Source organism: Pelmatolapia mariae, linkage group LG20 (genome assembly GCF_036321145.2).
Source record: "Pelmatolapia mariae isolate MD_Pm_ZW linkage group LG20, Pm_UMD_F_2, whole genome shotgun sequence".
NCBI classification, from domain to species: domain Eukaryota; kingdom Metazoa; phylum Chordata; class Actinopteri; order Cichliformes; family Cichlidae; genus Pelmatolapia; species Pelmatolapia mariae.
This window is the reverse complement of record NC_086244.1, coordinates 25,468,848-25,757,205: the sequence shown is the minus strand read 5'-3', so window position 1 is coordinate 25,757,205 and position 288,358 is coordinate 25,468,848. Positions and strand designations below refer to the sequence as shown.

Below are 288,358 nucleotides of genomic sequence, written 5' to 3'. Positions count from 1 at the left end.
CGATTCACTTCATCAATAGCTGACACCGTAGAGTCAGTGTGCTCCCGTTCTGTCCATCATTCGCTGATCAGTCAGTTTGAAACTATACAAGCAAATAACCCTCGATAGCTGTGTGTAACGTGTTAATACTGACACACTGTACAGAGTCAAAAGACACTCTAAACAGGTACAAGCAAACAACACGCACACACTTGTGCTGTGTGTGTTCTTTTATTTTCCTCTTTTGTACGAAAGTTTACCTGCCAACTCCACTCAGGAATCATCAGTGTATTGATAATCCTGGCAATTTTTTTCTGAGACAGAGTGGCTAGTCTTTTAAAATTTCCACAACCTCAGTTCCCCCCAAAATTTACCGGCTTTACCGGCTTTTGCAAATCTCTCAAACGCATGTTTTATTCACAATAGAACTTAGAAAACATGTCAAATGTTTTCCAAGTTCTAAACTGAGAAAATGTACCATTTTAAGAAAAAACATTAACTCATTATTAACAAAAGTCTCTGGGAAGTAAGGAAACCAGCTGCTGGATCTTTTGGAGAGGAATATTGTCCCATTCTTGTCTGATGTAAGATTCTAGCTGCTCAGCAGTGCTGCTGCTTCTTTGTCATCTCTCTCTCTCTCTCTTTTCCCACCGTATTCCGAATGTTTTCATGTGGTGAAAGGTCTGAACAGCAGGCTTCCCAGTTCACCATCCTTTCCTCATCTACTCACATCCAAATTGTGTCTTTTTCAGTGAAAAAGACACAATTTGGATGTGTGCATATGTTAAATACATACATATGTCTAGAACCTGCATACACCTTTCAGCACTGATGTTGCCTTTCCAGGTGTTCAAATTGCCAATTCACGCGATGGCTTCCATGACAGAATCATGTCTTTGATCCAGTGCCACCTTAGAGCTGAAAGATCACAGGTATCAAGTATCAATCTAGATTTTCAGAATCTTTTGATGATATTATGTGCTGTAGATAATGAGACATTCAGAGTCTTTGTAATTTTGCAATTCTATAATTTGTAGCTGCAGTTTTTTTGCAGTTTGGTGAACCTCCCTGTCTTCTTTAGGAACTGCGCTTCATTAACATGCTCTTTTTATATCATGTCTTGTTACTGACCTGTTGCCAAATGTTTCACCAGCTGTTTCTTTTAAGTACCTCATACTTTTTCAGCCTTTTAATTCCCCCGTGCCAACTTTTTTGAGAGATGTTGCTGCCAACTTCTTCAAAATGAGGTAATATTTCTCGTGAAATAGTAAAACTTTTTTACTTTAAAATTTTACTGTAAATTTTTAATTTACATATTAAATAAGGGCTAATGAGATTTGCAAACATTGCATTCTGTCTTTATTTACATTGTGTCCCAATTTCTTATGAACTGGCTTTCCAATGAAGGGAATTATTTAAAGGAAAGACAAACATATAGACTCCTGCACTCCACCTGAGGAATACTGCATTGTGCTCTCCAACAACTGTTTCAAATAGCTTTACGACTATCAACTAGGAGCCTATTATCACTCCCTTTCCATTTTGCTAGAAGTTTTTTCACTCCATTCGATCAATTCTTCTCTCCATTTCACATCAAGACACACTCATTCTTCGCTCTTTGCTTTTTACCACCCATCTGTCTCCTTTGGCTGCTCTCTGCTCTGCTCTGGTGGAGGAAAACATAGAAAATATAGTTCCGTAATGGTTACTTTATGGACTTTCCTCCTTTGCTCAGTCTATCAGATGAATCTTTTATCTTGAAACAAGGTACCAGTGCTGTCTTAAGTGTAAAAATGACTGCAGGATGTATATACGCAGTATGGGGTGACATCCTCGCTTTAAGTGCTGGTAGATGTGGACTCTCAGTCTAGTGACAGAGACTGGTTTGTCTCAGTGCTATCATTAATCATATCTATCTTAACTAGATTTCCTCTGAGCTTCCCTGTGATCTAATCACAGCAAAGTACAGCCCTTTTCATCCCCCCAGTGGAAAGATATGAAGATTCAGTAATAAGTACCTCACAAGGCAGATGACCTGTGAGCCACAGACCTCACCCACAGCGTGTGGGGTGTGGTCGCATTCTTAGTGTTTGCAGATAAATGCGTGATTAATTCACAGAGAAGAGGTAGGGAATGTATGGTTCTTGAAAAAAAAGAGAAAAAAATTTCTAGCTACCCTTAAATGTAGCAAGTATATCTTTAATTAAGATTATCTCCTAAAACATTTAATTCTAAGGTGTGATCAAAAGAAGCAAAGTCAGATTAGCTGGCTGGTTTAGTTCTTGTGCCATTTTTTCCAGAACAAAATCTCAGTGCCTACAGAAAAGACCTCTGTCATTCCAGCTCATATAATTTTATGAAACACAACTTTTAGAAGATGTAATGCTTTTTGAGCGTCTTCAGCTCCTTCCGGATGTCTGGAACCTCTCTTTTGTTTTTGCTCTTTCATTTATTGATTTGGAAGTACTTCACAGCTTCTTGTATTCTACTCCAACTCTGTCTATGACAGTTATTTTATTTTGCAACCTTTGCACTACAGCTTCCTCCCCTTTTACAATAAGCACACAGTCTGCCAATCTGATGTCTCGTAAGGTAGTGGCCATTTGACTCTAGCCTTTCCCAGAATTCCTCTCAAAGATAATTAATTTCCACATGGAAGTTCTTTTCTCTGTGAGGTGTTTCCTGTGTGCTCTGACAGTCCCTCTCCATCCATAGAGTTCATAGGTGAATCCTGATAGCTTGGCTGTTCTTGCCTTCCTTCAATACGCACGATTAACTGCTCATTGCTATTGGTTGTCACCTTGGTCTTTCTGTCTGAAATTCCTATGAAACTCTTATTCCCCTGGACTATAACCCAGTTAACCTTTGAGAAAAATAGATATATGGATAAACATACATGTGTAGGTGAACTGAACTGAGAAAGAAGGCAGTATACGAGGAATATAAGAGAAGGCTAGAGATGAAGGAAAGCCTGAGGACAGGAGCTGAGTTAAGAAAACTCTAATTCTTTTTCTCTGCACTCTCTCCCTCTCTCTCCCTTTGAGGGGATGAAAAGGAAAGCAGTGCTGAATGGTGAGAGGGTAGTAGAGGAGGCCAGAGAGGAAAGAGCACTGTGCTGAAAAGAGGTGAGTAGATGGAAAATTCTGTAAGCAAAAAAAAAAAAAAAAAAAAAAAAGAGAGAGAGAGAGAGAGAGAGAGAGAGAGAAGGAGAGGAAGATCAGAAAGGGGGGGGGGGGGGGGGGCAAAAACAGATTTGGAGGATGGGAGGGAGGGTGAAGTAGAGTGGAAAGGTGACATTTGATGACCAGAGGCTATTTGTGGTGACATTTTCACACCTCTGCTCATCTCTAATGCCAGGACAATGTGCTCTAGCTCATTTGTCACCCGCCTTCCTAACAAGCTTGTTACTGCTTCTGCTGCTGCCTCTGCTGCCCCCAGTGTGTGTGTTTGTATGCAATGAACATCTGATTTTTTTTCTTCTTACACTTAAATTGCCAAATCTTTTCGTAGGAGAGAAGATGCTCTAACCATTAGACCAAAGAGCTATTTCACTTTTTGTAGAATGCTGTATTTCCATTTTAGGTGTTTGCTCCACCACAAAAAGAGCAGACTTTAACAATTACTCTCCATCCATCCATCCATCCATCCATCCATCCATCCATCCATCCGGATGGCAGGTATTCCAGCCATATAGTTCCTTCTTGGGAGTCCTAAAGACAGATGAGTTATACAATCCATGCGGTGAGGTCTGGGTCCAGCTCAGGGTTTCCTTAACAAAAAGAAAAAGAAAAAAAGAAAACAATTTTCATGCATGAAAACTGTCTAAAAAAGGCACCCAGGAGGCCTCAAATCAGTTGCTTACTACCTACTACTCGATATTTTTTTATAAATCTATGTGTCATTGAGTTAGTTTTCCAAATCTAAATGAGCTGGCATGCTGCCTACTCCTGCTAATAAAAGCTATTCACAGCACTTAGTTCTACTGGTTAAAAAAGTTATAATGTTAAAAAAAACAGTCACAGTCTGGAGACATGGCACATTTTGTACTGAAGTCAACAGCATGTGTCTAAATAGAGGTTGAGAAATAAAACCATATGTTATGGATTTATCATGTGCTCTTGTTGCTCTTGCTCATTAGGCATGGGAAGTTATTAATACCTGTTCAAAACAAACTGTTAAAAACTGTAACTGTTTAAAGATCATTCAGACAATGAATAGGAAATAGACTGCAACCAATTACTTTATTTTGGCAGCACAAGAGAAGTCTATACAACACTGTGGAGGTGGCTTAAATAGACATATCGATAAATATTTAAACATTATTTTGAATCTTTCCTGATAGTCTGTGACTTTGAAAACTGTCTGTCTCATCGGGCCAACGGTTTACACATTTTATAACATTTGATCAGACATAGTAGTGACGATAATGAACTGTGAAAGGCAGCAAGGCAGCTCCGTGAAATGATGAAATCGCTCTTTATAGTATTTCATGTTAGGGCATGGCATCTCTTGTTATTTTGAATTGATCCTCCCAAAAGGAGTCCAGGAGCTTTGGTGAAATAATACAGTGACTGGTAACTAGCTTTTACCTATCTTTCGCTAAAGAAAAATGCTGTCGTATACAACCTTTGTAGCTGAATCACAATATATTCTTAACTCATACTTTCTGTTTCGACAAAGGCTAAATCAGTAATGTTCTCTTAATATAGCCATGAGTAGTGGGTAAAAGTAACACAATAACTTTTCATTTGACATAAGTAGTTACAGTGTACATTTAGTACAATTAATGATTAGGGAACTCCTGCAGCAAAAAATCAGCCAAATCCAACATGTGGAGCTACTGGCTGAGGCAACCTGTTGTGAATAAGGGAAGAGCCAAAAGTAAGTTTTGTTCTAGACGTCTGTTAGAATTCTAGATCTGTTTTGTGAAATGTGCAAGCTGCATCTCGGCTTGCATCACCTTACTGCAAGAAACCCCTTGCCAGCAATCCACACATTAGCATGTAGAAGCAAACATATTTCCTTGCATTATGGTGTGTTCCATTTTAAGTCAGAATTTTCACCAACAGTTTCATCAACAGTTGCTTCAAGGTGTTTATATTGTAAAGTAAAGACCCTACAGTAATGCAGAGAAAACCCCAACAATCAGATGACCCCCAATGAGGAAGCACTTTGTGACAGTGGGAAGTAAAAACTCCCTTGAAACAGGAAGAAGCCTCTGGCAGAACCAGGCTTGGGGAGAGCCAGCCATCCGTCACAGTTGGATGGGGTTGAGGGGAAGGAGACAGGACAAAAGACAAGCTGTGGAAGAGAGCCAGAGACCAATAATAACTAATGATTAAAAGCAGAGTGGTTTATAAACAGAAAAAGTGAAAAAGGGTGAGTGAAGAAGAAAAACTCCCCCAGCAGCCTAGGCCTATAATATAAGTGATACGCAGAGCATTGACCAGGCTCTGTCTGTGAAAGTGTAAAAACAAACAAACAAAACAAGCACTGGGCTGTATTGCTGGTGATGCATGAATCGAATCAAATCCAGATTTCTGCCATAGTGCTATGTCGTATGGGTCACCAGCTGAACTCAGTGAGCTTTAGTGGGATGCCACAAAACTGGTTTTTCCTCGCTTTTTCTGACTTTACCACTAGAATATGCTCAACCCAGCTCTGACCTCCGACATCCAGCTTCCGAGGCAACTGGAATGCATCATTACACGGGTGGCAGATTTCTGTGAAACATAATACTTGTCCAATTTATGATCTGAATCTAAGTGTATTTTACATAAAACATTTTTTTTTTTTTTTTATGGATGAACATTTCAAGTCTGAATGCCTGGGAAGAAATGAACAAAATTTCCATAAATGGCACACATACACACACACACACACACACACACACACACACACACTGCATAAAACAGACTAATGAATGTCAAGGTGATACTGTGTTTTGCTTGATGCCATATTAAAGCAGAATGGGCCGGTAATGCAGACCCAGGCTCAGAGTAACCGGTAGCAATTACTCTCATCACCAGCATTTCAAGGAGTTTTGTACTTAACCCACCAGTCATCTGTGCACTGTCACTTTACAGTATACAACTCTTCCATTTGAATGAAATTAAACTCTGAAATTAGGAAATCATATATACTGAGTGCTAGTTATTGCTAGCACTCAGTATATATGATGTGCATCTGTGAGAATCCCCAACACATAAACTAGTCTACATTTCTCCTTTTCCTTCTATTGTTCCAATACAAACTTTACCTCTAATTGTTTTATTATGTTATACTATAATGTCCTGCGAAGTGTCTATTGATGCCCCTTCAGTACAGGGTTGTCTGTCAGTCTGCAGAATCTTATTTTGCAGATTAAATGTGTCTGAGCCTTCCTACAGACATCACCAGCTAAAGCTTATTTACATGTTTGCAATTAAACAGATCTGTCTAATCCATGAAGAACATCTTTTAACGTTCAGCATTTTGGACATCACTGCCAAAGCGTTTTACTAATTTATTTAAGTACAGAGACGTTATGCAAACAAATTTCATTTCAATTCTGGTTTAATTCGGTTCTATGTATTAACTCGTCATAAATAAAATGCATGTCAAAACCACAAAGGGGAAAAAAAACAGACTGGGTATTTTTCAGACGACTGCCAAAGAAATCTGGTTTAAATTATGTCTTAATACTGTACGATGCATTGAATGTACCATCAGTGTCATTACCAACATTATTGTTTGTGAAGTATTTTGATTGTCTGATTGTTTAGTTATGTTCCTTCTTCATTTTGTATTTGCTAAGAACAGATTCTGTATAGGCTCATATTTATATTTAAGCAAGCATACTTAACAGACTATTACCACCATAGTTCATCTTTGCTTGATCATATGCTTGGATTGAGAAGTAATTATAGCGAACATATAACAGAATTATAATTAATTATGACTCCATTATAAGGTGCTATGAAAGGCCAAAACTTCATCTTGCAAACATTACACCTCAAGAGCTGACCATAAACCTGACAAAGTGGACACTGGCTAGGTCGATAAAGACTTTCTCCCTTGTCCCAGAAAGCAATATAACTGCCAAATTTGAATCTGAACGACTTCAGATCATCTGCAAGAAGAGAGTTTAACAACAGGAAAGGGTTTAATTGCAAGACCTTAGAATTAGGGACTTTATCATCTACTGAAAGAATTAACTTTTAGTGTGCATCTTAAGGACATCCTCGCTCTGTTCTTACTCTTGTCTCTACACACACACACACACACACACACACACACACACACACACACACACACACACACACACACACACACACAAGGCTGTTCAGCTATCTTAGTGAGGACCTTCATTGACATAATGGTTTCCCTAGCCCAGGGGTCGGCAATCTGCGGCTCCGGAGCCGCATGCGGCTCTTTAGTCCTTAAAGTGCGGCTCCGCGTGGTTTGGGAAAATAAATTAGAAGTATTTAGCTGAAGTGTATTTTATTTATGTTAGTTCTTTTTTTTAAATTGTACTTCTAAATTGGAAGATTATTGTGATATTGAAATATAAAAATAAAATAATATTTTATTACTTTTTCATCGCTCAAAATAAACGTCACACTCGCGGAAGCTGGTGTACCCGCCGAAACGCCATGCATTTATCGAGACTTTCAACCCCAGGTAGGCCAATTATGGATCTTCGGATCCACATTATGTCAGCAGCTATTCTCCACCGTGAACTATGTTAAAAACAAACACCGCTCACGCCTCACAGATGACAGCTTACAGTCCTGCGTAAAGATGAAAGTGACTTCGTACAGCCCCGATTTGCAGACGCTGTGCGCAGAGGTTCAGGAGCAGAAGTCCCATTGTAAACATATCACGGCAGACCCGACGATGTTTGCATGAACATGCTTTTCAGCATCTCTTTACTGACCACTTTTCACACACGGTTGCTGTACGCACACAGCCCGACACATACCAACAACAGCATAGATGGCACAGACGTTAAGGCGGCGAGGCGTGATTGCGGGTGCCGCTTAGGTGCGTCCGCCTCCCCTGCAGCGGCACTGCAGACGACGCCCCGCCACACACATTAACCTGGTAAAATACATATTTAGGCAGAATTTTGCAAATATCTATTTTTCATTTTTCAGCAGCATAGTGCTTTTTTCCAATTATTTTTTAAAAGCCAGGTCAAGGCTCCAAAAGCTTTGGGGTGGCGGCTCACAACAGTTTTTGTTTGCTACATGGATCATTTTAGTTCAGGTTGATGTCTTTTCTTTTGTTATATTTCTTTAAGAGTTCAAAATGTGTTAATTACATAAATAAAATATAATTTTCTCTGTAGCACTTCATAAGCAACACACCTTAGTTGTTTACACAAAGCATAAAGCGTAAAAAACAATATATACAGTGTTATCTTCATTTTAGATGTCAAAAAGTATTTGCGGCTCCCAGTGTTTTCTTTTGCGTGGAAACCAGGTCCAAATGGCTCTTTGGGTCTTAAAGGTTGCTGACCCCTGCCCTAGCCCCTTACCCTAACCCTAACCATTAAAAATGAATGCCTAATCCTAACCCTTACCCTAAACCTAACCATAACCTAATTGTAACCCTGACACTAAAACCACATTTTGAGCCTCAAAAAGGCCTTCAAACTTGTGAGGACCAGTGTGTGTGTCCTCGCGTGACTGTTGGTTCTCACAAGTATAGTAGGATGCAGATTTCAGTCCTCACAAAGATAGCTAGACAGGAACACACACACACACACACACACACACACACACACACACACACACACACACACACACACACACACACACACACACACACACTTGATTACTTTCCCCCTTGTTTGGAGGTATCTCTTCATGTACACAGCGTTTATTTCACAAAAGAAAGTGTTACAATTATGTGGTTAGTGTGGTATCTGTAACCCTGCAAGTTTCTAAAATATAGTCTATTATAAACTAAAATTCAATGTATGTTAAAAGGATTTATCTACATTTAGTTTAATATGTCATTACCAACAAAGGTTTCAAAAGTTTGAGGGAGCTATATCAAATTTTAAGAATTAAGATAAGATAACCTTTATAAGATAACCAATTAGCTAATTAGCTAAATAACTAAGTCAGTGTCACATCTGTTTAAATTGTTAATGCTTTCTATGATTGTTAATGAAACACACTGATTGAACTATTAAATTACCTTTTGAATTTCTTTCTCCTTTTCCTTGTTTTATACCAGAAAAACACTTTATATCATGTTTTATTTTATTTTGCCTTCATATTTCTTTAGTCAAGAAAAAGGAAATATTTTGGTATATTTGTAACAGAATTAGTCTAATTTTAAAATAAAGGATTTAGGTGTGGTGTCACATATATGACAAGTGATAAGCACCGATCACAGCTGTCACTCGTCTCTCTTACACTCTTATCCCCCTCTTATCTCTTAGACCAGGAGTCCCCAATCCCAGTCCGCGAGGGCCGGTGTCCCTGCAGGTTTTAGATCTCACCCTGGGTCAACACACCTGAATCACATGATTAGTTCATTACCAGGCCTCTGGAGAACTTCAAGACATGTTGAGAAGGTAATTTATCCATTTAAATCAGCTGTGATGGATCAAGGACACATCTAAAACCTGCAGGGACACCGGCCCTCGTGGACTGGGATTGGGGACCCCTGTCTTAGACTCTTAGCACTTGCTGTTAGCCTCTCTTCTCCGGCCACAGTCACACAGACCTAGAGCCTCGTCAGCAACCATCTGTCAACTAATTGTTGTGAAGGGAAAATGTGTATTCCCCACCGGTTGGTTGGAGTTGCTGGAGGTTGGCAGTTGAAATTGGTTGCAAAACTACACTAAAAGTCTTATTTGGTGATTGTTTTAGTTGCTAGCAGACTACTGTGGTCACCTGTAGTTTGCATGGAATATGCCGGCTGATCTGCAAATGCTTGCCAATGCTCCGATTGGTAGTTCAACAAAGAGAGACCATTGGAAAGAATGACCATGATTCATTAATGAGCAGAATTTAGATAAAGGTGTTTGGCGGTAAGACTCCAATGGCCCGTCTCGAGCTATCAGAACCCCAGCTGTCAAAGGGATTTGAGCAGGACACCCCTGGGGCCTAGACGCTGGTGGTGGAGATGAAGGTGGATTGAATGGAGCCTGAGTGAAGAGAGGTGGAGATTGGGAGGAGATGGGTTGCACAAAGGCGTCTACAAAGTAGAATGACAGAAGCACAGTGATGCACATTTAAAGTAGGTGGCATGAATGTTGATTGGCCTGGAGAAGCCTGGGAGAAGGTGATTGGACTAGACCAGTGATGACACAAAAAGCTTGACAGCGTGGGAAAGTGGGAGTGATGTGAAGCTTAGATTTAGCCAGCAACACCTGTGAGACCATAGAGCTTCTTTACTGAACTTGCGCATAAGCTTCATTAAAACTGTGAAAAATGTAACACAAATGGAGACCATTTGCCATCAAAGTAAAGTTTTGCCTTTACTTTGAAGCCAGACGTTCTCAGTTTCTGGCTTACTTTGCACTTTTTCAGATTTTACTACTGCTTAAATAGTAGTTGGTGAGTACTTGCAGAAAACTCAGCGTCTTCCATGCTAACCAAACGTGACCACGGCCGTCTGCTAGTGCCCAGTGGTTGCCGACTGGTCTCTAGGTCTCTATGACTACAGTCTTTGGCTCTTGGGTCTATTTTTTTGAACTTTTGATGGTTTTCTACAGCTATTTTTAAGTGTATGTTTTAGAGAAATCAGTTTTGATTTATACTTTTTGTAAGCACTCTTCTAGTTTTGTTGTTGCTAAGTTTAATTAATGAAGATTTCTTTATCAAATTAGGTTTAACTTTTGATCAATGTGTATGTAAAGACTCTCTTTATTATTGAGTAGTTAAAGCCAAATAGCAAAAAAAACAGCCGCTTCCTGCTGAACAGTGTTTGCCTGAGAAACCAACATCACCTGGCTGTGCCCTGCTGAACCTGCTCTCTCCACTCTGTCTGCTTTATGGAGAGAGGGTCCTTCCATCTTTGGCCTGCAGAGAGGTGGTTCTGACCCAAGCCAGCCTGTGACTTCAACAATGGGTAAACAGACATCAACTTCAGCCACCTTATGATCCAAGTTAATGTTGCTGGCACTTTGAACATAACATTAAAATATGAGTCTGATATAATCAGAGGTACAATGCATTAGTCTTCATTAATTATCCTTTATTTAAATGTTCAGAAGTTTAATTGACTTTACTTTTTATTCCTAGGTAACCCCAGATTCAAACACACATCTTTACTTAATCACTGCTTTAACATTTTATTTTGCTCTGGAAGCAGAGATATAAAAGTGTGTGTATACACGTGTTCACTGTCCCTTAAAAGTCACTATTCCTGGTAATTGTGGAAACTAAACTGTGTATGACATACATTTTTCAATTCTACATGTTTACTAAATAGACAGAAGAGCCTAAAATTATGTATTGAATTTCTGCAGGGGAAAACAGTGTTGGACAGGCTCCCAAAAGGCATCTCCAGTATGATTAAATTGGAGATGAAATGATTGATCAAATGATTGGCAGAAAGGGAATCAATGACACTGTTCCTCAGGCAACACTTTTGATACTCGATTACTTGATTGAAAATTTAGCAAGAGCACATGGATTTTTCTGTCTTTTCTTACATTTCCTGTTTTTGATGCAGTTAAATTAAAAGGCCAATACAACCAAAAAATGCTTAATAAATAATACATTATCTGTTGTGACAGTAATGATTAGTTCTAGTGTTAATTGTAACATTAAAATAAACTCAATATAAATCGAGCTTACCCTCCTCTGTTGTTTGAGGGACATAAAAAGAGGTGATGCCAAATGACTAAATAGAATATAATGCTGGTCAATTTGTTAGACACACACACACACACACACACACACACACGCACACACACACACACACACACACACACATGCACGGATGAGTGCTTTAATGAATCCTGTCATTACGATAGAGGAGACATGGCTAAACCCCTATTATTCTGCATCTCATTTTCCTCCCTTTCATGGTACTCTCATACAACTCCACTGAATTGTAATTAATTTTCAATTAAGGACAGTAATTAAATTCATTCACTCAGTGAGGTTATATTTAGTACTCGTTTATGCTGCAGAGCTGTCATAAAACATGTTTTTGCTCGAAGAACTTTGTTTCAGGTTCAAAAACTAAATAAAGATGCCATGTATATAACATGTACACGAAGGGGTGACAAGTTGAAGGAAAAAACAATATAAAGCACATTACTAAGATGCTGCTACCAGAATGACTTCAGAGTCCTTGTGCATTGACTCTAAAACTCTGTGGAACTCTGCTGGAGGGATTAAATTGCCAACACATATCCCCTCATTTAGTGTATTGATGATGGTGGTGGAAAGAGCTGTCCAACACCATGGACCAAAATCCCCCACGGCGTTCAGTTGGGTTAAGATCTGTTGACTATAGAGGCCATACTATTTGATTCACATCATTTCTACTTTCATGAAATTGTTCAGTGACCCCTCGTGACCTATGGATGGAGGCAGTGTCTTCCTGGAAGAGATTCCTATTAGGATCGAAGTGCTTCGTCGCAGGATTAAGGGGATCACTCAGTATTGATTTGCATTCACCCTTCCCTCTGAGGGGATGAGTAGACCCAAACGATGCCAGAATAATGATCCCTATAATAGAGCCACCTTATTCCCTCTTTGTAGGGGTCACACATTCAAGATATCATTTTCCAAATCACATTTCTGTAGACCAGGGCCTGCAGTTTTTGCATGACTAAGGTCACAAATGTGTATTTTGTAATAAGTTGTTGATCCACTGCAACCAAATTATAACCTGTCTGTTGTTGCTGACACTCTGATCAAGTCCTCAGTTTGCATTCTCAGTTACCTGGGTAAGAGGTTTACTTCTGTTTTTCCTTACAAATCACTTTGCTGTTTCAACTTACGAGAAACAGCCATCAAGTGTGTGCTGTATAACCATAATTTCTCGACATGCTGACTCCAGATGTCCCTTTATTCACTGTTCCTGTTGAAACAGTCTTTGTTACCGAACCTCCTGTCATCTAATCCCAATCAACTTCACAGTAGCTTAGATCGTTTCGCTTTCCATTTTGATACAAATTCAAAATCAGCTATACAAAGTCTGTCACATTTTATATGTATCACAGAACATGACTAGACACTCATTGCTTGATACTAATTGCAACATGCAGCAGGGGCTCAATATTCTAGTGGTTTACACATTTGCATTACAAGCGAAACATCTCTGGTTTGATTCAGGGAGGAAGCACATAATCCCTTGTAGGTTGCATCTGGACCTTAAAAAAATCTGCCAACTCAAACATGTGGATCTAGCTGCTGTGGTGACCCTTTGTGACTAAGTGAGCAGATGAAAGTAGCTTTAATTGTATCATGCAGTGCACCTGTGTGGAAGCTTGTTTTTTTTCTCCCCTCATTTATTCCATTTTTGCTTTAATTTGTGACCCATAGTGCCACATAAATGTTTTACTTCTTGTAGATAAAAAAAAAAAGAACCACTCACAATTATTTAGCTGGATTCACAGTATAGATGCATAAAATGACACCTGAAAGGAGCTGACAGATTGCACAGCGAGAAGAGCTTCACCACAGTAAAGCAGGCCACTGCTGTGGTGAACTTTAAATTGATATTACAGTCCTCAGGGCAAAATATAAATCTCACTGGTCTCTGCTGCTGCCGCTGTATTCTTCTTTTTTGTTCTCTTTTTTTCATCCGAACTCCCTACTTACAGCTGACTCTCTAGTAACAAAAAAGAAAAAAGCAGTCGACAGTGCTATAGGATATCAGGGAATAAATTGATGAAGTAGCTTCTCTAGGCTGCCCTGCTCCTTAGAGCTGATGAAGATAACAATCCGTAACAACATGGTGACTTGGGAAAGGCTGTGTGTGTGTGTGTGTGTGTAAGGGGGTGACTCAGGGAGAGATTTAGATGATGAATGAGTGACCTTGCCTAAAGAGCTACATGTCCCTCTAGTGTGGCTTGATGGAGAGGTTGCGCTGGGTCCTGCTGTGTATGTGTGTCTGCGGCTATGTGTGCGCGTATACGTGTGTATGTGCGCATCTGTGCTTGTGTTTGTTTTTGCCCTGTTTGCGCACTTAACAAATGCACGTATTTTTGCATCTGTGAGCATTCGTCACATGTATAGCTGAGCAAATGTGATTTAACCACCAGGGAGAAGGAAACACAAGCATGCAGCACATTGACTTTCTAAAAATATTCACTTTCTCTTCAGGAGCGTTTCCAAATCTGTAGGAGATGTGAGATAAAAACATTGGCTTTATCCTGCATAAACAGGCTGTGTGGGTAACAAGGTGTCAATTTACTTGTGCGACTGCAACCATGAACTTGGTACCTGTGTGGGGCACATGCTCACACCTATATGCATGTTGTGTGTTGTGCATATGATCAGTTTTAACAACTGATATGAGACACCTCTCCTCCCCACTGAGTTTGCAGATGCCAGGTGGAGGAACAAGACGTTATTGCTTCATCCAAATGTCAGAGCACAGCATGTGCATCTGGTGTGTGTGTGAGACACCCAGAGATGCCGTAAGAAAATAATAATAAAAGAAAAAAAAATCCAATAATATATTGATTCATCATTCTTGTTGGGTGGAGCATCTTTATAGATCCAACTCACTGGAAACCAAAACCTGGAATATTTTATGTATGTGTTTACTCACAAGCTCTACTTTGGAAGACAAGTAGTGCTGCAGTGTGCCTTTATGATGCGTCAGTGCAGCACTTTCAGTTTTGTTTCTCTATTATTCATTACCCTTTATCTGACGAATGTTTTAGTTAGTGTCAGATCGGCTTTGTTTCTGTGCTGTGATGAAGCAGAGCAGGCCAGTTCCCGGCGACGTGATGAATCACAATGGAAAATATTTTAGTTGGTCACCTTTAGGCTACTGCAGTGTGACAGCAAGACACAACTTACCAGTTCTGACACACACATTTTGCAGGCACATATGCACACCATACAAATTTCACACATAGGTTTAATCCAAGAATTACATTTGCCGTAGCAAATACATAGTGAGGAAAATGCAATGAAATAAACAAGAACAATTTATACATAATCTTAAACATGAAATTCAACTGTTGATGCTTAACTTCAGCTAATCTGGACAGGGTGCGTTCTTTATATGTGTTGCAGTTTTTCCTACAGTATTGGCTCCTGTCAGCTCAAGTGGAATCCCAGAATGAGATATGCTGTACTTAACTTGAACATTTTGCTAACCAGATTGGTTTACCTCCTTACCTTTCCATAGTATTGGGCAAGGTTTGTGTTTGCAAGGACCAAAGTTCAAATACCCCGCATATCTAACCTCATCCATCAGTGACACTGGTTGTAGTCAGCGTCAACATTCAGTGCCTTTTTTTGTACTATTGCCAGCAAATGTGGGATTTAAATATTTCAAATGATTTGAATTTAATTCTGTATTATTTACATTTTACACGGCGTCCCAACTTTTTGGAAAAAGAGGGTTGTATATTCATTTTTCAATATGTTGTAGTTGAGTCAAAAATCCTGGTCAATGGCTATAGCATCAACTTTTTCTACTGTTTTGGCAGTGAGCAATGAAGAAGAAGAGCTTGTACCTTCCTTTATCTGTGTGGATATGATGAAGTTCTCAAAATGAAATAAATACTTATTACATTGTTCTCTTTGTCACCTCACTTAGAGCTAGCCATACACTCACGCACAAACATCAGCGAAATCAGGATACCTCATTTGCTCTTATAGAGAGAGATGGGCAGTAAAATGTGCTACAAGTAACGTGTTACTGTAATCTGATTACCTTTTCAAGTAACGAGTAAAGTAAGGGATTACTATTGCAAAAAAGTAATTAGATTACTGTTACTCCCCATAAGCAAACTGCGTTACTAAAACGTGTTTTTTTTGTGAGAGTGTCTCATGACAATGGCATACGAGCATGCGATGTCAGTGGCAACAACAGACGTGTAGAGCAACAATGGATAATACGAAGTGTGGGAGAGAGTACGACCATGCAGCGTTTAACGCTTGGAAGTACTGACATTACTTTGATTCTGTAAAAAGTGACAAAACTATTAGCATCTGCTGTACATTCTTGGTGGGAAGAAAACTTCTTTCTACAGCAAAAAATAAACTTCATATCTGAGCAAGCACCTAGCACGCTGCCATGGGAATGTGAAATTCACAGAGAAACCCCCGGATCCCCCCACTGACATGACCGCTGTGGCACCGGGCAAACCTCCACCCACCCCACTCCTGGTAAAGAGGTGAAAATAGATTTAAGAGCGACAGGACTTAGTGCCGCTGAATCTTTGATTTTTTGTATTTTTTGCTGTGTTTTACTTGCATCTATTTGAAAGAGGGAGTGTAAACACAATTTTATTTTATATGCTGGAATATGCAGAAAATAGGTTTATATGTTAAACAAGTCTCTTCAAGTCAAAGACAGTTGCATATAATTTAATTTTTGTGTGATGCAATGTTAAAAGATTAAAACTCATAAAACAATTCTTTAAAAGAAACTTTTTCATTTGATTCAATTTTATATGATGGATGATGCTGAAAAAATAGAATTGGGCTGAAAGATCTATTGCTTTATTATGTATTCAGGATGTACATCATGTTTTTAAAAAGTAACTAAGTAATTAGTAACTAATTGCTTTTGAAAATAAGTAAGCAGTAAAGTAAAGGGATCACTTTCTTCGAGAAGTAATCAGTAATTAGTAACTAATTACTATTTTCAAGTAACTTGACCAACAGTGCTTATGAATATGCTGAATATGTTATGACAATCTCATTTTGTTCTGATTCATGCAATCTGTTTCCTTTTGTATTATGCACATACTTTTACTTGATATTTATTTAATTTTAGTTTTACTTTTAATCTGACCTTTCTGCTTTGTTTCTGCCTTGTTGGCTTGCTTGTAATACTATTTAAACTTTTCCATTTACAACATTTGGAAGAACAACATTCTGAGTGATTTGCAGTGTAGAGTGCAAAGAACATGCTGGGAGCTCTGCCAGCAGGGAGCTGTAGTTGTCTAGTAAGGAGATGGCAAGAGTTTGGACAAGGAACTGTGCTTTTGTGAGAAATGGATCAATAGATGTTGTACAGAGCAAATTGACAGGATGGCACTTTGGCTGTGATGTTGGTCATATGAGGCTGCTGGCTGTCTAGAGTGGTATTATAGGGTTTTGGCAGTGAGAGAAGCAGAAGAGGAGCTCGGTAATAATAAAAAAACAAGGCTTAAGAACAGCAAGGATGTGTCATGGTGAGGGAACAATAGCAAGTTTTACGAAGGAGCAAGCTGGCAAAAAAAGCATTCGTTATATAAGCTTCCAGTTACTGCAGATTTGTTGAATGCACACACATGATGCGAACCTCCCATTACACCCCATCCCAAAGGTGCTCTGCTGGATTGAGATTTTGTGACCGTGGAGTCCATTCGGATACAGTGAACTCACGGCCAAATACAAGAAAACAGTTGGCCATTATTCGAGCTTTGGGACATGGCACGCTATCCTGCTGGAAGCAGCCATTGGTACATTCATGAACAGACAGACATGGCCAGTAAAAATATAAAAGTAGGCTGTGATGTTTAAATGATGCTCATTTAGTACTAACATGTTTAAATTCTGCTAACAAATGTCCTGGGCAGCATTACACCACCAACAGCTGAACCTGGGCAGGATGGGTCCATGCTTTCAAGTTGTTCACACCAAATTTTGACCCAACCATCTGCTGCAGCAAAAATCGAAACTTATCAGACCAGGTAACATTGTTCCACTACTTTAGAGGTAAAATATTTTCCAAATTACTTGAGCCTGTGTGAACTGTAGACCCAGTTTCCTGTTCTTATCTTACATGAGTTTCATCCAGTGTGGTCTTCTGCTGCTATCTGCTTCAAGGCTCAACATGTTAAAGTGTTCCCTAATAAAGTGTATTGTTGAGTGAGTGTATAGTGACATAGTGGCCACTTCTGCATTTTCTCAGTTCAGCATATTTATCACAATTAACATTGGATCAAATTAAGATCATATTAGGAAATGGGAAATTGGCTGCTTTCATGACTACGTACTACAGGTATATAAGTCCAATAGACATATATCTACACCATAAACATTTACAAATTCAGGCAACAAAAAGGGTTTTTTTCTATTTCTTTTTCTTATAGGATAGCTTCCCTTGAGCAGGAATACCCCTGAAACATTCTTTGTGCTGGAAATGGGAGCATGCCCAGTTGGTTAACAGCCCACAGTTAGTAAAGAATGGAGAATGAAGTCGGCCTGAGCTCAGCTCAGAAGAGTCCATCAGTGACTTCCAGGAGTGCGGTCTAAAATGAGCTACCCTGAAGCCAGACTGCTGGAGCACTTGAGAGTACAGGTCTTTATGCAAATGAAGCAGAGTCAGATTCAAGCAGAGGCAATGCTTAAAGCCAAAGATGGTGCAACTACTTTTCTCATCTACCTTGCTCATTGAGGGTTTAAATTTAATACCACTCCTCTATCTTCATTTATCAGATAATCAGCCATCAGTGTACTTTTAAGTGTGTTATAAATTTTTTTATTGGTCCCCTTCTGGGAAATTAGCTCTTAGCCAATAGTATAACTTGATAGTCACATCTTTAGCCACAATAATATTGACTAATATGCTCTGATCTCCAGCAAATGCTATTTTTTAGAGTCATAATCACAGTAATTACCACAAGCAATTTTCTTAATGTTTTATCAGTTAAATCAAGTGAGTCAGAGAAATGCAATGAATAGTATTTGGTAAAAAATTATTTCTTTGAGGACATGCGTAGAATTTGACCAACTCCTAGCTGCATTACTCTTTATTATTCAGGCGCGTTCATTTCGTTTATACTGTGATGCACCTTTAATTCTGTTTGGCAATGGCATCTTTTATATAGCTTGTACAGCAAAACAATGTGGAATAAGGATCAGTGCTGTGTGTGTGTGTGTGTGTGTGTGTGTGTGTGTGTGTGTGTGTGTGTGTGTGTGTGTGTGTGTGTGTGTATTTTGTATTGTGTGTAACAGTAAGCAAACGTGTGTGTGTCCACATATATGCGTGTGTTTCAAACCTGCTAATGTGCATGTAAAGTATTCATAGAATGGTGTGCTAGTAGAGGTTTGACATTGTTGCTGCCTCTGCTGGAGATAAGCCATTAATAGGGCTGTTACTGGAGGTCAGTGGGGTTCTTCACACACACACAGACCACATTACATGCTAGAGGCTGCACATTACCTACAGCTTACAGAGGTCCACAGGTTAATACCATGAAATAGAGACTCAAATTTAGAGGCACCTCACTGGCTACACACTAATGTGTTAACCCCTGCAGAGTGTGATAATTACTTAATGTGATGTACCGGTTATGGTCATTGTGTCATGTTGAGAAATTGGAGGAACTCATGTAGCTGTACTGAACTGGAGTTCAAAACAATGCAGCTTTTAGTGTGATGGTCTTGAAAGGCAATCATGGAGGTACACTTAGGTGTAAATGTATCCAAAAAAACACAACTAGAAAAAAAGAGAGTCAGCTTTGTATTGTGAATTTAAGTGACCTGGATGAATCCAGATATGCAGATTTTCTAGGGTTGGATGCCTGACATCCCTCTCACTTACAGCAGTGACTATCATGCTTCAGTTCAGCTTATTGTTGCCAACTTACTGACTTTTTCGTTATCTTTGCTGGTGATTGTACTGTGCATGTGCTTTGTCAGAAACACATAAATGAGTAATAAAGTTAGCTGCTCCCCTAATGAGTCTCTGACAGATGAACTTTAACTCCGCCATCTTGAACTACAGCTGATGATGGTAGTTCGTGTTCTGCAGGGCCACTCTAGCCAGCTGCCACACAAATTCAATGAGAGAACGACCTGGCCAGTAGAACAAGATTTTCAAAGCAGTAAATTAATGGCAGATAACTTTGTTCTCTCAGATAAATAAAAAAAATAATAAATAACAAGAAGCACTATGAGAGTGCAAACTTCTGCCAAGGCAGCTCACTTGGGGTCAGTTTGAAAGAAAGGCAGATGTGAAATGTCAAAGGTCAAATGTCAGAGGTCAAATGTGACATGATATTTGGATGCAAACTATAATGAGTTACTATAATCTCCATGTTCCAGTATCATTGCCTGGCAGCAGTAGGATTTTAAGGATATTTTTAAAGCTGAAAGATATTTTATGAAGGTTTGATCTTATTTGACTTTGATGAAGGGGTTAGGGGGTACATTATATTAGAATCCCTATATATCATTCCCACTATGCCCATATGCCGTCAATAGAAACAACAGCGGTAAGAAACATTGTTTTAAATAGCTCTGAATAGCATTATTATCACTTTGATGTTCTGTTGACCTTGAAGGAGACCTCAGAGGTCAAATGACATGATATTTTAAATCTTTATATGGTTCTTTCTATATGCTGGGAATACACAATATAGTTGTAAGAATCATAGTTCATGAGTTATAGGGCTTATTTATCAATTTTCATCCCATAAAACTTGAAGATGGCCTTGAAGACCTTGGTGCATATAAACCAATTTTTAATGGATTGTTAACATGACCCCACTCTAAACCTCTACAAAGTTTTTCTGAGTTATTCAAAACTTCTCAAGCTATATCGTATGTATGGAAAGAACAACACGCAGACAAACGCTACCAAAAACATGACCTCCTTGGTGGAATACCAGGATTTTATTAGCTTGTAAAGGGATGTGGAGTCACTGCTGGTTGACAATGCAGTCCTAATTATCTATGGTTTAGTCAGTTTTTCAGACTGTCTGGTTAAAAAAATACAAAAGATTTGTAAATGAGAACTGCTTTATTGAGATTGGGGCTTTAGTGAGTATATGAGAAGCAAAAAAGTTGTGATGGTGTGACACAGTGATGTCATGGATATGCTAGTTAGGGAATGGTGTAGTTCCAGCAGGCTTCAACTAATTTTTAATGAAAGACACTGTTTTTTTAATGGGGAAGGAAACTCTTGCTTTGCATTTTAATTTCATTATCTATGATTTAATAAAAGTGCTTGTGACATCTCACATCAGCTCAACATTTAGCCCATGTCATAGAAAATATTAATGTGTATCTGTATTCAGCCCAGAATGATATTAGGGTATTTTTAGTGCTTTTGAATGTCAAAATGGTTTAAACATTTGCCTAACGAATGAAAGATCCCTAGTTTTATCCCAGGAGGAGACACAAATCCCTTTGGGGTATCTGGCACAAAAATCTGCCAAATCAAACAACGTGGAGCTACCTGCTGTGGTGACCCCCTTGGGAATAAGGGAACCAAACGTGGCTTTTATCTCTATTCAGCCTAAAAATACAAAGAAAGTGAATAATGTCTTTGTGTCCTACTATAAGGATATTCCACATGTGCCTAGGATTGTCACTAGAAATCATAGTTAGGGTACCTAAAATTCTGAAAACACGACAGTGGGTTCTTTTTTTCACTATTAAAGGTACTGTAGACAGCAAATGTACTGAGTAGGTAGGGTTGTCAAAAAATTATATACTAAAAAGTACCATCTGATTTAATGGTCATTTAGCAATGGTATTGATATCAGCAGTGTCGTGTATGATGACAACAGCCTGTTATGGCATCATTGGGACATCGTAGGACTTGAAACTCTAGCATCATGGCAACCCTTAGCATCCTGTAAAATAACTTGTATTGTTCTTGTCTTCAAGAGGAATCTTCTGGACAAGGGATGTTGAAGCCATTTTACATTGTGATAAATCTGTAATCTTACACGACTTATCTAAGATTTATCGAAAGTTTTTGTTAATGCACAGTGTTCTGTTTTTAAAACCATTAACTCACTGTAAAAATAAAAAAATTTAAAAAAGCAAAAAAAAAGCCTTTAGTGTAGTGTGAATGGCAATGGGCTGATTTTTGATCATATCAAAATTCTGAATTTGCCATTTGCTGATCTTGAAATCAAAATTGGACCGAATAAGTGTATATGCTCATGCGTATGCAATCATTACAGAAGTAGCTGCAACAACAAAGCCAAATTATTTATTGATTTTAGGTCTGTTGCTATTTTTTTAACTTTTGGGCAACAGCTTTTTTATGGCTGTGGAAATATTTCTCCTGGGAGTGCACTCAGGCCTTGCTTGTTGAGGCTTAGCTCCTTAAATCTATATATAAATCTATATCTTAGATGATGGCCTGGGTTGAAATTATTACCTGTCCAAAAAAACCCTGGCATGCTGCCAGTTGGTCCGGCATATCAACTCTATAAGTCTGTGTGAGTTTGGGAATGTGTCAGGAAGCCCTAGCGACTTCCCCCTACAGTGCTTCACTGGCAAAAGCAAGTGGGATGGCTCACTTGTGTCTAATATTTTTAATTAACTTCAAGCTTGAATGTGTGAAATTTAATATGGGAAATTAAAAGATGATAATTTCCTGCTTTGGAGCCAGTGTGCTGGCATGAATACATTACAGTAAATCAGAGCTCTGGTCTCAGAGCTTAAGACTACTGAGAAGGACAGTCATGTGTTCTTATGGCACGCTGTTCTCATGAAGCAGTGAGGGTGTAAGGTAAAGGGATGTAGAAAGCAATTAGTACTGCTTGTCTTCAATGTGAATGGCTCCAGTGGCTGTTTTGTCTTCATAAAACTGGGCTGGAATTATATAATAAAGTAGTCATAAAAGAAAGTGGAAATAATGTTATCGGTTACAAATTAGCTCCATGCTGTCAGGATTGTACAGTGTGTATGCCTAAAATCATTTGCTCTTGTACACTATTATATTTTCATAAAAAAGGCAAGATATAAAACACATTCAAACAGTAACATATTTATTATCCTTGTGCCTTACATGGAAATGTGTTTGTGTGCGCACGTGCACTGGAAAAATAAATGCACACAAAAAAATGCAAACATACTCAAAGACGATGAATTGTTCGTACAACTGTAATTTCACATCCTAACAATTTCTAATAAAAGCCGAAAAACAGTGGCAGTCATATCAGAGAAATGTGTTCTGCATGGTCACTTTCCACCTAATTGGCTATGCTTGAGAAATTGTACATTTAAACTTCCACCTACAGAACACTGCTGTAGATATCACATTATGTGTGAAATATGAAATGCGGGTAATAGAAAATTTCCCTGTTGCACTACAATTAGGAATCACTCCATGGTTGACTTTACAATGTAACTATCTGATAAGTTGCCCACAGTGCCACCTTAATTTCTCTAATTGGATGCCAGTAAAATAACAGTCAAGAGAAATGGTCTGTACACTCGCCAAGCCCAGCGCATATTATGGACCTTAGTCCTCTGAGACTTTATTAGGGATCCAATAAAAGCTGTCACAGTGGGAACTAGCTCCTGATAGTAACGAATGGATTGTAATCAACTAATATTCATCTTTAAGAGACTAGTTTGGCAGAGAATATAAAGCCTCAGGAAGTGATCCAAACAATAGTAGTTGGAGCGTGTATCATGATTGGATGTGTGTGTGCTTGTGGAACATATGCATTGAGTACATGTTACAAAAGGATTCTGTTTAAAGTATGCGGTAGATTTTTCTCCTTCTCTTCACGCCTGAATTTCATGTTGGTTTAGCATAAAAAATGTAAAGCACTTTGGGTCAGCTTCTGTTGTTTAAATGTGTTTAGGCTATAATTAAAATAGACATGATAGTAAGCATAAAAACATTCAGACATTTTTCATAGGGCATGTTTGAGGTATATTTTTAAAGTAGTATCAATCCTGTCTCACTTGATCTGATACCAATATCAGTGTCAGCGTTGGTATCGATACTATTGACATTGGATCGTTCCACCCACCTCTAGTGCACATATTCCATACATTTATAATGTGTCATGTGTTTGACTGATGCCTGCAGACTATTAACCATATGCATCAAATAAACAAAAGGCTGGTAGTGAGAGAAAATTACTGATCATTCATAATAAATATGCGTTATGATTTTCATATAGCCTGCAGTGTTTACAGCTGTGTCAGTTGTGCTTGAACATTTGTTTACACACATTTGTATCAGTTTTACTGTGTTCTGCATGTGTGTTTGAGAAATTTCCCCTGGGGAGATTTTGTATTGTGTTTGTCTCTGCTGTTGGAGGCCCTTCCCTAAGGGGTGCTGCATTCATAGTGCTGGTCCCTGCTGATGGATGGAGCACTGAGACGGTGGGGAATACCACAACTGAGGAGCACAGAAGCACCCAGAAACCCAAATTTTCACATTTTGTTTGAGAATGTTTCATTACTTCTGCAGATTCTACACAGTTTCTGCCTCTCACCAGCTTTGTAGAGAACCTGAGGTAAACTGGTTTTCTAGCTAATTGTATGTGCATGCATTAGATAAAAAAGAATGTATATATCCACAAATGTTTAATGTCTTTTCAGTATTATACCATGAAAATATTTCCGCCCTTCCTGATTTCCTATTGTTTTGCATATTTGTCACATTTAAACTTATGTTTCAGATGATCAAATGAATTCTAATGTTAGACAAAGATAACCTAAGTAATTAGAAAATGCATTTTTTAAATGATAATTTAATTTATTAGGGAAAACCTACCTGCAGTGTTGGGAAGGTTACTTTTAAAATGTATTCCACTACAGATTACAGAATACCTGTCCCAAAATGTATTTTGTAACGTATTCCGTTACGTTACTCAATGAGTGTAACGTATTCCGAATACTTTGGATTACTTGATATATTATCATGCTTTTTACAACTACATGATTGTACTATTGCTGTGTGATTAATTACTATTACTGAAGGTTACTTGCCATACCAATACCAACTAGATTTTTAAATCTTAATATAAAATGAGTAACAGTAGGTTGACATTAGGTAAGGCTGCGCTTTTTGCAGCGATCTCATATAGAAAACTATTCCGCGTATATATAAAACAGGTCCGCGGCTCCGAACCGTAAAGGCGTAAAACCGTAAAGGGACATCTGGCTAATACGTCGGGTTCGTGTCGGGCTCATAGCCGAAAACTAGCTTTACTTTGTTGTCTGTGTCAACTTTGCTAGCGAGAGACAGAGAGATGCGTTGAAAGGCTGCTCCAATGGAACTTACTGTTTCGGAGGAAAACATGAACACAGTGTACAGTCGAGTCTTAATAGCTTACTTACAACTGGGCTCGTCAGGCACTCTTTTTGGCTGCAGTGGTTATTATTATATTTACATGCTTCCAGCTCCCGTTTCTGGTGGGTGACAAATCTTACTTTTCGACTGTCCTTTTCCCCCCTCCCTCGCGCTCAGACACATAACGTGTATGGCAGTCCATTCTCCCTGCAGCACGGACTACACTGCCCATGAGGCTACATTCTTTAGGCCTATGCCTGTAATACTCTGCCTATTGCCTTCACATTAAATCATTTTTGTGAATAATTTTTTAAAATATTTTTTCACATCATTTGTCATTTAGAGGTGACATGGGCCGTGAGATTGACACACAGGCATTAGAGCCTCTTAATACGTGTTTTGTTTAGGTTTCCTCAGGCATAGACTAATATATGCAACAGTAAAAGACCGCCGTGTAATCCATTTATTTCAACAAAGTAACTGTATTCTAAATACCACCCTTTTAAACGGTAACTGTAATGGAATACAGTTACTTATATTTTGTATTTTAAATACGTAACGGCAGTACATGTATTCTGTTACTCCCCAACACTGCCTACCTGGCTCTGTTGGAAAAAGCAATTGCCTCCTAAACCTAAAAACTGGTTGTGCCACCCTTGGCAGCAAGAACCACAATCAGTGAGTCTGTTACATCACTGTGGATTGAAAATCTGGTCTGTTCTTCTTTGCAGAATTGTATTAATTCAGCCAAATTAAAGGGTTTTTGAGCATGAATGCCCTGTTTAAGGTCACACCAAAGCATTTGGGACTTAATACTTTGACTAGGCCACTTCAAAACCTTCATTTTATTTCATTATTTCTTGAGCCATTCAGAGCTGGACTTGCTGGTATGTGTCCTTTAACTGAAGCAAATACATGGGATCAGAATGATGCCACCTTGAAATGAAACTGAAAAAAAAAAAAAAACATTGTACACGAAAACAAAAAAATTACAGTTTCAATTAGTTTTTTTTCACTACCAATTTTTTTTCAGTTTCAATACAAGATTTTTCAGTACATTTATTTCAGTAACAATATTTGTTTTCAGTTTCAATATTTTTTTCAGTTTCATTTCAAGGTGGCATCGTTCTGATCCCATACAAATAAGGCTTGCAATTCTTTAGATGTTGTTCTGTGTTCTTTTGCAACCTCCTAGAAGAGTAAGCATCAGTGCACTCTTGGAATTATTTTGGTAGGCTTGTCACTCCTGTGAGATTCACCACTTTTCCAAGTTTTTTCCATTTGTGGTAAAAGGCTCTCATTGCTGGAGTCCCAAAATCTTAAAAATAGCTTTTGTAACCCTTTCAGACTGATAGATGCCAATGACTTTGTTTCTCAGCTGTTTCTTTAGACCAGTGCATGATTCATTTATTTCTGATATCTTTTGGTCTACTTCACTTAGTCAGACAGGTCTGTTTAAGTGATTTCTTGATTCAACAGGTTGGAAAGTAATCAGGCCTGTAAATCAGGGAATTAGTTTTTCACACAGGGCCACAGGTAGGTTTGGACAACATTTTCCCCCCAGTATATGAAAGTCAGCATTTAAAAACTGCATTTTTTCAAACATTAAAACTTGTTTGATGATCTAAAACTTGTAAGTGTAACAAATATGCAACAAAATAAGGAATCAGGAAGGAGCAAATACTTTTTCACAGCACTGCATGAAGTCAAGTCAGTTGCTCTTTGGAGAGCAATTGCTCTGTAATTTCATGTTCATTATGTATTCTTCTCCAACCATTTTTTTTTTTTGGTAAAGATGGTACCGTAATTTTATGAATTGCTCTGAAATTCATTTAGTCTTCCTATTCCCTGCTCTGTGCTGTGCATTTACCAGCCTTAATTCAACTATGAAACATGCTTCAAGTGCAAAGTCTTTGAAGTACCTCTTGGTGTTATGGACTCCACTCAGCTGTGCTTGAATATCTCCCATAAAACCATCTGAAAATGTACTTCTACTCTTGTTCTTCTGAGCACAAACCCACTCCCAGTGCACTACTGTGCATTTTAATGAACTATAATTACTATATATTTCTTATCCGTTCCATTTTTCTTTCTTTCTTTCTTTCTTTCTTTCTTTCTTTCTTTCTTTCTTTCTTTCTTTCTTTCTTTCTTTCTTTCTTTCTTTCTTTCAAACACTTACTGATGATCTCTCACACTCCCACATAAATAAGCAAACAGGGCACACTACCCATGTATGTTTTTTATGCACTGTTGAACCTATACCATATTTCACCCTGTATACATGTGGAGTTTGTTTACATAAAACTCTCATTCACATCAGCAACTGGGAGGCATAATGACTGAGGAGAAGATGTACAGTGAATGGGGCATCTAAATGATTTAGCAGAAAAGGTGTAGGCCATGATTGTGAAGGTTAAAGCAGCAGTTTGAACACTGATTGCTTTGCTGGAACGAAAAGGTACATGGATTTTTTTGAGGTGCTTATTTTGTTTGGCCTTCGGCAAATGCCTGAACCAAGTACAAACTTAGAATATATTTGTTTTATTAAGTGGTGAAAAAAAGTAACAAGTACTAATAACCACTTGAACTTTAGATTTTAGATTCCTGAAACAAATGTTCATCTTTATCCAACTGTGGTTGAAAAATAAAATCTGAAGTAGGGGTAACAAAGGCTAAACTAAACTAAAAAGGGTTATGATATAATGCATATTCACAAGCCACTTCATTAGGTACACCTTGCTATTAATGGGTTGGACCCCTTTTTAGAAGTTGCTGCAGCTGTACATCTCATGTCAATCTCCTGTTCCACCACATCCAAAAGGTGCTCTATTTGACTGAGATCTGGAGACAGTGGAGGCCGTCTGAGTACACAGAACTCACCGTAATGGTCGAAAAATCAGTTTAAGACAGTTTAAGCTTGACATGGTATTCCATCAGATGACGGTACACAGTGGTTATAAAGAAATGGACCTGTCCAGCATCAAGGAAGGTTCAGGTAGGCTGTAACATTTAAATGTGCTCAGCTGGTACTAAGGAGCCTGAAGTGATACATGAAAATATCACCCACATACCACCACCTGCCTGAATCACTGATGAAAGGCAGGAGGGCTCCATGCTTTCTTATTGTTTTCTGGCCCCACCATCAGCATGTTACAATAGAAATTGTAGACTCATTAAAACAGCTAACATTTTTCAGTTTTTGTTGTCCATTTTTGGTGAGCCTGTGTGAACTGTAGCCTTAATTTCCTGTTCTTAGCTCACAGGAGTAGCACTTGGTGTAGTCTTCTGCTGCTGTAACCCATCTGTTTCAAGGTGTGGAGTGTTGAACATTCAGAGATGCTCTTCTGCATACCTTGGTTGTAACAAGTAGTTATTTAAATTCCTCAAAGTCTATTCATTCTCCAATTGAATAAAAAAGGTATTTTCACCCAGAGAAGTTCTGCTCGCTGGGTATTTTCTCTTTTTAGACCATTCTCTGCAAACCCTAGAGATGGTTTTGTGGAAAACTCACAGTAGATCAGCAGTTTAACTATGGCACATTCAAATGCCTGGAATCACCTTTCTTCCCATTTTGATACTCAGTTTAAACTTCAGGAGGTTGACTTGACATCTATACAGGCCTAAATAAGTTGCTGCAATGTGATTAGCTGATTAAATATTTGCATTAATGAGCAGATAATGACATGTGATTCTATTAATGTGTTTATAAGTAGTAATTAGTTGCTTGACATATATCTGTCATAAAGGGTGTGTTGAAGAATTTATACAGTTAGTAAAAACAAAATAATAAAAACACAAGAGGAAAGTTGAATGAATAAAAGTCATGCATTTCTTTAGTTCCATCAAAACTGACTATTCTGTGTTGAAAATAGAAAAACATATTTATATGCACGTCTAGAGGGTAAAAGAGGCTTTTTTACCTCTGTTAAACAGATCACTCCAAGCATTCGACAGGCATGACTCCAGGGTAGACTCAGTTCTACCCGGGTGGCCATCAGTGGGGTTCTGTGTTGCGTCAACATCTTGTTAAAGATGTTACTGTGCTGTTTTATTTACAAAATTCTTTGGGCCCAGAGAGATGTGGTTTTATTCCTTGTAACATTGCTGTCTTTTATGAATCAATGTATCTAATAGTCAGTACAAAACAATAGAGGGCCCTAAGGAGCCTGTTAATTAGGAAAGAAATGTTCTGTATATGTTATCTCTTTTGTATTCTGCAGCATTTGACTTTCACCAACAGGAATCAGTGACCAGGGCAGTCATTCAATAATGCAACACAAGCTGTTCTAATGAAAGATATACAGAGTATATATGAAGGACTCTGGTGGAAAATGAAGAGGCAGTGAGAGGCTGAATATTATAAAAGTGGCTTAGAAACATCTTCAAAGGTGGGGTCAGGGCCTTTGATGATTCTTTTGAGTGAAAGTAAGCAAGGGAGCTTGTAGTGTAATGGGTGTTTGCTATTGCTGTTTATGGTGCACGTAAAATGAAGTAAGCCTATATGAATTTCTGTGCATGAAGGTAGGTGTTTGTGTGTGTCAGTACTAAAAACTTTGACAAATAGCTTACCATGAATTCAGTTTTACTTATATCATCTGCAAACCGCAGCAACCAAATGACCCCCTGTGAGGGAGCACTTTTTGAAGGTGGGAAGGAAAAACTCCCTCTTAACAGGAAGAAACCACCAACAGAACCAGACTCAAGGAGGGCCAGCCATCTGCAGTGACTAATTGGGGGAGTGAGAGGAGAGAGGAAGAGAAAAAAAAAGAGACCATAGGGAGACAGGACAAAATACAGACTCTGGGAGAGAAAAGACAAAAATGTAATGACATGCTGCAGTGGTATATAACTGTGTGGGGAGTGGGGGAGTCACCTGAAAGTGAAAGTTTAGATTTTAATATTTAAAATATTTTTTTTATATATTCACACATTGACACAAGTTGGACCAAAAATGTTTTCAGTGAAGGTGGCCAGTGATCAATCTCACTGGAAATTTGATAGATTTGGTGGTTTGGTGATGGATGAATGACAGTAGAAGATGATGCAATATGAGAGGTAACACAAAGAGGAACAATATGGAGAAGCAGACAAAGGCAGAGACAGTTGAGTAAATAGAAAAAGCTTGTTGAGTCAATATCCGTCTCCCCTATGGCTAAAGTACTCCTCTAAGACTCCGACACTGGTCTGGTTTCACTCCTGCCTTCTTTATTTATGTTTCTCTGCCTCTTCTTTCCCTTCTTGAAGAAAATGCTTTTGTAGAGGATTTTACAATATTGGGTTTTACAGCTACTGCAGTTCACAGTCATTTTTATTTACTGATAGTGAATCCATTTATTCATCTATAAAACATAAAATTAAATAAAATTATCATCCACTCTTCTTTAAGTCCAAAGTTGTGTTTTAAAATGTTTTGTTTTCCCCAGCTAACCAAAAACCAAAGATATTCAGTGAAGATCAAAATACAGGTGTCAACCAGCGCCTGACCTTTTTCTTTCAGCTGTTATTAACTTGTAGCAGATATGTCATTGCAGGAGGATTTGCCAGTCAATAAATGACCCACCAGTGTGCCTAAATGCCAAACATTGTAAAAAGTTTTTCCATTCAATAGTTTCCCCACCAGGGAAGTTTTTAGTGTTTTTTCCGACACCCCCCCCCCCCCCCCCCACCCCCCACACACACACACACACACACAAATAATTGAATTGAATTAATTGCTTAATTTCAAAATTGTATATTCTTGTCCAATTTCACTGAGAGCACATGAGCTGCAGCTGTTCAAAGCAGACAGGAGTGGATCCTGGTGAGCTCTTGTGCCATTCTTTGGACATTTGTCCTCTTTTAGTGAGTGTATTGACAAAAATATGATCCCTTGCAAACTTCCTAGCTGCAAACACTCCCTCAACTCAGGCTGAGTGATTTTTCCCCTCTGTCAGCTGGGCACCCATAAAAGAACATATTTGATGTCTGAGAAACAAAAATTGCTGCCATGAAGCAACCTTTGTTACATGTTGATGATGTTATCACCGGGCAAGCAGTGGAGGGACTGAGGTGAGTAGTGGTAAACATTTACCTGTGAAACTCTCATAAGAGATCAGGTGTCATCTAAAACCCAATAATACTAACTTGTCTCTCACATTGTTTTTCCTTTCAGACATTGGGACCCAGAGGAGTTTTGATGTGGTGTCAGAATCAGCCTTGACGGTATATTTTTTCCAGCATCCTCTGTTCCAGATAGCAATCGAATCCATACAGACTATTGTGATGCACTAAAACAAGTTGTCACTTTGGCTTCTCTGGGTTTTTTTTTTTTCTGGCTTTTTTTGTGTCTCTGGCTTTCACTCCACCTCATATTTAAATTTATGTGCTCACACACACAGCTGTTCATGTGGGCATGCGCACACTCACCTTTTATAGTGGAGTTTAGAAAAGGTCAATCTGTGCTCCTGTGAGAAACATTGGCTGGAATGTGTAAACAAAATATCAGAATCTTTTCAAATGCAGCAGCATGAAACTCTTATTGCGTCCATTTCCCTGAGGAATGATGAAGTCCCTCATTATTTTTACAGAAATAGAAATGACATTAGGTTCTTAAAATCCACCCACAAGCAGTTTTTACATTGCCTAATATATTTTAAAACATATATACTTAAGTGTGATATGACATCTTGTTAATATTGAATGTAAGACATTAAATAAACACATGAATTATTAGTGGAAGTGAAATAACTGAAATTATTCAATGGAATTTAAATGTGGTCTTTCCTTTAGCTACATTTTCAAGAAAAAAATGGATTTGTGATTTATTAGAAATAAATGTTATAAATGTTGTTCCAAAGATGGGAACCTGGTCTGTGACCACTCACAGTCAATCGCCATCTCTAAAGTGACTTTGATTTGTCAGTTGTGTCAATATGGAAATAAAACAGCAACAAGATGGAATCAATCTGGAATTCACATTAACTACTTAAATTCCAGCAATCACTGAGCAACTACAATGACCTGGATCACTGAGAATCTTCACACTCATTCCAGCCAGAAGCTCGTAGATAGGGGTGGCTGTAGCTCAGGTGGTAGAGCTGATCACCTACCAGTCAGAAGTTGGATCGATCCCTCCAATCTGCATGCCAAAAATCTTGGCTAAGATACTAACCCTAAGTAGCTCTCCATTGGATCGTGTGTGAATATGAGGCAGAAAAAAACTGCTTGTATGAATGAGTGCGAATGGGTGAATGAAGCAAAATGTGTAAAGTGCTTAGAGTGCTCAGAGAAGAAAAGCGCTATATAAGAACAGTGTTGGGTGTAATGCGTTACTAAGCAACGCGTTACTGTAATTAAATTACTTTTCCACTGAAAAAGTAGAGTAACTAATTACTGTTCATTTTTAGGTATTTTATTTACAGTTACTTACAATGTACTTGCGTTACATTGTAAAATAATTAAACTCGCTGAATATCATTATTTAATTTCAATAATTTATCTTCTAAATGTAGAAGTAAACTCTGCCGCTTTAACATCGCTGTAGTGCAGGTGCACGTCATTTCGCGCCAGTTTGCTGCATAGTCGTATTCTAAAGCGGAAGTTGTCGGACTCGGCGGAAGTTGTCGGACTCGGCTGAAGCGAGTGGCTGTTTTATGAAATGGACATATTCCCGTCTCTTCACTTTTCTGAAACAAGCAGACAAGAATATTACAGTAACATGTAAGCTATGTCCTGGGGAGAAAAAACTATCGGCTGCTGTTAATAGCATGAGTAATCTACTGAAGCGCCTGACACGAGAGGATAGATGAACACTTCTGAGTGATCCTTGTTCATCATCCATGGATAACACCGCGGCAACTCCTGCTAAGCAGGCAAAACTTGATTTTACTTCAGCAGCACAGAAGGTGCTTAAAAAGGTGAGCTTAAAAAATGATTGCAGGCTACACTGTGGAAGAGATGCTACCGCTGCGTACTGTAGAGTCTCCGTCTTTAAAAAAAATTATTTATTATTTAAAGAGTTTAATTTCTGTTTGTCCACTCAAGATTTATAAGGATTTTAAGAAGTATTTAGTTTAATTACTTATTTAGTAATTAAGTTACTTTTCTGACACAGTAATTAAATAAGTATTTTAAATGCAATATTGACTAAGTAATTAGTAATTAGTAATTACTTACTTTTTTTAAAGTAACTTACCCAACACTGTATAAGAACCAGACCATTTAAGACAGAAATTCCTCCACAGCTGCAACAGGATGGTGATTTAACACTAGAAGTCCCAGGCTTTTCTAACCCTCTGTCAGCCAAGTGGAAGCTAACTTGGCTAGTCTGTTAGCATCAATTCATATGTAAATTGGGTCGTTACCTGAGAATTGTGGAGGGGAGTGGGGGTGTGTGAATGATTGCGGATTTCTAACTGCAAACTGCCTCTTTGTTTGTGTGTGGGGAGGGGGAACTGCTAAAAGCTGTGAACTTCATTTTGTGTTCGTCTTGATGCATTCTCAATCATCCAGGAAAATAAATCTCCAAAAGATTTATTGATAAAAACAGTACAAAAAAACCAAAAAATATTTCTACAAAAACAACCATTTGTACACATATTTACAGATAATAATAAAAAGTGAGTGAGTACATTTCAATCACTCACAATCCTGGCACTGCCATGGTATCTGTAGTCTGCATTTACCACATGTGTATCTGTAGCAGTGAACACATCGCACAGTTGCATGATTGTTCTTGCATTTGTGTTTGACCTGACACGTGGCTCTTTTTCCAGGGCTAGGTGTGGAGGGTTGTGTCCGAAGCAACTGTTCTTTTATTGCCTTCTTCCCAGCCATATGAGAGTTAGCCAACTCTTTTGCAAGCTGCACCAGGAAGTCCACCCGTCTTTCCTGCGTCCCGGTGCATGCTTGATACAGCACATGTGCATTCAGTGCTGCCATGTCAATCATGTTATAGGACCGTGTACTCCCGCACCATCTGGTCCATCACATCCACGCCACACTTTGTGGTGTTGTAAAGGGTGACAGTGTTTGGCTTCCTTTTGGTGGTGTTATCAGTCTGAACCACGCTGTGCATGCTGCTAAGAATATAGACTGTCTTCTTCCGTTTGGCTGCATACGCCGTCAGCGTGGCAGCAGAGGTTGAAAACACCTAAGAAATAAGATAAATTGTTATTTCCATAGCACTTTTACACACAATGAAACACATAAACATAGAACCACAAAAGACCTGCAGCCTACCTGAGGGGTGAATTCATTGCGATTTGTGTATCTAGCGGATTGAGGAATTTCCCGGCGAATCTTGCTGACTGTGCCGAGGATGGTGGTTTTCCGTCTAAGAAGTTTTTGCGCAAGTGAAAGTGATGTGAAGAAATTGTCCGTGGTAACATTTCTGCCCTTGTCTAGGAATGGTTCCATCAGCCTCATCACTACATTTTCAGACAGTCTCTCCCCACTGGGACGATTGGGGTCCTTGCCAAGATATGTGAGGACATTGCAAATGTACTTGGATTTTAGGTCGCAGGCCACCCAAAACTTGATCCCAAACTTGTCAGGTTTACTTGCAATATACTGCAGGAAACAGCACCGAGTCTTTGATCTTGATCTTGATCAAAGATCTTGATCTTGCGGGGGGTTACTAGGGTTCCATCACTACGTGACTGCTGGTCAGCAAACCTGGGAAACCCACAGATCATTGGAACTATGCCGCGTAACCGCTTCCAAGACATCATGCAACACCTACGCTTTGATGACAGGTCCACCCGCAGTGATCGAGCAAAGACTGATAAGTTCGCTGCAGTTTCCAGTGTGTGGGGATCATTTGTCACCAACTGCATCACGTGCTACAACCCTGGTCTACATATCACCGTTGATGAACAGCTCTTCCCATCAAAGACTCGGTGCTGTTTCCTGCAGTATATTGCAAGTAAACCTGACAGGTTTGGGATCAAGTTTTGGGTGGCCTGCGACCTAAAATCCAAGTACATTTGCAATGTCCTCCTATATCTTGGCAAGGACCCCAATCGTCCCAGTGGGGAGAGACTGTCTGAAAATGTAGTGATGAGGCTGATGGAACCATTCCTAGACAAGGGCAGAAATGTTACCACGGACAATTTCTTCACATCGCTTTCACTTGCGCAAAAACTTCTTAGACGGAAAACCACCATCCTCGGCACAGTCAACAAGATTCGCCGGGAAATTCCTCAATCCGCTAGATACACAAATCGCAATGAATTCACCCCTCAGGTAGGCTGCAGGTCTTTTGTGGTTCTATGTTTATGTGTTTCATTGTGTGTAAAAGTGCTATGGAAATAACAATTTATCTTATTTCTTAGGTGTTTTCAACCACTGCTGCCACGCTGACGGCGTATGCGGCCAAACGGAAGAAGACAGTCTATATTCTTAGCAGCATGCACAGCGTGGTTCAGACTGATAACACCACCAAAAGGAAGCCAAACACTGTCACCCTTTACAACACCACAAAGTGTGGCGTGGATGTGATAGACCAGATGGTGCGGGAGTACACGGTCCGCAGAGGAACACGGCGCTGGCCAGTTGCCGTGTTCTATAACATGATTGACATGGCAGCACTGAATGCACATGTGCTGTATCAAGCATGCAACGGGATGCAGGAAAGACGGGTGGACTTCCTGGTGGAGTTTGCAAGAGAGTTGGCTAACTCTCATATGGCTGGGAAGAAGGCAAGAAAAGAACAGTTGCTTCGGACACAACCCTCCACACCTAGCCCTGGAAAAAGAGCCATGTGTCAGGTCAAACACAAATGCAAGAATAATCATGCCACTGTGCGATGTGTTCACTGCTACAGATACACATGTGGTAAATGCAGACTACAGATACCATGGCAGTGCCAGGATTGTGAGTGATTGCTGAAAATGTTGAAATGTACTTACTCACTTTTTATTGTTATTTGTAAATATGTGTACAAATGGTTGTTTTTTTATTTTTGTTTTTTTGTACTGTTTTATCAATAAATCTCAGCAACAATGGAAATACACCCATGTGTGTTGATTTCTCCCTAAGGAAAACTGAAACACAAGTTTCCTTGTGGCTCAGGAAACTAACCACTCCAAGTGGTTCAGCATGGCCCCACCTTATTTACATAACAAAAGCAGCTGTTCACAGGTGATTAAGGATATTAGCTAAAAGTCTACCAGCCATTTGGCTCGACGGTGGGTTTTATAGGTAGAAAAGCCAAATGGCTCTTCTCTGGGACTTCTAGTGTTAAATGCAAATGGGAAAAGCACACAGGAACCTTACTGTTATATAACCAGAATATTGCAAAGAGATGCATTGCAGACAAGTTGCACCCATTGACACTGACTGACTGACATTGATTGCAATGTGTTGCCAATTGTTTGGAGACGGGTTGCCTCCCTCCAGACCACCTGTGCAATCACTGAGCAAAAACCTATTTTTACTCTAGTGTAACTAAGTCATTAGAGAGAAGTTAATAATCCTAACAGACCATGGTGAACCATAGTAGTGGGGGCGGAGCTAAAAAAGTCACCCTGGGGTGGAACCACCCCTTCTGAAATTTTATTGGCTGTTTCTGTTGCTTTTTAAATCATTAGTAGTATTATTTGGAAGTAGTGTAACGCTAATAATGTGCACCTAAAGCTTATGTGCAAAACAAAACACTAAAAATTCTTTAAAATGAACAAAAGAGACTTTTCATCCATAAAACATTATCGATTTAATATGTCGTCCCCACATTCATTCACAGGTCAGTCTATTCACAATTAAAATCATTACACCTTGCTGAATTTCCAACTACTTTTCAAATATTTATTTACTTTGTGTTCATTTATGTTTGATTTCCCCTGGGTCCTCCTTACAAGTTCTTGTTTCCCTCTGTACCAATCCATTAAAGAAAAAAACAAAACAACAACAACAAAACAAACAAGCCACTGCCATATGTTAATTGTCAGCCAATAATGACTCACATTCTATACTGTCTTGCTAAAACTCACTGCAAAAAATCAGATAAAAGAGAGTGCTTGGAAAGCATGCAAGAAATAACTAATGTAAGAACAGCTTTACTGATCTTCTATGATTAATTCTTTCTTCCATAGAACTCCAAACACATCATATTTTTATGATACCTTATGTTTCAAGGAGTCATCAAGCTGACACGGGGGGGGAATAATACTTTTTATCAGTCTATTGTGACTTTGCATCACCATAAAAAAAAAAAAAGCTTTCCGTTAAGAAAATATGATTCACATTATTGAGTTTCCTCCTCACAGTCGCTGCTCAACCTGAAACCAGAAAGACACACACCAGATGGTAGCTTGCTACTGCTTAAAGGACCTGTCGTTGTCAGTCACATTTGTTTGTACATATTTGCAAAGTTCATTAAGCTTGAAATATTGAATTGTTTGACACAGTCAGTTGAACACTAGGCCAGCTCCTGCAGAAGACCAAGGATGTCAACAAAATGCATAAAACAAAGCTACCAGTGTGCATTTGATAATGAATAACAAAAGAAATATGGTGTCTATTGTTTTGCAAACTTTGTTGAGTGCCTTAGACCTTTGAGTCTGGTTATAAGATATATTGAAAGTGGAGTTCCTACAAAGAGACTACTGATTTTTACTTTGCTCACACCGATTTTTACCAGGAATCCATTCTAGAGGGAAACCAAGACCTTTTTTCTCCCAGATCTCCTGTTCCCATCAGCTGTACTTAATAAGAATTTATAGCTTTAAAAAGAAAATTAAAGATAAAAATGGTACTGTAGATGTACGAGTGTACTCTGTCAGCTGCTCCCTTTAGGGATTGCCACAGGGGATCATCTCCCTTCTTCTCACCATGTCTCTAGCATCTTCTTCTGTCACACCAACCCTTTGCATGTCCTTCACTACAGCCAGGAATGTGCTCTGTGGTCTCAGCATTACCTCTCTAACTTTGTCTCCCAGCTGCTCAACCTGAGCTGTCCCTTTGATATATTTCTTCTGAATCCTGGTCACTCCCAAAGAAAATCTTTGGAGTGACAGCTCTGCCTCCTGCCTTCTTGTTTGTACCACAGTCTTCAAAGCATACAATAGTGCAGGTCTCACTACCATCTTGTAAACCTTCCCTTTCACTCTTGTTGCTATCCTTCTGTCTATCCTGTCCCCATTTTTGTTCATCTAATTAGGCAGAAAATGTCTCTCCAAGTCTCTAATTTCATTATGTAATATGCAAGCTGTATTGTTCATTTTGTGCATTGTATTCTCATGAATGCCTCAATGGGGACAGGTGTGGCATCTGTATAGTGATTACATTTCTGATTCTGAGTTAGTAATTTATACATTTCAACTATTCTTTAAAACACTTCAAATGCTCTCATTAACTTTAAATTGGACCCCAATGCAAATAAAATAAAAGGCATGCTGCTATTATGGTCTGGAGAGGACAGATTATAGTAATTATCCATAACAGACCATATGTCTGTATTTGATAGACTTTAATATAAAAAACACAGTGTTCAGCTGGATAAAATATTTCTTCTTAAATATGTAGAAAAGCATAAACCGTGACAAAATGTTGTTCAGCCTCGTTCATAGTAGCAGGTAGAGGACTGTTGAAAGAAACTTCCTCTGAGTTCTGCACTTAGGCAGCATAATTTATAGAAATGCCCATCTCACAGTTGAATCCAGCCTTAAGTGATACGTGTACCTTGAGCTGTCAAACAGACAAATAGCTTGTGTTGCATCTGAAACTGTGCGATTTGAAAGATTAATGATTTGTTTAGTACTGTTAGTACTTTTAGTACCTGAACATAGAATCTGTTGATAGTTATCATGTGCAGCTTGTCACCACACAATTGCATGTTGCCTAGCAAGAATACCAATATTCCCTTAACAAATGCCTCACCATCGAGCTGTAGGGGAGAAAAACCATTTCCCCCTGGGACTTACTTCCACTGCATTCCCCACCACCTTTTACCCAGAGAGTCTGTTTACTATTGTAAGCATAAATATTAATTACTGTACACAAACACGGCACTGGCTTCCAGATCCACTAGGTTAAGGGCAGTCAATCTTCCCTCATTGATTGTACTGTAGGAGTCTTTTTTTATGCCAAAAAGTTACTTTAACCATAAAATAAACTATAAGTAATTAATTATTTAAGAGTCATTTGGACCAGAGCACAGATAAACAGCATATTTCATAGTTGAGCGAAGGACCTAATCGTTGTACCAAACTATATTTTGGAAAGGCTAACCAAGCCTTAAATCTGTCTCATGCTTCGTGTAGTCAATCCACCTATGCTGTCTGGAATATCTTCACAATAGTTGTCTTGTAAAAACTGGACTACATGGTTTGTTCAACAGAGTCATCGTGGCTTTGTTGAATTCTCAAAATGAGACAAAAATAAAACAAAAGTTAAAAAAAGGAAAATTCCCATCTAGTGACTGGGAAAACATCTCCATTATCCTGTAAAACACCACTGTACTTTTCCTTTGAAAAAAACTTGGCTGTTCTCTTTCAGAGAAAGCCAGTGTTCACACTACCCTCAGGAGAAAATTACACAACTCCTTTGTTCTGACTTGATTAAATACATTTCTTCCAGCAGCACCCTGTTCTTGCTTCTTTGCAATATGTTTAATGTCTTCACAGTCTTTCACACACACACACACACACACACACACACACACACACACACACACACACACACACACACACACACACACACACACACACACACACACAGCCAGAGGAGCTGAACAGTTAAAGTAAAACTCAAGGCTTAACCACCGATCCAGCTTGCTGAACTTTCTGCTCTATTGACACTTCTGCTGAGATTAAATAAAGCCTGGCTCCTTCCTCTCCCTCTCACTCAATCACTACCCCTACTTTTCTCTCTTTCTCTATCTCTCTCTTTTTTTTAACATTCTCCACTGTCCCCCTCACTGCCCCCATACCTATTTTCCATACCACTGCTGGTGTGCCCTTTCATATCCATTCAGGATTATCATCAAACTGTGATTCTGTTTGTGTGTATGTGTATGCATGAGGTTGCACGTGTGTACTTATTCAAGAGCGTGCATGTGCAAGAATGCCTGCTGAGATTACCTTTTATCTCTCTACTGATCACATCCGTGCAGAGGAATCCAGTAGAGGCATAAGAGAAGTTGGACAAAATAGTGCTGCTTAATTATGGCAAAAATCATAATCCAAATGATTTTGGTAGCTATTGAAATTTCAAGTATTACAGTTTACTTACTGCCAATAGAAGCATCGTGAGAACATTGTACTTTGAACTTTTAACACTGGATTTTCGTAAGCTTTAAATATAATTAAACTGAGAAATGTGATTTTCTGCAAGTGAGAAACCAGGTTCACTACAAATTTGGGATGTGAGATGGGAAAGGGAAAACAATCACCTGGCCACAATCCTGCCCTATCACCAATGGCTATCCTCACTGGCTGGAGACAGCTATTTGAGACCAACGGCATTGTCACATCTAGGTGAGACTCTTAGGCAGAGGCAGTCAGTCATAATACCACAGATTGTACCTTTGCACTATTCGATCGTCAGCCAGCACAGGCTGTCTGCAGTTAGTGTTGGCTGGGAGACTTGTACTGTAATTGAGAAGTCGCCCAGCCCTGCTACAATAAAAGCAGTGATTGCATGAGCTCGCTCGCTTCTCACTTTTTTGCTATTCTTTCCTCATTCATGTACCTCTCTCTGAAAAATTGTTGGAAATCTTTCATGAGAGAAATCATCTGCTGTCTTATGAAAAACTGCTCAATTTTGCACTTTGTTTTTGCTGGCCTAAAAAAAAAACCAAAGACATGGGTACGCTGTAAAACACTAGTATGTTAGTATGCTTATTATTGCAGGGACTTTACTTTACAACATAAATCACTTTGAGATGACTGTAGTTGTGATTTGTGCTATAAAAATCAAATTATCATCTATGTTAAAACCTTATACTAACATATATAATCTGCAAGGCATTTTAACCTTACTTTCTTTATAGCATTTCCTGGGGTGGGAGTTTTACATTATGCTAATTTAATGAGTAAACTGTTGGGTTTACTGTCTGATGATGAAATTTATGTCACCTGTGTATACCCAAGCAGATTTCTAGACACAGAAAGTATTATCAAGGCTTATGTCACATGGGCCTCGAGATTGGCCCCCGGGAACCTTCAGTTGCTATGGAAAAATCTCCATTGTCCAAGCAAGTTGCTGGTGGTCACTAGTTGAACTCGTTCGGTCTCTAAAGATTGCTGCAGTTGTCCATAGTTTGCATAGGGGATGCAAACACTTGCAAGTAGTAGTACATGAAGAACATTCCCTTTCAAAGTAAAAGTTGTGACTTACTGCTGAAACTAACACCTTTCAAAAGGTACAAGTTTTATTTTGTGTTACCAGATAAGCTGGGATGTTTCATGCACGCTATTGTGGCTACATCAATCTGAAAGTGACCAAAGTATTTGCAAGCAGGTTTGGTGAAACACTTTGTACCTGTTAGTGCCAATTTTCACCTAGCTATCAACCTCGATCAAACAATATTTTTTCCTATAAGTCAAAAATCTGAAATAGCTTTGAGGTATGCTTCATGAAGCCAGACTGTTCAACTAGTAAAAACTTATTTTGTGTCAAATGTGATTTGTTTACATGCTGCAAAGTAGAAAATTTAAATAAACATGTTCAAGTTTATGATTCCAGAGTTTTTGTCAGCTCTGCTGCATATGTATGAGAATCAGAAACACACTATAAAGGGCTTTGTAGAAACTATCTAAGGTTAAAAGGTATTACATGCAATATGTTCAGACCAGTTACTATTTTAACTGTGCTAACCTGGCTGTCTGTTTTGTTTGCCCTGCTTCTTTTTTTCTCTTCTTGGATGTGCGTGTGAGTTGTGTGTAGGCGTGGTTGTGGCTACCTTCCTCAGTGTAGCTCCTCCTGTCTCTCCACCTTCCTCTGGGCACACACCTGCTGGTCATCAGCTGTGATTACTCACCTGCTGCTCATCGGTGATTAGGCTCACTACTGAAGGCTGAAACAAACACTCAATAATTGCCAGATCATTGTGTCAGCTAAAGTATGCTCTTGGCCTCTGTCTTGTTTGGGTTCTCTGTGGGGGTTTTTCTTTGGCTGGGATAACCCTTCTTTCTGTGTCGACCCTGCCATGAAGTCTGACTTCTCTGAGCCCTTTTTTATGTGTGTGTGCCCTGGGAAGCTGCAATGCCTGACTGCTGCTGTTGGTACTCACATGACCCACCACTGTTTTTACCTTGAAAAACCTTGTCAATAAGCCTGTTGAACTTCTACAGTGCTTCTAGCCTCAATGATCATTCTGTTAGTTTATGATATTAACAGCTTTTCCACAATTACAAACAACTGTGCTCCTGGCATAAGCTATAGTTTTCTTTTCTTTTTGTTAGGCTGAATAGTATTTCATCCTGTGTACAAAGCAGCCACCATTACGGATGGCCCCAGGGAACCAGACATGTCTGAGGTCACTGTGCCCCTTCAGCTGAATTTTACTGGCACACTTTTATGCCAAAGCTACAGCTCTAAGACTAACCATAGTGTTTAGTAACACAAAGTTATAGTAATAATGAATCTGATATTAATAATGCAGTTAGTAGCATCAAGTATATCTGCAACAATCACAGTAGCATAACTGAGGAGCACATACACCCCTGCAAGTCAGAGTTTGGGAAGTATCCCTCACGTGTCTTTTGAACTACAAACAGATCATTCATCAGCTTGTGCAGCTAGTTTTAAAGCATGACCTCATTTGAAAATGGCAAAACAAACGGAAATGTGCTGAGAATATTCTGAGCTCTGCACCGAGGACTCCAACTGTTCAAGTGTGTGGTAAATTACATATTTAATATATTTATTTAGGTTTTGTGTTTTTGTTTTTTAAATCTACCTTGCACCTACTCTGTCTTCATCTTTCCTTTTCTTTTTTTATAAACAGCAAAGTGTTGAGCCAAATGCCCCACATCAAAGTTGGTTCCCCATCCACTCTATATGCTGTGGTGCAAATCCAATGTGTCCAGTCTATGTAAACATCTCTACTCATCCCTGTTTTGGCAGATGGAAATATAAATAAACAACACTTAAAAAGGATCACTGGAAATTGATTACATCAAAATATTGTGAAAGCCCATCAATACCAAAGATTACGGAGCCCCGCAGGGGACATGGGAGAAAAAAAAATTAAGACGGACTTTTGCGAGATCTCGCAAAACAAACTCGGGATCTCGCAAAAGTTTTGCGAGATCTCGCAAAAGTAACTCGGGATCTCGCAAAACTTTTGCGAGATCCCGAGTTTGTTTTGCGAGATCGATCTCGCAAAAGTCCGTCTTAATTTTCTTTTCTCCCATGTCCCCTGCGGGGCTCCGTAAAAGATTGTGTTGATTTTTTCAAAGATTTTTAGATACTTAATTAGTATAGCTAATATGCTTCTCAATAAGTGTACAGTTAACAGGCCAAATTTGTAAATTCTTCAATCATTCTCTTACTTTCTTCTGAGCCCACTACTCCTCTGTAATAAAGACCTCTGTCTGAGCCGGTTTAGGGGAGGGTGAAAGTCTGTGAGCCCATGGTAAGCACAGGGAGGATTTCCTGCTCTCTCTGTCAAGCTGCAGGGTTATGTAGGGTTATGGCAGTATTAGGGAGGGAAGAATAGGACTTAGCAATGGTGGCTTCCAGTAGTTCACACCTTAGAATACTGGATGGAATAAGGAGAGAAAGAAGGAAATTACCTACCAGATAAACAAATCGGTGACAGACGCCAAGGTACAGAAAAGAAACCCCAAGGTGCCTGGCTGAGTGGAAGATGCAGGCCATCAGAAAGATAGTATTTTATGGTTCAGATGACTTTAAGGTTCATGTTGCGACAGGTTTGAGCATCAAAAAATGTTAATGAGAATATCAGTACTCACAGTTACATACATACTGTTGTCAAATGGTAAATGGCAGCAGAAAGAACATGTTTCTGGTGGGGTATTTTCTCTTAGCTTCCAATACAAATGTGTGTGTAACCCTCAATGAATGATCGAGAGCCAGCCTGTGGTGAACACAGAAATTCATCAGCTCCATTGAAAATACATACACTCACTGGCCATTTTTTTTATAGGTAGACTTATTCAGCTACTCATTAACACAACTATCTAATCAGTCAATCATGTGGCAGCAACTGCAATTAGACATGGTCTAATTTTTACCTGCTGTTAAAAAAAAAAAAAAAAAAAGGTGATTAAAGTGACTGACTGGCTACTCTGAGTATTTCAAAAACTGCTAATCTGCTAGGATTATCCGCATAGCCATCCCTAAGGTTTACAGAGAGTGGTCTGGAAAAGAGAAACTATTTAGTAAGTGGCAGTTATCTCGCTAAAAAAGGCCTTCTTTATGCCAGAGGTCAGAGAAGAATTGCCAGACTGCTACAAGATGATAGGAAACAATAACTCCAGTAACTACACATTACAACCATTACAACTATGCATAAAGAAGTCTTTGAATGCACAACATATCAAAACGTTGAAACAGATGAGTTACAGCAGCAGAAGACCGCACAGGAAACTGAGGCTACAATTCACTCAGTGGGGGATATTTTTGGCACACTTTGGGCCCCTTAATACCAACTAAGTTTTATTTAAACATCACAGCCTTCCTGAGAATTGTTGCTGGCCATGTCCATCCCTTTATCCCCATACTCTTCTATAAACTGTACACAAATCTGCTGCAACTGTGTGACACTATTGTGCCAAAATGGACCCAAATCTCTGAGGAATATTGACAGCATCTTGTTGTATCAATGCTTCAAAGAATAAAGGCAATTTTGAAGGCGAAAGGGTCACCAATCCAGTATTGGCAATGTGTACCTAATAAAGTGGCCAGTGTGAATAACAATTTATTTCATCTTCAGCTAGAGATGACAAAAGTGTGTGTATCAGAAACAGCTCCTTTAAATACATATAGATACATACACACACATTTACGCCAAACCAAACACTTTAAGCTGAAAAATGTTTTTCTTTAGGGAAGGCTGAACTAAAATAACAACTTGATCAAGGTTGAGGAATAACAGCGGTCACGCCAAAGGACTGTTTGACTTTGCGTGTTAGTGAGGAAGCAAAGAGTAGTCTCTTGTGGACTGTTTGGCTGTATATTAACATTCCTTCTTTACTTTTAAATAATGTGATGCTTTTTTTTCCTTCGGAGGACTGTCTCTCATATCATGATATTGTCAAAGTCTGTATGTCTATAGACATTATGCTCATTTGCAAACTTGTGATAATTTAAGTGTGTTTCCTTTGTAGGAAACATATCATGGTAGTTTCATGTAGTGAGTTACCCTGTAATTCCTAGATCTTGTTCTTATTCATTCCCTCTTTGTGCTGACCTCCAGCTAGTGAAAAAGCGTGAAATTAAACAATTCCCCAGACCCCTTGGAGGGCCCTGCCTGTGACTTTGGATACCTCTGGTTGAGCGAACAGCGTGCTTTCTCTCCGGCTGGGATAGCTGTGCGTCTTCAAGCTGGCTACAGCGAAAGAGAGAAAAGTAGAAGAATCCTTTCCAGCATGCCTGACAGGCTGAGCAGCCATGTGGAAAAAGAGCTGTGTTTGCTATAGACTTCCACTGCTTCACAACAGGACTGCATAGTAATCTGTGTGCTTGGCCTTCCTCTGACCCTACAGCTCCTTCCAGTGAAACCCTGAGAAACTGTTACTCTGCAAGGCATCCCGCTTCATATTCAAAAACTGATGTACTAGTAAACAAAGGAATCCTTCCACTGGTTATGTCTGCACCTAATAGTACATTACAGTGTTATTTCTATTTTACACTGATGCTTATATTTCTGTACTCTCTGACCGAGCCATTTGTTCGCTATCCTGTGGTTTTGTAAAATTGCACATACAGTGTAACAATACCTGGGTGAGTTTTAGTTTAGGTTTGACTTGAGGTTTTGTTCAAGCTCCAATATGTAAGCTATTAGTTTTGTACCTATATTAGCTTTATATAAAGTATTGCTGAATCTAATGGAATATGGGCATGCCGGAAGTGACTTTTGACAAACACTGTCCTCGTCAGAGCGAATGCTTGGTGTCACATAACTTTAGAAATTGTTTCAATTTAGTGTTCTTTAGTGTGTGACTAATGCAGTCACCTCACTGTGCCCAAGTGACCAATGAAGTTCTCCTGTTCTCCCGTAACAATGCAGGAGGAAGAGCAGTGTAGTTCCACTGTGGCTTTGCAGAGTATAGTGAGCTAAAAGGATGAGTGCAGACCAGCAGCTCTCCTGCTGCAGAAGCAAACACTTCCTCAGTTTATCCTCTGTTTAGATCAGGTCCCTGGTTCCCCATTAAGTCTGTTTACTTACTGCTGTCAGAAATGTGTGTGGGGGACTCTGTGTGTCTTTGTAACACGTGCAAGTCCATTAAATGCAACAGGACTGATTACATTGCTGTTAGCTCACAAGTTACTCTGGGATTTATGTTAACATTAAAAAACAAGTGAGCAAAATGACTGATGAGATGTTTGATTTAGGAGTGAAAATGTAATCTAAATATCTTTTTGCCCTGCTCAATCCAGTTTTTTTATACACACACACACACACACACACACACACATATATATATATATATATATATATATATATATCTCCATGGAGGCCCTCTAGCCTCCTTCTCCATGGAGGCTAGAGGGCAAGATCAAAGTAGCACGGAGGGAGGTTAGCCAACTAACGGAGTTGCAGAAAGGTGCGACAAAGAAATACAGCAAAACTGCCAAGCAAAGACTCACAGCCTTGGCCAGCCGCTTGAGGAGGTACACCAGAGAGATAGAAGGCAGGAGAATAAACCAGCTGTTCTCCACAGAACCAGCAAAGGTGTACTCTCAGTGGCAAGGGAACTTTCTCTCTTGCTCTTGACGAAGGCGGTCGCACTTTTCTCCTCCTCCTCCTCTCCCTTAGTTTTCCTGCTTAGCCTCTTGTGTCCTTGTCTAGCCTTGTGTTTTTTGTATTAGTTTTCCCTGGAACACTCTCTCACAGTCTGTTCTCTAAAACCTAAAAGAGGAATTATGGATTTGATCAACTGTTCCCTGAATGCAATTGACACCCTTTTCTCAACGAGAAGTCTGGGCTTGCGGTCGTGAGTTCTCAGAATCAGCTCTTTGAGCACAAGAATGACAACATCACGGAGCGTAAGTTTGATAACATCATGGAGAAGCTCACGGCTCTCCAACGGGAGATTGAGAGACCAGTGTTGGACTGTAAGAACAGCTTTGAAATTCATATGAGTTGTTCGCACTAAAGTAAAAAACACCATCACTTCATGTGGATACCCCTTCGGCGCCAGCTGCGGTCTCAAGGCTGGAGCTGAACAACAACACCCTGATAACGACTGTGTTTAGACTGTTCTTCCCATTCTATGCAAGGCCACCTGGGTTGGCTGGAAGAAGGAGACCAGCGCATAGGCTGCAGGCCCAGATGTACTGTCTACATTGGCTGTCTCTCACACTTTACCCATCCCTGTTGCTTGTCATGTGTTTCTTTGGTGTATTAAGAGTTTTTTTCATGTGCTATGTGTAGGACTGCCACAAACGATTATTTTGATAGTCGACTAGTCACCGATTATTTTTGCGATTAGTCGACTAATCAGATCATGCATCCATTGGACGTAAAACGTACAGCTTATTGCACCAGCAGCATCTGCTCTTATATAACTATCATTAGCTTACAAGTGTTTAAGGTATGTGCTAACTAAAAATAAAGACAAGATGATAGTTTATTAAATTTTAATGAAATTTGCAGATTGTTTCGGTGAAGTTTAATAAACTCCTTGCTATCTAAAATGTAACGGGACACCGGAGTATATTCTCGAGCATCTCACACTTCTGATAATCAGTTGTCTGCTTGACGTTTATTCAGCTGTGTAAAAACTATAACTTTAATCTCAGCCAAACCGATTTACTCAGGAACAAATAAAATACTAAAAAAAAAGCCAAACAGTAACATTTAAAGTTATCTAAGTGACTTATATATGTTTAACCTGAGTAGCGAAAGACGGCGGTGGGTTTGAAAACGATTTGCCGGGAGTCCGGTGTTCTCACGGGCTCTAGTGAGCCTTGCCCCCGGCTAGCTATCGAGCTAGTGGGTAACAGACGTCTCCGAAAACGTCGGAGCGCTTTTGAAAATATGTGGTGTCTTGATAAACTGAGCAGATATTTGAGGTTTGCACAGTTACATTCTCGCCGGAAAATATGTTAAACGTTTATTTTATGACCCAGAAAGAATAATAAGAGTAATATTAAAACTAACTAGCTGCCGCCATTGTTGGAAACTGAGCTGGGCTGCGTTATGAATTCTGGGACAGAGCTACTTCTTCTTCGGGGTTTAACGGCAGCTGGCATCCTTGTATATGCAGTGCTGCCATCTTCTGTTTCAGTCCGTTATTACACTCTTAAATCCTACTACTTATTTCTGCGTCTTTTGGGATCTTACAAAGCTTCAAACGACGCGTCGACTATTAAATCAGTCGTCGACGATTTTGATAGTCGACGTAATCGTGACTAGTCGACTACTCGTGGCAGCCCTAGCTATGTGCAGAGGTGTTTTTTCTGTTCTCAAACTGATCTCCCTATTGGAGCTCAGTCTGGGGGGAGTTATTTTTTTCTCCTTATCTTTCCTCATGTTGTGCTTTTTCCATTGTTATACCCCTCTGACCTGTCTTCCTCATGTGATGTTTGTGTAATGTATGTATGGTTGGAAGGGTAAGACAGCGCTGGCACGGCTGGCAGCCTTAACCCAATTTACCTCAGGATGAATAAAGTATGATCAATCAATCAATCAATCAATAAGAGAACAGCACCACCAAGGCTGGAGACGGAGCAATACTGGAAGAGCATATGGGAGAAGGATGCAACCCATAACGGCAATGCTCAGTGGCTAGTGGATCTGAGGGCAGACCATAGCAACCTCCCTGAACAGGGTCCAGTAACCATCACGGTGGCAGACATCCAAGCAAGGGTCTCTAGTATGAAGAGTTGGACAGCACCAGGCCCCGACATGGTTCGCGCCTACTGGCTGAAGAAGCTGACTGTACTCCACGAGTGTCTGGCAGCACAAATGAACCAGCTGCTAGTTGACGAGAGACACCCGGAATGGCTAACCGAAGGTCGGATGGTCCTGATCCCCAAGGACCCCAAGAAGGGACCGGTCCCATCCAACTACTGACCAATAACCTGCCTCATTACTACATGGAAGCTCCTGTCAGGCATCATATCGGCTAAGATGAACAGGCACATGGGTCAATACATGAGTGGGGCACAGAAAGGGATTGGCAAGAATGCCAGAGGCGCAAAACACCAGCTACTGGTAGACAGAACAGTCAGCCGAGACTGCAAGACCAGGCTGACCAACCTGTGCACTGCCTGGATTGATTACAAGAAGGCCTATGACTCAATGCCCCACAGCTGGATACTGGAAAGCCTAGAATTGTACAAGATCAACAGGACCCTAAGAGCCTTCATCAGGAACTCAATGGGGATGTGGCATACAACACTAGAGGCCAACTCCAAGCCCATAGCACAAGTAACCATCAAGTGCGGGATCTACCAAGGAGATGCTCTGTCCCCACTGCTGTTCTGCATAGGCCTGAACCCCCTCAGTGAGATCATTAACAAGACTGGCTACGGATACCGACTACAGAACGGAGCAGTTGTCAGCCACCTCCTGTACATGGATGACATCAAGCTGTATGCCAAGAGTGAACGAGACATTGATTCACTGATCCACACTACCAGGATATACAGCAATGACATCGGGATGTCATTCGGGCTGGAGAAGTGTAGTCGGATGATACAAAGAGAGGGAAGGTAGTCAGAACTGAGGGGATCGAGCTGCCAGAAGGCAACATTGCAGACATAGAGGAAAGTTACAAGTACCTGGGGTTCCCGCAGGCGAATGGGAACCATGAAGAGGCAGCTAAGAAAGCTGCAACCACCAAGTACCTGCAGAGGGTCAGGCAAGTCCTGAGGAGTCAGCTGAACGGTAAGAACAAGATCCGGGCCATCAACACCTACGCCCTGCCCGTGATCAGGTACCCAGCTGGTATAATAAGTTGGCCAAAAGAGGAGATAGAAGCCACTGACATAAAGACAAGAAAGCTCCTTACCATGCATGGAGGGTTTCACCCCAAGTCCAGCACCCTGAGGCTGTACGCTAAGCGGAAGGAAGGGGGCCGGGGACTGGTGAGTGTCAGCACCACAGTCCAGGATGAGACAACAAACATCCAAGAATACATTGGGAAGATGGCCCCAACTGACCGAGTGCTCAGTGAATACCTCAGGCAGCAGAAATCCAAGAAAGAGGAGGGAGACGAGGAACCATCATGGAAGGACAGGCCCCTGCACGGTATGTACCACCGGCAGATAGAGGAGGTGGCTGATATCCAGAAATCCTACCAGTGGCTGGACAAAGCTGTACTGAAAGACAGCACAGAGGCACTAATCATGGCAGCACAAGAACAAGCTCTGAGTACAAGATCCATAGAGGCTGGGGTCTATCACACCAGGCAAGACCCCAGGTGCAGGCTGTGTAAAGATGCCCCTGAGGCAATCTAGCACATAACAGCAGGGTGCAAGATGCTAGCAGGCAGGGCATACATGGAACGCCATAACCAAGTGGCCGGCATAGTATACAGAAACATCTGTGCCGAATATGGCCTGGGAAGTTCCGAGGTCAAAATGGGAGATGCCCCCAAGGGTGGTGGAGAATGACCGAGCTAAGATCCTGTGGGACTTCCAGATACAGACGGACAAAATGGTGGTGGCTAACCAACCGGACATAGTGGTGGTAGACAAACAGAAGAAGCCGTAGTGATTGATGTAGCGGTTCCGAATGACAGCAACATCAGAAAGAAGGAACACGAGAAGCTGGAGAAATACCAAGGGTTCAGAGAAGAGCTCGAGAGGATGTGGAGGGTGAAGGTAACGGTGGTCCCCGTGGTAATCGGAGCACTAGGTGCGGTGACTCCCAAGCTAGGCGAGTGGCTCCAGCAGATCCCGGGAACAACATCGGAGATCTCTGTCCAGAAGAGCGCAGTCCTGGGAACAGCTAAGATACTGCGCAGGACCCTCAAGCTCCCAGGCCTCTGGTAGAGGACCCGAGCTTGAAGGATAAACCGCCCGCAGGGGCGAGCTGGGTGTTTTTTATATATGTACACAGCAATTTAAAATGTCTCTAATTTTGTACTAAATTTTTTTTTAATGTTTAAACTTATGTGTGTCACGGGGCAGTTCGCTGGCTAGGAATTTGCTTTTGTTAATAATCTTTTCCTTGTTTTGAACCCTCGGGTGGAATTGCTGGGTTTGTTCCTTTCCCTTGCTCCGCCACTAGGTGGGGTTTCTCCATTACATTGTATTAGCTGTGTGCAGTATATCAGGTCTGAGATTGCAACAGTTCTCTGCCAGGTCATTGTTGCCAGTGTGTTACCAGCTCTGAACCTCCTCTGAAACCTGTTCAACCTTCAGCACTACCCACCAGCTCTTTGTAGTCTTTCAAAGGAAGGGCTTACCTGCTTACCTTCCTACACCATCTCCACGCACTTTCTCCAACAACTCTCTGATACTCACCAGTTGCCTTAACACTCTCTCCGAGGCTCCACTCACTCCCAGTTTATAGTGTCACTGGATTTCCCAGACAACTGCCTTCAAACCATTAATATATCAGTCTTTCACAAAAACACAGCAAAACGTCTGAGTTCTCTGAGTCTGCTTTTTGGGTTCACTTTTTGCGTAAACATGACAACGTGAAACGCACAGAAAAGGATTTGATAGTACTTTGCTATTTTTACATGAAAATGTCAGTGTTCTGCCTATACGGCAATAATGACATGCCATTTATTGCCCAACTTCACTGACTAAATATCTGAAAAGCAAGAAATTGGTATATGACTTCTGGAGTAGTGGGGCCATAACAAAAAGCATGAATGCTCTTCCATGCTGTTTTTCCTAATATTCAGTTTCCTACAGAGGAGAACAACATCACTACTCCAATGCAGATACTATTGAAAAAAGGGCTTTTGAACTAAAGCAAACTGCAGTTTGAGTCGGTTTCACTTTGCGATCAGAGCTGGCTGAATGTTTTGTAGACAACTAAGTTGTGCTGGTTTAAATCAGCTTTTGGAATCTGTTCAGAATCTTAGAGCATTGATTCAGGTTACTCCATGGGATACCTTTGCTGTTGCCTGGGGGTCATTGAAAGCTCAGCTTTCTAATAATTCAATTCAAACAAAAAAAAGAAACAAACACCAACAATAAAATAAAATGTGGTTCAATTACAAAAAATATTTCTGGATTTATTTCAGTAAAGAGGAAATTAAACAGCCAGAGAATATTCATGTCCTACTGGGATAACTTTTTTAAAATAGTAATGGATGTTTTAAATTAACAGAACTACTTTTATGCAGTTCCCTTAGTAAGTATTACGAACAGAACTGGCAACAACAGAGGGAAGTTGGAGTTCATCTGACAGGCAGGCAGAGGAACAGTCAAAAGAGGTTGACTGTTATACAGGATAAGAATAATTTTGCTTATATGTGTCTGTGTGCCTGTGCAGGGAGGTTAACGTATAACTTTTGCTCTCCACTGAGGTAATACTTTACAAAAAGATGCAGAGCAGGTTTGGGATGTAATACAATCCATGTGGGGAAATATTACAGCTGCTGACCAGACACTTGGACTGAAATCCTAAAATATATTCGTATATAGGACAGACTGTTTCAGACTACACCTGGCCTTTCAAGTCCTGTGAATTTTATTTAGAAAAGTTCAAAATGGAAAATCTGCCTCACCTGTTTTCCTTTTGTTCCTACAGGTACTCAGCACAGAAGTGGCCATACCTAAAAGCAGTTATTTTAATACCAGTACATGAGCTTGGTCTCAAACTAGTGATCATTTGTGAGTAAAGCAAATGTGTTAACCACAAGTCCATAAGTAATTAGCATTGGAAATGGACTTTCATTTATATAGAAAAATGCATCAGCCTTACTGACCACTTAAAGCACTTTAGAATGCAAGCCACATTTCACCATACATTTATATAGCACTTTATCTACTTCACATCACTGTCGATTTAGAGTACCAATAAACCCAACATCCATGTGTTTGGACTGTGGGAGGAAACTCGAGCAGGCACAGGGCCGGCATGCAAACGCCCCACAGAAAGGCCCCAGCTGACCGAAAGGTTCTAACCAAGAACCTTCTTGCTGAGAGTGCTAACCACATTTATATGCCACATTCTTGGATTTAAATGAAAAATGCCTGTGAGAATTGTATTTTGAAAATGCAGTCACTGTTAACCAGTCAGTGCTTGCCAAACTTGAAGGCTTGCCATGTTGCTGCTGTGATGTTTGTTTATGTCATTCAGCAGCCCTCGTTGGCCATGAGCCCCTGCATCAAGTATACCAAACCTGTCTTATCTTCCTTGCAGGTTAAAGGCCTTTTAAGTGAAAGCACTAGAACTGTAAACAGAAAATCAACATCTACTCAGCAAAAGTGTAATACATCTTTACACATTTCCACAAATGTTAAAAGCTTTAACATCAAACATTAAAAACCCCCAACATTTAACAAGCTTAAAGCTGAACAAATCAAATAATATATTAAAGTCAAAATGTGGTATGATTTTTGGTATGACATATGATCTGTTACACTTATAGCTAATCGTTTCTGGTAACAGTGGACACGTCCTGGATACATATTAACCTCCTTATACCCTACATCTTCATATCAGGACATTTGGCTTTTCTGACTTTATTGTATTATACTGTAAAATTTATTTCTGTCCCCATGTGAGAACAAACCTTTTAAAAAAAAAGAACACATTCAGTTCAAAGATGATTCTTAGTTCTTATACTTATCAGGTCCAACTAATCCCAAATAGCTGGGAGAAATTAAAAATGAAGCCCAAATAAGAGCTCAGGTCCCAGGAGGTTAAATCCTTGCAGCAACCATGGAAGCTGTCACAAAATTATGATTTTTTTGGGGGGGCTGGCACAAAGTTTGTGCCTTAGGGACATTTAAACTTGGATAGGTTTACTTATTGCAAGACACATGCAGGCAGGTGTTTGTTCTGCAGATACTGTAAACTTCATAGACATCCCCCAATAGGCTGAGAACACTCCAGAAAAAGAAAACAGCATGAATAAAAGTGCCCAGGATATAGATTACAGGCTATTTGGGTTGCTGACAAAATGGGCTGTACTATCGCAAGCAGGAAAGCTACATTGTGCTTATTTTACAACAGCTTTATTATTTACTGCAAGCAGGCATCTGTGAGAAGTAGCCAGTGATAAGATAAAGAAGCAATGCTGCTTGTGTAGCCTGTTTTTTCCTTAACTGCCCCATATTTGAAAAAAACAAACAAACAAACAAACAAAAAGAAAAACAGTTTGCACACTGTTTTTTGCATGAAATTTCCCATAACACAGTATACAATTAACCTGAGAGTCCTGGCCAATACTTAAAACATATCTTGTTTATTTTCACAAACATATTTAACTGCACAAATTTCCTATGGGATTATTGTTATTGCTGGCTGTGTGTGATACCTGGAAGTTGGCATGTTTCACTTTGTAAGACCTCTTGCAAATAAAATAAAGGTTGGCATAAGACGAACCTGCACAAGCTCCAGTGTACAGGGCAGACTTTGACCACCTTTTGATGTCATTGTAAGGAATGTCATTATTATACCACAACCTGCAGAAGAGCTACAGTAAAAAAAAAAAAAACTAAAAAAAACCTAGTGCAATTTTTGTGATGAAAATTTTTGATCTCAGCTGATTTTAGGCACAATTGTTGCTTGTTCCAATCAGTGCTCTTCTTTTTTTTATTTGGGTTGAGAGGCATACTTTTTATTTTGCATATCAAAGCCACGGTGTCTGATGTTCAGGATATAGTGAAATATTTACCTGTGATGCCTGGAAGACAGAGCTTCTTGATTCAGCTACGCTCTAGCCTTTCCTTAACGCGTTTTGATCTCTCTGTCTGTCTCTCTTTCTTCTTCTTTCTCACTCCACATGCCCTCAGCTCTTTTTTGTAGAAAGGGATATTTTATGATGTCCTCATAATGTGTTTTAATTATTTTCGCCTTGCTTCTAGATCATCATGTTTCATCTGTTATTTTAATATTACAATACTACATTACCCATGAGCCACACTACTGTTGCCATGGAGATGAGGCATGAGTATCAGCAGTAATGCATAATAAAACCTGCTTTGTTGTCTGCATAGACTCTATACATGAAAGATATAAATAGCTTCCAGGAATGAAAAGAGCAGCCCATCTAGAAGTGCTTTAAACTTGTAATGTCCCTCAGAGGGTATCTCCTCTGCCTGATAAAAATCCATGGAAACATGACTGTTTAAGCAACTCCTGGCCTGGCAGTGACAGTGCAAGAGTCTTTGGGTACTGATTGGGATTAATTACTAATTCTCTACACCTGACAAGGTGTGGATAAAGGCATGCCTGAGGCTGGCTCTCGACATGCTCTCTTGGCTGTAGTTTTTAGCTCAGATTACATAGTGATTTAAAATAAAATCAGTGTTTCTAAAAACTCTGAAGCTTGCAGCTTATGAACCAGGGCGTAAAAACAATGCTTGCTTGATCTCCGACCTCAGTAACCGTTTTTTCTGATTGCTATTTTCACATCTAATTAAATGCTTCATTATTTTGTGTTGTCACCATTAGAGGCAAAAAGGACAATAAATTAGAATGGAGGCCAAAAGTAGCTCTTTTTTTCTGTTAAACTTCACAGTTTCTGCTAAACTACAGTTACAGGATCTTCTATCAATAAAAAACTCTGAAAATGAAGTGGTCTGCGCCTGGAATGAGGTAAACTTTTTAAATGAAAATAAGCTCTCTATCATATCGAGACTCTCTGGCTCAGAGAACCAAGGTTACAATGTAACCGTACGTTGCTGTACCTGCAATAAAACAGTAAAACAAATGTCAGCTACTTACATTAGTTTATAACTTCGCCACATAACAGCACACTGACCATTTTTTACTCGCCTCCATAATGTTCCTCATAACTGCTTTGATTTTTTGCTTATACCAAGGCTTCTGGCTTGTGGCTAGCTTTGCACTCTTGATAGCTTTAGCTTTAGCAACTTTGCCCTTGTTAGCTTCTATAACCTATTCACCTGGATGAAGGTGATTTAAGGGTGTGATTAGGTTTGTTGGCAAATATTTCCACAACTTTTGCTGAACTGTGTCTTGCTCACTCACAATGACAAACCTGCTAACAGTCACACAACAGTAGGGATGGGTATCGTTTAGGTTTTATCCGATACCAGTACCAAACCGGTACTTTTGAAACGGTGCCGGTGCTTAAACGGTGCTCGAACCGGTGCTTAAAGAATGGAAAACACAAATTTGTCCTAAAACCTATCATTTTTAGCTGTTTTTTTTGTAAAAAGATAACAATGTTAGCCTTTTCTGCAGCTATAGGGCATATATGGTATCACTCTTGGCTGGAAGCAGTGCTTAAACAATGGAAAAAATACAAACTTTGCCCAAAAACCTCTCATGTTTAGCTGTTTCCCACTTTTTCTTTGGTCATTTTAGCCTTTTTGGCCAGGGTGAAGGGAGCATCTGCCATCAAACAAGAAGACAGCTGCATGTAACTACGACGGTGTTTGCTAGTTCACCTTACATGCATTAATGTAATAATGTGGTTAGCCTACTCAACGTAAATTACACACGAACAACATTAAGCTACTCACGCAGAGAAGAACGGCTGCTGCTGCTGCCATCATCATCCGTCATCATTTCTGCTACACTGGCAGGGCTAGGGGCCAGGACTCTACTCTTCGGGTTTTTGGGGGATGTTGCTAACTCCGGGTCCGATAACAGGCACCGCACCTGCAGTAGATGTGCTCGGTGTGAGGTTCTCGCAGCAAGCTATCAAATACGGTGCATTTCTCGGCTTAAAAAAGCGCTATGCGTCGCCAGGTGTTTCATCAGATTCGAGGGGTTACCTCCTTTGCACAGTATCACAGTATCAGCTTAAAGCAGCGGTCCCCAACCTTTTTTGCGCCACGGACCGGTTTATGCCCGACAATATTTTCACGGACCGGCCTTTAAGGTGTCGCGGATAAATACAACAAAATAAAACTAGTACTGGTACCAGAAAAAAGAAGATTTATTCATAACACACGTGAAAAGACCCAGGAAAACCGAGTTAACGATTAAAACGATAACAAAATAACGCTGAAAACCGATAAAAACCCTGAAAACCATACATTTCACACCTGAGCCTCAACTCTCGCGGCCCGGTACCAAACGACTCACAGACCGGTACCGGTCCGAGGCCCGGGGGTTGGGGACCGCTGGCTTAAAGCACTTGTTGCAGGCTGCTGAGTTTGCATCTTTTGCTGTGAAGTACAGCCAGACTTTGACCGCTTCGCCTTGGGCATTTTTAATCTGTAGCTCTGCTCTAAAAGAACGTACGTACCTGGGCCCGCCTACTATCCTCGGAAACGTAAAATGATTGGCTCGAATCCAAAGTGTATGACATCTCAGGAAAAAAAAAGCACCGAAATAAAGCACCGAAATGTGCGCTGCTTTTCGGTCTGGTTATTACCGTTTATGTCAGAATCGGTGCCATCATGGCACTGGATACCGGTACCCATCCCTACACAACAGTGAGTGTATTTAGTGTTTGCATGAAAGCTATTGTATTGTATGTATTTGAGGCTGACCGGCCAGCCACTGGTCCAGGCCGAGAATGCTAAAATTCAGCCAATTGTGGTTCCTGGCTGGTCAATCAGTGGGTCTCTAATTTATACTCATGCTTGAGGTGCATCTAGTTTGCTGCAGATTACTAAAGACAGTACATTAAAGACTTAAGTCCTGATTCAACGCACTGCACTCACCAAACAAGTAAATCTCAAACCTTTACACATTTGCAAACAATTTCAAAGAAAACACGATCAACCAAATAAACCACAGAACCAATTTGACAGAAATAAAAAAAAAAATCCTATTTTTTTTTAATAAAATTGATCTGAGCAGGTCAGCACAATGTATTAAATGTAAATCTGCGGTAGGGTCCTACTTGCATTGTCTTTGGACTTGCTCAAAAATCTCAAAATTCTGGCTCTGTGTAACAAAAGAATTAAAATGTATATTTAAAAGCAGAATACAAAAAGAGCCAGCTCAGTATTTATTGGGGCTGCCAATTTTGAACAAATTCCCAGATAAAAACAACTATAAACTACTATGTAAATTATTGTTTTTGGCAAGAAAATGTATTCTTTTCAATTGGATTAATGAAAAAACACCAACAATAACTCAGTGGTATAAAGAAATCTTTAGAGTTTTACCAATGGAAAACTGAGTGCAAAATTAAGTGGTAATGATGATATTTTTTTGGATATATGGCGCCCGCTATTGGATTACTTACCTGATGATCTGAAGAAAACCATAGTGAGGGGGGCAGCCCCACTCCATTGGCGGGTTGAGTTTGTCAGGACGAATGTATAAATGAGTGGTAGACCGAATTATATATACTGTATTAGCTTTCCGTTTACATGTCTCAGACTGCTTATTGTGTTTTTTGTGGTTGCTGTTGTTGTTTTTTATCTTCTTTTTTTTTGTTGGGGTAGTTGTTTTGGTTTTTTTTTTTTTTTTGGGGGGGGGGGGGGGGGGGGTTGTATGTTTTTTGTTTTATTTTGTACAAAGGGAAAAGTAAATAATAAAAAATATGATATACAAAAAAAAAATCCTGAATTTTTAACACCAACAGCCCTAAAATCGGCTTGAAGCTTCAAGACGAGACTTCACTAATCACTTCGTGAAGCATGGTAGTTGTGTCCATCTTTTACGTACAGTCGATGACTGTCACAGTTAACACACAGTCAACTGTAACTTCAAATCAATTCAAATCTTTCATTTTAACACAACATACAGTCACAGAAACTGACTATAAATATAATACTTATATTTTGTCCAAGTCAACCTTGCTCCAGCTAGAGTTAAAATTATATGCATGAAAATACTGTATACAGAAAGTGTCTGAAAATATCGGAATAACCCTTTCATAGTCTGTTATATACATTAACTGTTACTAGCTTATCATTTTTTTTTTATTATGTCTTTCTTGTTCTCCTACAAACACTCCAATTTACAATATTGCACAGTGGAAGCTTTTTAAACTGAGAAACGTAGTTTTCAGTAGAAAACCACTTATAAAAACTTCAAAACACAGTCATTTAAAAATCAGCCTTAACAGCAGTGTATGTAATAGTGAGGTCTGACTTTTTGTTGTAGAATGCATTCAGAGAGAAGTAAGACTGATACTAATATCTCACAGTCAAACAGGTGTAAATGAGATCAGAGGCAAGGGCTAGATACTGCTGGGAATATGAGGAGCTTTATGTCCAGTAAGTAGACCAAATAACTATTTTTATGGATATTTCCCAACTGTTCTGTCTGCAGTTCTTTTATTTTGCAGCAATATAACAGCTTCTTTCTAAAAAGGAATCAAATTGACAGACGTGACACACTACAATCCATGCATTTAAAGTAATAGGTTGTTTGCAGTCTCCTTCTTCTCTTTGTACCTTCTCAATTTGGGCAATTTTGCAACAGACTTTAAACCAAAGTGAAGCTGTAACATGCCATCATTACAGTAATAAATTCGACTTAAATAAGATCTGTATGATTGCATTATTGCCGTACATGCATTGCACTGTCATCGGCATTGTTTAAGGCACTCTGAAATGGCTTTCTTTGCTCACCAAGCTCTATTCTGTGATGTACAGACTCGTTTAGTGCCTCAATGCAGCAGTCAACACTGATGGTGATGGCATGTAAAAATAGAGGTGTGAGACTAAGTGAAGATCACTGTGAGAGGAGTGAGAGAGAGGGTGGCATATTGATTTAAAAGTGTTAACTAATGAGAAACAGGCATGGCTGATGAAAGATGTACTGCAAATAGCTTGTTGTTTAATTTGCCAACATGCTTTTACTGAGTGCAGGTTTTTCCCACTCATCCCACTGCAATCAACTGCCCAAAAGGACATGAATGCAGCCGCTCACACATAAATGAAGGAGCATGTGAATAATTTAGTGCTAATGAAGACATAAATAATCTCCTCATCTGCGCTGGGGGTAATTGATTAACAGGAATGGTTTGCCCCTCCACCTCCCTTCTCTCTTCTCCCTTACATCTTCAGCCCTTTCTTCCTCCTCTTAGCCTCCCTTCTCCTCATCATTCCCACATTCTGTCTATCCACAGACTGCTTTTCTCCCTGGGGCATTTGTGTGTTCCATTACTGCTCACCCTGCCCATGACAGCTACTATTAACCTTGGAGGTGTATGTGTGTGTGCGTGCGCGTATGTTTTTTCTCAGAGTTTGTGTGTCTGAGATCGTGGCAGTGCAAGCAAGACTGAGACAGTGTTAATTTGTAGCCGTGTAGACATGCATGGGTTCCTTTGTGCGTGTGAGAGGGAGAGACAGACGGGTAAAACAAGAGAGTGAGACCACTTTCTTGAAGATATGCCTTTGCATATGGTTGTGTTTTTCCATTGGTTGAGTGTGTGTATCTTTGTAAACAGGTGGGACATATTAAAACAGCCGTAGGCAATGGAATTGACTGTTGCTCTGCAAATAAGGAGGGGAGGTCATGGACAACAACTCTCATATTCACAGACCCCATGCCATACTAAATAGCTCTGCAGCTCCTCACCTTCCCTATCTCTCTGCCTTTGTTTTCTCTCTTGTTTCACAAACACATGCACACACATACGCACACAACCAGAGTATCCCTCCCTTCCTGTCTTCTCATCATGTTTCCCTTTATATATGACTCGGCTTTCTTTCCGTCGGTCTCTCTTTTTCCCTCCCTTCTCACTCTGTTCTGCCATAACTCGAGCCAACTCCCCGTAATGAAACTCTAATGGCCTGCTATTCGTTTCCGCTCTTTGCTTAGTGAGGTGATGCAGCAAGGGCTAATGGTCCTATTTTGTGTGTGCGTGTACGAGTATGCGTACATGTCCAGGACTGTAACACATATAGGGAGAGAGTGGTATCTCCAGCCTTTGGGCCTTATACCATTTCACATGCTGCTGCGGTGGCCAGGTGCTTCCCATAACTCTAAGTAATGTTTCAATGCCATCCTATTTAGAGCTATGAGGTAGATGTAAATGCAAATGTGTCTGTGTGTGTGTGTGTGTTTGTGTCAGAAAGAGAGAGGGGTGATCCTCAGGGAAAGCAGATAGATGGAATAATGCATGTTTTGAATATTATTACTATGCAGTATCTGGATGGAATATTGGGACGCATTCAAGCACTGATGGGACTTGGTAATGGCAGCACTGTCTGGGACTGGACACACACACTTCTTATGAGAAGCTGACACGCATAAATGACTTAGATTAATGATGTTGCAAACGTTGAGGAATACAGGTGGTTCAATTTCTTCAAACTCTGTGTTTTCATTTCACAATCCGTCTCCATGCGCCTTTACTACAGCGTACGTGTGTGTTCGTATGTGTGCACACATGTATGCGGAACCCATCACATTGGTTTTGATTATCAATGATAGGCAGTGTAATGAGGTGCCATAAAATCTGATTAATTTGAAGCTGGGCGAGAAACTGGTGCCAGATGCTCCCTGCCAGCTTCTCGCTTCCATTCTCCCTTTTTGCTCTCTCTCTCTCTCTCGCACACACACACACACACACACACACACGAGCATACACAGGGTGGTCCATTGTGTATGCATATCTGCGTCAGCTCTTGTGAGAGTAAACGCAACTCCATCTCTGTGACTAGATCAATACTTACTCTCATTCTCTGTCTGCACTAATTCACATTCAATCTTTGTTTGTGTGAATGAGGTAAAAACCAATAGAAAGAAAAAAAACATTGATTAGGTTTAGCTTATGGCCATACCACCCTTAGCACGCCCAATCGCGTCTGATCTCGGAAGCTAAGCAGGGTTGGGCTTGGTTAGTATTTGGATGGGAGATTGCCTGGGACTACCAGGTGCTGTAAGCTTGGGGGTGGCACGGTGGTTAGCACTGTTGCCTCACAGCAAGAAGATCCTGAGTTCAATTCCACCATCAGGCCAGGGTCTTTCTGCGTGGAGCTTGCATGTTCACCCATGTTTGCGTGGGTTCTCCCTGGGTGCTCTGGCTTCCTCCCACAGTCCAAAGACAGACTGGCGAACTGTCCAGGGTGTACCTCACCTCTCGCCCTAAGATAGCTGGGATAGGATAAGTGAAATGAAAGACTTTGAGTTGATTGAAAATTTTCCCAGAATTGTCAACTGGAAAGTCCCCTCAAGTTCTCTTTTCAACTTGGGAAGTCAGAGAAGTCCTACAAACCCTTGCCTTTTGGATCCACAATGGCAGCAGTGAAATTTAAAAGTGGTAAAACTTGTAATCTTTACTATAACTGTTGTATACTTGTGACTTGCTAAAGGATAAAACAGAGACCACTGTCCATGTGCTTTCTGTGAGCCTGCTGCAGTAGATAGTAGTAGGCGCAGGTAGATGCATGAATGCTCTACCATGATTTTCCAACTGCTGCTATTGTAGCATGGTCAGCTCAGGAGTGATGAGCTAAAAGAAAAACATCTTTTTTGGTTGATGTATTATGTTGGAATTTTTTTTTACGTGTTCTATTTTCCCCTCACTCTCATTTGTATGGAGAGCTCCAAAGGGTTCAACATTAAATAAATAAACACAGCGTAGTGAAATAATCATCAAACTATGAATATTGATGATTAAAAAGAAATTTTGTGGGCCTATTGCTGCATGTCATCCCCCCACCCCCCTCACTCTTCTACCTTCCAAATAAAGTAGAAATGGCTCTCTGAACCTTTCCAAGAAATCCTAAAAAAATATTAATAACACCAGCAGCACCACTAGCATATAAAAGCTTCTCTTGTGGTGCTAACAGGCATTTTGCAGGCATACAAAATGTTATAGAACAAAACATAAAAAAGAAAATGTTTCTGTAACGGTGCATGAATGTAGCTTTTTCCAGTTCTGGCAGTCAATAACAAATAAAAATGTAAATGAATTGCAAATCACAGTATTTCATCATTATATGCTCCAGAACTACATTATTAATGCCACCTATGTCTGAATGACTGAGTCTTTGTGATGAAAAGTTGTATAATGAAATACATTTAAAAGAATGCATTTCATGGCTATATTTCCTGTCATCTTATATGTGGTTTTGTTTTATAATGTCTTTTTCAGTCATTACATTCTGAACGCCGGAGCTTGTATTCGTGTTTCAAAGAAATGAAAGCACATGGTTGTGAGATTTGTGTTGAGGACTGGCGCTTTCCCCCATGTCAAAATGCTCACCTTTGTAAATATCTAGGCAACACATAGGTACACACAAATTAAGGTTTGTTATTTGAATGAAGGTGGCAAGGGTAGCAATTTGATTCCACTTTCCTTCCACCGTTATAAAATTAAAGTTTTTGAAGGCGTGTTACTGCCACAGTGTATGTATCAAGTAAAAATACGAACCATGTTAACAGAGGACCTGTGTTCTTGGCAAGGTTTTCATGTTAGCAGGCCAATTAAAAGAGGGAATCTGAAGAACATCCAGGCCAGGGCTTTCTTCAGATTTGGCTTAATTACTCTAAACCAAGCTAAAATGTTGTTAGGAAAAAGTGTTCATAAAGTGAACCATTTAAAACAGTAAGTTCTTGTTAGTTTTAATGATTAAATAGATGTCATTTATCTATCTGTGTACTCCACTATCAATCTATCTTGCTTTTCTTTGTATTTTCATCTGATTGCCTGTACATTTCTTTCAGTATTCAGCTGTGATGTGGTGTGGACTAAATGAAGGAAAAGGTCAATTGCTGTTGTCAAGTAAACCCTTATCTGGATTTATGACAATGCTCTGCCAGAGAGGGAATATGTGAGAAGAAGAGGGCCTCATTCTGCCCTCCGCGTTGCCATCGTGCCAATTACGACACACTTAAGCATGCTCACATACACAATTTCACACAATATCCACACATGCAGTATCTCACTGTCTCTTTCTTCCTTTTTCGTTTTTGGCTTTCACACATACACGTTTCTGTCTAATTAATGCAGGAACCTTCTGGCAAGCGTGAGCTGACCTGAAAAGAACTTTCCTCTTTCCACTCTCACTGTCTGCTCTTTTCCTTATCAAACTTTCCGTCATTTTTTTTTAACACATGTCAAAAGAAGGTGCAGTTACCTGTAACCTTACACATCAAATCTAGATCTTGCATTGCTACTGTGAGAAAGATACTGGCTTTTACCTTCTAAACCAGTTTTTTCTCCTAGATCTGTTTTTCTTTGAATAGAAAGGCTCTCTGTGTGGATTAAGTTTCCTTCCTATGCACACTTGTAGTTACTTATAAAATGAAAACTAGGGACAGATCTAGTTAAGACTGGCTGAATAAAGAAGGAGCTAATTACTGTTTCATGTGTTTTATTCTTATTCATTGTATAATTATTATTTATAATAGTAAATTTGATAATATACAATAATACTATGATATACAGCCGAGCAGCAGGTGACCTGTTGTATTCTTGCCAACCTCTTAAAATCAAATCAAAATTAAAACATTTCAAAGATTCAAGATTCAAAGTGTTTATTGTCATGTGTGCAGAAGAAATAGCATTTCTCTGTGCAATGAAATTCTTCCTTTGCTGTCCATACACAAATGCCAAATTAGGTAGGGTTGAAGGAACAAGATATATAAGGATAAAATTAAGACAAGATATTAAGATAAATAAGGTAAAAATAAGGATAAAAATAGTGAAAGATAAATAAATAAGTACAAAATAAGTAAATGAAGACAAGTGAGGTATGCAGTTGTCAATGTGAAAGGAAGTACAAAGGAGCTTAATGTGCAAAATGCACTTAGTGTGCAAATTGTCCTGATGTGCAAATTGCAGTTGAGCTGTTCAGGAGTCTGATAGCAGTGGGGAAGAAGGAGTTGTTGAGTCTAGATGTTCTGGATTTCACACTTCTAAACCTTCGTCTCGAGGGCAGAATTGTGAACAGTCTGTGAGGGTGTGTGGGGTCTCTAAGGATGGAGGCAGCTCTCCTCTGGACTCTGCAATGGTAGATGCTCTGCAGAGAGGGCAGCAGGGACCTGGTGATCTTCTCCACAGTTGTTATCACTCTCTGCAGGCATTTGCGGTCCATAGCAGTAGTGCTACCGTGCAATGCAGTGATGCAGCTTGTCAGTGTGCTCTCCACAGTGCAGCTGTAGAAGCTGCTGAGGAACTTGGCTGACATCCCAAATTTCCTCAGCCTCCTCAGGAAATAGAGCCTTCTTGACCAGCTGTGTGGTGTTCAGTGTCCAGGTGAGGTCCTCACTGATGTGAACGTCCAGGTACCTAAAGCTGCTCACCCTTTCCACTTCACTCTCTCAGATAAACAGCAGCTGGTGAGGCCTCTTCTTCTTCCTCATGTCCACTATCATCTCCTTTGTTTTATCAGCGGTGAGGGTGAGGTTGCTGTCCTCACACCATGACACCAGACCAGCCACCTCTCTCCTATAAGCCGCTTCGTCCCCTCCAGTGATGCGACTGATCACTGCAGTTTGATCCGCAAACTTCAGTATGATGTTCTCTTCGTTGGAGGCAACACAGTCATGAGTGTACAGGGTGTAGAGGATGGGGCTGAGGATGCAACCCTGTGGAACTCCAGTGTTTGTGGTAATGCTGACTGAAGTCCTATTGCCAATCCTGACAGACTGAGGCCTGCCAGTAAGAAAGTCTGTAGCCAGTCACAGATGGTGGGGTGCAGGCCGAGTGTAGACAGTTTGTGGATGAGTTTGTGAGGGATGACTGTGTTGAAGGCGGAGCTATAATCAACAAAGAGTACCCTGATGTAGGAGTCATTATTTTCCAGGTGGGAGAGTGAGTAGTGAAGCGCAGCAGCGATGGCATCTGACATGGACCTGTTGGGCCGTTAGGCATACTGCAGGGGATCCAGAGTGTCTGCAATATTGCTCTTAATATAGGCCAGCACCACTCTGTCAAAACACTTTGCAATGATTGGAGTGAGTGCAACTAGTCTGTAGTCATTTAGGCAGGTGTCTGGGCTTTCTTGGGGAGAGGGATGATAGTTGTGGTTTTGAAGCATGTGGGAACGATGCTCTGACTGAGGGAAAGATTAAAGATGGATTTGAGACAGCACAAGAAAATAGAAAAAAAACCTAACTTGGTCTCAAGTAACTGTAACTTAGAAGTGTTTTAGAATTAAAATTATTAATTAAAATTACTAAAATAAATAGAGCGCTGTGACAGATTGGAAATCTGGCCATGGTGTACCCGACCCTCACCTTAAGGCAGCTGGGAGAGGCTCCATCCCCTTGCAAGATTCTGAACTGGAAAAGTGAAAGAGGATGGATAGATGTATGAAATAAATAGCAAGGAAAATTATGGTATTTTTTAGGCAAAATAAATAAGAGTAATCAATAGTTGTTGATGCTATTGTTTAGACCAGGTGTTTCAAACTCATTTTATATTGGAAACCACTTTGATGTTAATTGGTCAGGACCAGTTAGGCACCCCTTTCTGTCATTGTAACGATGTTTAACAACACATTTAATCTTAATATAAGAAAATGAAGTGCAATTTCAACTGTACGTCTCAGTTTCTCTAAATGATAAAAAAAAATGCTTCTGTTGTAAAGTAAAGCAATCTATCAACATAACTCTCTATTCATAAGAAATTAGTGTAAAATTACAGAAACATTTCTGGAAACTTGTTTCCCAAACAGTAATTATAACAGTTTTTTGTCCTTTTAGTTACAGTCCTTTTACTGTACTACTTTACTTTCACTGTGTACCCAATGTAAAACACAGAAATTTCTATGGTACTAAAAATCAGGAACTTTTTTTTGTCATTTAATTATTTATCAATTACTTCATTACTTTGGTGAAGTATGAGTGGTCATAGAGGAGGTCTTTATCTGGAGGAAAAGTGTTACCACTTTTAACAGTGTTTTCAAAAGTCTAAAATTTATGCCATCTATTTCATTTTCCAAAGCCAACCAATGGGCCAGATTGGGGTCTTGGCTAATCTGATTGTGGCTCCTGGGGCCTTATGTCTGACACCCCTATCCTAGACCTTTATTTGACTAAAACGGAACTTCGATTCATTTTTGTTGTTGTTGTTGTTAATAATTGATGAAAAATTGTAAAGTATGCAGCTTTTTTTTCTCTTCTGAAGTTGGGCATTCCAGAAAAAGTTTGAGAAACAATACAGATCACATTAACATAAATTAAATATATGAGCTGAAGTAAATGGGTTAACATTAAATAGTCTTTCACTTGGCCATAGACACACTTTCTGTGCTTTGCCCAGTTTAGTGTTGTCCAGTTACCAGTACTGTTGGTCCCGAGGTGTTGCTGTTCAACCAAGCAGTTCAGAAGCATGTGGCTACTGTTAATGACTTCGCATTGTTGCTGATAGGGAAACACAACTGCTCCCCTGGAGAGTTGGTCCTCATTGCTAAATGGTTTGATCCTCGTTGTACTGTTAAAGTCTGTTGCTGTTGCTGACTAAACTTGTTTTTGCTCACCAGGGCACTTGTGACAGAGAGCTCAGACAGCAGAGTGGTCAGACTAGTGAAAGACCATTATTTCTGAACACACAGGTAAGAGTGGACCAGAGAGATTTAGAAGACCTGCTGCAGGAATGGTCACTTGGAAAACAAGTTATCAGAGGGTTGCAGAAAGTATCCAGTGTTACTGTTTACCTTTTTATGTTAAAGGCCTCATTTAAATTACACAAGTGAAGAAATTGATCTGTTGCCTGGTATCATGGTACCTAAAAAGCACACTATATCCTGTAGAATATTTCTTTATTTGTTTTTTTGAAGATGGTTGTGGAGACAGCCTGATGTGTCCAAAAGGCTCTCATATGTTTTCAGTTAAAATCTGCCAAGTGTGAAAGTCATAGCATGTGATTCACAGCACTTTCATATTTATTAATTGAACCATTCAGTGACCCCAGTGCCACATATATGGAGGAATTCTGGAAAAGACGGCTCCCATCATGATTTTTTTCACCGTCTGGTGAGGGTGATCAATGAGAACAGCTTAATATTGATTTACATTGACCTTTCTCACTAAGTAGATAAGTGGACCCAAACTATTCCAACATAAGAGAAAATTTGACTTTATCTTGTTCTCCCAAATTTAATTCAAGGTGAAGGCTTGTTGTTACTACACAGTAGAGGAGATCCTGTGCACCCTGCAGATGCATCTGCGCAGCCTAGAAGGGGAGATTTGCAAAATCGAAATGAGGTAAGACATTTGCTTTCTGTTGAAAAACAAAAAGTTTCAGAATGTACCAAGCTGAATACTGCAGTATAAAATGCTATACCTGGTAGTCTTACTGAGCGGTCTATCAACATTGGAGACTACTGTTCAGTGTCAAAAACAGGCAGAGACTGCTTCTCCGATCAGTGAGCAAAGCAGTGTGGTGAAACAAAGGTAGCAGAAACTGCAGATAGTGCAAAAAAAAAACAAGACCACTATTTTTATCTATTTCTACAATGCTAAGCATACCCAGTTTCTTAGTTATCCATCTGAGTCCTTCTTAATGTCTTAAGTCATAGCCTACAGCAAGATTTTAGTCATCCACGCTACCCTAACATAATCACTGTGCCCAACCGTGTTATCTTTCAATGCAGCTCTTTTAAACTTATAGGGAAGTCATGTTATGACTATTGAATTTTACAATTACTTTATAGCTTTCATGTGTTTGTATGGATCATAGAAAACACTGTTTTTGTCATAGTTACAGTAAATGTGGGAAGATCTCTGGTTGGAGACTGGCCACAGGGAACAGGGACATGTGGTCACCTTTGTTTGTGTGATGTTGGCGTCTCTCTAATTTTCGATTATAAACTATTGTCCTTATGTGTTTTATCGTCTGTTTTTTTAATATCATTTTTAGTCAAGATTATCTGTAATATGTGTGTCTACCAGGTTTGTGCATGAGCCTAACAGAACACTTGTCTTACATATTCATGTCTTACCTGGGGGGGTTCCCTTAATAAGGTTTTATGAAGTACGTCTTTGTGCAAACATTTCTGCACGCCTGTTTGTATGTGTCTTTATCAGCATGGTGCTTTTCAGATTTTATTTTCCAGCCTTCATCCGACTGATTATGTGATCCAAGGTTCAGAAGTTTTCATTTACCTCTATCTTCAACGGTAATGATAAAGACTCAGATTATTAAAATGACTCTCTCCTGCTGCCATGAAACATATCAAGAGCAAATGGGAGGGCTTTGATTTCTCTGTTCATTGCTCAGTTTCCCTCAATGACTCTGCGAGTGGCTTTGAGGTCTGGTTTGAACTAGAGATGGTAGAAGGCAAACACATTGAAATTAGAACTGGGTGGTTAGATGCAATTATAGAGTTTCAGAATTTCTCATTCCTGTCAGTTTGTTGTACATTAGAAAATGTAAGTGACATTTCAATAAAATCTCCCATAAAGTTTAATTCTGCTTTATTTTGTTCTGTGACTGCACTTATCTTTTGGCATACAACATCAAAACCATTCATTCAGCTTTTCTGCCATGTTTTTCTATCTGGGAAACACATTAAATGGTACTGGTGCTTGCTGAGTGCCAAGACATTAACTTTAATGTAATCCAATTGAATCTATGTACATTTTCACATAAAACATGGTGTTTTGACCTTGACTTGGAATAGCGTTAAGGAAAATATGAATAGTTCTAGATGTATTTCTTTCAGTCAAAGCTTAGCATAATTTTGGTGTTTTACTCAAAGTGAGCAGGCATGAGAAGAAAAGCCAAATATAAATTAGTCCTACCAAAGAAATAACTTTGATTTTTTTGGGTACACCAAAACAAAATAAAAGTAAATATTTTGTGGACAAAAATACATGTACAGAGCACAAATAAATGTAAAAAGCAAAACAAAACAAACAAAAAAAGAGTTGTTTTTTTTTTTTTTTACAAAACTCAGTAAATGTGAAACTCCCCGGGAGCAGACCGCCCATCGGGAACACCGAAGCATTTCCTGGTGGCCTGAGGGCTGTTTTTCCCTGCTGTGAACAGTCAACTTGACCAGCAATAATGTAGCAAGCAGGATTTAATGGACCTTTCAGTATCCATGCATTTAACATTTTTTATGCTTGCTGTAATGTCCCACACAAAAGTTGCATATACCATGTGCACATTAAGAGTTACATTAACTGTGAAATCAGTGGGAAGAGTATAAGGAATGATGAAATAGAAAGGGAGAAAATATAAATAAAAACCTGTAGCTGTGTGGCCTTTTTTATATTTAAATGTGTTTTTAATCTATTGAATATAATCTTTTGACTTTTTAATAAAGCAGCCAATTGTATAGTCTGGTTTGTGTTACAACACAAAGGGTTAGCATACAAAGTTAGCTTGGCGGTTTACAGGTTGGCCTGGCATAGAATGAAATTATTGTTTCACTTTGCCCCTAGTGTGTGTGTGTGTGTGTGTGTGTGTGTGTGTGTGTTTATCAAAATTATAATTATAAAATTATAAATTATCAGACTTTAAAAAATATTATAGGAGATCAATATATCAGCCAATTTTTTTTCACAGATAGTTTTTCACAAAGTACAGTAAAGTATTGGAGGTTATATGTGTTATTGATTTGGACGGGTCAATGATTCTGCCATCTGGAAGGTGAAGCACAAGCAATTCTTCATTGTCAGTGCAAAGGTGAATGCTAATAGGTAAGGTTAGCTAGCTTAAAGTTGCTGCAAAGTTGATCCATGGGTCGCTACGATCAGGGTCATCAAATTAGTCTCCAATTAACCTAACCTCATTAACTCCATGAGGTTCTTCTTGCTGTGAAACAACAGTGCTAACCACTGCACCACCGTGCTGCCCCATGATATAAATCTGTTTAAAATGGTTTTCTTTTCAGGTAAACCATAGCTCAAATGTCAGCAGCTGTGAACGAAGCACCAAGTACTTTTGGAATCGAGTTGAACTACTATACTGCATTTTGGCTAAATATCTAACCATCCATTTCTTTCCGCTGGTCCAATTTAGGGTTGAGGGGGAGGGCTGGAGCCTATCCCAGCTATCTGTAGGGTAGCCAGAAATGTGAGAGTGAATGGTTGGCTAAACTTACATAAAATCTTTGATTGGAAGTGGATGAAAAGCCTCTTTTTAGTTTCCAGGTGAGCATTTCAATAAGGAAGTGACAGTACAGGAAAACTACGAAATGTTCTATCGCATATATTGCAAGAAAAGAGTTCTACCCAGGACCTGATAATGGATATTCATCTGGGGACCTAAACTGTTTCTGCTTTGCAACAGCATCTCTTCTTAGTAATTATCTGCGCTATAAGAGACTAAAGAGGTTCTGTATATCTATTTAACTCTATGACACAAGTGCTGCCAGATCCACCCTCTACCTGCCCCACATACACACACACAAGTGCTCAGACAGTCACGGGTATATTGTCTTATATAAAGCTGAAAGCTGTTATTAGTGTTGTAATCACTTTACTTCAGAAAGCCCTGCACATGTCCATTATGGTATTTATAGAGTATGTACTGCTGGATGGTAAAATTCAGATGACGGATGACCAGTGAAGTAATCGGCTAATCATGGCAAGAGCATTGCTTAATTACTTTGTTCATTCAAGGTGACATTTGGCTACGGCATGCCCATTCTCTTAGTCAGTTTGCAAGCCAAGTGAAAGAGAATTAAGGCTAAATGGGGGGCATGCATTAGTGTCTAGACTGATGGTAAACATCTTTCTACCTGACAAGAAGATGAGTTTAATTCTCCATATCTCTGCATTTGTGAAGTTTCCTCTTTCTTCCTGAAGGTGTCCACTCTCTTTATACACCCAGCTTTAATTAATATAGTGATCACAGCCTGTCGTTTCAAAAGTCATATGAGTCGCCTTCTGTGGCTAAAATTGCATTTGTGATCATGGAGCTTGTTTTAATAATAAAACCAAGCTGTATATATTTAATTCTGCTAGCACACAGGCACATGATGCATATTTTCTTGCTTACGCGATACATGTACAAAGGATACAAATACACACGCAGATATACACACAGAAAAACTCAAATAATGAAATGGCCCGTGGTTATATATCCCTTCTTGATGCGGACCCAGAGGGACAGAGATTTATGACTCTTGTCTTTACAATCACTTTTGGATTCAAATCTCACCACAACACACACAAAAAAGCACCACAACAAAAAGACATGTGTGCATGCATGTTGCACAGCAAGCAGAGAGGCTTTATGTGTCCTCATATCAGCACATCAGAATGATAAATGCACATAACGTATTGAGCTGCACATAATGCAGCCTCATTTAGACAGACTCAAGAAAACTGAATATGAACTAATGGATTTATCAGTGAGTACCCAGAGATATTTGAACACACTGTTTATGTTGTACGATTGGATTATTTTATACTTCAGTTTATTAAATGAGGTACAGCTAGCTAAAATGGGTGTTTTCTAATACAAAAAATCTTGCAATAAATTCAAACTCAATAAAGAATATTGTGGTTTTCCAGAAATGATTTTACATTAGTATGTTTATTTTGGGAGTTTCTAGCTTATTGTACACTATTGTAATACAGTATTGTTCAGTACAAAATTACTGAATAGTGAAATATTTTCCTAATATTGCACTAAAAAGCTTTTTTAACCTTAGTCTTATAAGACCTACACGTCTCATATGGTTTACTCGTGAAAGTTCGTTCACAGTATTGTTCAATATTAATTGTCATTAATATTTTTGCTTGAAAAAAATATAAAGCATGTTTTCTTGAAAAAATCATAATATAATTTAAAAATTTAAAATAATACATACACTCACGGAACAAGTCATTCGTTACACCTTTCTAGTACTTGATTAGATCCCTTTACATCCATAATAGGTGTCTCCTGTGGCACAACATCTTAAAGGTGCTCTATTGCATTCAGGTCAGTGTAACTGGAACTTGTGTAATTTTGCTTACTGTATTGCAAAGTGGCTGAAATGTACGAGCTGGCTGATTTTTCAAATCATATCAGCATGACTTCACACATATATTGACATTTAAAGATTACACAGTAAAATAAAGGCTAGGAGTTTTTAGTCATTGCACCCTTTCAATGTGGATAATATGTCACAGTATTTTTTTTTTTTTTTTTTTTGTACTGCACTTCACCAAGGGCAGTGGTCTTTACAGCGTTCCTTTCTTTTAAGTCATGTCCCTTTTTTGATTTCATTTGAAAAGTCATATTTAATCACATCTAGTTCTTTGTGGAAATTTCCTAGACGTCCTGCAAAAAGGTCGCTTCTGTGTAATATAAGATATATAATGGTACACCATGCTAGTGCTAGGTTGGACCCACGTTTGCCTTCAGAACTGCCTTCATGGCATAGATTCAACGAGATGCTGAAAATAATCAGAAGAGATTCTGGTCCATTTTGACATGGTAGCATCACACAGTTGCTACAGATGAGAATTTTCCCTTCCACCACATCCCAAAGGTGCTGTATTAGATTAACATCTGGTGGTTGTGGAGGTCATTTGAGTACATGGAGTGCCTGCAGGATGCAGCAACCAGAAAACTACCATCAAAAAATTGCAGAACAAAAACCAAAATCCATCCAACCAGGCAGGATTTTTCAAATCTGCTGTTGTACACTTTTGGTGAGTCTGTGCAAATTGTAGCTTCAGTTTCCTGTTGTTAGCTGACAGTATCCTTTTCATGGAAAAAAAAAATCACCAACATTTATTTCCTGTTGCTAATTACTTTTACATAAATATGAAATAGACAGGGTTGAAAAGGGGATGCAGTGTGGCTTTACTACTATATGTCAACAGCTTCAAAATGAGCATCTATACATCTGTTAATCCCACACAATGATTCTTGCCTTTATAAAGATTCCCATAATACAATTGAAAGCACAGCATCATTAGGCATTATCCTCAAGGACCTCACCACCTGACCAGCTTCACTCCCTGGGGCTTAGATGAGGAGCCCCTGGGACATATCTGGATTTAACACGGCAGCCGCCCCAAGAATATTACAAGCACAGGAAGCGCATGCTTGTCTCAGTCAATTTCATATGCGGGAGGATTTATTTTTCATTTAAAATTTAAAAGATTGTCTGAGGATCTCACCAGCACAGTTTCTACATGGCTAACATCCTTCGAGGAATGATTAAAAAAAAAAAGCAAACGTATTTACAGCCATTAGTTTATGGTAAAGCTTTAAATCGTGGACTGGAATCTGTTCACATTTCCATCCTTTTTGAATGACTTCATAAAATATAAACCATACATTTCAAGTAGATGTGCAGCCGGGGTGTGTAGCTCGTTTAAGTGCGCTTGTCACCAAGACTGCCAACCATGAATTAATGAATCAAGTTGAAAATGTCAAAGCAGGTCCCAGATCGCTCTGCTGTGGTTCAGCTGCAGAGCACTGTCAGCATCAGGCGGCTAACTGATGGTAAAAGGCCTTACTCGCAAAACAAACCAGTCACACAAACACACACGCACACACACAGTATCTGCCAAGCCATTCCATTTCTCTTGTTATAAAAAAGGTCATTCTTGTCTCTTCTCTTGCTTCAGTGGGTGGTCAAATCTCTGCACTCCAGCCCTCTATGCATAAGAGTGTTGGAACATCATTATTATGTACACATTTTTCCATCTGGTATATGTAAATGTTCTCTTCCTCCCGTAGCCAGATTGACATTGCGATTTCATTTACCTATCAGTGCAATAGCCTGCATCCTGCTCAGATCCATCATAATGCCACAGTACTTTGACTTCCTCTCGCCAGATTGCCATTAATAGACAGAGGATGTATGTATTCATTCCCGAGGTGTAAAAAAGTAATCAGATAGATGCATTAAGGGCAGAAGGGTGATAATCCTCTCCTCTTCGCACTCTTTTTTTTTTAGTCTCATCTTTCGTTGCCTTTCATCACCCTCTTCTCGGTGCATGCCGGGAGCAAAATTTGATTGATAAGGAAAGCATAAACAGCGTGACATGGAGAGAAGCTGAATTCATAAAGAACATCATCGATTGTTTGGAGTGCTTGGGAGACATTGGCATCAGCACGTGCCAGCACAATTTTAAGTCTGCATATAACAAAGACATTGATATCATTAAGTTCATTCCTGCAAATGTGTTATTTCATTGTACAGCTTATGTCATGATCATTAGAAATTCTGGAGTGGGGATCTTGTGACAAATAACCAGGCAATGTAATCGTTTGCCTCTCAGGCAAGTTTCTGGTCCTTTGACTGCAGCTGACATGAACCAATTCTGCTTTTGCTAGACATTTTGGTCAGAGTAGCCCTCCTTTCAACGCTTGCAGCAGATCTCAGAGTAGAAGAAGGGTTTTTGTCACCTACTGCACTCCAAACATTGGAGCTGGAGTTTGTCCCACTGTAAAATCAGTCACTGGTGAATCAGTGGAGTGACTTCAAGAGCTGTTTGTTGCAACCTGCTTGCTTAAGAGTAGGACAACTGTCACAAAATTTATTTCAGGTGGCATTTCTCTCTCAGATATTAAAAAAAAAAGAAAAACCAAAAGAAAAAAAAAGGCTATAATGAGTTTCCAACTATGCTTGGAAGGCATTTATATACCAGGGCAATGAAACCAGTAAGTTTACATTTGGGGAACACTGATAAGAACACCCATCCTAAATCCAAACCTAAGACATATGACTTTACAACCAACTGGATATGTATAGAACTGCATATGTTCTACACATTATATAATGATGTTTCCCTTCAGCAAGTCTCTGTTTCTGTTTATATGTCTCACATTCTGTGTCTTTTGTTCTGAACACAGAGCAATCAGTGGGTGGAATGAATCTCAACAGATGCCCATTATGTTAGCTTCCAACATAATATGTTAGCAACTCATGCTGGTTTCCTCCATATGTAGTGAAAAAAGATCATCTTCTATTAAAGAAGACTTCTGTTTGTCATCTTTTTGGGAAATACTGTAACATTTTAGCTTAACAAGTCAATATAAAATTGAAAAGTTGAAAAGACAAAATCCCTTTTGGACTAAAAGTCTTAGAAGCATTTTCATATTTTTAGCTTTCTAAGAGACGTAGGACTGCTCTGAAATAATATGAGATATTTTATTTGACTATGTTTTCGAAGATAGTCCAACAACTGAGACTATTTTAAAACCAAATGCATTTGGTCCCAGGATAATTACGACTTTGTAGGTTTTTTTTTATCTGTTTGTGTGTGCACATATCTTCAGTGGGAGAGTGCATTATGTACTGCCCATTTCTTGAAATGAACAGATGGAGGAAAGTGGCAAAGGTCAATGCATCCACATACAGCTGGTGTTCAGGGTGAAGGAAGAGTGCGGTTTTGTCACCTCTCTCGCAGCTTCAGGGCCATATGTAGTTGAAGTATTTCATATTATTGAATCTGTGGCCTGACATAGTCGGTGCACATAAAGTAAAAAATGCTACCTTCCAATGTAGTATAAACGTGACCCTGAGCTGAGACTCAGAAGTGCATAACCAGGCTCTGAACAATGGGGGAGTTCAGCATGACACTGACATTTACATTGTACCAGGAGCTTCAGTCATTCATTCGCCTATTTTCTCATCCTTGTGGAATTCACATTCATTTCAAACTCTTTAAAAAAAGTAAACAAAGTGGTTATGCTGCGCTGTCTCTTCATGAAAATAGCATTTTCACAGAGTATGACATTTAGTTTGTTTACCTTAACAGCTAAACATATTCTCACAGGTCGGCAGAGTTCAGCTCCTTAAAGTTTAAGATGTTTCCTTGTTTTAACGGTTCCAGAAGGGAACCTGATGCATTAGTTTAAATAAATCTCTCTAATGGTGAAACAGACCTTTTTAAAAATCCTTTCAGAGCTGTGGCAGATAACCGGCATGGTAAAAGACTGGCCTAATAAAGAATGAGTTATCTAAGGCCAACAGATGACTTGCAGAAACAAAGCTGATGATTGAGCATAACAATTATGCATGTGTGCGCACTTGCAACACACACGCACTTACACACAGACACACACACACAGGCCTAAAAAGAAGTACTGTGTTTGCACTCTGGGGGAAAAGGTTCTCAAAGCACATTAACATTTTATATTTTGTGCATTTAGCGCTCCCTCCTACTGTACCATGACTCACTTGAGATTAACACTAGAAGCTGTGTGTTTGTCGAGCTTGGGTCAGAGAACCATTATGTGAAACCAAAAGTGTTGAGTTTTCTTTTCTGAAGTTATCCTTTAAAACTCCAAATGATCTACAATGTACTGGATCTCTGTTTGTTTATATGTGCGCGTCTGTGGCTCTGTCCACCACCACGCCGATGTCCATTACTTTTATGAGGCTTTTGAGTTATGACCTTTAATAAGAAGGCATTATGGGAATTTTTGGTGTCTTGGCTCTTCTCCAGAATTATAAGTTCATCCTCTGAGGTTGCTCAGCGATAAAGTTGTCAGCTGAATATTGCCCACCCAGAGAGAATTTACTTCCTTTTATAAGTGTGTGCGTGTGTGTGTTTGCTCAGCCCCGTGGTTTGGTCATGACATTTACGTTGGGTATTATTGCCACGCTGAGAGCTGGTGACTGACAGACATTAATTGCACTTTTTTTTTCTTTTTTTTGTGACTCACAGCTTTTGAGAGATCACTGTGCCCTGCTAATACTCAGGAGTTCCTTTGTTGATGCAGACACATTTGAACAGGCAAAATGCATGGCCCACATTTTTACCCCATATTTCCACCACCTTGCCCCTGAGACTCGCTTTCTCAGTGGGCAAGTTCCAGGTTTAACCCCCTTCATGGGAGTAAAACCACCAGTGATGGATGCTCACTATATAAAATCGGTATGTGTGTGTGTGCATGGTCTCACAGATGTAGTATTTTAAGGCTAGTATGTTAGTATAGATACATTAAGAGCGGACATCTAGTAATTATTCCAAGAGTTTATCAGGCTTCCCCTCTCTCGCTACAAAATCTGGTTGGTACGAAATTCCATTTCAGTTTTCTGAAGGGGTTTTTTTGTAATCCGAGCTGAAAGAAAGAAAGGAGGAATAATCACGTTAGGTTTTGCACTTTCACACAGGTTTGTATGTTTTGCACATAGCTACTGAACAGCTGACTAGTGTTATGGTCTGTCTGCCTGACTCTTCGCTAAATGCAGATTACCAACGGAAAATGATGAGACGGGCAAAGTGAGGCAGAAGTCTTTCTCATCTTCCCCTGAGAAGCAGTATACCCCACCAGATGTCTTGGGAAATGCTAGAAGTTGGAGGCACTTGAGGCGCTTGACTGCAGTTCTTTAGCTAAGCTGAGATCTAGCTGAATTCCCTGTTGATCAGCAAAAAACAGCAGGCAGCTCATAATAGCCACTCGCTGTCACTTCACTTGCACAGAGTATAATTCAGTAGAGTCCACCACAGCTTGCTCAGAATCAGCGAGACATTATTAATGGGCCATCAGCCTTCTAACACGTAATAACGTTGACATGGAGATGGACTTTGACTAAGATTTTCCCTGACAGCATGTCTAAATATGTGAGAAATATGGAAAGATGAGGGAGGCTTTTTCACTAAAAGAAAAGGTAGAAGGTAGGCTGACTTTTAGAGGAGCTCACAGGCTTTGCTTCCCAGAGTGTGCAATTTGATGCATCACGCAGAGGATGAAATATCATTATCTGTATGACTGGCTCTTAGCTACTTTAAAGTAGTGGATTCAGAGCACTTAAATAAACATGCATATGCCATTTTTATCAAAAATATTCAGAGCACCACTCGTAACTCAGTTCTTGCGTGACAGAAGCTGCTCATGATGCTGAAGTCTGAAACTTTTAACCTGCATTTAATACTGGATAAAGTTTGCTCGATGATGGATAACACGTGGAACTCCAGTGTGGCTCTAACCATATTTTTTACAACAATACGTGAGCAACGTGACAGCTGGAAGACAACAGTGAAATCAGATTACCATGATAACACAATCTGTTCACTGTCGTGTGCTTGCGCTGTTTTTTTGCTATTAATTAGAAGATAACTGAAGCAAAAACAAACCTGTATTGTCACAACTGCATCGTCATCAGACTAATATTTGTCCAGTTATAGTAAATTCTAATCATACAGACAGATGCAAATTTTAGGAAAAAACATTAACAACTTGTGGGGGTTGTCAATTGTACTGTGGGAGGCACTTTGCTTGTAGGAATTGTGCCTGTTTAGCACCTTAGAAGGAAGGACACTGTAAATCAGTGATCGCCTTTATCCTGTGATACAGCATTTCTATCCTAATAGGAGTGGTCTCTGGTTGTCAGTGGACCTATCGACAGCTGATGAAGGGCCAATGAAAGTACTGATGATCATAAAAATTTTGTGAATCATATGCTATGGCCTCTATGGCCACTGAATCTCAACCCACTTGAACACTTATCATCAAAACACCTCTTCTTCTTCTTCTTTTAGCTGTTCCCTTTAGGAGTAGCCACAGTAGATTATCAACCTTCATCTCATCCTATCTCCAGCATCCTCCTCTGTCACACCAACCCTCTGCATGTCCACTTTCACAACATTCAGGAAACTTCCCTGTGGTCTTCTTCTTTTCCTCCTGGCTGGCATCTCCATATTCAGCATCCTTTGTCCAGTATATCCACTATCCCTCCTCAGCACATATTCCAACCATGTCAGCCTTGTCTCTATAACTTTGTCTCCAACATGCTTAACCTGAGCTGTCCCTCTGTTATACTCATTTCTAATTTTGTCCCATGAAAATATTAACATCTTCTCTCCAACTCTGCCACTGCCTGTCTTTTTGTTGGTGCCACCAACTCCAAAGTATACATCATAGCATTTCTCTTGTAAACCTTCCATTTCACTCTTACTACGGTACTTCTGTCACAAATCACCTCAGACACCCTCACTATGCCCAAACTTGAATCTTTACTGTTAGATCTGTCTTTTTCTCATTCATTCATGCACACCAAATGAGGAAAAAACTTTTGTTTCATCCCTCTGGAAACCTTCAAGCTGTGTTCTCGCACACTCAATGACTACTGGTCAGGTGGCAGTAAAACTTGAAAAACTGAAAACATAACAATTTTTGCCTTCAAAGTAAAAGTTGGGCCTTATTGCTGAAGCTATTATATTTCGAAAAGCGCAACTGGTTTTGGTTTCCAGTTTGTGTTGCACTTCTTGCCTTTGCAGACTAGTTGGTGCTATCCATGAAGGATGACCCCAGCAATCTACTGGCAACCACAAGAATTAAGGTTTTCAATGCAGCACGCTCCTTGCAATCAATTTTGCACGATATCCTGCAGCAACCTCCAGGAACCATTTGTTAACCTGTTAAGGAAAACTAATTTTTACCAGTTTGTAGCTGCTAGAGAGTTAGTGACTAGTCTCTAAGGCTGTGTGAATGGAGCTTTAGCAATCAGTTTCAGATCAACCGCCTCAAGCAACCAGTTGCCAACTGGTCTGGGAATACACATTTTCTCCTCACAACTGATGGTTGTCAGATGGTTGCTAACCGGTCTCTAATCTTGCTTGACTGTGGCCTTAATTTATCATCTTTCTGGATTTAGTATAGTTAACTTTTTTAGATTATTTTTCTGTGGTTGATTTATTATTCAAATGCTTACCTATTCTTTCTTTCTTTCTTTCTTTCTTTCTTTCGTTTTTTAGTTCAAAATAGAAATGTAGTCATTCATCACAGTATAAGTTTTTATTGGCCTTACAGAAAACTAGCTTGTCATTTTTAACACAAATGCTATCCTTACAGTGTTCAGCATAAATGAGTACACCCCACTACATTTGTCAGAAAACCTTTAGTTTCCTTTCAGAATCAACATTTTCTATGAGATACTATACTACAAAATACTCCCACAAATGTGGGCCATTGATTGCAAACAAGATTTGTTAATTTGCACACACAAAAAAATTATTTTTCTAACAAATTCATTCAAGCCCATGTCGCAAAAATGAGTACACCCCAATTATGGTCTTAGGAGAAAAGCCACACTTAAGACTACAAAATTCGAATTAACAGGCATTCAACCACAGGTGAGTCTAATGATTCATTTAAGAGGTGTCCAGCAGACAGGTGACTATAAAAGGGCATTACTTAACAAAGAAAAGCCCTTCCCATTTCATGCTGCCAGCAATGGCTCCACGTGGAAGAGAAATGTGACAAAATCTGAGAAAGGAAACCATTTCGTTACACAAAAAAGGTGAGGACTACAAGAAGATCAGCACAGCTTTACTTATCAGTCAAAATACTGTCGCAAAAGTGATCCAAAAATGTAAGAAAAATAGAAGTGCAACCATCTTACAGAGACGTCCAGGCCGTCCACGGAAGTTAAGATCTCGACAGGAGCGTCTTCTGATGAGAAGGGTTGAAGAAAATTGCCATGCAAGTTCACTGCAGTTAGCTAAAGCAGTAGAATGCCAAACTGGAGTAACCGTTTCCCGTGACACCATACGGCGCATACTGCAGAGGAATGGCATGCATGGGTATCGTCCACGAAGGAAGCCTTTCCTGAAGCCCATGCACAAAGAAGCACATCTAGAATTTGCTAGGGCCCATGCTGAAAAAGATAAAGACTACTGGGACTCTATACTCTGGAGTGATGAGACAAAGATCACTGTTTTCGGAATTAATGGTTTCAAAACTGTATGGCGTTGTAAAGGTGAGGATTTCAACGAGAAACGCATGGTGCCTACAGTGAAACATGGTGGTGGCAGTTAGTGATGTACGATACCACTGATTTCCTTTCCGATCTAATACCAAGTAAAATTCAGGGTGGTATCAACGATACTGATCCGATACGCTGTACAAAAACTTAATGTTTCATTGTATTTCATAATACAATATATAATTGTATTATGTAATTGTAATGATAATATAATAATATAGCTTCATAATGATTACAGGACATCAGCCTACTTGTTCTTATTGCTTAATAATGCAGAATTATCATATAGAAATAAAAAACTTGAAGTTGTGCGCTATTTGAACACATTGCCTGCCTGCAGCACTAAAGGACTCCGCGAGAGACGTCTGTCTCGCCCTAGCAGCACCTGTCCCTCTCCTCCTCTTCAGTTTGCCTCAACATAAGCTCATCATATTCTGTGATATGATTTACTCTGAGGTGTTCGACGAGGTTAGTGCTGTTGCCACAACACCTCACTGTCTTGACACATGTATCGCAAACCGCGTCTTGGCTGTTTGTGGAGGTAAAATACGTCCACACGTGACTCCATTTGCGCTCAGCCATTGTTGTGAGTGCGCACACCAGGGGCTGCGACACATTTATACAGCCATATTTCGCATATGACTATGAAAGGCGTAAGAGGAAGTAGTTCCTTCCAATTTAGACGATCCGAATGATATAGTTTCTATCCACTGTTTTCCTGTTAATGAAAAACTACAAATTTACCCCAAAGTACTAAAATATCGATATTTTAATATGAGAATCAATTCTAGAACATAAATTACTGGTATCGGAAGAATCGATATTCCAATATTGATCCGCACACCACTAGTGGCAGTGTCCTTATGTGGGGCTGCAAGAGTGCTGCTGGTGTTGGGGAGCTGCATTTCATTGATGGTATCATGAACTCAACAATGTACTGCTCTATACTGAAGGAGAAGATGCTACCATCACTCCGTGCACTTGGTCGTCGTGCAATTTTTCCAATACGACAATGATCCAAAACACACATCTAAAGCTACTGCTGCATTTGTGAAGAAGAACAGGGTGAAGGTGATTGAATGGCCAAGTATGTCTCTTGATATGAACCCAATCGAACACCTATGGGGAATTCTGAAGCGACGAGTTGAGCATCACTCTCCATCCAGCATCCAGGCTCTAAAAGAGGTTATTCTTGAAGAATGGAAAAAGATAGATGTTGCAATATGTTGCCAACTTTTGCATTCCATGCCTAGAAGACTTGGTGCTGTCCTTGAAAATAATGGTGGTCATACAAAATACTAGATGTAGTAGTTTTTGTTGCGGGGTGTATTCATTTTTGCTTCAATCAATTTGAGTAAAACTGAAGATTTTGTGATCTAAGTTATATTATTAACCTTATTTTCATGTTATGCAGTTACACAGGTGTTCAATAAAACTTAGCCTGGTGAAAATTTTGGAAATTGTTGTTTTGTTTGTTGATCGTTGGTGTTCGTTGGTGTACTCATTTATGCTGAGCACTGTAGTTCTCTCCTGTGCTTAGTTCAGATTAATATATGGGTAGATGAAGATCTTCTCACACAGAGTGGAGAACATGTTGAGGAACATATACACATGGTAATCAACTAGATAAGCCAGTACAATTGTAAAAGGACAACCAACCTACTTAGAATTTATCACATTACATGTATAATGAATGGGTCTTCATTACTTAGTTAAATAACACAAATACGGAGTATTACCTACCACAAAACACCCTCCCCCTTCCACCAATTGCTAGTTAAATCCCATATATGCTTATACACACCCTTTTAAACCAGTGTGCTCAGGTAGAACAAAAACAAAACAAAACTGGAGGTAACCTTACTCTCATCACTCCCTGACAAAATCTTTTCAGAGAAGATGATGTGCAGAGACACACAGCCAGCCTTCAAAACAGCTCCCACTGTGCACACTTGATTTTTCCTGCATACCCACTAAATGTATAAAAGTAAGAAAATCCTCAGTGAGATTTCAAAGCAGGCAAAAAGTGAGTAAAATCCACTTTTATATCTGTGCGCATTATGATGGCGCTTGAGCTAACGAGACAATCTTCATTCTTTCTTAGTTGAAAAACACCCAGAAAAGGTCTTTTTCCACGGCACTCGCAATTCTTGATACTCACCAAAGCATTTGTTCTTGCACCACTATTCTTTTCTTTTACCCCTTTGTGTGAGTGGAAAGCTGAGTGTGAAAAGCCTGGTTAACCTTACTCTGGGCCTTCGGGGATACTAGAGTGTTGTGTGCTACATGTCAGAGGCTTAATGATGGCTCACAGTCAACCCAGCTTTCACTTTGCGAATGCGCGTGGACTGTCTGCGCACCTGTGTGGGTGTGTGTGTGATTATACATCTGAATGTGGCTCTGTGTGTTTCTTAGATCAAGGGTTAACTACACAGGGCATGATGTCAAAGGCAGGTCTTTGGTCGGTGAAAACACTGCCGAATTCACTCAGCAGTTACCATGGAGACAGCACTGCTAATTCTTGACAGCTCTGCCTCTGTTATCAGTGTTATCTACATTGATTTGGTCCCTGCTGCAAATTACCATTCAAGTGAAAGGCATTTTAAATTTAAAGACTATTATTCAACAAGTCAATTTTAAAGTCAGTTTTAAGCTATAAATAAAATAGATTCAAAAATATCTCAGGAGGCTATTTCAGAGAAAGGGTTGCAGTAGGAAAACTGTGGGGATAGATAGGGCCCACAGAGTATGAGATGGAAATCAAGGTTTGAGATTTGAAATCAGACTGGTGTGAATAGGAATGCTCGTGTAGAAATTTGTATGTCATTACAGGCATCTGATGTGGGTAAGGAGTCGATGAAGAGAGGTTGAAACTCATGTAATCTGGTTAAAATGGTCTAGTCTTGGGTATTTTTTTACTAATTTTAGCTGCAGGATTCACAAGATAGCCCATTTCAGGCCTTACACTAAAGTGTTGCTGCACAAAAAACAAAAATCTTTCTTGTTAATGACTAACTTTTAATGTTATACAGGGAATCCGGTAATCCGACATATTTCAGAGTTTGGGCTATTAGCCTGTAAAATAAAATGTTTCTAAAAAATCCTAAAATTAAGTACTCCAAGGGCAGTTGCATTGTTGTAGTTGGCATTACTAGGCATCTTTTTATTTATGATTGATTTGAATGGTTTACTCACAGAAAATCCGGTGTTTATACTAGTACTCTGACTGTGTTTCAGAGAATGTGAATTTTAAAATTTTGGTGCAAGGATGAAATCAGACAAAGCCACACGGACATGTCCACAGGAGCTGAAAATATCTTATCACTGAGCATGATGAATCTGCTTCATAAATGTACAGAAAGGAGGGAAAGTGGAGAGCTAAGCTGAACACAAACACACTTCTGCCCATAAAACTTCAGTCTGTAACTAACTAGCTGTGCTTCTCTGAGAGTTTATATCCATGTTTTCTTGGTAAATTTCTGTGCTGTACTTACTGTTAAGGTTGTCACATGTTCTGTCTGACATGTTGTAAAACATAAGTGTAAGTATATTTCATTATACAATTTATTTAGCTAGTGGAAAAAAAAAAAGGTTTTTAGATTGTCTCAGCTAGTGCTAAACATTTGGTGACTGTGTTTTTGTTGCAGATCAAATCAACCTGGCAAGGTAAGCTAGTTGCTCAAAGACATTTCTCAGCTTCAGTCTTTGACTTTAAGAGGAACAACAGTTTTTACAGATTGGCAGGACTGATAATGTTTGCCGCATAGCTCCAACATTAATGTTATGGTTTATCATTAGCCACAGCTGCTAGCAGCTACCCTAATGATAACTTCACAGATGGCTAATGTGGCTGGTGGATAATTGCTAATACTTAAATGGCTAATGTTAATGTATGCACCAGCCAAGGTAAGATTCATGGTAATTCGATTTATTTCAATTTTATTTATATAGTGCCAAATCACAACACCGGTTGCCTCAAGATGCTTTATATTGTAAGGTGAAAACGTTACAAAAATACAAAGAAAATTGAGAAGAATTCCAACCATGACCCCCTATAAGCAAGTGCTTGGCGACAGTGGGAAGGAAAAACTCCGTCTTAACAGGAGGAAACCTCCAGCACAACTGCTATGACTGATTGGGGTGAGGGGAGGAAGACAAATGTTTAATACTTACTAGTAAAATAAGAGTTTTTCTGACTTCTTGAAATTCCTCGTAAAGTTTTGTTTATTGTTGTGAACTCACCTCTTCAGTCTGCAATGGTGCTCTGTGAAATTATGGGTCAACTGGACGAGTGTTAGCACCATGACTGACATAGGGCTGCAAGTAGTGGCTGCAAATGGCAGGTGTGTCTGTTCCTTTCTCTGAGGTAAATCATTGTCTAGGCTTTTTAGTCACTTCATTCTTATTTTTTTATTTATTTTTTGTTTACAAGTAAAATTGATATTAATGTGAGGGTTAGAGAGCTGAATGTTGAGCCCTTTCCACTTTTAGTGACAGTGCACACTTGTAGTTTTAAACACAGTTTAAATCATATTTTGTAGTAATTTAGTAATTAGGCTATTTAGACTTATGATTTATAGGTAGATCAACATTTACAAATAACCATCGATGGAAATAATGGCGTTAACGGTATTACTTTTTTCAGTAATCTAACGAATTGCTATTTCTATCATTACAACGCCGTTACCATTACTAACAAGAAAATGCAATGCAAACAAGTAATGCAATAGTTACTTTTCCTAGTAATTAGTTACTTTACAATATTGTAACTCAGTTACTAATTTACTTTTTTGAAGAAGTAACTAGTAACTGTAACTAATTACTAATTGTAACTTTTTAACTGTTTTACTAGTTACTTGCCCAACATTGCTAATAACAGAAAAGATATGTATAATAATCAACATAAACAGCAGACGATGATATGCACGGTACCACATACAGAATGGATCCATTGCCATTCTGCCTTTTCCTATAAGTTACGGGTTCCTATTGCATTTCTAATAGTTCCACCTTTGTAGTAATTAAAAATGTTATTAACACTGTTCATAATCCAAACCCTACACAGAGAGTCATCAGTTAAACATACATGTCTGCGCAAGAGTGAAGCGAACAAGCAGAGCGGGCTAGTAAGAGTGGCATTAGTAAGAATAATACATTAAACTGATTAGTATTTATGGCATTGATTGGCAAGGGCAGCAATGTTTAGATGTCTAGCCACACACATCCCTAGGCAATAGTGTTGTAAATGAGTATCCGATCATATATTTTAATATCGATTAGTATTTGAGCATATATTTTCTTGCCATCTCGACTTCCTGTGAAATCTTAAGCTTGTTGTTTTAGGAAGAATATACTTTTTTTTTCCTTTGAGGGAGATCAACACTGATTTGACAGTTACAATGTGTTTTGGCAGGTACAAAAAGTGAATTTTAGCCTTGGCTTATTAGTGCATAAGCCCTGGCATGTGTGTGGAATGTTTATTGGAGGCTAAACCACTTTCAACCGCATCAGTCTGTATATATAGTTGTTCTGCCACTGAAAGTTGTTTTGTTTTACCTGATTGCACAATAAGTCCTTACATTTATAAACCTGGTTTTCTTATTTCTTTTGGGTACTGTACATTTTGTGCAACTATTTTTAGTGTGTTAGAGTGTTTTTTTCATCCCCATTTTCTACTGTTATTTTAGGCACTCATAGCACTTGTCTCATACTGTTTTCACAGTTTAACAGTTGCTTCAACTAAAGACATCAAAGGCAATCTGCTGTCTTCGACCTTTATTACTAGTGTTTTCACTGCACAGCAGCATTCTTACATGCCCTGACACATGACATGAGGGATCCAATAGCAATATGAAAAAGTTTTACAGATAAACTATTCATGCACATTTGATAGTTTAAAATAAAAAAAAGGATAGGGCCAACAGCTCACATTTTTGATTCTCTTTCTCTGTTACCAGAAGTACTGAGATTCCTACAGTTATTAGACAAGAAACTCATTAAAAGTGGACAGTGAAAGTAGCAGTCTTTTAAATTGAAGGGAATGAAAAATCTCTCAAACCCACCAAAATATTTTCTTATCTAAATTGAAGTACTCAAAGCTCAGCAAGACCGAACTGTGAAATGACAAACTCGGGACCTTTCATCTGATATTTAATTTGATTTGTTAGCTGTTTTTCACTCAGATCTTTCATTCCTATCAAAGAACTGAATAAAAGTGATAATTCTGATGCTTTGAGGACATGAGATCGCTTCTGTAGAGAAAATAAGATCTTTGGAGTGTTCTGCGGGCTTTGTGCTCTTTGTAAAATTGCCTTGTCAGATCACATTGAATTGCAAATCCAGTTTGGGGTTTTTTTGGTAGCAAGTTGCTAAATTATAAGTGGATGGTAATCCGATTGGAGTTTCCAACATTTTGTGATGTATATCTTACAGTAAGCTTGTATGCATTGTAACTGCTTCTGTTATTTACACGTTGTGTGCTATGGGTCAAAACAGGCAAGTTAGTATTCTACCACTAACTACAAAGCAAAAGTACTGCTCAAAACTCATGAGCCACCCCTCATTTCTTTATATTTTATTTTCAAGGTGACATCCTTTCTTGTATTTTTTCAAAGTATTCTTGAATAATAGTTTGCCATGATTTCTGGAGGTCTGTCAAAGTTTTTCTTTACACATTTTCTATTATTTCATTCTTTTTCAGTCCAGTCCTTGTACCTGAGCATTTGTAGAGGAATTATTTTTTTGTCTGTTAAACCTCTTAACACTGACCAATGAATCAATCAAGCATGAAAAAGCACCTTATTCATGGGACTGAATAACCAAAGAACCAGGTTTAAATTGTATCTTTGGCCACTTTGTTTCTAGCAGTCTGTTGCAAAAACACATTATTTGTTCACATTTCCTTAGCTGACTGTATGAAAAAAAATGACACGGTTTGACAGGATTAAAATAATATTTTTGCACTAACAAGGTGATTCCCAAAGAGCTGTTAGCCAAAAACTCAGCATATCTCAGCATGGTGTGCAGTGTGTCCTTGAAAAACTTTACAAGTGGAGGAAAAAGCAGATGTGGCAGGCCTGAAACACAACAGACAAACCCTAACTGACCCCAAGAAATCAAGCAAGGAATTAAATTATAACAAATCTTGTCAAATAAAGGCTGTGCTAAAGAATAAAGGTGTTCATACCAAATATTGTCTTCCAAGGTTGTTAGAACTGTTTTTGTCTTATGTACTGTATTTCCATGTATGTTTGCACATGTTTAAATAAATTGCAGAATCTATTTTCCACTTTCCTAGAAAATATAAAGAAATTAGGTATGGTTTAATATAGGGCTGTTCGATATAACGATATATATCGGATGACGATATAAAAACATCTATCGTTTCATTTTACGCTATCGTTTGTTTCATGGTGTCGCAAGATAAACTGTTTACGGCAATATTTTTTCATCGTTTTGATGGTCACTGTAGTGGCTATATTAATTTCTTAAAGTTCTCTCTTTCTCTTATATTTAATATAACCACACTACAGACGGACAAGCGCCTGTTTTTATGCGTTGTGGTTAGCAACAAGGACGGTAAAACCATCGCGTTTATTTTCCACATAAACCTTTCACAATAAGGCTCAAGATCCTGTTGAGGCTTTTCAAAATAAACTGAATCACGTGAAAGAGTATGCAGTGTTTACGGATGGGAAGCAAAAAAGGCCCGTCAGGTGCTAAAAAATAAACCTTAGACTCAAACATTAGAACAGGCTTTTCCCTGCAGCACGCTGTGTAATAAATACTCACAAAGAAAACGGCGGCCGTTACAACTTATGTCTAAATGTATCGTTTCATGCATCGGTTAAAACACTCGACTCCAGGTACACGACGCCCAGCTGGAAACACTTCACGCAAGTCAAGCTGCCCGAGATTCACAGAATTTACAGAAAATGTTAAATTTTTGTGATTTATATCGTTATCGGGACGATAGATGTCTTATATCGGGATATGAGATTTTGGTCATATCGCACAGCCCTAGTTTAAAACTTTTGCACAGTAGTGTGGTTAAAGCTATCAGAAATGCCATTAGCTTTGTCACGATTTGGTCAAAAAAAAGTGCTACACAAAATTGAAATAGTTTTTTAATTGTAGGTAAAAAAAAAAAAAAATAGAGAACTGCCAAAGTCAGTAGACATCATCCACCTGGGACCATAAATGTTTTGCAGAATTTTTTGGCAGTTCATCTGTTGAGATATTTTAGCTTGGATCAAAGTTGTAAACTAACCACTCTGCAGGCTGAGGCTGACTCCTTACAGCCATTAATGAAAGATACCATCTGCATAAATCCAAAGAATGAATCCTCTAAGTGTTTTACAACCAATAAAGTGTACTATTGCCCCAAGACTGGACTAATGAACACAAAGAAGTAAGTATTTGTGTGTTTTAATTTAAGTATACACCAATCGTCCAGCCAACTTCTGGTGTGAGAATCTCCAGGGCAAAATATCTGTAAAACCCTCTGGAGCCCCACCATTTCATCCACAAACACACCTACATGTTCACCCAAGCATCACAACAGCCAACAAACGTTTCTATTTTCTTTCCCCCAGACGCAGCCTCCTTCGTTGCAGCATTAAAGGATGAGAGATTATTCCCTCTATTTCCAGGGAAATGAATTTTATATCAGTTGTGTGTTTGTGAATCAGACCTCCATTTCCAAGAAAGTAGGAGGTATTACTCTTATCTCCTTGACTGTATTTGTAAAAGCACGACTATATAGATTACAGCTTCTCAGATTTCCTACCTGGCTGCCTTGGGAACATACGTTTCCTGTTAGACCTGGTATATCTCCAATGGAATAAATCAATTAGAGTGCAAAGAAACTGAATAAAGAAACATGAACACGCCCTGCTTCCTGACACTGATGAAAATAAAAATGTTGTCAGCTTTGTTCACAGATCTGTCCTGATTAGTTATCAGTCTCTTTGAACCCAGCCACCCAACACTAAATTAAAGCAATATATAATCTGCATTCAGTCAGATAGATTTCTGCAGGAAATACAGATCAGCCTATTGGCTCAATTTTACATGCCTTCATATGTCACAGAACGTTTTGCACAGTGGATCTCTGTTGGCTGATAGTATGGAAGCTGTGGGGTGAAATGTCCCGAACTGCTCAGACAGTGCTTGGCAGTCCTGCAACAACACACCCACTATACTACGTAAAGTTTTCCCGACAAGAGATGAGAGGTAAAGGCAGAGAGAGAGGGCAATCAGAAATAGAAATCAATGATGATGATGATGATGATGAAGAGTAGTGGTAGTCTGATTGAAATCTGCAGGGCTTAAGTCATTTATGAGATCTGCACAACCAAATGTGATTACTCGTACCTCCCTGGACCTCCCTTCCCATCCCCCCTACTTCGTCTCTCTTTTCATTCTTCACTGGATCTGTCACTCAGCCCTGAAATATTCATGCCGGTTCTGAAAAATGAATGCATCTGCCGAAAGGAGCAGAAGTTGAAAAGAGAGAAGTTAGTCGTTTTGATACATATTCTCTCATGATGAAAGTGACAGAGGGCTTTGAGTCAAGCCTTGCTCGGGGAAACGTGGATGACGTGACGGCTTGCGGTGGCAGAGGTGTCACATTACGTGCATGTGGCATGTGTACAGCAAACATATACATGGGATGCTTATACGTGTCATTTTTTTCATCATGAGAAGTATGCCATTTAAGTGAAGCAAGCTCCAAGAACATTAAACTTGATGCGGTTCGTCAGTCACTTGCTGAATGAATGTGCAAGTGTATTAAAACTAAATAAATAATTGAGAGACGTGTTCTGCAATATTTGACCTCGGATTTCTACAGGTTGATGCTCCTGACAGGTTCAGTACACGCAACACACACAAACAGCAATAACAGGATGACAGTGGGTGTGCTTGAATCAATGCACTGTACATAGTGAAAATAATGGACCTTCATCAGAGGGTCTCTACTATTACACACTCTCTCTCAATCTCTCTCTCTCTCTCTCACTCTCTCTGTCTGATCTTTGTATTTAATTGGTTGCAGAGTTTCTTGGCTCTCAGTCTCCACAAAGTACATTTTGTATTGATCCTCTTTCCTTGGCTTCACAGACTCTGCTTCCCATAGTTATCCCATCTACTGCTTGTGTCTCTATCAGTTGCCGTCACACGCACCCCTATGCGCGCGCACACACACACATGCACCCTGGAGAACACAAACGCTTAAAGAGTGCCTCTTTATGAAGTCTTATGCAAAGCCATGGGAAATTAAATTGGACAGAATTTGTCACAGACAATTCTGTAGGTCTGTTTATCTTAGTCTTTAGTTTTTCCTAATCACTCTGCTTTGCAATTAGCTTTGGTGTGACTTTATTGTGAAAAAAGAAAGAAATCACACTCATTACTTTATGAGAATCTCAAAGAAAATCCTTTATATTTTATAAAACCTCCATAAATGTAATTTCACAGTATAATTTAGACAGCAGGTAATGATGTCAAATCTAAAAGTCACTATTCCAATATTTAGGATAAAACATGAGTATGACTAATGCATGTTATAGGAAAAAAAACTACAAGCTGTTCTTTCATGAAGTGACGACTCAGGAATAATGAAATCATATTAAATGCAAAAAACAAATTGGCACTTTTAAACAAACATTTAAAATAAAATTATAGTTTGAAAAATGTAATGTAAAAAATGTTGTTTCCTTATCAAAGCTCAACCTCTCAGCAGGTAAGGTAAAGTAATAAACTCACCAGCCACTTTGTAATATACACCTGTTCATCTGCTTGTTAATACAAAAAATCTAATCAGCCAATCACATGGCTTTGCACTCAGTGCATTTAGGTATATAGCACAACCTGCTGAAGTTCAAACTGCACGAAAGAATGTCAAAGAAAGCTGACTTAAGTATCACTGAACATGGCATTGTTGTTATTGCCTGATGGGCTGATCTCAGTATTTCAGAAACTGGTGATCTATTGGGATTTTCCCACACAGGGTTTACAGATATTGGTCCAAACAAATCCAGCAAGTTCTCTGTTTATGCCAGAGATCAGAGATCAGAAGAGAATGGCTAGACTGCTCTGAACTGATAGGAAGACAATGGTAACTTTTTACCGCCAAGGTATGCTAAAAAGCATCTGTGAATGCACAACACTTTAAACTTTCAAGCAGGTGGGTGACAGCAGCAACAGATCACTATGACAACAGAATGTTGCTTGGTCTGATACGTCCCGATTCCTGCTGAAACATTCAGCTGACAGGGTCAGAATTGGGTGTAAACAAAAGCATGGATGCATACTGCCTTGTATCAACTGTTCCAGCTGATGGTGATGATTTGATGGTGTGGGGGATATTTTTTGGAATACTTTGGGCCTCTTAGTATCTGCTGAGCATCATTTAAATGCCAGAGCCTGCCTGAATATTGTTACTGGCCATGTCTAGCCTCCCCCGTTTTTTTCTTGCAGAGATATAGTAAAGATATGCTAATCTAATCTAAGAACCTTAGAAAATAAATCTGACAACTATTCTCTGAAAGACTGTGTTCACATCCCTAAAAAGAATTGAGTGGAGCTTCTGTCTTATATATTCCAAATCACTTAACCCTTACTACCCACTGAGACCAGAGGGGAGAGGCACACCAGTGGAAACCTTTGATGCCATTTTCTAAGAGGTTTGTCGGATCTGTCAGAGTGACATATCTGAACGGACTTACTCATGAATAATACACACATGCACGTCTGTACACAACACACTGTGGTATTGACACATAGTTTAGTGATGTACCAACATACATACAACATCAGTGCGTCTGGAACAAGATTCGGGGCTCGATATTCATGGTGCATCGCACACGTGCACTGAAACACACATCCAGCTGTACAACGTGTCCCACAGGTAGATAATGCAGAATAACATTGTTTCCAACACGCTGGCCTATTAATCATGGATGAACTCCTGCATCACTGACAAATTAGCCTAATCTCACAGGGAAGGGCGTGAGTGGATTCACACAAGCACATGCACACCCACACCACAACACACACACACACACATGGAGAGACACATAGGTGTGCACAAAGCAAGAAGAGTGTGAGCGTGCGGACATGCGCAAGCTTATACACACACACATGCATTTTATCAGTCTAATCTCATAGGAAAGAGCATGCTCTGACTGACAAACAGAGAATTAATGCAGAGCAGGGGACTCTCCTCCCCTCTCCCTCCTCCTGTCTCAATCTTTACTTATCTGTCTCTCTCATGTCCTTCTCCTCTCCTCTCATCTCCTCTCTGTCCTTTTCTCCCTTGTTTCTTCTGTGGGCAACAACAAAACAACACAAGCACAAGGTCTACAAGCAAGCTGGTGAATCACGGCCAACAGACTGGCTCAGTGACAATCCTTTGATTTCTGCTGAACTTTTATCAATTAGCACAGATTTTCTATATCTACACAAGCAACTGTGAGGACACGGGTGCTTCTTTATTCAGAACTTTCATTAATATGCACACTGTACACAGATTTATTGACTGTATAAGCAGACTAAAGTCCTGATGAACATGCTGGAGGAAAGACTGCACTGCAGCAGTACTGTTAGGCTTTAGGTGTGTGTGTATTTATGAACCTAAGGGTCCACAGAGGTGTGCACAGTAATAAATAAAATGCTGCTGGCTGAAATCTGTTCAGAATGAAGAGGGATTAATTTGGAGTTTGGGTTCAGCAGAGGGGGTTGATGCAAAGCACGATTATAACCTTATTTGCATCGATTGTTGCATGTGTGGGTGTGCGCCGTGCCACAATATGTGCACATATTCTAAAATACTACAGCATGCATGCATTCCTGAATCAGAAGCAGCTATTTGACTTCCAAAGCCGCATTCGGCAGTGTCGTGCGTATTTCTCCAAAACCTGTTGAAACAAACAATGACATCCTGTCCCCTTAACGCCCACCTCTGTTCAAGTGCCTTTTCCCTCAGCCCTGTGACTGCCTGCTTTGTACCCTGACAAATATACAGCTCCTGGCTGCCCTGCAGGGCTCCGGGGAAATGAGATACAAATGCCTGAGTATCTGTGGTATCACTGCCCAAAACCATTGCCATAGCCCGTGGCAATAAAACAGCTGCTAGGACACAAACGCTACAACTGTCAAGATAAAACAACACAATACATTGAAAAAAAAAAAAAAAGATTCTCGACACGCTGCAGAACTAGGAGTCAGACCTGACCGCCTTGATTGTAATTCTCTCATTTAGCCTGGTACAATGTGCTTAACTTCCCCTGCCCTCAAGGCTAATCTTTGAGTTTATGTTGTATTACTTTGGTGCAATTAAGGGGTTAAGCTTCAAAGAAAAGCAGAAATTGTTCTGAATGCAGAGCATGTCTCCTTTTCACTGCTCGTCATATAACCTAAATAGGCTTTTAATCTCTGATCCAAACATGGAAGATACACAAATGCTCTTACATCACTGTATATCTAACACAGTGTCCCATAATTTGCCTGGCTAATGCAGCACTCTAGCACAGTGATAAGAGAGTGTAATCTTCTTAGGTGTGGCGAAAGCTTAATCAATATTAACATATTCCTCAGCTCCCTCTCCATTGAATAATTGATATCCCCACACAGTCTTGCTGAGAATGAAATAAGATGTAGGAGTATTAAAATAACTTCCCCGAGATAAAAGAAAATTGATTAAAAAAAGATGGCTGAAAATTAAAGAGAAGGAAAGGGAGCCTAAGGGATTGGACTTTGCATACAAATGAAGAAAAGGGGATGGGGGGAGGGTGGAGAAAAAGGGAACTTTAGGGAAGTTATGAGCCCATTTATCCAACTCTAGTCATTGCACACTCGGCCGGCTGGGTTTTTACCGAACCAATCAAAGCGGTTAATCTGAGAGATCCACTGTAGCTTCACCAATCCCTGACCTCCTTGTAAAACATGTAGTTATTAATCAATGATTGCTCATCTGTAATTTCCGCATGATTACCTCTTCATTAAAACTTGCAGCGGCGACATCTCAGAGTTCACCTGACAGGCTACCTCTCTGTTCCCAACTCTAACATCCAAAGCATTTTTCAGACCTAACAGACCGTGCCTGCAGGCTCTGGCCGACCTGGGCAATAATTTCTCAGCTAGAATAATAATTAGAATTAATTGAAGTTTTTAAAACTTATTTCAGCAAGGTCCTGTAGTTCAGTCTCCGCGCTTGAAGTTTTAAGTATGCATGTTAGCTGTGAATTACAAATTAAGCACACACACATACACAACATGTTTAAGTCCCTGGCCTGGGGACTTGTAATGAGTTCATCTTCCATAGCTGCAGGGACAACACAGGGAAGCATTTTCAAGGTGGACGCAGTGAGAGGATCAGGGTTAAGAGGAATCATGCATTTCGACCACCTCAGCGCTATCAGATCACTGCTGACACCTCACCTACCACCCCCAGGGCTTTAGCAGGCAGACAAATGCTTGTGAGTTTAAGTGTGTGTGTGTGTGTTTGTGTGTTTTGACAGTTTATATGTGAATGTCAGTGTGAGAGGATGAACGTCAGTAGGAAAAAAAATCCAGCTCGCCTCAAATGTCGAGGTTGCTGCAGTCACACGGAGAACACGTGAAGGACAAATTTTTGTGAGGTGTTGGGAGGCATGTCAGGCCGTCAGACAGCTACGTTCAATCAGCGAGGGACAAACTGATGGGTGAAAATGAGATGTCAACAAGATAAGAATGAGGCCAGCGTGGAACAAAGATATAGGCAGCAACCACACATGCAGTACCGCGTGAATTTAAATATGCTGGAGGTAAACAGAGGTGCTCTCTGCGTCCTCTGCAGGAGATATTTACATATGACTGAGGCTGATTTTAAAGGGACAGGTATGTTACAGCGTGTTTTGAGTGACGTACTCATGTTCATGACTGTTTGTGTTCCTGCAAATGGTAGTGTGTTTGTGTGTGTGTGTGTGTGTGTGTGTGTATGTATACTTTGTCTGTGTTAGACTCTCATTCATTCAGCACTGTATCAGATACCCTCCATCTCTGTTTGACAGGCAGCCGACGTGGAGCGAGGCCAGATAGCTGCTCCGATCAATGCCTTCGATCTGCACACACTGACAGTTACTAACACACTCGCGGACGCATCTGTCACGACTGATGTTTTTTTAACATGAAAAAAGTGTGACTCTAACTCACATTGTCTCTCTGTCTTAAACTGAAAGGACCGTCTGTCACAATAAATGGTTGGAGGATTCAATCTAAAAGCCCTTCTAATTCTCGAAAAGCTATGGTAGGTAGCCATAATGATAAATGACAACGCAATTAAGAAGGTCTACAATCTTTTTTTCATAGTCTGTTTTAGTATTATTCTTTTATTAGCAGACATTAAGATGTAGAATTCACAAGGAGAAATGGAAAATTACAGCCATTTGTGCCTTCATCTTATGCCTCTGCCTAATCAAACTCCAGCCTGTTAACTGCCTGTTCTAATTACACTGCATCAATACACAGACTGACTTTACTATCTGCCAGTCTGAGGGTCTCCCTGTGCTTAGTTTGGAGAAAACAGCTATGAGTTCTTCACTGCTGGTGCACACTGTTATTTATTTTTAAGGTGCCAGCTGATGAAATTTGATTTCTAATTTTTCGGTCAGTCTCCCGTTGCACGAATTACCGACAAATGTGTGAATTTTGTGTCTGACGTTAGCGAACTCATCTCTCTCTCTCTCTCTCTCTCTCTCTCTCTCTCTCTCTGTCCTCTCACTTTCTGTTCTATTTCCTTTATTTTTTTTCTCCGTGTCTCTGCTGCCCTGCGCTCCTGTCAGCTGAAACAAATAGCCTTGTCTCAAACAACTAGAGCACAGGGCCGGTGTCACTCAGTCTTCGGAGCGCAAAAATTGATCATGCCCGGGCACAAAGTTAATACAAATCAAAATAATACACTCTTTATTTTTCTTCTTCTTCTTTTTTTAACATGCATGCAATGTTCATGCAGTAAATTGACTGTACAATCTTTTATTCCTTGGTTTATTCATCCAGTATGAATTCAGTTATTCGGGGTTCTGTATATCTCTCAACTCACCCTTCACCCTGTCTTACTTTTGCTATATTTGTGCAGTTTATTCTTTGTGATGGTTTTGCAGTGAAGATTTTTAATGAAGGTTTTGCTAGCTGTGGGTTACTAAAAGGAAGAACATCGCTGGCCTCTCTCTATATTTAACAGTACTAAGCGATAAAGCAAATTATTTATCTGAGGTAGTGATTCTAAAGGAAAGGAAAAGCAAGGAAGTATAAATCATTATTTGTATTAGTCATTTAATGAAATATCCTGCAGGAATAAATGTACAGATACATTTAAATAAGATAAAGCTGTATATTATGGTGACTATGCAGATAACTACTTGTTGGATTAGATATTCCACTCACTCACTCACTTGCAAACTTCAGAAAACTTCTACTTGTGAGGTTCCTATAGCTACAGCTGATCAGACAAGAATGGTGTCGGTGAACGTTGTTCCTGTCAATGCGTGAATCGGACCCCGTTTACAGCCAAGCCCCGGTCTGACTTGCTCTGCCTTCTGGCCTAATAACTAGAGCAGCATTCAGTCAGCCATCTTGGCTTCACAGTTTCAGTTCTCAGCATCTCATAGTCCTCCCCTTTCACTGAAGAATACAGCACTGAAAAAGGAGATATTTTGTCTTCCTTCAACCTAGGGGTTTGACTTGTGATCATTTTAATTAGTTTTTAACTTGTAAATAAGTTATCAGTATTATTTTTAATCTATTTTCACCATGTGAAAGAGCATTTTTGCAGAATAAGAAATAAAACAGTTTGCACACCTTGCAGAAAAAAAATATTGACTGGAGGATGGCACTGGGGGATGACACTGTATTTCTAAAGAAATAAAACTCCCATACACTTGTTTAATAAATTACCTAAATGGTGATGAAATATGTACCACTGAAGTAACACACTTTATTTTTCACAAGCTACAAGTTTGTGGGTCTTAAAGCTGTTGCATTTATAAACTTAGAAACAAAAAAATCTAAACTGAGATATGACATTTGACTTGAATTTATCCAAGAAACTGGGAGTCCTGAAAGTGATGTGAAACAATGAATCACAGAGAGAAAATACAGTTCTACAAATGAATGCTTCTTTTGCCTCGTAAACAATCTTTGGCAGAGTACAGAGAGCGCAAAGCTCCCATTTTTGGATGCCAAAATCTGGGGGGTTTTGGACTTTTTGGGGGGAGTTTTATTTTTGGATGTCTTTAAGTTACTCATGGGAACACTGTTAATTAGCATTAGCTAAAATGATCTACTAGATGAGACATTTGTCATCCCTGGCTAAAAACAGAAGCTGCTTCCTGATTTTATTTATTTATTTATACTTTTTATATTTTTGGTGGAAGACAAAAGAAAGGTTCTGCTACAAAAAAAATCATAGCTTTTGGTTCCCTTCAAGGGATGCAGCGAATGAACACCAGCTGGCTAAGAGGTCGTTGACACACAGGATACAGTAAATAACAGCAGCATTGCTTGACTTTAGCCCATCATAAAAAAAAAAAAGAAGGCCCAGATCAATACTAAAGATTGCTCTGGGACATGTCTTTGATATACATTAAAATAATAAAAAAAGGCCCATGTTTAACATTAATGCATGACAGTGACTTAAAAACTGGGATTTTAAAGTTCCAATCAAACTTCACATCTTCTTTTCTATTTGTCGTCATCATTTCTTTCTTAAATTCAATATTTTTAATATTGAATTAATTGGCCAAAAGTAATAGTATTTGTAACGCCCTCTAAATGGTGTTTGGTTCAGGAAACCTGTGTCCGTACAGGAAGTGACAGTATGTCAATGACTTAACTGTAAAGGCTGGAAGGTAAGAATCTACGCTAGCAAAGTTGGAAAACAATAGCAGCTAAAGTGCTGGAGCCAGAGAGGCTATAGAAAAGAACTTTAGTCTGGACCTAGCCTGAAGGAAGTTCAACTGAACCATCTGACAACTCCAAAAAGGATGGAAGGTCTTGGCCCAGGCTGTGTTCAGCAGTAAGAAAGTACTACTAACATCATCCGGCGGTGAATGATGCAAACCAATCTGTGTTCTTTAGAAGAAACACTCTGAAGACTCAGGGAAAGCCTTGCTCGGTGGACCAGCACTTTGGCCTAGCAAAATTACTGGAGGGACCGTGCAAGTTTGACCAGTCTGCATCAATCAGTAATCTCTAGAGCAAACAGTTGCTTTAATGGCTACTTGAGGCTGGCTCCAAAAGCACTTCACTCCCCACAGACTTCCATATTAAAATCATCAACAGCATTAAAAAAAACAACAACAAAAAAACCATTTAAATCCTGGTACAAAACAAAATGGTTTTACTCCTCTGTGAATAACTTTGCCCTTCATAACAACTGAAATGTGGATGTTTTAGATTCACCAGTATCCCAACACAGGGGAGCTGGAGCCAATTCTCTGCTAGGCCTCACCTCCGCTAATTAGACTCATAGAACTATACTTATCTGCTATGCTTGTGTTGTTGGTGCCTTTTAGAGTACTTCTAATCAAGTTATCTGGCAAATAATATAGCCTTCTGTATTGTACAGCACTTTGTGCTTCAGGTTTGCTGACTGAAATTCAACGGTTTTATTTAGCGCTAGTTATCAGGTGTGTGTGTTCATTTGCTGCAGTTAATGAATATAACATATCACCAGAGCTGGCTAGCAATAGCTGCTAACTTAGCACACCACCCTATCATCCACATTTAGTGAAAATAAACACAATGGCAGCAAAAATAGTAATATTAAATCTTCAGAATATGAAGTTGAAAACCACTGGGTGAAATCATGGTGCCTTTATTAAAGTCAGTCTACATGTGTTTTTCAAATGTAAAAAGGTCCCTCAGGAAGATAACGCAGGACTAGAAAATATTAAGGTCGTTTGTGCAAGCCATCTGGTCCTACAAGCAGATTGAGAGCTGGGTCTGTATTCTCAACATTAACCGCCTGGTTGCCTTGATTCAGTTTGCAGTTTTATTGCACAGAATTTCAAGGCACAACAGGGGGGCTCATGAACGTGTCTTATTTGGGAACCTCAAAATTGCCTCATTTCTCTACAGATGATGGGCTTCTGTGGCTTCATCAGAGAATGACCTTCAGTGTGCACTGGGGCTGTTTGCAGCTGAGAGTGAAGCTCAAGTTTGAGGTTTTTCTGGCATGTCCAACTGGGACGAGAACCTGCTGTATATGAAGAACATGCTGAAGAGATTACATATGTCATCTGGCCCGAGAGGACCTCAGGATATCACATTAGGTGCAGGAAATGTTACTGGGGAGAGGGACATCTGGACAGCCTGGTGACACTGTAACTCAGAAAGGAATAGGTTTGTGTTTTTTTAAGCAAGAGTTTATAAAGCTTTGGATTAGATCCATATCACAATTCTGATGCATCTGATCAGTCATGAATTTAGTTTGAAACAAAAAATAGTTTTTAGCCACAAAATAGATGGTACGGCCTTCGCAGAGACCCAGTCTCAAGATTGACTAAAGGGAAAGGAGACACCTAGAGGAATGAAGAATAAATATGGAAAGTACCCCAAGATCCTTTTAGCAACCTGACTACCAAGTACCTTAAAAAATGGGCACAAGTGTCTTTAGATAAATTGGTGTTGTTTCAAAGACAAACGGTGGTCACATCAAATATTGATTTGCTCTTTGTATGAGGTTTATTGTATATACAGGGATAAAGCATCTTTGAGTACCTAGAAAAGTACTCTATGAATAAAATATATATAAACATTACTCACCCAAGGTATGAGTTCTTTTAGGCACAAACATTTCACTCCTCCAGATTCATACAGACGTAGACAGACATGATGGAAGACTTGTTTTGTTTTTGTCATTTAGTTCAGGATGTCATGTAGAAAAAAATAGTATGCAAAGTAAAGCAAAGTAGATTTCTAGTTGAGTTTACATATCTGACAAAGAGGGGGAAGAAGTGCATACTTATTTAATCCCACCCCTTCTCCTAAAGTCATCATTGATTATTTGTCCAACTTCCTTATTATGAATAGATATCTAATCACATCAGTACATACATGATGTAAAATACAAAATATTATCATATTATCTTTTTTTTATGACTCCATAATGTCACATTCATTTTGCCAAGAACCTCCACATTCAAATTCTGAATATGCATGAATTAACAATTAAATAAGCATTTGGTTCTTTTTTTTATTTTGCTTTCAGACTCCCAAGAGAATGCTAAGCTTAACACAGTAACAAACTAAACAGTTCAAAAAAACTTTAATTAACATTGATACTTTGAGCTCCCCAACTTATCTCACCAATTATCTTGTACACTAATTTGTCTCTGACACACAAAATATGAATAAATAAATGTGCTTGCCATGAGCGACAACATAAAAAACACACATGAACACACACAGCAATACTCTATGTCTTCCAGGTTGTTTCTCATATTACAGATGTCCGACCCACATTCCCACTGTTTGTGAGTGCCTTTTTTCTGCTCTCTTTAGTTGACATGCATTGGAGCTGACTTCTTCCATTTACATTCAGGACAACATGGAAAGAGAACCTCATCTAGTCCATCAGAGGGAGAGAGAGAGAGCGAGCGAGACGGACAGGAAGACAGGCGGAGCAGGAAATGTTTGAAAGCACAGGAAACACGCCTAAAAACTATTTCCATCGTTAGAACTCACACCAACCATCTCCAACATCACTCACTGCCCACCCCACGCACACACTAAAACATTTATACAGCCATGCCCATCTGCTGATGGTTCTGCCTGTGAATTATTTACCAATGGAAATGCAGGAACAATCTAATTGAAAAGAAGGGAGCTGCATTGGAGATAAAACTCCCTCCAACCCCACCCTCCACCCCCCGCCTTGTATGATAAATGTTTTCCCGTCGATGTAGTCAGATTCTTCTGCTGTTGTCTGTTGTTTTGTATTCTCAAAGCTCCCCTTCTGCAGCTGTCTGCAATTACCACAACGTTAATGACTCTGTACCTCTGTGAGTTAAATATGGGAGTGCTGTCCTTAAATTTGTAGTTTCAGTAAGTATGTGGCTGCTGCACAGGCTGTTTGTATCACCAGTAGAGACTGAAGCAGCACAAGGCAAATGTTGCCTAACTTAACTTCTGGCCAATTAACACTAGTGTACTTTAAAAGATAAAATTGGAGATGTACTGAATGCAGTTTTCACACCTCTGTAGATAACTTCTTGTTATCTAAAGTTAGACAGGGAGAGCCAGCAGTAACTTTTCACATTGGCCTTCATGAAAAAAATAGTACATAGGGGAAAAAAAGGTTTTCTTGAATAAAGATTTCAACCACAGGTTTTTATCACGAGAGAACATAAATTAAAATGAAAGAAATATTACAATACAAAGTCTAATGTTTACAAATTGGGCAGGCTGGATAAATGAATGAATCAGCAAATCTCCATTGTGCATGGCTTTGAAGCTGAAGGAAGGCTGCTTGCAGTCATTTCACGCTCCAGCTGCCTAAGTATTACAACCAGGTGATATGTGTTAATAAGTCTGGAGTCAGCTGAGACTGAAGAAGTCACTTGAATGAATGGCGAAACGTTTCTCGCTGGTAATACTACCTCTAGGTGAACAGAATCTACTTTCTGCGATTTGCTTCCCTGAATGATTGCGCATGAAGTTTATCTTTGTTTGGTTTTTTTTACCTGTAGTTACTTGAAGTCACAGACTGTCATTCACTTTCTAAGGTCTCTATCCGCCACACTGCTGCAAATTGCTTCCAATGTGAATGCAGCTTTAAAATAAGATACAAATATTATTTATGTATTCATTATTGTTGCACTCACTCAAGTTGGAGAACTTGTTCTTTTTCTTTCGTTTGTTGCTTCACCATACTGCTGCCAGATTACATTTCTGCTCCATTAGAAAGTCAAAACAATGGAAATAAAACATACAAAAAAAAGATATATAGTCAAAAGTATTTTTGACAAAAAATATATGGAGGAAAAAAACAATGTCACACTGGGGGTATGGAAAGTACTACAGGCAATTTGGTCATGCTGTCATTGAGTATTGTGGATGCATTCTTTTGGATATGTGTCTTGCATGTGTTGTGTTCAGTTTGCGTTCCCACGTCTCATTAGTTAGATTCTGTTCAGCCGTGTCGCCAGGTGTCTCCAATGTGAGAAATCATGCTTCTTAGCCAAAACTCAAGTCGCTTACAGCATGTGCCAGATCAAGAAAGAAAAATGTAAAAACCCAGCTTGCACACAGTACCCCATAAATATTGTCTGGGGACATCAGTGTTGTGTGTCTGCTGATGACTTTTGCTGTACATAGCAAAAAATAAATAGTTGTCTCTCACTTACACTGTATTGCACATGTACTCATGCCCAGAGTGCTGCACACACTCATGCAGCGCTGCTTCTTTTGAAGTGCTGCATCACTTGGCTGTAATGGAATTCTATAGCTGACTGCTGACTGGAGGCTTTGGAGGGGGGGTGGATGGAGAAATAGGTGGATGCAGAGAGAAATGACTGGAGAGGAAGGTGGAAAGGTGGGGAAAACTGATTGAAAGAAACAGCTGGACTGTTTTTGTGTTGATGTGAAGAATTGTGCCATTTGTTTTCAGGGGGTTTTGCATATTTGGATGTGTGTCTGCGTAATTGTGTGTTTGAAAAGCCCTGTGTGAGACACTGATATTATATGTGTGAGAGATAAAGGGTCTTTTTTGTTTTTCTAATGGCTGTTTAAAAACAAACAAACAAACAAAAAAAACCCAACCTTGCTCACAACTTCAAAAAGGCTCTCTGGAGTAAGGATGTAAGTGCATGCAACACCCTTCATCCTCTTTCCTTCCTTCTTTTCAGCCTACATTTTAGCAGGGGACAAGAGGGTACTGTAAAATTACCTTTTGATTCATCCCCTTTCATTATGCAAATAGACTTCATTATCTGCGCTGACTCTAAAGTGTTGTTATAATGTATTCATTAGTCTACATGTAGAGCTGGGAGAGTGTTCACTGAAGGGTACTCAAGTGTGTACAATTTTGCACGCTCCCTATTTTTTTATAGGCACTTGTATACACTATATTCAATAAAGTGTGTGTGTGTGTGTGTGTGTGCCCGTGCACCTGTCTGAACATTGCATTCCTGTTCATAGCTAATGCTTAAAATCACAGTAAAAACTGAGGTTGAAGCTTCTTCAATACAGAGACATATTTACAAGTGAAATAGATTATGTGGGTGTAACGTAATTAAAAACACAATTAAATCAAAATACAAGCAGTGGGGAGATATGCACTTGTAGAGCATTATTGGCCTACACCTGCACCCTCCTAATCACTGTCGTTAGATTATAAAAGGGAGGAGAGGAGGGACAAATTAATATACTAGACTTCAGTTAGATTTTTCATATATTTTGCAGCTACTGTTCTCAGAAAAAGATGTCTCCCTGAACGTTAACATCATACAGGAGGAAAGAGAACACAACATTTTCTATAAAATACTTGTTATGGGTGTTATCTTGAGGGTAACTAGAGAACATAATACTAGTCTGTAACGATGTAGTTGTAAGCTGAGTCTCAAAAGAAGATATAATAATGGACCTTTTTCAGTGTTGTTGTCAAGGATAAAAATGATAATTTTCTTCATTTTTTTGTCTTTGTTGTCAACAAATTTACTAAAAAAGAGCAAAACAATTGATCTCAATAACAAGTACAATGTGTTTTTCCCAACCCTGACTTATCTCCCCTCTGTACTGTAAAGCCCTATTGTTCTCCAAACATTCATTGAAAGTTTTTAGTAATATTAACTGTGATCACTGTGAATAAGGTTGTTGTGAGACAAAGGCCACTCCAGAAGCTCAGGTGCTTTGTCTTTTCTGCTCATAAAACATTGCATCATAAAATAAAGTGCTCTGAATGTATCGAGAATAAAGTTTGTATTTACACTCACTGGCCTTTTGGTACAGTGTGACTGTTCAACTGCTCATTAAAACAAAGGTCTAATCAGCTAAACATAGGGCAGCAACTCGGTGCATTTAGACATCTCAAATCAAATCAAATCACTTTTATTGTCACATCACATGTGCAGGTACACTGGTACAGTACATGTGAGTGAAATTCTTGTGTGCGAGCTTCACAAGCAACAGAGTTGTGCAAAATACAATAATGTAAAACAAGCAAAATATAAAAATGGCTAATCTAAAAAGTAATAAATATATGTACAATATGTAAAGGTATATACATTACTGAATGTGTATACTAAATATGTTTTTCTACGTGTGTGTGTTTGAGTGTGTATATAGTATGTATATACATGTTTTACAAATGAAATAAAGTAAACAATAAAATAAGATATATAAAATATACAAATAAGTATATTTATATACAGATATATCTAGATATGTATAAAATATACATATCTAGAATTGGTCATTGGAAAAATGTTGCCTGAAATAATGAGTCTGGATTTCTGCTGCAACATTCAGATGATAGAGTAAGAACTTGTCATAAATAACGTAAAAGCATGGTTCCATGCTGCCTTGTACTGAGATTGTTGTAGACAGTGAAATGATGTAGGTGATATATTTTGGCACATTTTGGGCCTTTTAGCATCAGTTGCCCAACTGAGCTTTTTTAAATGCCACAGCATACTTGGAGTAGCCTACCTGAATAGTGTTGCTGACCTTGTCCATCCCACACTGTACCTGTCTTCTGATGGCTGCTTCCTGCAGAATAATATGCCATGCCACAAAGCTCTAATCATTTCAAAGTGGTTTCTTTAACATAATAATAACTGAACTAAAATAGACTCCACAGACACCAGATGTCATTCTAATAAAGCATGTGGTGGAATGGGAGATTTGCGTCCAGTTTGAGTCCAGTTTGAGCCAATGCACCGTTTGGACACCTCCATACTCTAATGCACAGGTCATCCAAATTATTCTGGCTATGGATAATAAATGGGACACCCTCAGCACCACTTACTGCACAGTGGAACAGTTTCTCTAAAATCTCTTTCCTCTTTGCTTCTGAGGACAGAGAGAAAATATTTTCTGCCTCAATCATTTTTTTTTTAAGTTTGTGCTTTGTGATATTGTATTTATCATCATCGTGGTAGTTTAAAAAAAATAATGTTTTTGGTTGCAATAACAAAGATAAATAAAATATGTCTTATTAACCTTGACTAGGTTTTTTGTAGTATGTTTTCTCACTCACCCACCTACACCCACACAAGGCCCAGGAGAAAACTTGGGGTTAGTATCCAAGGATGCTTCAGCAAGTGGGGTTCAAACGGGTAACCCTGAGATTACTCCAGCAACTTGTTTATTCTCCCATCTCAATCATCAGCTCCTGCAGTGCAGGCAGCATAATGCCTTATTTACTTTTTCACCACAGCTTCATTATGAGTCTTCTGTACTTCTGTTTTAGTGAATAAGTGTCTCACTATCAGCTGATGGGGTGATGTTAGCATCTTCTGTTGCCCCCCCACTCCCCCTCCAGACCGTCTTTGTTGTACTTTGTCTATTTTCTACAACAAAAGGAGCCAGCTGAGGTGGTTCAGGCATCTAACTCTGATGCCTCCTGGTTATCTGAGGTGTTTCACGCATGTCCTACCAGGATTAGGCAGACCCAAGACAGACTGGAAAAATTGCATCTCTCTGCTGGAGGAGCTGGAGTAGGTAGGTGGAGAGAGAAAGTGGTGGGTTTCTCTGCTTAGACTGCTACCCAAACCTGACAGAGAATGGATGAATAGAAATATTCTTTAATATTTTTTTTTAGTCAGATGAATTTATGGTTGGTTTTATTCAACAAGACTTATGTAATCACCAGAATAATATCTTTTAGCTTTAAACTGTTTTCATCAGCATGCTAGCATATTAGTTTTGTTTCTAGCATAGTTACAGTAGGCATGGCAGTGAAATAACCTTCTGACACACACATATAAATTCAGCTTGTTAGTGACAAAAACAGACATCTTTTTTTGGTTAAGCCTGTGTTTGGAACTGAAACTCTCCTGAGTTTCCAGCACACACTGTCTGTGACTGTAATTATGCAAAATAGGTCATTAACTTAATAAACAGCATCTGTAAACAACAGCACAACAACACAGTGTCTTTGCTTGCTTTCTTTCTTTTCCCTCTTTCTCTGTGTCAGTTCACTCCCTCCATCTCTCCATCTATTAATTCTCCCCCTTCATCCCTCTCCAAATTTAACACTGTGGTCTTTCAGTGTTGGCGTCTGAATTTGAGAGAGCCGTCTGAAGTTGAGAGAAGAAAACATCCGTGCTATCTCAATAGCTAAATAAACAGCTGATGGCGCAGCGAGGGAGCTGAATGGGTTTAATGAGTAGACTGTGGTAGTGTGGCCCAGATCTAGTTTCTAGACTGTCACTAAGCTGCTTGCAAAAACCAAACTGACAATAACAATCATCAACAACAAGTCTCATTAATTACAGCAGCAACACTTGTGGTCTCCATTTTCCAGCAGACCCAGACAAACTCCCCAGTGTGTGCTGAGTGAGTGTGTGAGAGATATCTTTTTCAATCGTTGTCCCCTTCTCCCCCTAATCCTCCTCTACTTCTCCTCATCCCCATATCTCTTCCATGTTCTGTAATGCTCTTACTCTAACTTGGCATCATCCCACCCTCACATCCTCAGTGCTCCACACTAAATGTCAACAACTGAATATTCATCACAGCACTGACACCCCTCCCCACTGTCTCTCTAAATCTCATCCCAGACAGGGGATGTTTAGTGTGTGTGTGTCTCTCCCTTCACAGACTGATTAGCAGCAGATTTGAATATTACCAATTACCAATATTAGAATTGTAATTTCCACAATATTCTGCTTCTCCACCCTCAAGGAGAGCAGAGCTTTTCCCCCCGTTTAGTAGCTGCAAAGGCATGCAACACACATTCTATAGTAATATTTTACTATTGCTTAGGCTTACTGGTTTCTGAATTTCAAACTGTGAGTTTGTAAGATATATTCAAAGAAGATGAGCTGGGGAAAGGGAGTGGTGAGTGAATGGTGAAGATAAATGATGATTTATATCCTAAAGTACTTCTTGTTTGGTTTTTCTTTCCCCGTGTATTATAATTTTTTTCTTCAACATAGAAGATCTGACAAGTTGCAAAGCTCAGAGTCCTAAAAGGCATCTAAAGGATGCTAAAGTGAATTCTCCAGAAAAAAACAACCAAACCGTCTAAAACTTTTCTTTTGTAGTCTAAGGTTTTATCAATGACTTATCCACGGTGCTGTATTTTTTTGTATATTTGTTACAGTTACATCATCCAAATGTATTATTACACAAAGATAACCCAATTAAATACATATTTTTTGTGTGATGTTTTTTTCATGAAATGCTCTGATCTTTGTTCCAGATGTGCTGGGATGCAAGTCTTCCAGAAAGTTCAACTTTTGTCTTGCCAGTCCAACGAACAATAGGCTTTGTGTTCTTTTTGGTCAGTAGTGGCTTTCACATGAATACTAACTTTAACGGATGCAAGTGAGGCCTGCAGCTCTTTAAATGTTGTTTTGGGTTCTTTCGTGACCTCCTGATTGAGTCATCAATGTGCTACAAAGTTACAAACCTTAGAAATGGCTTTGTAATCCTCACCAGACTGACAGATGTTACTAACTTTGCTTCTCAGCTCTTTTTTTTAGATCTTGGCATGATCTTCGCATGAAAACCTTTTCCAAATGCACCGTACATCACTGTGTGACACAACTGTGTAATACCTACACAGCAGCTAGTTTTGCGTGGCCTCAAACTAAGAATTTGCAGCCAGCTCCCTTGTAGTATGTTATTTTTATTTACTTGCTATTACTTCTTCTCACCCTAAAGTGTTTCAGGCACAATCAAAGCATGCCAGGAGTTCTGCTGTTGGCTGCAAACACAAGAGTCTTCTTCCACTCCAGACATCTGCAGAACTGAAGATTCAGTCTATTACCTTTTCAGAGCTATGTTCCCACAACAACAGGGCAGTCACCAGTGTTACCATGCTGCATGAATAATTTGGCTACGGTGCCAGTCGGACAGTCCTAGAGATCGGTAGGTAAGTGCCTGGTATCTATCAGTAAAAGAGAAAAATGTGCTGTTTCTGACCGATTGTGAGTGGTTGCTGGAGGTTGCTAGCTGTCAGTTTCATGGAACTGATTGCAAAGAGGTAAACTGTACTGCACTGAAAACCGATTTGTAATTGGTTTGGTCGGTAGCGGGTTTCTCCGGGTTACATGGAAGATATTGACCTGTCTGCAAACTCTTGCAAACTACCCACCACACAGTAACTATGAAAAGTGTGACACAAAACAGAAACTGAAACCTACAAAAGTAAAAGGTGCACTTAAGTGTTGGTTTCAGCTTAAGGTACAACTGTCACTTGGGTGAATGGCCTCAGTTTCTGGTCTGTGTTTTCAAGTTTTATGGGTGTAAATGAAAATGAAATAAAAGAGTTTGTGGCCCACCGCTCACCAACCAGTTGGGGAATAAACATTTTCCCATTGCAGTCAGAGGTTGCCAGGTAGCCTGTGTGACCAAGGCCATTATCTGTGCCTTTCTTTGGACATGTCACAATTCGTAGACATTTTAAAACCCACCTGACCAGTAGACAGTGCCTTTTGTGCCATTCAGCAGTCACCGATGGAGCGCATATGGAAAAACTAGAAAGTGACTCAGCCTAGAGGACCCCACCAAGTACCACCAAGCAATTTCCCTATTTCAAGAAAATGTAACATAATTCTGCCTGTTCATGATCTGGCTCACAGGCAACCAGTGCCTCCCAACATTTGAGCCTTTACCTTCACTCTAGTTTGACTCTTGACATGTTATTTAAACAAACAAACAAACAAACAAACAAACAAACAACAACACCAGTGCATGACAGCAGCAGAACAACCTCTACAGAAGTCTCTTCTTCTTTTAAGGATTATGGTTCAAATGTGCACAGTGGGACTCAGCTCTTAGGGGGCTGAGATTATGTAACTCACAGAGTTGCAGCACACAACCAGCATCTCATTTTTGCCTGGCCAGCTGATCAGTCAGAACCAAAGGAGGCTTTTCTGAGGAGAAGCTGTGCAGCAACAGGGCTGAATACAGAGTGCTACAGAAAGAAGGTGAGGAGAGATTCTGCAGCAGTGTACAGTATGAAAAAGATAATGTGCTCTTAACCATTAAAGCATGTAGCCCCATTTTATTAGACCCCTAAAATAAAATTATGAACCTGTAAATGAGCACATTATGGGCATTTTCAAGGTGATAAATTACTGAACAGGGAAAAAGTATTATGAAAGAATACATAAATCTTCTTTTCCCACTTAGGGTTTACAGCATGGCCAGTGACCCTTCTCTGCTATACCTATCATAGTGGTCATATCCTAATTTAATGCATAAGCTTATAGAGCAAAGCAATACCCAGAGCGAGTTTAGTACTGTACTCACAAACTCTTCTGAGGTAGATTGTCTGAGTGATTCAATCTAAGAAAGCAACTTTCGAAATATGTTTGAAGGAGGCCATCTGTGACCCAGCATCCTTATTGAAACATTTGCGTTATGGCTCATGAGCTGTTTTAGAGCCAAATGTATCTTTTTTCCCCAGTAACCTGTTTTGTGTTTTATTTTATGTAGTCGTAAGCCCAAATGTGGGTATAACTCTTCTTTTTCTGGGTACTAAAGACACCCTATCATCCTCAAAGAAAAGACATGGATGGGGCAAGACATTAAAAATGGTCTGCTTTATTCTTTTCAAGAGTCACTCTTTGTGTAGAACAAATGCAAATTCTAAAGGCATTTTGAAAGCAATCACAAACACGGGGCAGAAGAAATCACACAGTTTTCAGTTATCTGTTGAACATGTGAGTTTCAAATATGAACTACACGGCTTAAACCTGACATCCATTTCCAAACAGTGAGTGCTATTAATCACCGGGTGTCAAGTACGCATTGCTCACTCACTGAAAAAAAAGCAGGAGGATGATATTTCCTATCTGGTTCCAAGGTATGAAAGATTTAGATATTTCTATCTTCAATAATAGATGATTATTAACAAGGCTTTGCGGAGATGAGAGATAAATTAAGGTTGTATAGAGCCATTAGTTTCACAGCCTATTATGATAAAAAGATATTAATCTGGGACGGTGTCACTGTGAATTACTGAACTCTGCAGGAGGAAGCATACTAACCTGGCTGCCATGCAACAAAGTAAATCTGAGCAACATGTGCATTTTCCCTGAATGAGTTGCTGGTTTATCATCTCGGGGGATAATCTACAGGAAACTTTAGCAACAATCGCCACGCTGCCTAATGGCATGCAGTGAGAGGTGCTTTCTGCAGGTGTAGGTGGTGTTCAGTCATGTGTTGCACAGTACAGGTGCCAATTGCCTGTCTCTCAGAAAAGCCTCTTGAGGTCGAGCGCAATGAATAAAATTTGTGAGTTGGCTCTGCGAGAGATGTTTTTCTGTCTGCGGACCAAATGCGTCAGTGGACTACTAATTAGCCTAGATGTCATGGAAATGAATTCCACAAGACCACACATACAGATAAGTAGACGCGCGCATTTAACGCAGCAAGCGGGTCATCTTATCAGTGCGAATCATCAGTGCAACGTTAATCACTGTGACTCATATTTAATGCTCATTCGGGAACAAATCATAGAAGAAGGAAGGCATGCAGCTCCTCTCAAACTTTCCAAGGCAAGATTGCCACGGTTGGGGTTATCTCCCTTTGTATGTATGTGTGTGTGAGAGAGAGAGAGTGGATATCAAGAAGTGTGTTTGAGGAAAGTGGCAGGTTGAGACTGCCATGTAAAGAACCCCTTAGGCTTTTTCCTCTTATCAGTCCCACACACACCCTTTCTTTTTGTGATATCCACCATGCACACACAAAAGACACACGTACACACAGCTGAATTATATGTCACAGTGACCTATTGGGTTCATCTGTAACCTGCTCAGATCTGCCCTGCTCTCCAAGTCTCATAACAGAAGCCGTATTATTTTTAGGTTATCGCTTCACCCTAGCGTCACAGGACTCACCCGCCATATTGCTATCTCCAACTTCCCTGCCTCTTTCCTCCGCACCTTCTCATGCCTTTGTCTCGGTGTCACAGCACAATCAAACTGCATGTCTGCACAGACAACTAAACACAACTGAGCAGTGAAGATTTGTTTTTTTTAGGACATATGTTTGCGGGACACCCTTTAACTTCATTACTCAGACTGGTCTAAGAAATCTTTTCCAGTAGTTCTTTTTTGAATCATCTGTGGTGTCCTACAAATAAAAAAAGAGACGTGTGCACTCTCCGCGAGTTCTTGCCATTTTTGTCTTTGACAAGCAAAGCATAGAGATTTGTTGTGACAAATAACACCTACAGATCTGGTATTTAAAAACACATGCTCCCTGGAAACATTTCATGTATTATTAGACATTGTTTTTTAATTGCTTTGGTTTGCCACTTCTTTGACAGCTGTAACTATTAATTAGTCTCTCCGGCACACATTTTCACAATTTTCTTAAATGGAAATCAACAAACTCCAAGAGACAACAACACTTCTTATTCTTTCTCATAAAAACAAGACATCAAATACATCCACCATTAATTTTAGAAGTGGTAAATAACATTTAACATTTTGATCATTTGCCTTTACTATTGCCTTGCCACTTTTACACATAATTGATATATCAGTTACCATAGGTTTACAGTGTCTCATTTGTGCTAGTTTGTGTAAAGACTAAATTAGGTGACTGGGTAGATTCTTGATATGTAAACCAAACTAATGCTCTGACTATTCCTGCTCCATGTCTCCTTATCACCAGTGTGCGGCCAAGGTCACCTATAGCTGTGTTCATACTTCTGCTCAGTTGAATCGGTCTGTTGTGGCGAAGCTGTCAATTTACAGGCCAAACATAATGCTATGAAAAAGTATTTACCTCCTTCCTGATTTTTTTTGTTTTTTTCTTTTTGCTTGTTTGTCATGCGTAAATGTTTCGGATCATTAAACACATTTTACTGTTAGGGAAAGATAATCTGAGTAAATACATAGTGTAGTTTTTAAATGATGGCTCCATTTATTAAGGGAAAAAAAGCTATTCAAACCTACCTGTGCGTATGTGAACGAGTAAACATAATAACTGGTTGTGCCACCCTTGGCAGCAAGAACTGTAGTCAAGCGTTTGTGATAACTGGCAATCAGTCTTTCATATCACTTTGGAGGAATTTTGCCCCATTTTTCTTTGCAGAATTGTTTTCATTCGGCCACACTGGAGGGTTTTTGAGCAAGAACAGCCTGTTTGTGGTTATGCCAAAGCATCTCCATCTGATTTAAGGCCTGACTTTGACTAGCTGACTCCAAAGCCACTGTTTTGTTTTTTGGAGCCTTGCTGGTATGTTTTGAATCATTGTCCTGCTGCACATTCCTGCGCCTGAGCTTCAAGTCATGCACCGATGGACATATATTCACCCACATGATTTTTTGGTAGAGAGCAGACTTCATGGTTCCATCAATTATGGAAAGTTGTCCGGGTCCTAAAGCAGGAAAGGAGCCCCACACCATTACACTACCACCACCATATTTGACTTTTGGTTTAATGATATTTTTATTAAATGCTGTGTTAGTTTTACTAAACAGTAAAAACAGTTCCACTCTTGTTTCATCGGTCCTCACAATATTTCATTTAAAAACTCTTTTTGTCAAATGTGAGATGAACCTTTGTGTTCTACTTGGTTAGCAGTGGTTTTTAACTTGGATGCCATTTTTGCCCAGTCTATTTCTTATTGGTGAATCATGAACACTAACTTTAACTGTGGTGACTGAGACCTGGAGTTTTTTAGGTGTATTTCTGGGTTCTTTTGTGGCCTACATGTGATGTGGATGAGCTCTTGAAGAAACTTTGATAGACCAGTCACTACTAGGAAGGTTCACCACTGTTCCATTGTTTTTAAATTCCTGGATATATATATTATATATATAAATATATAATATATATATCCAGATATATAAATTCCTGACTCCCTTTATTCTATTGCACAATACTTTGTCACTTTCTAGAACCGCCTGCACTGATAGTTAAGTTATTTATTCACCAGGATATAGTTATGTATATTACTTTGTTAGAGTTATCCGATACTATGTCTTGCACTATCCTACTGTATATTACTGTACACTATTCTTATTGTATATATTGTATATCTTATATCTATTTCATCTGTTCCTCTGTCTCTCCTGCTGCTTTGAGCATGTACATGACAAAAGAATTTCCCTCGGGATAAATAAAGTTGTTCTTATTCTTATTCTTATTCTTATAACAGCTCTCACAGTGAATCACTGGAGTACCAAAATTTTAGAAATGGCTTTGTAACAGCTCTAGCAGTAATCAAACTGTTTGTTTGATGATCTGAAACATGCAAGTATGACAAATATGCAAAAACATAAGAGATCAGGAAAAGGATAATTTTTCAGAGCACTGTATGTTCATGCCATCACCTATGGTGATCTGTGGATAGTGACAGAAAGGATAAGATCACAGACACAAACACCAGAAATGAGCTTCCTTTGAAGGCTGGCTGGCTCTGTCATTTGGGAGGGGCTCGGAAAAAAGCCGCCACTCAGCATCGAAAGGAGCCAGTTGAGGTGGTTTGGGCAGGATGTTTCTTCTTAGCTGTGGTGTTCTGGGCATGTCCCTGGGGCAGACCTACATGTATGACAAGTTGGACTGAACACCTTGGTGTCCTCCTGTAAGAGGTGGAGGAGTTGGTTGGTGAGAGGGTGGTCCTGGAGTCTGTGCTCTTACTGTTGCTCCATGAACCAGATCCAGATATCCGGCACAGGATGGATGAATGAATGGATGGCTGAGTGGATGGATCAAAATTATTGGAGAAGAAGAAGGAAGAAGCCTTACTATTTACAAAAAAATTAAAAAATAGCAAGCACAGAGGTACAGCAGTGAATCTTTTCATCTGTCTTCTGGTGCTGTGCAGTGTGGCGCATAGCAACGTGGTTTGCACACTGTTGACACATTAAACTTAAAATGAATCACATCCTATATTTATCAACCAAGTCACGCTATAGACATATTTTCATTTACTAAATGACGTGCCTGTCCTCTTAATTGTCTTAAAATGGTGATCATTTTTAATTATTTAAATTGGCCTAATTATAATAATTATATATTGAAACATTCCATAATTGTTGGTAATTATAACACAGTTTGTCAAGTAAAATGAAATTTTCTCTCTTATAAGTCACAGCAGTTCCCAAAATAACCTTAAAACAAACGAAAAATTGACACATTGATATTTGACCGGCATAAAATTGAGGTAATACTTTTATTAGATAAGTAAGATGAATAAATAAGAACGTTTAATTCATTTATGAAGACGCCAGAGGCCAATGCCAAGATTACCCAGCAAACACTGACACTAGCCATAAGAAGTGATGGTTCTTTTCTGATAACTTTTTGTGTTAATTTGTCAGCTCTGGGTCATATTGAATAGAATATTCAAATCCATTTTGTTCATTCGAAGGATTACACAGTAGTACTATCCAATAAATGCTCATTGACAATCACAATACATGAGCCACAGTCTCAAGTCATCACATCCAGTTTCAAAACAACAAGATGGTGACTCACTAACCAGACGGTCATGACGCGATGGACAGGGTATAATCATTGCTGTTTTGCCAGAGCTGCTGATGGCGTAGACAAGAACAAGATGTCCTTTGCCATGACACATCTCTGTTGGCAGTAGTGACACACTGGTTCATTCCCAACTCCTCACACATGGACAGGACCCCTTGGCATTGGGAAACGGGACTTGAACCGAATTCTCCAGGATGATGACACCTTACGCCACCACCACCCCACCTGCCTACTTATTCATATGCTCTTTAGAACAGGTATTATCAGCATTTATCATAACTCTCCCAATATTGTTTATAGATCCACTACTCAACACTTATTGACCACATACAAAGTTATAAACATAAGCTGATGGCTATTATAAAGTATTACAGAAAACTCTTATATGGGGAATTGTGCAAATATTCTCCAGCTGCAAAAATCTTGTAGTGCTGAGACCTAAAAGCTGAAGTACAGAGATACAAACAGTAATTTGACATGTCAAAAAAAAGCTGAGATGACTGTCCTGTGCGCTCCCTGTGTCTTTCTGTCCTTTCTAGGTTTGGCCTCCATGATTTTCAAATAGCCTTTGTTTTAACCACTCAGTCTGCTACAAAGACTTTTTAGCAAACTTACAAAAACAAGCTGGTCGTTATGACACTTACACAACATACAGACACAGTTCAGCATGTTTATGATTGTCATTCAATCTGTGATGCATCACCTTTCCAATCACCATCCGTGCAGTGATGTATCAGCACAGGGTAGCTTATCTCATCGCTCGTCTGGCTGGAGCATCTGCTCCAGCATCTGTTGTTAGTGGCGGACATTTCATCGCCACCACTTACCATAAAGCACCCCGACTAATCTCAGTAATGTCTGGATATTCAGAGGATAGTCAGATGACGAGATTAATGAATTGCAGCCGTGCTGATGATCAGAACTGTCAGACAGCTATAAAGAGACTGTTAGAGCTGCACCTGATACCTCCCGTCAGCAGCAGTGTTAGTGAGAGTGGGATGATATTAGAGGTGTAGTGGAAGAATTTCAACAAGCCTCATGTGGTTGACTCATGATTGGATTCACGTGCCATTTGAAAAACACCTCGCGAGCAGTTAGCAAGAATACAGGAAAACTGAGGCTGTCATATTCCAATGTCAAAATCTTTTTATACATTTTTCTCTCTGTAATTATAAAAGTCTGTTCCGTGCTCACTTCAGCTTTCTCACTTCCTGTGTGTATGTGTGAGAATCTTGTGGATTTATTCTCTATAATCTTTTAATGACATGCACTAACGACGCGTTGAGGCTCAGAGAAAGCCCAGTCCATGGAACACACACACACACACACACACACACACACTGTGACTAAGGCTCAGTGGAAGGCCGTGGCCCCTGAGAGGATCCACTGGGAGATTAGCCAAATCAGGAAAGAGTTTTAGAGAACGGCTGCTTTAGTGCAGCACAACACAGATTGTGTGTATATATATATATGAGTGTTTGTGTGTGTGTGTTTGTCACAAAAAGAAAACACACAGTACATATCCTCAACCTCCAAAATATTTCTTTGCAACTTTCTTGGACTGAGCTTCTTTGTTTCACTGCATTCATCAGGTTTGGAATAGACGCTCAGCCCTGTTTAACATCAGCATCTACTGCCAGTTGCATGCTTGCAGTACACACACTTCTTTGTCTTTTATCCTCTCACAGCATACTCTACTTTTTTAAAATTGTTCTACAAACTTATATTACCATCATCTTAATATTATACCTTAAAAAGTTGTGACAGTAGAATTTCTCATTTTCCTATGAGTAATTTTTGTTATAAGATAATACAACAGTAAAATAATGACAGAAAATATACCCACACATATACAGCACATAGTGAATTTGACTAAGTATGTACACTTGTTGCTGTAATCATCTGGTTGGCAATCCATTGTGATTGGAAAGTGTTGATATGTCCTAATAGTTGCATCGGTTCTCTGTGCACTGATATCAGGAAATATGTCCTGATATATATATTTATTGTGCTGTGACCAACTTGGAGAAGTCACGAGGATGTGTCTTGAACATATAGGAGACTTTTATGAGTGGTTCTGTGCTGTCAAACAACCTGATATCTTGGCAAAAGGTGTAATAGACATACCAGCCCACCCTTCTTTGACTTTCCGAAATGTAAAATGGACGTACATGCAGAATTTGCATTACTGCATGCAGAAATTACATTACCAGCAAGGGGATGAAGTACATTCCAGGGTCCTTAATCAATTAAGCTATGTCGCGAATATGTATTTACATGTAATTGTGTTAATAATGTGTGTTCAAACACTTTCCCGTGATTATTTTCATGTTTTCATGTTGACTTGAAATAAAATATCTCCCTCTGCTGTTACTGCAGATTACTGCAAATTCTGCATGGATTGTGGATGGCGGATTGGCATGACTATTACACGTTTTGGTGCGATACCGAATTGTGTCAAACTGTGTCATATTTGATGTTTTTCATAGATTCAACTACAGAAATAAGAACTAATTATGTATTTTTGCAACAAAGTGTCCAAAGATTGGTTCTTTGCGTTGTGTTGTAGGCATAAAGGTGAGTGAAAAAGTAGCCAATGTCCAAAGAAAAACTTAAAGACTATCAAAAATTGTGGAAAACTATTGCTCAAGAATGTCTAGCTCCTGTTGACATTGAATGGTGGCTTAAGAGATTTGCACAGTACTGCATATATAATCAGTAAACGTGAGGCAATAATTTTAAGTAAAATGTTACTGAAGCATATAAAATCAGTGGTTTATTTATTCAAAAATCTTAATCATTAAGGAAATGTGGTGTGTAAAATCTGAATGGATGTGATTCAAGTAAATATTATTTAACCAGATTCCAATAAATTTAATGTTGTACTTGCATAACTCTAAGTCTCTGTTTCGGGCATTAACATTTCTTTTTTAATTGCATAATGTCTCATGCTTCTGATGTATCAGAATGGTAGGTTTGTAGATAGAAGAGAAATTATATGATCATGAACTGGGTATTTGGGCTAGGATGTGCTTTCACTGCCAAAATGGAAAACACAGCAGAACAGTCATGCCAAGTTATCCTATTGTTTGAGTTGCACTCAACTGTATCAAGATAATGTTCATAGAATAATATCACTGCCAATACTCACCTGTTGATTGAATTTCACAAAATGCCAAATAACAGAGCCACAAAATCTCAGCACTGAATCTTGTTTATGAGCACAGTTTGTTTTTTGCAGTCCAGGCTCATATGCGCTGCATGCAAATATCCTTTTTCATTCCTCGCCTGCCTAAAATTTCTGCGGTAAAAACACAGCTAAACACATAGATGAATTTTGTGCAGACCTGATGAATAAGGTGTCAGTTACAGATCACAGATGACGCCTGCGGAGAGGAGGCATTCTGTATTTGTTGCTCCTTTTTTCTTTTTTTAGCTTTGACAAAACAATTGTTAATATGCAAAGCTGTTTGTTTGCTCCAGGAAGTAAACACGATGAAATTAATGCATTAAGTGAACAGCAAAGTAATTACCAGTTATTGATGATATCTCTTCAAGCCAACACAATTAACACCAGCAGTTACAAAGCCACGATTTTGCGTTTCCTGTTATTTCAGGGTTTCAGGGGGAGCTAACTTCATGCTGATGTTATCAGCACTGCTAGCAGGTCCATGCATCCATTGAGAAACAATTCAGAGCTTTGGTATTGTGAGCTGTATTGTGAGGGTCCTGACAAGAAGCACTTGAATAATCTTCCCCCCGAGGGCTGAAGCAAACAACTGAGATTTCTCTTTTCTTTTGAAAGGTTTTATTCATTTAATATAATACTGACACATGTACTCAATAGCGGTTAACAGGCGTTTAAAAACACAGATATTAAAACCATTAGAGCATCGATTTATTTTAGCCCCTTTGATTCCATGGACTGCTTTTTTTTTTCTTTTGTTTAAACACGTTTACATTTTTCAATATACCGTAACATCTACTTGGTATTAGTCTAACCTCACCCCTGAAAGGATTTTGTCCTTTGTCATAAAACAAAAGCAAAGAGAAGACTGACAAACTGTCTCTGCATTTTAAAAAATGGCATGTGTGGTAAGCAACAAACTATTTAAGGTAAAATATTCGTATGGAGGTGAAATCTGAATAAAGAAGAGGTTCAGTTTCAGAAACATTTTGACAGCATTAAATGTGTCATGTGTGGCACAGTTAAATTTAAATGTGTCATCCAGACTACATGAGGCAAGCATTCTGGATCCACTCCCTCTTTTTAGCTAGTTTTGTAATACAGAATAGCTGTCTAGAGTCAAGTTTCTGCAATTCCCAGTATGCATATGGAACACAACTTAGCCATAGAAGAGAGATAAAGAATATAGTTTGTTGTAAAGATGTTTTTTTCATCATCTAATCAAGTGCCATTTAGGTTGTAGTTCACTTTGTTTTCAGAAGCAGTAAAGAATTGTGGGTGACTGAGTCTTTTGCAGTGAAGGCCCAAGAACACTCAGCTTTGCTTAAGATGGCGAGCAGTCCTGCCTCTTCAGTCATCATTTTTTGAATATCCACAGGAAAAATGACTGGTTCCTCATTGATGTCCATCAGAGTCTATTTCCTTACGATTTTATAAGTCCGTTGTGCTGTGTAAGTACTTCCACCGCCGTTCTCTACCGCTCCTCTAGAGATGGGCGGGACTATCGGGTCACCTGTAAAAGAAAGGGAAGAAGTGAGTCAAAGCTCACCATTTTAACAGAACCCAAAAAGTTTGAAAACAGCCTGAAACAACAAAGGTCACAGAACAGAGAACAGAGCCAGCGCTGGTAGTACATGTCAGTGAAAGGGTTTAAATAATGCAGTGCTGGCTTCTATGTGGAAAAATACAGGAAGAGACTCTTATTGGTGGAAAACATGACCAGCACGGTTTCTGTCTCTTCTGGCGAGAACCTAAACAAGACACAGCTTGAGTCATGGCAGGCAGCCCACACTACCGCACTCTCAGCACTTGGCCCACTGCCATGTCATTTCGTCTATTTGTCGAGACGGCTGCCCTAATCACATGGTCTCCTTATCTCGGCTATCCATCTTCCCATTTTCTTTGCTCATACACTCACTTTTGGTTTATTTCAAGCTATTAGAAGACATTTTCTACCAGCCAGTGATCAAACAGACACAAATTGCTGTATAACTGCCAGTGCCGGGCATATAATAGACCAGCCTCTCCAAGACTGTTCTTCTGTTTTCCTGCATGCCTTTCCCTCTTATTGAGTTTCCCAGTGGTTTCCCCTCTTAGCCTCAACACATACTGTCTCTCTGTTATTTCCTCATGGGGCAGACAGTCTTTTGTCTGACCTGGGTCCCAGCTAACAAAGTGCGAATACCAGCCATCACTAAGAGAGCTCAGAGCAGTGTTTCTTCCAAGCTGGCAATTGAAACTACTGTATCTACTCTTGATGGCTCCAGGCCACCCTTCCTGGGTCTGCTCCCATTGCCTTCAGGCGTCTACTCCTGTGCCGGATCAAAGAGTCTGCAGGCGTTTGTTGTCACGCCAGTTCACTATGCACGCACACCGCGGCATCTCTCTGCCTGCTATACTTGAAGGTGCAAAGTCAAAGTCCCTTTAGGTGTTCATCCAGTTGCCTGTTCAAATATGCCTGTAGGTTGCAGTTTCTGTGCCCAATTAGAGGGCGGATTTAGATAGTTAGATCTCAATTTACAAAGCACACAAGAAGTGCTAGGGTGTCATTTCTACAAGCCTTTTTAGACCCATGAGTCCTTTTTTTTTGTACTTGGTCCAAAGGTTTTAGCTGCCTACCCTAGTCGCATTTTACATAGTTTTTCTGAGACACCTAGTCATAGAAGCTGTATAACATGTGATTTAATTTGTGTGTGAATTGAACAAAATCAACTTCAAATCAAACTGAATGAAACAAATTTAATTAAAATATTCTGGTTTTTCTTTCATTAATTACAACGTCTCCTTGTACATCACTTTTTTCAATTTCTCGAGTTTTCAAATTTTAGTTCTGACACAAAACCACCCAGTCGGGCAGGTGTTACGAGGCAGTGTCACCGACACTTGGGACAGACAGAAAAGCAAAAGCTTACATTTTCTGAATGATATTACAAGGTAAAAGCCTTCTTTCATTTCTAAGGTTATTATTTTTAAATAAAAATAACCATATTAAATCGCTGGCTGCTGAATTAATTACTTCCATCAAGGAGGTTATATTTGTGTGTTTGTGTGTGTACTGTGTGGGTGCCATTCTGTATGCAAACACAATTGCCTGAAAAGTTTTGAATGAAGTCTTAATAAAACTTTGTAGGGGTGTAGAGTGGGGTCATGTTAACAATCAATTTAAATTTGGCTTACATCTACCAAGGTCTTCAAGGTCAGCTCAATGATTTATAGGTCAAAAACTGACAAAAGCCATATAGCCTAGAAGCTATTATATAAATATTTAAAATATTACTTTTCTACAACTTTCTTTTATGGTAAATATCTTGTTTGTAATATTGCTATACAGCGCTACTAAAAAATATGCTTGCTTGCATTGACAACTGTTACATCCTGTGAGGCTGTGGGAGTGTGTGGGTGTGGTGTTGTCTTCTCCCTCTTCTCCTCCTTCTTTCTTGCCCCTCCACTTGTCTCTCTCCGCCCCTTCCTTCTCCGTTAGGACACACCTGCTGCTCATCTGCCCTCGTTACCACCAATTACCCTGAGAGGTGATATAAGCTGGAGGAGAGCAGTGTGGAGGTGGGAGAGGCTTCTGGTGGATTTTCATCTGTGGTGGATAGTGTGTTTCCAGCCTAGGTGTGGGAAAGGCCTGCTGTGTGTGTGCGCGACTAGCCCCACTGTGCGTAGCTTACCGTGAGTAGCTCAACTGGGCAGTGTTTTTGCTTGAGTGTCGGCAGCCTCCATTACTTTGTTTGGCCTGCCTAGTTTGTGCTAATAGCAGCGTTGCTGTCTTTTTCTGTTGAAGCCTTATAGTTGTTTTCTTTGGTGAAGTGGTCACCATTCTCTTTGGGTTGACCTGTTTGAGTTATAATTAAAGCAGCGGTGCTGTCTCTTTCTGTTGTTACCTTTTAAATGATTATTGAGTCAATTGATTATAATAAAGACTTGTTTTGTGTTAAAAACCATCTGCCTGGCGTTCCTTTCATTTCACCCGGATCCAACTGTTACTGTCCCCCACCCTCTTCGCCTAGCTTTCATGTGGGGACGTAACACAACATATGCAGGAAATGAAATACGGGGTTTATAAATATCACATTACTTTGGACCTCTGCCTCTTCCTCAAGTTCATATAAGGTCAAACTTTCATAAAATGTATTTTATTTTTAAAACTGTGATTAAAATTCTTCTGCCTTTGTTCATTGTATTACATTATAGATGCATCCAAATATAATTTTACGTTTGACCTCTGATCTCACTTTTACATTTCAAATCTGCCTTTCTTTCAAGTTGACCCCCAAGATGTGTTATATCTTTAAAGTATTGTCAAGACAATGAGCTACCTAGTGAGTTAGATATATCCTGCACAATATACTTTTATATAATAAGTTCAAGTTATTCATGTCCAATTATTTACAAATCAATACCTATTATCAATTACCTACTCCTACATAATGTTCGTATAATCAGAGTAAACATCTGTCAAGCTCGCCTCATCTGATTTTTGCATCACTGCAAACTTCCAGAAGAACTTTTTTTAAAAAATTAATAAAGAAAAGAAAAGAAATATATACAAAATACATTACCATTCCAAGTAAATACTGCCCTTGTTTAAATATAAGTTAGCATGCTAGCTTTAGTTAGCTTGCAGACAGTTAACGTACCATTACTAATATTTATGTTTCAGTTTTATGTTGTTGGTTTTTTTAATTATTATGACATCTTGACTGCCATACCTCAGGGATTTACAGTTTTTTTTTTTCATTCTAAACATCAAGTTTAAAGTGACTGAATGTCTTTTTTAAAGAACTTACAGATCACCACATCTACTCGGTATGATGTACACTCACTGCAGTATATAGGGGGTAAACCCTATACTCTTTGCTAAATTGTTGTCCCTTGTTTGCTAATCTGCATTCACGATTGCACGAGCAGTTACACCATGACAAACACACCTTCCTTGCATTCTATGGCAGCTCTGCAGCTTGGAGACTGAGCCATGCCCATGTACTCATACATATGATATTATTTGGCATTGATCTAGCTGTCTTCTCACCCCTCCTCCTCTCCTCCCTCTTCCCTCCTTCGCTCCTCCTTCCCCCTGTTTCCAGCCAGAGGTAGGAGGAATGACAGAGAGTGCCAAATCCTGTTGTGTGTTCTTACCTTCTGCTGTCTGCTGACCGTTATGCTTGTTTTTCCCCCAAGTGTTTTCTTTATTCGTTTATCTACCTATCACCTCTGCCTTTCTTTTCACTTTCCACTGATTTTTTTCTCTTTCATCCCTCTCCTCCTGCCTCTTTCTTCCTTTCTCCATATCCCCCTGCCTCTCTCTCTCCCAGCCTCTCTCTCTCTGTCCCTCTCATACACACTCTATCGTCAATTTCAATTTACGAGCAGGTCTTAATGGGACCATAAGAGAACGTTCGATGCTATTGATCTGGATGCCTGCGAATCTTGACCTCAGCGTACGACACAAGAGGAGAAAAAAAAATCACTCTTCATCATCAAGCAAACACATCAGCTAACGCTCTCAAATAGTGCAGATGCACACACACACATAGATCATTGATCAAAGACCTGAATGCAAGAGACAGCAAATATTTGTGCTCCTTAAAACTACAACAGAGTCACTGTTGAAGCAGTGCCTGGCTGAAACTGGTTTACTTTAATTATAAATGTCCACTTTGGAGCTGGATTGGTCAGCAACATTCACACATTCAAAAATCTAACTGTCTTCAAATACCATCAAACCTCATGTGCTGCTTTATCCAATCAAACCAAATGACTCTTCTTTCTATTTGTCACATTGTCTGACATAACTGAGCTAGGAAACATCAGTTACACTTATAAGAGCAGTACAACACAAATCTGTGCTTAAGACAGCAGAACTGAAAATGATATCAGGGAAAAAAGGTAAAAGTAAGGAGGGGCTGTTAAGGGGAAAAAAGGTCTTCAGGGGGCACGAGCCACTTAGCTAGGTGAGAGGTGAGCAGAGGAAGCAGTGCCAAAAGAATTCTTAATCATCACCGCATTCATGTGAGAAGACTGTCTGGGAAGGCGTGAGAAGAACATGTGTGCCTTAAGCGCTTCTCACCACTCACTTCTTTTTTCCCCAACCATGGAGATGCACGCATCTCTCCTCTCTGACCACGCCTTCAATCAATTATTTAGGCAGAAAACAAAGGTCTGCACCGAGCCATGAATAATGGAAGGTGAGAAGGCAGAGAGAAGGATGGAGGTTAGAAACAGAGGCGTACAGTGACAAGAGGTGAGTCTCGCACAAATTTTTCTCCTATGACAGACAGCTAAGAGCCTGCTCAGGTCAAGCCACTGAAGAGAAGCCAACAGGTGCAGACGTAGGCTGAGCAGGAAGATATATAGCGTGCATTCACACCTTTTCACACGCACACAAAGACACAGACAGACTGCCAGTACATGAAACTTAACAGGGGGGAAAGAATGTGCACATGCACACACTGCACAAACTGTGCTGTGGAAGAATGAGAGCATAAAAAAAACTTTTCCAGGGCATTTACCACTCCAGTGTATCAAATGTGGCGAGTTCTTTTTGCATCGAGTCAGATGGCATGCCAGTCAGACGCAGGGAAGCAGGGCAAGTGAGAGTGAAGGGAATTGTGATATTCATATTCAGGGTGCGTGTGTGTTTTATTTGCCTTGTTCTTGTTGGCCTTATTTTTCTTCAGAGAATGTTTGATGTTAGAGCCAAGATGAGGCCAGAGGAAAAGTAAAGAGAGAGAAACTGGGTAAAAAAAAAAGTGATATTGGGTGAAAGGAGAAAAAAGTACGGGATGGAGACAAATAAGAGAGAAATGCAGGGAGAAGAGAAGGATATAGTCTAACGTGATAGAGGTGAAAATGGGTCACTCTGTGGTTGGTCTGGCTATGTGTGTGCATGCATGTATGTGTTGAATGGATGGCAAGGCAGGGCGAGAGGACGCGTAAAGTGTGCACACAAACCTTTGTGGTCTTGACTTTGTTGCCTGTGCTGCAGCTCCATCCTGTCAGATCTGGGAGAACCTTGCACTCCTCACCTTCCATGCATGGCTGCATCTGACACCACCACTTCTGAGCTACAATGGAGGCTACAAGAAGAAGAGACAGAGTTAATTTTAACTTTGATGAAGATGCAAGTGTGTTTTCAATCATGTCCTTTCATGTGTTTCCAAGACTTGTGTGCGTGTGTGAATTTTGACACCAAAATTTCACATGAACAAAGAGCCTCCAGAAAATAAATGTGGGTTTCAATCCGGTACAGTTATGCGAATAACACGACTTTGGTGCTTTGAGATAAACAGTTGAAAGCACTAATTCTCAAATCAGCGCCCATTGAACCACCATATAGAACAAGCCACAACGAGATTATGCAATCAAAAGAGCGCCAGTCAAACCTCAACAAACAAAAACCAATGTGGAAAACATGATATGGAAAATATAAAAATATATTTCAGCATGTTTCATTTATTAATTCCGCAAAGGCCTCTCATCGCTCGACTCAGATCTAGATGCTTTTTGCGACCACATCGTCGTCCCAGTTCACTGAAAAACTTGTGTGGATGTTTAAATTACTCAATTCATGTATGTCATTATTAATTAATTTGCCAAGTCTGCCTCTATTGCACTTTGTTGCATTTTGCCTCAACACACCAACCATAAATGATTTATGAATCTGAAAACAAAGCAAGCTGCAGACCATTGTGAGCCTCAGTGCAAGAGCATCGGTGTTAAAACATCTCTTATGTAGTAGAACATTCTTTGTTCACTCAACCAAAATCAGGTGGCATCAAAGGCTGTTTTCTGTTTACCTATTTTGTTTTGTTTTTTTTAAAGTAAATCAGTCATGTGGCTGACCACATAGATCCTCACATTTACTAGATATACAAATGAGGACAAATCTATTAGCCGCCCTAGAAAATGAAAGTTGTTTTTTTTTTTTTCCAAGAGCAAGGGATTTTCACTATATAATTTCTAAACATAATAGCATTTAGAATAAATAACAAGTAAAAGAAAATCTAAAAGTAGCAACTATAGAATTTACAGGATTTGCAAAGGTGTGCAAGGTTGCTCTGAAGTATTGCAGAAAAAGCAAAAATGACCAGGGTCAATATTATTACCACCCTGAAAAACTGACGTTTTTATTGAGCCACAGCACAAACCGCTGCTGTACAATGATGTGCTTTAACTTTGTAATGCTCAAAGCTTGTAAAATCAAGTTAAAATTGAAGATTATGTTCTATTTAAGAACTTCAGCCAGGGTCTGAGCTGTCACTTGATAAGGCATCATGGCAAAAACTAAATAAATCAGTTTAGACTTAGAAAAATAATTGTTGGTGTTCACAAAGCAGGAGATGGATATTACAGTGTTTCCAAGTGTCAAGGACTGGATTCGGAAGTATCATCAAGAAATTCAAAGAGAGGCACACAGTACAGAACAAGCCTGGCAGAGGTAAGAAGTGAAAGATTTCAAACAACCTGGAAAGAAAACTAGTGAGAGACATCGGAAGGCACCAGAAAAACTGCCAAGACACTCGTGAATGACTTAATTAGGAAATTAGGAATATGAGTCTCAAAGAAGACAATCACTAGAACTCTGCACAGGAATGGAGTGCGAGGCTGCAGACCAAAAAAATTTCCACTTCTGTAGAAGAGACACCTTCATGCCACACTGAAGTATACTAAGGACAACTTGGAGAAAGATTATGCATACTGGAAGTGTCCTTTGATCAGATGACATGAAACTAGAGCTCTCTGACTTTGGAACATTCTTCCTACAGTGAAACACGGTGGTGGGAGTATTATGCTGTGGTAATGTTTCAGTGTGTTTGGAACTGGGAATCTCATAGAGGTGGATGGAATCAGGAAGAAAAAAAGAGATGTGAATATTCTGAAAGAAAACTTCAAACAATCGCTCTGTCTTCCAATATGACATTGACCCAAAACACAAGTCGCTCCTGATAAAGAACTACCTGCACAAAGCTCTGACTGATCCCACTGAAAATCTGTGCGGTGAACTGAAAATCAGGGTCCATGCCAGACCACTAAAGATCAAATCTGGAGGAGCTTGAGAGATTTGCAAAGAAGAATTGGCTGCGATTGCTCAGGAGATGTATGTAAGACTTTCTGAAAACTGCAACGGCAAGCGACAGCAGGCTGTTCTCTATAAAAAAGGATACATAAATGATGTGCTAATAATTCTGACCCTGGTCAGTGCAAAGTGTGCAAAGTGAAATAACGCCTGGATCCAAAATACAAACTAAGATGTTTGGAAAAGCTGTGTTAAAAATGTCTTCCTCTGTTTAACAGTAATTAGGAAATACTTAAAAAAAATTAATTTTCCTAGAGGGGCTAATGATTTGGTGATGTTATGCAAGACAAAATCACCATCGTTCTTTAAAACCGATTTCGCAAGTACAGCATTTTTTTCAACATTTTACACAGTTTTGAACAAATAAAAACTCACGAGATAATTAGTGAGATGCTGTTAACGACAACTGATCCCATTAACCTTCAGGCTAATGTGAAATAAAACGCATTTATAGTAATACTGTAATATTTTCTTTTGTAATATTTATCTAAAATGTTGACAAGCTTTTAGCAATAGAAAAAAGATTTTTAAAATGCTCATAATTACCCGAGGCATGGGTTTCATGGGCAAAGGAATCATGTGAATTTAATTAGCCAAAACCAGCTCTTCCATGTTGAGATTCTTCAGGTTAAAAACAAATAATGAAACACCATCAGAAAATATAACACATATCAAAAACAAAACATGATTAAATGTCAAAGGAAAAAACAGCTGACTGGATGTGTGAATACATAAAAGCTGTTGTTATGAATCCTTTTTCTTTAACTGTCACTCTAAAGATGAGACACTTGCCACTGTCAGGTAATTAAATGCATTAGTGTGTAACTTTTGTAGTAACTGTCATTGCAACGTCCAAACAAAAAACACAATTTAAAAACTGTACGCAGGCATCATTGTTAAAGAACTTCTGAGAGTGAGAGTTAATATGATTATTTTGTTTAGCAGGACAAAGATAACTCGATTAAATACGAAATCCAGTTTTTCATGATTTAATTTATTGGCCAAACCTACCTGGCCCTATGTTAAAATATGTTGTAATTCTCCCCATTGTTAAATCATGAATTAACTGTTTTTTGCCGTTGACTATGCCAGGCCTTTTGAATGAATAGAACGAGTTTGACAAAGTGAAACAGAAGAGCTCAAAAAGAAACACAATATGCCACAAACTAATGAAACAGCTGACACACATGTATCAGTCTAAAAAGAGTTACAAAACCATTTTTAAGGCTTTGTGACTCCAGCAAACCATGACGAGACTCATTATCCACAAATGGAGAAAACCTGGAACAGCGGTGAATCTTCTCAAGAGTCTCTAGCCTACCAAAGAAAATCCAAGAGCCTGCTGGCAACTGATCTAGGAGGTCACAAAAGAATTCAGAACAGAATCTAAAGAACTGCAGGCCTCATTTACCTCAGTTCAGATCAGTGTCCATGATTCAACAATAGGAAAGAGACTGGGAGAAACTGGTAACCATGGAAAAGTTCCAAAGCAAAAATCTGCTGATTCAAAAGAACACGAAAGCTTATCTCACATTTGCTACAAAACATTCTGATCATTAAAAATTAAAAGAAACCCAGCATTTCATAAAAAGAACATCATACCAACAGTCAAACACGGTGGTGGTAGTGTGATGGTCTAAGGCTGTTTTGCTGATTCAGGACCTGGCTGTAATTACAGTGCAACCATGAGTTCTGCTCTCTACCAAAAAATCCTGTAGGAGAATGCCCATCCATCATTTCATGCCCTGAAGCTCAAACTCACTTGGGTTATGGAGCAGGACAACGATCAGAAACACACACAGCAAGTCTACCTTTGAACAATTCAGTAATAAAAACAAAATGAAGGTTTTGGATGGCCTAGTCAAAGTCTGGCTGAATTGAAAAAATTCTGCAAAGAGTGGGCCACAATTCCTTATTGCTGTTTATCCCAAACACATTTCAGTTCTTTCTGCCAAGGGTAGCGCAACTAGTTCTCAGGTTTAGGGTGTAATGACTTTTTCCACATAGGGTTTGGATAGCTTTTTTTCCCCCTTAATAAACTTAAACTCAAAGATTAAAAACTGTGCTTTGTATTTACTCAGGTTCAGGTTTAATATTAAAATTTGTTTGATGATCTGAAACAATTAAGTGTGATAAATATGCAAAAAAAATAATAAAATAGGAAAGGATAGGGGTAAATATTTTTTTCATGGTACTGTATATCTGTGGTGCTATAAGTAAGTAAGATGTACTCCACCATTCCAGCCCTTCATCTTACTGTGCCATGTTGTATTGTAAGTGAATCTTTCATCATGTTTGAGCGCTCACCCGAAACCCAGAAACAACTGAGAAATGGAGACTGGGTCAGTTATTTCATCAAGTGCCACTCTTCGAGGCTGGAGGGCCTGCTGGATACTGATGTTGTAAACACAGAGGCATTAGTGGATGACGGGTTTCCAGGCATACGGGAATATTTTGTAGCTTGGAATTTTCATCACTAAATACTAATCTCATTTATGGGTAAAATGCCCAAATGCATTTGGGTCTAAAAAATCAACTTCTCATTTGCAGTGAACAAAAGAGTTTCATAAAGATAATACTTCCTGCAGATTAATATATTTTGCTATCAAGATTCTTGTTGGGAGTCCTCTGATGTTTACATAACGCTGACTACTGATAAATTTGGTATAATAACAAAAACACAAGATTTCCTCTTCATGGTGCATTTTTCCTGAGCTGCTTCATTATAATCCATTTTAGAATTTGTCCAACCCCATCTCCTACAAATTAAGTTTCTTCACAGTTAAATTGTTACATTTAGCTGCAAGATAATCACTTGCTGGATTACCTTTGGAAATTAAGCAGCACATTTATGAAATATATCGGAGTCAGCAGGAGGTGGTTGGGTTTGATTGTGGATGTACCGAATGCTCATATCTCACACCAAGACTGGGGTTTATGCAGCAGGAGCACTTAACGTTAGGGAAAGCTCAAGTTTGAAGTCAGCGTGGACTTCTTTCTGTGATAAAACCCTAATATTTTTCCAAACTTTAGTTGATTGCTGTGAGTGCATACATAAATAATGCAAATAATGCATGCATAAATAGGGTGAATGAAAGCAGTTTAACATATGTCTGGTACATTCAGTATCAACATTACATTAATAGACAATAATTCAGCTGCAATTCCATTTCCATTTCCATCAGGAACATGGCGCTGTAGTATAGTTGTGGAACAACACAAGATTTCATTTTTTATTTACTGAGATGAAGACGTTCCCTTTTCTATCTGGAATAGTTCAGATTTTTGTTTTTTGTACCTTTAAGGTTTACCTGAGAAGCAAATATTTAATTACTTTTGAGTTGATTGTGTTCAGAATATAACCCCACGCAATCCATCATATTCAGAATGTTTCTGAATTCATCACAAAAATATAACAGGCAGAGGCAGTGTATGTAATAAATTAGTCTGCTGAAACAGCACTGCACAGAAAACGGGCAATGGGAGAAAGGCCTCACTTTGCTTCCATGCATTTCTAGTCAGTATTCTGGCTACCAGTACACAGAAATGCTGCCAAGAGAATATTGATGGCTTCTATGCCTTGGCAGTTAAATCAGGGTTTACCTAGTCGTGTATCAATTCTTAGATTTTTCAGTATACTGCAGCACACAGGGGGGCTTGGTCATATATAGCACCTGCATTGAACAAAGTCTCTTTCAAATAACCTCTTGCTAACTCTAGCATCACTGGTCTTCTGATATTGACTGCTCCTCTGTGTTGCCTGACTGTCAGCACTCATCTTCATAAATGTGCTCATCTGCTAATGCAGTGTTTACTTTTTTTCTTTCAGAATCGATTATAGCAATCTTAACTTTAGTGCTCTGCCTGAGATGTATGACAAAGAAAACATATGATGAGTTCAAATCCATACTAAGGCATTTTAGCCAACATTAAAAGCAGGTGCACATCAGGCAGCGGCACTACGCAAGCGCACACAAAAGATACCCAAACACAAATAAAGTGACACCTACCGTCGACGCAGGACGGCATGGCCCGAGTAGTGCCGGCGACCTGTCCAGGGAAGCAGGAACATTTGACAGTCTGAGATCTCTCCTCGATCTTGTTCTTGTTGCAGCAGCGATGGGCAGCAATCACCTCACACGTCCCCGCCTTCACATGCACTGAGAATGAAAAACAAAGATTTTGCTTTACGTTTGCTAACTTTAACACATAAGCAACCATAGAAAAAGACAGGGAAATAGACAACTGGCCATCACAATTGGTCTGCCCTTCCCCTTAATGACCTCTTTGTAAACTGTGTTGGGGAAATGTGGAATAAGGGCATCATTCTCTGACCCAGACAAACACAGACCATTACAAGAGTAGTTAAAAAAATATCCGCACTGAGAATACCTTCTTGGATCTCTAAAAATTAAGCAAAACATATTTAAGGCTGCTATAAGATGAGCTATAAAATATGCAGTTTATGCTTAGATTTATGACTATCTATCTATCTATCTATCTATCTATCTATCTATCTATCTATCTATCTATCTATCTATCTATCTATCTATCTATCTATCTATCTATCTATCAATTAAAATAGTAACTTAGGAAGGAATAATAATGAGTGTTTCTCCATATACTGTTTGGTTGCACTTCCAATTTGCTGCAATACTAATGAAGGGTACATTTGGAAAGTCCCTTCACATCTCCTGTAACTACCACTTTGTGTGCAAATTTCTATACACACATTTGAATCAGTCAGCCGTGTGGTTAATTAACAAGTCAACCCCGAGCACAGAAGTCCCTTGAGTCAGCTAAGAGAGAGGGAACAAAGAAATCGCTCCACATTTGAAGATTTGTGATGCCAACACATGGCCCTTTCATACCAGCCTTTCATCAAATACATGAAAATGTCAAGGACAAACAATAAGCCTTGTCAGGAGCACTGTGTGCAACTATGCAGTGCGACTGTTTGTGTGCAAGTTTGACAGCTTACATGCAATATGTAATTACAGTGAATCTGCTCATGTGTTCAGATGCGTTTGACTTTGTTTTTCACGTATGCGTGATGTGCAGCAAATGCACATACATGTTCAGTCTTTCAGCTGTGAACTTCGGTGTGTGTGTGTTTTGGCTTTTCAAACAGTTGTTGGAAGTTGCAGTTATTTCCATTACAAAGAGTCAGCCCAGGATGCAACAAAGGGTGCGCACTGCATGGCAATGAAAACTAAAGCAGAAAACAATGACTTTGTTTAAAGAGTATTTAAAAATGAGGCAAGCCGAAGTGAACGACCCAGTGAATACGTTAAGCAGGCTAACAAAGATTTGAAAAGTTCTTAATTTGCTCTGTTGATGAGAAAAAGACAAAGCAGCAGTCCTGCAAAGCCCAGTCCAATTAATATCTCTGTGAAAAGCACACTCTGTCTCTCTCCCATCTCTCTCTCATCTTTCTTTCAGATTTCTCTTTTTGTAGCACTAGGAGTTAGGCCAAAGGGTAAAGATAATTGTTGACTGATCTGTCCATCTGGCTGTCCATCAATCCAACACGTTGATGTGCAAAACCAGCCACCGAACAGATTGCCATTACACTGATATTTCGATTTCTATAGAAGAAATATCTGCATGCATTTGGAGATTTTTCTTAAAAAAAATTCTTCTGTAGAGATTCATTATAATTCAGTCTCAAGTCAAATATTAAACTACTGTAGTTACTGGTTGGAATACTGAGTAATAAATGGACATTCAGGCACCCTGAAGGACAATTCGCTTGACCTTCCCTCTGTTGACTCACACAGTGTGCGCATAAGCCCACTGGGTCTTGGTGTATTTTGGTTATAACATGACCCCTCATCAACAACCGACTTTGGATTGTGTTAGACTGTATGTAAGACAATTAATGGTGTGTTTGCTTTAAACTTTTTCTTCATAGGTACAGTAAGGGCAAAAGTCTTGATCAGTAACATTTTATAGACTCTTTTTATTTTGTTTAAAATGCTGTATTTCCATTTACGCTTGCACATTTCACTAAATCGCTTCAACTATTTCCCATTTTCCTTGCAAAATATAAAGAAATGAGGGACATTTGCACAATGCAGTCAAGTTCTCCAGAACACAAATTATATTGACTTTCATGATGATGTGCATTCTCCTCATCAAATATATTAACTATTTTATAATTATATATCCTAAAATATTACATTATATATCCTGTAACAACTGCATAATGTTGATAATCATTTCATCATCTTTCCTATACAACAGTTTCTTCCCCTAACTCAAAATACATGGAGTGTGTATAGATTGCATGTGGGCTTTAGAGCTTGAGCTTTCTTTGAATAACTCTTATTTTCCATTTTCCCTTCTCTTTCTTGTAGAACTAATTGTTTTTTTTTCTTCTTAGAAGCTTGACAGATACAAAGCCAAGAAAATGAACACATACAGAGTAAACACCTTCACTGAACCCCCCACAGGCACACACAACCCTCGGCCCATTTTTAGGCTCGGCACCTGCAGTAGTAATTGACTCAGCATTAGTAAGAGCAGCCGCACACAGAGCTCAGCAGGAGAGGAAGAGTAAAAGGAGGTCGGGATGTGGATTCTACCAAAGGAATGTAAAGGTTCACTGGGTCTTGAACACACATATTAATGTTAATTAATTCAATTAATTTTGTTATTATTATAATTTGGGACACATGGTAAAATAAAGATTGACATAAAACCTATGACAGAATGGATAAGTGATTTTTTCTTTTTTTGGCAGACCATTTCTTTATTTTCTTCATTCTTTGACTTGTAGCTAAACTGTTCTGTTTTATGTGTTACTTTGAGCCATATTTTCATTAATGTTTTTATAGTTTTAAAATTACTGATTATTTACTGAACACACAGAAAGCGTCAAAGGTGAAAACATAAGAAGTGACTCCCCCTGATCGAAATAGTTTGGTTATTAGAACTGTTTTGATTGAAGTTATTTGTGGTTTAAACAGAAACAGTGGTAGTAACACTGCTTGAGGAAAAAAAGTTAAAGATCTTCTGGGAAGAACTTGTTTATTTGACATCATTTTGAGGATGCTTTATTGTAAGTCCTGATTTCATATTTAATAACATGTAAATGGGCAGCATTCGTCTTTATTTATCTCGCACTGTGAAATCCTAAAGTAGGATTTTGATCCCAGTCACACAGGTCTTGAGACTGATTGGTGACCATCTGCCAACCGCCATTTAGAGGACCAGCTGGTGAGTGATTGCTAGAGGTTGCTGGCAGTTGCTGTGAGATCAATTGCTAAACCACAGAAAAGCCACAGGGAAAAATTAGTAATCCTGGAAGGTACTGACTTGTCTGCAAACAGTCGCTTACTAACCACCAAGTTCGGGAGGTAGAGTAGGTCGTCCAATCATTCTCAACTCCAGTCTGCATGGTGAAGTAGCCTGGACAAAGTACTGAACCCCGAGTAGCCCAATATGAACAGGAAAAAGTGTTGCATGAATATGTGAGTGAACGAGGATTGTAATAAAAAGCACTTTGAGCGCTCAATTGGAGTAGAAGAATAATATACGAGTACCAGTCTATTTAGCATAACTGAAACTTGGAGAAAGAATGATAATGTTGCCCTTCCAAGTAAAAGATGAAACTAACATTTTAAAAAGGCACATCTACTTTAAAAGCAAACAGTCACCGTGTTAGGTTTGTGTTGTACTTTTCATAGTTCCACTACTGCTCAGGGAATTCTGGGCAAGTGTTTGGAGACGGGTTTTTGTCTTTCCTGCAGCCTTCGGGCAACTGTGGCATTCTTCAAGTGACTAGTTGCAAGGAGGATCAATCACTTGCCAACTGGTTGGAGAATGTGCATTTTCCCTAGCCAAGGTGGGGCCTTACTTTATACTAAAACTTTTTGTTTCAATTTAGTTCAATTTAAATTCAAATTTATGTTAATAGCGACAAATCACAATAATTGTCACCTCAAGACCCTTTATATTGTAAGGTAAAGACTCTGCAATATTACAGAGAAACCCCAACCAATCATACAATCCCCTATGAGCAAGCACTTGGCGACAGTGGGAAGGAAAAACTCCTTTTTTACGGGAAGAAACCTCCAGCAGAACCAGGCTAAGGGAGGGGCAGCAAAAAGACACACTGTGGAAGAGAACGAGAGATTAATAATAACTACTGATTGAATCCAAGGTGGTGTATAAACACAGGGAGAGTTAAAAGGATGAAGAAAATAGCCCCTGGCAGTCTAGGCCTATTGCAGCATAACTAAGAGAGGGTTCCTAGACAACTGATCCAACTGTAACTCGTAGCTTCATCAAAAGGGAAAGTTGTACTCTTAAATACCCTAGGAACCACAAGTAACCCAGCAATCTGAGAATGAAGTGCTCTACTTTTATAATTAGGCTTGAAACTTTCCTTTTTCCTGAAGCATATAGTTAGGACTGGATCAGGTAACCCTGAATCCTGCCTTAGTTATACTGAAATAGGTGTAGGCTGCTCGGGGATTCCCATGATGCACTGAGTATTTCTTCTTCAGTCACCTTTCTCACTCACTATGTGTTAATAGACCTCTCTGCACTGAATCATACTTGTTATTAGTGTCTCGCTTTCGTCCACAGCATGTCTTTTAACCTGTCTTCCTTCTCTCACCCCAATCAGTCACGGCAAATAGCCGCCTCTCCCTGAGCCTGATTCTGCCGAAGGTTTCTTCCCGTTAAAAGGGAGTTTTTCCTTCCCACTGTTGCCAAAGTGCTTGCTCATAGGGGATCATATGATTGTTGTTTTTTTTCTCTGTATGTATTATTGTAGGATCTAAAGCGCCTTGAGGCAACTGGCGCTATATAAATAAAACTGAATTGAATTGAATTGAATGGAGCCTGATTATTTAAGACCTTGCATGCAAGAAGAAGGACTTTAAATTAAATTCTGGATTTAACAGGGAGCCAGTGACTATCAACATATGCTGCTGAATACTTTTAAGGATTGTTTTAGGTAGTTGAATGTATTTGTTTCATACCAGTCTGCTTTGCAGTAGAGAAAGAATGTGCATTTAATTAGCCTTTGTGGTTTGGTAATTCCCTTCAGTAGCCTGTGATATAGAACTTGGTGGGGTGTTTGGTTTGGGTGTTGAAAAGTAAACTGGACAAAGACAGAAAGCGTGCACTCCGTGTTTGCTTGGGAGTCTTCTGTGGAGGACCACACACACAGAGGAAAATTGCATTTTCCTAAATTTCTTTCAGTGCACACAGCTGCTGTTGATGGTGGATATGTTGTTGGCAGAACTGCTCTTTTTGGTTAGCTTGCTGCACCTGCAGGCTTTACAGTGTTGAGAACTTTTTTTCTCAAATAAAAAGATGGCACAATTCATAGACTGGATTTCATAGGGATTTAGTACTCGCATGTGGAAACAGCTCTGGAAAACCATATGTGGGTGGGGGTGGGGGTCCTTAGCTCAGTAATACAACTGAAGGTGTCAACAGTTTGAGGCTGTGTTATGCCAAGATTTTAATAATTACCAGTTTGGCAGATATTGAGTCAGGCAGGGGGCCACAGCCTCCAATAAACTCTGATAAACATTCAGCTAAATTACTCAGAACACGACACACTGCAGTTTATGTATTTAAATAAACACACAGAAAATACATATCCACGTAGAAGCTGTGCTCATTTGTGCATTTAGTGCTAAAATAAAAACATGTAAATGGAAATGTTGCTGTCTTTAGTGTATAGTGTGTGTGCACCATAATGTGTGTGTATTTACTGGAACTGAAAATTTCCATTCTATTTCAAAAATGGCACCTACTTTCATCACGATCTCTTTCTCACACCCCCCTCCGCTTTTACTCCTTCTTCTCCTCCTCCTCATTTGCTTCATCTGCTTTACCTCGCCCTACTGCTATTTCACAAATGACCCCTCCTTTTCTCAGCCTCTCTTAGCCACTTCAGTGCCCCATTTTTCCTCTGCTCCCTCTTGCTCGTAGCTCACCACAGCAAACTCAGCAGGGTAGGAAACTATTATCCTCAATCACAGGCCCTAAATCAGAGAATTTTTTACACTTTCTACAATGCGTCCTCCCTCTCTCCTGCTTTTTCATCTTCGTGGCCATTTCATTCCCTCTCTAACCCCCCCAACCCCCACTCATATTTTTCTCCTTGGCATGAGGACTTGTTATCCCTGCCTCTCTTAATACAGCAGTGGCTGTTAACCCCATTTACTAAGGATGACGTGCAACTGACAGACTAACAGATGGACAGATTGCCCCGACTTAGAACAACCAGGCACTCTGTGTGGGTGTCTGTGTGTGTCTGTGTCAGTACTGAGATAGCTGTCTTGGTCCCAGTGGGGAGCCTCTTTCAAATGTCATTCCTGCCACTGGGGACCTCTCCCGCTTTCTCTCTCACAGGCACTCACACACAAACAGAGTTAAATACACATGCACAGACACAAATGTACATGCACATCTAGTATGAGGAACCTGTCAAAATGGGAAACACAAATCTTTCTAGTTAGCGCTGTAAATATTTAAACAGTTCAAGCCCTTGTGTTTCAGGATCTGTCAAATGTTAACACAATACTTGTAAAGAAGTAGAAAGAAAAAGTCACTGGTTACCCTTTTATATGACACTGTATGATTTAGGTGACTGAATCTGTTACTTTTAAGGTCCCAGCTGGCACTGGGCAACATTTTGTGAATGCTGGAGCTGTAACTAGAGAGAACCACAGAAGAACGTGCAGTGCAGTGAAAAAGTATTTGCACCCTTCCTGATTTTATATAAATTATTATTTCATTTACTAAGGGAAGAAAAACCTACCTGAACCTGTGTGCAAAAGTAAATCACATAATACGTGAGTCATCCAGGTCCTGAAGCATCAACGGAACTTCAGACCATCACACTTATCACCACCATGTTTGACCTTTTTTAGGATGTCAGACTAATCAGACTAAAGAGACAAGGGAAAGGTAAACACAACGCATGCGAGACAGAGGACTGTGAAAATAAAACAGGAAGTAACACACACTGAGACTCAGACTAAGACACATGAACTTGACAGCAAGACTGGGGATAAACATACATAGAAACATGACAGACCGGAGACAAGACCTGGGAGAATGGACACAGAAATGAACTAATATCATGAGGAACCAAAGACTATAAGAAAAGATAAATTCAGTAGCCCAAAGTAGTAATATTATACTTTTATATTATATTATATATACACTGAAATCACTATCTAGGCTACTTACATCTGATTTATGCTGTGTCACTGCTACAGTGCTGCTCCTAGCACCTCATGGCAATGGATTCATCCTTTGAATTAGGCAACCTCTAATCAATGACATAGGCTCATCGGAAATGGAGGATGGAAAATACCCTTGATGTACTTACACTTATAAATGCTGCTGGCTGCAAGCTGTAACCGCTATTTGTCTTTTTTTTCCATCATCAGAGCACTATTGCAAGGCTCACCCCTTGTAAACCCAACTGCCCAGAGCCAGTTGGGATTGGCTTCTACCCCCAGGAGACCCTAGTTCAGTAAGAGGTTAACAAAATGCGTGCACTGATAGATCTGTTAATGGATAGACTAAAATAAATAACAACCAACCAAACCAAAGAATTGGGGAAAAGTCCAAAACTCAGCAAACATGCAAGATATCATCATAGGTCTTATGTTTCAATAGCAACACTTTATACAATTAATTCATTTTTTGATGTCTTCAGGCTCTACTCTCCAACTGCCAGCAGTAACCTTGATCTCTACAACCTGCAAGTAGTCATAAGTCATCAACCTTCCTCTGAATCCTTGGTTCTCAGCTGTATCTCAGTCTCCTCCCTGTTATTTTTTGTTTGTGTTTTCACAGCAGGAGAGGGCTTTGACTCTGATACAGTGAGGCATACTGAAACTGACACTTTCTGTATGTCAAGCCCCCAGCAACCGTGCAGGGCTGCAAACATGACGGTGGTAAAGTGGTAACAGTCAAAATTACAGCTCTGGTAACATCACATCACAAGTAAAGAAAATAGCTGCAAAACTAATCAATTAACAATTTAAAGAGCTATATTAAGAAACTGCTTCCATGTGAGAGCCAGAGTCAGGTTAATGTGACTGTCAATATGTGTTGTGTGCATAGCCTCTCTTGGAATGAATGGGATATCTGGACTCATCAACATCTGATGCCTCATATTAAACACTGAGATGGTTTGCTGGCAAAACAGCAACAGGAGTTGACAGTCCCTCATCAGGTATAATTAATGTACTGGCATGATGAATGGAAATACCAGCGAGGTAAACGTCCCCTCTGGTTTTGTTTGCTTTTAGGTGCGGGCTTCACAATATTATAATTACATCCAGAGCTCTCTCATGCTGTTAAAGTTTGACCAGCACAAAAACAATTTAGTAAATCAGATGTTTGTTATCATTATTATTTTGTTCTTCAGGTGTTTTCATTTTCCCTGTGCTCTGACCCTTCTGGCACAGCTCCAGCCAAGCCTGTAATAACAGAAATTAGCATGAAATTACTTTAAGTATCCATAGCACACTCTAGATGTTCTCTATACATCACATATTAAGTATGTATAAATATTTAAGGTTTTCCTTTAGGCCCGTATTATTCTATTCACAAAGAGCATATTTTGAAATGGAAAATTAGTCCTGAAAGCTTGCCAAGTTAATTAGACATACAAAATACATTTCTTAGTGCATGTGTGTGCCCATCAGCGCATGTACGTCCATGCATTTGTGTTAATAATTAGATTATATTGGCCTCTGAGATGGCAGCATTTGTTCTGAATCATAAACACAGAGCAAATTAAAATTCTGTTTAAGAGCCTGCCAAGAAAATTAGCATGGAGAGAAAGGAGGCACGCGCACTCGACCACTAGTGTCTTCTCCCCTCAACCCTGTTTTCTATTCACTTCTGTGTCTACAACTCCAGCACACGTCTCTCCTCATCTTCTGCCACACCATCTCTGTGCGATGGTTATTCATAGAAGGTTATAAGTGCTGGAGGGAAGTGGCTTTTTTTTTCTGACAGGAGACGGTGCCCCAGTGTAGATACACGAGAACTATATCAGCACTGCACTTTCTGCGCTGTGCTCATATTGTGTTTGCTGATCACAAACAGACTGATCAATGGCAGCCCCCTAAAGAGCCTGACTCTTCCCATGCACTAATGTCCCTCTCTGTTATGATAAACACTGAGTCCTGTGGGGGGAAAACTTGAGAAGAGGAAAGAAGAGAAGATGTCAATAGAGGACATGCTTGATCTTAAGGATGCACACTTATTTAGAATTCTAAATATGTTTGCATATTTATGGATAAGAAACATTCCTGGAAATAATACAGTTTTGTGAAGGAAAGATTTTTATTTGATCCTTTTTCTTCGGCGTTGGTATAATGGATTTACGGAGGGACTAAATTTAAAAACATCTCACAGAGTGCTGTTTTTCTATGACTTGTGCAAGATCCAAGGTATCAGTAAAATGAAAAAACAAGTAGCTAAGCTTTGGAAGATACACATCTTATTCTGCTTTTTTTTCCTCGTGGCTATTCTAAGAGGAAAAAAATCTTTCCCACTAACCAGAATTTAATAAATACAATTTTTTAAGGCAGAATGGAATAAAGCACAAATTTAGAAACAAAATAAGTTGGGTTTTATTTTCCACATGGGTAGCTTGGAGAACACGTTCTGACTAATTGCCATACAGCATTTTTAACAACTGTAACAAATGACCAACAGTTCAAAACCATCAAAACATGCATTCAATTATCAGAATATGGAGCAGCGGTTGATACTTTTTTTCTCAGTTATGGAGAATATTCCTCGTTCCCAAAGCTCAACAGAAATGCATTAACTATGAGACAACAGAACAATAATCTCATAATTGCTCATTTCCCTTTCTCCCCCTCTCTCAATCTCTCTGCTCATACACGGTAGCTAGAGTCATAATTCCTTCAGCAGCTAGAGGGCTGAGTCGCTTCCACGTATGTCACTAATGACCCTTTGGTAAAAATGACTGATGCTGTTATTTTTCTTGGGAAAGCATGCTCAACACAAAGTGAACAAATGGAAGTTGATCAGAATTAAAACATCAGCCAGAAAACTTGCCTCCTCTTGGAAAAAGTGCAGGCTAAATGCAGACTGCGGATTGATTTTGGGTTTTTTTTCTCGACACAGCATCCACTCTGTCCCTAGTTCCCCCCACACCCCACCCCGCTTAGCATCCCCGAACGAGTGAGTGGGTGAGTGAGTGAGTGACCACAATTGGAAAGTGTTTGCTCGCAGCAGGATTTCCTGCACGCACGATGTGATAAAAATAACAAGTGCAAAAGAGAGGGAAAAACACTGGCATCTGGCTCGTCGGGATTTAAATTTGAAAGGGAAAGGAAAATACCGTGGGCGTCCACACAGAGGGGCTCATCCCTGTCAAAAAATAAATAAATAAAAAAATACCTTGCCATAAATCATCCAACCGTTTTAGATCAATCAGCATGCGCTGAAAACAAGCACGCAGAAAACATACCCTCAACATCACCAAAATACTCATCGCTCTCTGATTGGATTAAGCTCTCTCTTCACTTCTGTCATGCAACTCGCTCTCTTACACCTCAGCAAAGTGATTTATGCTTTTTATTGTCAAACTACTCCCATCTGCCTCCACCACCTACCTATCCACCACCCGCCTCTCCTCCATCTCTGTACTAATCACCCTCACTGATATGAGACCAGCTTGTGCCAGATTGTCTCTTAGTCACCCACACCACATCCCTGGCTCTCCATCATTGATTTTCATGCAGTTTTAATGCAGTTCAAACAAGGGAATTATCTCTCCACACCACAAGCACAACTACTGTCTTGCTAAATCATACAGGATATTAGTCCATGTGACAGGGGGAGCCTGGTGACACATGGCATGTCCTGACATATTAGCAAGCGCGCCGCCACCGTTGCCACCACCGTTGCCGCCACCCCGCAGCAGACAATTTGTACTAATTTGTGCTCCAGGCAAGATATTAGGATGGTGAATTTGATATAAATTCTTAATATGTTCGAATGTATTAACACACCATTACCACTCAAGCATTAAGATGAGGCAGCATGTGTGCGTGAGTGTGTGTGTACGTGTGCACAAGACACTCAAGTTTTAAACCTTTTTTGTTAATTGTTCACTGCTGACTGATGGCGACTTTTCAAGAGCCCTCCAGGAATGTCCGGGTTTCCATACTTATCTGTATAATTTGCCTCCCTTTTTCTGCTACCCACTCTGTCTCGGAGGTTGGAAAGCTACCTATCTCAGTATTTGCATCTTTTTGTCCTCTCCTACAGCTGTTTCAAATGTGTATTGTGGGGGAGCTCAAAGCCACGCAAAAATCTTTTCATTTCTTTGGCCTAAGCTGTCGTCTCTCTCTCTTTCTCTACCTCCTCCAGTCTCTCTTTCTCCTTCTCTGTGTCTTCGTGGCAGACCAATACAGAGGCAGAAACACAATGACTGTGTTCAGTCCAATACCCCCCCCCCCCCAACTCCTACCACCCCCTTTCCTCCAGTTTTCTCTTTGTCAGTCAGCAAACGAAGAGATCTATAGCACAGCAGCCATGTTGATGAGGATTTCATTCTGTCTGAATTCTCTCCCTGTCAGAGGAATAAGGACGGACACTCATAAATGTCAGACATATTTTACTTTAACACGTAGCCGTGCGTTTGTGTGTGTGCATGTGTGTGAGTTATGGTTGGTGTTTATATCAATGCTGTAGCTATGTCGTTTCACAGATCTAGATAAATGGTCTGTTATCGGCCTGTTTACTCTCTGTGAAAGACCGGACAGTCCCATATGTTACACCAAGCTCCACCAGCCAGTTCACAGCATACCGACGCTGCCGTCATCTGCAAACCTTGAAAATTAGACAGATACAGACTGTCGCAGCTTTTTTGGAACAGTAGAGGGACGAGTGAAAATCCCCCAAAACACATTTTGAAATAAGCTTTCTTGAGAATTAAACAGTGTCTTTGCACGGCCATACTTTGTGGAACAACAAACATGAACATGAAATATTATCAAAGAAATGGAGCTATGTTCACGGTGCTGTTGACTTTCACAGGCATTTTACATTTTACAGGCTCACATTATAGTATAATCTGTAACTCAGTATTAGAGTTATGCTACCGTTACAGAGATACTCCAGTACAGAGCAAAGGAAAGAAATTTTAGCACGTGTTCAATTTAGCTGTGACAAACTATGCCACTGTATTTTTTCCAGTGATATCAAGAGCAAAGCAACACTGATGAGCTTTGTTTTCACCCTATTTTATCCTCAGAGAACTGGTTACTACTTTTAACTTTTGAACACACTAATTCATTTATCAGCTACGAAAAGGGAGGTGCACCACAAACCTCTTTGTGAATTCTTTGGTCATAAGCATATTAGCGATTCATTTGCATGGAAAACACAAACACTCAGCAACTAATCGCTAAGCAAAAGCTAAACAAAAAGTGCATCACAAACCGGAAACAGAGACTGAATTCAAAGTAAAAGTTTTGCCTTTCACTATCACTTCTCAATTAGCTGGTGAGTGTTAGCAAATAAGTAGCCATCTTCCATGCTTCCATGCAGGCAATCTGCAACACACTAGACCTATTCTGTGAAGGTTTTCAGTGCCGTAATTTTATCAGAATCAACCTCCTGCAACCACCAGCCAACTTGTTGGGGAATACACATTTTTCCCTAATACACATTCACAACATTTGTCCCATCTTTAGGCTTGATGACTAGCTTTAACAATCAGTTTCACACTGACTGTCAGGAACCTCTTTTAACCACCTTCAACCAGCTGGGAAATGCTCATTTTCCCCTGGTAACATGGTTGTTGCCAGCTGGTTACCAGGTAGTCACTGAGGCCTATGCAGATTGACAGATTAAGTATATCCAAGCCGCCACACCATTTTAGACTTTACTGAATAGTTTAATTTCCTACAGAAAGAAAATTGTTTACTTCCATCAGCAGAGATGAATCCACAACATGAACAGCATGTTCAGCTTTCCTTCAGTCTTGTTTTAATCACTTTGCTGTTTCAGTAACTTAAATTCCATCTCTGTATTCTTCAGCTTTGTCCCTTCTGAAACCCTATTTGTCCCTCATTAAGTTTGTTTTGCATCTTTCTTCAGTTTGTCCTCTATGGTTGGATTTCTGTAGACTCATGCTTTTGTTGGCCTTCGTAGAGATGAATTATTTGCTGTATCAGTTTTTTTTTTGTTAATAAAGCTTGACTTTTGCAACTGCTCTCTGTGTCCACAACTGGGTACTCTTTTAAATCAACCTTAACACTTCATCCTTGAAAATAAGCAGTTCTGCAGAGCAGTTTTTGTAGGAATGTTACTGCAAAATACGAAAACGGAAAGATGGCTCAATCAAAATATCTGAAACACCCTTGAGGTTGCTCATGGATGTGCACCTTACAAACTAAAAATGTACATGTTAGCTATTCCACTTAAACACACACACACACACACATAGTACTTACTTCCAGTTATAAGCCAGTGATACTTCTATATGCGAGTATAGGGCAGAGGTTCTGAAAGTGTGCCCCCCCCCCCCCACCACCACCCCCTCCCAGGGGGGCGCAGAGCCATTGCAGGGGGGGGTGCGGTATGAAAAGAAAAAAAAAAAGAACGCTTGGACACTGCTAGCATAATGGACAGGTTTTTGACAGGGCTCCCACACAAACGCAAAGCAGGAGACGAAGCATCGCCAAATATGTTTCCAAACCAACCTTTCAAGCCAAAGACTAGAAAATATGGTGAAGCATATCTTCCCTTTGGCTTCACCTGCACAAGTGCCAAGGTAGGTCTCTGCGACAGAATTGGTTTTCCCTGCGTCAGGAGCACGCGCTGGGCTCTCCAAATCACGGACAAACAGTATCACACATTCTTGATTTTTAGTTCACAAACACTTCTTGTAATAACTAACTACTCTTGACATTTTGGAGATGTTAGCTCTTTATACAGTAAAGTTACAGTGGGATATAAATAATATCAGGCTGATGCGAAGATTTTTCTTGTAAAACAAAGGGGGACCTGACAAAAAAAGTTTGGGAACCACTGGTATAGGGAACAAAAAATGAGTCCTGGTTTACTCTTTCACCTAAATTACAAATATCTTATCAACAGTTTGTGCTGCAATAAAGTTAAAGCCACACATTTAAACCAGTTGCACTACATATAGAATTTGCACCTTAAGAGTCAATAGCATCTTTCGAGATATTTAACAATAACGACACACTAAACTTCCCACTCTTGCAGATACATAGGAATCACTGTTCCAAGCATCCACACAGGAAAGTCATTAAAAATGTAATGTATCATCCTCTATAATGCTGGAACATAATCACTCAATTTATTTCTATGATAGACATGCTTAATTCATATTTTACTTCAAACAGGTTATCTGATGGTCTCTATGACTGGTGCATGAAACTTGTTGTTTCTTCTAATTCTCCTAGCTTCTAATTCCTTTGCGTCAGCACTTTCTCCCTAACTACATTCATCAGGACAGCTCATCATCTTTCCACTCCTTCCCTCACTAGTCTCTCATCCCATCTCGCACTACCAAATGAAAGGGAAACCCTGGTGTGTCTGAGGCTGGCTGGCAGCAAAGCCAGAGGTGGAAAGATGAGAAGAGAGAGAGAGAGTGAGAGAGAGACATAAAGGCAAAGAAAAGGAAAAAGAAAAGAAAGGAAGGGGAGTAAAAGCGCAGCCTGCTCTGACTGTAAATGCTATATGAAAACGGGAGAGTTTAAGCGTTAAGAGATGATTAGACTTTGTGGAATGAGCAAGGTTGGGCAATTAATAAAATACAACTGAAATTTCAAGTCTGTCTTATGCACCTAGGAAACCGTGAGAATAGAGAGGCAGTTATTGCATGCCTGCATGCCTAATGCCATTTGTACAGATCTGTATTCACTAGCTCGCACGCTCATCTTTTGTTGACATCCCACAACATGAAACTGCTAATCTAAAGGCACCATTTCCTTACAGTAACAGAGATATTTTGCGTTTATTGTCGGGGATGTCACTTAGAAAATGAAAAACATACTGGTATTTTGTGCTCGTTATCTACTTCAGCTCTTCTGAATGTTAACTAATGTACATCATTGTTTTTATATGAATTAATTCAATTTTATTTCTATAGCACCAAATCACAACAACAGTTGCCTCAAGGTGCTTTATATTGTAAGGTAAAGACTCTACAATAATATGAACAAAGAAACAGAGAAAACCCCAACAATCATGTGACCCCCTTGTGAGCAAGCGCTTTGGCGAGAGCGGGAAGGAAAAACTCCCTTTTAACAGGAAGAAACCTCCAGCAGAACCAGGCTCAGGAAGGAGCAGCCATCTGCTGCCACCTGTTTGGGGTGAGGGGATGAAGACAGGAAAAAGATGTGCTGTGGAAGAGAGCCAGAGATTCAAAATAACACATTACAATCGAAATAGATGTATGTTGCCTTCCACCTACATTGATATAATCTTAATTTGACTTCTGTTTTATTTCTTTTCTACTTAAAACTGACCTTCAACACTCAGTAGTAAAGTGCTACAAATATTTAATATAAGGGGAAGCTAATTCAGTACTGCCATATATCAGCAAAGTTGCAGTTTGTTTTGTTTTGTTGCTTCTTTTTTTTCACTTTATTTTTCACTTGGTTTGTTTAGGAAAATTTTTGGTTTGGGATAAAACACAGTTCTTCACAAAAGCAAGCCTAAATGTTGCAAAATGATTGGCTGAAAGGCCCGACTATTTTAGGCTATTTGTCTGAAGTGGCTACAAAGCTAGCACAGGGCTCACACTGTCTTGGAATAACGACAATAACATTGCAAAATTTGAATAAACTGGTTTTTGCAGAACTAAAGCTCAGTCATATCCACAGTCCACACACAAACACTTGTTTTCACTCAGCCTGCCTGATTGGACATATTGGAAGTTTGCAGGTACGTACAAACAGAGCTTGAGTGACATTCCCCTCATCTTCTATGTGGGTGTTTTGCGGTAATAGACCTCTCTCACAGCAGATGTTTTGCCATGGCATAGCAGGAATGACATTTATAACAACTGTCTTCCATTAAGGTGAGTTCGCTTCAGCATCTGGTACTGTTCCCGCTGGTTTACTGTCACAGTGTTGTGGCTTACCGGGGCACTTGATGGAATATAAGGAAAAGCACAGGTTTCACTTGTGCTTTTCCTTATATAACAAGTGAACGGCATGCCATGAACACATTCTAGTAGTAAAGGACAACGTACACCTTTGTCATTACTATTACAAAGAGTCTGCTAACATGTAATTTCCATCACAGCTCCATCAAGCTTTTACTGAGGTGTAATTAGGCTGAAAACACCTGTTTGATAGAACAGGGCTTTTAAAGGCCTCAAATGCCTACCGTACACCCACGCAGGTGTTTCCACTTATCTTTCCTGATTAGATCTCTCCTCAGGACAGTGCCCACTACAACTGCCTGTGAATAACCCGTTGCACCTTAAACTTTACAATCCGTGCATAGCTCTGCACTGTGCGCATCTGAACAAAGGTCTGACCAGCACAATAACTTCAAACAGCAGGACACTGCTTAAATTGCTTTTCTTTTTGCATATCTCTTTGGCTCTCAAAGCCCCACATTTTTTATTTATTTTTTTATTGGTTAAGGAAATAACAGCAAAGTGTTTGCAGCATGGCAAATATTCTGTATTTGCTTTAGGCAGCTGGTATAACTCACTTCAGACCCACCAGGGGACATATTAAAGAACTCAGTTGAAAAGTTTCATTTTGAGAAAAAAAAAGAGAAGAAGAAGTAAAAACTTGATACACATTTCACAGTTTCTTCAGTTTTCTTAAAAGCATTTGTATTTTTTGTAATTCAGGAAGCTTCAAGGAAAGCTTGTGTGCATATTTATATGTTTGCACACACGAAACTGTATTTTTATTGTTTCTCCTGTTCTCATGGCCGGGGCTTGGAAACACTCAGAAGTAGGTTGTTTGTTCTTTCTTTTTTTTATTTGCATGTAGTAATGAAGTGTTCATCGTAGCTTTTTATAATTTGTGTTTTATTTAAATTCCACACAAACAATTAAGTTATTAAAATATAAAGAACTCTTTTCTCCAGCTGTCAGTGAGATGTTTTTTAAGTCATTTGTTTACCTTTAAATTGACCCAGCTGATGTTTCACTTTCAATTGAGTTTAGATAAATACCACACAAGTCATCTCAGGGCATGTTCCATAGAAATGGCATCATAACCTCTTTGTAAAGGGCTAACTGTACATAGGTCGTCTCGGATCCATTTCTGCGACCGCTGTGTAGCTCAAGCATGCAGTCTCGTATTGATTTTCACACTGAATACTGTATGTGCTTCAGTACAAAGACAGACAGACACACAAAAAATATCAAAAGTCCAGTAGGAGGCCGTGTTGATTCTGGTATATCTCCCTCACAGATGAAAAATTGAAGCATTTCTATTAATCTGAACCAAAATAAGCATAAAACACTCAGTGAGGGATTGAGTGATTTGGGCTTTAATGCAGCCCACAGAGTATTTACAGTGGTGTTCTGCAAGGATTAGTTGCATGAGAGGATTAGTCAAGCTGCATTACTGCTGTTTTATTTAACTCACAACAGCAAAAGACTAAAAATAAAAGCCTCTTAAACACATTTAGGCTACATGAGAGGCCAGCCTGGACACTCTGACAAACATGATGTTTGTGTCCTCTTTAAAGACCTGTACTGGAAAGAGATGTGCAAAACACACCCACGCACAGACACACAGAGACACACACTTTCTCACATACTCAACTTTCTGCACTTAATCTATAATCTAGTAATCTGCTGAAAGTTGCCCTGTTCAGCATATGCTGTGCTTGGAGACACTGTGTCATATTAGTTAAGGCGATGATGTTGGTGAGAATAAAGCATATGCAGATACTGACAGAATCAACAGAGTGGGAAACTCTCCGAGAGAGGAGAGGATTAATGCAGACAGACTGGAAAAGAAGGAAGCACCGTGAAAGAGAAAGAATGAAATTTGCAGAGGCAGCACAACTCAGCCATCTCTCTCTCTCTCCCTCTCCCTCTCTTTCAGTCTCGTTCTCTTTCCTTGCATCAGCACTGATCACATACATCAGTAAAGTAAAGAGCACCCCATCCATCAATGTATGACTCTGGAGCTGCTGTCAGGAATACTGAAGCTGTTCCCCACAGCCGCGCAAACACACAAAAGCACAATCATATGCATACTGCGCAATATATCAACATCAGCATTATACCAACCAAAATAGACACCCTGTCAATGCGCCTTTTACAAAATCACACTTATATTGAAGCAAGCACAACTGGAAAAAAATATATACTTGCTCTGTACTTGGCTCTCTTCAGCTTGTTTCTATTTGTTTAATTTATTCTTCATTTCAAAACATGTTCTAGTCTTAGTCCAGGATGACCCTTTAATTTCTTCTTCATTTGGAGACTTGATTCTAATAGCGGTGGTCCATTCTCTGCATAATTCTAACACAAATACTACTGAAAATCTGCTTCTGCGGCTGCCTTGTTAAATGAAGGTTTAAACTCATTTATTCTTTTTCATGTCAACGTATGCGAAGCTCCAATATAGGAGAAGTGTGTTTCATACAAGCTCCGATGGGAAAACAGAAAAAAAAGGGCCAGTCAATGCTACTTTACATCCAGCCAGCAGAAGACAAGCAACACTTGGGGAGTGTGCATATGTACCCTAGCTAAACAGGAATTAGGTTTATGATTTGCTGTTTAGTAGCATTAATCCATTCAGATCTTTCTTGGTACACATGGCTGAGAAAACAAAAGCTTTGGATGAAGTCCTGCATTTCCTGACAGACACAAATATGTAAATGGTTCAAAAGGTAACATCCAGCCATTTGTTTGCTTTCCAAACACCTGGTCATTTGCTGAATCTCCTGAGATCAAACACAGAAACTGTGTACATGGGGAAAAGAAAAGGGAGCGATATGAGAGCAAATGGACCCCAAGGAGGTATAGCAAAAGGCTTTGATGTGCTCTGAGCATGCCTGTTTACAAATTATACAATAACATTCAGAGGTGCATTTTTCAATGGCAATTCATAACTATGCAAATAATAAACACCCACTGACTCAATGAAATACATCCTGTTTTTGAAGGGCTCAGCTTTCTGGTTACAGTCCAAACATGAGGTGTAATGGGAAATTTTAAATTTGACTATAAGTGTGAATATGAGCATTATGCGCAGTATGTGTTGCTCTTGTGCTAGACTAGACCAGAGAAAAGCTCCAAAAACTCCAACTCAAAGCTGGACTGGATAAACATATAAGACAATGAATGAGTACAGACTAAGACAAGATAATGGTAACAGCAAGCCAGAAAAAGTAGCGATCTGTTATGAACTTTGTTTTAACACAAAGGAAATTCAATCTGAGAACAACAGAACCAAATCTCATAGAAAATAAACTGCAGATAATCAGTAGACTAGTCAATAGTCTCACACAAACACAGACACACTGTAAAACCTAATAATGTGCCTTATTAAAAATATTAAGTAGAGTGAACTCGGTAATTATCAACTTGTTATTAGCACTCAGTTTAAGTAAGTTACCAAAATTTCCCTGATCAACTCAGTTTATTTCAACTAAGTAAGCTGGAAATGCTGCTTTTCAGTGGTGGAATGTATCTAAGTACACTTACTCTATACTGTACTTAAATAGGTTACAACTTGCTGCTTTGTCTCATTTCATATTTTACTTCATTATCTGACAGTTTATATTTGTATGCGATGCACATCGACTTTCTATGTTGTACGCTTGGTTTGAGGCTCTGGAACAGCACTCTCCACATTAAATCAAACTCTTGCAAGTCTAGAAAAGGAGCTGTTGGACAGAAAGATGTCAATTGAATGGTAAGTTTTTTTTAGTTTTCGTATATATTAGTAATTTTCAGAGTCATTTATATTAATCATGCTAAAGTTTAATCATACTTTAGACCAACCTGTTTTACTTCTCGCTTGTGCTTTGGGAGATTGTTTCTTTACTGATCTTTTCCTGTCTTCTGTTATTAGACTTGAGATATGACTGCACTATGCTGTTGTCCTCAAAGGAATTCCAGCAGTACTTGCTGTTGACTCCAGTAAATTCTACAAGACATGCTGCGTAAGTAAACGCAAACAACAACAGTTTGGTCTGCATTTCTTGAAAGATCATATCTCACAAACCTAGTTTAGAGGTACCACACTATCTGCACAGTATATAGTGAAGTCCGCAAATTTTTGAACAATGAAATTTGTTTTGCACCCACATTATTCTGCAGATCATCTGAAAGGTATATCGACACTTTGTAATTAAAATAAAATAATGAATTCATTTTACATCTAGATAGAAGGCATTCAGAATGAAAAGTTAGTGACCATGGTTGCATAGCCCTTTTTAAAAATATGCTGTTATGGCATTATTGTTTGTCGGGCGGCGGTCAGGGCTATCAAGGCACTGAATATCACCTGTGGGGACATTTGGGAGGTTGAGGGATGCTGACCTCAATAAACAGCTTGGGTATCTGCGGCTGTATGTTCTGGACACTGGGGCGAAGAGAGGAGCTGAACTATCAACTATCACCACATGATGGTGAGTTGGATCAGGTGGCGGGGGGAGGATGCCGGACACACCTGGCACACTCAAACATATAGTGTAGACTGGGGACGCCTGGTAGAGGCCGTGGTTCAGGAGATCTTCAACTCCCAGTTCAACAGTGTTCCAAGGCAGGCTGGGGTCATTGAGTCAGAATGGACAATGTTCTGCACCTCCATAGCTGAGGCTGTTGCAAGGAGCACTGGCTGCAAGGTGGTTGGTTCTGGACCAACCACCTTGCTAGACATGCTGGACACTGCAGAACAGTGTAAATAAAAAGTTGGGCTGATTTTAACTGCATTACAAGATGTGTTTTTAATTATTATTTTTTATTTATAGTTACATACTGTAAATAATTAGATTGTACAGGGTGCTCATAATGAATAAGTTGCCCTACCTTCATTATTTTCAGTATGCTTTACATATTTTTCTTTGGGGCAAAGAGTTTGCATAATTTTTTTTGTTGGAGGGACACCAAGGCATTCCCAAACCAGCTGAGAGTAGTAATCTCTGCAGCATGTCCTGGGTCTGCCTTGGAGTTTTGTCCAAGTGGGACATGCAAAGAAATCATGGTCACATAGCAAAGCTACCTCAAACTTTCACGAAGCGGTATGAAATCATAGTTGTGTTAGCAGTCTGTAAGTGGATATGAACGTGGCTTTGAAAGCGATATCAGACCATTTAAAATCAGGATCCGGATTTAGATTTTCTGGGCCAGGTCATGTGACTTTGTCATTACAACTAGCAGATATACTGTTCAAAGCATTTTCCTATCTAGTATCAGTATCCAACAGAAGACTGTGAAGCATCACTGCAGTAAGTCACAAAAAATGTTTTGTGGTGCTAGTTTATAGTTTACTTAGTTGTTTAAAAGATTTGTATATGATACCTTTCACCATCTTTATTATTTACACCTTTCACCTGGAAATGTACTTGAATTCCTTGGTAGATTTCCATTATATAACATTAAAAAAAGTTTTGTCTGCTAGGTGTCAGGAATCAAGGACACCCAAGCCTCATCGAAGCTCCTCTGGTCATCCTTGACTCTAATAAAAGGAAATTGTATATATTGGTTATACATATTTCAGCCCGACTCTCTTCTCCTGCCAGGATCTTAGTTAAAAGGGTGATTCCTGTCTCAATGTGACTCATGTAAAACAGAGCCAAAAGAACTGCAGACGCAGAATTGGAAATTCAAATGCATGTGTCTGTAAGACGGTGTTCCCATGAATACCAAAGGCGAGCATTGTACAAACACATAAGAACAAAAGCGCTGCGCCACCCACCAGGTAAATACCTCTGGAGGACAAATTGGAAATTGAATCATAAACTATAAAGAGCCAAGGTTGAGTTCAGCTGCGGAAGAAAAGAGAGACGAGATGGAGGTGGAGAAGAGAAAAGAAAGAACGGCTACATTAAATAAAAGTTCACCCTTTCTCTCCTGCCCCGGCAAAAATTCACGCTGTGCTACCTGATTGAAATTTCCTGGTTTAATAGCTGTGAAATAAAGAAAAAGTTGGGAAGAGGAGGAAAGAGAGAATATGAAACAGAGGGCAAAAGAGAGGAAAGCAGCAGCGGCGGAACAACACGGGAGAGAGAAGGAGACTTGAAAACCAAAGACCAGCGGACACAAGGACATGATGGAAAGCTAAGTCATTTCTAAAAAATTCAATCAAAGCTACTCTTTGCCTTTTTTATAGTATTTCCTTAACAAACTGCTAATTCATATTGATATTGTATTGTCCTGTGCGCATATGCAAGACGTCCTCGGGTGTCTTTTGCAAAGGGAAACTGGATTTCCTCACATAAGTAAAACAGGTAACTATCCTAGTTCCAGACAGTGGTTAAAACAAAGGTAAAGAGTCAATAGAGGCTTTTTGCTTTTACTTAAGAAAGCACACTGTACCAAGGTGGGTCTAGGCAGGGTTAGCTAGAGAGCTAAAAGGTAACGATTTCCTCTAATGAATGCAATGAGAGGACCCCAATGAGGAAATCTCACTGTGCAGGGAAAGGAAACTTTCTATTTACACCAATTAGTCCAAACACGTAATCAGCACAGCACAAAGAGACACACCAGTGCGTCCATCTAACATTACCTCGGAAGGGTTAAAGGGGAAGGGGCAAAATCAATTCTATTTTAATTTTATTTCAAATTTAGCATCTAGATCTACAGATCTATTTAGATGTAACTGAATTTTAAATTATGAAATTATAATGTCCTGTTTCGAACAACAGAGAGAGTTTATTATTTTAGGCTCCACAGTACTTGTTTTTGGAGAAATGCATCCACTATCACACACTGTCCTGTTTCATTCAAGACTTGAGAACATAACATAATGATAAAGTTCTCATAAAGTCATAATGATTTAAACAGATTTTAAAGAAAGTCAAATTTGTAACTGTTGGGATTTATTATATAACCATGTCTAACCAATACAACACTTCAATACTGTCATAAATTCCTCATATTTGCCACCTGCAAGTATTAATACTAATTCAACATTAATTAGTAGTAGAAAAATTAATACTTTAATTTTTGTGTATTTTGGTTCACTTTAGGAAAACAAGCTAACAAATGACATTTAGGGTATTTTTACTCCTATCAAATGTTGAAACATTTTACACGTTCACCTAACAAGAGAAAGATCCCACAAAGGGCAACTGGCATAGAAACTTTGCTGAATCAAACATGTGGAAGTACCTGCTTTGGCAACTCTTTGCGAACAAGTGAGCAGCCGAATTTAGCTTTTAGTATGCAAGTGTTAAAATCCAAAAATGGAACTGACAGACACCAACAACAACAACAGCATTAGCAGCTCTTTAGCTGCAGCTGAACGGTGTGACTTTAACCCAAACTTAATTAATTTTTTCTTCAGGTACACAAGTGTTTTTCTCAGGATCATCTGAGCTTTTTTGCAGTTTTTTGGAAATTTTAAAAAAAGATCTCGTTTTGCCAGCGTTGCAAGGCACCATAAAGTAGGAGGTCATACGTGGGTAATGATAGAGCATAGTATGTTTTAATGTGTGTTTGCAGGAGCATTTAATCTGATAACAGTGCATTCATAGAAACGCAGCAGGAACTGGCAGCGTGAGTCAGTTCCTGACTTAATCATTTCATCAGTTATCTGAACAATTATCAGTGATTTTTGAGACACTGAAGCTGACCTGTATGATTTGTGAATAATTCTTTAGCACCACTCTATCGTTTACATTTTGTACTGATCAAGCTGAAGAACAGTGTCCTTGAATTTGAGGTAGCACCAGTTATTAGTAAGAAACTTGGTTGGCCTCGATTTTACCTTCAGAACTGCTGTAATTTGTTCTGACATAAATTCAAGAAGGTGCTACTAACGTTGTTCAGAGAATCTGGTCTACATTAAAACAACACACACCTTTTGCAGATTTGTAAAAGCAGTTTTTATGAGGTGATTCTTCACACATCTAAAAGGTGCTCCAGCTGTACTGATACTTTTTTTAATAGTGAATTTATTGTCAGAAAAACACTTCTGAGATGATGTGCGCTGTGGTTATAAAGTTATAAACTGCATTCAAGGAGAGTATTTAAATGTTGCTCAAGAGGCTAAGGGGATCAATGTGTGCCAGAACAAATAAACAAACACTTCCATCACCACGAGACTGAACTTTTGATACTTTCCATTTGGGAATTTAAATATGTGCTTCTGCATAACTGGCTGTGGCAAGTAGTTATTAGATTTCCTCTCACTTTTTTTGTTTGTTTGTTTTGGGCTCCTTCTTCTTCTTCTTCTTTTTTACTATTCCCCATATGCCAGATGGATTGAGATGGTTTTATATAAATCAGCATTTTTCCAAAATCTAGCATGTCTGGCACCAGACCCTGTGCCACATCCAGAGTCCCTTAAACCACTTTTTGTCCCCATTCTGATGCTTTGTTTGAACTCCAGCGACTCTTCTTAACCATGTCTACATGCCTAAAAACATTTAGTTTTCTCTATTTATGTCCTTTAACAAGCCTCTGAAAGGGTTTCAGTTACCAGACAGAATATTTTCATATATACATACACTATAAAGAGCATAGTGCTAGTCCTTAGTAACACAATCACATCCTCACAATCCATTTTTGTTTATATGCTACTCTGGTTCTTTAGGCAGAGGCCATGAATCATACTGCCTCTAAGCAGAGTTCATCTTGCTGTCTGGCATCACCTTTCTACTTTTATAGATATTCATTTGCTACACTTGGTAAATAAAAATAAAGAAAAAAAAACAGCTATAAACACACTGTCCTCCAGTAGAAAAAACATTTTGATTGCTTTGTGATCTTCTTGTTCAATATTTCAGCAAACAGGCAGCCTGCCTGACAGACATTAGAAACACATTTCTCCAGAATATCGGTGGAATCTTGTTTGAGCATGAATAAGTACAGAAGATGATCCTGTGACAAACTCCAAAAGTCTAGAACGCCTGTACCCAATTATCAGATACACTCCTGGCACGTTAATGGCAGTGTGCTTAAAACAATACGTGCATTACCAAGGACACAGTGATTGGTGAAGGAGAGTATATGCTAATTCAGTTACTTGAAATTTGTCAACTGTAACCGCTGATATAGAGCGAGGGAGAAAAAGAAAAGATAGCCAGAGGCTACGTAAAACCCATAATGCCGAACAAATGGGCAGATCATAAATAACATGTGTCTCTCTTGCTGTAAAGCAGCAGGACAGTCAGTGTTCAGTGGAAACCAGAGTGACAAAATATGATGTAACTGAAATTTAATAATTGTGTGAAATCATAAATACTGCTTTAACAAACAGTATTCATTGCTATGCAGCTTCCTGCTCATAAAATAATTATTTTATGATTACCGCACTGAGTGATGTTAATGTCAGCAGCTATTTGTGAGACAGTGATATTTAAAATGGGTAATTAAAAGTGATTTTCTCCCTGTCTGCCACTCGCCACCACGAATGACTCCACGTCTGTCATCAGTCAGATGTTGCAATGTAATTATATGGGAACACACACATGCACAACCTCAGTTTCAAGGATGTGCAATCTTTTGTTTCATTTCCCAACAAAAATGATATGCATTCAACAGGTGAAGCAGGTGTGGATGATGGAGTAAGAGGGCTTTAAAGATGGAAAGTAGGATCCAGCCAAGTTCCTTACAGTGTGATCCCTCTATGGTGCCTCATACATATACGTATTCCACCCCCACTATCATTTTACCTTATAACTGTAGACGAAAGTCTTGGATTTGTTGTTGCGCTCATGCTGTAGAGTTTTGTCACAGTTAGTGAAGGAAGATTCTGGTTTGAATTCTTTCTCGTGTGTTTATTGTTCAATGATAATTTTTAATTGCCCTGGGTCAGCACGTCTCAATTTCAATAAAATTTTATTTACAGAGGGAAAGGGACGGAAAGCGTCTGCTACATTTGCATTTATTTATTGGATTACAAAGAGATTTAGAATGTGCTGAGTTTATTATTATTTTCATCTGAGATGAAACAATGTGCAAAGCGCCGTGCTCACGTTTATTTAGCGCTGTCTGGTCCTACTGACTGCTCAAAGCACTTTTTAACCACACAGTCATGCAGCGCTTTTTATTCTGCACATTTCCAAGCACTTTATCTACCTCATATCCGTGGCCAATTTACAATCACCTATTAACCTAACATGCAGGTCTTTGGACTGTGGGAAGAAACCAGAGTACCCAGAGGAAACCCACGCAGGGAGAGGGAGAACATGCACACTCCACACAGAGGTGCTGAACCAGGAACCTTCTGGCTGGGAGGTAACATTGCTAACCGCTGCACAACTGTGCTGCTGCACTAAAATGCACAGTCTGGGCCACTTTTACACACATGCACGGCAAGATGAACATGTGCTTAACTTAAAACATTTAGGAAGAAGAAGATTTTAAAAGAAGGAAATATTCTTTCCCAGTATGAGGAGAGCATGCCACATTAAAAGTATAATAAGTATGCAAAGACACGGAATGACAATATAATGTTCTTCTGATCATCTGTCTCACTGTCAGTAATTACTGATTTCATTAATTTGGTCTCTTTCTCTCTCATGCATGAATTCTTTAACTCGTGACCTGTGATTTAAAAGTGGAAGGAAGTGCTGGGATGTTTGTCAGCATGAAAAATTTCACATTTGTAATTTTCAGCTTGAATTTTTCACAAGCCATATGGAACCGTGTTGTAGACCAAGCATGGAGTGCAGCTTTACTGTGGAGCAGCCACTAAGGAGGGCAGACAGCCTGTCTCCGCACATCACATTAGAGAGCCTCCTTGACCATGTATGCATGTAGATGTGTGTGCACGTGGGTTTTTTACTTGTGTGTGTCCTTCCATGTGGATTTATTGCGGGTCTGTCGGCATGCCTGACTGAATGCACATGTCCCTCTGAGCATGTGTGAGAGTAGTTTAGCACATGTGACTTCGCCTTCTATGTCTTTCTCCTTACATCTGTATTCCCCTGTCTTGGCAGTCACAATGCCTTTCAGAGTAACTTAAGTTCTTAGTAGTCTCTAATGAGTGACGATGTATAGAGATTGCAGCCTATAGACTGAGAATCAATGACTCGACAGTGTGTGGTGAAGTGATCAGCATAATCGCTGTTCCGCTTTACTTCAAAGTCCAAGCCAAGCTGTTTCTTCAAGACTATTGGCAGAACCACTGAGACATTTAACCAAGGCCTAGACTGCAAATAAGATCTCTTCATTGTAGGAGATCTATAGTCTACTAAGTGTAAGCGCTCTGTGGTCTAGGTGTTACACATTTCAGTATAATAAAATGTGCGAATAAGGCAGAATAAACAGAAGGATTGGTGGTTTAACAGATGGAGAGGCACTAATGGCAAAGAAGATGCATCATTTTCTATTTTTCTACTCTGTCTTGAGAGACACAAAAAAGAACAGAAACTATAAAGACACACACACACAACACACTCTACTGCAGACATACACTTATATCCTGAGACTTCTTCAACCACTTCTCAGTTCCATCAGCTTTTCTCCTGAGGTTGCTGTTCCTGTCTTGTCTCTACATGCCTTGTGAAATGAATTCAAGAATGCGCATGCACACATATTCACACAAACGTGTTAATGCTGGCTGAAGTAAAACCTAGCCGGGAGACATTTGATGTATTGCCATCATGGCTGGCTGGTGTTAGGTAAGGTGGAATCCACTCACTGTTAACTTGAATCGGATTCACCTCTTGCAACAAAAGAACCCCTGATCGAGGCACACAAACTGAGCTCCTTGCTTTGTCTCTCAGGTAAACGGACCGCTGTTTTGAACATATAACCCCTTTAAAATTGGTCAATCATTACCTAAATTCAGACAATTTTCAGAAAGAAAAATAACAAATATAAACTAAAAAAAACTGTACTGAAATTTAACAAAGAAATAAATCACTGTTTTTTTACTCCTTTCACTGTACCTGCATGATGGATATGAATAAAGTACTCAACAACCAGGTTTCACTCACGGTGCACTTTAGAAACATACCTGCCCAAGAGGTTAACATACCATTTGTCCAGTATGTTCATCATTTTCCTGAAGCCTTCATTACTCGTGTTTACTCAACACATATCTTTAAATGTAATGTAATTTCAATGTGCCTATGCATTTGACGGATACACTCATTTGCTGTACAGTTTTATGGATGTCTGAGTAGATGCTGGATGATTCACGTTAGCCTCCAATGTATCATTTTTCCTGGTTTTCATGCATTAATTAACTGCAGCTTTTGGTGTTTTTTCAGGCAGTTAAATAAAATATTTGTGTTGCTTCTGCACAGATAGAACTCTACAGCACTCTTGGCAAATTATTTTTGTCTTGGTTCAATTCAATTCAGTTTTATTTATATAGTGCAAAATCACAACAAAAGTCACCACAAGGCCCCCGATATTAAAAAGTAAAGACCCACAGTAATAAAGAGAAAACCCCCATGCAACCAAGCAATTGGTGACACAGGGAAGGAAAAACTCCCTTCTAACAGAAAGAAACCTGTTCAGGGAGGGGCAGCCATCTGGTGACTGACAGACCCTTACCTAGTATGACTGTGCAGTGTGCTCGAACTCTGAATCAGAACTACCGTATTTACAGAAGAAAAAAAAATGGCAATAGCCAATATTCAAGTAAAAGCTTCAAAATGGCCCAAATCAATTGGTGATGTCATAGTAACTACATCACCCAATTTTAAATAGTCTGTGCTGACAACACTTTACATAGTCAGCATGAATCTACATTAGCTTTTGATTATCCCAAATTCTCACTGTAGAGATTGTGCAAAAAAAAAAAGTAAATCATTGCTTCAGAAATTAAACCAGCAGCCACAAATTGATTTGACTTGAATGTTTAAAGAGAGGAGAGGGAGCTGTAATGGCAGTGACCACAGCCGCTCACTGTGGTACTCTTATAATGAAAGCAAAACCGAATAGCTTTAGTGACTCCCAACATTGTAATCAAATTTACTTTACATGCCTGTGTGTGTGAGTGTGTGTGTGTGTGTGAGTGTGTACCTCTGTGAATGCATGCGCGAAAGAGAAAGAGACAGCGGGTGTGTTTTGAATTAGTGAGAGCGACAACCTTGAAGTGACCTAAAGGATTGTATTCAGTAATTATCTGATTACTCGTCTGTTTTTCCTCACTCAGACACCCTGCAACTGGATAATGCTGTAACTCACTGATTACAACCTACTTTACAATCAATCACCCATTAACAGAAGAACGGTCACAATGCACACGGGCAGACAAACACCGCCTTTGCTGCCACCGTTTCAGAGCAAAATGTGACAAAAGAAAAACACAAAAGTGCAAATTCTAAACTTTTCCTCATCTTGTGACTTTTCTATTTATCTGCCTCACTCGCTGTTTTCAGTGTTCTCGTAGCTTAGTGCAGACTTCAGCACTTCACTGAAAGCCTGGTGAAGCACCACAGTGAGAAGGTGTCTCCGTCCCCTCTCAATGTCTTTTCACGATCCTTCCATTTATGAAAATGTTTGCCCTTGCCTTGTCAAAAATGTCTCTTTGAGAGGAGATGATGCCTGGCAGCCAGAGAACAGGAGAGTCAATCTTACACACAAACAGCCACAAAATACACACGCAAAGCCATGGATATAGGTACTCACATTTCAACAAGGACACACATTTACTACACACACACACAATCTCACAAAAAAAAAACCTTTCTTGTCTCCAAGAAGCGATAACATTATGAGAAATTTTCAATTTCTACGAGGAAGGCCAAAGGAGGGGCGCACGTCCACCTAAGATGCCAGATTAAAGAAAAGATTCAGACTCATCAATCATTCTCCCTTTCAGTCGTCCCTTAATGGAACATCTGCACGAGGCAGATGTTAAGACATACAATACACTGGCTGCAATATAAATATCCTTCACGTCGCTCACGTTAGATACGCAGTACCAAAAATGACAACGACAGCCAGTTCAGATGAAGGGCAGCTGGTGCACAACACTTATCACAACATGAAAGCCAAAGGCACAGCGTAACATTTTCAAGCCATCACAGCATATTATATGAAGTCAAACCGAACATGCGACACTAAAATCACTTCCTGCTTTTATCCTTAAGTGATTTTGTCATTTTCAATTATTGAGTTTGGTTAGGTAAGGTTTTTTTGTTTGTTTGTTTGTTTTTTCATTTTATTAGTTACATCCAAATCTGCCCCACAAATCTTGAAATGGATTTTGCTGGGTAATACTTGTGGTTCCTGGAATATTTAAAAGTAGATCCTTTAGCTCGGGAGACAGACAGCCTTTCCGCTTTTAGAATTAGGCTTAAACCTTTCCTTTTTTAGAAATCATATAGATAGGTCTAGATCAGGTGGCCCAGAGTCCTTCCTTAGTTACACTGATCCCTCATTATCCATTTAATAATTAGTTATTATTTACTTTGGCTATCTTCCACAGGGTGTCTTTTGTCCTGTCTTTCTCCCCTGATCCGGTCATCCAACCACAGCAGATTCCAGAGGTTTCTTCCTGCTAAAAGGGAGTTTTTATTTCCCACTGTCACCAAGTGCTTACATATTTGTAGGGTCATATTGTCAGGTCTTTACCTTATGATATAAAATGCCTTGAGGTGGCTGTTGTTGTAAGTTAGTGCTACATAAATAAAATAGATTTGTACTGAACTGACTTGGATTGAGAGGCACCAGCCTATCAAACTTACTTATGCTGGCTTGCAATTAATGTTGCTTGAGAATTAAAAGCGATTAAGAACAGCTTACATTATAATGACATTCACTGCAAGCCTACAGCCAATAAAGCCTGTAAGTCCACCCCTCTGACATACCCCTAATAAAAATCTTAACTGTAAAAGCTTCACAACGACACACAGAATTAATTCACATTCTTGGCTGTATGTGTATGTAACTGAACAGCATGACCTCAGGAACATAAAAAGCTCTTATTCAAGCACAGGTAGCAGCTATAACGTGTTCCGCCTTAAATCTTTGTTGCCTAGAGGTATGGGATTTTCAGTGTCACACACATGTGATCTTTGTGAACCAGGGAGGCGAGTACCCAATCTTCAGATGAGAAATGAACTGAAAAGTAGTACGAGGCCTTTGGGCTCAATCACGGTAGTGACTCAGCCACTTGAATCACACGGGAAGGATATCACACAACCAGGGATTTCTAATCCACAAAAGCTCACTTCTCACTGTCTGTGCTGTAACCCCCAGGCATTTTTGAGAGTCACCCACCCTGATGGGACTGCGAACACGCGAACGCCTCTGAACTGGGAAGACCTTTCTTGTTGGATTACTTGTACCCCCTTTCTTTTATTAAAGAAGTTTTGTGTGTTCTTCCTGGCAATCTGCCTCGGTGGTCTCGTATTCCATTGTGAATCCGACCTCAGTGTTCCCTCGGGTAGCACGCGGTGTATTCACTATAACTTTACAATATGTGAAAAGAAATTGGCTGCAGAGGTAATCTACAATAGAGCCAATATTGTGGATGTTGTAAACAGACAATGACCCACCGACAGGTGAATATACAGTACACAAGTGGACATATAGATATACAGCTACCTACCTGTGTGGCTTCTGTGTGCATGTGTGAGGGAGGCCAGACAAAGAGATAGCAGTAGACTCCACACACCTACTCCACAAATGCAAGGACCCCGTTCCCGCATTCTGTCAAAAGGAAAGAAAAGCACACAAATATTGTTAGTGGACACAAGAGAAGAGAAAAATTGAGAAAATGCATTGCTTTACTTGTATATATTGTATATATGCAAAAAATATTCAAGTGATTCTCACTGCAGAACTGTTATTAGTGACTCTCTAGCCCCCTCTACCTAATTGGGCACCACCTTTCTCATTTATGCAAGTCTGAACCTAATCAAGCACCACACACTGGCTGTGTATGTTCATGCATGCCCTTGAAGTGAAAAAAGTATCAGCTGAAGCGCAAAGGTTAGTTCAGTGTTTTCCATGAATTCACCAGAATGTTCAGCATTCTTGCAAAATAACAAGTTAGGCGTTTTGGTAGAAACACTTTAAGAAGTCAGGTGGTGTAAAGAGCAACATTCACACACATTCATACTCTAAAGGATCTATTGAGGGCAACTTGGGGTTAAGTCTCTTGCCTTGATTGGCATGCGGGCTGGAAGAGCAGAGGACCAATCCATACACATTCATTCTACCACCTGAACCACATAACTGACTGCAAGTACACAAAAAGCACCTAACGCAGTCCACATTAAGAGGATGCTGGGCTTGGTGGATGTCTTAAACACGGGACTATCACTCAGAAGACTGCTGGTTAAACCATGTTCAACACAAACCTTTTTAAATTTATGCTTATTTTTTCCTATTTGGCAGATCATTAGGGTAAAGTCTGGTTGGGACTCGAGTCCATGGTCCATGATAAAGTTATTACCGTTTAAACACTGTGGTAAAAGGGTTTCCTTTTTGGCAGAAAGTCCTGAGGATAAACTTTTGCTATGTGCATGGGGCTGCACCTTCAACCTAATGCCATAAAACAGCTATATTCAATCTCAGAAAACTGTCTTAAAATCACTGAAAGCTCTCTTCAAGTTCTCTCTAATGAAGCTTGGGCATAAGTTCAGTAAGGAAGATCTGTAATCACTCATCTGGCTGGTTTTCTGGGTGTTAGGTTGCTTTTCATTCTTTAAATCACTACCACTTTCCCACGCTGTCAGTCTCAATGCTGTCATCATTACTCTAGTCCAATCATCTTCTTTCCTGCCTTCTTTGAGCCAATCAACCTCTGCTTTATGTGATTTACATCTGTGATCTCCATCATTTTCCCTTTCAAACTCTCATTCGTGCAACCCACCTCCGGCCCATCTCCAACTCACAGACACCTCAGTCAGAGATGTATCCAAGCCTCAGTCTTCGTCTTCACCACCACCAGCATCTAGACTCCGGGGAGTCCTGTCCTAAATCCTATCACCGCTGGGATTCCATTCTGCCATGATGGGTCATCAGAGTCTAATCACCAAATATAATAATTTCTCAATAAACAATGTTCAGTTCTTCCAAGTGAGTTCTTCCATTTCTCTTTATTGAACTAAAGTAGAGCCTGTTGCAGAAACGTAGTTCAAATTGATTTTGTTCTTAGGTTTGAATCACACATGTATAAAGCTGTTCAGTCTTGCTTCCTAGAAATTAGAATTATGTCTAGTGGAAAACAAATAAAACTTTCACACCGAGACCTGGAGAAAGCCATCCACATATTTATTTTCTCTACTGCAACTCTCTCCTGTCTGGCATGAATGAAAAGTTACTCTCTTGCCTGCAGCTGGTTCAGAATTCAGCAGCACAGCTTCTTACTGGTATTAGCAGACAGCAATCACATCACTCGATTCCTGGCTTTTTTCCATTGGCTCCCTGTACGATTTAGAATTGATTTTAAGATTTTAATCATCACTTTTTAATGATGTTGCAATCTGGCCCCAAGCTACTTGGACGAAGTGTTGACCCTGTATGAGCCAGCTTCGAGCCTTAGATCCTCACATGGGGCCCTTTTGGCTAAATCATAGTCAAGAATAAAATCTAAAAGTGATTGTGCTTCTGTTTTTAGGGCCTCTCAACTTTGGAATGACCTACCTGAGGAAATAAAATTTGCAGAATTAGTAAACCTCCTCTAAATCACTTTTTGAGACACGTTTTAAAGGCTTGGTTTTATGTGATTTCATTACATGTGATGTCTTTGATATTCTTTGATCCTCTGGTTAACATCTTTCATATGTCATATTTTAAATCTTTGTGTGTGTGTGTGTGTGTGTGTGTGTGTGTGTGTGTGTGTGTGTGTGTGTGTGTGTGTGTGTGTGTGTGTGTGTTTGTGTGTGAGAGAGAGAGAGAGAGAGAGAGACAGAGGACTCTTACAACTGGCTTTCTGTATAAATATACTGTTTGAATATAGTGCTTCTTAATGGGTCTACACAAATAAAATGTATTATTACTACGAGACTGGAAGTGCAAGTAGACATATGTTAGAGTTAAACTATAGAACTGTGCGACAGTCTTTAGCCACCCCTCATCCCTTTATTTTTTGCCTTCAAATTGCCAGACTTTCTTGTCATTTTAAAGGACACTTGAGCAATAAATCTCCAGGCTTTCTGAAGATCTTTCATTGTTTCTTTTTGGCTGCTTTTTCACTCATTTCCAGTCCATGTGTCTGATCATTTTCACAGAAATCTGTTTGTTTGTTTTTTTTAACTGAGAATCAGAATACTTTAATAATCCAAAGGGAAATTATGTGGTTACAGTTGCTCCAATAAGAGCAGTGACAGAATGAACAAAATTAAATAATAATACAATATATTACAAAGTTACAAAACATAAGAAATAGCTCTAGTATATATACAAATAGCTCAATTATAAATATCTAAAATATTACAAAGATTAAATATATATGATTGATAATTGTTTTTGTTTTTTTGTTTTTTGTTGTTAAGCCACTTAATAAATGATAATGGTAAATAGACTACACTACTTTTATATCACCTTTCTACTTAAGTTGAGGACTCAAAACACTTTCATTCACACACACACACACACACACACACATTCATCCTCTAAAGGAGCCAGGGCAACTTGGGGTTCAGTATTTTCCCTAAGAATACTTTGATATGCGGATTGAAGGAACTGGGGATCAATCCATCCAAGTCCAAGTTCCAACTGGTGGATGATCTGAACCACAAACTACTTACTGCAAGCATAAAAAAGGACCTAACACAATGGAAGAACCTACACATAACAAACTACTTAGCAAAGCACCAAAACCTTAATTTTTCTGTCGGGCATAAAATTGAAGTTTTGTACCAACAAAGTGATTCCCAAACAACCATTAGCCAAAAACTTGGCACATGTCAGAATTGTGTGCAGTGTCCTTAAAAAATCTTTGGAAACTAGACAAGCGAAGGACAAAAGAAGAAGTGGCCTATCTACAAGGGATAGCTCAGTAGGTAGAGTGGTGGCCCCATGATCGGAAGGTCGGGGGTTCGATTCCCCTGAACAGCTACCCTGAGGTACCCCTGAGCAAGGTACCGTCCCTACACACTGCTTCACTGAGTGAATGGGTTAAATGCAGAGAGGAATTTCCCCACGGGGCTCAATAAAGTATACTTACTTTCTTTCTTTCTTACAACAGATATCTGTATCAGTATCTGAAAGTCATGTCCTCAGGGTACAGGAAAATAGTTAGCAAAGATCTGACACAGGACCCAAGAGCTGCATCTGGTACCTTAGCTGATCCATCTACTGTTTGCTTATTTTAAAATGGTCTTAATGGAAGAAAGGCTGACAAAAAGAAGAAAATATAGAAGCAAAATATAAAGAAGGGGTGGCTCAAGGGTAGGTCAAGCTACACCCACTTTTAATACAGTGAACAGCCTCTTAAAATATTTCTTCTTCTGCCTTCAGAACTGTTAGCACTATGTCCATCAGTCTACAGTTTTAATCTAGACTTAAATATTGTATGTCTAACTACTGAATGGATTACAGTGACATTTTGAAGATAATGTTTGGTGATCTTCTGACTTTTCCTCTCCTACCACCACCAGGGACAGATATTACCACTGAAAAAATCTCAACATCTAATTCATGGATTCTAAAATAATATGTACAAAGACAGATAATGAATCCTAAGAGTGTTTGTGATTTTAAAACTTTTTATGGCTGTGGCATAATTATGTCCATACTTGAGTCATGTTGAGCTTCAAATGTCATTTCTCTAATGCCTTGATGTATCATCTGTGTTACACCTTCTTAACGTAGTAACTGTGAGCATCCTGTAGAATTTAGCCAGCACAACGTCACTGTCATGCATGATTGTTGAGAAAACAGTCATGTATAACCCTTATATCAGACTCTACGACTAATGTCAAACATACACAACTGGCAATTATACCCTGCAGTGACCTTCTGTCTCCCTAATAAATACAAAAAAGGCTATTTCACTGTTCACTGCAATAAAAGCACTGGGGATGTGCCAAGAACGGCTCTGGTATTTTTGTGCCCAGACTTGCCTGGCACAATGTGGAAACAAGATGGAAAGAAAACATCATCATCCACTTCAGGTTTGGCAGTGTTGGCTATTTGCTTTTACCACTTTCATCCCACTTAAAGACAGCACTCCCTGTCATGGCGCACTAACTGTCGGTTTTTCAGAGGAACCGCATTGCTCTTTGGGGCATACGTTTCAAAATGTGAATACAGCATCTCAAATATGCTACTAAGTGAAAAATTGTCTTCCGTCGGCAACATCCACCCATATGCTGCTGAATCTGTTGCTGCTGTTGCAAGTCACGAGGCCACAAATTTCAGAAAGAAAAGACCGCAGGATGAAGGCATAATGCACACTAAGACACGGAGCCGACTCAGGACAGGTGCACGTTTGTTTTGGGGTAAAGAAATAAAGACCTATTAGATAACAGATACTGCCAGGACCAATGTCCAAGCAGCCAACAACAAAAACAAGCAAAACAACAAAGCAAAAAAAACTGTAACACAAAGCTTTTATACCCTTAGGTCTGACAAGAATCTGCAAGTAAGTACAAAACAACTCACCAATAAATCTAATAAAAACAACTTTTCTGATAAAAAAAAAATAAAAATTATTAATCAACTATACTGATCAAATAACAGATTTTATTTATCTGTGTGTATTCAATGTGGACAAGGCCAACAATGGTGAGTAAACACTTAAAGTACTGGGTATCTCCTATGTTTCTCTCTGTCCAAATGCTGGCAGGTGTTTCCATTGAAGTAAAGGGATGCATATAATTAAAGCACTTTACATTCTGGGCACTAAGTATACACAAAAAGTTCTTCAACAGACAAACAAGCTGTGTGTTTTCTACCAAGGAAACTGTTTTGTCAGTAAACTTGTGTACATGTGTTTGCGCACTGGTATGAATAAATAACTGCAGGATGCTGGTAAAGTAAAAGCAAATGCAAGAGGCAACTGAACTCTTTTTTATCTTTTACATATGTTGTTTAAATATCTATAGCTTTGCTCAAAACACAACTAAGTCAACTATATACTACTACTAGTCTTGGTCGTACTCCAACTCCAACTTCCAAACACTAAACATATTAGTACTGTGCAAATGTCTTCAGTCATCCCTCATTTCTTTATATTTTGTTAGGAGAATGGGAAATAGCTGCAGTTATTTATTGAACCATGTGCAAACATACATGGAAATACATGGAGCTTGAACTCTTTTAAGTAAAGTTTCTTATCATTTCTTCTTGTTGTCTTCAGGAATAGTTCACCAGGTTTCTTGAAATAAATTCAAAGCTCTTCTTTTCTTCTTTCTACTTTTGTTCTATATCAAGATGATACACCACTTTGCATTTAAACATTAACTATTATTATTATTCTTTGCCCTGCCTTCCTCCCTTTTCATCCTGTTAAAAGAGAGTTTTTCCTTCCCACTTTCACCTAGTGCTTTCTCATATGGCATCATCTGATTGATGGGGTTTTCTCTGTATTATTGTACAGTTTTTAAATATAAAGCTTCTCGAGGCAGCTATTGTTGTGATTTGGTGCTATATAAACAAAATCAAATTCAATTGAACTGAATGATCCCACACTGCTTCAATAATGTTGAGCTGTGGGCTCTGAGGAGGTCAGTCTATGACTGATAATGTTCCATTGTGTGTTTTTCTTTCTAAGTATGCTTTCACTGCACTGACAGTGTGTTTGGGATCATCGTCATGCTGAAAATGAAGGCGCTGCCAGTCAAACTCTTTCCAGATGATAATGCATAGTGAATCAAAAACAGATGTTACTTCTCTGCTTCCATAATTTAATCAATTTTGATAAGATCCCTAAGATTACAGGCTGAAATACAGCCCCAAACCGTGAAAGAGCATCCACCTTGTTTTACAGATGGTTGTAGAACCTCGCTGTTGTACAGTACCTATATTACCTGTACATATTGACAACAAAAAATAAAAATCTGAATTTGTCACTCCATAAGATCTGTTGCCACGGATTTTCAGCCTAGCTCTTGTGTAATTTGAAATACCTTAACCTCTTATTCCTGATTCCCTTCTTTAAGATCAGCTTCTTGATAGTCATCCTTTCACTCAGACCTTTTCTAATGAAACTTCATCAAATACTGTACTAGATGGATCAACTAGGCCCAGATACATCTCTCAGATTTGGCAATTTTTCCCATTAAAGACACAACTTTCAGATACTGTTCATCTGCTGCAGATAGATTTTTAGGGCTGATCATTTTTCTTTTATTCTCCACTTTCCAGTTTTCTTATCTTGGCAAGATGGCAAGTTTACAGCTAATAGTTATTTGGGAATGACCTTGTTGGGGCAGTAATATTTTATCACTGATACAGTAAGTGTGTAATTTTTGGCTCTTTTCATAGAAAAATAAAATGAAATCACGATAAATGATGTGCTTTTATGACAGGCTGCTAGTGGCTAAACATACAATCTAAAATTGGTTATTTTTTAAGTTGCCTGCTTTGTGTCAATAAAACTCTGTTAAGTGGTTTAACAAACAAAAAAAAACCCAAAACTCTCTAAAAATGGTGGTAATGAATAACTCTACTAGTAACGAAGGAAAGGCATGGCATTAAAAAAACAAAACTAAAATACTTTTGAAAAGATCTGTGATGATGTAAGTAAAACAAACCAAGCTCTCCAGTTTTTGTGTGAGAGTCTGGGCAGATTAACTAAGTGCAGATGAGATTATGCACACACCTGGTTGGATCTGGGCATAAGTTGATGTGTTTATTTTGTGCACATATTCTATATTCAAGGATGTATCTGCACGCACGTGTGAGACCGCTTTTGCCGTGAGGAAGTGTGTGTTAAGCTCTGGCTTGAGTTCTGAGCTTGGTGTGTGAGTCATCTGGTTATGCAGCCAGGCATTTCTAGAGCTGGGAGAAGCTGAAAAGCCAGACAGGCTGAGCCAAGGCTTTCTCTGGTTAGGGGGCATCACACACACACACACGCACGCATACACACACACACACACACACGCAGAGTGAGAGAATATATATATATGTGTGTGTGTGTGTGTGTGTGTACTTTTCATCTCTTGTCACTTTCATCTCTTCCAGTCTTCCTATATCTTTCCTTCTCTCCCTTCTCCTCTCACCCTCTTTCTGCTGTCCTCACCTATCTTCTGCTAGTACTAAATAATTAGGAAACAAAGCAGAGACACTGCCTGCTTCCTCTCCAGCTCATTTAGATACACAGCAGTGTTTGTGATGATGCAGTGCCACTTCATTATGGCTGGTTGTTTGGTCTGTCTGCCGCAGAATGAGTGGGTGTGTGATATAGAAATGGATTCAGAAAGGGGCAGCAGAAGACAGAGAGAGAAAGAGAGAGAGCGAGAGAGAAAGAGAGAAAGAAAGAGTAGTGGAAAGGAGCACTGTGGTTGCGTGTGTGTTTGTGTACGTGTGTGTCTGACTGCTCAGGAACAAGGGGTTCTGATCAATAGCTTCTAAACAGCTCGACTCTCCATCAGTATCAAACTCATCAGACGACGGTGACTCACACATCTGCACACACTCAAAGGCAACAGACAAATTTTCTATATTGACAAACCAAAAGTCCATGTGTGAGTTCGGAACTTTGTGAATTTGGAGATCACAACGGCTGGTAAACAAGCGCTTCAAGCAGTGCAGACTCCAGAATTCCTAAACTCCTCTAATCACATCTTTAGTGTTAACGCTGGTGAGAAAACAGCATTAAATCTCATAACCCTGGATGATGTAGCTTTTTTAACAGAACACAGAGGAGCAAAAGAGAAAGTAAAAGCGAGTTGAGAAAGAAATAGTTGGTGAAAGAGCGGTGGTCTCCAATGACTTCAGCAGTCTGTTCCATCCCTTTAATTAGTCCCATTGGAATGCCCTCCCCGCTCCACGCAGCTGATCAGTTTCCTCTCCATATCTCCAGTCTGTTTTTGTGTGTGCGCACACGTGGGCATGTGTGTTTGTATGCATCTTAGCTAAAGCCGGACAGACATCTCACGGGCATATGAGCCCTGGATGAGCTCCCAGTGGTAATAGAGAAAAATGTAGTAGAAATACATTAATACTCCAGGAGTTTCCGTTCTTTAAGATATAAGCCATTTGGAAAATGAGATCCCTGTGCGCTCTGCATCAGTCACTGCAGCAATTAACATAAAGCGATTTTGATATTAGAACACACACATTGTTAACCCACGGTCACAAAAACTGACATTTTTATTTTCGTGCATATTGAGAAACAGTCTTTCAGTGACATCATTTTCAAGAGGGAATAAACTGTTTGAAAGTAGCAGTTGTGCCAGTACACTGTAAGGTATTTTTAGGGTTGCTTTCACACCCCTGTTCAGTTTATACAGGCACAATTGTCCATTTAGTGTGGTTCATTTAGGCCAATGTGAAAGCTGTCACCTCAACTGTGGTGAAAACCAACCAACCTGAGAGCATCAGGTCCAGTTCTACATGAAATGTAGAGGTACATTTCATTTGTGGTGTGAAAGCGAATGGATCAAATGCAGCATTTTAACAGCTGAGCTCACAGTTCAGCCAGTACAGCCAACAGAAACATTTGATAAGGCTACTTTACAACATTTTTTTTTAAATAATAGCCATCAGGAAACTTTATAGTTGGGGAATGGTGACATGTCTTTCAGCAGTAGCTCTGGTCTCTCATGGTCTGCCAACCCACGTGTATGCAGACTCCGGTATATGTAACATCAACTAGTTTGTTGATTTTTTTAAACTAAACTACAGCTGAATCCATCTGCTCATAAAGGTCTGTAAGCAACATGGAAAGTAATATACAGTACACTGTATATTTATGCAGCTTGTAACTATGGTAACAGGTTTTCATGTCAGCATATGAGTGCAGGGATTTTATTATAATGAGATAGTCAAAAACATTAAAAACGGGGCGTAATTAGCTTCTCCAATTCAGTAAAAAGCTTTTTTTTACCATTTAAATCAGACAGACCTCCTCCTGCAGCTACTCCCTCTTTTTCTGAGCACAGAACAAACAGCAAGTATGGCCATATAGAGCAGGGCGATATGGCCAAAAATATTTATCACGATATATATCTGAAAATTTGCGATAACGATATAACTGACGATATACACTGTAAAATGTAATATTGTTTAATTAAAACTATTAAATAGGCTGAACTCAATTTTTATCAATTTGTTATTAGAACTCAATTTAAATAAGTTACCAGTACTTTTTATGCAAAAATGCTGATAAACTCGATTTATTTGAGTTGTCCTAACTTAGAAAAAATAAGTAAGCTGGAAGTTTTGCTTCTCAGGGCGGAAGGATGAAAGATGTGTTTTGAAAATGCCACGTGACTACCGTCCTCCTCCCTCCCGGATCAGTCCGCATGTTCATGGCACCAGCATTTGTTATGGAATATATTGAGCAAACCTGGAGATATTATTGTTGTCATTGCTGTGGATCTTTACTGACTTGGTGAGTAAATGTTTACTCTTATTCAAACTGATTTTGTGGCTTCTCTTAGTTTAGCACCAGGTTTATAATCTTGCTAGCTAGTTAGTGTTAGCCTAGCGTTGCTGCTGCCGCTGTGCTCATGTTACTTAAAAATTAACACCACAGCCTTAAAAACCTTACATAAAACTATGTCGGTGATTTTTTTTGTTGATTGTTTGAAATAAATAAGTGAGATAAGAGCCCAGACAAAATTCTTTGGGAGGTGCAGCCGTTAGGGGTGGGGTGGGGTGTGGGGGTGGATAACAGAGCTCTCCGAAAACGTGGAAGCACTTTTGCAAATATGTGATATTTTGATAAATTAAGTAGATATTTGAGCATTACACAGCTACATTCTCGCCTGAAAATATGTTAAAAGGTTATTTTGTGACCCAGAAAGCGTAGTCTGGTGAAAAAGAGGATCGCATTTGTCGGCTGCGGTTGTCGGAGCCTGTGCGCACTTGTAAGCGCGGCAATGGCGGAGGAGCACTGCTGAAAAACGTATTACTTTTTCTGGGTCACAAAATAAACTTTTAAGATATTTTCAGGCGAGAATGTAGCTGTGTGAATTTCAAATATCTGCTCGATCTATCAAGACATCACATATTTGCAAAATGCTCCGACGTTTTCATGCTTTGTGGCAGCTTTAGAACATCTGTGGCATCTATTAATGCCAAATCTAGCCTTTATTTAACATCATAAGCAAACTCTATGTTACAATGATTGCACAGCCATTAAGGATCAAATCAGTTTCTGAAATATGTTCTGTTTTTTCTCCCTCTGCTTGCTTCTTACTGTCTTTGAGGCTCGGGACCAGCACTCCTGCTGTTGGACAGAAAGACATCAGTAAGTATTTTGGTTTTCCAATATATTAGCAACTGTCAGTGACATTTATATTAATCAGGCTGAACTTTAATCATACTTTAGATCAGCCTGTTTTACTTATTGTTTTGTTTGTGCTTTGGTTTGGGGAAGTTGTTTCTTTACTGATCTTTTCCTGTCTTCTGTTATTAGACTTGAGATATGACTGCACTATGCTGTTGCTGTGACTCCAGTTAATTCTACAAGACATGCTGTGTAAGTAAACAAACAACAACAGTTTGGTCTGCATTTCTTGAAAGTTCACATCCCCCAAACTTAGTTTAGAGGGTCTACACTGTATATAGTGAAGTCTGCAAGTTTTCTAACAACAAAATTTGTTTTGTGCCCAAATCATTTTGCACATCATTAGAATGAAAGTTATTGCCCATGTTTGCATAGACCTTTTTAAAATGATGCTTTCATGACAATATTGTGTGTTGCGTGGTGGTCAGGGCTATCCAGACTGACAATTTGGGACATTGAATGTCACCTCTCCGGCGGGGAGGGAGCCTGAGATTGTCTAAATAGGAGTCTGTTTTATACCAAATGCAGGAAAAAATGTTTAAGAAAGCAATTAAGTTCATGTTCCAAAAAATATGATTGTTTGCTTGCAGGACACCAGGAGAGATGAGTCCTCCATCACAGATGGTGTGGTCAGTGAAGGTGGTCACCTGCAGGTTCAAGCTCATTGCATCTCCAACCCACATCCACTGCCACTGTACTTAAGGGAAGTTAAAGACTTTCTTCTGCACCTACATTTGAATCACCTCGATCCATGACAGTCATTCAGGCAGTAATGCCTGGACTGGAAACAAGCCATCCTTAAAATATTACAACATTCCAGCTCATGTGTTGGAATGAAAAACGAATGTGTTGTTTAAATTAGAGACTGCACTTGTGACAGAACAATAAATATTTTATGTTGATTATATAAATAATGTAAGTACAAAACAAACTTGTGGTAGGCCTAAACTTATTTTCAGAATAATTACATCTAAGACTTTGTTTCATTGTAAGATTATAACAGTGATGGCAATATAATTTTTATTCAGCAGAACAGTGTCCAGTATGTTGGCTGTTGTACTTTGTTGTGTTTGAAAATAAAAGTTGTGCTCATTTTAACATCATTACAAAAATTGTTGTTAATTATTTTTAATCATATTCATGGTACCACAAATTGTTTTTTCATTTAGTTGAACTTGAAATGTTTGTCAGTAGGTAAACAATTAGTATTGTCAGAAAGTCAGAAATATCAAGTTATTCTTAATACTGCAGACTTGCAATGTATAAGTTGTCCTAACAGTCATCCTAAGTAAGCTTTACTTAGTTTTTTTGAGGCAACGAGTTTCCATAATTTTTTTGAGTTCTGGGAACTAACACGGCTGTGTACATTTTGAGTACAGTGTACTCAAAATGAGTAAGTTGCCCTAACTTGGTCATCTTACGTAAACTTGATCCAATTGTTTTGAGTTCTGGGAACAAATGAGCTTGTACAGAGTACTCAAAATAAATACGTTGTCCTAACTTAGTCATTTTTAGCTAAGCTTTACTCAATTTTTTTGAGGCAACGAGTTTCCATAATTTTTTTGAGTTCTGGGAACTAATTAGATTTTACAGTGTAATTGATGCGAGACAAAATACAACTCCACAACATTACTAGCGCAAAAAGACAACCTTCCATTTATTTTCACTTAAACAAGAAGCTGGTTTTTATGTGCATTAAAGCTATATAAAAATTTAACAGTGAAATGCAAATTCCTTGCTGAAAGTTTAACCAAAAGGCATTTCCAGTAGAAATGGGCTGACATATCCTGAGCATAACCATGTATAATATCCACTGAAGTTAAAAAGAGGTGCTTTGCAACATTAAACTGCAGTGTGCAGTACGTATTTTTCGGACCATAAGGTGCACGGGATTATAAGGCACATTAAGCGAAACAAAGCAGTCAGATAAATCAAACTTTATTCAACTCATTCTTCTTGCTTCCTCCACTTCTGTACCATTGATTCATTAATGCTGTATTCTATCACAGCTGCTCTATTCCCATGTTGTTGCAGTATATTAATGACTAACCTCATATTGTGGATGGATTATCTCAGTTGTTATCCTGACTGAAGTTTGGTCCGTTTACAGCATCCTGCCATGCGACTGCATTTGTCTCTAACTATCAGGAACCTTAACGTTAACTTTTATAAGTGGAAAAGTTAGTGTTCGTCCTCCAGCTTCACTGTTTATGTTATGCTAACATAGCTGTGTCGCTAGCGATCACATAGCACATCATTATACACCAGGTAGCCCAACTTCAGTAACCCTACAAACGTCACTGCTGTTTAGTTTCCTGTCTTCATTTATGTTGGAAGTGATAGCAGAGCTGTACGTTTGAATTTTTTCAGAAATCTCTCAGTCAGAACATGCTATATCATGCTTAGGTAACTAGCGAAACTAGCGAGCTAACTTCCGCTAGCTTCCTGCTAACTTCTAAATCCGTTAAATGTAATAAATTATGTTTTCATGGATGCCTGGAAGTTAAACTTCATAGTTACACCTGGTAAAGCAGTAATGCTGATCGTTTTATTAAAGATGAAAGAATTTAGACAGTTTTTAACTCTCAGTGATGCTGCAGTGTTCGTTTGACCTGAAGCATACGGAGTTTAGGACCCAGATTACTCCCAGATTTAAGAGCATCTTAGTCCGACAAATACGGCAATAACGACGGCCAGCTTGCATGTTCTGCAAAAAAATGTGCTTTGTCGTGTATCTGACGGACAAACACCAAACCAGTTCCACATCACTGAAGTTGCACCATTTTTACAAACCAATTCTGGTTCATCTGTTTCACTCAACAATCGGCCATGTGCGTATGAAAACAAAGGCACTGCGCAATCGCGTTTTACTCATATTCTATCGCGATATTTCATTTTCCTATCATTGCCTAACATTATACCGGTATTACCGTGAACGGTATAATATGGCCCAGCCCTATGGCCATACATGTTCTACAAATAAGTGTGCCAGTTAATAATGGCATTTGGCTTCACACAAGGTTAAAACCCTGCTCTCATATGTGAAAATCCTCAGCTCACAACATAGCACCACTTTATTTTACTTCTGGCACATGCTTTCTCTCTCTCTCTGAGACCTATGATTGGTCAAAGTCAGTCTCCCATTACAGGCTAGATTTTATAACACCTGAAAACAGAGCCAAGAAGAGGTGTGAGAGTCGAGTTCCCTCTCACATCACTTGAATTACAATATGCTGAAAGGTTATTTATTTATTTTTTTTGTTTACCAGTGACATCAACAACATGTTGACTCCACTAGCTTAATGACAAAAAGACAAAGCCTTATTTGTCTCATCTCTTTGTCATATTTATAATAATAGTATTCACGTTAGAGTAAATTGTGCTCACAATTAGTTAACAAATAGAAGAAAACTGTCCTGCTGACTTCAATTTACCAGTGCCGCACACCACCAATGTTATTATTTTTCTGAGGGCCACACAAGGTGTTTATGGGCCCTAAAATTTCCCCATTGTTATATGGTCCTTTATTGCAATGAGTGTAATTTCAGCTCTAACAGTGAGAAAATCTTTGGCACCAATTAGCGGTGACATCTGTGATCCCTACAATCTGTTACCTTGTATTTTTTTCTGTCCTTGAGCATTGAAATTAACTAGCTATTGTATGACTGTGACTTCGGAACAATAGATATGAATCATAATCATCCTGACAATTTAAGGGAGAGCTGACTATCTCACTCGCCCGAGGAGCAAAGGTCATCATGATGCTCGCAAGCTTGTTGTTCTATTTAAAGTGAAAACTATCAAGAGAAAATGGAAGCTGCTGTTTGATACCGACAAGAAGCAGCAAAAAAGAAAGGAAAGGACGCAGAGAAAGATGAAAGGTAATTAGGCAAGTGCATAGGAAGTAAGCAAAAGAGCCAAAGGGAATGGTTCAAGGATGAAAGAGAAGGAAGGAATCCAAGGTTACCAGTAACCAGGGTTTCCAAGTACTGTACCTAAACCTGACACAATGTTTTTGTCTTCCTCTTCACCATCACCTGTCCATTAAAGGAAAAATGTACCATAAAACGTTCACAAACATTTGATTTTTTATACTGAATTTTCCATCTAGTCTGATTTATCTTTTGCGAGATCACGGGGTCTTTCGTTGATAAGGTACACGACTTATTGTGTGTCCCAAACAGAAATGCTGTTAAGGCCAGATCCTGGTGCAGCCTGAATTACACTATTGTAATACCAGAACAAAAATAATAAGGTATGAAAAACTGCTGGTGTGTGTCGCCTGCACCTTGTATCTCCACTCTTACTAAACTAGCATGTAGATGCTACACACAGCAGTGGATAAGAATTGGGAGATGATGATTTGTCGAATGGATTCTGGGTATTCTTGCGAGTTAATGGACGGGCTTGTTTTGAAGCCAGAGTTAGAACTGCAAGGACTCTCCAAACCTAATTGCAACCTCGGGAGATTTCAGCTTGATTAGGCCTCCCCGATCCTGCCAGAAGCATGTGTGTGTGTGTACGTGTGCATTTGCATGCATGAGTGTGTGATTCATGTGTGTCTTTCATTAATCAAATCCACAGTTTGGTCTTTGTGGCTAAATTCCCTCCATGTGACCTGTAGAAAAAGCCAGTGGCTAAAATTTAAACCTCCAATTTAACTACCATTGTGGAAACATTATATCTGAAACGGTGTGAGTCAATGTGCATGAAAATCAGGAGAATGATCGGGGGAAAAAGAGGCAGTGAGATAATGAGGAGTGGGCATTTCCTCCTCCATTCCTCAACCTCTTATCATTCGTTCACTAGTTAACAGTACACTATGACTTCAGCAGAGTGCACATCACAGACTTGACATCCCCCATCTCTCAAATCAGCTTTTGCCTGCTACCGCTACATGTGTGTCCCCGACACATCCCCGAAGCTTGAGTCGACCCAAGGGTGTCACACTCCATCCATCTCCATCCTCTCTCCTTCTTTGGCTCTGGCTCTGTTTGTCGCATGCTGTGCTAACCTGGAGAGCCCGCTGCACCGCGAGGTACGATCCTGATGTCACTACCAATCCATCGTCCACGCACAACACAGCCACCCCAAAAACATCCTCAGGTCAAACACACACACACACACATACACAGAGAAAAAAAAACAGCGCTGCAGTGTGTGGCTGCTGACAGTACAGATCCAGGTGGTTAACGCAGTTATGTTGTCTGAGCCTTTCTATCAGCCACTAGTCCAACAGCATCAAACAATAAAAGAAAAAAGGAATAGCCAGGCTTCACCTACAGGCGCGAGCTACACCAACCCTGTAAGCTGGCTTAACACTGCAAAAATAACATCAAAGTCCTTCTCTCCGTAGAATACACAGCAGACCACTTTTATATTTATCTATCACATTTTGACTACACTTCAATTTCCGGCGAGGTTCTTGGGCAATGACAGAAAAGAACACTTTGAACTAAATAAACAAATGCAAAGAGGGATCTCTTGAAGCTTTGGAATTGAGGAAATATATTAAAGCAAAATGCTAATGGCCTCCACTATGTGCTCCCTGATGTGGGAAGCCCGGAAGCGTCAGGCATGGGAAAGCACGGATGGAAAAAATAACCCAGAAGGAAGAGATTGCTTCTTTAATTCAATTTAATTGCAGTTTTTTTTTACTTTTGTAGACTTTTGGCTGAAATTATTACAACACCTAATGAAACAGGTGGAAGCCCATTCAGTACGTGAAAGCTTGTACTGCTTTGTTTCTGAAGAATAAGAGCACTTGCAAAGTTAAACTGTGACACCAATGAGATTTTGTTGTACCTGAACGAGAAATGAAAAAAGGCCGATCAGTTAAAGTCTCATCAGAGAGTGAAAACAATAAAGAACTGCAAAGCCTCAGAGGCTTTAGGATAACTACCTCCAGCACAGTTAAGCTATTGGATGCAAAGAAAAGGTGCAGCTCTTCGCTTATTTCTGGACTCAGTGACACAGGAAGAACGCAGGTTCTACTTTTCCAGCTCACTTTAATGGGAGTGCGATTTCATCCGTCTATCTCCCAGACAGACAGGTGAAAGCGACCGGCAGTAAAAGCACTTACTCTCTCTCTCCCTTCCACTCCCCTCCTTCTCCCTCTCTCTCTGTCTATACTTTCCTCTCTGTGCTTCCCAACTTAATTTTTCATCACACTGTGGTTTTCAGAAGACTGGGGCTTTTTCTTTTCTCCACTGCCCTCAGCTGGCATATTTAGATTGCGGCTCTACCCCACGTCCATTTCTATCTTCCTCTAGTTTCTGCGGACTTGCAAGTCATTACTATCTTCATCACTGACGTGAATTCATTATCGTAGTGTCTTTATAGTAGAGCGGCAATGATTATTCATATTCATCATTTATAAACCCTGTTTTTAAATAATGCCACCTGACTTGTAGTGAAAATAGGTCTTTCTTCTAGCATTTTTTTTATAAACCTTTGAATTATTACAACAGTAATAAGGCTATAAAGATATATATTTTTCCTAACATCAAACAATTGATGACATTTAAAAGATATAGTTTCATACATCTAAACACACACACACACAAGAAAAATCCTGGCTTCACTGCTCAATCACTTTTTGCCCTGTTGAAAGTAAAGACTGTAAAGATTACACAAACACACACACACACACACTCTGAATACAGCACCTGCCACAGAGGATACCAATATATCATTTAAATTCAGTCATGTCAGATTAAAAGACAAGCTGCTGCCAGTTAGGGACCTTAAAAAAATGTTCAATCTGGGCAAAAAAACTTTCATCCGGAACTGGGTTCATTCATGTGTGTCAGTGGAGGACTGCCAACACCGCTAGTTTGAGTTGAAAATGTCAAAAAAACATAGTGTTTGACAAGGGGGGGGAGGGGGGGGCGATGAAGCAGGATAAAAGTAAAAAAGTTCAGTGAACGATTGTCTTTCTAGGGGTTTTTTGTTTTGTGTGTGTGTGTGTGTGTGTGTGTACACGCATGTGACGTTTTGTGTGATGATTACTGATGTGAGCAGATGAGCGGCAGGAGGTAGCATTTAGGGTCCGAGCTTTTCTCCAGAAACCTCTGCCTCGGGTTTATGAAACCCCAAAGAGAGGAAACAGCATTGGAATGGCTTCCTGTTTTGCTTCCTTCTTTCCTTATCTGTCTTTCACTAGATTATGTAATTTTGAAAGCACAACACAGCATTGAAAGCGGGGCGTCTCAATGATGGCTTCAGTCCTCTCTGGTCTCATTCTGTAACTCTCCTAAACTCCCCCAGCTCAGACCTATTTCTCTGCCCTAAATGCATAATTCTGTAAATGAAGCATCTGCTTGGGTGGTCCCTGTAGGCCCATGTGTATCAGGCTGAGGCTGACTTAAAAATAGTTTTACTAACAGTTTCCAAAATAAGTAGCACATGACTACGATTTTGAAATTGATAATGTATGTTAATGTCTAAGATCGCGATGGGTAAATAAGCTGTACGCAGTATAATGAATTTCAAAAATGTGATAACGCATGCTGTAACTATTTATATTCAATGAATCACGATACCGAACAGGTAGGTTTATGTGTAAACGAAAACTAACAGTTAAGAGAAGAACAATCATTTGGAAGCTTTCACACAAATAACAAGCAGCAAGTACTATAGACAACAGTCAAAGAAGTACTTGCCAATATTTATCCAAACAAAATCACAGTATTAAGTGTTTCCGTATTAACACTAATTATTGGTATATTGGCAGGAAACCAATCATTTCTCTTCAGTTTCGATGTCGTCCTTCCAAAGATCAATATTCGGCATGCTTGCCAAAAAGTTTCAGCCAGTGCCACACTGATGAGAAGATGTGAGAATAACAGTAATAATTCAGATCCTGTTTAATAGCTGTTCACCAAACAACTCTTGAAGGACATAAACATAAATATAAGCGTGATACCAGAACAAGAAATCGTGGCAAGCATGTCAATTTACTATTCTAAATAGGCCATAGGTATAAATATGCTTGGTTGTCTGTCACGGTGCTAGTTCTGTAAATGATAAATAGTAAATGGACTGGTTCTTATATGGCGCTTTTCTACGCTATCTTAGCAGTCAGAGCGCTTTATCTGTGATAAATTGGTGACCATTCCAGGGTAGCGATGTCACCAGTACTGATATATCTCTCAATACCAAACTGAAAGCATACCATTACTTGTTTAGTACCTGTATGATGCATGTGCTGAATAAGGTTTCTAAAAAATCTATACTCAAATACTAATCAGTACTAAAATTTATCAGATTACATACTCATTTGTAACAGCACTGATACCAACAGTGCCGTTTTTCTTAACTCATAGTGAACCTGAGAAAAATCTGCCAGAAGCACAGGAAATAAACATGGCTTTAGATTAATCCCTTTGCACAGACCAGTACTGTTCTTTATTTTATTTTTATTTTTTGTTTATGCTTCTTATCCGACGGAGACTGACAATGCTTTTAGATGAGAATACTCTTAAAAAGGTCTTTGACTTCACTGAGAAGGCTCGTCTAGCACAGCACAAGAAGTCTAAGACCAGGCAACAAAGGAAGTTCGACTTACTTGTTGTACGTCGGAAACCACCGCAAAATACGGAGAGTGTCCTCAGTGGCCAGAAGAGACAAGAATGCGACACGGAGGATGTGGACAAGTGGGTGAAGAATTTGTCTGACAGACAGCTCACCCAAACAGAGAAAAACATCCTTGCTAAAGGGTTGAATTTTGCCGTCACACCGAGAAAAATCCCGCTAGTGGAGCTGATCACAGCCACAGAAACAGCAATTCATAACAACAATATTGCAGAAGTGGAAGCAGATCAACTACGGACGAAAGTTTCGGCCTGTCTCAGCAATGCAAAGCCCCCAGCATCCAACATCACCATGGAGGAGAGGAAGGCACTCACATCACTTAGTGATGACAACAACATTATCATCCTTCCGGCAGACAAGGGTAGGTGCACAGTATTGCTAAACCAGAAAGACTATCATGAGAAGATTTTGTCACTACTCAGTGATGAAAATACTTATGAGCCCCTAAAACGAGACCCAGGAAGTGGGTACAGGAAGAGGGTGATAGACTGTCTGAAGCAGTTAGAACAAGACAAGGCTATTGACCGGACCTCATACCACAGGCTGTACCCAGGGGAGTCTACACCAAGTCTGTATAGTTTACCGAAAATACATAAGCAGGGTGCACCTTTAAGACCGATTGTCTGCATGAACAACTCGGTCACCTATAACATCTCAAAGTTTCTGGCTTCGATCCTCAACCCGCTGGTGGGCAGCTCTGAACACCACATCCAGAACACCTTGGATTTTGTTGAGAAGGTGAGAGATGTCATTATGGAGGCAGATGAAACCATGGTCTTGTACGACGTTACATCTCTCTTCACTTGCATCCCAGTCACAGAAGCGTTGGAGATAGTCAGTAAGAGATTACAGGATGACACCAACCTCAGCAACAGGACCACTCTCAGCATCGACCAAGTGTGTTTGCTTTTGGAACTGTGTCTTCATTCCACCTACTTCACATACAAGGGTCAGTTCTACAGGCAGAAACATGGGTGTGCCATGGGTCCCCCAGTTTCACCCATCATGGCCAATTTGTACATGGAAGAAGTGGAAAAGAGGGCTTTGCTATCCTACCCTGGAACACCACCAAGCCATTGGTTCAGATATGTGGATGACACCTGGGTGAAAATCAAATCTCAGGACGTACTACATTTCACGGATCACATTAACTCGGTGGACCAACACAACACCTAAAGAAAGCTTCAGCCGATCCAGGAGTGAAGGACAACCGCCGCCCAAGCGAAAACCTGTAGTGATCCCATATGTGTCAGGAGTATCGGAGCAGTTGAGACGCATTTTTTCTAAACACCGGGTCTCTGTGGCTTTTAAACCCCAAAATACGCTGCGCCAAAAATTGGTCCACCCCAAGGATCGGGTCCCCCGACACAAACAGAGTAACATAGTGTACGCTGTTAAGTGCCAGGAGGAGTGCCAGGATTTATACATCGGGGAAACCAAACAACCTCTGGCGAAGCGGATGGCACAACACAGAAGAGTTACCTCATCAGGCCAGGACTCTGCAGTCTATTTACACCTACAGGCCAGTGGACACTCTTTCAATGATGAGGATGTACACATCCTGGACAGGGAAGAACGCTGGTTTGAGCGTGGAGTCAAGGAGGCCATTTACGTGAAAAGGGAAAGACCATCTCTGAATCGAGGAGGGGGCCTAAGGGTACATCTTTCGCCATCTTACAATGCTGTGATTGCAGCCATTCCCCAACTCTCTGTGAATGGTACTCATGGCCATTGATCATTGTTCTTTGATCAGTGGGTTTTGGTCAGTGATTGTTGATCAATGGTCATGGGAATTTGCATATTATGATTAAGGAACTGACCTCACAGCCCATTGTTCCTTCAGTGGGCTGGTTTCAGTCATTATGCAAATGTACTGGTTATAAGGTTTGGGGAAACCTGCAGTCAGCTGAGACTGAAGAAGTCACTTGGATGAGTGACGAAACGTTTCTCCCACAAAACGCTACGTCCAGATGAACAGATTCAACTTTTGGAGATTTACTTTCCTGGATGATTGAGAATGCATGAAGACGTTTATGCTTCTTACTTTTTCATTTTACACTCATGGTTTCAAAAATTATATTGAGTATTTTCCTGGTTATTAGGATTGAGGTTGAAGTTCTAGTATTGTGACAACCCTAATCCTAACTGTTTTCCTTAAGTCAACATGTGTGCATAATATTGATTCTGATTGGCCAACATTTCTACATGTTTAGGGTTGTATCACCACCTGTTGCTTTGGCATCCTCTTAGCTTGACATTGTTATTTAGCATGTTCATGTGGACACAAATATTTTTCAAAACAGACATGGAAAAATCTTCATTTAAAAAAGAGACCCATGTCCATGTGGATTTATGTCTCTACTTGAGATATTCTACTAATGCACAATGCCTTCTTTGCACTTCTGGTTTTGCTGTCTTTTCTAACGCTTTTAGTTATGCTTGCAATTCATCACTACAGGGCATTGTGTTATTTAGAGTTTTGTGTGATCTGTGTTCTTATAGTCAGAAATAACCAAGTTAACATAGACTCATTGCTGTTACATGGGCTGATCATGCTTACTAAGACCCCATTCTAAGTCTGGAAAAATATAATAAAGGATGAACTGAATAATTCAGTGTGATGATGCGAGGTAATAGACGTATACATCTGTTTGACTTACTAATCTTAAATAAAATTACTTCACTTACTTGCTAACCATGTTGAAGGACATTGCTGGCAGAGCTGAGGAGTCATTCTGATAAACACAAAGACAGCGGGATACCTTCTATACCTTCTAAAAGGCCAATGCTTTCTCAACCTCTCACATATAAATTTCTCTTTGAAGTAGACCACCAAACCAAGAAGGTATGCATTTTATGACCCCAGAGAGGCAGGAGATGGGGCATCTATCAGAGGTAGTAATGATTTAAGCACAGCATGGGGGGGAACCTGCAGTCCTGCAATGCTAAGCATTTCACCTCAAGGACCTTCTGTTCCCAAAATACATAAAACTCTATATAGTTCAGTTGAATATTCCCCATCTAGGGAATTATCACACTCCCAAGAAAAAAAAATGCCAAAAAGGACCGTCTGCTTTCACCTGAACAGTGTCTGGATGAACACTGACCAGATAAGAAAATGAAGTTCTCAAACTCAGGGAAAGTCCATGCTGTGAGCATCGATTCAATGGCTAAGACACGAAACCACATAAATGGGAATTAGACTCTCTGAATGTGGATGGCAAAGAGAGACAGGAGAAGAAATTTTCACCAGACTGGTATCTCTTTCAAAGTATGAAACAGATTTCAGTCTGTTTAAAGTAATAAAAATACTTAATGATCTTTGTGCCATCTTAAATTCCTTCAACCTTCTGCTTCAATGCACAGACACCTTTTAAAAGTAAAGAATATAAGTTTGATTTTTTTTTCTTTTTTTGCTTTGCTGTGTTTAAAGTAGCTTTAAAGGGTTTTTTTCTGTGTTAAAATACTTCATAGAATATTATCTCAATACCATGATGTCATCCGTGTGAATCACCAAATTCCAGGGATTATTACTTAAATCATAGTTCCATTTATTTTTCAGTTGCTTTAAAAGTCACCTCAAAAGCCACCATTTCCCTGAGCATTCTCTGACACCTCGATGGGTGTGTCTAGGGAGGGAAGTCAACACCGACGATGCCCTCTGCTGACAAGCACGCTCGTCTCCTGGTCAGGATGTCCCTTGAAAATTTTGCCTATAAAAAGCAGCTGCTGGAACGCAACTTTATGGATTCTTTGTTGTCACCAATAAAAAGGTCTCTCATCGTATTTCTGCATTGCCAGGCAACTTCCGAAAGCTCTTCACTGCCACACGCTGCTGCTGCTGCTGCTGCTGCTGCTGCTGCTGCTGCTGCAGCCCTCTCTCTCTCCATCTCTATAATTCGTCTCACTGACTCAGCGGCTATGGACATGCAAGTAAACACCACACTTTCTTTCTTCTTACCAAGAGACTATAGAAATGACAACTGGGTCCTTTATTCCAAACACTGCTTCCAATAAGAATGACAATCACTCACCTGCATCATACTTTCACTGCCAAGTCTTTCACTAAATTCCTCATTCATTTGTTTTTATAGAGGTAGTTAGTGTTACTGTGAAATTTCTTATTTAATTTCTGCCTAAGTTAATGTGTGTGTGCTTTATAGAAATTTTTGCCATATTTCCAAAATGAAGCTAATTTCCCTACAGCGTATGGATGATAGAATTTATTCTTACAGGGGTGTTAATTTCATTTTCTCTATGGCAAATAGCAGGAAATTAATGAAAACTCGTTGTTTTTCTCCCCAGAAAACTCATCATATCGTTCCTATTTCACCTCCCAGCCTGGTGCATATAACTTATGCATGCATTTGATGTGTTATCTGTGTGCACACTCACTGTGTGTCTGTACACGTGTGTGCATTTGCAGCCAACAGCTGTAGATGGCAAGAAATATAAGCCATCCTAATAATGCAACGGTGAAGCAGCCAGTAAGGTCAACATGAGAGACTGCAACGGAAAGCGAAATGCCTGGATACACCAAACACTCACACACACACACACACACACACACATACACACTGTCTGAATCTATCCCCACCTCCAGGCACATAAACATGGACCCTCCCAATCTGTATATCACTCCCCATCCACACTCTCCCATATTTTCTCACAAACCATTACTTTTTTCACCTCTCTGATTTCTTCTTCTATCCATCCCCGCTCTTTCTCCTCTCCCCCCTCTGTCCTTCCTCTTTTACATCCATCTTATGCTGATATCGTTGGAGGTCAGACGACACCCTGAGAGAGAGGGCTGAAGAATGGATCCATGATCCTTGGCCTTAATTACAGTGTCAAATGAGCTGTTAGCTATCTACATGCAGGTTTGTATATATATGTGTGTGTGTGTGTGTGTGTGTGTGTGTGTGTGTGTGTGTGTGTTCTTTCTCTAATGTGCTAGTCAGCTCCCCACAGATGCAGTTGCCATATCAGCATCCACAACAACAGATGGACTCCAGTTACACACACGCATGCAAATCCACACACGTGCATACAAACCCACCATATCACATAATATTTATCACAGTCTGCAATAACACAAAATCACAAATAAACAAAACACGACAACAACAAAAAAACATGTAGCATGTAACACAAACTCTTCTGTGTTTGTATTTGAGAAAGAGGAGCGTGGTGCGTTTCTGTACAGGCTCATATGGGAACAGGCAGGTTAGTAACTAAACATTTAACCACAGTCCATCCTGTCATTGCAAATTCCACCCAGCAGGAACCGCTTTCTGCTGCCAGTAACCGGCAGATGAGGGATTTGGCGCACATGTACCAAAACTCCCATCAGAAGTTATTGCCAACAGATCAGGGTGAGCTATTGACTTCTACACACAACCGTCTATCAGACATGATAATGGAGAACTGGAGCCACTGGGGCAGGCAGATTGGCAGCTGGGCTGGCAATTATCTGAAGCAGACAGAGGGACAAACAGAGTTTCGCTTTTCTGGAGGGTTAAATTGTTACCATTTATATTCACCCTCACTCTGGGAGGGGAAAAAGAAAACAAGAACTTGAACTTGTCTAATTTACTTTACCTTTTTTTTAACCTTAATGTAAGCTACTCAAAGATATTAGCTTGATGGCTACCATTACCTTGGCCTTTTGAAGCCAGAAATAACCATAGCCCGTTTAGATAGAGGGCAAAATCACAACAGCAGTTGGCTCGAGTTGCTTTATTTTGTAAGCTAAAGAGCCTACAGTAACTGTAGTAACTGTAGTAACTGTGGCTTACAGCACATTAAAATGAGAAATCGAGTATCTCAAATTATTAAAATCTTCATTTTGAGTTTAATATTTGACTATGTATTTTTCAGTCTAGTTCACTACATACAACCACAATCATGGGGAAGACTGCTGACTTGATAGTTAGTGTCATCAAGACCCTCCACAAGGAGTGCAAGCCAAGAGGGTCACTGCTGAAAAGGCTTAGCGTTCATGGAGTGCAGTATCACAGCATATTAATAGAATGTGGTATGGAGGGAAAGGGTGATAGGAACATGTGCACAAGCAGGAGGATGACTGCAGCCTTGAGAGAATTGTCAAGAAAATTTGATTCAAGAACTTCACAAGGAGTGGACCATGTCAGTGTATCTACAACTGTCCTACCCTATACTTTCCTGTTATCAAGCCACTCCTGAACCGGAAGGAACATCGGAAGCGTCTTACCTGGACTAAGGAGAAAAAGGAGAAAAAGAACTGGACTGTTGCTCAGTGATCATAAGTCCTCTTGACAGATGAAAGTGAATTTTCATTTAAGGTACAGAATCCAAGGTGATTGAACTCCAGTGGGAAGTTCTAACAGTCTGTAATGATTAAGGTTGCCATGTCCTCTACTGGTGTTGGTAGTTAAACTATGATGCAGTCACCTATCAGGAGATTTTAAAGAACTTCATGTTTCCATCTGCTGATAAGCTTTATGAAGATGCTGATTTCCTTTTCCTTAATGCCTGTCCAGAGGCCCAAAACTAACACCAAACACTTTGGTGACTGCATTATCACTGAGCTTGATGGGCCTTTCAACTTGGTGGACCTGAAGATGAGAAACACCCAACCCAAAAATACAGGTGACACGAAGACTCCTATCAAAGGAACCTAAACTAATTCGTGTTAAATGAGACCCCAAAAAGTACTGTGCGGTAATTAATATAATTCACAGTGATGCACTAGTATTCCTGCAAGTTTGAGAATGATGTGGTTCTCTATATCCACTTAATCAGGGCAGATGTCCCTGTACGATCACAGTAAATCATTAATAATGCTTGCCCTGATGCACTCATATGCCTGCAGGACACTCACTTCTCTTTTTCCGTGGATAGGTCATATTCGCAGGAAAACTCACCCAAGTCAAGATGCTTAATCAAATTCAGAGCAACATCTAGCAGAAGCGTAAACATGGAACACATCAGATGTTTATATATATATATATATATATATATACACATATACATATATATAGATAGATAGATAGATATACATATAGATATATATGACTTGAATGTCTGTCGTAATAAGCTTGCATTTGTGTGTGTGTGTGTGTGTGTCAGAAGTAAAGATAGTGTGTGTGTGTGTGTGTGTGTGTATAAAGAGTGAGTGTGTGTATGTCTAGTTGATATTCCAGGGTGGCTTGTTGTGAGTGTGGTTTCCCACAATTCTTATCAGAGCTGTGATCACAGAAAACTGGTCTCCTCAAATGGAGCACATCCCTCCCTGACACTATCAGCAATGTAGCCACACACACACACACACACACACACACACACACACACACACACACACACACGGGGGCACACACAGAGAAAGCCATCCATTATGTTTCTCTGCTGGCGATTCCCCTTCCTTGAGTCTAATTCAATCTTCAACTTATAACGCAACACCAAAACACGCGCAGCCAAGAACATGAATGCAATTTGGAACAATCTGAGGTGAGTATGTCTGTCTTATGAATAAATAAGAGTTTTTCCTTTACTCAAAACCAGCAGAGGAAATCTGCCTCGGGACGGATAAAACAATTGCTGGCTTAGAAAAATTGAAAACAAAGGAGAGGGGAAAAAAGCCGCAGCAAATACAAAGCGCCAGGGAGGAAAAAGACATGTAATATTCAGTGGGGAAAGCAAGGAGGTCGACATTTTGAGGATTTGTAGTGGGGTAAGAGGGGTGAAAAAAGCAAATGGCTGGAAGGGTGTATTTGAGTTAGTCTATTTCAGCCCACAGTTCCATTTCAGAGAAGGAAACACACAGATTCTCTCAAGCAGTGATCTAATTGACAAGCCAGTGATGCAGCATAGTGAATTAAAGCACATGAAGTACAAAGCAGTGCAGCACTTCTGCAGCAGTGAGGTAGATCTGCATGCTGATATGCTGAGGAATGCATCACACAGAGCAGTTCATGCAGAGGTAAAAAAGTGATGAGAAAAAGACTTAGATAAGATGCGTCCTGCTCAAAATCTGCCTTTGCTTCATTCTGGGGAAACGTGTCCTAGTTAATACCCAGCTGCTCAACGCACAAACATACACTGCCTGCACGCTCGCACAAACACATACACACACATTCCTGTGCTGCTAATGAACAGCCTGCTTTCTCACTTGGGATTTCTCACCCTATATGTTTTTTTTCCTTCTTTACCTTTACCACATCCATCTATCCTTCCTTCCCTTCCTCTTGCATTCTGGTGACAGCTTCTCCTCTCCGGGGTTTAGCGGTTTGACGTGTGCCCCTCATGCATGCGCAGGATGGCATGGTGTGACACACGCAAGCACTCAAACACACACGCACACTGGAATTCAAATATCGCACAAAAACACTAACACCCTTTCCCAAAACCAAGCCAACAAAAGTGTAATGAAATACTAATGGAATAAACTTCGAGTTCACATACACACGCCCACCCCTGTGATCTGAGGCAGCCTTTAGTCAGTGGAAAAAATTAGCAGGTATGACACCTCTTGTGAGAGACTGTGCTGTCACCTATGCACCTATAAATTAGATGAACACTTAAATCCATAATTCTCAAACATCACAGGCAAAAATGCGTCAGTCCCCTGATCCGTAATGTATTCATGTTATTCATCTTCACGCTTGCCATGCACAGCCCTTCTTGTTCAAATACTTGTTTTCACATCCCTTTAATCAAATTTGCACGGATTAATTTTCAGAAAGCATTGAGAGTGTCTTGCCTATAGATAGCGCAGAAATCCCTCAGAAGGCCGAGAGATACACTTGCATCATAGTTTAACATTGTGTCATGTGATATGTGTGGTAATTGAAGCAACTAGTTATTTCTCCTCTTTTGTCGCAGGTCACGGTTTTGTTTCATCAAGCGGTTATAGCTGTGAGCGTCAGTGTCAAACGCCTCAACATTCTGATGCAGACTTCAAACACCTCCTTTTTTTTTTCAGACGTATAAGCTGTTTCACTCGGAGGCAGGAGATGATGGTTTGTTCAAGCCAGGTCAAAAACCATTTAAAAATTTATCTGTTACATGCAGATGTGTGCTACTAAAATAGAGAAAGCGCCAAAAGAGAAGGGGTGAAGAGAGAATGGATAATTATCACTGAAAACAAAGTAAAAAAATAGTGCCAGTGGAGCTGTTTGAAATCCATGCCTGAAATGGGGAGGCATATAAGGGAGTGAGATTGTAGCCTGAAAGCAACCACCCACAGTTTAATAGGATGCTAGCACTAAAAATACAGTATTTGAACATGTCATTTATATACTGTATGTATTTATTTTTCAGATGCAGCACTCATGAAAAAAATATTAAAAGAAACCAAGTGCAACGCATCCTTAAAGTTATGGTTTCCCTACACAGCTGACTTTTTACACTTTTTTAGGCATTTCTTACTATTAGGCATTCTGCTCCTTTTAAGGCTACACGATTATGAGATTCACTAAAAAGATGTGCTGGTAAATACTGTAGTTATTTTTTATAAAATGATCCATAATATATATTTTGGGTTACATGGTGCATATACTGTACCTTGCCTGTAAATAAAATGCAAACAAGTCATTGCACTGTTTAATATTGAAATGACCCTATTTCAGTCACTGGCAGTGGCACTGACTAGACTGTATAAGGTGGGAGCCTTTGCTAGCAACAGCCTTAGAAAAGTGTCCTCAAAAACTCAGTGAATGCATCCCTCCTACTCATCATATATTCTACGATCAGCAGGAGGGATGGTATGGGCTGCTAAAGAATCAGAACCGTGGATAGATATCCGTATGTCACGTATATGGGTTTTATATCTTCACATACTATGGCAGACAACTTTGGAAAATATCTAAAACAAATGATGAAATCAGTTGATGGTGTCCAATCACAATGTTATATATCAAATATAAAAGTCCAAGGAAGTCAACGTAACGTTACCTGACTAGCTTTAAAAATGTGTAAAGGTTTAACTCCGACTCTAATTTCATAAAATAGCACTGAAAAGAAGAAATACCAAATGTAAATAAAAAGAACATTTAAATTATCTCACACTTAAAAAGAAGCAAATTAAATTATTCAGAACAGAAAAAAAAAGTGCCCTTACGAAAGTGGGATTCAAGTGACTTGTTTTTTTCTGTATATTCCCACTGACTTTTGGCCATTATTTGACTAATGTGGTGACGCTTTCCTCCAGTGAAAGAAACAAGCTCTTTTTACTAAGCTTTGCACATCAAGGGATAGAACATTTAAGACCAGCTTTGTGATTTCCCACAAAATTGCAAAAAACAGTAAGCCATTTTCGGATGGGGAGTTTATCAAAGAGTGTTTGGTGTACTCTGCCCATATGCCCTGAGAAAAAAGAAGCATTTAGATTCCCCCAAGGTCTTCAATCATTCAGGATTGAGGACCTTGCAGGAAATCTGAAACTTCAGTTGAAAAAGAAAGCAGATAGTTCTGACTATTTCTTCTTGGCTTTGTAAGAGAGCTGTGATATCCACGACACAGCTCAGTTACTCATCTTTGTACGTGGGATAAAGAAAAAGTTTGAGATTATGGAGGAGTTGGAAGCATTGTGCTGAATGAAAAGTGATGCAACTGTGATGGATTTGTTAACCAAAGTACCTACATGCTTTAATAGGACAAAACTAGCAGGTGCTGCAACCGATGGCTGTCCAAATCTGAAAAATGTCACACTTCTGAAGCGGATGCAAGACAATGTCACAGAAATAATCCCTGAACTGAAATTGGTATTTCTGCATTGTATTATAAAACAGGAGGCGCTGTGCTGAAAATGAACCGTGTTCTTTATTTTTTAACTAAAATGGTTAACTTCATTAGGGCAGAAGAATTGAATTACACACAGTTTGTTGCACTTTTGGAGGAGCATGAGGCTAAACATGGTGACATGAGCTACCACACAGCTGTCAGGTGGCTCAGCCTTGGCTAAGTGTTGAAAAAGTATGGGACCTGAGAGCAGAACATTGAAAGTTTTGTGAGAAGAAAAGCAAGGGCGTTCAGATACAGAATGGAAAACAGATCACACATTTACTGTTGATGTGACTGCACTAATGAATGAACTGCAAACTGAACTACAAGCCAAGAGCCTATTTGCGCATGAAATGTACAGCTTGCTGGAGACTTTCACAAGAAAGTTGCTGTTTCTTTTGAGCCAACTGGAGTGCATTATTTAGATGTCAAACGTTTAAGAGCCCAGTCCATTAGCTGATCGCGTCACCTGACACTCAATCACGGAGCCCTGCCTGGTGAGTTTTCAAGGGTATTTGAAGACTTCCAAACAGCTGAGAGTGAAATACACACGATTTAATCTTCCTTCACCTGCAGTGTGGATAATGCATCCAGTGATGTTGGATGACTCACTGCATGCAGAGCAATTCAAGCCATCATCATTGCTGGATTTAAACTTTCCATGCATACAGAGACATGCTCAGAGGATGTTGGTTCTCTTTGGATCTACCTTCATATCTGAACAAACATTCTCAACTAAGTCATTCAAACTAAGTCAGGAGAACCACCATTGCATTTCTACCTCTGGAACTAAACCTTACTGTAATGGACAGAAAACCTGCAGATGACATTAATATGCTTTTTCTATGCCTATTTCACATTTTCACTGCCTACTTGTAACAGCTTCTTGTACCAATGTCAGTTTATAAAGAGATATTTCCATTGAATTGAGTTCAACTTATTGGTGCAAACCTCAACAGCAGACTTAGCTTTTTATGTAGCCCCTTGGGAAACTTAATTGCCTAGCCCTGATTAATAAGAGGGTCTGATACAATAAACTTCACTTCAATTCAAGTTCAATTACAATATATAGCTCCAAATCCAACAACACTTATCTCATGGGACTTTATACAGCAAGGTAAAGAACCTACAGTATTACAGAGAAAACAACATTAATCAGACAATCCCTATGAAAAGGAATTAGGCGTCAGTGAGAAGGAAAAACTCCCCTTTAACAGGAAGAAACCTCTAGCAGAACTAGGCTCAAGGAGAGGCAGAAATCTACTGAGACCAGTTGTTGGGGGATGAGGGGAAAAAGACAGAACAAGGAGAGCCTAGAGAGACAGGACTATGAGAGCAAAAACCATGTGTGCTGTGTTTGTGTACTTGTGCTAAAGGACACCCATAAAACAACAGACACCTTAAGGAATTCCCTGTGGTACCAATAAATGCTAGTGTTGCATTTGCCTCCTCACTGGTTTTACTATCTAGCAGCTGTAGTTTGCTCTAGGGTGCTGTCACAGACATACAGGACTACATCAAAAACACCAGCGGACAAACAATTAAGCGATCACAGAGATTTAAGAAGTACAAGAACAATCTGTTAGTCAGCCAATGGAAAAAAATCCCCACAAATGTAGTTCGAGGCAGCTGTACAAAAACTTTTCTTTGTGTGTGTGTGTGTGTGTGTGTGTGTGTGTGTGTGTATGTGTGTGTGTCAGCATAGGCGGGTCCACAATTAAAGCTGATTCCTGTTGAGTTTTTCAAGAATAACAGTCACACTCAAACATACCCATTCACGTCACCTGATTGTGCCTGATTACAGACTGCTGTTTTCTGTACGTGACAGCAGTTCACATGTCCAACTTAACACACACATACACACACATACACACACACTATCAGACCAGCAATACAAACCCTGCTGTATACCCACACACACACACACACACCACTGGTGTCCCAGCATCCCTGATAGCATATTGCCAAAATAAACAGCATCAGCGCTGTCAACACAGAAATCTCTCACTGCCAGCGAGAGACTCAGGCACACACCTGGTCGTCACACCTACACACGCGTACTCTCTATAAACACATCTGGCAATCAGAGATGTGTAGAGACTCACAGCAGGGAGAAGAGGATCAGCGGGGTATTGATATTACAAACACACATACAGTACCCCTCTCTCTTTTCTCTCAGCCTTACTCCATCTCTTTCACACACACATGCACACACACTGCACCTCTGACAGAGACACAGACTGTTACTGACAGGATGGAGGACAAGTGATTTCCTGGCAGCCATTGTCTCCTTGCCTCTTAATCCAAGCTGCAGGAGGGGGGAGGGGGGTGTTGACATCTGAGACCGGTATATGAGATCCTCTCATATCTGACCTTTAACACAGCCAGACCAGAGCAGGTAAAGGTCTACAGCTCCCCAGTGACTTGCATAGACTTGATACTGCGAACGAAGAACGGGAGTGAAAAAGAGAGAGAGAGAGGAAGGGGATAGAGCCGTGGCAAAAATGGAGAGTCCTTGAATAAAAACCTATTAACCACAAAGAAGAGTAGGTTTCTCACCCAGCTTTCAGGATTCATTCAGATACCCATCTTTTTCAAAAGAGCTTTGTGTCCATGACACTACCTGAGCAAAAGCTTGAAATGGTATGACGCTCTAAGAGTATCAGCATTGGACTGTCCTGGACTATTCTGCGTATCACAGTTTTCAATATATTATATTCATAAATACACAATAGGCTCCTCAACAGGATAAAAACGCTGCCCTAACCTAGACACCATTTAACACGCATTCACAATGTGAGGAGCGATCAAAAAGGTCTGAGAACAGGCCCTTAACAATAAAAAGCCTTACCTAATTCAATTTTAGTTTTTCAGATCTCTCAGTGGAATTTCTGTGATGTCCCTGTCTGCTTGTGCTTCTGGAAAACATGCAGGAATTCCTCCCATTTGTCAAAACTAGAGTCTGATAGATTTCAGCAGTAGGGCCGATATACCAGCCAATATTAGCTATCAGCTGATATATAGTTAAAAGTTTAAAAGGTAAAGCAGGGACAGGAGAAATAACCTTCAACCACATTATGAGTTTTGACCTGGCGCGGTTTGTCCATTAGAGGGCGATGAGCAAATTCACTGCTGGCAACACTGTTTTGAACACCACAAACACTTATAACCACCTGATCTAAGGGGAGGCGGGCAGAGTAAACTGTGACTTGTTGTAACAAAAACACAATATTTTTTTAAACTGCATTGTAATATTATCTTAGTAAGAACTCATAAATATCACAAATCTGTTGATATTTTTCTGTGTCTGAAAGAAAAAGGCATTGCCCAAAGTATTTGATGTTTACATTCCCAAATATCTGTATCAATATCAGTATTCAAAATCCCGTATGCATTAGGCTGGGTGTTGAGAATAAGTGCTGCTGTTAGCTGGAGTTAGTGAAACTTATTTTGAAGTTGGGCTCACTCTGGACTTGCGCACTTAGCAAACTCTCAAATGATGCGAGACTGTAATTAAGGTGTTTATCAGAGGGAGAGTGTGATTCTTCCTTCAGATAAACACTCGAGCCTAAGCAGGCATAAAGCTAGCTTATAGTACTGTTAATGTTTAGCCAGCTCTTGTGATCTGTCCTGAGATGTAGGGTTGCATGTCTAATCTACTGAAATAAGTAACAGCGACAATACTGGGAGTGAATATTCGTGTTTAGGCATATCTTCGTGTGTCAGAGCCCTGACTTCAGTTCAGGAAATGAGGCTTGAGGTAAGGAGAAAGAGGATGAGCTTGAAATCAGGGAGGAGAGAGAGCAGTGGTGGAGAAGGTAAATGAAGAGGAGGAGTTGTGCAGATGTTAAATGGTCATACACAGTTTGAAAGATCTATTTGAGACCTTTTTCAAATAAAACTTCAAATAAAAGGCATACTGTGTGCTAAATACATAAAACAAAGTTAAGTGGAATGGCAATGTCCAACTCAGGCACTGTATTCACGATGGTGGGAAGCTGTGGTGGCTTACACAAACTGCCGCCCACTCCAATGTATTTTTAATGGATTAATTCTACATTTATGAGAACACATCAGTTTGTTGGGAGATGCAATTACACACTAATAAATGTGTATTTATTAGTATAACATTCTTTTTTTCTATTAAAGTTTAATAACATACCTACTGTAGGTTTAGCACATACTACATCCTAGCTTCATAGAGTATATTTAATTTAGTGGCATTACACTTAAGTTCAAAGTATCCTGCCACATTACTATAGAAGCTAAACAGAAAAAAATAGTCCACCACATTAATGCTATTTTACATCAAGAATCTATTGCTGAATAGTGTAATTAACAAATGACCTTATTATTTTAATGTGTAATTAAAATGGAGGAAGTAGTAGAGCCCTTCTTGTAACAAGCCACATGTGCAGACTTAGATTATGGATGTTGAGGAGTAGTCACGTGATACGTACTAAATTAAATAATCACATGGAAAAAAATAATCCTCTGTTTGTGCAGTTTGTCTATCAATCATATACACACAGTCTCCTGTCAGGTCATTGGAAGCAGCTGAAATGATTTTCTCTTGCAGTCTTTTTGTCTCTCTGAGCTCGTCATCATGTGTGAAAGCAATGATTCTGGGCTGCTTGACAGATGATTCAGACTACAGTGTTTGTCTTCAGTAAAGTCAGTATAATGGGACCCCCTGTAGCTTACCCTGTAAAGCGCGTACTTCAAGCACCAAAGCTGGGTTCCAATTGGAGCAACCCAGGAATGACTCCACCCCACGCCCAAGCCCAAGCTTGGACATCTATTTTTGCCTTTTTCTACACTCTCACTCCAATAAAGTGACAGTAGAATACATCACCTTCTCCATCTTCTTTAGCTTGAAATGCATATCTACACAGATGTACAAAAGTCCATTTCCAGTGTCCAAATGACAGCAAAGTTTTATGTTTAGAAATTCCCTTTTCCAAAAGTTGAGAACTCTTCTTCTGATCAAAAAAAAGCATTAAATTTGGGCAGCTGAGTGGAGCACCAGCTTGGATATTTTCAATTGTGGTCTCAAAATGTCCAAAAAAAGAACTCTTCTTTTGAAACTTGTTATTCTTGTTCTAAGAAATGAAGGTTATTTCATGTGGAAAATTGAAGATTTCATACAAAGGTGAGTACTACTTTCTTCACAGAACTGCGCTAATATGTTCTAACTAGGATAGAAAGAGATTAAGAAGGCTCATACTTGGCAAACAAATACAGCAGAGACTCTAGTTTAAAAGATGGATGAATCTTAAGTCCACAACTGGCACCTTTGTCACATGAAACCTGTAAACTGGGAGATCTCCATGATCTAGGTGAGTTTGCAAAAAAAAAAAAAGCATCAAGTATGGGCATAAAAGTTTAAGGATGAGCAAATGAACCCTTAGGACATGGGGAGATCAGGGATTGAATGTCAGTAACAATATGACTGAAATAACACTCGTTTTAGTCTAGTCTTTAGAAGGTAGGTTTGATGTGGCATTACAGATGGATGCCAAAGTTTTCCCCTGGACAGGAGAAGGCAGAAAAGGCCAAGCTCTGGCCTGCCACCCATACCCATGACACCTGCCACAGAGGTCAATCAGCTAGGGGTGCCACGTCTGTCAGAGCCAGGGTGAGCTGGTTAGCTGGTCACCAAGCACTTTAATCTGCAACAGATTCCCACCACCTGGCTCTACTGGCATGACACCAAGGCCAGCAGCCCCAGCAATCTGCCAACCCACTGTCACATTGTGATGGGTTCAACATGAACTTAACTGGGGATAGATACATGGATGGATGGATGGATGGATGAATGGATGGATAGATGAATCATTCACATGTACATAGGGTTATTCTATCTATTTTTGAACCTCCATCTCTTAAAACCTTTTGAACACATATACTGCATTCCCTATGATCAGCCCAGCTGTGTGCTGGGAACAGTTAGTGCCATGGGTGACCCACAAGCTATACTGCTGCATGTGAATACATGAATATTTGCCTCAGGGGAGGATTTGCTCTTGGGTCTTTGATTATCAGTTCACAGTCAGGCTTTTCAAAATGACACAACTGTTAGATTCCCCTTCAGTAATATAACATGTAGCTTGTAGTCAAATCCCCCCATCTGTTGGATGAGGGCTCAGCACTTTGGCACGGCTGTCCTTGTTGTTAATGCATGCTGCCAAGTTGTTTTATGCCTCTGAATGGAGTGTAAGGTTAATCATTTATGACTTAGCTCCAAAGAGAGGCTAATGACAAGGAAAGAAATGTTTTGCCTTTTTCAGTTTCGTAGTGTAGCAATGATGATTGTACTCTGTATAGCCAGCTGACAGAGGTGTAACTGGATGCACTTGAAGGTATTGCAAACAAGCTGAGTCTGTGACAAATTCTGGATACAGCAGCTTTGTTTCCCGATCCTCCAAATCTTTTGTTAAGCACACGATTGGCCTTTGTAAGTACACAAAAATCAAAATATGCACACAGAATCACTGAGCTTCATTCCCCAGCACAAATACATGTGTGTGCTCATCTATGTATGTAAACTGTGTACAATTCTGATTGGATGCACATCAGGAAAAACGCTGCATTCAGTCAAGCAGAAAGATAAAATGAATAAATCAAAAAGGCTACAGATGTTGGGTTGATGTGAGTGCTGAGGTCATGTATGTGAATAAACTTACACACGAACCAAGCGAATCATAACTTTAACTAGGACAACACTTAAATGTTAGCGTGATTATTTATTAATTAAAATATATTTGCTTACTGAAATATTTTTTTAGCGAAACAAAAGAACAGCTATCAAAACTCTCTCTAAATGAACATGTCACATTTCACAGAATAACAACTAATTATCCAATTTAGACATTTAAGAGAATAAAATCAGTGAAAGAAACAAAAAATCTAATTGGAGGTACGTTTGTTAAAGAGGGAAAAAGCTATAATTCAATATTTAATGCTGCCAGAGATATTTTAAACATTTATTAAAATAAAGACACATTACTTGATAGTATAAAACAAGTAGAAAAATGTTCAAAATTGATGTGAAATCCCTTTTTTCTGTTCATCCTTTGTGATTTACCTCATTATAAAAAAATGTTGAGTGTGGTTCTGAAAAAATCTGACCTTCGAACAAAAACCCAGAGTATTTAATAGCCCAATTTTCACTAGATAACCACCGATCGACCAGCCAAGGACCAGAATCAGATTTTTTGCAGTGTTCTGACCAATAACCAGCTGGTCAGCATGCTGTGTGAGTGACAACAAGTCTGTCTGCTTCATGAATGTAAAACTGAGCAGGCAAACAGTCGCACGCACGCTTGCGGCCATTCGCTAATATGTTGGTAGCATGAAAGCTTTTCATTGTGAGTGAAGGCACAAAGTAAACCATGATGCAATCAACTGTGAAAACATAACAACAAACCTATTCACACACATTCACGTACAAATCACCAATACCTAGCTAATTAGCGATATTTTAAAGATGCTATCAAAGACAAAGTGGCTAAAGCTAAATCTAGCCAGAGGTCAGAGAGAGCCAAAAGCTAGCAGCCTTGGAATTAGAAAAAGATCAAAGCAGTTACGAGAAAAAATATGGCAATAACAGAAAAGAGAGATGGGTCAATGTCCTGTTATAAGATGATGTTATGAACATACTGGAAAATGATTAAGTAACCGGCATTTGTTTTGTTATCTAAATCTGTTGCTTTTGCTTTTGTTTGCAAAGGTAAAGTTAGATAAAGGTGAATGCACAGCAACTTGTTTGCAACTCGCTCCAGCAACAGATCACTTTGTTTTCAGTAGTACACTACAAACTTTAATATAACATTTTATTTAAAAAAAAAAAAAATATATATATATATATATATACATATACATATATATATATGTCACTTCCAGTTGGTAAAAAAAACAATGTCAGTCTGAATCAGAATTAGTAAGGAAAATCTTTGAAAAAAAATTGAAAAAAATCTTTTCTTGGAAACCAACCCTGATGATTAATAGAAAACCAATTTAAAAAACTGCCATGACTCAGTACATCTCGTGGATAACTGCTATGTTATTTTAAAACTTGGGAACCTGTCTTCATTAGCATTCATGCCACTAAATCACACTGAGTCAAAATGGACTGAATTAACGTAATTTAAATTGAGACACGCGTGGAGCAGAAACAGGAGAGACAGACACGCCTTTCAACACTCAGACCCTGGAATAATAGCACATACCTCACCGCCTGATTAAGTCCCTCTTCGGTTCCTCTCATTTGAGTGACTAATAATAGTCCACGCTGTTCCATGAATCATGGTTATTAAGCAGTGTGAGAGAAAATGTTTTCCCCTAAATCTCATAGCTGCTTATTTTTCACAGTCTCATTGACAGGAGAAAGTTAGGAGACACAGGCATGCTGCACTCAGTCACAACACTTTCAAAACAGGATCTTCATGACTCGCTTTTATTACACAGAGAAGCAAATGAAGCCCTTGTGTTTGTGCTGCTCAGCCAACATTTGAAAACAGAAGGGCAGAGTGAGACAAAGCCAGATTAGAATAGATGAGTGTAAGACAAGAAAAGAAGCCAAGAAGCACCGAGTCATAGGGAGACAGACAGAGAGACGGAGGAACGGTTAGTAGGTGGGGGACCTTGAAAAGCTTTTGTTCTCTGAACACGGAGTGTTAGCGAGGCAGCACTTGGCAGTTGGTTCAAAGCAACAAACTCTAAATCAATCTTTTACAGCTTGTCCAAACAGACTCAAAGACACACACACACACACACACGGACACAACAAAAGGACTAGAAGAGTCTTCAAACAAGCAGAGAATACCAGCTGTGAAAAAAAACAAAAACAAGGATTCCTCCTCCGATACACGTATGGTATACCTGAAATAGAAGAGTCTGGCTGGATACTAAGAAGTGTTTGTGTGTGACCGTGTTTATGAAAGTGTGTGTGCCCGATGTTGTGTTTCTTTAATGAGCTCGGTTTACACACTTCGTTAATTGGCTGGCACAGCGCTGTCCACGATCTGTGTGCCACGCACACATTCCCAAACACACACACACACATCTCCATTTCACTGTGCTTATTTATTCATGTATTAGTTAGTTTGTTCCACTAGGTTCACTTGCAGGCTGCTGTAGTAATTTCCACTATATTCTCTGCATTGATTTGTACTGTTGACTGCAACGCTCTGCGCCGTGTGTCAGTAACTCCCTGGAAGCACCGTTTCCTTGCAAATACGCCTTTACAAAATAAAGAAATGGGTGCAAATTGTATTCTCAGTCAAATTTATCTATCCATTTATCCAGTTACCTCTTTCTCCCTAACATGTATTATTTCCCATAACAAAGAGACAGGTGAGAGTGGAAGAAGTGCAAGCATTCTAATTAAAGTATCTAGCGGGGGAAGCGAGCCAAGCTTTCTTTCAGCACATCTCTCATCACGCTGGCTGTAAAAATAGCATCAACCCCACAATCCCAGGCTATGTTCTGTCTGCTTGCAGCTCAGGGCTTGTTTCTGGTGAGCAATAGGAGGTACAGTGGAGAGATTTTGCTGTTGCTGCACAACAAATACAGAGCAGCCAACTCAGTAAGCATAGGCATTCTTTTCTAGCTGGATGTGATCGTCCATTCACGCAAGACTGTGTATGTGTGTGAGAGAGCTGTGCTAAACATGATTACAGATGGGAATGGTGTACATATATTTGTGTGTACTGATGTGCGTGTGTGTGTTTGTGTGTGAACGTGTAGGCATGCAGGACAGGAGGTCTGCAGGGAGAGATAAATGCTCAAATCTGTCTTCCCCTTCTCACTCACACCCTTCTGCTCAGACCTCTAAAAGCTTACCCCTAGGCTTACCCCGCACACACACACAAGCACACACCCACACATGTGTGAACAAACGCACACACACAGGAGCCTCATATCAACCCTATCCCCAACTCCCATTTCAGTTTTCACAGTTATTCCAAATCCAAAGCAGAGACACACATGGAGACAAAAGAGAGAGAAGGATGGACAGCCAGTGCCATAGCACAGCTCTCTGTCAGGATTTATTAATAAGGTGCAGGACACAAGTTTGCACATACAGAGCCCTCGCTATATAGGTAACATATGCTCACTTGAACTCACAAGCAGATTCTGAAAGAGAGCAAGTCGGAGAGGAGTTGTTCAATTTTTAAACAGGATGCTTTAAAGCGGAAATGGAATTAGGATGACACTTGAAGACGTTGAATTCCCATTTAAAGGAAAGGTCCAAAAGTCATGTCTTCTGCAGATTATTTATACTTCATGAATCGCCAAGAGAACACGCAAAAAGAGTCCATCCATCCAATGTCGTTCTTCCCTTTCAAGAATGTTTTTTTCCACAGCTGCTCCCCCTTAGCACTGACCCCCCTCCCATGAACAAACACGTCCTCGTCAGGTGGATTTTTCCTCCAGCTTGCCTCGCTGCATTAGCTCTCTTTTCCAAACACCTTAGGGGGTAAGAAGGACCATGCTGCGTCAAAGAGATTCTTAAGATGTCCCCACATGGGGAAGTCGTAACTGTGAAAAAAATATCTGTTCTAAGCAGCTCAGCACTACTGCTGCCATCATCTTGTGGGTGGCCATGCAGCTAAGAGGGAAAATAAATTTAATCTGATAAAACATCGCAATCAAATGAATGGTTAGCAGTGACCACTTCAAACGTCTTTGGGTTCTGCTATTTGTTCCCAGCGGCATGTCATCCCTTGCAACACCATGGAGAGCTCCATCAGTGGTTGCCACTGCAGTGTTCAGCACCACAGACAGCTCCACACTGGAAACATAATAATAACTTTTTTTTATACAGCATTAAAAAAAATAAATGAAAAACACAGTTATAAAGTTCTCCACAGCTTGGATAAGACCACACTTTTAAAGGTAAGCACACAAATCCAAACATGCAAACACACAGTCAATCATATGGTCTTACAGCAAGGTCTGAGGGCCTGTAGGGGCCTCATTACTGCAACCAGGTGGGTGCAGGTTGTGCACACACCTGGCTCGCTAAAGAGACTTTAATCAAAAATCCCATCAGCTCAATACACAACTAATGCCTTCAGTACACAACATGGATGGTTACATGATCACATGATGTTTCCTTTTAAGGGTACATCAAGAAAAACAGGTTGCATTCTGCCAGTGATGGTTAAAGTACACAAAAATTATTGGTAAACTGGAGGACACTTAATTCTTATACTCACAATCACAATAGCACAATCAAATTCATGGGCCAACTGCTATTGATAGAATTTGATAATAACTAGTGAAAGTACATCTACACAAGACGTGTACTATTTAGTCCATTGCATTTGTCAGATTTCTCAAATCATGAGAAAGAAGTATGAGGAAGGACTGTGTACACTCATATAATCTTTATATTCTTATATCTGCCAGATGTTTCTAAATTAATGCTCATCGTATTTAATGCAAGACATCTGGTTTTTGTTTTCTGTGTTTCTTAACTACCCAAACTTCATCAAAAAATAAAAAATCCAACCCAATCATCCTTTCACCACTATTTTACATCTAACAATGTCATATATATTAATAGAACCAAAACATGAAACATAGCACAGTTTGCTCACTACATATGTACTTCTTCATATTAAACCGAGAACCTGCTGCGTGAGCTACCATCTAAATTTCACACAGCATGACAGACATGCTCAATCGGTCATATCAAAAGCTGTGTGTGCAATAAGAGTAGACAAGATGTAGAAAACATATTGGCAAAAATAATTGACAACGTAATTCTTTGTCACCGAAAGCCCTAAAGCTATCAGCATCCCAAATTAAGCTCCTCTTTGTGCCCTTCACTGCCACAGCTGCAGCCCTGGAGAGGACACAAGGCCAGCTCAGCCTCATCACATAAAGGCAAGCGGAATGCTAATAAAGTTGGATTCAATCAAATTGAAAGCAGCCTTTTGGTAATTCATGGCTTTAAAATTAGAATTCTTGTTCTGCATTCAGAGCCTCTCTCAGTCTCTCCCACACAGCCTGAGTCTTATCCTGGCTCGACCTGAAAGAATGTTGTGTTATACACTGACAGACGCATGTGTGAAGCATTATTTGATTTTAATCGTACAAAAACACTTCAAAATAATGGCACTTTAAAATATGTTAAAAGGCTTATGAGCAGAAAAGCTTTATTATGTAACTTCACCTTGATATTACATTTGAAAATAGATATCATCTTTTTGCCTCTACTGTTGCTGCTACCATTCTCTGTTGCTTGTTCACTATTGACATTGACACTTATCTTGGTCTCCCCAGCCTCTGGCAACATCAGTAAATCCAACTAAGCAACAAGTTTCTTCAACAAACAACTGTGGCTGCTGGCAGAAAATATAAAGGGCATCAGCATCGCCCACCCCCCAAACCCTCTGACCACCACTTGATGTTTTAGATGAAAAAAACAGCGAATCTAAAGTTCAGATCACTCTCGTATTGTTTCATTAATAACAAAGCATTATATTTATAAAGTGCCTCCGATTAAGCTTTCTCAAGCACCATGTGTATATATGCACTCGCTCGCTACTGTAGTTGTCCTCCTGCGTCTGCCCTCAGAGGGCTCTAGCTAATGGCAGTGTCATAATATTAGTCATATTAGGAGGGGATTAGTAAAAGAAACCGTCTTAAGGATGTGATCCCTGGGAGGGGGTGCCAGATACTGCTTGTATTACTGTCAGCCCGTCTCACACACATATTGGGAGCCTAGCAGCCGTGCCTGCTTTCCTCAATAGGATCTGTGGAGAAACATGACACACTGAAGCGCACCACCTACCGTAGCTCATTCCCCTCTTCCAGAGAGTTTTTTTTTTCTGTATCTCATCTATTGAAGTGCTGGTGTGAAATGTGTCTGGTAGAAAAACAGAAATGCTGCAGCAGTGTAGGAAGGCTGAAGCGTGCAAATTAGAAGAAGCAGACCTCTGCTTTCAAGCTTCTTAACAAAGTGTTCCCTCTTACCGCGCAGACTGTGGCGTTTTTGGTTGAAGCCAAAAGTGGCAGATTTATCGGAGACCGGAATCTATGATTTTCAGAACATAATGCATCTGAAAATACAGTAGTGCAGTCATCACCATTGTTGCCTCATAGCAAGAAGATCCTAGGTTTGACACCGTCAGCTGATGGAGGGGGGTACTGAGCAGACCAATCGTGGTAGTTATGGCAGCATCAGTGGGACATGTAATTACATTTCAAGGGAAGTGCACATCAGGTTACAACATAGGTTGTGACATAGAAAACAACTAGTTTATGATGCAGGATTTCACAAGCATAAATCCCCAGGCAGACCATTCAGGTAGGGCTCCAGCTGTTGCCAGTAGTTTGCATGGAAGATGCCAGCTTGTCTGCAGACATTCTCAAACTACTCGCCAAGTTGCCAGTTTCCATGCAAACTAGCAATCTGCTAGCAACCAAAGCAATAGCTATAAGGTTTTTAGTGCAGCAATATATGTAACCACTTTCACCTGGTGACTAATGGTCGCTAAGTCGCTACCTGGTTAGGGATCACACATTTTTGCTAACAGGTGGCCCATCAGTCTCTAGGTCTGTGTGACTGAGTCCTAACTCAGGTCTAATATTTGTGTTAATGATAAAACAAAAACTCATTACAGTATTTAGAGCTCCAACGTTATTCACATTTATAGCAGCCTGCATAGTACTAATCTATCCATTGCCACTTTACCCATTAGCAGCTCCACAGCTCCCAGCAGAAGGAGTTGCTTTTAGCAGAATGGCCAGTATGCTACACTGTAGGCTGCAGGGTTTAACTTTGTATTGCACAAAATAACCGTATATCTATATATCAAGATATCATTTTTTCTTGTGTTATATCGACACTGCTTGTTAAAACACGCAGACACTCTTTTGGTTTTTAAGCATTAAGCAGAATAGGAAGCTAAAGATGGAGGTGGAAATGTCCGCACATTCAGCTTAAGTTAAAATTAATGTTTAAATATAAACTTTTTTCAACTTTAAGTTGTTGCTTTTTTATTACTAGCGAATCCTTCTGCTTTATAAGCAACGAGACAGAGCTGAACTGTCAAATGAAGTGTTGTTGTTTAGTTACAGTCCTCTAAATGTTACTGTGCCCTACACTAACAAATATACTAAGACTAAACACACAGTGTGTAAAAAGAAGTCCTCAAAGGTAATAGAAAATATTTAAATGCGCACGCTCATCCATATCTGTTTCTTTATTATAGCCTTTATTGGTGACACACACGCACACACATACCGGTATAGTGCACAAATACCCACAAAACTGAACTAATTACTGCTGTGTGTGTGCTCCAGCTCAAACATAGCAGTCTACAGTATATAAAGCTTCATTCTGAATTCATAATTGCATAATTAGATATAATTGCATGTGCTGTGGGCTTGCCTGACAACCTAATGAGGCAGCTGTAAAATAGCTAGTGGTTCCACTTATAAGAACATAATCAAAGACTACAAGATAAAAGGGCATACACAGATAAACACGGACAGACAGCAGGACAAGCCCAGAGCTACACCCAGACAAAAAAAAAGAAAAAGAAAAAATATTAAAACAAGAAGACAAAGTGAGTGAGTTTTCAACGCTCATTATAATCTATCAACAGCGGCTCAGTTCATCAGTGATTCTAAGTGTCTCTGTGGTTTCCATTTCTCAGCTTCGGGGACGTGATTTTCCACCTACCTTGCTCCTCATCATCGCCGTAAGACTGACCAAGACAAGACTCTCACAAATATACCTCTAGAGAGCAGGGACAGCAGACCCACACACACTCACACACACACAAACAGTCACACAAGGTAAGGCCTAATTTGCTGGCCTAATGACCGCAGTGATTGCTGTCTAGTTGTTGATGAAGAAAGCTGCCAGAGGGCTGCATGTGTGGTGTAGTTCAGACTTCTGGCTAACAGCTCCTCTTTGCCATCAGCCGTAATGAGTCAGCTCTGACACCACCAAAGCTAGAGTGTCTGTGTCGGTTCGTTTATAATGGCTGCTGAAAGTAATACCACCTCCCAGCCCACACACTGGCTGAGAGTTCTGTCACTGCAAACTCATTAGCAGAAGCTATAGTGGCGCCAAAATCAACAAATCAAACGGCTTCCTTAATAAGATGCATGTCACAGCAAGTTGGCTACCACAAATAGTAACAATGGTTCACCTGCACCCTTTGGATTTGCCTACAATGGTGCAAGAGCATCCACTATATTTCACTATGTTTCAATTAATCCCAATTATCTGTTAATGAGCCTTGAAACTTTAGGAAAAGCATGTTGTTACTTAGTAAGACATGATTCAGAACTTTTATATGTACAAACACAAAATCAGGAGCGCTCTGTGGTTTTCGTCTTTGGTACATGTTTTGCAGACAAGCCAGCTTCTTTCTCCCAGCATGCCGGGAAGTTTCTGCTTTAACAGGTGGAGAGCACAACCTGTCTTCTTTTGTGCTGCGTTCTGACTCACTGAATCTGTATGTCATCACTGTTTTCTGTGGTTTTCAGTCATCTGTGGAGATACCAGACTAATATGTAGCTGCGTTTTAGAGCCCAATTAGAAATGATCACATTTTCCACTAAAGAAAGACTGGTGAGGTCAAAAAGGGTGGCTAAGACCAAAGATGACTCACAAGTGCAGTATGCAATATTTTCTTCCTTTAGAAATTCCTTAAATTTTAACCACATAAGACTGTGTCTATCATACAGTTTTTAAACCTGTGAAATGCAGTCTGGCTTTCAAACGGCACCAAGGCAAAACTTGGATTTGCACCAGCAATGTGTTGTTGGAAACCAGATAAGAGTAAGAGATAATAAAAGGGCTCCATACAATGCCCTTTGTGGCGTTTACTATAATATCATTATATTGCATTCCATAACCAGCTCTGACTTGATTTCTTCGTATTTTCACATGTAAATTCAGCACATTTAAAACCCAAAGTGTTTGATTATGCATCAAGGCTTTAACACAAAATCTTGATTGAACGGAGCTCCCCTCGCTGGTCACTGGGAGCATCGACATTATTTCCCATTTAAAGGCTCATTATTTTTCAAAAGCAACAGAAACATTAGTTAAATAATGGTTTGGATATTGCCCTTGTAATATGAGTAATCTGAGTTTGATACTTGCTTTGAATATTTCCTGACTGTCAGAGCATTATAAATATCAGTGCAATCACTTACTGGTGTGCTACATCTGTTGATGGCATTGCCTTGTGTTGGAAAAAAAAGAAACATTTGAGAAGCTGACAGAAAGACAGCAGAGTCTGGACAAGAGAGATGGCTATTAACAGTGTAACTGAAGGGAAACGTGTAATGACAGGACCCAAGAGCCACTGATGAGGGTGATGGATGGCTTTCAGCTCAAATACATGGCAGTTCATCACTCACCTCGGACATGCACACATACTTATAGTGTATTTTCACACAGAATCACACACTTGCTTTTCTCCCTTATTAACCTTCTGCTCATCCACTTATGCTGTTTTGCAAAAGCCATTCAGCTTTGTATTGATGGCCCTGCAATCACGTAAGCAGCCTTGGAAAAGCTCTCATGTACACACACAAACACACAGGAACGCTCTGATCTCATACCCCGATCATTGCCACAATATTCCTTCGTCATCGCCGTGCTGTCTGACTGTCTCTATCTGTTGCTTGTTATTTTTAGTGAATTCATCAGTCTGCTAGCGCACAAAATGTATGAAATGATGAGAAATGGCCTTCACTGAAAAGCCGAGTTCAACACGTTGTCTTAAAAATTGATGATTTTATTTGACCAAGAGTTGAACGATTTTTTTTTTTAAACAGATTCAGATGAAAAATAAGAACAGGCAGAAGTTGGATATTTTGACAAATTGTCCTAAAAGTGCTTTGGTTTCAAATCCTAGAGGCACTGAGTTTACAGTAATCCACATAAAAGAGCACATTTGAAAAGCTGGAAGCTGACATTCATTCAGGGTTTCTTATAGCTTTATTTTTTTTAAAAGTAATCATAATACGGCAGAAACATTTTTGATTTTCAGAACGTCGAAAAAATTTAAATTTTTGTCCGACAACTGGACCAAAATGTAGACACAGTCAATAAACAGTGACAGTAAATACAAAAAGAAATATGTTGTTAATTAAATATTATAAAATATGCTGGCACTGATACAGATTTTTTTTTTCCTAATGATTGACTAGAAAAAGATTAATAATGATTGTTTTTTCCTCTCGTGTATACTGAATCCGCCCTCTATATTAACCTGAATTAGACACACACAGCCGGAGAAAGACGCGCCTCATGCTTCCCCCCCATGAAACCCACCCCCCTCCCCCCTGCTCTTCACCCTTTCCTTGCTCTGTAGTCGAAGGAAGCAGTGTGGGGGCGAGAGGTGGTGGGTAAACAGTGGTTCTGCAAAGTGCTTTTTCCCGGCCTGTGTATACCTGGGTAATAGAGGCAGTAATGGAGTTTGTTCAGGCTAAGGTAATCCTGGAGCTGTGAGCTCAGCATCTGGTGCTGTTTCTCTCTGACGCTGCTTTGTTCCACAGCAGGTACTGATGTTGTTGTAGCTGTCACTGTAACTGTCCCACACAAGCCATTTGGGAGTAAAGCAATGTGTGTCTGCATTTCTGTGAATGTGTATTTTCTCTTGAAAAAAACGTGTGCTTATCAAAAGTGGATGTGTGTGTACAGTATATCTGTGTGCATTCTGACACCCCCCCCCCCCCCCCCCCCCCCCAAAAAAAAAGAAAGAAAAAAATGCATATAGATAAAGTGAGGTTCTGCTGACGGATGTGTGCATCTGGATGTGTGCTGAAAAATACGTGTGTGTGTCTGTGTGTAGCGAGAGAGCGGGAAAAGAATCTAAAAAATATGTGTTTGGATGTTATAGCTCACCTTTGGGAGGTGGGATAAGAACATGGCTGACGGCTGGGAATGAATTTACGAGGCTCGATCTCCCAGAAACAATTTCTTTATGTGGGTTACACACATTTAGAGTGGCTACTCGTCCCCCCCTGGGCCTCAGCTCACCACACACAGCTACTGGAGATGGCCAATGAAATACAGAACACTCTTTTATAGGACACATGCTTTTTATTTATTTTTATTTATCCCCTGTAGCTTTCTTTTTTCCTCTACTTCTCTCGCTCTGTCTAGGTCTCTGTCTTATTCCTTCCTGTTTCTCAATCTTGTTCACCCCCCCATCTCTCCTATTCTCTTCTCATCACACGCAGCTACAAATGAAAACGAGATCACCTTTTACAGGCCGCTTAGTGTATTTTTTGTTTCCTCTGGTTGATCTCTTTGTCTTTATTAGAACTATCTCTCTTTTCCAATCTCTCTCTCTCTCTCCGGATAACAGCTCTGACATTATTCCCATGGCCCAGAGGATTTATTGGTAGAAGAGATGGATAAAGAAAGCAAGTCAGAAAACTACAGGAAAGGGTAGAGTGTGTGTTAAAGGTGCAGAGGGAGACATAAAATTGTGGGATGTAGAAACATGAAAGCTTGGTAAATTTTCAAGCATCTGTATGTATCTGCTTTTGGTCATGAGGCTGCAGGAAGTTGGGGTGAAAATGGTCCAATCTGACCAAGTCCTGCAGTCTGCAATCACCTCAGGCATGTCTGTGACAGGAGTCTGCTAGAGCACTGTGTTCATGTCTGATACCATCAATCACATTCTAAAATGAAGCTAACAATATTCAGTTATGAATTTATAAAATACTAAAAAAGGAGTAAAATCAGGACACAGATTGGTTTTTTTTTTTGTAAAGTAGTGCATTATTCCCTACATTAATCTTCATACTGAGCCATTCATTTTTCCTAAAGCACATATACACTGGGGTTCTGCTGTGGTGTAGGAGTTAAGATGGCAACCATGACCTTTGTTGCATCTCTGGCCCACTAATTAAGACATAAAATGCAAAACACGCAAACATACACATTTTTATATTTGCATATGCATACACAAACAAGCGAGGTCAGTCTAAATAGTGTGACTGTGAAAACGGATTTGTTTTCCCAACCAATGAATAATCAAGTGCACGGAGACTAAACTTAATATAACCTTGAACCCAGAACCAAACCATTTAACTCACCAGGAACAATATTCTCAGGGCAAACATCTGTTACTTTGTAACGTCATCGGAAGAGACTCTCTCTCTCTCGCTCTCTCTCTCTCTCTCCCTCACATTAAATGGGATATAATGTGATTCATCCAAGATGGAAATTCATATTAAGTAATTTGAGCATGCTCTGCAGCCTGTAGCAGGATGTAGGCTGTAGTAACTAAATGTTTCCTAAATGACTAAGCAAAACATATCTGCACTTACATTGTTTTGTTTTGTTTTCCTGTGCAAAGACTGTATAGAAAAGTTGCACATAGCTCCTGTGGCAGGGGTGGGCAATTCCTTTTTTCCAAGAGGCTGGATGTGAAACTGGGACAGTTATGAAGGAACGCACCAATAAGCTTATAAAGAGTTAAAATTATTATTGAGCAGAACCGAGTTTAGTTTATTGGTGTGTCCCTCCACAATAGCTCCAGTTTTTCATGTGACCCTTTGGGAAAATTAATTGTCCACAAGCTCTGTAGCATCAGCCATTTGTTTGTATTCTTACATGATCTAAATAAAACACTGGAGAGTTAGATTAGCAGCTTTCATTATTTCATTAGAAAGGTCCATCTATAGATTACATATTTACATCAGACAGACACCTAAACTGAAGCACAGACTCTTTTTACTCCAGGTTGGTGTTCCATGATGCATCAACACCAGAAAATTGGTCAAGAGGTCCAGTCCAGCAACTCGAATTATCTAAAATGAGACCCAGCAGGCAGCCAGTGGCTACAGATGCCTTTGTCAGCATCTTCCTGCCAGTCAGAGCTGCCATACATCCAAGTTTTAGCCTTGATTGAGTATCTGGAGAAGGAAATTAGTCGAGGAGACCAAAATCATGCTCTAAAATCGAAAGTCTGTAGGGATGGGCTTACATTTGTAGCTAGTCTCATGTGCCAATTTTGGGACTTATGTAGCCATGAAGGTACTTGGTTATAGTTATTCTATTCTAGATTCATAAATCCAAACAAAAAATGCATTCCTTGAAGTAACAACCAGAACAAAAATCCCACCTCTTTTAACTTCATTCTCCTCTGTCTTCGTTTTTCTTTAGTTTTCTTCATTTCTATCTTTCACTTATCTGCGGTTAGTAAAGTGAGTAGAAGCCCAGAATATTTTGTGACTAAACTTTTCATGTTAACAAAGTTCACTAGTGCCTAAAGTTTTGGGGTCACTTAGAAATGTCCTTGCTTTTGAAAGAGGAACACATTTGTTTTTGATTAAAACTGATTATGATTTTGCAAATAACAAGCAAATAATGATGATTAATGACAGATTTTTTCTAAATTGTTTATTTTTAAGGCATGTAGGTGTGCAGAGGCCCCTTTTCAGCAACCATCACATCTGTGATGGCGTTATCTAATACAAGAAAAACTAATCAATAGGGGGAAAAAAGGGGGGTTTTCCAAATATGTAAGCATCGCTGAATTGCTGATTTCAAAGAAGCAATAAATCTGACTGAGTGTCTGGAGCATTAGCCTTTGTGGGTTTAATTAGCCTCAAAAAGAGACTGCATATGTTGTGTACTACTCCCTTCACCGAAGAGCACTCACTGAGATCCGAGTGTACACAGCTGAGCCAGAGAACAAGTACATCAAAGTCTCTAGTTTGAGAAAAAGGCATCTCACCATTTCAACTGGGAGTTCCATTAACCCACAAAACACTGCAACAGTGAAGAGGCAACTTCGCAATGACAGGCTTTAAGGTCCAAAGCCAAGTCTGCCAAATCTGTCAGTGGTCAATAAAATGGAAAGCATACTATATATGCAGATAGCATTTGCGGCCACATTAAGGCCCATCCTTGCCCACAAATTATAGTGTATTCTTGTATCGCTCCATAAACCCCAACAATCCAACCAACCTCCCTTGTTGCTCTTGCTCACCATCACCTCTGTGCAATCTTTCTCCTCCTACCATCAAGTCTTGCTGGCAGTTCTCTTCCTTCTTATTTTCTAACTCCCTCAGTTCAGCTCCGTGGCTCGCCTCCCCTGTGTTCTTCACAGAGGCTTGTGAAAACGGAAGCAGAGAAAGAGACAGCGACAGATGGAGCAGTAACATGTCGAAAATATTCACAGTCAGGATGGCCAGCTTTGTTTAAATTAAACAAGCCTGTGTGCACACAACACTTTATAACCAGGTCTAGGTCATGAAGAGGCTTGAAACCGGCACTACCTTCTTCTTTTTAACAGTGAAGGAAAGAAAAGTAGAGCCTGGAACACCTAACTCACAGCCTCTCCTCTGTTAGACTGATGATTTATGCTGCCATCGTCAATGTAAAGTTTTCATATTCGCACATCAGGTGCAGAAGACACCCACCCCTGCATAGCCTCTCAATTTTTATCATGCAAAAGCAGTAGCCTGCATTTCAGTCATGTTAAGCCTACAAACACTCCACACTGAGTGCAACTGTTAAACCAGGAGACATGTAATAGAGCATAATGGGGTATAAAGGATAAGGAAAGCATAAAGGTTCCCTATCAGCTCTTTTTCTTTAAGAATGCCGCCTCTTACTTTAATTTATCAATTATTTGGCACATGTGGATCCAGCTAATAGGATCAATCACAAAAAAATAATTATCGTGAAGTGACAACCACCACACGGCAGGTCTGCCTAAAATAGCGCACAGAATCCGTCAATGCCCACATACGCACAGCTTTACCTGAGCGCCCTTGTGCGTGCGTGCGTGCGCATACGTGTGCGTGCGTGTGTGTGTGTGTGTGTGAGAGAGAGAGAGAGAGAGAGAGAGAGAGAGAGAGAGAGAGAGAGGTTCTATAGGCTGTGCAATATCTGAAACAACCGCAATCATTTGTCTTTGCTATAAAATCACAACCGCGTGAATAAAACTGACACCAAAGCAGACCAGGCTGATGGGTGGCACCACTAGAAATCATTTTCACAACTCTAATGCCTTCCTAAAATCCAATCCCTTTCTATTTCTTTACAAATGGAGCGGATGAAGTGTAATCCATTTCGTGCGTAAATGGTTTTCTAAGATGGGCTAACCAGTAGACTGTGACACGGCTGTATCCGTGCATGTCAGGTGGGTTAGTAATTGACTTTTTTTGTTTTTTGTCTTTTTTTTTTTTTTTATCACGCTCACTTCTCCTGCTGTTAACTAAATGCGCGTTAAAACCGTGAGGGACACTGAGCAGCTCCGCCCAGGTGTAAAGGCTACCCTGTGACCCATACCTGTTGGTGCGGTGTGGTCTTGTTCTGTTAGCCCAGCAGGTGAACCTCTCTCCTCATAGCCGCTCCGCTATCCGAGACAGAGAAGAGACTCGCATCCCCACTCCACTAGCGGAAAACAGCTCCTCTGTGACACCGGCCGCTCAGTTCGACTGGAGCGGAAAAGTTATACCATACCATCCACCTTCGAAGCCGGGTAGCAGACACACACAAAAAAGGAGCCGGTTGCAGACGTGACCTTAATGGGGTGGTGCTCCTGCTACTACTCCTGTGCAAGGAAAGGTCTCCTGAAAGTTCCGCTCCTGTCCTCCGCTTTTGCACAGAAACTTAGTTATTAAGCCATGTCACGAAGGAAGAAACAGCCAGTTTGGAAACCTGGCTTCTGTTTTGCAGCAGCAGTCTCCTTTTTTTCTCCTCTTTAAACGATGTAGTGTGAAAGCAGCCCAGTGGCGGGACAGAGATGCGTTGGGGTCGGGGAGTCACGCAGACTGTTACTGCGCTCCTGCTTGTCCGCCAGGAAGATGGAGAGGATTGCCTTTAGAGTGTAAAACTCAGAAGTGGAGCAGCGCCCCCTAGCGGTTTAGTTTGGGAAGAACTGCTCACCGAGGTGCGGGCAATAAATGTAAATTATACTGTACAGTAATGTGGAGAAGGGCCATATGGGCTGCGCCAAGACATGTTGGATATATGATATTAGTGGTTTATTGCCTGGCAGTGAAACAGAAAGAAGCATCAGCCAGCGTACTGACACAAAACACATGCACACAATGCACACGTGCAGTCAGACATCAGATGTGTCAGCAAAAATGTTTGTGTCACTTCATGAAGGACAAAACAATATTATTGTCTCAGTGTGTGTGTGTGTCTATGTTTCTGTCTGTATCTGTGTGTGCACACGCGCCCCTTTCTCAGCGGTGAGAGGTTCAAATTAAATTGAACTCACTTTAGCTGAGCTATGGGCATTTCCCAGTAGACTACACCAAAAGGAGCGAAGGGGTGATCGACACCATACCGTCCAAATTGACCGGCCTCTCTGCCTGAGCGAGTGTGTGTCTGTGTGCGTCTTTATGTGTGTTCCGTTGCCCGAAATGACCTGAACTGCCCAAAGAAGTTTACTCACAACAAATGACTTTGTCCAGACTCAGTCACTCTGACCAGTGCAGTTCATTTGAGGAAGTAGTCCCCACTGGCCCTCTAAAGTGTGACTGTGCATGTGTACTGTATGTGTGTGTCACAAAATGTGCAGTTTCCCCTCTGGTGGCAGGACAAACAGATAGACAGTAATAGGTATTAAGGACACAGAAATCAGGCGGCGGAGAAACCTGGTAGTAAAACTCTACACACACACAAACACTTAGTGAGACAAAGTACAACTGAAGTTCTGGTGGTGGTGTGTACTTTATATTGGAGTGAGCATACAAGTGTGTGTGAGATGTAATCGAGGTGTTGATGTATGGCTGCACACATGGATGACAGGGTAATTGATCCATAGTGGGGGTGTGATTGTGCACGTGTGCATGTGGGGAGGCCTGCTGCCAGTCATATATCATTTCACCCAGTGAGCTAATCTGTTACGCTGACAAAGAGTTCAGATTACTGATCTCCTCTCCTTTCTGGTCACCCTCTTGAACCTTCAACACTCTACTCTCCCTCCTTTTATTTCCTCTCCTCTCCTCTTTTTAACTTTTGTTTTTATTGCTCATTCTTTAATCCTCCCCTTGTATGCTATCTTCTTAATATACCGAAGCATTCTCATTCTCCCTCTGTCTCATGGTTCCTCTCTCTTCTTCTCTCTTGCTCGCTAAAGTAACACGGGTGAATCACGGATAACCTGGAAAGCCCAACCATGGGATTTGTCTTCTGTACTGCGTTCTGGCAGCGTAGTTAAACTCAGCATGTGGACTGCAAGATAACAAATAGAGACATGCATGCAACACAGGATCGTTGGGCCTGCTTGGAAGCCCTCAAAAATCAGTCTAATTCCTTTGGGATCTTTGGCATTTATGCACATACATGTTCACCCACACTTTAACACACACAAACACACACACACAGTGGGATTTAACATGTGCCACTCAGAGCTCTTGCTCACAGAATACTCGCTTTCCTTTACATGTCACATGACAGCCTTGAAGTTGCATGTTGTGTGTATACAAGGCATGAAACATGCGAGCACACACATACACAGTCACGTGGACATGATAATCGAGCAGCTCGAAACAGTCTAATCGTATTCATTTGTCATACTTTTCCTTCTATCAGCTCAGTGAAACAGCTGAAAAGAAGACAAATCCTGCAGGACCAAGAGATAATCCTCACAGACATGAGGCATTTGCCACATGGCTCTGTACTACTCATAATCATCAGAGCAATAATTATAGTAGGCAGTGTACCATTTGGCAGTTATCACTTGTAAAACCTCACAGTAAAGAAAATTTATTTTTTTAAGATGATTTTAAAGACGATTTTACTGTTCATAAACTGTTTGTCTCTCTGCTTCTCAACGTCCTGCGTATGTCTGTGGCTTGCAGCCTTCAGCTAATTGGGTCCAGCAGAAGAAGTGGATCTTTAAAGTATTTATAATTCATAACAGTGTACAATTCAAAAAAGTATAGTTAAAAAAATGGTCATTTAATGTGATAAACCTACAGAGAATTATTTCCTGAAGCTGTAGTTTGCCTGTTTCCCAACAGCTTTACATTCAGCTGACCGGCCTGCAGCTTTGGTTTCCTTTCACTGCTCTCATATCAGGCAGCTCAGCACCAAACTGCAGACAGATAAAAGAGCAACTATCTGGTGAACAAAGTGAAGCATTTATTTGCTAAGGAACCAAATCATGAGAGCAACCTGAGTTGTCATTTTTTTTAATCGACATTTCTGCGTGTGCTCTAATCTTTGCTCTTATTTAGATCTTTTTTCAGCCTCTGTGTGTTTCTTGCTATTGTGATGGCTTGCCCTGACTTTAGCTACTCCACCCGTGTCTAGTTGTCCTCCCTTTTAGTGCTTTTAGTCTATGTTTTCCCCCCTCTCTGCCACGTCGACTTGTATCATGGGTCATTACACTCGTCTATTACTGTAAGTCTTCCTGTGTGCCTGGCACTGCCTGTTTTGCTGCTTTTATTTGTGTTTTATTTGTTTGTAATTTCAAGTCTGTTTATTTTAAACTCTCTTCCTTTGTCCTCTGTTTTCCACCTACAGATGATTACAGATATTTCCTCTGGATTTGGTAAAGACCAGTATAAAAGTATGACATTTTCCACAATGATACAAACACAACTCCAAATGTGAATGATACTATCTCTCCTTAGTGGGCAAACAAGCAATTAATGGTTGGCTCTGTCAAGTTAAAAGCATCTGATATGATGCTAGTTAATATAAAATGTGGCTAAAAGAAAGTTCAAAGGAATGATGGAACAAGTTATTCCATGCATGGCTGTAGCTTATTTAAGTTTACCAGTTTTAGGGCATCAGTGAAAGTTTATGAAAGAAAAACACTACGGTGTCAAGGAATACTGTTTAACAGAATCAGATCAGACTGCTGACACCATCTGCTACAGTATATTCTGTCATCACAAAGTGGATTACATCTTATACATCTATAAAGTTCACTTTTTTACAGCATAAAAGTGAAGGTTAAAGCTTTATGTTTGTACTTCTGTGCAAGATTCAAAGCCCTGCCAGATGACTCTTACTACCACTACTGAGTGCTGAGTGCATCGCTTCATATGGAATAAACACTCATGCACATACACAAAATTGTCTTCTGTGTTGCACTGGCAGGCAGTCATGCCAGCATTAGCATATGAAAGACAGCAGCTGGAAGGTGTCTCTGTCGCAGTTGTTCTTACTTGCTGTGGTATCTATTTTGATGGCTGTTTTTCTGTGTTCTTGCTGTCCCTCCTTAGGTCCATCACTCATACTCTTCCTTTGCTCCAAAGATAACTTTCCACAGTCCCACATGAGCGTAATCTCCATATAGTATATTTGCATTATTTCTGGACACTCCAAATATGCCGTAAAGTCACTTTTTTGCAGTTTTGTCTGCACAAAAAAAGCGAGTTATGCTGACTTTCAGGAATTCTTCCTGTAATCCAGAAATCTGTGCATTCATCTGTTAAACTGAAAATGCTGAAGAATCTTTTTTTCCACCCGTTTTTTTCTTACCCCGAGCAGCGCTTTTACATCTCAGAAAACTAAGAATTGTAGCGTAAAAAAGTTACAGCAAATCACTTATCACAGACAGAGCTGCCCTCAGCAGAGAAGCCTTTATCTCAGATAGCAGCAGGGTGCATCTTACTAGCTCAACCCTTTCTCCTCTTGTATGTTACGCTCGTTCACTCAAAGGTGTAAATGTTCAAACAGACTAATTCCTTCAAAGCTATGAAGAGCATGAAAGACCAGTCTCCGCCCTCATTCCTAATTGATGGCCTCACATCGCAGCATGAACGCTGGATAAGTCTAGCTCATTAGCGGTAACTACACTACAGTTAGCTCCATTAAAATTACATTACAGACATTCTAGACACACCTTATTCTGATCCTTTCACTCTGCTTCATTCACTTAAAATGTCATTTACAGTAGACGTGGAATGTGAGTGAGCAGAATGAGCTTATTTCACTAAGAGCAGAAGAATAACCTCATTGTTATTCATAGGCTACAGTATCTTTCTGTAATAAATACAGTTAAAAACACCATAAATACAAACAAGAATGTTTTTTTTTTATTTCCATTCATTTGTCTTTATGAATATGCAATCCACTTATTAGAGTAATTGTCCTTAGAGGGTGTGGGGTTAGTGGGGTTAATTAAAAAAACAGCCACTAATGTGAAATCACCGTGTGATACTCGCACTTTATTATCACCTCTAGCTCTCCTCCACACGTGCTCTTTTTTCAGCAGGCATTTTTTTCAACTTACATTCGCTGACCATTCAGACCATACAGTGCTGTTGCTCATATTGTGCTTTTCTCCTGGGAAAGCCAGTAAATGCTAGCATGTGACCTTAGGCAGTTTCTGAACCCCAGCCTTTAGATCAACATGACATGATGAATGACAACATTTCACTGATGTTATGGCAGCACCTGGAGATCCTCCCTGTAGAGCTGCAGGATGCTACTTTAGAAAAGGACACCTGTGATGCTCAGCCTGAGCTCTTTCCACCGCATTTCTTGCTGCAGTGGGCAAAAATCTACAGGAGACAAAAAGAAAATGGACAGCTATCAGTGAACGAGTTCCTAATAGTGGCTGAATATGAATCACGGCTGAATTTTGAATTTACATGGAATTTAAACCTTGACTGAAGGTTACAGAGATTTTACTAAGTGTTTATTCACATCCAAAAGCAAAGGATTAAAACAAATGAAAAAAAAATTAAAATTGAATTATTAAAATTACAGAAAAAAGAAGCTGCTTTGCAACATTTTAAATGCAGGAACCATTGAATTTAGATGTTTTTTTTAATCAAATCTTTATTTCAGCTCTATTAAATTTACAAAATATTGCCTATTCTCTGCACGTATTTCCACGTGAAAATCACAACATTAAAAGTAACTAGCAACTAAAACTCTGAGAGGAAAGGTTAAATCTTTTACTCTGAATGTAGTGCGTCAAAAAATAGAAATATTAAACTAAAGTACATGTTCAGCTAAATTGAACAGATGGTTTTGTTTGAGGCGCTCAGATCTCTGAGAAGCCTTATCACAATGAAAGTCACAAGTGAAAAATGGTTGCGCACTTGGGAAGATTGAGAAGATTGTGTACTTTTTCATGTATAAATTTGCAAATCAAGAGCAAGCATGGTAGTTTATTGCTGGAGACCCAAGTGCAGGGCTAAATTGCAACACACAGAGTGGCTAATCTGCACAACCAAGCTTTGAATAGGCAGACACTATGAAGGGTTGAAAAGGCTGTAATGAAGTTTGGACCCAAATGCAGATACAATGAACAACTGTTTCTTCTCAGGCGTCACAGGAAAGGAATCTTAATGAACAAAGCTGTACTGATCCAAGAGCACAGATAGCTGGAGATATATGTAAGAACTGAATTAACATGAGGAGGAAAAAGAACATAAGCAAAAACATGGAAGCCAATTGACCACTATGAGGCAGAAGACAATCTGGCAAAGAGTAGAAGCTTGAGCTGGTCTTAAATACCGGTCGGTGATTGGTCTCTGATGATCTGCAGGTGAGGTGAGACTAGAGTGAGAAACCTAGACTCAAGGGACAGGATGGAAAAATACACCACAACCTGACACTCAACCTGAACCATGACACAAATATACACACATTAATTCAGCAAGTGTGTCCTTATAACTGCGTCACTTTAAAACATTCAATTTATATGTGCCTGTATATGCCAATTTGCTCCTATAAAATCATTAGTAACACACACAACAGGCACTCCACAATTCATTATTAATTTTGAGCCTCATTTTCATTGCCTGTCGAATGTATATCAAATACACCTTCTCCTTTTAGCTCAGGTTTTGGTCTCCACCAAGTCTTGGAAAGCAATAGCTATCTCTGAAATACAGGAAGTCCAGAAACTCATTAATCATCTTGCTAAAATAGCTCTTTTATTTTTTCTGAAGGCCAGTAGAAAAATTATGAGAAAATAATCCACTTAAGATACAACAATGCAAATAAATCATTTGGGCAATCTTTCTATGGTATCATCACTACAAATGGCATCTGGTTCATTACCTGTAGATTCATCCACTGTTATATTTATTACAATTACTGATGCAGCTTTTCATACATGGATTTCATGGATAGACTCTTTCAGTTGTAGCCTGGAATCAGTGAAAGTGCTGATTTGGTTTGGTTTGCCTTCTGCTAGCTATCTACTCCTATTATCTCCAACTAGATGATGTCAAAGGACTAAGAAACCACAATCCATAATAAAATCCAGTTTTATACATATGCTGTAACCTTTCCATATTCCAGACTTTGATAAGCACAACAAACAGATCACCCATTGTATTTCTAAGGAGGGAATAAAGAGAGCTGTGGCATCACTTGATGTTGTTTTCTCTTCTGTTCTCAAAATGGTACTGGTAGCATGCAGGGACAGTTTGTCCTCTACAGAAATAAAACAGCATTCATTTCTGTGTCCTTAAACAGAAGGCTCTTTGACGGATGAGCCAGATCTGGAGTAGTTTGATGTTTTCTAAGAATTTGAGCATAAAAAAGACGTTAGTCCACATTCTGTTTCCAACATGCAGTTTGCAGTCATTTATTTTTAACCAATCTCCTTTTGCCTTAATCAGGTATTTTATTTTTTGGCCACATACAATCAGGTAAGTAGTAACAATAATGAATACAACATGATATAACTGTATTTTTAAAGTTACAGTGTGTAAAATCTCACTGCTAGATTGCAGATTACAATCAACTGAATTCAGTTTTTTTACCCCTCACAATTCAAGTTCATAATCCTTCGGTGGTCGCTGTAGGCCAAACATGTCTTAAACATGAAATTTAGACTGTACCTTGACTGGCCAGCATGTTCATTCTACTTTTTGTGTAAAAAAACAAACAAACAAAAAAACATAATAATTTATGCACACTATAATAAAGAATTTATGTGTCAATTAAATATTTTGCATTATTTCATGTTTTTTATTCCCTAGACAACAGAAGAACTCACACTTCATCTGTAGTGAGTGCATCCAGATACCAGACAGTTGCCTTTTGCTGTCTGGACAGTCTGTCAGTCCACTGTTTACGCCGTGCCCAGTGAGAAACTTGAACATCTATCGCCGCATTTCAGTTACCTCACAGGTTGGCTGTCAGAAACATTCCCAAGTTAGTGCATTCAAATAGTAAAGTCGAGAAGAAAATGCCTGGTCATTGCCCTGCATTAAGGCTTATTTATTAAGTCTCAAATACACAGCAGAGGCAGGACAGATCAAAAGTTTTACAATTTCATAAACTGTTTGCTGTCATCTTGGATTGTTTAGTCAGGGTTGGTGAGGCTGCTCCAACTTTCTGAGTTGGCAATCTTGATTAAAGGAAATTGAAAATTCTGAAATTCCAAAAATGCAAACTGGGAATTCAGAAAATCTGACTGCTGACTTAATCTGGAACACACTAAATTTACTTGGGAGACAGCTGTAAAACTTTATGAAAGTAGTGCGATATGAATCAGTGAGTCAATGAAGTTCACTTTAGCTTGATGACAGCAGTACTGAGGTGAGTTGTTGAACTTTTCTGCTGGTAAACACTGCTGTTAGCCTCTGTATATGATGTGAGAATGTCATCAAACTGTTTATCAGATGGAAAGCGTGATTTTTTGGATAATTGAGCTTAACATAGCGTTATCTTATAATTAACTGGTGTTGTTATTGTTTAGCTGGCATTTTGTCAGCTATTCCGACACAGGAGGGTCATATGTCTATGAGACTTGACGTGAGGAAGATGCAGTTGCCTCCACAACATGTGAACATGTACAAGTTCTCTCCTCCACCTTTGGCATAGTATGTATGTGGCAGGGTGGTGGGACAACGTTACAGTTTCCACAAACCGGCGCCCGCTCCTATGTATTTTTAATGGATTAATTCAGAGTTTATGAGACTCCATCAGTTTAATGGAAGATGTAATTACATACAAATTAATGTATATTTATGACTACAGTATTCTTTTTTTCCATTAATTGAACTCACAAAATGATTGACTGTACCTTTAAGTTAATTTGGTTAACCAGTAATCAACAAGTTTTTTAATTACAGTAAATACACTACTGAGAAACATTCAGTAACATTGCAGTTGTGTTTCTGACTACCTGGTAAATCTAATGTATTCACCCTTTGGCATTCTGTTTGACCTCGACTAATTCCCAACGATAATACTAAGCCCTTCTGTTGCTACAGCAAATGCTTCGATATCTTTATCACCTGGTTATTACCTGTGTGTCTTCCATTTATATCTGGGCAAGTAGGTTGCAGTGGCTTTTAACCCCTTTTTTGTTGAGAATACCTAACTGATGTGTCTGAAAACAATATTATTAGAGCCATCAGAGTAAACAACTGGCTCAAACTCACTCTAAATCCCTGTAGGAGAACTGTGCAATTATGTAATAATTTTCTGTAGGTGCCTAATTATCTCTGGATTGATGTTTTGATACATTGCTAACATAAAACTGGGGATAATTGCTGCCTTACCTCTATCAACCGTGATAAGGATGACACAAAACACTGACATGTTTTGTTTAGAAATTAGGCGACACCATTTTTGGAAGCACCCCAGCTCCTCTAGAAAAAGGGTGTGACTCAATGTGATGAGCCTTTAATTTATCGGATACCCATGTGTGGATGGGAGTCAGTTATCCCATACATGTGTGATGATATGCACACCAGCTGGAAAGCTCTCGCAGCGCAACAAGAGATGGTGCAACGAGACTTGTTTCCATGACTTTTTAAAATATTCAGTGATCAAGGTGGAGATTATGTCACAACTTTATGAGCCATTCTGGCCCTCACGGTCGCTTTTAAAACTACAGCGGATCAGTAATGTGGAAAGCAGAAATTATGTCTAAGAGATGTCTTAGCTTCATTCTTGATAAAAAACAAAAACAAAAAACAAAACCTTAGGAAAACTCAGAATATGTCTTCCCCTCTCCTATCATTTGCCTAGTTTACACTTGTATTCGGTCTCTCAGCTTCACTCATCTGAGCAGCAGGGCCGTGGGGTCATGTTTACACAATGACATACAGGCGACATAAAGCAACAGCCACTCATAATCCAAAAGCTTTCCAGCAAAAATAGTGCCCATAAAAATCTGGGATTATGTTGTTTTGCACTACCGGTTCAGGGACAGGAATATCTCATGCTCCTTCTCTCAATCTTTTTTAATCCTCTCTAGTTCTCAGTTGTTTTTTTGTCTTTCTCTCTCACAGCCTTACTCTCCCTCTTTCCTCCTCTAAATCTCATAAACAGCTTTAGTTCTTATCAGGATGGGATCAGACAGAAAGGGCTCAATTTGGAGGTTGAAGAGAAAAGTTTTCTGCACATGCATATATATATGTGTATTATTGTTCCAGAATGTTCTTCCACTTGTATTGAAAAGTATTAAAAGATATTGTGCCCATAACCCATCGTTGGATTTAACACCCTGGTACACTGTGGCCCTGTGTATATAAGCTGGATTAGAGGGTCTGACACAAACACAAGCAGGGACGCGCCCCTTTGGCTTTACATATTTGAGCAGCACAGCTGGATATCTGGCCCAAGTGAAATAGGATAAAACTTCTATTGTCTCCTCAATTTCTCCTTTTTATGTTGCGCTGCTCTCTCATCCCCGTAAATCCTTACAAGAGGGTGGCAATCGTTTTTAAACCCCCCGTCAACAAGGCCTGCTAAACAGGAGTTTGTCCATCCTGGATGCAGGTTCGCACAGGTTTAAATTGCCTGATAGTCACACAACATCCCATTCATACAGATGTGCTTCTGCAGGGACATCACTGTGCAAAGCACGACCACTGAAACAATCTAGTCTGTTTGTGTACGCCGCCAGTGGGGCTACACTGAATTCATTCATCCATCTCAGCCCCCACTCCCCACTCACTCTTGCTCTTCCACCTGCTCACCCCTCTTCTCTCTGACCTCCTCATTTTCCCCTGATGACAAGATCTGCTAATGATTAATGATAAGCTGTGCAGACCATTGGTTGCAATTTGGGAGCATTTTATATGAGAGGCAGCAGGGGGAATTTTTACCCACTCTTTCTGGGTTCCCAGTAGTGTCTTTTACTCAACTGACTCCAGCTTACTGAGGAAAAGACACCAGAGGGAGCCAAGATAAAAGACACTTTAGAGAGGAAAGAACCAGCGAGCCCACATTCACTGCTACTAATAGCAGTATTTTGAAGAAAAGTCAGCTCTAAGCAGGAGTAGGAGGAGGCAGACGAGATCGGTGGTTAAAAATGTCATCTTACAGAGAAATACAATTCCTTTCTGTCGAATTTGGCCCAGTTTAAAAATCCTAAAGTTATCTTCTGAAGGCTTAACTGAACAGGAAAAGTAGGCAGTGGTGGTTCACAGGTTGTCAGTGCAGTTAAATGTAATTCTAATCTCCACATATATATATGTATATATATATATATACATATATATGTGTGTGTGTGTGTGTGTGTGTGTGTGTGTGTGTGTGTGTGTGTGTGTGTGTGTGTGTGTGTGTGTGTGTGTGTGTGTGTGTGTGTAATGTTAAGCAATCATGAAGAGAAAAATCCATACAGAAGGGCTCAGTTTAATATCTAAATGTTGGAATTGAAAGCCCTCTGGTGGTCAGACCTGTATACACTTTGATTTTTTTACAGAGGTTGTTCACTGTTGATGGCATATAGATTTAAAAAAAAAAGAGGATCAAATCATAGATGCATGATAAGGTTATTTCATGATAAAGTGTTTTGTTCCACTGAGAGTCTGATGAAGCACATAAAGGATAGAAGGATATGTCTTCATAAATATGCACCCAGTATTTCCTTTTATTATTGATGTGTCACGTGTATATTTTCTGATTACTTTGATCAGGTTTTTGGTCTCAAACACTGTGAACAATGTTTGTTTAAATTCCATAGTGAGTCATTTTCACAAATCTGGTTTTGTCTGATCAGAATTGCGAAAAAACGAAAATATTTGGTTTACTATCACAAGCCACAGTCTGTTTCAAGTTGTAATGTGCTCCCCCCCCCCTCCCCATAGCATTTCTGATAAGCATAGACCAAGATATGGGCTCACTTTTTCTTCTATCACCATGTCAGGTGGTTGTCTTATGAGATCAGTGGCAGCCAAGCAAAACCATAAAAAGTCGCATCAAACTAGGGCTGATGAAATTCCCGTCTGTCTTTTGTCATCGGTGTGCCTCACTGCTCCGTCAAGATCTTCTAACACACTGATATGCATGCCTGTTGCGCTATGTCTCTAACACCACTGGGTGTCAGTGTGTCCTCACATTTCAGCAGCCATAGAGCCGAGGTGAAGCGAGGACGTCTAGCTGAGCTCCACTCTCATGAGTAAACTTCCCCAGGGACATGTTGGGTGACTCAGTAGTTCACAGCAGCCTCAAGCTTGTTCCCTTGTTTTCTGTGTTCACTGATCCGTGCTGCCCCGCGTGGGAAAAAGATGAGAAATGCCAAGTTTTTGGCTTCACAGAGATTTTTATTGACTTTCAATGTCGTGTCCTGGGGTGAAGGTACTGTATAACCACGATACTAGATTATCTAAGCTTTGATAAATTGATAAAAGAGGTAGTGTATATTGAACTTCTAATAAAATCCTCTGAAACCGATTTTAAACAATATCACACAAGCTAAGCTCTTAAAATTGCTTTAATAAAAGAGAGAGATGGTAGTCAGACGCTTGCAAGTAGAAACAAAAAGATATAATCAGAAGAAGTCAGCTCTAAAGGTTAAAAAAAAAACCTCTTACACGCATACATTTTTATCTGTTTTGTTGGTGCATCTACAACTTCGTTGATGGCGGTTTATTCTTTCTATAATTTTGTATGTCACACACACAGGATGCTGCACTGCTCCATGATTTAGTTTTTAGTTTCAAAATTTGAGGAAAGTTATACTGCCCAGCATTTTATTTTACAGAACCAACAACTCTGGAAACATTAGATCATCTTTAATTGCTTTCTTTTTAATAGCAACAAAGTATGAAAAATTATAGCGTGAGAATAATGTGAGCATTTGAAAAGTAGTAAAAGAATCTGCATTACATTTCAGCTCAGTGTTTGGCTATCTTCTCTTCCACTTTAATGTTTGGTTTCATAATTTTCAGTTGTGTAGGCAGCTTAAAAACCCAATGAACACTATCTGCTTAGCACACAGATAGCTACAGATTTTCATAGCTTTTAATTAGATGGTGACTATAGTGGAATCACAGCAACAAAAGAACCATAAAGTAAAATTGTTCCCTAATAGCCCCATACATTACCTACTGTATGGAGGTTTGGGGAAATGCATAGAAAACAAACACTAATCCAATTTTTATGCTGCAGGAGAACACTATAAGAACTATAAATAAATTACTGGAATAATTACAGTATAAATAAACCAACCAAAAGGCTATTTATTAAACTACGTGCATTAAATTTTTATGATTTAGTTTATGCCAATACTGCACTGGTGATGTACAGAGCACAAACATAATGTACTTCCAGACTGTATTCAGTGGTTTTTAGAAATAAGAGAGGTGAAAAGTGAACTAAGTGTAGAAGGTATGTTATAAATACAGGCGTCAGAACAAATGATTAAAAATGTGTATATTTGCAAAGGTAACTTGTTGAATACTTTAATAGTAAGGCCATGATCACATATAAAACTGAGGTATAATTATAATTATTTCTATAATCAAAATAGAGCTCAAAGGGTTTTGAATGAATTCTGATAAAACCGTGTAGGGGTGTAGAGTGGGGTCATGTTAACGATCCATTAAAATTTAGTTTACATTTACCATGGTCTTCACGGTCAGCTCAGTGATTTATTGGTCAAAAATTGACAATAAATTAGAAGCTATGATTCTTACAAGTGTGGTGTGTAATGTCAACATGTAAATAGTATCATTTGAAGATTTAAAAAATTACATCACATTTGACCTCTGACGTCTCCTTTAAGGTCAATAGACTGATCTGAAGGTCAAAGTGATAATAATCCCATATGGAGCTATTTATTAAAACTGTTTCTTATGGTTTGTATTGACATCTTATGAACATATAGGAAATGGAATATATGAGGATTCTAAATATAAGGTTACTTTTGAACTATTACAAGTAAGGTCAAACTTGCATAAACACATTATAGTTTGGATCCAAATATCACAGCACATTTGACCTTTGATCTACATTTCACATCTACATTTCTTTCAAGTTGACCCCAGAATGCATTATTTTTACTGTACTATAAACTTTTGCACATATGCAAAATACCATACTATTCACTTAAAAGAAAATACTGCTCAGAGAGTGAGCTGCCTTGGTGAATGTTTGGCCTGCTTCTTCTTGTTTTTAAAACATGTTTTGTGGGTGTTTTTTATTATTTCTCACTTTTCTTCAGTGTTTTCTGTTTGTCTGCAAAATCGTCAGGCTATACTGCCAATCACGTGTGTCCTTTCCATTTAATTCAAATCTTTTGATTTTTATGGGAATATCGCTGTGAATTACGACTGAACAAAATCTCACAACATCATAAAATTATTATCACAACCAGATGTTTCCCTCACGAGCTGCTAGAGAGCAAGAAGCAACAGCCACTGGATTTACATTCACCAGGTGGACACTAACATAGCTCCAAATGAATCCAAACGAATAACAGCATGTCTGCTCATATTGCACCAGCAGATTTACCTTCATTTGATGATATTTCACTGTTATGTTTGAAGCATGGTCCAGCTGTTGGTTATTGCGGTTACAGACTATAAAGCTGTATAATGGTGACGTGCTAGCATTGATTAATCTACAATCGGCACTTTTCTGTATGAGTTTACATTTTACAGTTTGCTTTTTCATGCAGATTTACAAAGTGTAATTGTGTGGATGCCTTCAAAGGCATCCACACTATTGAGTTCCTGTTTCTCTTTATTCTTTAATATTCTTAAAGTTGCTTCCGTACGTTTTTCGGCACTTAACTACTCCCTCAGTTTTCAGCCGATTTTCTCAGTTCAAACTCTAAACTGTTCTGCTCTTTCTGCTAACGACTGCTATGACTTTTGGTGTTTATTACTATTATACTTTTTAAAATATTACACTTTTTTCCTTTAATTTGTCCCATTGAAATAAATGGAAAACCTCCACAGTTCTGCTAAAACTTGCTTGGTTTTGAAACTTAACTGCTTCCTCATATTTTCACCTAGAAACTCCATTCAAATTTTAAAATGTTCTCAGATTATTGGGCTATTCCTGTGTGATTCAGCTTTTTCAGATCTTCTACGGTTTTCATTTTATACCTCTTTAAGTTTTCAGTTGCAAAATTGTGATTTTTCAGAAAATACATGCGTTGCTATGGTTGCTATGCAATTAACTCAGAGTGTGTGCTGGTCTGTTCTGAATTTTCTCTTCATGTCTGAACAACTTCTTGCTACTCGCTCAATTTCCACTCAACCTCCACAAATTATACATCAAAACGTAGGTATTTTTGCTGGCTTTCAGACAATGTTACTATCTTTATTGTGAGATTTACCGTTTTTTCGCAATTTCCCTCGAAGTGACACAAGGTGTGACAAATCCCCATTCAAAGCCTATGTGGAGGTTTTGAAATTCAGAGCTGAAATTCTCTAATGAGAGGGATTTTCAAATCGTCACATCTCTTTAACAAAACAAAGTTAGGACATGAGGCTTGTGCCAATATATCTTCAGACAGTCCTGACACTCACAGTGGAAGCAGTTTTTACATTCGTCTTACCGTTGAGCCATAAATTACGTTTGTTTGAGGGGTGGAAATCTGTCCTCCTCTCAGTTCTCACACTCTGAAAATGAAGCCGTTTCTTCTCTCGTCATATCTCCGCGACGGAGGTACAAAGAGCTATGAAAATCGCAGTCAAAATACACCAAAGTCCGCTGATTCACCCAGTACAAGAATTATTCTGCTAGCCCTCCTAGTTTTTCAGTTACACGACGTTTTGTAACTCCAAAAAACGGCGCTTTTCGCCTCTCACCGCGATCTATTTCTGATTGCTGATCTATTTGTTTTTCAGCCGCCCGCCCCCTTACCAGGTGGCGCAATCAGTAATGACACGGCTCTGCAGCTCAAAGGTCGTGGGTTCAATCCCACCTTGCTTCAACATTTTTTTTTCATTACAAATTTAAACACTATCACAGACCTGTCATTTATATTGATCATTTATTACAATTCTGCAAAGTTTTATAATTTTAGCAGCTTTTCTAATATGGACCGAAATACATACAAGTACCCAGCCTAATGAAGCAGACAGAGGCAATAGCTCTGATTGGTGAATTTGAGCAGAATCAGGTTGTTCTTTCATTTCATTTCTTTATTTATTTCACACATGGTTCATCGTGTTTCTTTTTCTACATACAGAACCTTCTGCCTCTTTTCAGCAGAAATTCTGCCTCTTTTCAGCAGAAATTCTGCTCATTCACCTCTTTTCAGCGCAACGTTCTGCTTCTTTGCCTCTTTTCAGCAGAAATTCTGCTCATTCACCTCTTTTGAGCGCAACGTTCTGCTTCTTTGCCTCTTTTCAGCAGAAATTCTGCTGATTCATCTCTTTTCTGCTCATTTCAGCCTTTTCACCTTTTTCAATGCTTTCATCTTTTTCAAATCATAGAGTTCAAATCAAAATATAGTATTTTTACCAAAGCATTGTATTTGTACGGAGTACAGTATTTCTGCCAAATCATAGAATTACTGCAATTTCATAGTATTTTGAGGAATCCCTTTTGTTATAGTATTACTTCTAAGTCATAGTATTTCTGCCAAATCATAGTATTTGTACTGAAACATAGTATTTCTGCCAAATCATAGTATTACTGCTATTTCATAGTATTTGAGTGAAATTACAGTGTTTCTGCAAAAACATTGTATTTCTGCTACTGTATTTCCGCTGTATTACGTAGTGGCTAAGTAGGAGGCTGACTGTTACTAAGTGCATCAGTGTACATAGGTCATCTCTTGTGTTGGAGTGCCCTCTTGTGGCGCCTTTTGGGTAGTGCCTTAGTAAACGTGAACACTGCACAGTGGTATCAGACTGGTTTGTAGTGGAGGAATTTGTTGCCAGTTTCTTTCATCTTTAATCCGTATTCATGTTGTAATGTAGTAACTTTTGTTGCACAAATACCACAATATGGCAGAAATATTATGTTTTGCCACAAATACTTTGATGTGGTATACTTTAGCTTCCTCACCACTTTTTAGCAAAATTTTCATTTTTTTCACCCCTTTTCAGCACAAATTCCAGGTTTTTTGGCTGTTTTCAGAAAAAAAAACTCTTTTCAGCAGAAACTCTGCTGATTCACCTCTTTTTAGCGCAACTTTCTGCTTCTTTGCCTCTTTTCTGCAGAAATTCTGCTGATTCACCTCTTTTCTGCACAATTTTCAGCCTTTTCACCTCTTATCAGCACAATTCTCAGCAGCTTCTGCTCATTCCAGCAGAATTGTCAGGCTGTCCACCTCTTCTTTGTGTAAACGAGTTTGGGTCAGTGAGATGAGTAGTTGCTCTGAGTCTGGCAGGGCTAGGTTCGAATCCTACTCAGGGTGAAACTTTGTTTTTTTTCACCACCATACAACTTTTTGCAACTTTTCATCTTTTTCACTTTTTGAGCAGACAGCTTCAGCAATAAGGCATCCACACAGCATTTTCGCAGGAAATGCAATTTTTTCTAGTTTCATTTAACATTCAAACAGTTCATGACTTGTGTAACTTAGTTCTTGTTGGTACAAGAAAGACTGAAATCTGCATGTAACCTATAAAAGCTGGCTCACGATCCAGAGGGTCAAGTAGACAGTGATGCAACTGTAATAACATAAGACATGTAACTATCAGTTTCATGACACCATTTTTGGCCAAATTAATGACCTTTAGTAACAATGTATGAGCTAACTATTAGTACTGTGGTTAGATTTTCCCCTCTGTTGTCTTTCAGAATGAGCTGGGATGAGCAACAATCTATGCTGGTGATACTGGACACTGCAGATGAAGCTCAGCTAAGGCTTGTTTTTTTATTGTCTGACACAAGATGTGTGTCTTGACTGTTCATCACAAACACACACACAAAAGCAGAAGTTTTCCTTTGGCTTTTCTTTCACTCCCTTTCCAATCCAATCCAAATTTATTTCTAAAGCACATTTAAAGACAACACATTGGTACGCCACACACACACACACACACACACACACACACACACACACACACACACACACACACACACCAGCCTAACATGTGGAGGTAACTCACATGTGGAGATTTATACCAGTGTAAAGGGCATTAAGATTACTGTTAAGTGTCTGACACACTCTGGGATCATTGCTCATATGTGAATGCCCTTTAATGTAATTGTTTTTACTTTTTTCTGTATTTTGGTCAGACTCAACAGTGGCATTATTTCCTGGAAATACCAATTATAATCCATACCACTGTTCAGTGATTATTTCGGGTCCATAACAGCAACGAATACTCAATATTTATTTTATTGCAGCCAGCAGATCCTGCTGGTGTTTAGAGAACAGAGTTTTTATAGCCTTGTTGTTAATGTTGACATGTTTTATTTGAGTTGCTGCTAGTTCTTTTTTTTTCTTTCTTTTCCTTTTTTTGTTTTTGTTTTTGCTGTCACATTTAAAAAATGAAGAAGTGCTTCTAGATGCAGAGGTCAAAATTCAGTAACGCCTCTGAAGCTTGTCGATGTTGTGACTTTGGCTCTCAGTTGTTAAATGGAGGGTCAGTTATCATGATTAATCCAAAGAAATATGTGTGCCATCTATTCCTGCCTCATGATTTACTGCAAACTATAAAGCTTCTTTCTGTTTTATGGAGCAGTTTATAGTCTGGCAGGGGTATAAAGGTATTTTAAATGTCAAAACTTAGCCCTGTCAAAGCGAATTAACAACACGAACTCACACTAAATAAAAGATCTGAGCAAATTTAGTTCACCAGTCAAATGACTTGACTTTAAGCTTTAAAACGGCAAATCTTTGATTCCTTTAGATCCTACCAGACTTTGGGTGTGCCTATTCAAAAAAAAAGAAGGGGGGGGGGGGGGGGGGGAGGCCCTCTCAGCACTAGACTGCTGCATCCAAAGTACCATCATCTCAAAAGACATTACACTACAAGATGAACCATTTAGCATGGGTCATAATAGCAGTTTGTGGAGAAACAGCTGGAGGCAAACATGTAAATCTGTTTGCAGCTTTCCTTTTACAAACTGTGGCTCCATCTCAAATACGCATCTTCCTCATGTAATCACACATCAGCCAGCAGCAGCTCCCCTTCCGGACAACCTACAGAAATAGCATCAGTACTCTGTGGCACGGGGAGGTGCCAATGTGTACCGTTATATTTGAAACTACAGTATGTGGGTATTGCCATGGAAACTGCAGAGAGCTGTCCAGATTACATACTGCATCTTGTTGAGGCTTGTGGTTCCAACGTTTCAACAACTAAGTCTTTGTTTTTTACACTAATGCACCAGAAATTTGCTTCCAGCTATTTCTCTTTGGGTACCATTAAACTCCCTAATGTGACTTTTAAAGAACTGTTATGATATGATTGTGGGTGCTTATAATAGGCTATTGTGGGTTAATAATGCTCATACTGTAGGTGAAATGTTCACCCTACCCCAGAGCTCGTGCTGTGTTTTCACAGCGTACTGCACCCTGGGGTGAATGAACTTGCGACCTCACTGAGGGAATGGCATGTTAAAAAGCTTAAATCCCTCTTGTGTGATTTCCTGTTGCACTGTGGGAGAAAATAACTTGGGTCAAAGTCCACTTTCTTAGACTGCACCAGAGGGGACATAATAATAATGACAGCAGATTAAAATGAAGACTTAATATATCCATAAAAAACAAACAAGAAAACAAAATCTTTATATAAATGATGTCATTATTCTTTAACCGTAAAGGGGAGGGCCCATTTAACGGTTAAATCCGTTCAGCCAATAGCGTGCAGGCGGTGGCACCCGAACAAACTGTGCGATGTTCAAGTGCAGTTAGAGTGAGAAGAATGCAGTGTCTCACTCTCTGCTGAAAGTGTCTGATTTTCGCCATAGAGATGCAAGAGTTTTTGTTTTGTTTTGTTTTGTTTTGTTTTTTGCAGTACAGTAAAGTGATGTGAACCACTAATACAGCTTGCATCATTGTTTGTTCCCATTTGAAAATAGGGGCAGCCACATTGAGTATTATGTTGCATGGAGTATACATTGACACATTGTATAAGATTTGGCTTTTGCCTGCATTGCCAAATGGTGTAGTTTGTAAATTTATAAGAAAAATATACATATTATGTTTGGAATTTTATATACTTTACCATCTACTAAATAAAAGAAGAAACAATGGAAATGGCATTTCTACTGTCTTGCACACACAACATTGTGGAAAGTTGTTTCCACCAGAAGCTTTTCCTGTTTGTTTGTTTGTTTGTTTGTTTGTTTGTTTGTTTGTTTGTTTGTTTGGTTGGTTGGTTGGTTGGTTGGTTGGTTGTTTTGCCACCCATAAGTCAAAATTTCAAGTCATTAATTCAAAGTTTCTACCTTATAATTCAAAATTTCAATTTGCTCTTCCCATTCGTCTTATTTTCTCAGAACCTTGAGTTAGACAGTCGATTTTGTGACAAATTTGTGATAATTATACATAATTATGATAGTTATAGTTTGCTTTTATTTTTCAAGTGGCGAAAACAAGCTTGTTGAGAAAATAGCAGGTAGTCAAAACACTCCTGAACCTGAAACCAAAACTCAGTTAAGAAACGAAGAACTTTGAGTTTCCGAGCGGTCTTTGAATGCACCTGAGAGGGAGGGTCTAGTCAGTTATCTGTAGGCTGCTTCTCGGCCGTTCACTCTGATTACGGCTCCTCAGGAAAAAGGGCGACCACAGGAGGGGAAACACGGAGCTCTTCGCTACTTTGAGAGGACACTTCTGAGAGAGAGGTAAGGAAATAAATGCTTCTATACTTACGCTTATTCGGCTGGAGCTCCGAGAGCCATCTAGAGTGAATAAAGCGCTTGAGACTAAAAGGAAAAGTAGTTAAGAAGCAGCACCGCTTCGAGTGGATAGCTAACCTTAGTCATTTAAGATTCCAGCAGCACCTCGGTGAGTTGAAACCTGTTACTTGTTTAGAAGTTTTCCAGCAGTCTTTAAGGTTATTATTGTTCGTTTATTATTGTTATTATTATTATGTTTAAAATGGGGCAAAGGAGAAGGACACACGGAGGACACACCTGTTTGTTTTTCTCCAACCATATCCTAAAGAAGATATTGTTGTTGCCTATCTACCCACTCGATACTTGCGCAATTTAACTAAATGGACTTTAACTGTGGAGCCTTAGAGCCCGTCTTTAATTGCTGTGAAAAACTTCTTTCTGTTTGAGAACCTGTTTGGCCAGTAAGCTGGAACAAAATGTTTTTTTTTTGTTTTTGTTTTTTCTTTATTTCTTTTAGGCAGGAATACTCGGAAAGCTTAATTATTCGAATACATGATACCGACTGTGTGGCTTTTAAAAAAATGTAATTATTATTATTTGGTGACAGAAGTCTGTCCTTTTCACCTGAACTAAAAAAAAACCAAACTGTTAAAAAAAAACCCAAAAGAATACATTCGTCTGTCCCGAGGAAATTCCTCTCTGGTAGTCACCACACCCTTGTTGTGCTGCTCGGCTTCTGTAGCGCAGACCCTCACATCTCAACAGCGACTTGTTCCCTTGTCTTGGCATGTTCACCATAACAAAACTGCACTGCCGGTATTTGGGACTGCGCCAGAGTCAAACCTGCAAAACTCTGCTATTCTTCAACTCAGCTGCTCCCATCTTTCGAGGCTGACGCGCTCACTCAGGATGTTGCACGTGAAGAGTCCTCGAAAACGGGTCTTCTCGGTTTGTCCACTGCGCGCGCGTGTGTGATTGCAACATGAAAATATTTTTGTGGAAGAATGATGTAATATATATATGTGCATTTTTTTAGCAGAACTGCTGACCCAGCAGGTAGTGGACAGAAGTGAAAGTGTTGCCCAGTGTAACAAGCAAAACAAAATCAGTGCAGTGCAGGGAAATGTAAAGGAAATCCCCGATCTGAGGTATGTATTAAAGGATGTGGCTGTGTGACGAGATGTAATCCACAGTGTTAGGGCTGAAAAAGTAGGGATATTGTTGTAGATGATGGAGTGGATATACTATTGAATGCACACAGGAAAGAGTACACACACACACAGGTATCCATACAGATATTATGAAGTTAAAACATAGCATTAATTAATGCATTGCAAGGTTTTCCGATAATGCGCTGGATAAACATGCTAACCCAGATTACACATATTTCTTACTGTTTATATTGCGTCATTAATCACAGCAAAGATTCCACAAAGAGTTTAAGCAGTGTAAATATAATAACCAGCTACAAAGGCAAAGGCAGTAAAGGCATCCTTAGCGGTATTTTCATTACTGATTAAGCTGAGAGTTATTTTCTTGATTAATCGTTTGGTCTGTAAAATGTTGCATGCAAAGAGCCATGTTGATGCTTATTGTTTTTGCTTGAATGAGGATGATAAATCAAACTTAGCTGCTAATTAATTTTCTGTCGATCGACTGGTTACCCAATCCACTAATTAATCAGAAGCATAGACAGTGTAAAAGAGGGATATAGCTTCTGGGTTTGAGAAGTGCCTTGAACTGTCTTTTTTTTGTTGTTGTTTTTTTTCGTAGTGAGCAGGGGGCGACTCGTCTGGCTGCCGAGAGACTTTCGGTTGTATAGACATCTATGGGAAATAAGTCTTCGGCTCCCTTCACATGTGACCTCAGTTAACACTTTTCTTATGTCTTTATGGTCTTGGCTGCTAGTTTCATTTTATACTGAATAAAAAAATAAGTTGGATAATATGGTCGTTATTAGAGTCGCAAGTGAGGATTAGTCGCAAATCATTAGCCAATGAGAAAATTTCACATTTACTCCAGTCGCTCATCAGTTTTGTTTACGGCAGAAAAGCTCGACTTGAGGGGGAGTAAAAAAACAAATGGACAACTACACGTTCATTAGGCCTTAACTATTACTGGAACAGGCCTTGTTCTATGTATAGGATTTAAGTTGTCCTAAAATACTTACAGAGGACTTTGTTTATTTTGTATTTCCTATAAAAATAAGACATTGTCTCCAACTGATGGAACTGCCAAAGATCCATTTATTATTTATTTTTTTTAGTATGTGACCTTTTGTCTTCTTTTTCCAGTATTGAGGCCAGACAGACAGCTGAATAGCTTTGTAGGTCATGAAAGCTTTCATGAAAGACTAATGTGGATCAAAAGCTGCATGTATGCCTTTATAGCCAGAGGTCCTTTCACCCTGGTGTTTGCACCTCGTTTTGTTCCTCTTGGCATTTGACTGACCTGCTCTGCTGTATTTTTACTTTTCAACGATTGATTGCGGCCACCTAACCTTTAGGAAGCACACTACTAGCACTCAATAAAAACGTAAAACGCAAAGATTTAGGAAGTTGGTGCTAAAAAATGGGAGGGTTTGTTTAGATTTGAGTGCTGAGATTTGATCTCTTTTCCTTTCTATGGGGAGTTAGAAGGTTGTTAAAACCATAGGTGTTTATCAGCTGATGTGCTTATAGATCTTCAAAGTATTAGAATGGGCCACCTTCCATTAGTAGCAATTTCCAAGAAAGCCAGTCTTTCTGGAAACTGATCAAACTGGAGCTTGTTTTACACACTGATGAAAAAAAATCCCTTTAGGCACATATGTTTTTCAGTTTTCTAGTCATTTGTCTGCAATCGACAAGCATGGCTGCATGGAAGATTGCATCCGTTGGATGTGGGGTGTACCACACATGGGCAGCATGCAGACAAAAAAAGAGCAAAAAAAGTCTGGGAGTGTTTCCTGTTTGGATCTTGGGGTTTGAGGTTTCAGGAAGCCTTAAAAGGATAATGTAAACATTTTTTTTCTTCTGACAGACTTCAGAAGTACTACTCTCTCAGACTCTTGTAGCCTGTTCCATGTTGAGTCAAGATTCCCTTTGGGAAATTGCTTGGATTGACACTGTATTTGCTCCAGCAGAAAGTTTGGCTGCTCTTTGGTAAATGCTTTAAGTTGGTGTCACCAGTTATCAGTTTTGATTTCTGCTGGGGGTTTTTTCCCCGTCTTATGTAGTACTGACTGCATTAAAAAAAGCCATTTTAAAGAAGTCCTCTTTACACTGCATTGGAAAAAAATTATGGACTAATCTTGAAAATCAATAATGAACATAATTGTTCTTTGCAACCCTCAGTTTATATTCTTTCAATCCTAATAGTTGTGCAATTGGCACTTTAGTTTTTAGCCTAATTGGACTGCAGCTATTAACTGGATACATCTTTTCAGACAGTGTAAAAAAAATGTTTTTGATTATTCTTGTCAGCCACTAAAGATCATGCCTTTGTAGTTGGTTTGTAGTTCTTTTCGCCTTCAATTACTTCCAACTGTTGATGGCTAAACCTAATAAGATTTGATGAGCTATTTCAAAGGATTCAGATTCAGTGCTAGATTCGATAAAGTGCACTCGCTTCTCACACAGCTTCACAGGCTGACAGGACAGATGAGAGACACAGTTGGAGGATTGACTCCATAGAGGCTGTGCACATGTGTGTCAGCTTTCGTTTTCAGATTTCATTTGTGCTGTGTGTGTGAATCAGAAAGAAGCAGGGATGCGGCGCCCTAAGGATATGCAACATTAGCTCCCTGATGGTGACATCACACTGCAACACAGAGAGAGGGAGAACGCGAGGGATGGGATGAGATGAGGGCTGATTGAGAACAAGAGCCTGGAGGAGGATGGGTAGAAGAGAGGAGCTAAAAGAGCAAACAGAGTTATGAACAGGGTGCAATCAAGTCTGTTCCTTCACCACGCCGAGCTGAGGTGGTGCGTGTATGTGCATATGCACACTTTATAATCTTGGAAAGCGAAAATGCATTCCTCATTTCTATCCAAGTCCTGATTAGCTATTTTCCCAAGACAGCCCATGACTAATTCAAAGATTTGTTTATTTGATACTCATGGAATATTAATCAAAGTCCTCGTTACTGCACTTTAATGCTTTTAAGTTTCTCCATATCGTTTGCTGTTGCAGCAACTCGTGTTCTAGTTTTGACCACAGTGCTTCGCTTTCCTTTCCTCCCTCCCTCCAGCTTTCTGACTTTTGTTTGTACTGCAACCAAGAGGCGGGTGAAGGGATGATTCTGTGTGATATTTCTCTCTTTCGTCCTCTGCTCTCAGCCGAGTTGTGTGCACTGTGATAAATTGGGTTGGGTGAGTCTCAATGGCTCTGTCCTATTTTGGGCTCCAGCTAGGTTCTCTGACTTTAGCTCCTTCCCTGGCCTGGATCTTGAGCAGTCACTTCTGCTCTTAAGTTTGATTCAACCTTGAAAATGTTAGCTTGGCTTTAACTTCCTTGTTGGAATTTCTCTAACTGAAATTCAAGGGAGAAAAACAAGTTTCTCCTTTTTTTTTTCCATGGAAAAAAAAGATATGTAGCTGACCAGTATATTAGGATATACTCTAGAGATAAAAGTCTAAGTAGCTTGGAAGGAAAGTGACTCAACATGAAGACAATTTACCTCTAATACAAGATGCTTCTTCAGTTCAGAACTGAGAGGGGAAAATGTCTTTACAAAACTTAAAGAAGTCCAGTCAATTTCTTTCCTAGCTCTTACTACCATGACCTGAATGACTGACAAACTACATGGACTCGAGGGATAAAAGTTCTGGGGCTGCCTTCACATTTTACCAAGATGAGGTACTCATCCTGGAAACCCGTGCCATAAAGCTTCTGGCACATGTTTTTGTGCTGATGTTAAGAATGGTTTAGATGGTCTGCCACTTCACGGCTGAGTTGCTGTTGTTCCTTAACACTTCCACTTCGCAATAAAATCACTCACAGTCGATCATGGAATATCAAGGTGGGAAGAATTTTCACAATCTGAGTTGTTGAAACAGTGGCATCCTGTTATAGTACACCACTCAAATTTAGTGAGCTCATTATAATGATCTGTTCTTTCAAATTGCATGGCTAGGTGCTTGGTTTTTTGAAGTGGCTTTAAAACCAGTGAATGTGAATGTTGTGTATTACAGGTGGGTTTGTTTTAACAAAGGAATTCATCAAAGCAGATTAATGAAAAAAGAAAATATCCAATCTGAAATTGCCAGTTGTAATACTGAAAGTGCTTATTCTTTTAAGACACAGTTCAAAATATCAGCTGTATTTAGACTACCAATAATTTAGACTTTGTTTGTTAGTGCTTTGGTTTATAATCAGTATGTCACATTTGATTGATAGATTAGTTGATTGGCAAAAAATAATGTAAATGTTTTTTAATGACAATTTTTAAGGAAATTTAAGAAAAATGCTGATCAGCGTTATACATGGCCCGACTTAGGGATTGGTAATTAATCAACTTTCATTTTCATTTTTGAGTTGTTGTTTATGAGAACAGGTTAATTGACTTAATTATTATGGTTTTGGAATGTAGCTGTAGTTTTGTGATGTGCTTTGAATCCTGTTTGTACCTTTCCTTAATGTGTGATTTATAGTACCAAAAATTCTGTTTGTTTGTATATGGGTTTCCACAAAGACAGTGTACAGAAAGAGGTTTGTACACATTGCAAACGTGCTGCCATGCAGTCCTCCAAAATCCCAACTGCACTGGTTGTGGATGACTATGCAACTTCACCAGGAATGGGAGAAGCACAAAAACCCTATTAAAGATTAAAAATATATTTAAAAATGTAAAAAAATAATAATAATAATAATGATAATCATAATAATACAGCTTGAAAAAGTGTACACAGTGGCTGCAGCAGACACTTTTGATTGTTTTTAACACTCTTTGTTATGTTATAACATCACTCTTCTCGACAGCTAGTTGACAATCCAATGGCAGTATAAACAGGAGTAGCCCACAGACTGGTTGTACCACATACTTTGTACACTGTCTCCATCGATGGCATACACTCCCTGCAGGTAGACGGATAGTCCCCGATTGCCTTTGCACTGAAACTTAGTTTTGTCTTCACAGTGGCAGCGCAAAGTTTCTCGCTGTCTTTAATTTCATGTTTACATTTCAGACATCACACAATTAATTAATCAATCAATTAATCAAGAAAGTAATCCTCAGATTGACTTGAAAAACATCAATGATCCTAGAAAATGTGTTTGTTTGTTTTTTGGCAGAAAGAAAGTTAGAGATGCTGGTGGTAGAGGGCTGTTGTGTGTTTAGAAGAAAAGGGTGAGGGGTGTTGAAAGTAGGTGAGAGATTCCTCATGGCTTATGGATTCCCACATTTTTACACAGTCAGACAGGGCTGTGTGTGAGCGCTTAGTGACCCGACATTAATCATCACATGGAATGCACTTTGCAGCTTTGGCCAACCACTGTGTCAGAATGTGAACTGCTAATACCCAGTTAATATTTTTCTTTAACAGCTGTTTGTTCATACATCACCTGGAAGTGTACAGTCAGTTTACAGTTAACATGGGTGTGCTGTGCTGCTTTCCATGGAAAAGGAAAATATGGGAGATGAATCTGGTCACATGGAGGACTTGCTGACAAGTAAAATGATTATTTTATGATCAACTAATTCTATATTTTTTCCAGCCTTTGGTCAGATGCTGGTAGTCTCTTTAGGTGAAGATGAGAGATTGACTATCCTCTCCCTACCTCTGAACAACAGGAAGTTCAGACACTCACATAATTTAAAATTTTCTGTTTGCACTCAGAACAAGTATGTTTCTTCCCTTTTCCTGTGCTTCTGTGTCAGACCTGATGGAAAGTGGGATTGTTTGTACAGATCTTCAGTCATATTCACGGATTTGTCCTGAATCACCCCAGTTTTGGATTGCCTGTTTGGGCCTGTGTACTCTCTGGGTCTTCAGTCTGAGTTGTGAGCTAGTATTTTGGAAGACATCCGGCAGGTGACATGACTAACAGGAATGTACAAGGCACGATAATGCCTGTGGCATGTTTCTGCAGGGGAGGTGAACGTGTGCATTCCTCACGTCCTCTGCTTGAGATATTGGTGACACATTAAATGTGATTAATGTATTTTATGTTCAACAGTTTAACTGTCAAGCTAACTGCTGTATAGCTTAAAATGTGCAGCCCACATCTCTAAACTTCAGACCTAACGAAGCCTGAAATATAAAACTTATAAGAAGCAGAACTGATGTCTCTGGGTGACTTTTTCCTCAGTATGTTGTCTATACGAACTTGCTGTTGTATCATTAAGTTAACATACATCTTCAAACTTGGAGATATTATTTTTTTGTTGCGCCCACGCTGGGCATGTCCTCTAGAGATGACATGCAGATGACGAGGATGGAGAGTGGGGGTGGGGTTGCATAAGTCGAAGAGTTTATTGAAGTAGAGATGCAAACACTGCCGCAGTTTTACAAAAAAAAACCTTTATGTAACAGCATCAGTCTATGTCAATATAAATGATATTGTCTTAGACTTTACTCTTTCAAAAATCCATTGTAAGAATGCATGCTGATATGTCATCCAGCCCTAATCATTGTCTAGTAAAGTTAAAGCCCTTCGTTATTTTTTGGTACTCTGGCTACATTGGCAGAGTGAATGAATTTGCTCAAATGAATCAGAAGCTGCATAATATACACAGGTGATGAGCATTATATGGACATTAAAGTGGTTTATGATGATTTTTGTAATGTGTTTTGTAGAACACAGAAATGTTTGTTGTGGCAAGAATAAAATATTGATGTTCAAATAGTCATCATTTAAAAGTTGAAGCTCCTCTGGAAACAAAAGCTTTTTTTTTTTTTTTAACCCATATCAGCTCTGATGGTGCTGAACTCCGCAGTACCAATTACGCAAAACAGCTGCCTGTTAACAAAAATCAAAATGCAGCTTCACAGTTGCTTCACCCACTCACAGCGCTGTGCTTTTCAACAGAGCACAGCAGGGTGTTATACAGCAGCTGGCACGCTCGAGACATCAAGAGAAGGAAATTGAAATCCACTGTGCCATCTATGCCTCTTTTCCATTTGCACCTACTCGGCTCTACTCTACTGTACTCTGTCCTTTTCCATTGCAGTTGAGCACCACATCAATGTGGGTGGGATCATTACAGTAACACGGCCCCAAAAAATCCTGTGACGTCATTTGTATGCAACACAAAACAAACAATGGATGACATCGAGGTGATGGCATACCGTCTGCTAAACCCATGGTAAACGTCTGCACCTCATCATTGAAGCACAGTGTTGGTTTGTGTGTTTGCCTAGTTCCAAAAATGGCAGGTTTGAATCTTGTGAAGGAGTGGTCAATCGGTGGCATGCGGTCTGTTGATGTCTCATTTTCAGCTCGACTCAGCTTGCTTGAAACCCCGGCCAAGTAGGTACTAAAAAAAAAAAAGTACCTGGTCCCAGGTACTACCACCAAATGGAAAACCCCCAAAACAGTGACATTGAGCCAAGCCTGGTAGCTATTATTGAAAGAGAAGCTGTAGAGACCTTCATGATGTTTAAAGGTTTGGGGTGAGCTGGTCAGAAGATGATTACGATCTTTTGGTGAAGAATGATGAGCTAAATTAAATTCCTTCTAAAACGTTTTTTGCTTTCACACTGAAAGCTGTGATCAGAAATATCTCTGCTGCGTCCGTGTCTTTCAGAATATTTGTTTGCCCTCTTGTTTTTTTTGGCTGCCACACTGTCTTCAGTTCAATAACTTACATCTTTGCATTGCATTATATTTAGTGTTGTCCTTACTGTTTCACAACAAATAATCTAGCTTCGTTGATTTGGAGCGGTTTGGAAGTTGTTGTAATAGATTTATTGATGAGATTTATGCAGTTCATTAAATAATTGAGATCGTGAGCCAAATAAAATAATATAAAAACCTTAAAACCTTAGCCTCCTCTGCTGTACATGATAGTAAATCAAATGGGGTACTATGTGTAGGGTTGTTTGAGTGCCTTGAGTTTGTGATTAAAGGTCAGTCCATACTTCAAGAAGAGGAAGATTTTTTTTTTAATTTATTTATTTTTTAGTCTTAGTCCTTCTCCTGGTGTTTCATGACAATTTTTGTGGGTTGTTTTTTTTTTTTTTACCTCTACCACCTGAAGTGAACAAGACTGGCTAATGTGTTACCCCTGCAGATATAAGTCACAATCTGCCAGCGAGGAGAAATGAGGGAGAAAACGGCATCTGTGCTGCATGTGTGGGAAATGAGAACTTTGTCCTTTGCTACTCCACACAGGGCAAATATTATGCAAGACGGGCTCATTCATCCTAAGACACGTGTGAACACGCACGTTGATATGACCTGTTTGAGGCTCGTGTGCTTAGGCAGTCGCTGCATGTGCACTATGGCTCATCACTCAGGATATGTTGTCATTCTTCTTCAGCTCGGCCTTTGGCTCTGTGTAGCTTGTTCAGCAGTGGTCTTAGTACCACACACAGCTTGCTACAGTGCAGTTATTCACAAGTGCATTTCGACATACATTGGTCACATTTTTTGTAAACGTGATATATGAAGAGCGCCTTGAGTGGAATTTTTCTCAAATATGGCAGTAAAGTTTACTTGGACCCAAAGCTTAACAGTTGATGTTTGTGTTTAAGGTGCAAGGCCACTGTAACATGACATGGATCCCATTCTTGTAAATGTGACACATCCAAGCCACACTTACTGATTTTTGAACATGGCATAACATGGAGTGTTACAATAAAACTGTAGGCGATTGAGGGTGATATTTCTTGCAATTGCTTTTTATGAGGTTAATGTTGTGGTTTTATATCATTGTAGTTTTTTAAGTGTTTTAAATGCAGCCACGTGTACATTCAAAGCTACAAGCAGTACACCAATTAACCTAACATGCATAACTATGGGAGGAACCCATACGGGAGCAGGGAGAGGCCTTTGTGCAGTGATCAGCATGGACAATGTTACTACTGTAATACAAAATGGTTGTGTTTGCTCTGTTTCCAGTAAAGCTTATTGAAAATGACCCAGTGGAAGAAACTCAATGAGGAAGAATGATGGTAAATAACAAAACTGGTGAAGTCCCACAATCTTCACTTCTTCCTCTCCTGCATCAGTTGCTCTCATGTTGTGTCTTACCAGGAAGTCACTTAAAGGAGTCTAAAAGATAAACGAGAAAGATGATTGATAATAGCAGAGGCAATGCTTGGCGGTTATTTAAATATGTAAGGATGACATAAATAACTTTTTAGGGTGTGATGAATTGATCAAAGTTCCTTGTCTTACCTCCTGAAAGAAGCCTCAGTTCACTACTTATCTCTGAGAAGACTCCCCTTGTGGTCAATCTGGTTATTAGTATTTACTTACTGTTGTATTAGTTCATTGATTCGCTTTTGATCTTGCATAATACATGAGAAAAAAATGCAGATGTTATATGTGTGAATATTTTATAACAGTGTATGGTATGAATATTGTATGAGGGTTTTAAGTGAATTGTTTCTATCCACAATCTAAGGGTAATGGAACACAACCGATATGTAACTCTTATTTAGGGAACAAGCCCTTGTAGTGCCTGCTCCTGTCCTTGTCCTGGCACAGTATGCACACACAGACACATTAATGCAAAGTAAAGGGGCCATTATCCCCAGTAAGCACCATTTGCTGCCACTGTCACAGTGGGGAGCCTGCTCTGAGTGCCACGATCATCAATATGCCGCATTATTTTATCACAGCACAAAATCTGCAGGACTAGCCCCATTTTCTGAAGCTTTCTGGGGCTGCGCTGTAGCTCCAAGTCACGTGTGCATGTGTTTCTGGATGAGTTTGTGTGTCTTCCCTCTGGCAGTGACAGTATGATGTATGGGGGAGCAGCAGCCTGCTATCAGAGAGAACAGGTGGCTCTCTCAAGAGACAAACTGACAACACACTGTCCTGATTTAATGTGTAGGAGAAAAAAGAAAACGGAACAATCGTCTTTTTATTCTCATGGTAAAAATTAGTAGCTGTTATTCCCACGAGGGGAGGTGAATGACTGAGGCCCACAACATGATGGAGGACTAAAATGAAGGCTCGTTCAGGGTCAGTGGTTCATTTTAAGTAGGCTTTCAGAAGCTATTAGAAAATATTAGCTTCAGCTTTCATGAAGGTTTAGAGTCCACGATGACATGGCGGTCCACCCACAGACCATTTTTAAGGAAACAACTTTTTTTATGTTTATTATTCTATTTTCAATGATATGAGTATTTGATAGGACTTTTGATTAGTAGTGATGAGTCACTGGCCTTTTCCACTCACTTTTCCTGGTGGCACTCATGTGAAAGATAATGAGAGGTGTGGCATTTAAGTCTGTGGAAACATCCTGCAACAGGAAGATGGCGGTAAAAGTAAAGAACTTCAACGGAAAGTAATTTGCAGAAATAATCAGCAGAGTATTAATTAACACTCCCAGACACACACACACACACACACTTGTCGTTAAGCTTTAAAAACCCAGAGGCGTTTCAAGATGGCTGCCAAGTGCCCAGACCTGTTTCTCAAAGGACTTGGGCGTCATGCCTCTGATACTGGGATGCTGGCATGCCATGTAAAAGCACGCACTGTAGTGGCATTATGCTGTTTTTGTTTGGTTTGGTATGAATGAGCAAAGGCAACATAAAGAGGGGTCTTTTTAGCCACACAGACCACCATTTCTGTGTGAAAGAGGCTAATGAGTGCTTAAACGTGTGCTCAGGTGTATTTCTGCTTATTAATCACCACAAGTTTTCATTTCTACTTGTGTGTGCCTTATCCCTTGTTTGGTCATTTGGGAGTAGAGGAAACAAGCCCAGAGATATTATCACCTTTCAAGTAGCAAAACAGTTATTTAACAAAACTTCCACCAAGTCCAAAGGTCATTCTCTTGTGTTAGTTTGGCCTCCTGAGGGAAATGTCTGACTCTTTACAGCTAAACTCCCGACTGTGTTCACCAGGTACTATAAATTATATTTGGTGTCGAGCAAGTAGAATTCATTCATTTTTTACCAGCAAAAAATAAATAAATAAATAGTGCTGCAGGTCATAAAACAGAAACAATCAGGAGATCTGGTGATAGTTCTTTATTGGTTCATCATCTCAAGTGACTACTTTAAATAATTGGGAGATATTACATCTTTCATCAATTATTACTTAAAGTGTGTGTGTGTGTGTGTGTGTGTGTGTGTGTGTGTGTGTGTGTGAGAGAGTGAGATTGAGTGATTGCAGAGGTTTTGATCATAATCTTGGTCCAGGTAGTTTGAGGCTGGTGGAAGCTGAAGCTGCTGGCAGGCAGCCAGTACGTTGTCTCATCTCCGGCTGCCTTCCCTCCATTATTGTCAGCCCGTGGGAGATGGCTATTGATCTGTGTGTGTGTGTGTGTGTGTGTGTGTGTGTGTGTGTGTGTGTGTGTGTGTGTGTGTGTGTGTGTGTGTGTGTGTGTGTGGCCATCGCTTTCGCGCTCTCTCTCTGTCTCCCTCTTGGTCTCTGACTAGCCACATTTCACTCAAATATATACCTTTCAGGGATATGAGAGAAGAGATGAGAAGAGAAATGTGTGCAGTATAGAGGTGTCAGACCAAACCAGTGTGAGCTGTATATCACTTGGCCACAGGGATGTAGAAGTGACATGTTAAAGATCATTATAAATGTGATTGTGGCACAGAGGTCATGAGTGTACAGCAGCATGTAGACCGCAGGCGATGCAGGCAAACTGGCGTCAGTATTTTGTACTGTACTGTACTCTTTACAACTCTTTATATAAATCCATCTGAAATCAAATCCCTGCACATCTGTTCTCCTTTACCTTTGTGTTTGGTGATTTTGTGAGACAAAATTCCCAAGTCTGTGGCTCTTGTCCTCATCCCTTCCCTCTCAGCCCAGGAAAGAGGCTGTAGCTCTAAAACAGAAATTTTTTTTTCATTTCTTTCTCACTTTCTATTTCTAGTTTCTTTCTCTGTTTTTCACCTCCCTTCCCTGTTTGAAAGCACTTGATTCTCGCCAGTTCACTAATCATCACAAACTTGTTTACTAATCAAACTGTTCTGTTTTGTAGATGGCTGCAATCAGAAAGAAGCTGGTGATAGTTGGGGATGGTGCGTGTGGGAAAACCTGCCTGCTTATTGTCTTCAGTAAGGACCAGTTCCCAGAGGTCTACGTCCCCACTGTGTTTGAGAACTACATCGCTGACATTGAAGTTGATACCAAACAGGTACGTCGTATTTGAAATATCGGTTTTCGGTTTGAAGACTATCAATAATTTAAACTATTGAAATAGAAGTAATAGTGTGACATTTGTGTATTTGTAATAACTTCACTTAAAAAGAGGTTAGTTTCCATTTGACATTTATTTTTTGTTTGGAAAGGTAATAAAAGCTTCTTTTTCTTCTTCTTCTTTTTCCTTTTTTTTTTTTTTTTAAACTCAGTGGCTGTCAGCCATTTGGCTTGTGATTCTTACAAAACATCAGCATCTATTTGGAGCTCCTTGTCACTGTTTAAGACATTTGTTAGTTTTTAGTATTTCCCCTCCAAGCTTCTCGTATGGTGCCATTTAAACAGTAGTTTTGAAGATGAAAGTATAAGGATATACTTTTGTAATAAAGGAGCAAAGACTGACTACACTGGTGTGTATGTATTGATAATATTAATAGGAGGCATTTTATATTAGAGGTATTACTCCTACTCTTACTACTTAAGTACTTTTGCTTATATAATATTTTAAATGGTGTTCATTTTACTTGTTGCGGAGTATGAGTGCAATGTTGTTCCTCTTTTATACAAGTGCAGAATCTAAGAGCAAATTTGAGCTATTTCTTGGAACAGGCAGGTTTATGTGACACTCTTTGACCCTGTTGATTGTGGACCACATCCCATCAAGATTGATGGCAATAAGTGCCTGCTCTGAGAGAATATTTGTGCTATTTCATTGTTATAAAGCCACAGATCTCCAGCTAGCAACAGGAAATGGATCAGTGCCACCTTCCTGTGCAAGGTCGGGACCCCTCTCCTAATACATCATGACTAATGTCCCGTTTCCTGTTCCTTTTTCCTGTGCTGTAAAATTGGGGATCAGCTGGTTTTTACTTCAATAGGTTGAATGTAATGGACATCTCTCAGCTGTGGCACAAAGAATTTAAAATGTAGCAACTTTATTTGATGCAGTGAAATATTTTACAACACACTGTTTGACTTACACCTTATATTACGTTATGGTTAACGTTACTAAGAAAAAAAGATTTCTCTTGGGAACCTGACTCCTGAGAGACATCTACTGGTAATAGAAGCAAAAGGCAGCTGACTGAGGTTCTTCCTGGTTTGAAATAGCTTATTTTACAACAGTTTACGTGTTATATCTCATTAAATATTGAAAATACCCTTCCTGTGGTAGACTGTAAGTGCTGTGTCTGGGCAATCTTGCTAAGAAGCTTGTGAGCCAACAAGAAACTTGTGAGATGTAAGAAAAGCCCAGAAGAATTGTTGAGATACTGTTGTTGCACTCTGGAGTACAATCAAGATGTACTCCAGCTGTGATTAGTAGTAAAAAATACTGCAAATTAAATCAGCAGAAGAATAAAATGCATGAAGAATGCAGTTTAATCCTCAGACAGTTTAGTTTTTACTTTAAAAAAAAGCCATAATTTCCTCATGAAGTGACATTTCTAGGCTAGTGTGTACTAAACATTCCTCTGTAGTTCCTTGTGGTTGCATTGTAACTAGAGCTACAGCTCATGCTGACCTCTCGCAAATGATTTTTGCAAGGGTTTTCTTTTATCTGGAGCAAGCGAGGCTCTGAGGGATTTCTAACAGCTTGATTAACAGCTGAGATCCTGTGGGAACCACCTCCACCTCTGCAGACTTGCTATTTAGGCCCGATAGTGGAGGAATGAGTTGTTCTCAGTTATTTACCTCCCTCTGTCCAATGGGATTTCTTTTGTTGTCTATACTCTGTTTTTGTATTTTAATGCTAGCAAGTATATGCTCTGTGTTGGAGCTGCTTGCTTCATATGTTTTGTTCTTTGTCTTCCTCTCTCTCTCAGGTGGAGTTGGCATTGTGGGATACAGCAGGTCAGGAAGACTATGACAGATTGAGGCCTCTCTCTTACCCTGACACAGACGTAATCCTCATGTGTTTCTCCATAGACAGTCCCGACAGTTTAGGTAAGGCGGCGGTGAAAGTGTTTTAGTTCATTGCTGTGCCCCAGTTAAGATATTTTTCCTGAAATCAACAAGCAAAGTCTCCAAGTTCCTGAGACAGTGTTGTATTATTCTTTTGTAAGATTACTTCACAACAAAGGTCACCTGGCAGGGAAATGTTCCAGATTTTATCTGCTCATGGGGCTAAATTTTCTTACAAAGGGTTTTCCCACATATTTCATTGGTATCGTAACCTGCTGTTGAAATTCCATCTTCCACTGTCATGGAAAAGTCATAACTTGACTAGTTGAACTGCATTACGATGCATTAATATGTACGCACACACAAGATTACAGTCGCTCTTCCAGTGAACTTGAGGAATGAAGTCTGGGCATCAGCAGACCTTTGTAACTTTGATTGCTATGGTAGACATGGACAAGGGTATGCACGGACTGGAGAGGGTTTACAGCGCATCAGGAACATGCAGTTACTATGGATGAGATGCAGGAAACTTGGATATATTTCTTCAGAGAGGTTTTGGGCGCAGCTTTTAAATGCAGTTTCCTCTAACACCTCAGCATCTCCTCAAAATCTCAGCAGGGAACTTCTTTTATAGTCCTTAGGTGTTAAGCAAAGCTTAGCAGAGCATCACTGTCTCTGGGCTTGGTTAGATATGTGGAGCAACCGGTAGTGTGGGATGCTTGTGTTTACTTTTGTTGTGTTGTCAGTCCTTTAACATTGCCATGGCCACAGAGAAGACAAAAGTCATGAAGTACTATAAATGTCTTTTAGAAGAGCAAAAATAAGGGTTGTAACTTAGCATTACAGCCAGTCTTTAATTTTCTCATCCATACTTTAGGATATTCCTACTCTAGCACAAAATGTAATCTCTGTTCAGAGAAAAATTGCTTGTTTTGTCGACTGTGTATGTGACACTAGCTCTCAGTGACCTCTTGGTATTTTTTTTTTTTTCTGTGCACAGTCACAAGGGAAACTAGTGACTGTCCTTATAGGAGGAAAAAGGCCTGGTACAAAACTAATGCTCTGATTTTTATATATGGAATTTTTCTTTATTCTTTTAGAGAACATTCCTGAGAAATGGACACCTGAAGTGAAGCACTTTTGTCCCAATGTCCCAATCATCCTCGTGGGCAACAAGAAGGACCTTAGGAATGATGAACACACACGCAGAGAGCTGGCCAAGATGAAACAGGTCTTGTATTTGGGGGGTTTTGGTTTTTGTGTTAAAGGAAACATTTCCTCTCAAAATTACTCAGTAGATAAATGTCCACGCACAACCACTGAAATTTTAACTGGCTTTCTATATATGATACCCAGGAACCAGTAAAGCCTGAAGAAGGCAGAGACATGGCCAACCGCATCAGTGCCTTTGGCTACCTGGAGTGTTCAGCCAAGACCAAGGACGGAGTGCGGGATGTGTTTGAGATGGCGACCAGAGCGGCACTGCAGGTGCGCAAGCGTAAGAAGAGGGGTGGCTGCCAGATTCTGTGAACAGCCAGAGTGTGTTGGCCACAGCACCTGAGGGAGGACTACCCCCTCCCCGACACACAGAGCAAACCTAGCGAAACCTTAAATCAATGGCTTCCATGGACTTCACAGACGCAGATATGCCACTGGCAAATATGAAAGACTGACACACCTGTTTAAAAGCAAAACAAATCAGCCTTCTTTTTTTTCTTTTTTTTTAAAGCAGCCTCCTCTGCAGCTCACTCTTAGTTATTGCTTCTTTCCTGTTTTTTTTTTCTCTACCAGAACACAAGCTTGTTTGAAGGACCAACCCGCTTACTTTACTTTTATATGTATGAATGTATGTTTGTATTTATGTGCATATACTTTATAAATGTCATGCATTGGCCACTGTGTTATGTTTGTTTACAGAGATGGGTTTTGTGGACTTTCTCTCACAGCTATGAGCTGCACACAGCTTTACTTTTGCTGTTTTCCTCTGCTTCTCTTCAACCTGTGTGTATCACTTAGTCTCCTTTTATACATCAGCTTCAGTCCTGATTCTTAATCTTTTTTGTCAGACAACAATTTATTTTAGACCCCAAAAGTTCTATTTCACCAAGTGCTGTGTCAGCAGAGTGCTGTTTTCCACAGCTTTCTCTTCTGACACAAAGGACTAAATTTAGAGCCTGTTCACACTTCATTAATCCACTGAAACCTACATAAAGTAATGCAGGAGTGACTGTATGGAAAGGCTTTGGACTGCACCTTGGTCTCTGTCTTTCTCCATGGCGATGGCTTAAACTGGCACTGCAGACAGTAGTCTATTGTCTTGGACACAATATGCGCAGTCGTGCTCACACTGGCTCTGGCAGACGTCACTACAGCTTTCCCCCTGATGAGCCCTGCATCCTGCCTGTACTGTTTGAGGTCCAGTATACAGTCATCTCGCATTACTGTGTACTGGACTCACTGTGGATGAATGCACACAATATACAGCCATATTAATATTGTATAACATCAGCCTACTCTGTGTGTAAAAGTAGCTGACAACTAGATTAGCAGCTCAAACACCATTACGTGGTGTACAGGAGCCCTTAGTCACTGTGTGGACATTCTTTGAGTTGTGAACAGGCAAAAACCAGTGTCTCTTGAGTAGCCCCTAAAGATGATAGAAGTGTTTCCAAACAATGTAGACAAAGGTGGTGATTAAGAATAACAGTGATGTCTTTTGGCCCTAAGCTAAAACCGTAAAGCTGAAGAGATTTTACACCAATGTGACAAAACTGTAAAACAGAATTTGAATAAAAAAACATATTGGGGAATGAAACACCACAGTTTAAGCATGTGTCTCTCCTTCAGAGCCAAAATAAAGAAGTACAGAAAGAGCCCAGATCAAATTGTTTGTGTATTAAAGCTTACAAATATTCATCTTGCCACAATAACAAAAGCAAGATGTTCTTCCACTTGGAGTGGGCGTGGGCTAATATCTGGCCAGTGGCTCTGTCTTAAATGTCACAACAAAATTTGAGAAAATGTTGATTGAAGCTGCTTTACAAACAGGAGTGGGATGTTTTGAATGTCTGAAACATGACAAACATGTTAATAAAGTATTTTTGAAATACTACTTTGGTTTGGTTATGGAGATGGTTTTAATAAATTTACATTTCAATAACATTTTACTCTAATTTATTACAACTGACTTCTATTCCATAAGTAAATCAGCATTTAACTTTCTTTTGGCATCCCTTGGTATAATATTTAAAATGAGAATTAAATAGACCTCAGACTTAAAAGTTAAGAAAAAAAAAAAAGATTGGTAGGTTTGAACATTCAAGTGAACTCGTGTGTTGTCATCTTAGATTTATTTAATTAAATAATTTGATTTAAAATGAACCTTACAATTACTCCATTGAAAAGAAAATGAATAAAATTGCTGTTTGGTAACTGTAATTAAGAAATACATTGAAAGTCTCATACATGGGCAGGCAACACTATGTACACTATGACATGTACATTTCAGTTATTTAACAACCAGTTAATACTTAAGCACAGATTGATTTAAAACTGTAAATTCAAGTAATTTGCTCCTTCGCAAAGTCAGGCGTGGTCCCTAACTGCTCCTTTTGGATTCTATTGACGATCAGATGACACAGAAGAATCCTTGTATATAAAGTGCACATTTTTAAAGCATACTCGGTCCTATGCACAGACTGCTTCATCTGTTCTCCTAGTGCTAGAAAAGTGCACTTCTGAGCTGCTCGAGGAACTCTTCAGTCTTAAGATTTATTGTCACCATGTAATTGTGACAAGTTGCTGGTGTTAGTGGCGCAGTTCCCTGAGACAAAATAGTTGCTCTAAACACAAAACAGTTATGTCTATCATTGCCTTTGGTCGGGATCATATAATAAAATTATATCTTTGTTGGACATTTGATATAGGAAAGTGTTCATTTAGGAGAGTTTGATAGTGCTCGGTGCTGAAATGAATTCCTCTGAACACCTTTTGGGGCTCTCCTTTGGCTCACATGTCATTCCTCCACTCAGGGTCCAGCTGCTGCTGAATGACACTCTCTGCAGTCTCAACTGATGAGAAAAGCAAAATTCAAGGTGGAAAATTTTAACATGTTCATATGAGGAAGGTATTTATGAAACAATTACCCTCAGTTTCATATGTTTTTGGTCAGTGGCACAATTATTGTAATTAGCCTTTGTTTGCTACCTTTGGCCTCAATTGAGATGTAAAGTGCTTGAAGTCGAGCTACCACATCTTCATCTTCCTCTGCCCGAATGATGCCAGTGTAACCTCCTTCATCTCTGCAGTACTGGATGAAGCTGCAGGCAAACAGGGAAAGAGTGAACAAGAAAGTCAGCGCAGATCACTCGTTCAAATTTAAAGCTGAGTTTAAAATTTAACATTTGCTGAAAGCGGAAGTAGGAGTGTGTCACGTGCCGGGCCCAGGTGGAATCTGTTTCCAAAATTCTGGGGTTTCCCACCACAATCAGCAGGGCTTTAGCTCGAGTCACAGCCACATTGAATCTCTGGACAAGAAAAGAATGTGTCACAATAATTTGTAAATGTGGGCTCTGTGTTTGTGTGTCTGTGCATGTGTTGTTTACCTTCTCATTTTTGACAAAGCCCAGGTTGAAATCCTTGTCCATCTCTGTGTAATTGGTGCTGCTTCGAACTGCAGATACCAAGATGACTCTCCTCTCCTGCCCCTGGAACTCCTCCACCGAACCAACCTGACACACACACACACACACACACACACACACACACACACACACACACACACACACACACACACACACACACACACACACACACACACACACACACACACATATATGAATATGCCTTTCTGACACACTTAATACTATAAAACGCTATAAAAAATTACTGTTTTATAGTGTTTCAATGTCAAACATTTAGTTACCTTAAGGGTTTCCATATTCACAAATTCAAAGTCTTTACCAACTTTATCCAGTGCCTTGCGGATTTTCTGCACCTATTTGAAATGAAAAAAAACAAACAAAAACAAAACATGAACAATAACCTGAATATTAAGCTTTCTGCATGTTTTCATTTGTAGTTATAGTAAAGGTTTCTAGGTGGAACCACTACATCAGTGCGTAGGAAATTAATTTATACCTGCTTCCTGTAGGGGGCGATGATGCCTATGTCTCGGGGTGCAATCTTTGCCACGCCCTTCTTGCCTTGTGCCTGCAACAGTTTCTGCACATAGTCCATCAGCACCTCCACTTCAGCTACATTGAAAAAAGAAGGACTGCTGGCCTCACGTTCGTCTTTGCCAGTCACCCCATGGAAGATCACTGGGAAGTTCTAGAAGATGTAAAATAATTGTGCATTGGTAGAATGGTATGGTTGTTGTATGGAAGAAATTGTTGTACCTTTTAATATTTGTGTTGCTGTGAAGTGGGGCTTTTGATGCTTTGAGTTCAATCAAAGCCACTGCAACCCAGTGCCAAAAAAGCAGAAGAAAACTGGATGTGTATATGAATTGTTTGTACTTTAACAGTGCAGCATGTGCTTTGTACCTGTTTGGGTAGGTGTTCCCATCCACAGTAGAAGTTTCGTGCATACTCTTCTGCACAAGGCTGCAGCTCCCCACCATAGAAGAGCTCATTGGGAACCTTAAGAATGGCAGGATGAGACCTGAAAGAAGAAATATGCATTGTTGGAAATCAAGCAATAAATTTCAGTTTTTCATTACCAAGCATCCTTAAATTATCTCTTCTAGCACACCTGTAGTTGCGCAGCAGCTTGGTGACAAAACAGCTGTTGAACACATCATCAGCGTTCTTCTGGTACATAGAGAAGTTATTCATCAGCCGCTCCAAGAGGGACACTCCTGTAGACAGCACAGAGAGTTTTTAAAATCAAATATCAGATTACTACACACACAAGAAATTAGCGTTCAAGTTCTTCTGTCAGCTGCTCACTTTAGGGGTCACCATAGCAGCTCATTTGCCTCCATCTCACTTCATCCCATTCTCTTCTGTCACACCAACCCTCTGCATGTCTTTCTTCACTACATCCTTCTCTGTGGTCTTGCTCTTTTCCTCTTGTTTGGCCACTTCATACTGAACATCCATTGTCCAGTGTATTTACTATCCCTCCTCTGCACATTTCCAAATCATCTCAACCTTGTCTCTCTAACATTGTCTCCAAACTGCTTCACCTGAGCTGTCCCTCTGATGTACTCATTTCAAATCCTTTTTATTCTGGTCACTTCTAGTAAAAATAAAAACATCTTAAGGTCTTCCTCATGTCTTTTTGTCAGTACTAGTTTTTCCAAACAATACATCATAGCAGGTCTCACTACTATGTTTTGAATAATTCCTTTTACACTTGCTACTATTTGTCTGTCACAAATCAGCCCTGACACTCACTTCACCCTGCCTGCACTCTGTTTACCATTCTTGTACACTGGTTATTGCTTCTCTCTCTTGCTTCTATTAACTTTCATTCTTCTTTTTTCCTGTGCATACCTCCACCTGTCCAGTCATCTATAAACATCATAGTACATGGAGATTCCTGCCTGAATTCTATTGTCGACCTGACTATCACCATTGCAAACCATACAGTATTAAGCACCTTGTGGTGGCTGTGGTGAAGGATAATAAAATATTTATGTATATAAAAAAATATATGAATTGAATAAGGGGCTCAGAGTTGATCCCTGATGTAATCCCACCCTACCTTGAGCCCATTTGTCACTCCTACTCCTGCACACCTCACCCCTGTCTCACTGTCCTCATACATGTCCTGCACTTCCTTCACATACTTCTCCTGATTTCTTCATACAGTACCAGAGCTCCTCTCTTGGGAGTTGGCACCCATTCATATGCTTTCTCTTTTTCCTTCTGCCTTTCTCTTTTCTCTCCATCAAAACTCTCAAGGCAAACATCACATGTTTAGTGCTCTGTCTTTGCATCTGTGAGCAGTATGAGGGTATTTGCACATCTGTACTTACCCATGCCGTATTTCAGAGTAAACGGCGACCTGAGAATAGGGCCAAGCTGCTTGGGGTCTCCAGCTAGAACAACCTGACCAGTCTCTACATCTAGTAAGGCTGTGTGGCACAAAAGAAAAAAAATCAAGCATCACACGAAACTAATCTAGTACAGCTACATAATGGAAAACTCTTTGTTGTTTTTACCTGCCAATGGGACTAAACACTCGGTCTCCACAGCATGTCCAGCCTCGTCCACAAACACATGAGTGAAATGTCCTTCTGGAATGTCACCTGTGACCAATCTGCACAGATCAAATAATGTTTACATGGCACAAAGTCATATAAGTCACATTCATCTGTCATGTTGATTTTTGTGTTAATGTTAATGTAGCTGTCATGCAGATATGACTGCAGTGTGAGTCATTCACTACCTTCCGGCAGTTAACAGGGTGGTGACCATGATCTTATACTTCATCAGCTCTTCTTTAGCAGGGAAAATGTAACACTCCCCAACCAGGTTAGAGCATTCCTGTAAAGTGCCATCGTATCATTAACCTCAGTGAGACTTAATAAAATAGCATCAAGCGTGTTAACCACCAGGAAGCACATCAACACTTTGTTTGGAAGTGAGTGAGTGGTCCTTTATCAATGTATCATCCATGAACGCAATGGTGGATCTGATCAATCACATTCTTGTGACATCATAGCTTTGGAAGGTGGAGGAAAAAGGAAAAAAAATGGCTTTGTTTACATAACAATAACTTCTAGAGCAAATGATAAGCATTGCTGGTGTTTTCTTTAATAATTTCTATAATATAATAAATATATTATGAAGTTAGGTTTCATGTTAGTCAAATTTAGGTTACTCATCTTGTTTTGCTGATGATATTTTTTAATAACATTAACTAACTTCACGGCTACTGCGTAATAGGTCATTTGCAATGGAAGAAAAGTAAATGAGCAACATTATTTATAAATACGTTCCATTCAACCCCCCTCCCTCCCCCCGCCACCACCAAAAAAAAAAAAAAAAAAAAAAGACTTAAAATATTGAATTTTATGATCTTGTTGAAACAAATGAACTTCCACCACTGACCTTTAATTCCCTTGGCACAAGTTTTGGGTCCCGGCTACTGGCATACATGCGGTACACTTCATGCTTGTCCACATGGTCCACAATCCTCTTGCAAAGCAGATCAGCAGCACTGTTGGATGGAGCGCATGCCAGAATGTAGCTGTTAGCCTGTGTCTTCTTTATCTGCTTGATGGCCTCCACCATAGTCACTGTTTTGCCTAGACAATCCAAGAAACATAAGAGTGGCATCAGCTGAGTTGCATTTTTAGACTTATGATAAGTTCTGGGAACAGAAGCTCAAACAAAGAGTTAGTGATATATGGGACCCAGTACCTGTTCCAGGTGGACCAAAAATCAGGTAGGGGGCAGGTTTGGATGAGCCAGCTACAATGTGTTGTACTGCCTGATATTGCTCTGGATTTTTCTCCAGCTGCCAATCAAATAACCTGTTGATGGTAAGATAAAGGGGGAAAAAAATGTATAATTTTAGAGATGAATCACTCCTGAGTAACTCATTTTAGGATTTATGGGCATTGGCTCTGAAACTTACAATTAACCATAACACCTGCCTTTAAGTGTATACGGAGAACCAAAACTCCAGCCTCAGCTGATTAGAGAAGTGCTATAATTATCTTACATTATTTATTCACATATAGAGAAAGATATAACACATGCACTGTGTTTAAAAAAGTATATGATCACTCTACTGGAGTTTCTAACCTGAGATTGGGAAGGTCCTTTGGCTGAAAGGACATGTTGGGTTCAACAGGAAACAACACTTTTTCCAGTCTACGTGAAAAAGCCAGTTCTGCCGCTCTGTGCTGGAGACGCAGAGTCACGTGGTTTATAGTGAACTCAACATTGAACTTCATACCTTCTACAAAGCGGCTAAGCAACCTGTAAAGAAATTCACACAATCTAAGACACCACAAATATCACTTATTTATGAAACAGCAGATATTAATTCTCATTGGACTTGTATTTTTCTAATGCTAAACAGTCATAATCTTACTGGGAGCTGAAACCCAGTTTAACACTGTCCAGCTCCACGCTGTGAACGTAGCCACGATACTTGACCCCTGGTTCTCCAACAGGATACACCAGCAGCTTATCTCCTCGGAGCACAGAGGGACGGTTCTCAGCCACACCAGGCACCTGGAAAAAGGGACAAGAGCTATCTGTCACAAGGATAATTGTGATGACACAAACATATGCTGAATGTGTCCCACAAGGTGCCACAAACAATCAAGGTTGTGTACAGGTCCTTGTAATTTTTAGGAACCGACACCAAACACAAGCTTCACATATGAATGGGTCAGTGAAGAATGTCCATATTTAGATATGTAGTATGTTTTGTATGAGTTTGATATGGGTTTAAATGAATGACTTTCATAATTGAGGGGCATTTTTCAGCATTAACTTATATAACTCTTCTCTGTTCATATTGATAGACTATGAAACCAGAGCCACCAATATGCTTTAAAATGAAACCTTCAGTTATATGCTCACTAACAAGTGACAACAATTTTTCAAGTGTTGTACTGCAGCGGTCCCCAACCCTCAGGTGTGAAATGTATGGTTTTCAGGGTTTTATCAGTTTTCAGCGTTATTTTGTTATTGTTTTTATCGTTAACTCGGTTTTCCTTGGTCTTTTCACGTGTGTTATGAATAAATCTTCTTTTTTTCGGTACCGGTACTAGTTTTATTTTGTTGTATTTATCCGCGACACCTTAAAGGCCGGTCCGTGAAAATATTGTCGGGCATAAACCGGTCCGTGGCGCAAAAAAGGTTGGGGACCGCTGTTGTACTGTTCTTTCTTACCATATTACATACAGTAGTTAGAGGCAGAGTTGTTAGTTGGTATTAATTTTAATAATTGAACTAATGGTACAACTAAATGTGATCAGAATCATATATCTGACATATCAGATATACTTACCTTCAGAACAAGAAGCTTCTTGTTCATTTTGTCTTTAGTCATGGTAGTGTGTTCTTTGTCATCGTTGGGGATGTTGTATCTCTTGATGTCCACCTCCATCTGAAGCTCCTCCAGATACAGCAGCACCTGGAACTTCTCTGTGTAGTTCTCCCAGTTCAAGGGACTCTCCAGTATGGCTCTTTGAGACACACCACATGAAAAATAGTTGACATTATATACTGCAAACCATATCACAGAAGCTAAGTTGAGATTAGAGGATCTCAGTTAATCAGAGGCATTGATTCACTGTATTACTGCAGGGGTTCAGTCCAGTTCTTTCAAGTATGCCTTTCTTTTCTAGCTGCAAGCAGAAATAATTAAATAATAATTAAATTATGTTTTCCTGTGTTCTTTCACATTCCTTGCTTTGTATAATTTCTTAATTGCTGATCATTGCTGTTTGTCACCAAGATTACACAAAAACTACCAGACTTGAATTTTGTGAAAATTTAACCATAATCACACACAATGTCAGGAGAATGGGGTGACGTGTTTTCCACAGTCGCCCTTTCTCACATATAGCAAACAGCAGCATCTTTTAGAGGGATTTTCACTACTGGAAATACTGGATAGGCAGGGCAAACTAGACATTATGCCCACTTTCTAGTGGTAAAAGCACCATTCCCACACTGGTACAATGTGGAAGACCAACTAATCTCTCATGCTGCTGGGAAGGACATTCACATACATTTACACTGGATAAGACCAAGAAAAGTTGTGTAAAACGTTAGTGGAGAGGTGTTCAAAAAAAATAAGGCTACATTAGTTTTGGTGCAGATGACATTCTTGGTGGCTGCTTTCTCTGCTTTCTTCCACTGTCCCTCTAGTTAATCTATGTTTTTGTCCTATTGTCTCAAAAGAGATCATTGTAAAATATCATAAAAGATGTAACCAGTTTACTGAAATCTGAAGACACTGAAAACAAACTGACGACACTGTAATTTTTAAAACACTTTAACGTAAAAAACAAACAAACAAATAAAAAACAAAGGGAAAATGAACATGAGTGAGGCAAACTACCATTTAACATTTACCACAATCTCAAGGCTCTTCCTTACCTTTTAGCATTGGGCCAGGAGTGCTTCAGTGATGTACGGAGGTCATGTATGTATGATGGTACTCGATACTGTTTTAGCTCAACCACATTTTTTAGACGCATTACTGACAGCCTTAAGGAGACAAAAAGAGAAAAGGTTTAATATTATAAAAGGCATAAAAAATTAACTTTTGTACATTTACAGTGTACGTTTAACAGCTGAGTAAAGTTCGGTACCCTTCAGGTGGCAGCCCATCCACAATTGTGTAATGTGCCTCAGGAGTCCAGGCGGGGATGGAGCGAGGTTTGTAGGGGGCTATAGGTGCTAGCTCCAGTCCCAAGGAAGTTACACACTCAGCCTCAATAAAGCGCACAATGTAAAATGCAGCAGAGGATGGCTGCAAGTCTGCTTTGAATTCAAAGGCGAGTGTAGCTGGATAGAAACCAACCAAGCTGAAGTGGAAGAGAGCCTGGATTTTATAGCTGTCACCTGAAAACCGGATATGACATGTTGAGTGCGTTAATGGTCAAATTCTACCTGTAATCAGTGAGTCAAATGTGAGTCAAACTAGCTAGCTTATTTGTGATGCTCGTGTCACCTGGTTTTAGTGACAGGGGGTTCTGTTTGGTCACTTTCTGCTCGTCAACCAGCGACAAGCACTTGAGCCAGTGTAGCGGTGTGTAGTAGGTGAAATACACCGTTTCTGTTCCAGTGTTTTTCACATGCAGGGTTATCTCACTCTGTTGGCAAAACACATCATTTTGTAAAGTTTTTTTCTTTGTTTGTTTGTAAGCAAATGTATATTGGGGAACATTGCAATCTGATGGTTTAAATACCTCAAAGGTCTCTTCCACATGTAAGTGAAGTTTTCCATTCTCAAACAAACGTTCGGATGTGATGCTGATCCCATTTTTGTCAGATATGAATTGGGTTCTGTAGGTGGGAGAAGATCAGAGGCATTGATTCGCTGTTTTACTGCAGGGGTTCAGGCCACTTCTTTCAAGTATGCCTTTCTTTTCTAGCTGCATGCAGAAATAATACAGGCAGCAGAGGCGGATGCTCTGTGTGAGTGCAGTGACAGAGGTTAATGGACTGGAAGTAGCCACACTCGCACCTCCATGTTCTGCACACATGCCTGGCCTGTTTGCGACAGCACATGAGTTGTGTTTTCCCATGTTCTTCCAGAGTACTTTCACATTTCATTTACTCATTAAACAAAAAACATTCCTAATGGTTTGCCTTAAAAATAAAAAGCATGTTCAAACTGTGATTTTTGTGGTGTAGAAAGGAGCAGAACAAAATGTCTGTATGTCCTGTTAACATTTAGTAGACATACAGCACCAAGCATAACTTATTAGAAAAATGGCTCACAGAAGAGTAAACAAAAGAGGGTTCTGCCAGGTTACCTCTCCTGCTTGAGTTTGTTCATCAGGAGACTGGCCATTTTCCTTCGGTATCTTACTCCTGTCTCTGCCTCATCTGCAGAAGCTGCTGTCTGTCCCATCCCTGGACTGGCTGCTCCATTCTGGGCAGACGTCGGTTTACGGTCTCTCTGCCACTGCCACTGGTCCACGTAAAGAGCTTTGACCTGTGTGGATCATCACTTCATGTCAGTTTTATCTTTGGATTTAGAAAAAGAAAAATCACTGTCACGTTTCTGGCTTTATTTATCTGAGCTTATAAAGTTGCAACCAAGAAAAAGAATGAGCTTTGTCTTTAGAAACTCTGAAGTATTTTCTTCATACCACAGGATGCATTTTTGAGGAAGTGACAGCATCCTGTCCTTACGTGAACTCTGATTCCTTAACTCTCTTTGACTTCAAAAGGCTTAATTTTAAACTGATTCCTGTGGACAGTTTAAGAATATGAAGTCCTATAAAATCTTGTCCTATAAAAAAAAAAAAAGCTATTTTATTTTAACCATTAATAACACAATTAATGATCCTCCTATTAACAAATACGAAAGAAGAAGAAGAAGAAGAAGCTGAACCTGTTTTGTTTAGACAATAACAATACCTTAATGTCTTTTAGAACCTGTCTGGCTTTTTACTATTAGGTGAGGTTAAACATGCTGAAAACAAGGAAACAGTTGCCCTCTGTGAATAGCAAACTAGAGTAAGAATGTTTACTGTAAATATGAACTTTGCTTCCACTTACACCTCCTCTAACACTAAAGTTAGAATACATGAGATGTACAATAGATGGTACGTCATGATTTACAAACTCACAATACCAATTTCAAAAGTCCATTTCAATAAATTTCTCTGATGTAACATTTATATTGCTAAAAGAACAGATTGCAGCTCTACCTTTGTGCTGGGATAACCTTTATTAAGTACTCATGGCTCAAAGCACACTCCCTCCAAATAAATCATCACTTTGATTTCAACTGTAGTGCACGTGTGTGAAGTTCATGATGGTCTCTTAGATGGTTTTAGTGCTATCCTGCTGATAAAATCCTTCCAAAGGCACGAAAACAGCTAAAAAGTGCTCAAAATGCTGGACAAGGTATTGGAATATATATCTCTATATCTCTCTCTCTCTATTATATATATATATATATATATGTGTGTGTGTGTGTGTGTGTGTGTGTGTGTGTGTGTGTGTGTGCACTATATATAGATATATATAGTGCCAAATCACAACAACAGTTGCCTCAAGTAACTTTATATTGTAAGTTAAAGACACTACAATAATACACAGAAAACCCCAACAATCAGACGACCCCTTGTGAGCAAGCAAGGGCCAAGCAAGGGGGAGGGATATGAGATAAGATATGGGATAAGATATGAACACTCATATATATCAACATATAACCGGTTGAGAATAGCTTTACTCTTTGACCTCCTCTGTGATAACCAAGAAGTTTGCCTTTTTACATAAAAAAAAATAAACCTGCGTAGCCCAGATTTAACTCTGTGGCATTCTCAGGTATGAAAATGGAAGGGCGGATAACTGTTTTATTGGTACGGTTATATTAAAATACAAAAGTTATTCTGGAAAAGTCACAAAAGGAAATTACCAAAATGATAAACAGTGTCAGAGAAACTACTACTATCAATGACCTGTATTATATCTGTAAAAATATCACAATTTGGAAAAATTTGTTTCATTTATTCATTTTATTGTCAAATGTTGAAAACCAAATAAAAATATGTTCACTATTGTGCATTGGAGAAATAGGAAGTGACAGCTAACAATGAACTCTTTGCTGATGCCTAAGCGGTATATATGCATCACAGTCACTGTAAAAACATTTGCATAATGTCAGTGGATTACTGGAAGCTGTATCCTGACGCTTAAAATAAACACAATTTAGGAATAGACATTCCAAATAAAGCCCTGTTCATCTTTATACTGTAGCACTGACTGTAAGGGAACATCAGTGTGGCACTTGATCACCAACTCAACACCAGCACATCACCTACCTCAATCCACGAGGTGCCATCTGGACTTTACCCAATAACTAAAGGCTAAAATTCATTTCATTGGACTATAATCAGCCTGCAGTATTTTTTTTGTTGTTTCATCAGATAAACATTATTTACCTGTATGATTAACTGATTTTAAGTTCAAATGTTTCACTGCATCACTTGAAGTTGTATCACTGAGAGATTCTAAAAATATCAGACATGCCTTGTTATCTCAACTACAAGACTGAGTGATGTGCTTAAATAAAATGTGAAAATGTAAGTTTTATGGTAAAAAAAAAAAAAAAAAATCAATCAATCATTGAAATCAGTAATTGCTAAGAAATACATGTACCGTTAGAGATTCTGGTATAACAGTTAATGAAATGTCAGTAGTGAATACCTTGGAGTTGAAACGAATAGTGTCTCTTCGTCTTGTTATTTTGTTGGAAACTTTCAGGGCATACAGGACTGACCCAAAGTTTGGATCTTTGGCCTCTGGATTCCTAAAGTGTTTACAAAAGAATATCATTATATTCATTGGTGGCAAGTAACAAAGTAAGTTCACTTTTCAAGTGGCAGAAAATATCAAATGCAACATTTCTATTAACTCAACAAACATCAGCAAGAACACAAACTGTGCGCAGTCTGCCGCACAGTGTGTTGGTAGCGAAAAGTCCACCTGCTGTACTGCTGCTTTTTCAGGGAGAGAATGCTAACTTTAGTCAGAGATGGAGAAAATTGTAAGACAGATAGGAGACAAAAGGAAAAGGAGGGGTTATATGTAAAGGTAAGGACTGCACAGTGATTTCTGATAAACTACAGATTTAAAGATTAAGGGTAATGTCATTTTCAGTCACATATCACATCTGTGTATGACCTGTAAAATTTATACCAATGCTGTTTTTTTAGGACATGGAAAAAAGCCAAGATAGGTTGTGAAACATCTGCTGACATCTTGTTCAATTCACTTTTGTAAATCCACAAAGAGCAGCAGGTTAGCCGATCATAAAATTGTGAGTTATCATTCTTTTCCCCACTAAACGACTACAACTGATCTTAGGGTTTCCATACCGGCCGAATTAATAATAATAATAACATTATTTATAAAGCGCTTTCAAACAAAGTGTTTTCAAACAACTATTTGAAACTAAAAAGATAAATAAAATAAAAGCGATACATAGCAATACAGGTAAAAGAAACAATACAAGTTAAAAACAGTAAAAATTTAAAAACTAAAAGCCATAGAATTAAGACATGTAAGATAGGGTTAACAAATGTGTCTTCAGCTTAGTTTTAAAAACCTCCACAGAGCATGCCTGCCTAATATCTTGAGGGAGGGTGTTCCACAGAAACGGGGCACGAAAAGAAAAAGCACGCTCTCCAATTGTCTTTTTTCTGGCTCTAGGAACTTTTAGAAGGCCAGAGTCCTGAGATCGTAGAGCACGGGATGGAACATAAAGATGTAAAAGGTCGGAGCGATATGAAGGTGCCAATCCGTTTAAAGCCTTGTAGGTGAGCAGCAGGACCTTAAAATCTGCTCGAACCTGACAAGGTAGCCAATGAAGAGATCTCAGTACAGGGCTAATGTGCTCAAATTTCCCAGTTCTTGTTAAAATGCGAGCAGCTGCATTTTGCACCATCTGTAGACCTCTAAAACTTTTCGTTGGTAGCCCAGAAAGAAGAGCATTACAATAATCAATACGTGAGGACACAAATGCATGGACAAGAACCTCTGCAGTGTCGCTTGACAAAACTTGTCTGATTCTGGCTATGCTCCTCAAATGATAAAAGGCAGTCTTTGTTATCTCTTTTACATGAGACTCGAAAGAGAGCACCATGTCGAACCACACGCCCAAGTTTTTTACCTTGTCCCTGCAATTTATGACACTGTCATCAATTCTCAAGATGAAATTTTGGGACAAGTGCTGAAATTTGTGTGGCCCAATGACCATCAACTCTGTCTTATCAGTATTTAGGAGCAAGAAATTATCCGATAAACAGCCCTTAATTGCAGATAGACAAGATTCTAGTTTAGAGACTTCAGCACAGTTTCCAATGGTTAAAGGAACATAAAGCTGCAGGTCATCAGCGTAACAATGAAAGGTTACATTAAAAGAACGTAAAAGAACACCAAGAGGCAGCAGGTACATAGAAAACAGCAATGGTCCAAGTACCGAGCCCTGAATTCCACTTTAACCTCTGATTGTACTCATTTTTCTGTTTAGGTGTGGAGGCAAAGTCACCCTCCACAATGTAGACATCAGAAAAAATAAATATGAATATATATATATATATTGTTTGTTTTGCTGGTATCCTACATAACAGACTGATTTCAGTCTTATATTAATTTGGCACAAGGTTCAGTTACCTTTGCACAAAAATAGGTGGTAGAATTCCTTCAAGGACCTACTTTTTTACTTTCTTACTTTGAGTACATTTCAGAGTCTGTACTTTGTGGCTTTTACTTCAAGAAGTCGATTCAGTACTTCAACTTTTACTGCAGTATTTGGTTATGGATACTTTTATAAAACAAGAGAAATAAGAGTGATCAAGAACCCACCTCATCCGGAACTCATTGTTGTAAATGTCTCTCAGCTGAATCCTGTCTGTGATGGATGCTCGATTAGTCTCCTTCAAAAACTCGAAGAAATCGAGTCCAATTTGGCAGCGAATAGATAACTTCGTATTAACCATGATCAATATTTGATATTATCAGAGTATATCCTAAATCGTCCGTGCCGATCGTCTAAATGCGGATGTAACGCATCCACGCACAGCTTGTGTTTATTTCATAAAGTAATACCCTAAGACTGGGCTTTAGCTTTCTATTCCTTGACCGCCCGCATGGGCGGAGTTCCTCTACGCTCTCTGCTGCGTACTGAAACAGAGCAGCAGTACTGAAAAAGTCACGCTCGGAGATTAAAAGCAGGCACACCCAGAGAGTCAGTCAGGCCGGAGAAATGAAACTTAACGCGCTGAGATGCAAAATCAGCTGAGGGCATCTGCAAACAAAACATAACAGGGCAATAAAGCGATTCCATAGGACGAGGCAGTCTCTGCCACGTCACTATTAATTGCGTGACTGTTATCTTGCTCCATAATATGTGTTGAAACCACGTACTAATTTTAATGGCACGAGACAAGCTGATTGGTTACCTTCCTTGAACTTCTTTCCTTGAATCAAAATGGGTCAACACAATGCCCATAATTAAATTTGTCTTAATTTGTTTTTGTTTTATTATTGACTCAAAAATAGAAAAAGAAACATGATTAATGGTATAGCATGCTTTGAGCTTTATGATTTAAAACACGACTTATACTCTGGCCCATCATCCCACTCCTAAAGTGGGATCAAGAATAGAAAGGAAGACAGATATATATTCGCTTAAAATGATATGCAAAACATTTCCATTAGGTGGTAATAACAAACCGCCTATTTATCAAAGCCATGGAAATTCAATAACAGCGATGAACATGCTCACAAACAGGCCTCGACCTGTAATCTGACATATCGGGCATTTGCCCTGTGGCCCGACCCACTTGTGGCTGCGCACTGGCCCTACAAACACTGACAACACTGACAGCAGCCCATTGGGTCATTTTCTGTTCTGACACTGGATTGTCCAATCAAGTCTCCTAACGCAACGGGCCCCTCCCCTGCCTGCCCTGTGCGCTCGTGCACCTTGTAGAACAGATTTAAGTGCGGAAGAAGTGGTCGAAGAAAATGGGTGAGACAAATAAAAACGATAAAACGAACGTGTTATTATGTCTTTCAATGAAAACATAAATATGCAGTTTGATGCCGTGTCTTGTGCTGAATGCATGTCAGTGCTAAACAGGGTTACTCTGCCTGAGCAAGAAGAGTTCACTCTGAGCTCTGACAAACTGACTGAGTTGAAATGCTGAGCATGTGCTGTGTATTGTTTATAGTACTTTCAGTTAGAGTTTTTAAATTATACATGCATGACTTCTTTTTTTTTTTTTAAAGTAAGGCCCTAAGTCGTCAAGGTTTCAGCCAGAGAAACCATGATTTTTTTTTTTAGCTTTGATACCACAGTCTGTATGAGTCACATCACATGCAGAACAAGATGTTCAGTGTTTATGAGTCTAAACAAAGAACCAAATTCTGGTCGCATTCCTCAATCTCTGTTGTCAGCAGAAGCCATTTGTCTTACAGAAAAAAGAGGATACTTAGACTCTTCCTCATTTTTTGACATAGTTTAATTTTACACTACATACACTTCACACAGAGACACTTTTCTGCAAAGCAGAAGGAAACAAGTTGTCTGATTCAGTACACAGTTGTGTGGAATAAAAACTCTCATCAAGCCACTTACTGTGTTAAGAGTACTGTTCTATGTTGATTTGATTGTTTATGCCTATTTAGCTTGGCAAATACTATTTTTAAGTGTTCATGGAGCATTAACACCTGTTAGCTCAGCCAACTAATAATAATTATTAATCATTACTCTGAAAAATAAAAGGTAAACCTTTTTTTACATTACATAATGTGTTTGAGTGGTTGAAAAAAAACTGAACCAGATACAAAGCGGGAAAATAGGAGTACCAACAGCCCTGTGACTCTTCTACTTCTGATAACAGGGCAAAGAGAGAGGACTTCTTGAAAAACAAAAAGAGGACAAAAAGAAAGAGATCGTGCCCCTACTGCCTGCCTTAAAGGCCAAAGTGCAGCCTTTACACACCAATGGAAACTTTAATCGACTGCAAAAGAAATTAAAAGGTAAAACCTTGAAAATGAAACCTTGGACAATGAGATAAAACAGAATACACAACCCTACTGACTCTGTGTGCTCTTATCTTTCCCCTCTCTGGTGTTGTGTAGGAGGCAGGCAGGTGTGTGAGGCGTAGAGAGCACTCACACCTGTTGGCATTCAGCTAACTGTTTAAAAAGGCTTGGAAGCTAACATTTTCTCTCTAATCTCTCCAGCAGGCAGCACGTTGTTTGTTTATTTTTGAGTTTCTCTTTTAGTTTTAATTAATTAATTAATTAAATGTTCTTCAAAGCTCCTTTGGATGTGTGAGCTTCTTTTGGCAAAATCTGATAGAAACTGAGGTTCACACAAACAGGTTGTCTTTATGAGTTTCATTAATCTTTGCAAAAGGGACACACAACAATGCAAACTGTATGACAGGAATCTGCATGTTTTGTGACCTTGTCTTTACAGAAAATGAAACCTTGGACAATGAGATAAAACAGAATACACAACCCTACTGACTCTGTTTGCTCTTATCTTTCCCCTCTCTGGTGTTGTGTAGGAGTCAGGCAGGTGTCTGAGGCGTGGAGAGCACTCACACCTGTTGGCTTTTAGGTAATTGTTTAAAAAAGGCCTGGAAGCTAATATTTTCTCTCTATTCTCTCCAACAGGAATCTGCATGCTTTGTGACCTTGTCTTTATAGAGACAAGTTTTCCTTCTTCCATGGTCACACGATACAGCCAAGACATTGCTTATCAGAAGCAATGTCCTTGCGCATGGACATGTAGCATATTTGAAAGATTACATGGACACAGAATATAACAACAGGGTCAGCTTGACAACTTGTCTTAAAATCTTCCTTTTGTTTTGTCTTGGCTTTGAGGTGGTTCATGACACAAGGAAGAAGAGTTTTATTAAGCCAGAAAGAAAAGTAAAAACAACTGATGGGTACTCAATCAGAGCCCAGTAAACCTGTCCCCTTGGGGCATGTGTGGGGCCAAGAGGAGAGGTTTGTAGACTCACACTTTACAAAGTTCTGTTGTGAAATGTAGGGCCCAGATGTGCCCAGTGGGGTTGCCCATGATGTGGGTCGACTGTTGACTGCCCACACTAAGCAAAGCAGAGAGGGGGCCACAATGGGGGCTCATGAAGGCCTGCAGTAAACTAACAATATGCCAACACTGTAGGTTTCGGGCCCCACCTAGGCCAAACAGCACAGGGCCAGATGTGCCCCACATATTCCTCCAGTAATGGGGCCTATAGTGGGCTGCCCACCTAAGCCCCATGGTGCTGGGTCCATATGTGCCCTATGGTACATTACCATAACCAACTGGTTTGCAGTTCATAAAAAGAATCCAAAGAAAAGCTACTTTCAGCTGCTTCCTTCACATGGGGTCACCAGAGCAAGTAGCACTAAATCTTTGTTGTATCATGTTTGATTCCTTGCTAAAACAACCTCCAAGGGATTTGTGTATCCTCATAACCTCAAACTGGGAGTATTTTACGTATTAGATAAATATGTAAACCCTTTTTTATAAATACCCTTACCCCAAAAAAAGGAAACAAACTCAAATCCTATCAAACAAGCATGTTTTAGAAAATGGAATAGGGCCTGATAACTTTAACTGAGGGTTTCAATCAGTTGCCTTTTCTCCGCCTTATATTTCTAAGAGTGTAAAAAAATATGTTCTATGTTATACAATTTTCACATTTCCCTATGTGGTGCTTTCCTATTATATATACAAATATAATAAAAATTTAAAAAATACAAATTAAATAGAAACCGCAAACCCCAAAATGCATGAGATTAGGAATTAAAAAATATTTCATATGAATTCAAATGCAGAGCTTAAAGTCTTCTGCTTCTTCTACTTATTCTTCTTTTGACTGCTACCTTTAGGGTCGGTACAGCAGATGTCTCTGTCTCACCTTAGCATGTAACAGAATAGGCCTCAACTATTAGACCTTTACTACATCAAGTCTTTTCTCTGTCTTCTTCTTTTTTTCTCCTGCCTGTCAGCTCCATATTCACCATCCTTTGTTTATTATATCCACTATCCCTCCTCTGCGCATGTCACAATCATCTCAGCCTTGGCTTTCTAACTTCATCTCCACACAGCTCAACCTGACTCTCTCTGATATATATATTTCTAACCATGCCCACCCTGCTCACTCCAAACAAGTCTTAGAATCTTCAACTCTGCCACCTTCAGCTTCACCTCCTGTCTTTGTTAGTGTCACTCTCTCCACACCACGCATCACAGCAGATCTTGCTATCATCATGTAAATCTTCCCTTTCACTCTTGTTGCCATCCTTTTGTTACATATAACGCCTGACACTAGTCTCCATCCTGCCTGCACTCTCTTCTTCATTCCCTTGTGCATTCTCCAGTGCTTTGAATTGTTGACCCCAGGTATTTAAACTAATCCATTCTTGATCTCTACACCTTGCGTCTTCACTGTGACAGTGTATGTGGTCTTGCTTCTACCGAGTTTCATCCCTCTTCTCTCCAAATCATTGCTCCACTTCTCCAGGCTCTTTCCCCTTCCTGTTTTCAGTACAGCTCACAATGTCGTCAGCAAACATCAGTTTATTGAGACTTGCCTGACCTCAGGAGTCAACCCATCCATCACCATTGCAAACAAGAAAAGGCACTGATCGTTGATGTAATACCACCCTATTAGGAAAATATATTTTCTAGTGCTTATTTGCTGTGTATTTTGTCTTATGCATTTAATAACGAGGCCACCTTTCAGTTATAAACTGTGCCAGAGGTCATTAGGTTCTTTACCCAGACTGAAACTGTGCAGAACAGGAAGCTTTGTGCAGAGTTGCAGAGAACATTGCCTATTTTTTATGTTGCTAAAAGAGAATAAGAGGAAACAGATTGAGACTGTGAGACTGTAAGTGAAGTGTAAACATTAGAGCCTTGGAAGGGGTTGAACTTAACTGTCACTGTTGCAGGATAATATACTTTGCTTATGCAGACATGGCGGGTTTAGCCCTTCAGCCCTTTGAAATAGTGGAGCCTGTGTGCTTCCTTTTTGAGATCGACACAGAAGGTGGTATTGTGTACATCTCCACATGCATGTGCTTAATAAATCATTGTTGTCGACTGGACCTGCTCTGAGTATTGGTTGTTTATTCTCAGCACATCAAAAATGAATCGGGACAACCCCCACCTCAAAGCCATCTATCATTCCCACTGCACATGTCACTGTCTCACTGTCCTCATACATATCCTGCACCACCCTCACATACAGAACCACAGCTACTCTCTTGGCACCATCCTCTGTTTTCCATAGATCTTTAAAGACGCACTCCAACTCCACACATTGCATCTGTAGTGTTTTCTCTTAGCATGAAGCCATACTGCTGCTCACTGATTGTCACTTCTCTTCTTAACCTACCTTCATCAACTCATTCCTATAACTTCATGGTATGGCTCAGCAGCTTTGTCCCTCTGTAGCTACTACAGCTCTGCACTTAACCTTTGCTATTAAAATCAGCACCAGTGCACTTCTAGATTATTCAGCCAACAGACTTGCATTTTCATTCATTTTAATTCAATTTACATATGAACTTTACACAATAACTTACAATAAAACAATTAAATTAAGTGAGCTATTGTCTGGTAGATGTGTTTATGTGATGTGATTTAAAAAAAAATGCAATGACACCTAATTAGTCTTCAAAAAAAGATGACCAGTTAGTACTTTAGTTGTAGTGCTGCTGTGGGTTCACATGGTGGTGCAGTTTGCTCGCCTAAAATAAAGCACATGTACTCAAGGGCCCCACAGGAACCCTTAGGTCAATGTGTGTCAGGCTTGAAGTGTGTTTGCTTTGGTCTTATATACACACAGAAGTGCAGACCCACAATAAACTACTATTACCACTTATTTTTTTTTTGCTGATTTAGGTTTAAAGTAATTAACTTTAGCAATTAAATAAGAATGACAATAGGATGCCCATATAAGTGGTAGAAAATAGAAGAATACTTAGATTTCCATTTTTGACACCAAAACGTCAGATTTACAGCAACATAAAATCCAAATAATCAAAAGTAGATGTGTTAGAGGTGTTTGGCTGACATACATGAACCACGAAGGAGAGATGAAAACATTTGCACATTTGTGAAAAACAGCACAGAAAGTTAACAGACTACTCAGTGATATCATCTTTATTTAAGACTCTTATCATGATTTAACCCATTAAATGCTGAAGCAACAGTTCAATAGTAACCCCCCCTTTTTTTTCTCTCTTGCTGTTTCTATAAATCAATTTTCCATTTGAACGTTTGTATTCTTGGACTATTATTTTATTTTTATTTAAGTTTTAAAATTATTTTTTGTTGTTCACTCAAATAATGAAATACATTTCTAATTTGTCTGTTATTATTAATAGATTTAAGTCAAATTTATTTATAAAGAACATTTAAACAAAGCTTTCACTGACTACCTATATACACAAATGTGCATGTAATTATGTAAAACATGGACACAGAATTAAGAGGCAATCGGCAATAGCCAAATGAATAACAACTACAACAACCACCAGAGGACAGCAGGAGACAGAGTTACAGAGGTAACAGCAAACAGGAGATAAGCGGGATGGAAAGGACAGAGAATAAAGATGAGTTTTGAGCCTAGTCTCAAAAGCAGAGATGAAGGGTACTCCTTTTATGTTCAGCTGTAGCCAATTTCACAAACGTGGAGCAGCAGCTACAAAGGTCTGTCACCTTTTCGTTTGAGGCCTGACCTTAGGACATGTAAGAGATTTTTGCCAGTAAATCTGAGAGACCTGGGAGCTGAACATAAACAAATGACACTAGTGATATAAACTGGGGTCTGTCCATTACGAGCCTTAAAAGCAATCAGTAAACTCTTAAGCTGAAAATGGACAGGAAGTTGGGCCAGGACTAGAGTGTAGTACACATTTTTTTATTTATTTATTTAACCTTTATTTAACCAGGAATGTCCCATTGAGATTAAAAACCTCTTTTTCAAGGGAGTCCTGGCCAAGAGGCAGCACATTTCCAAACAAATACATACAAACAAACAAGATTAAAAATTACACAAAACAATTACACATTATTGAGGCAGTCTGTAGGCCTTTGAGTTTAGTTTTAAAAACATTTAAAGACAACAGTTCAGTCAGTTTCCAGTCTTTCTGTAACAGGTTCCACGAAAAAGGCGCAGAGTGGACAAAGGCTTTCTTACCCAACTCTGTGCGGACAAGGGGAACAGACAGCAGCAGCTGATCATTTGAACGCAAGGAGTAAGAACCACTATTTGTCCTTGTGACCAAAGTACAAATATAAGGAGGCAGCAATCCAAGCATAGCTTTGTAAATAAAAGTGTACCAATGCCCCTGTCTTCTAATGGCCAAAGAAGGCCAATTTACTCTTAAGTACAAGTCACAATGATGGGTCAAATATCTACAATTGGTGATAAACCTCAAGGAAGCATGATACACCATGTCCAACATTAGAAGGCATGAAGAAGAAGCGTTCATATACAGAATGTCACCATAATCTAACACAGATAAAAAGGTTGCAGTGACAAGACGTTTTTTTACTGCAAAAGAAAAACACTGTTTATTACGGGAAAAAAAACGAAGTTTCAGCCTCAGTTTCTTTACAAGTCTCTCTATATGTGGTTTAAAGGTAAAGGAGTCATCTATCCAGACACCAAGGTATTTATATTCATGAACTATCTCTATAACATTTCCTTCAAGGGTGGACACCACTGGAATAGGCTCTGGGACCTTCTTTGACTTAGAAAACAACATTAGCTTAGTCTTATCAGCATTGAGAACTAATTTTAGCTGGATAAGTGAATGCTGGAAAGCAACAAAGGCTTTCTGTAAGGTTTCAATGGCCTGAGTAAGAGATGATCCATAACAGTAAATAACTGTATCGTCAGCATAAAAATGCAAATTTGTGTCTGAGACATTTTGACCCAAGTCATTGATATATAAAAGAAACAAAAGGGGACCCAAAACTGAGCCCTGTGGCACCCCCTTGTGGACAGCAACAAATTTAGAACAAAGACCTTCAAGTTTAATGCACTGGGTTCTATTATTCAGATAATTTGAGAACCACGCTATTGCATGTTCTGACAATCCAAGGCTGAGCAGTCTGTTTTTTAGGACAGCATGATCAACAGTGTCAAAAGCTTTTGAGAGGTCAATAAAGAGTGACGCACAGTACAATTTCTTATCAAGTGCCATAATAATATCATTTATCACTTTCATAGTGGCAGTGTTAGTACTGTGTTTTTTCCTGAAGCCTGACTGAAATTTAGAGACAATATCATTAGAGTACAAAAACTCCTTCAACTGGTCACAAACTAGAGATTCCATGATTTTGGATAAAACACACAAATTTGATATTGGCCTATAATTAGTCAACACTGATGGATCACCTCCTTTCAACAAAGGCAAGACAAAAGCTGATTTCCAAACCGATGGAATTTCTTTGGTTTTAATTGAAAAATTAAATAGAATTGAAAGTGGTTCTGCAATATAATCCGCTGCCAACTTCAGAAAATAAGGTTCCATCAAGTCTGGACCAGGAGGTTTTCTGTGATCCAAAGCCTTTAAAGCTTTATGCACCTCATAAACACTAAAAGGTACAAAGTTAAAACGGTCTCCAGAAAACATAGAGAATTCTGGGCAAGAATTTGTTAAAAAAGTTTCTGCAGAATCAAACAAGGAACCCACTGATAAAAAGTGCTCATTAAAGCAATTCAAAATTTCAGTTTTATCATTAATTGAGACTGAATCTTTTACAACAAATTTAAGAAAGGTTTGAGTCATTTTATTGGCAGAAAAAGACTTGATTACTTTCCAAAATTTCTGTGGATCGTTGAGATTCTCAGTGGTGACAGACAAAAAGTATTCGGATTTGGCCTTTTTAATAAGAGAAGTGCATTTATTTCTAAGCTGTTTGAAAACAGACCAATCAGTGAAAGTATCTGTTTGCCTCGCCTTGTCCCATGCTCTATTACGCTTGTGTATGTTATCTGCGAGCGTCTGCGAGAACCAGGGATTTTCTCGGCCTTTAATTCTAACTTTCCGTAAGGGGGCATGTTTATTAACAATTTCCATAAAACTTTCCTTAAAATATGTCCAGGCTAACTCTACATCTGGTAATAGTCCGATTTTTTCCCAATTAACTACTGACAAATCATGATGAAAAGCCTGTTCATTGAATTGTTTAAGATTCCTTTTACACACTATGCGCGGCTTACATTTTGGAATTTTAGCATTTCTACAAACAGCAACAACACAGTGATCACTTAGGTCATTACAGAAGACACCAAGTGAAGAGAATTTATGAGGTACATTTGTTAAAACCAAATCAATTAATGTGGACTTTTCAGGGCATTTAAGATTTGGCCTGGTAGGAAGATAGACTAGCTGGGTAAGATTAATTGAATCGCAAAATTCTTTAAATTCACCAGAAGTTGCATTTAGCCAGTCCCAGTTCAAATCTCCAGCCATTAGTAGTTCAGTGTAATTTAATTTAGCCAAAAGATGCTTTAGTGAAGATAATGCCTCTTTTGAAGCAGATGGGGGCCTGTAACACCCAACAATGGTTATCAAAAGAGTATTAGCAATATCTACATTCAAAGCCAAAAACTCCATTTGTTTGCATATCGATTGGGACAGAACAATCGAGGCATTAAATCTTGATTTGACATAAATAGCTACACCGCCTCCTTTTTTTGGCCTATCAGTACGATATACATTGTACCCATATATGTTAATGTCTTCATTAGTAATAGATTTAGTTAACCAAGTTTCAGAAATTATAACAACATCTGCATCTGTAGATTTAACCCAAATTTTGACCATGTCCATCTTCGGTAGTAAGCTGCGCACATTAAGATGAATATATTTGACACCAGACATTATTTTAAAATCAGAAGGAGTCTGGGAATATTGCAGTTCAGGGCCAGGATTTGGTTGCACATTTCCTGACAAAAATAGAAGCAAGACAATCAACAACCTCTGTTTCACCTTTGATTTGGGTTCAGAACTTTGATATGTTGAACCCGAGCTGAAGCCTCCATTAAATGGGCAAATGAAATAAGTATGCAAGACCAGAGTAGACTGAAGTTTAGGGAAGTCTCTGGGCAAAACAGGCATGAAACTAATGTCATGATCCAACTGAGTTGGTAACTGCTCTATTTTTTGCAACATTATAGAGCATGTGCCTTTTTCAGAGTTCTCTTGCAGATAAAGATCATTTTCAGAGATTCCCCTGCTATGTGTCCATATGCAATTGCTTATCCGAGGGTCCAAAAAGGCCAAGAGGAATATAAAAATAGTAAATACTGCCATCATCCACAATTTTAGTACTTAACAAATTGAACAGTACAGACCTGTGGGTGAAGCAAACCAGTTAGCTCCAGGAAAATGGCACAGGGCCAGACCTAAGCCAGTTAACTCCAGAAGGACAGCGCTTGGCCAGGCCTGAGCCGGTTAACTCCTGGAGGACAGTGCAGGGCCAGATCTTGGCCAGTTTGCTCCTGTGGGAAGATGCTGGACCGGGCCTAAGCCAATTAGCTCCTGAAGGACGGTGCAGGGCCAGGCCTAAGCCAGTTAACTCATGGGAGATGGTGCAAGGCCGGACCTAAGCCAGTTAGCTCCACAAGGATAATGCGAGGCCAGTCCTAAGCCTGTTAGTTCCACAAGGATGGCAAAGGGCCAGGCCTAAGCCACTTGGCTCCTGGAGGATGGTGCAGGGCCAGACCTTAGCCAGTTAGCTCCTGGAAGATGGTGTAGAGCCGGGTCTAGGCCAGTTAACTCCAGGAGGACGGTACAGGGCCAGGCTAGGCCTGTTAGCTCCAGGAAGAGGCATCCATCAAATTCCAGAGCATCTACCAACCACACATTTTCCAACAATCCATGCAATATTAACTGTCAGGTTAAGAAATATGTTAAAAAATTGTTAAGAAATACGTTAAGAGATACGAAAAAATACGAAAAAAATCTTTAAGAACAACTAATTACAGACAACTGATTTCAGACAGACACGTAACGAACAAAGAACATGCTGCCATCTTGGATTCTATCCATACATGTGTTTCATTATGTGGATCCTCTTGTATTAGATTTATGTTTCAGTTGAGAAAGAATACCATAAAAAGATAAAGGTGAGTGGTATATTTACAGTAGATGAGGCCTCATAATTAATAGATTTCATTCAAGATATGGATTTTTTAAATTGATCCTGTTTGCTGTGTGGACAAAGTGTGTTTGTGTTTTTTGTTTGTGACTCTATCCAAAATACAAAGGATTTGTTTAAACCTCTTCACTGGGGCAATAAGTCTCAGCAATAAGTCCCTGAGGTACACCTTGGCTCCACAGGGTATGTGAAGTCTGTCGAAAGGAAAGCTGTACCCCGAGAGATTGCACACACCAAATGATCCAGTGCAGAGATATGATTTCTGGTACAAAGGGACCAATTCTGACAAAGAAGAATTTGAAAAGACAAACACAAAATGAAGAACTGCAGAATGAGCATAAAGACAGGGAGGAAAATTACAATCAACCAGAGGAAAATGTAGCAAAAATTTAATAAAGAAAAGAGAGAAATTTGGTACAACTACAAATACCTGGAAGAAGAGAAGAAGAATGGGAAAGCATAAAAAATTGGAGGGTGAGGAAGAGCAAAAAACGGAAAAAGAGGGATGTCAAACCTGGTGGTGCCAGTATATCTTGACTATTTCATGACTTTCAGTGAGATATCATATGGTATATATCAGTATAGGTTGACTTGCTATTGGCTCTTCCTGTAGAAATCAACTGTTAGTTAAAAGCCTTTTCTCTTTGTGCTTTGATATGAAAAACAAAAACAAAAAGCAACGCTACTTGATGTTATATAGTTGTGGAAGGCATTTTAGTACAGTAACCTGTCATGTTCAAGAAACCAGTTTGAAATGATTTGAGCTTTGTGACGTGGGTAGACTGTAATTATCAAAGGATAGACATTATCAGCAACAGTACTCAGGTAGCCTGTGACATTTTAACAATGCTTAGTTGACACAGAGAGGCTAAAGGTGTGCCAAGAACGTATTTCTAATCTTATGTATCTATCCACTTCTGTTGTCCCGTTTTGGTGAGCCTGTGTGAACTATAGCCTTAATTTCCAGGAGTGGCACCTGGTGTGGTCTTCTGCTGCTGTAGCTTCAAGATTCTACATGTTGTACATTCAGAGATGCTCTTCTGCATACTTTAGTTGTAAATTGTGATTATTAAATTTACTGTTTCCATTCTATCACCTCAAAGCAGTCTGCCGGTTCTCTTCAGAACTCATTTTTACACAGAAAACTGCTGTTTATTGGATATATATTTTAGGACCATTATCTATAAACCTAATGGGTCTGTTGGGAAATCTCAATAGATCAGCAGTTTCTTAAATATTCCGACCAGCCCTTCTGACGTCAACAACCATGCCACATTCAAAGTCACTTAAAAATGACTTTTGTTCAGTTGATGCTCAGTTTAACTTCAGCAGGCTGTCCTGAGAATGTGTACTGGTCTTAAGCGACTTGGGGTCCTGCTTTGTGATTGGCTGATTAGTTTTTTCCATAATGAGTAGCTGAACATATGTACCTGATAAAGATCTAGGTGAGTGCATGCCATTATGATTGTGCAAGTTAGCAGTTCAGTTATTTGGCATTTCTATTTTATATGAATTTTCTAGCAATAGTGCTAGCTATTATTAGCACCTTAGCTGTAACCTGGGTAAGCTATATAAATCTGACAATCGTAAACTTGTACAGCTGGTAAAGTAATTAATAAAAACAGCTAGCTAAGCTACCACCTAGCTCAACCACAGGAGTTCAGATTATCCCCCAAGGCAGTATTTTATATGTTGGTATTTTCTACAGCTGTGTAAAAAAGCTGGCAACTAAACTGTGATACAAGACAAGCTAATGTTACAGAACATTAGCCAGGAGAAAAACAATTATAGAAAACACCTTTGCTGAAGTAGTAGTCCCACATAAAGTCCCACATAAATCACTATACTGGTGAATGTAATGCAGGCTACTGTGCAAGAATTGTTCAATTCCTTTATGACCCCCAGCTGGTAGTAAATGACTGCGATAAGGCAGAGCTCATAAGTTTTATACATTCAAACTTTGGCCACTAGGAGGAAACACAGACTAATTTTTGCTCTGTATAAGGGACACACTGTTGACTTTCTCAAATATTCAGCATCCATATTTCTGATAAATGTAAGTATACAGTTAAAACAAACTGTAGATTATTTATGTGTTTTTGATGTTTTGAAGTGTTTAAAGTTGTATTAAGCTTGCATGTACTTGCATGTAGAGTATTTCTGCAGTGCTCAGTGATCATAGATTGAGGGTCTTGTAAAATGTAACATTTAAATGTTTTGTTGTATATTTATTGTATTTGTCAAGTTCAAATATTTTTTAAGCTATTAGATCTCTTGCAGTGCTGTGCAAAAGTCTCAAGCCACCCCTCATTTCTTTATACATCTATAGGAAATTGGAAACTGATCCTGTGATTTATTTTGAAAGTGAATATTTGGTATGACCACCTTTATTCTTTAATACATCTTGAAGTAGACTTCAGGTATAGTTTCTAGGTTTTTTGGAGAAGGACATTCAAAGCTGTTCTTTCGATACTGGCTGACTTTTATCGTGTCTTCTGTCACGATGTTCATACTTTGCTTCAATAATTGTTTTGTCCATGTTCTTAGAAGACCAATCCATGACTGACTGCATTCCATTGTGTTTTTCTATCTATGTATACTTTTACTTCATTGGCAGCATGTTTGGGATCATCACCAATCATCAGACACACTTTATAGTGTCTGATGGTTGATTCATGCAATACCATATTTGGATCAGACAAAATCCTAAACATAACTGGCTGAAGTGTAGCCCCAAACTATGACAACACCTCCACCGTGCTTTACAGATGGCTGTAGACATCCACCTTGTCTCTCCTGACCTCCTCCATCCATATTCAAAACAATTTGAATCAAAAATGTAATATTTAGATTCATCAATTCAAAAGACCTGGTGCTGATTTTCAGTCCAGTTCTTGTGTAACTTGGCATACTTAAGCCTTTCTTCCTGTTTCCCTTCCTTAAGAATGACTTCTTGACATCCGCCTTTCCACTGAGACCATCTTGATGAGGCTTCAGCAAATAGTAGATAGTTTTCTTAAGTACATGAATTACAGACACTGTTCATCTGCTGTAGATAGCTTTTTAAGTTCCTGTTCTTTTGTCTTCTTCTTTTGTCCTTTTTCCTCAATTCCGCTGAAGAAATGGGAAAAAATATACGGTTATGCATTATGTGTTGACACAACTCTACTTCGTCCCTTGAGCTAAATTCCTTTGAAAATCATCAGGTCCGAAATGTCCGAAGAAAACCTGGAGAACTACTGCTCGAGACCACTATGGCAAATGGACTGGTATTTATATAGCATTTTAAAAAATGGAATTCAAAGCACTTTTTACTACAAGTTTCGTTCAGCATATCACCCATGTGTTTGGTCGAATGAGGTGCTTTTGTATTAAAATAAAAGAGATTGAAGGCACAGAAAATATCACATGAATTGGAAATTGTTAAACCTGTCAAATCCATTTAGATGTCTCTTAAGGTGGGATATTAAAACACAAGCAGAAGGAGGATCTGATGATCAATGATTACTATTCTATAAATTTAGCTTATGGTTCTGTTTTTCAGGATTTTGAGCCTAAGGTAGCAGAATAAGAAGGGCTATTGATGAACCCTCACCACACAAACTATAATGTTATTCCTTACCCTAAGACGGGCTAAGAACAAATAAACTAAAAGCAAAACTAAAAGTTGGTTCATTTTTAAAAAAGCACAACAGAGATGAATTGAATTCAATAAACCTGAGCTTTACAGTATGCTCATTAGGTAGGGTTAGGTAAGCCTTTCTGGAAGATGTCGAGTTGGCGGTTTATAAGAATTATTTGGTGTGTGTGTTTGTAAGTGTGTGCAAGCGTAGGAGGTGTCTACTGATGACACGAAAGTCTAGAAGTGGCCACACGAGGATTAGTGGAACAGGGGGGTCGGCTTTGTTTGACACAAAATCTTCTGAACATCCCGACGTGTTTGTTTACTCTGATCAGTGTTTGTGTTGTGCACGCATCTGTCGTGTGTGTTTCTGTCAGCCTCCTATCCGTCTACTTGACTATGTCTGTGACTGTTTTTGAAGCCAAATTCTGTAACAATGGCTCCACCTTCCAGGCTGTCTTACTGTACCGTCTGACATCCATGTTCACCATCTTCCTGCCCGGTCAGCCGTGACCCTACATGAGCCAGACGCCCAGACAGCAGGACTTGTGCGTGTTTCTGCTGTGCGTGTTGGAGGGAAACAGTGCCCCAGATAGCAGCGTGCATGTGTAAATGTTTATCAGTCGACATGTCAGTGCATTGTGTGTTTGTGTGCGTGTGTGTCAATGACCCAGAGAGACAGCAGGGCCAAGAAATGACTTAAATGGCCACAGCTGCATTGCCATGGCAACAGGGTGTTTTAATAGAGGAACATTATGGGCTAGAGCGCAGGGTAATGACCGCTTTGGCTGTCGGAATGCCTTGATCTTATCACCATGGCAAGAGGGGATGCTCCCACTTTCTGATGGTCTAATAGCCCCGGCTCTAATAGACAGGCAGACTGGGCCACTGGGGTCACCCGGAAACACAGACCTTCCCAAAACACTCACAAACCAATAATGCTGCTTGACTTTGTCCGTCATTTGTTCTATATCTGGTTTAAGCGTCTACCTATTATAACGCTGTCTTCCTGAGAAATAGGCTGCATTTTGCAAGCGTATTTGTGATGGAAATGTAATCAAAAGGCGTTTCTTCCAGCAGACGAGAGGACGAAACAAGGGAATGGATGAGGAGAGAGCAGAAGAGAGATAAGAGCTTGTTGAAAACCTGTTTGTAGAAGAATGTCCTGTCACTGTTTTGGCACACACACACACACACACACACACACACACACACACACACACACACACTCATACTTGCTAACCCTCCCGAATCTCACACAGCTCGGCCGAGTATATACACGGACAAATCCTATAAGTCCATTTGAATACCACAACGGTCTTCTTCTAATCTGTTTGTTTGAAGCTCGTGATGAATCTACAATTTTTCAGCGGACCCAGCACAGGCCTAATATCCACACTTATTTGTTCATGTTAAGGGGTTGAGTTATTTCTCCACACAATTGGTTGGATGCCAGCAATGGAGTGTGTGTGTGTGTGTGTGTGTGTGTGTGTGTGTGTGTGTGTGTGTGTGTGTGTGTGTGTGTGTGTGTGTGTGTGAGAGAGAGAGAGAATGTGGCTCTTTATCTCACTCAATGAGTGAGTGGAGGTTGGTTGTAAGGCCATCTGTCCCTCTCAGACACCTAATCTGTCTCTGTCACTGTGTGCACACACACTTAAATGCTTGTACATACCTATACAAATGAAATATTCTCTGCAGTGATGCTGCCTTTATTAGATGCACCATCACTGGACTATATGGTGCGACTCAGACCATAAATGACTATACAAACTAACAGAAGTAAGCAGTTTTTCATTTGAATTTTGTTGTAATCAAATGAAAGTCTCTGTCCTTCATACTCTCAGACAGACGGTGCTCAGGGTGAGAACTGTGCCTCTGCTGAAGTGTCCCATTGAGTTTGGTGAAGTGGACTTATCTCCTACCATCCCCTCTCGCATCACACTCACTACTGGATCCAGACAGGGCTGAGTGCCACACTGATCCTGCCCTCCTCACACCAGAGAGGCCTCTTTCTTCTGGGCTCGGTCCCACACTCAGACCCCCTCAACCTACCACCGTCCTTACAGTTGTCAGAGTGCTGCATATCGCTAAAGGTAATGATCGTGTGTGTATGTGAGGACTGGATAGTCGATGGTTGTGATAATGATGTCTGGAGATGCCAGATGATACTGCTTTTTTTCTGACATGACAGTATACACACAGGGCCTGAAAGAGGCATGAATGAAGAATCCTTGGTGCTATAGAAACCAGCCTTAGCAATCTATGCAGACTTTAGCAGATAGCATTTATCAGACTATCTGAACATGGTCTTCTCTAAGATTCCCAACCAGGCCTCCAGTGAATCACTGCACATATTAAAACTTTTCTAGTCAATTGCAGAGTACCGTATCAGATTTTGTAACGTTGCTTCTGATTTAATGATTTCTCATCGCCCGTAGCTTGCTTCTTGGGTAATTGCACACGTGGCATGCAGATTCCACTCATATTTGCAAAACAGGGTACATATCACACCCACAACATTTATAATAGATTTATGGATTGATTAATTTACACCAATTTTGCATTTTGGATTTTCATATTAATCACATAATATAATATATGATATGGATGTGCTGTGTCTGTGATTTTATTGGCCCCTTTCTTCTTACATATGGTCCCTTCTTACATATTGAGAAAGAGAAAGGGAAAGAGATTCAGTCAGTTCTAAAAAAAATATCAGCAAACCATCATATCCTACAGAAAATATGTGACTGAAACAGATTTGATAACATACAGTAAATGCCACAAAAATGCTCTTTATGCCATCCAGGATCCCTCTGATCTCTAATTTGTAAAATAAAATGTCAATCTTAAAAAAATAGAGGTCATATAAAGACTTGTAATGTACTTTCCTTTTAATCTTCCTCACTCTTGACTTGGTCTCCCTCTTTTCTTCCTGTCTAGCAGTTCCATCTTCAACATCCTTGACTAATATACCCACTATCCCTGTTCTGCCCATATCCAAACCATCTCAGCTTTATCTTTCTCTCTTTGTCTCCAAACTGCTCAATCCTTTCCATTTGGGTCACTCCCAATAGAAATTTTAGCATTTTCAGCTCAGGCTCATGTCTTTTTGTTGGTGCCAATATCTCCAAACTACGTAATTGAAGATCTCAGTACCTTCTGTCCTTCTGTCACAAATCACCCCTGATACTTGTCTCCACTATTTCCACCCTGTCTGCTCTCTCATTTTTACCTTTCTTGCGCTCTGTCCATTGACCCCAGGAAATTAAACTCATCCACCTTCACTTCCTCTGTTCTTTCCATCTTCACTCTCTTTCACATGCTCCCTAATCTGACTACAGTTCATAATGTCATCTGCACACATCATAGTCCAAGGATGCTCTTGCCTGACCTTGTCTGTCAAACTGACCTCATCTGTCACCATGTCAAACAAGGTGGGGCTCTGATCAGATCACTGATGTAATCCCACTCCCACCTTGAACCCATCTGTCACTCCTACTGCACACATCACCCCTGTCTCGCTGTCCTCATACATGTCCTGCACCGCCCTCACATACTTCTGTCCCACTCCTGACAGTACCACAGCTCCTCTTTTGGCTCCCTATTATATGCTTTCTCTAGAACGACAAAGACAGAGTGCAACTCCTTCTTACCTTCTTTGTACTTCTCCATAAACACTCTCAAAGCAAGCGTT

At 39.5% G+C, this 288,358-nt stretch overlaps 3 protein-coding genes and 1 pseudogene across 3 annotated transcripts; 2 read left to right on the top strand and 2 right to left on the bottom strand.

The window, feature by feature from the left end:
• The first annotated feature begins 62,023 nt into the window (after window positions 1–62,023).
• Window positions 62,024–62,142, top strand: LOC134619631 (5S ribosomal RNA; annotated as a pseudogene).
• Window positions 62,143–120,298: 58,156 nt separating this feature from the next.
• Window positions 120,299–217,408, bottom strand: LOC134618606 (chemokine-like protein TAFA-2). Its single transcript, XM_063464076.1, has 5 exons — window positions 216,909–217,408; window positions 164,447–164,547; window positions 132,767–132,916; window positions 126,632–126,756; window positions 120,299–121,187 (listed from the first exon to the last, which is right to left on the bottom strand). The coding sequence occupies exons 2-5, from the start codon at window positions 164,544–164,546 to the stop codon at window positions 121,176–121,178; spliced, it is 387 nt and encodes a 128-aa protein (XP_063320146.1). The 5' UTR covers window position 164,547; window positions 216,909–217,408; the 3' UTR covers window positions 120,299–121,175.
• Window positions 217,409–237,383: 19,975 nt separating this feature from the next.
• LOC134618058 (rho-related GTP-binding protein RhoA-D) lies at window positions 237,384–255,429 on the top strand. Its single transcript, XM_063463257.1, has 5 exons — window positions 237,384–237,500; window positions 250,597–250,752; window positions 252,578–252,698; window positions 253,757–253,887; window positions 254,013–255,429. Exons 2-5 carry the CDS (start codon window positions 250,597–250,599, stop codon window positions 254,184–254,186), a joined length of 582 nt encoding a protein of 193 aa, XP_063319327.1. The 5' UTR covers window positions 237,384–237,500; the 3' UTR covers window positions 254,187–255,429.
• Window positions 255,430–256,096: 667 nt separating this feature from the next.
• On the bottom strand, window positions 256,097–269,903 carry LOC134618889 (putative helicase mov-10-B.2). The gene is made up of 23 exons (XM_063464491.1): window positions 269,687–269,903; window positions 267,527–267,629; window positions 265,120–265,301; window positions 264,550–264,646; window positions 264,312–264,453; window positions 263,950–264,202; window positions 263,735–263,845; window positions 262,638–262,815; window positions 261,711–261,853; window positions 261,419–261,595; window positions 261,032–261,144; window positions 260,720–260,916; window positions 260,055–260,152; window positions 259,828–259,925; window positions 259,642–259,740; window positions 258,411–258,516; window positions 258,203–258,320; window positions 257,796–257,987; window positions 257,581–257,652; window positions 257,261–257,386; window positions 257,094–257,182; window positions 256,863–256,975; window positions 256,097–256,726 (listed from the first exon to the last, which is right to left on the bottom strand). The coding sequence occupies exons 1-23, from the start codon at window positions 269,818–269,820 to the stop codon at window positions 256,665–256,667; spliced, it is 3,003 nt and encodes a 1,000-aa protein (XP_063320561.1). The 5' UTR covers window positions 269,821–269,903; the 3' UTR covers window positions 256,097–256,664.
• Between the last annotated feature and the right edge of the window lie 18,455 nt (window positions 269,904–288,358).

Excerpts from the sequence above, each read along its gene's own strand:
- LOC134618606 (XM_063464076.1), bottom strand. The coding sequence starts at position 164,546 with ATGCGGGAACGGGGTCCTTGCATTTGTGGAGTAGGTGTGTGGAGTCTA. Across the intron at positions 132,917-164,446 it reads TGCACACAGAAGCCACACAG|TGCATGTGAAGGCGGGGACG; the intron begins GTAGGTAGCTGT and ends TTTCATTCTCAG. Across the intron at positions 126,757-132,766 it reads CATGCCGTCCTGCGTCGACG|CCTCCATTGTAGCTCAGAAG; the intron begins GTAGGTGTCACT and ends TTCTTCTTGTAG.
- LOC134618058 (XM_063463257.1), top strand. The coding sequence starts at position 250,597 with ATGGCTGCAATCAGAAAGAAGCTGGTGATAGTTGGGGATGGTGCGTGT. Across the intron at positions 250,753-252,577 it reads TTGAAGTTGATACCAAACAG|GTGGAGTTGGCATTGTGGGA; the intron begins GTACGTCGTATT and ends TCTCTCTCTCAG. Across the intron at positions 252,699-253,756 it reads AGACAGTCCCGACAGTTTAG|AGAACATTCCTGAGAAATGG; the intron begins GTAAGGCGGCGG and ends TTATTCTTTTAG.
- LOC134618889 (XM_063464491.1), bottom strand. The coding sequence starts at position 269,820 with ATGGTTAATACGAAGTTATCTATTCGCTGCCAAATTGGACTCGATTTC. Across the intron at positions 260,917-261,031 it reads TTTTGGTCCACCTGGAACAG|GCAAAACAGTGACTATGGTG; the intron begins GTACTGGGTCCC and ends TGGATTGTCTAG. Across the intron at positions 258,517-259,641 it reads TACTCTGAAATACGGCATGG|GAGTGTCCCTCTTGGAGCGG; the intron begins GTAAGTACAGAT and ends TGCTGTCTACAG.